Source organism: Sycon ciliatum, chromosome 3 (genome assembly GCF_964019385.1).
Source record: "Sycon ciliatum chromosome 3, ocSycCili1.1, whole genome shotgun sequence".
Lineage (NCBI taxonomy): Eukaryota > Metazoa > Porifera > Calcarea > Leucosolenida > Sycettidae > Sycon > Sycon ciliatum.
The window spans coordinates 44,020,191-44,307,097 of NC_088645.1; the positions used below are offsets into that span (position 1 = coordinate 44,020,191).

A 286,907-nucleotide genomic window follows, 5' to 3' on the forward strand; every position below is an offset into this window, starting at 1 on the left:
TGGTTAGAGCATTGCTCATGACAAGCAGGGTCCCAGGTTCGAGTCCTGGTGGGTCTGGCGTTTTTTTCTCTTTTCAGGCAGTTCACTTCCCCGACTGATCCTTTGAATTATTATTATTCAACGCAATAAATAGAGTAAGCTGCGCACTCAGTACAAACACCATGAGCAAAACTTGTTTTCATGTAAATAACTAAGCTTAGTCTTTACATGAAAACAAGTTTTGCTAATGGTGTTTGTACTGAGTGCGCAGCTTACTCTATTTATTGAGTTGATTACATTTTTATCTCCACGTAAGCTTTTTAATTATTATTATTATTATTTCAGAACTAAATATTGGGACAGAGCTTTCGGCGCGTGGTTGTGATGAGTTGGGAATGCAATGAATTATTATTATTATTATTATTATTGACTGGTTTTGAGGGAAAGAGACAAACGGGAAAAGTCTGAAGAAAAAATTGACTGTCACCACCAGGACTCGAACCAGGGACCCTCTCTTATTATTATTATTATTATTCTCGCGGTGGACAATAAGAGATAAGTTTATGAGAAGGTGAGATGCTGTGAGTGTGGCTGCAGGTTATGCAGTTGGGAGGAACTTTAAGTCACTTCGAATTTTACAATTAAGGGAGAGGGTGAACGCTGCAGGAGCAGATTGACTAATTAGCAGTAAGTAGATTTCTTGTTTCGAAGAAGGTCGGAAGGGAACCCACTAATGATTGGAACCAGGAAATTGGTTCTGGATTATAATATGAGCCACAACCAGGTAACACATGTCTTAGAGTGAAATTTTTCAAATTTTGTGTTCCTTACTTGACCCCTTAAAGGTGGTACAGGGCAGAAAAGTAGTCTATAAGTGCCCCAAACACAGCTCTCAAAATAATTATACTTGGAAATGAAAAATGACAGGTTTCGCACAGTCTTACACAAAGATACAAACTTAGTGGCTTTTGTGGCGGAGAACAATACAACGGAACTAAAGATGTTGACACAGACTTGAGCATGTCAACGACATCATTCTGTTCCAAAGCATAGACCAAGTTTTTCCTGGAAAGCACCACGGTGCTCTGGGTGGCGTTGCACTTGCATACTCTTTCGATTCTGGAAGTGACACGTTTGATCGTTGCCTGCGCTTCCGAGACTGCGTCAGAAGACTCATGAGAGCTGAACGACAAGTAACGTCGTAAGGCAGTTCGCCGCCTAATGCACTCGCCCACAACGTGTGTCTCTTCGCTACTGGAGACGGGCGGGGACGATTCAGCTTTGCTGTCGACATCAACATCACTGAGATGCCAACAAATTGTCAACGTCGCTCTGCAGACCCGACGCCACGGACTCGCTGACACCTTACCTAACCTGAGCCATGTAAAGCGATTGTCTGGCCCTGGAAGCTGCTCTAGTGTCACTAGATACGGACATTGTCAGTCTTTGCTCGCCAGCTACTTGAACTAGACGCCAAAGAAGTATTTGAACAAAATCTGAGAAGATGATCGCCACATCAGTTCTTTTCATTTCATCATTTCTCAACTTTTTTTACGAAACCCCAAAGACATGTTTTAGCTGATCGCGGCCTATATTATTATAAAATACACATACTCGTCGAACAAGTAACATGGTTGCTTGATGTCGGCGTGCGGGCTTCATGTTATGCATAGCTCTCTATATTCTCCTCGCAAATTATTTGTACAAGTACAAATCGAAATTTTATTAGAAATCCAGATTTACTTCTATGGGGAGACATCTGCACTTACTTGTACAAATCATCAGTTACTTATGAAAAGGAAAATCCATACTTACTTCTACAAGCAGGTACTGGAGACACTACTTTCATTGAATTACACACTGCGTTGGGAATGCCAAACATTCTATATCCGGTATGACAAGTGTAGGTCACAGCTTCCTTGTACACTATGTGTTGATTGTTAGCTGTAGCATGTGCAATTACTGGTACAGTGCAGTTCAGAACTGGTGAGTGAACAACAACACAGAGTAACACAAACTGTCAAAGCAAACTCCATTGACTTTGCACTCTATGTAAGTTAAGGTTGCTGGATAGGAAATTTTAAAACGTTTTGGTGGGAAAGATCACATTTTACTTGTTTTTACAAGTATCTTGTGATTGGTAGAGCGGATCATTCACCCTTTACTTACACTGCACACTGCACACAATCAACTTTTTCGTATGTCGGCTCTCCCGGCAGGGCTGAATTGAGAAATTTCTTCAGCTGTCGGCTCGAACAAGTCTAAACTGGATCCAAGCTCGAATTTTGGAGGCACTGCACTCACAAGGTATTTTTTCGTGCAGTTGCAAGTTTTAACTTCCGCAAGTGGGCACTTAGTCAAAAATAAAATAAAAATAAATAAATAAAAGTAACTCGGGTATTGAGCCAATAATAAAAGTAATAAGGCCACACTGAAGAAGGTCTGTGGTTCGACTCACCCGACCGACCGTACATTTTTCAGCCCGACCGTAACTTTTTTTCGGCGGGCTGTCGTGTGACTGACGTAGACCCGGGTGCTCGAATGAGACACAGGGTACCAAAACAGAAATACCCTGAAATTGTACCTAAACTTGTTCCGATTTCGTTTAGTTTTCACAAATACCATCAACATACGGCCCGCTAACGGTATGCCAAATTTCAGCGCTGCCCGGTAAACGCTTTTTTAAATACTCGCGACCCACTTTTTGCTGGGTCCTTGATTCGAGGATACAGTGGTCCCTCTATAATCCGGCACCATTTGTGCCACGGAAATCTGCTGGATTAGGGAGGGTGCTGGATTAACAAATCTGATCCACTGCTGCAATGTGCATGAAGAGGACATTTGGCTACTGAAAATTGTGCTGGTTTATCGAGGGTGCTGGATTATAAAGTGCCGGATTAGAGAGGGACGACTGTATATGCATATGGGTCTCCTGTACGGTGCTGCCAAAGACCTGCTGAATCTGCGGCTCCACTGACCATCTTGCTCTCGAAAATGAAGTAGTAAGTTACTACTCACTGCCGTCAACTGCCACACCAAGCGTAGACGATGGTAGACCCGTGTGCTTGAATCGGAGACGATCTGACGAGTTTGCTGTTTCTGATTCGAGCACCCAATTTTCAAATAAAAAATCCGAAGGAAATACGACCATTTTACTGCGTACTGTAGCTTGTGTTGTAGCGCACCCAGGTTCTGAATTCCTGCTGGGTGGGTCAAGCCAGACTCCCTTCCCTGTTCCATCGCCTCTCCAAAAGTATATTCTGACATTGTTGAGATTTACAGATGAGAAATTTCACACCTGTCAAATCGTTTCTGATTCGAGCACCCGGGTCTACGTGGACTGAACACGTCCACGTCTACGTGCTGTGCAGCGTGAGTCTGCGGACGCAGGCGGCTCCTTTTGGACTTGACTTGTAGTTCTCGTACTGCAGTGCAGTGCAGTGAGTGGTACGACTGCTGCCTTGCCTGTGCTGGTACATATGGTAGTAGCAAGAGTACATAACCCCCCTCTCTTGGTAGTAGAGTCTACTCGATACGACCACCGGCAGACTGGCGAGACTTATTTTGAAGTGACCGTCCGGTTGAGAGTGATTGCCTCGTTCCAGATTAAGGACGGCCTTCTGTTTTGGGATGAAGGACAGACGAGATTGCACTTTCCTCGTGTATTGGGAACGATATTTCACCTGTACCGGTAAGTTGCTGCTCCATGTGTGCAAGCACAGGAAGCGTCGATGGAAAAAGCCCATGTATTCGTGCACGCCGACACCAAACTAGCAATACATGTACCGGTACATTGTACAATTTGTACTTCGAAGTAGTTCCCGAACTTACTTCCAACTCGCATCGTTCTTCATTTGCTTGATGATTTGGACAGTCAGAGTCACCGCTTGAAGTTATTCTCTTCTCGTTCCAGAGCTACACAATGTTTCAAAGTATTAGCCAGTGATCCCTTTATACAACATGTATGGCATAACACTGCGTAATAATGCCGATGTACTGGGTGTCTAAAGGCAGTACAGTGTATTTACATGTACTAAAATTTTTTTTTTTTTAAAGTCCGCCCACCCGCCCGTAAAAAAATGTCCATGTTAGTCGAACCACACACCTTCTTTAGTTTGGCCTAATAATAATAATATAAGTGGTGGAGAGTTCCATATGTCCTTTTCCTTTCTACTTTTAAATAAAAGTAGAAAGGAAAAGGACATATGGAAACGAGTTAAGAGTAACTCTCCACCACTGTAACTACATACTACAGTACAGTCCTTTTCCTTTCTACTTTTATTCTTGGCTCAATACCCGAGTTTCAAATAAAAGCCTTCAATAAGAGGTAAATGCTGCACACCTGTGCTCACGAGTTTGCTCACTTCGTTGGTGCCATTTTCATTTTCATTTTTCTTTCGAGAACTAAATAGCACCTTGTGACGAGTGTTATCTTGATCTTTACCCTATTGATGTTTTACTCTTTGCAAATTCAGCCATTTTCTGTATTATCCAAGATGAGAAGGGAGCGATAATATTCGATAACTTATGAGACGTCCTGTGTTGACTGGATATGTAAAATTATGGGAAAGCTTGTGAACATACCTTCGGTTGGAAATTATTGTCCGCTTCCGACCTCCTTTTACTACGTAACATACTTCTGTGATTTTAGAAATATCCTACTTGTCATAATATGAAAAGTAGAATATTATTATAAGTTTCAAAATGTACATTATGTCCATATGAACATTTTCATTAATATGTCGAACAAGTAACTTGGTTGCGTGATGTCGGCGTGCGGGCTTCATGTTATGCATAGCTCTCTATATTCTCCTCGCAAATTATTTGTACAAGTACAAATCGAAATTTTATTAGAAATCCAGATTTACTTCTATGGGGAGATATCTTCACTTACTTGTACAGATACAAATCATCAGTTACTTATGAAAAGGAAAATCTATACTTACTTCTACAAGCAGGTACTGGAGACACTACTTTCATTGAATTACACACTGCGTTGGGAATGCCAACCATTCTATATCCGGCATGGCAAGTGTATGTCACAGTTTCGTTCAACAGTATGTGTTGATGGTTAGCTGTAGCATGTGCAATTACTGGTACAGTGCAGTTCAGAACTGGTGAGTGAACAACAACACAGAGTAACACAAACTGTCAAGGCAAACTCCATTGACTTTACACTCTATGTAAGTTAAGGTTGCTGGATAGGAAATTTTAAAACGTTTTGGCGGGAAAGATCTCTTTTCTTGTTTTTACCAGTATCTTGCGATTTGTAGAGCGGATCATTCACCCTTTACTTGCAGTGCACACTGCACACAATCAACCCAAGTTGCCCAAGTTGACATAAACTCTACAAGGAGTAACAGCAAAACTGCAAAGAGAACACATTTTAAACAAACGACGAGGGGACAATAATAATTGTGATTGCTCTTGCATTGTCAAAATTCCCACTTGTTGTTCTTCGGGTTATTTCTCTAACTTAGGTTTTCTATGAGAGGTCAATATTTGCATTGTTTGGACGATTCCTGGTGTGTGTTGTATGAAAACTTGTTCAAATCCTAATTTTTCTCTACACTATTTCTTTCTTCTCAATACGTGTGTGGATGGTGCTTGTGCTCACTACTATAGCAGGGTCTACAGGCATCCGAAGCACTGATTGCATCTGTATTATTTTGTACTCAATGTATGCAACACTATTATCTCCACATCACCATCTTTTTTGTTTATGTTTTTTTCACTCCATTGTCGTGAGTTCCCCTTGGGAACGGACACGAGAATTATAATAATTTCTTTCTCCTTTCACCATTTTTTGCACATTTTTGACACCGTTTCACATTGCATAAATAAAGTATACACAAATGTCGACTCAGCTTGTCTTACTGATTGCGTTTAACAACACATTTTCTTTTCTTTCTGTTATTCCTTTCTTTCTCCTTTTATACACAGAGTTCAAACCAACTTAAGTATTATACAAAGCTTCTATAAGAGGTAAATGCTGCACACCTGTGCTCATGAGTTTGCTCACTTCGTTGATGTCATTTTCATTTTTCTTTTGAGAACTAAATAGCACCTTGTGACGGGTGTTATCTTGATCTTTACCCTATTGATGTTTTACTCTTTGCAAATTCAGCCATTTTCTGTATTATCCAAGATGAGAAGGGATCGAAAATATTCGATAACTTATGAGCAGTGCTGTGTTGACTGGGTGTGTAAAATTATGGGAAAGCTTGTGAACATACCTTCGTGTGGAAATTATTGTCCGCCTCCGACCTCCTTTCACAACATAACATACTTCTGTGATTTTAGGAATATCCTACTTGTCATGTCAGTCTCAAAATATTGTGCATTATGTGTCCATGTGAACAATCTTGTTCATCACAAGACGTGAAAAGGCCTCGTTTACGGGCAAAGTGAAGCACAATCATCATCACCATGTATCAGACCAGTGAGTACGCAATCCCATTAATCACAACTCTTTTCTATAATAACGAGCCCTTGGGTCTCTTTTTACTTTGGATGGCCCGTAATTATTATTAATGATCACTGTCATTACTTAGTAACACCCACAGCGTCTAGTTGTAAGGCCATGTATCCAATGTTATTTCTTCTCTAAACATTTCCAGACTTACGAGTGCAATCTTTAACCGTTCTTGTCCCATTGCACACTGGCTGACTATGCAGGTACTCAAACCCGGTCTCACACGTAACCATTCCATCAAAAGAGATATTAAGAATGTGATCTCCAGCAGTACGATTGCATGCTGCAAAATGACACAGTTTGAAGAGCGACATGAGGGTGATATGAGTATAAAAATGGAGAGTATTGTTTTAGGCAGTCATCGAGAAAGGTAGTTGCTGCTTGGACCATAGAAGCGAAAAATTATTTATATTAAATGTTATCGCATGAGTTGATTTTTTGGTAACTGGGGGTGCTCGTGGACATTATAGTGTAACTTATAGTTCCTTGGACATTTTCCTTGCTATAATAATGTACTAGGTAGTTTTTATCTGCTCCTCGTACCCTTTGATTGTCAGGTAAAATCTCACACAAATGTAGGTGCGGGCGAGCTTGTCAAGTGTTCTGGTGGATTTGGCTAGATATTCCGCCAAGACAAAACATTTAGTAGAAAGTTACTGGGCGGACACATCCATTCCCAAAGCACTGCAAAGGACCGAACACATACTTAAAAAGTTCATCGTGTCGGCAATATTGCCACCATAGACGTTGTAGTGGTGGTGGTGGTGGTGGTGGTGGTGGTGGTGGTGGTGGTGGTGGTGGTGGTGGTGGTGGTGGTGGTGGTGGTGGTGGTGGTGGTGGTGGTGGTGGTGGTGGTGGTGGTGGTGGTGGTAGTAGTAGTAGTAGTAGTAGTAGTAGTAGTAGTAGTAGTAGTAGTAGTAGTAGTAGTAGTAGTAGTAGTAGTAGTAGTAGTAGTAGTAGTAGTAGTAGTAGTAGTAGTAGTAGTAGTAGTAGTAGTAGTAGTAGTAGTAGTACTAGTAGTAGTTCTCGCTACCTTCTCTGATTATCGATTTTGAATTGCCTTCATCATTGTTTTGCTTTGAATCTCTTTTTCGTTTTTGTTCCTTTTTCATATTTATAACTTCGGGTTCTATCAAATAAAGATTTTGACTAGTAGTAGTAGTAGTAGTAGTAGTAGTAGTAGTAGTAGTAGTAGTAGTAGTAGTAGTAGTAGTAGTAGTAGTAGTAGTAGTAGTAGTAGTAGTAGTAGTAGTAGTAGTAGTAGTAGTAGTAGTAGTAGTAGTAGTAGTAGTAGTAGTAGTAGTAGTAGTAGTAGTAGTAGTAGTAGTAGTAGTAGTAGTAGTAGTAGTAGTAGTAGTAGTAGTAGTAGTAGTAGTAGTAGTAGTAGTAGTAGTAGTAGTAGTAGTAGTAGTAGTAGTAGTAGTAGTAGTAGTAGTAGTAGTAGTAGTAGTAGTAGTAGTAGTAGTAGTAGTAGTAGTAGTAGTAGTAGTAGTAGTAGTAGTAGTAGTAGTAGTAGTAGTAGTAGTAGTAGTAGTAGTAGTAGTAGTAGTAGTAGTAGTAGTAGTAGTAGTAGTAGTAGTAGTAGTAGTAGTAGTAGTAGTAGTAGTAGTCACATCCTTTATTGCTGAACCCACAAATAATTGTGATACAAATTGTAAACCATCCGAGGAAGAAGAGAAAGCCATTAAAAATAAAAAAAATAAAACAAAAAAGGTTATTGTACCATGCCAAACGGCTATTATTAAGTCATGTACCAATTGTAATACATGACGTAGTATAGTAGTCAAGCACCTACAAAATACTTTGCAGGATAATATTTAAATTGCCTAGCATGCCTACAAATCCGCAGAGCATGCCAATGTTAAATAGGCCAACATATGAATACCGAAGGCGGTTACATGGACAGAAGTAGTAGTAGTAGTAGTAGTAGTAGTAGTAGTAGTAGTAGTAGGTTACATGGACAGAAGTAGTAGTAGTAGTAGTAGTAGTAGTAGTAGTAGTAGTAGTAGTAGTAGTAGTAGTAGTAGTAGTAGTAGTAGTAGTAGTAGTAGTAGTAGTAGTAGTAGTAGTAGTAGTAGTAGTAGTAGTAGTAGTAGTAGTAGTAGTAGTAGTAGTAGTAGTAGTAGTAGTAGTAGTAGTAGTAGTAGTAGTAGTAGTAGTAGTAGTAGTAGTAGTAGTAGTAGTAGTAGTAGTAGTAGTAGTAGTAGTAGTAGTAGTAGTAGTAGTAGTAGTAGTAGTAGTAGTAGTAGTAGTAGTAGTAGTAGTAGTAGTAGTAGTAGTAGTAGTAGTAGTAGTAGTAGTAGTAGTAGTAGTAGTAGTAGTAGTAGTAGTAGTAGTAGTAGTAGTAGTAGTAGTAGTAGTAGTAGTAGTAGTAGTAGTAGTAGTAGTAGTAGTAGTAGTAGTAGTAGTAGTAGTAGTAGTAGTAGTAGTAGTAGTAGTAGTAGTAGTAGTAGTAGTAGTAGTAGTAGTAGTAGTAGTAGTAGTAGTAGTAGTAGTAGTAGTCGTCATCGTAGTAGTAGTAGTAGTAGTAGTAGTAGTAGTAGTAGTAGTAGTAGTAGTAGTAGTAGTAGTAGTAGTAGTAGTAGTAGTAGTAGTAGTAGTAGTAGTAGTAGTAGTAGTAGTAGTAGTAGTAGTAGTAGTAGTAGTAGTAGTAGTAGTAGTAGTAGTAGTAGTAGTAGTAGTAGTAGTAGTAGTAGTAGTAGTAGTAGTAGTAGTAGTAGTAGTAGTAGTAGTAGTAGTAGTAGTAGTAGTAGTAGTAGTAGTAGTAGTAGTAGTAGTAGTAGTAGTAGTAGTAGTAGTAGTAGTAGTAGTAGTAGTAGTAGTAGTAGTAGTAGTAGTAGTAGTAGTAGTAGTAGTAGTAGTAGTAGTAGTAGTAGTAGTAGTAGTAGTAGTAGTAGTAGTAACAAGGCCTCTTTTACGGGCAAATGACGCATATGCGTAAACCAAAAGCAACAAGAACCTCAATAAACAATGTCCAACAAAAGAATCTGCAGACTGCAAAAAAAGGACACAAGGTAAAACTCAAGTCCAATAGATCGCGTATGGTACGTATGTGTGAACAAACCAAAAGCCAATTGAGTGGTGAATGTGGAATGTGTAAGTTGAAAACTCGAGTCTGATAAATAGCCTATTGGGGGTATATGTGTAAAAACATCATAAACCAATAGGGTGGTGGATGTATAATTTGTCTGCGTGTGAATGGTTATTTCGATCTGTCCGATAAACAAAACAAAACAAACTATTATAAAAGTAGAACCAAAAAAAACAAAAAAAAACAAAGACATGCTCAAAAACAGATATGTCCGTTACGTCACAACATCCGTTTAGGATCGGCCACACAGCCCCATGCCACTACCGGAGCAGCCTGCACTCCGCGACAAACGAATTGCCACGGCGTACGCCCCGAGCTCCCCGGCATCCACGCAGACAGGTTACGGCCCAGCGGAGGAGGCAGAAGGCAATCTTGGCACGAAGATGGTGCATGACGACAGAGTACTGTAGGTCAGAGTGCTTCTCCACCACGCGCTGAACAAGCCGCTTCAGGAACATTCCACACTCTGCCCCAGCCATGCCATTCGTAGCAAACACCAACGGAGTGAAGGCACCTCGCTCGACGTCCGTGATCCTCTGGCAGTATTTTCGCTTCTTCTCCAACTCGTTGGTGCGCAGTTGGCCAAGGGCTTCCGAACGCGACAGCAGGGACGCTTTAGGGTGGGTGACCCTGACATCAAAGAAAGCGTCCTGCTGCCTTGTCCAGAAACCCCCGGCCCTGATGTCCAAACGAGCTTCAGCGCTGCGATTGGCGGTCCGGCCGGCGAGCACCTCGCCATCGAGAGGGAGCAGTCTAGGCTCGACCTCCACGTCTGGCACGACATCGTCAAGGACAGCCGCCAGGGTGTCCCGGATTTCGTCATGACGTGCCATCGGGTACCCCCCATGTGGACACGTCATCGAGTGGTGTAGGGTGGTGTCTTTGGCATCGCACCGGAATCCACCATTGTCGGTTGCTTCTGCTTCTGCTGCGTCTTCTGCTGCGTCCGTTCGTGATCCTCCTGGACCTGTGACCCGGCCAGAACCTGGGGTCCACACCACCCAGCCGGTTCGTGTTAACCCGTCGGTCGCAGCCGTTACCGAGTCCCGCAAGCGAGCGGTCTCACGTCGCAAGGACAAGGAGAAGTCGCAGAAGGCACTAGTCGCGGCGTTGTATCCCGATCTGCCACCGCCTCAGAAATGCCTCACAGATATCGCCGGTGAGAAGGGCGTGTCGTCATGGCTGACGTGTGCCCCGCTTCCAGGAGGATCACGAACGGACGCAGCAGAAGACGCAGCAGAAGCAGAAGCAACCGACAATGGTGGATTCCGGTGCGATGCCAAAGACACCTCCTCGCCATCGGGTACGGACGCAGCAGAAGCAGAAGCAACCGACAATGGTGGATTCTGAGGCGATGCCAAAGATACCTCCTCGCCATCGGGGACGGCACTCCCCGAACCATCACCGACCATCAGACGTACAAGCGGCTCCGTCACCGCAACAGAAGTGGAATACTCCCGCTCCGCCTCAGCCGCCAGAATCGGGATGTTTAGGCCTCCAAGGCGGGTGGGCACTGAGAGGAGTCGCCGAAGGCTTGCCTCATCAGGCACCTCCCGACCCAAGAGGAGGGGTAGCAGGTCACGGTTGACCAGGGTATCCAGGCGCTCTAGTAACGCAGGCGGGCAGGATGCCACTCGGAGCACGTAGCGCCACTTGGAGTAGACACCCTGCAGCGTGGCGTAAACTGCATGAGGCTGAGTACGGGCCACAGATACCAGGTTCACCACCTGCCTGCACCAGGCGGATACCGCCTCCTCAAGGTACGCGGCCTTGAAGCTTCCTGTGCCGAGCACTCCTCCCAGATATCGACAACCGGAGGTTACGATTTTGATGCCGGTGCCGGCGAACAGGGTGGACGCCTCCTCCAAACACTCCTCCTTGACCAGCAGCACCGTTTTCCTTGGGTTAGGGGTATATCCGTAGGCCGGGCCCAGCTCCTTCACACTGTTCCAATAGCGCAACAGAGACCGGACACGGCCAGCGGCGGAATCGTCGTCAGCGTACCACTCCTGCACGATATCGGGGCAGAGCTCTCCCAAGCGGCGTATGAGAGGCGTTATGGCCACAGCGTATATTCCCATCACCAAGGGATCGCCCTGACAGGTACCCTCGCGCGACAGCACTTCGCCACCACCAGCAACAAACAATCGGCTTGGCGAACGGTAGGTGTTGTGGAAGATCTGGCCAAGCGGCGGGCAGACCACGGGTACATTATGCATGGCGACGGCACGGTTCAGCGAGTTGAAAGCGTTCCCTGCATCTACCAGTAGGATCGCCTCAGTCGCTGGTTGCTCAAAGAGGTGCCCCATGGCATGTACCGCAGCCTCGCAGCCAGATGGGACACCCGCGCACAGCTGCAGAGGAGCCGTGACCATGAGCATGTCAGGCTCTATCACTCGGGCGACAGCCTTGCAGACGATCCTACGGAACACCTCACCCACTGCGATTGGCCGCACGCCCGGGTTCTTATTGAGCGGAATCAGCCGGGCCGCAGTGAAGGCTGCCAAGGAATCCGGGTCAACATCCTCCCTGCACAGAAGCCTGGCGGTCTCCGCCATGGAAGAAGCCAGCCGGTCCGAACAAGTTCCGTAGCATGTCAGCATTCGCTGCCAAGCCTCTGCGTCAAGGCCAGACGGGCCGGATGAGCCGGACATCTCGCGAGCGACGCGTTTAATCAAGGCGGGTGTCAGCCTCTCAAACAGAATGGGATCACATTCAGGCCTGTCCGCCGCATCCACCAGAACGCTCGGGTCAGGGCTAGCAGGTAATGGGTGCTTTTCGAGAAGTGCATCTCTCACGGTCTTCCCAGTGTCGGCGTCCATGACCTCATCCATCGCCAATACCCCACCGGACGAGGCTGATGAGGCGAGACGAATGGCCGATTGTATTCTGCCGGAGAAGACCAGCTTGCTGAATCTCATATCATCAATTAGTAGTAGTAGTAGTAGTAGTAGTAGTAGTAGTAGTAGTAGCAGTAGCAGTAGCAGTAGCAGTAGCAGTAGCAGTAGCAGTAGCAGTAGCAGTAGCAGTAGCAGTAGCAGTAGCAGTAGCAGTAGCAGTAGCAGTAGCAGTAGCAGTAGCAGTAGGAGTAGGAGTAGTAGTAGTAGTAGTAGTAGTAGTAGTAGTAGTAGTAGTAGTAGTAGTAGTAGTAGTAGTAGTAGTAGTAGTAGTAGTAGTAGTAGTAGTAGTAGTAGTAGTAGTAGTAGTAGTAGTAGTAGTAGTAGTAGTAGTAGTAGTAGTAGTAGTAGTAGTAGTAGTAGTAGTAGTAGTAGTAGTAGTAGTAGTAGTAGTAGTAGTAGTAGTAGTAGTAGTAGTAGTAGTAGTAGTAGTAGTAGTAGTAGTAGTAGTAGTAGTAGTAGTAGTAGTAGTAGTAGTAGTAGTAGTAGTAGTAGTAGTAGTAGTAGTAGTAGTAGTAGTAGTAGTAGTAGTAGTAGTAGTAGTAGTAGTAGTAGTAGTAGTAGTAGTAGTAGTAGTAGTAGTAGTAGTAGTAGTAGTAGTAGTAGTAGTAGTTAATATTTGTTATCTTTCTATTTTGTTACAATTTTGCTGTTCGCCTTTTGAATTCATTGCCCTCCTTGCATTCACATCTTCATTGCTTTGTGCTTTCAATAAAAACACATTTCAGTAGTAGTAGTAGTAGTAGTAGTAGTAGTAGTAGTAGTAGTAGTAGTAGTAGTAGTAGTAGTAGTAGTAGTAGTAGTAGTAGTAGTAGTAGTAGTAGTAGTAGTAGTAGTAGTAGTAGTAGTAGTAGTAGTAGTAGTAGTAGTAGTAGTAGTAGTAGTAGTAGTAGTAGTAGTAGTAGTAGTAGTAGTAGTAGTAGTAGTAGTAGTAGTAGTAGTAGTAGTAGTAGTAGTAGTAGTAGTAGTAGTAGTAGTAGTAGTAGTAGTAGTAGTAGTAGTAGTAGTAGTAGTAGTAGTAGTAGTAGTAGTAGTAGTAGTAGTAGTAGTAGTAGTAGTAGTAGTAGTAGTAGTAGTAGTAGTAGTAGTAGTAGTAGTAGTAGTAGTAGTAGTAGTAGTAGTAGTAGTAGTAGTAGTAGTAGTAGTAGTAGTAGTAGTAGTAGTAGTAGTAGTAACAAGGCCTCTTTTACGGGCAAATGACGCATATGCGTAAACCAAAAGCAACAAGAACCTCAATAAACAATGTCCAACAAAAGAATCTGCAGACTGCAAAAAAGGACACAAGGTAAAACTCAAGTCCAATAGATCGCGTATGGTACGTATGTGTGAACAAACCAAAAGCCGATTGAGTGGTGAATGTGGAATGTGTAAGTTGAAAACTCGAGTCTGATAAATAGCCTATTGTGGGTATATGTGTAAAAACATCATATTAACCAATAGGGTGGTGGATGTATAATTTGTCTGCGTGTGAATGCTAATTTAGATCTGTCCAATAAACAAAACAAAACAAACTATTATAAAAGTAGAACTAAAAAAAAAAAATAAATAAAAAAAAAAAAATAAAGACATGCTCAAAAACAGATATGTCCGTTACGTCACAACATCCGTTTAGGATCGGCCACACAGCCCCATGCCACTACCGGAGCAGCCTGCACTCCGTGACAAACGAATTGCCACGGCGTACGCCCCGAGCTCCCCGGCATCCACGCAGACAGGTTACGGCCCAGCGGAGGAGGCAGAAGGCAATCTTGGCACGAAGATGGTGCATGACGACGGAGTACTGTAGGTCAGAGTGCTTCTCCACCACGCGCTGAACAAGCCGCTTCAGGAACATTCCACACTCTGCCCCAGCCATGCCATTCGTAGCAAACACCAACGGAGTGAAGGCACCTCGCTCGACGTCCGTGATCCTCTGGCAGTATTTTCGCTTCTTCTCCAACTCGTTGGTGCGCAGTTGGCCAAGGGCTTCCGAACGCGACAGCAGGGACGCTTTAGGGTGGGTGACCCTGACATCAAAGAAAGCGTCCTGCTGCCTTGTCCAGAAACCCCCGGCCCTGATGTCCAAACGAGCTTCAGCGCTGCGATTGGCGGTCCGGCCGGCGAGCACCTCGCCATCGAGAGGGAGCAGTCTAGGCTCGACCTCCACGTCTGGCACGACATCGCCAAGGACAGCCGCCAGGGTGTCCCGGATTTCGTCATGACGTGCCATCGGGTACCCCCCATGTGGACACGTCATCGAGTGGTGTAGGGTGGTGTCCGCTCCACAAGCGCATTTGCACGGGACATCCAGTGGCAGGTACCCATAGCGTATGCACACCGCATCTCGAAAGTCGGACTTGTTCAGGATTGTCCGGTGCTCAGTAAGCGGGGCACACGTCAGCCATGACGACACGCCCTTCTCACCGGCGATATCTGTGAGGCATTTCTGAGGCGGTGGCAGATCGGGATACAACGCCGCGACTAGTGCCTTCTGCGACTTCTCCTTGTCCTTGCGACGTGAGACCGCTCGCTTGCGGGACTCGGTAACGGCTGCGACCGACGGGTTATCACAAACCGGCTGGGTGGTGTGGACCCCAGGTTTTGGCCGGGTCACAGGTCCAGGAGGATCACGAACGGACGCAGCAGAAGACGCAGCAGAAGCAGAAGCAACCGACAATGGTGGATTCCGGTGCGATGCCAAAGACACCTCCTCGCCATCGGGCACGGACGCAGCAGAAGCAGAAGCAACCGACAATGGTGGATTCTGAGGCGATGCCAAAGACACCTCCTCGCCATCGGGCACGGCACTCCCCGAACCATCACCGACCATCAGACGTACAAGCGGCTCTGTCACCGCAACAGAAGTGGAATACTCCCGCTCCGCCTCAGCCGCCAGAATCGGGATGTTTAGGCCTCCAAGGCGGGTGGGCACTGAGAGGAGTCGCCGAAGGCTTGCCTCATCAGGCACCTCCCGACCCAAGAGGAGGGGTAGCAGGTCACGGTTGACCAGGGTATCCAGGCGCTCTAGTAACGCAGGCGGGCAGGATGCCACTCGGAGCACGTAACGCCACTTGGAATAGACACCCTGCAGCGTGGCGTAAACTGCATGAGGCTGAGTACGGGCCACAGATACCAGGTTCACCACCTGCCTGCACCAGGCGGATACCGCCTCCTCAAGCACGGTTCAGCGAGTTGAAAGCGTTCCCTGCGTCTACCAGTAGGATCGCCTCAGTCGCTGGTTGCTCAAAGAGGTGCTCCATGGCATGTACCGCAGCCTCGCAGCCAGATGGGACACCCACGCACAGCTGCAGAGGAGCCGTGACCATGAGCATGTCAGGCTCTATCACTCGGGCGACAGCCTTGCAGACGATCCTACGGAACACCTCACCCACTGCGATTGGCCGCACGCCCGGGTTCTTATTGAGCGGAATCAGCCGGGCCGCAGTGAAGGCTGCCAAGGAATCCGGGTCAACATCCTCCCTGCACAGAAGCCTGGCGGTCTCCGCCATGGAAGAAGCCAGCCGGTCCGAACAAGTTCCGTAGCATGTCAGCATTCGCTGCCAAGCCTCTGCGTCAAGGCCAGACGGGCCGGATGAGCCGGACATCTCGCGAGCGACGCGTTTAATCAAGGCGGGTGTCAGCCTCTCAAACAGAATGGGATCACATTCAGGCCTGTCCGCCGCATCCACCAGAACGCTCGGGTCAGGGCTAGCAGGTAATGGGTGCTTTTCGAGAAGTGCATCTCTCACGGTCTTCCCAGTGTCGGCGTCCATGACCTCATCCATCGCCAATACCCCACCGGACGAGGCTGATGAGGCAAGACGAATGGCCGATTGTATTCTGCCGGAGAAGACCAGCTTGCTGAATCTCATATCATCAATTTGCCCATCTGCCTCCCGAGGACCAGAGTCCCGAAGAGGGGGCAAATGTGCCTGGAGGCACCGTCCCTCGCGCAGCAGCTCACCAATCCGCCCAGATTCCCATAGGCCGAGACGCCGATCAAGGTGCGGTGCCGAAGCCCCATACTGGGTAGCACATGGCTTCTGTAGGAGCAACTGGGAAGCCACGACCACAGCCGCCCAGGCATGCCGGCGCGCTGCACCACCAACAGCAAACGAGTGCATGAGGTCAGCCAGTAGAGCCACAAACCGCCGACCCACGGCTCCATATGGCACAATAAATAGATTCCAACGCCACGTGATGACCTCCTCATAGTAGTAGTAGTAGTAGTAGTAGTAGTAGTAGTAGTAGTAGTAGTAGTCAAAGAACTTTATTGAAAATCCATGATAATGTGATCGGAAAGATGATGGAAGAAAAATCCGAACTCGAGTCAAATCCAGGCAATTATTAGCAGTCACTACTATCAAAGCAGATCATTATTCACAATAGCGCAACTTGGAAAGCCGGCCAAAAAGGAAGATATTGAAATTCACCGAAGGCCTCCGCGCACAGCACATGGAGGGCCTTATAATTATATTCCCACTCACAACTGGAGCAAACGGCATTGGTCCAGGAATGAAATTGCTACACGCTTTCGGCAGTATGAAGCTCTGCACCCACGAAAGCAAGTAATCAGCCAGCGGAGCAAAATAAAAGAAATCCTGCAGCGCAAATGCGACATTACCATTGCATAACTAAGCTCCGGCTGCTTCTCGACAATGAGCTGAACAATGTTCTTTAGAGCACGGGAACATTCGGAAGCGCACATACCATTGGTCGCGAAAACCAAAGGTGTGAAGGTGCCTCGCTCAACATCAATCACACGTTGTAGATAGGCCCGTTTCTTCTGTGCTTCGTTACGAGACAACTGGGCAAGTACATCCGATCTCGACAGCAAGGACGCCGAGGGGTGGGTGACCCTCACATCAAAAAATGCATCTTGCTGTCGAGACCAGAAGCCCCTTGCACAAATGTCCAAACGAGCCTCAGGAGAACGATTGGCAGTGGCACAATCCAATGACTCACCAGTCAAAGGCAGCAACGTAGGCTCTATCCTTACATCTGAAATGACAGCCGAAAACACCTCCGCCAACAGGTCCCGAATCTCATTATGGCGTAGACTTGGGTAGCCCCCTGTTGGACATACCGCAGCGTGATCAATCGTCATGGCCGCTCCACATACGCAGGATGATGGTAATTCATCAAGTGGCCAGCCGTAACGAATTGCCACTGCATCACGAAAGGCGGACTTGTTCAAAACGAATCCACAGGAGGCAAGCGGCTCCGCCGTAAGCCAACTTCCCACACCGGCATCTCTGGAGGTTTCCAGCAGAACACGCTGAGGGCCACTTAGGGCAGGGGCCAGCTCTGACAGCTGGGTCCTATGCATAGCAGCACGTTGATTGTTTTGATGTCTCCGGAGAACGCTGGTGTCGGAAACAATCCGAGCCGGCGTCAACTCATTGGACCCCGACCGCAGCATTCGCACGACGGGCCCGGTGACAACTTCACTTATCCGGCGCTGCACCTCTGCGTCCTCCGACACCACAGGAATAGCGAGGCCACCATATCGCACTGGTAATGCCATCAGCTTCCGCTCCGAATCAGAAACCTCAGTCCGGCCAGTTAACGTAGGGATATATTTATTATTTATGACATCATCCAGTGGTCTGTACGAAGAAGCCAACCCTGGATGACTTCGGATGTGATAATTCCACTTGCTCTTCATACCACGGACAAATGCGGAATATGCGGCGTGGGGCTGTGTAAGCGAGATGTCAGCCAAGTAGTAGTAGTAGTAGTAGTAGTAGTAGTAGTAGTAGTAGTAGTAGTAGTAGTAGTAGTAGTAGTAGTAGTAGTAGTAGTAGTAGTAGTAGTAGTAGTAGTAGTAGTAGTAGTAGTAGTAGTAGTAGTAGTAGTAGTAGTAGTAGTAGTAGTAGTAGTAGTAGTAGTAGTAGTAGTAGTAGTAGTAGTAGTAGTAGTAGTAGTAGTAGTAGTAGTAGTAGTAGTAGTAGTAGTAGTAGTAGTAGTAGTAGTAGTAGTAGTAGTAGTAGTAGTAGTAGTAGTAGTAGTAGTAGTAGTAGTAGTAGTAGTAGTAGTAGTAGTAGTAGTAGTAGTAGTAGTAGTAGTAGTAGTAGTAGTAGTAGTAGTAGTAGTAGTAGTAGTAGTAGTAGTAGTAGTAGTAGTAGTAGTAGTAGTAGTAGTAGTAGTAGTAGTAGTAGTAGTAGTAGTAGTAGTAGTAGTAGTAGTAGTAGTAGTAGTAGTAGTAGTAGTAGTAGTAGTAGTAGTAGTAGTAGTAGTAGTAGTAGTAGTAGTAGTAGTAGTAGTAGTAGTTCGCATATTTTCCGACGCGGCGCCCAACCGTGAACGAGCCTGGACATCAATAGCTGTCGCGTGCCACCTCCTGTTGCAGAAACCGCACGGACAGGGCTCCTCCTCCGAACACGGAACTCACCTGACGCGTCGACTTGCTGTTTGGAAGTCAGGAGACATCAACACCCTGCTGCGTGAATGCCGATGCATCCAGGCGCATCTTCCGGCACACCATACCCGGAACGTCGACCAGTCAGGCCAAATTGACGACACCTTGTTTTCAAAACTCGTATGTTCTGGGAAAACGCAGTCAGCCATTCGGATGGTTTGCTCCAGTGGCTCGGGTGGAGTGTTGTCAATGAGCGACACTGTCAGCGGCAGCCCAGGTTCAACAGTACGTGACATTCTGCTTGATAAGCATCCCCAGCCTGCTGTACCTCCGGATGACGCTCTCTTGCAGGGGCATGACGCGGCTACCCCTCAAGATCCGATCCTTTTTGCCAGGCTCACAGGAGCGCTGATCAAGCAGATAAGTCGTCAAATGTCCGGAGCGGCCGGTCCATCGGGCCTGGACTCTGATGCGTGGAAACGCATGTTGACCTGCTTCGCTGCAGCGTCTGACCAGCTCTGTGCGGCAATGGCAGAAGCAGGAAAACGCTTATGCACCCAGGAAGTCCCACCAGAAGAGCTAAGTTCGTTCACTGCGGCCCGCCTCATCCCACTGGACAAGCAACCGGGGGTGCGCCCTATCGCTGTTGGGGAGGTTTTCCGGAGACTAATAGGCAAAGCTGTGATGAAGATAATTCAGTATGACGCCATGCACGCCACAGCCCCTCGTCAACTCTGTGTTGGTGTTCCGTCTGGGTGTGAAGCTGCCGTGCATACGATGACCGACATGCTTGTCTCGCCGGAGGTGGAGGGTGTGCTCTTGGTCGATGCCACCAACGCTTTCAACGCTATGAACCGCACAGCAGCCCTACACAACGTGCCACTCGTCTGCCCTGCCCTGGGGCAGGTGTTCAAGAACACCTACAGCAGTCCATGCCGCCTGTTTGTGTCGGGTGGTGGAGAGATAAGGAGTCAGGAGGGTACCTGCCAAGGTGATCCTCTCGCCATGGCGATATACGCGGTCGCCATGATGCCATTGATAGACAAGCTGTCAGAGTGCTGCCCCGACGTGGTGCAGCTATGGTATGCTGATGACGATGCTGGTGGCGGACAGCTCCTCAATCTAAGGCAGTACTGGGATGGGATTCTGGAGCATGGCCCTGGGTATGGGTACTACCCTAACGCGAACAAGACAACACTAATTGTCAAGGAGCAGCATTCGGCCCTGGCACTCCAGCTTTTCAGGGACACGGGCATTCGTGTTGTGACCGAGGGTGCTCGTTATCTTGGCGGCGCACTCGGTACAACGGTCTTCTGTGAGGAGTATATCACAGATTTGATCGACAAGTGGACGCTGCAGGTTGATCGCCTGGCGGAGGTGGCCACCACTCAGCCACATGCTGCGTACGAGGTGTTTGTAAAGGGCCTCGTGTCCAAGTGGCGGTACCGCTTGCGCGTCCTATCTTGCCCTGCGCATCTTCTGGCCCGTCTCGACGCCGCCATTACGGACAAGCTGCTGCCAGCGCTCAGCGGCCATTCGTGTTCGGACGAGTCGGCACTGAGAAAGTTGCTATCGCTACCAGCGCGGTTTGGTGGCATGGCAATCCCTGTGCCCTCGGTGGAGGCCGAGAAAGAGTTTTCTGCATCCAGACAGATTGTGGCTCCTGTGGCGGCCTGCATAAGGCCACCAGAACATCCAACAAGCACCAACGAAACTACTCAAACAGACCAGCTGAACGAGGCAATAGCCCTCAGCCGGCAGGGGGCCGGGCGTATTCGCAGAGAGAAAGCTGCCCAAGCCACGGGTCTCGTTAGCGAATTGCGCCCGGATTTGACAGCAACACAGGCGCTGTTGGTGGAGAATGCCGCAGAAAAGGGCGTATCATCTTGGGTAACGGCGGAACCATCGTCCCAAATGCAGATGGTGCTGAACAAATCGGATTTCCGAGATGCGTTCTGCATCCGCTACGGCCTGCAGCCTGACGGACTCCCCCTGACTTGTGTATGTGGTGCTGCAAACACAATAGACCATGCGATGATGTGTCCGGCAGGGGGCTACCCCATGGCACGCCACAATGAGATCCGGGACTTGTTGGCTGACGTGATGCGTGAGGCGGTCCGGGATGTGGAGGTGGAACCGCCTCTACTACCATATGATGGTGAGCGGCTCCAAGGGAGGACAGCCAACCGCTCGGCAGGTGCCCGCCTGGACATCCGGGCTTGTGGCTTCTGGACGAGACAGCAAGATGCCTTTTTCGACATCCGGGTTACACACCCAAAGGCAAGCTTGCTGTCGCGTCAGGAAGTCATCAGCCAGCTCCGAACGCATGAACGGATGAAGAAGCGCCAGTACGGAGAGCGGGTGACAGCAGTTGACAGAGGTACGTTTACACCGCTAGTTTTTTCTACCTCGGGCATGATTGGCAGAGAATGTTCAATGGCACTGAAGACACTGGCATGCCTGATTGCTGAGAAGAACGTCGACCTACACGTATCGGTTATCATGGGTCAGCTCCGTTGTAAGCTGTCAGTCTGCCTTATGCGATGGGCAGTCACCTGTTTGCGTGGTTCAAGATCGTCATACCGCCGCAACAGGATGAATTTCACGACGATGTGCAGGTTGCGGGCAGCCTGAGCGTGATAGTACCTGACAGACATTTGCCCAACATTGCCCCATGATAATGAATTCTTGAGTTTTTGGACATTGTATTGCATTGCTGCTCCATCTACATGGCTGTATTTGTGTTTCACATCTCCATTTCAAGTTTCCTAATAAAGATTGTGTCAAGTAGTAGTAGTAGTAGTAGTAGTAGTAGTAGTAGTAGTAGTAGTAGTAGTAGTAGTAGTAGTAGTAGTAGTAGTAGTAGTAGTAGTAGTAGTAGTAGTAGTAGTAGTAGTAGTAGTAGTAGTAGTAGTAGTAGTAGTAGTAGTAGTAGTAGTAGTAGTAGTAGTAGTAGTAGTAGTAGTAGTAGTAGTAGTAGTAGTAGTAGTAGTAGTAGTAGTAGTAGTAGTAGTAGTAGTAGTAGTAGTAGTAGTAGTAGTAGTAGTAGTAGTAGTAGTAGTAGTAGTAGTAGTAGTAGTAGTAGTAGTAGTAGTAGTAGTAGTAGTAGTAGTAGTAGTAGTAGTAGTAGTAGTAGTAGTAGTAGTAGTAGTAGTAGTAGTAGTACAGTTGTGGCAAGTGAAATCCGACACTTGGCATAAGGGACTGCACCGTGCATCCTGCAGCCTCTGCAGCCCTGCATACGTACAGTACATGTGTTGCATACAACTTTATCTGTCTGATGACAGAATTCGTACTCATCATTCAAAAGGTGCTGGCAAATATGAATGGGAATTGGATACCAATACTCCTGATGTGTACCATATTTGTGAACTGTGTGTATCTAAGCTGTGACCTTTCGACCTGTTTGGGATGCATACAGCTCTATAGTACCAATTAGGTGCAGTGCATTACATCATTGATGTCCATTTGAGGCGCTGTCCCCTATGGCAAGTGTCGGATTTCACTTGCCACAACTGTAGTAGTAGTAGTAGTAGTAGTAGTAGTAGTAGTAGTAGTAGTAGTAGTAGTAGTAGTAGTAGTAGTAGTAGTAGTAGTAGTAGTAGTAGTAGTAGTAGTAGTAGTAGTAGTAGTAGTAGTAGTAGTAGTAGTAGTAGTAGTAGTAGTAGTAGTAGTAGTAGTAGTAGTAGTAGTAGTAGTAGTAGTAGTAGTAGTAGTAGTAGTAGTAGTAGTAGTAGTAGTAGTAGTAGTAGTAGTAGTAGTAGTAGTAGTAGTAGTAGTAGTAGTAGTAGTAGTAGTAGTAGTAGTAGTAGTAGTAGTAGTAGTAGTAGTAGTAGTAGTAGTAGTAGTAGTAGTAGTAGTAGTAGTAGTAGTAGTAGTAGTAGTAGTAGTAGTAGTAGTAGTAGTAGTAGTAGTAGTAGTAGTAGTAGTAGTAGTAGTAGTAGTAGTAGTAGTAGTAGTAGTAGTAGTAGTAGTAGTAGTAGTAGTAGTAGTAGTAGTAGTAGTAGTAGTAGTAGTAGTAGTAGTAGTAGTAGTAGTAGTAGTAGTAATATAACAATAGCTCAAAGACCTTAACAATTGATTACTTCTCTTGACATACTAGTGCATTCTCTCTTTCTTTCTCTCTTTCGTTCTTACTCACTCTTTTCCATCACTTGTGTGCTTACCATGGTATTTTTTTGCCCGTAAAAGTGGTTTGGTCAGTAGTAGTAGTAGTAGTAGTAGTAGTAGTAGTAGTAGTAGTAGTAGTAGTAGTAGTAGTAGTAGTAGTAGTAGTAGTAGTAGTAGTAGTAGTAGTAGTAGTAGTAGTAGTAGTAGTAGTAGTAGTAGTAGTAGTAGTAGTAGTAGTAGTAGTAGTAGTAGTAGTAGTAGTAGTAGTAGTCAAAGAACTTTATTGAAAATCCATGATAATGTGATCGGAAAGATGATTGAAGAGAAAATCCAAACTCGAGTCAAATCCAGGCAAATATTAGCAGTCACTACTATCAAAGCAGATCACTATTCACAATAGTGCAACTTGGAAAGCCGGCCAAAAAGGAAGATATTGAAATTAACCGAAGGCCTCCGTGCACAGCACATGGAGGACCTTATAATTATATTCCCACTCACAACTGGAGCAAACGGCATTGGTCCAGGAATGAAGTTGCTACACGCTTTCGGCAGTATGAAGCTCTGTACCCACGAAAGCAAGTAATCAGCCAGCGGAGCAAAGTAAAAAAGTAGTAGTAGTAGTAGTAGTAGTAGTAGTAGTAGTAGTAGTAGTAGTAGTAGTAGTAGTAGTAGTAGTAGTAGTAGTAGTAGTAGTAGTAGTAGTAGTAGTAGTAGTAGTAGTCCTCGGCTGGGCCCTGTTGCTCCTGCAGCAAGAAAACTGGAACGTGCGGAGCATGTTCGTGCAATAGGGATGGACGATGCTGTTTCAATTGCTACCCAGGTCAAGTTGGACGCTGCAAGAATTTTGGAAATTTGGCTTTGCATGATGTTGGTGGATCAGAGGTGCCTCAAGGCCTTTCTGCTGGTGATCCGCCGGCCTGGAGTGGACGAAGAGTGCAGCCTTCTCGATCCGGTGAGTCCGCTGCTGGCCGGACCGGTGGTGTGCCTCGCGAGGTACGGGCGACTTTGGTATCCAGGCCCCCGTCATCGGCCGCCGAACGCTCGGGTGCGGCACCGGCGCCTGAGGTCGCTGGATCTTCCCAATCTTCTGTGTCTGCGACTGCGGTTCCGTGTGGGGAGTCACTACGGGTGGACTTGTCTGTTCCTGCGTGCTCCGGGATGGTTCCTGATTGCGCTGCCGCCCCTTCGCTCGTGGGTGCTTCTGCTGACCCCACTGCAGCTTCCCGGGTACCTGCGTCTGCAGCGCCGACCTCTGTGGGTCCCGGCTCGTCTCGACAGCCTCAGTTTGTTGATCTGCCACCCGAGAAATGTGATTCTCCAGAACCTGATGGCTTTTGGTCGTTGCCAACAGACGATATAATCATTTTAATGGACAAAACCCATGCAGAAATAGTCAAGTGGCAACGGAATCTATTTATCATACCTTTCGGGGATGAGGGTCGTCGGTTCGTCAAAGAACTAGCTCGCCTGATTGGTCTTTTCAGCGGCGGAACTCGCGACGGAGCTTTTGCATGGTCGGCTGTGGTCATTGCTTGCCATCTGATTTTGCAGCGGCCTTTTGTAGTATCCAATGCCTCTGACAACAAGAAATCGTTACGCAAGCGTCTTGACTGGTGGATGTGCGGAGACATGGCGGCATTGCTGCGTGAGGCACGGTGCATTCAAGCCCATCTACCCAGATCAACACCTGGCAAAACAGCAGCTAATGGTCTGGATGACGTCGAGTTCGCAAAAATGGTATACCGCGACCGCATTGGAACAGCTGCTCACTACCTGGAGGATGATGGTGGTGGTGGCGTACTCCCGTTGGACAAGATTGTGGGTGGCAAGTCGGTACTGGAATTGTTGAGAGACAAGCATCCTGTTCCGGCTGATGCAGAACCAGAGATTCTACTCGATGATGAAGCCACAGTCCAGGAGAATGTGCTGTTTGATTCAATAACACCAGCTCAAATCCGCAAGACCTGCATGATTATGAAGGGGGCAGCGGGTCCGTCAGGCCTTGACTCCGCTGCCTGGCGTCGGATGGCCTCAATGTATACATCAGCTTCTGACGACCTGTGCTCGGCTCTGGCTCGTGCTGCCAAGCGTCTTTGCACTGAGGCAATTGAGCCGCGGGATCTCCGCTCATTCCTGGCAGCAAGGCTCATTCCATTGGATAAGCAGCCTGGGGTAAGGCCTATAGCCATCGGGGAGGTGTTTCGCCGCGTGATCGGGAAAGTGGTCATGTCGGTTATCGAGAGGGATGTGGCTGCGGTTACTGCTCCTCATCAGCTGTGCGTCGGCGTCCCGTCGGCTTGCGAGGTCGGGGTGCAGGCTTTGACCGGCCTCTATGACCGCGAGACGACTCAAGGTATTCTGCTGGTGGATGCGTCCAACGCCTTCAATTCTCTGAACAGGGCCGCGGCGCTACACAACATTCCAAGAATCTGTCCTGCCGCTGGGCGAATTTTCATTAACACCTACCAGGCCGACATCCCTCTATACCTCAATGGCGGAGAGGTCATTTATTCCCGGGAGGGTACATGCCAAGGGGATCCTCTTGCCATGGCGTTCTACGCTCTCGCGACTGTGCCCCTGGCATCTCGGCTGTCGCGTCGACTTCCAAGCACCAGCCAGATTTGGTACGCGGATGACGATGCCGCAGCCGGAGAGCTCCTGCCGCTGCGTGGGTATTGGGATTGCATCGTGGAGGAGGGGCCCCGGTATGGCTACCACCCCAATGCCATGAAGACGGTTTTACTCGTCCGTCCACATTTAATGGAAAGGGCCCAGGAGGTATTTGCCGGCACTGATGTCCGTATCCGGAGCGACGGCGTTCGTTACCTTGGCGGGGCCATTGGAGACCAACAGTTCCGAGAGAATTTTGTGAAGAGCCGTGTTGAGGAACTGTCCACATTGGTTAGGCGCCTTGCTGGTCTGGCTGTCACCCAGCCTCAGGCGGCCTTTCGCGTCTTCTCTGCCTCTCTGCAGTCCCGTTGGACCTATCTGCAGCGTGCAGTCTTTGTGGACCCTGTCCTGTATACGCCACTGGATGACGTCATCAACAAACATCTGCTGCCAGCATTGACAGGCCATCCTCTTGCGGCTGATGGTGTACTCCGTCAGCTCTTTGCAATGCCTGTGAGGAATGGAGGGCTGGCTATCCGCATTGGCAGTTTGCGTGCGGAGGCTGAGTACCTCCTTTGCCGGACGTCGATAATGCCCATGGTGGATTGCGTGCTGACTGGTGCTGTCGATGGTCCTGATGCCATCGACGGTCCTGTTGCCGATATCATCGCTGCCTCCAGGGGTTTGGCCACGCAGGCTCGCCGGGAACGCCGTGCGCAGCACAATGCTGCATTGGAGGAGATCAGGCCCGCTCTGACGGATGAGCAGCGCCTACTAGTGGATGTCGCGGGTGACGGCGGTGTGTCAACGTGGCTGGTTACGCCTCCATTGGCTTCATTTCCTTTAACTATATTCAACAAGTCTGATTTTCGAGACGCATTGTGCCTGAGGTATGGCCTGCCGCTTGATGGCATATCATTATCCTGTGTTTGTGGCCAAGACATGTCAGTTCATCACGCCCTCACGTGCCCAAGCGGGGGATACCCTACCCAGAGACATAATGAACTTCGCGACCTCCTAGCGGACGCACTCGCTAGTGTTGTTTGCGATGTCGAGATCGAGCCACCGCTGATGCCGCTGGGTGGTGAAGCCGTCTCTGGGGGCTCAGCTGACGGTGCTCGTGTGGATATACGGGCTCGTGGCTTCTGGACCAGGCAGCAAAACGCCTTTTTTGATGTACGGGTCACGCACCCAAGGCCGTCTTTGCTGTCTGGACCAGAAGTGTCGAGGCAGTTATCCCAACACGAGCGTCAGAAGAAACGTCAGTATTCCGATCGAATCAACCAGGTGGATCGAGGATCGTTCACTCCGCTTGTTTTCGCCACCAGTGGACAGTGTGCTCCCGAATGTGGCATCTTCCTCAAGACCCTCGCAACACAACTGCACCATAAGAACTCGGACATACCGTATCGTCTCATCATCAGCCACTTGCGCTCGAGAATCAGTCTATCTCTGATGCGGTGGCAGATTACTTGCTTCCGGGGGTCACGTGCATCATACCTACGCAGTGGATCCGGCATTGGCCGACATTGCTTTGTAACGGAGTGCCGTACATTGGCTCATATGCCGCGCTGACGGGCATCAATGGACTTGCCATAATATTGTCATTGGTTTCATTCTGTCTCAGAGTGTTCTGTTGTATTTGTTTTCGTTTTAAAAGCGTTTGAGCGGTTGGGTGAATGGAAACGTCACCGTACTGGTAGTAGCGATGCTTGGATGGTGTTTGCGGGTTTGCTCTTTGTTTTTGTATTCCCTAGTTGGCTTGATTCTTTTATTTTATTTTATTTTCTGATTGGATTTTCCTATTTATTTGATTTGATTTTTGCAAATTTCTTGAATGGTTTTGTCACCATTGCTTTTCTTGCTTGCGCTTTTCAGTTTCTTCTTTCTGATACCCGGTTTGTTTTCAAATAAAGGCGAAGTTCAGTAGTAGTAGTAGTAGTAGTAGTAGTAGTAGTAGTAGTAGTAGTAGTAGTAGTAGTAGTAGTAGTAGTAGTAGTAGTAGTAGTAGTAGTAGTAGTAGTAGTAGTAGTAGTAGTAGTAGTAGTAGTAGTAGTAGTAGTAGTAGTAGTAGTAGTAGTAGTAGTAGTAGTAGTAGTAGTAGTAGTAGTAGTAGTAGTAGTAGTAGTAGTAGTAGTAGTAGTAGTAGTAGTAGTAGTAGTAGTAGTAGTAGTAGTAGTAGTAGTAGTAGTAGTAGTAGTAGTAGTAGTAGTAGTAGTAGTAGTAGTAGTAGTAGTAGTAGTAGTAGTAGTAGTAGTAGTAGTAGTAGTAGTAGTAGTAGTAGTAGTAGTAGTAGTAGTAGTAGTAGTAGTAGTAGTAGTAGTAGTAGTAGTAGTATTTTCTATGTCCTAGCCATGTCCCCGCTGGCGCAGAGGCTGTCTCTTGCCTCTCCGGACTGTCAGCAACTGTGGTTCGCCGATGATGATGCTGCCGCCGCCAAGCTCGCATCCCTCAGAGATTACTGGAGATGCATATCCAGCGTCGGTCCACACTACGGGTATTTCCCAAATGCCCAGAAGTCTATCCTCCTAGTCAAGCCCGAGCTTGAGCAAACGGCGAAGGAAGTGTTCCACGCTACAGGAATTGCAATCCGATCGGATGGTGTTCGGTACCTGGGTGGTTACATCGGGTCCAACGAGTTTGTGGCGAGTCGGGTCTCGTCCCAGATCAACACCTGGCTAACGCTGATGAATCGTCTGACGGTGCTCGCCAAAACCCAACCCCAGGCTGCGTACCACGTCGTCTCGACCGCAGTGCAGGCGAAGTGGAGGTTTCTGCTGCGAGTGTGTGAGGTTCCTGCCGACGCCTTTGGTCCTGTGGACAATGTGATCGTCCGTTTCTGCGAGGGCATTTTCGGTTGAGACGAGCTGCCGGAGTCCCTCTGTAAGCTGTTGTCGTTGCCTGTCCGCCTCGGTGATCTAGGCATCCCCGTCCCGCCCGAGGGTGCCATGAGACAGCTAGAGCTGTCTCGTGCTTCTACTGGCCCGATTGTGGAGTTCCTCGTTGCCGCGGGTGCGGATGATGCGGCATCGGAGGTCGCTCGGAGTCTCAGCCCCGGCACTGGGGTTTGTGCGGGTGATGCTTCGGGGCTTGCTCGGCGGCGGCCTCGGATGGTGGATGCAATTGCAGCGTCCAGGGCAGTTGCCGGGCACACACGCGCTAAGTTTCGTGAGTCCCTCGTGGACGCCGTCAGCGAGCTGGGACCGTCTTTAACACCACCTCAGCGACTTCTTCTCGACACCTCAAAGGAGAAGGGCGTTTCGACGTGGGTAACGTCTCCACCCACGTACGAACACGGCACCATATTGTCGAAGTCGGATTTCCGCGACAGCCTAGCTTTGCGGTATGGTCTGGCGCTGCATGATTTGCCGACGTCATGTATCTGCCGTGGGAGTCCCGATTTTACGGTGGATCATGCGATGACCTGCCCTGCCGGGGGGTATCCCACGGCTCGTCACAACGAGATCTGGGATTTGCTCTCGGAGCTTCTATCTGTCGTCGTCCCGGACGTTGAACGGGAACCAGTCCTCCTGTCCCTGGACGGCGAGGACGTCAGTGGATCTCATGCCGACCAAGCGAGAGTGGACATCCGAGCTCTTGGCTTTTGGACACGGCAACAGAGAGCGTTTTTCGATGTAAGGGTGACCCACCCCAAAGCGTCTCTGCGGTCGTGTGCAGAAGTCCAGAGCCAACTAGCCCACAATGAGCTATGCCGTTGCCATCTCAACAATCAGGGCGAAGATCGGCATGTGTCTGCTCAGGTGGCAGATCACGTGTCTCCGGGGATCCCGTACATCCTACCGGCGAAGAACTGCTGCTCTCCTTGCGGAGATGCTGGCTGCTGCCCGCTGGAGTTTGCTGGAGTTGCTGGAGTTTGGGAAGGTCTTGGAATCCTTAGTGTCATTGATACCAGCCATTCTGTGACATGTGCACAATGTATGCTTATTTATGGCACATATACAATTCAGATGGGCACCAAAATTTCCATGATGGAAGTTAGATACATAGACATCACTTTGGCATGAAAAAATAAATTTCCAAAAATTATGCCTCAGCCACCTTTTAGCGTGGCTCGGCTCTTATCATGATTATTCTAGCTATATAACTGGTTATGAAGTTGATTGTTCCAACTAGGAACACACGCTTCTTGCCGAACTTGACACTTGACTGACTCACGACTGCCATCCGGACTGGTTGTTTATTTATTTATTTCTTTTTTATTGATAAACCGCAAACCTTCAGACATGTGAATGTGCACATGATATACAGTGTACATACATATGTATCGAGAAGGCAGCACAGAAACGGCAGTGGTGGTGAGGCCTTGGCCTGTATTTAACCTGACGAGAAGGCTTGAAAGTATACTTGTAACAACGAAAACTTTCAAGATGTTCGTAATGAGCCTGAAGTGTGTTGCATTTATGAGTATGATCGCATTTCTGTCTCAGAGGAAACTGTTTAAATTTAGTACAGGTAGACTCCCTTTAATTCGAACCTCAAATTGCCAGGCCCTAACTTCGAATTATCGGGAACTTCTAATTATCCAAATGCAGCCCCATGCACTGATATGTATGTCAAAATGCTTGAAATCGCATGCTGAATATTTTTTGCACATTTTTATTTGCATCAACGAAACATACATGTAGGTGGTCGTACCGGTACGCGGTCATGTACGACGGATCATCAAAACACTGGATCGACACAAAATCATTTTGACATTATCTTCATCTTCTAGCGAAGAAGTTGTCAGTCACTGCAGCTTTCCTGAAACAATTTCAACGGAAAAGAACTGCGCTGCCTAATCCGCGTCATGAAAGGCCGTTGGACAGCAGCACGTCGTTCTGAAGAACGGAAGCGGAGCAAAGGCATAGACAATATTTACGACAATAGTGTTGTTGTGCGCCAACATCTCCGCGCACGAGCTGGCGCGGTAAGAAAGGCCATCGAGATCTGCGAAGAGAGTCAGCCACCTGGAAGAAGTCGTCTTCAATCAAACCTTTGCAATTTGCCTCGCACGGGCTTGAATCAAATTTCGAAAGAAGGTGGGTTTCTTGAACGCTATAGTTGATCCTGCAGCGGACCATCGATCGATTTTTGAGCTACTCTTGGCTAGAGAAGGAGAAAAGAATGAACTTCGAATTACAAGGACAGCAACTCAATCTCACTTCGAAATAAGCGTTCAAAGGACATAGCCAATGTACTGTAAACAGCTCTTCTGTACGAAGACTGGGTTCGAATTATCCAACCGGCGCACTTTTCGTACTTCGAATTATGCATTCGATTTTGACTTGAATTGACTTGTAGAAGATCGGTACGACGAAAAAGTTCGAATTACACGGAATGTTCGAATTATACCGTATTCGAATTAGAGGGAGTCTACCTGTAATGCTAAGAATAAGGTAATGTTCAAACGGATCAATCGACAATCTAGCTAACAGCGGCACGACGTCATCTTGTAGTTTCGTGCCATAAGCAGCGCGTGCAGAACGGTGTAAAATGGACGAGATTCGCTGTCGGTCCTTGGCGGATAGCTTCATTGCAAAGCAAGAGCAGCAGTATAGTAAGTCAGGCAGGATAACAGAGAGGATATACTGCCGTGTTGCCTTCAAACTTAGCTGCCGAAAACACCGTCGAAGAGCGCCAACCTTTGTGCAAGTCTTCCTAACGACAAAGTCTATGTGACCTGACCAAGAAACACTGCTGTCTACAATGACTCCCATGATTCTCGTGCTAGAAACTATGAGTCAGGGGCTGTTGGTTAAAAACGATTGGAGTTGAGAGGATTTGAAAAGACTTAGAAATCATCAAGGTTAGTCTTTTTTGTACAGCCCAAGCTGGTCTAGATCCACAGAAATTGCAGATAGCGAATCATTGACGGTAGCGGCGCCTTCAGCTGGTGTACGTCTGCTGGCATCGTTAGGTACGAATGAAACAATGATGACACGCAGTCCAAAAAGTAGCAGTTTTATATGAAAGTCTTACCTACAAAACAGCAAAAAACACGTGAAAACAATTGAAAGTTGGGGTGCTGAAGTTCACGCGCTCATCTTGTTGTTGCCCACTTCTTAGAGACAGCAATGCAGGCATAGAGACAGCAATGCAGGCATAGAGATAGCAGTGCAGGCATAGACACAGCAATACAAACAACCCCCCGGCAAACGGCTTACGTATTTCGCAAGCAATATGTAAAAGATGACTCCAACCATTGCCATATCCAACCGTAGAGTAGAAAACATCCTCGCTAAAATGATAATGTCTAGTGTCTGTCCAGGAGTTTCTGATACGTCTTCTAATTCCATCACAAGAAGTCTTGTGAACCGTAGACTTCTGAAGAGGTCGTGCATCATGACTTTGGCAAATGGGTTCCAAGTAATTATGTTGGTACTTTCCATCTGTTGTTTTAATGACTGCATTAACCTTCGCACAGTACGAATAACCGTGCAATTCTCGGTACACTGCAATTAAAACAAAAAGCGAACCACAAACACACACACACACATACACACACACACATACACACACACACACACACACACACACACACACACACACACACAGAACAACCCACACACATACCCTACTATGCATGCACACACACACACACACACACACACACACACATGCAAGCACGCACACACACACACATGCTCGCATTCACAGATACACACACATATTCAAGAATTGACACACACACACGAACACACACACAAACACACACACACACACAAACACACACACACACATGTGCACGAGCACATAAATACTATAAAAAAACATCCACACATATGCACACACACGCGCACACACACACACACAAACACACACACACACACTCGCGCATGTGCACATGCACATAAATATTATATTATCACATCCACACAAACACGCATGTGCCCATGCACATAGATATTATGAAAACACATCAACACACTCACACACGCACACTTCTACAACTACTACTACTACTACTATCAATCACCTACCCCAGTGGGGTCATGCCGCCCTCCACTCAGAGAACTGAGCACAAGGTGAGGGGCAGTGGCGCAAAACAAAACAAGAAGTACAGCAGAATGAATTGAAAAAAAGGAAATCAAAAGAAGCTGCCACATTGATGAAAAAGAACTCACCAGCAGAGGAAAGAAATATCACAAACCAGATGCACAGTCTGCTGCAGGTCCATTATAAAATGCAACGACTGAAAAGGAAAATTAAAAAAATAAATGTGAACATGATGCTATGTTCAACAAACGTCTGTACGCGTGCTGCTTCGGCCTTCGTGTATCAGGAAAACACAATCTTGAGCTGGAGGGTGGGCACCGAACGTCCCATAAGGGCTCCACAAGACATACTTTCATGAGCGACGAGGAGTGTGCACAGCAAGCTTATAACACTACACCATCGCCGCACGACGACTGACCACTCAGGTCTAAACAACACGGCCAACGACAAATTCACGATTCCGGCGATACACCGCGCAGGAAGAAATTTCTGCGAGTCTGACCTGTTTCCTTTCTGACCCAGGAGTCCACTTGCTTTGCCGAACCCCACGACATTGTTTTGGCTCTAGGTTGATCCGAGGGCCCGCCACACCACTGCGGAGGATGCGGCTGCAAGGCATGAGAAGCCTACTGCCAGTCAATACCCAGGGACCACCCTGACCAGAAGGCCAGGGCCGCCCCGTGGAGGAGGCCAACAAAGAGAAAACCAGGAGCTAACAAATCTGCTTCCTCTCGGCAAAAAAACATTTTTACACACGCACACACACCTTGACCTTGATCTTGCCCATTGCATAAGCAATGATAGCGAATGTCGGAAAGTTCAGTTGAGAACACGAGCGCAGAACTTGGCATGTCGTTTCAGGTTTCCTGGTCGACTAAACGGGCGTCCACAGACACATAGAAGAGGATCAGCAGCGGGCCGCGGCGGTGGGGTGCTACTCGCAACTCGTCTCCAGCCGGGACGATCTTGGCAACTCTCAAGCCAGGTGGTCATGCCGAGGTCCGCCAGGTCAGTCGACACCACATCTCGCCACCTCTTCTTCGGGCCGTGATGAGGACGGGGGGCAGGCAGCTCGCCGAACAGCAATTGCTTCGGTGCGTGTGAGTCGACCATCCTGCCGACGTGACCCAGCCAACGAAGCCCGTGGCAACACACACACGCACACACTCACACACACACACACACACACACACACACACACACACACACACACACACACACATCGGTGCATCAGGTCCCTTGGCAGTCCCCTCATCTCCCAAATCGTTACGACCCGAAAAGATGCTACCCACACTAGCTCCCAAACCAGAGGCCAAACATTCAGTAGTCTCTTTCTACCCCCATTCATGCCCCAGCTAGGCATGTACAGTCTCTCATTTCTTGGTGGTGACCACTTCAATACACTACCTACACGGGTGTTTCAGCAGCACCACTTAAAAATATGGCGTCATTTCGCGCGGTTTGGCAGGATTATGTTAGATTCGGCGCGAGTTATCAATTTATCAGAGTGTACCTAAACGATTTTCTTATTCACTTAGGTTTATCAGCGATATTTCGGTTTAGCAAGAGAGACAAACTATTTTTCAAATTCTACGAGTGAACAAGAATTATTATTATTTGGACAGTTATACACTAGTTTGCTCACTTACCGAGGACTTCTTCTGTCAGTTTGGCTGTCAAGCTCGTGCCGACCTACTGTTCCTGCGACTTTCTCTTCCGTGGCGCAGGACGCAGTGCTATCGCCTCGTTCGTCGTCGTCAGGAGGTGCTGTGCTGCAACAGTTTGGAGGCGCAGCAGTTCTCGAGGAATAGACTTGTACTTGAAGTTCAGAGAATTCAGTGAAGAGTGGAGACTCTCTGCACCTTGTTCTGCGAGGAGGCCCAATCCTACGCGGACTCGTTTCATCAGGGGAACTGTGTGTTCTTCTAATAGGTGCAACTTCGGCGTGATGTGGCCGAATTTCCTGGACACTACTTCCTTCCTGCAGAGGGCCAGGAATTTCTCGATGTCTTGTTGGAGTTGACCCAAGTCAGCGTCATCGACTGGTTTGCAGTGGCTGAACTTGGCTCGACACGTTGCGTAGCTGTTCATGAGAGCTACGTATCTATCCGCAATTTTAGTGGCCTCAGGACACAAGTCAGGACACCTTGTTTGGACTGACGAAAGATGTGCGGAGGTGATGGCAGTGACCACGGTGGGTTTCAAGGCTTCGTGGATGTGGTTACCAACGAAAGCACCACCGTGGTATACCTGACGCTCAATGTCATGAAGCTGTAGGACTGGCTCCAGTGCCGCGACGCATGGGCCACAGAATTGCTTACAGCCGCTCAGTTTGTCTACTTGCTGCTGAAGTTGTGCTGACCGCTGCTGGTGATGGTCACGCTGCTGTATTGCTGTTTGGTACACTTCTTGCAAGTTGGCGACAACACCAAGCTCGTCCATGCCGCCTTGCTGCTGTACGTGCAGTGCAACAAATTCAAGCTGTTCCTGAGTCGTAGTTAGCTGCTGGTTGAAATTCTGGACGAGCTGCTGTTCAGCAGTCAGTTCGCTATGTACATCGCACAGCTTCTTGTACGCAGCACCATCCGTATCTAGTGCCTGGCTTCTTGCCACCAGTGCCAAGTCCAGTATTCGGAGCTCGCTCCGCAGAGCTTCGAACAGCCAGGGGTAGATCCCGAGATCCAAGTGTAAGACTGGAATGATGACGTTCGGGATTGACACAGGCAGAACAATTGGTCGAATCACATTGTTGTATTTCTTTGCCTGCGCCAGCTTTGAGCCTGCTGCTACATATTGGCTGTGGTCGCTTGCTAGAGATGCTAGTGTGCGTGGTTCTCTCTCGGCCTCCTCTCTCGCATCACTCTCAAGCTCCATGCTCTTCTTCGTGCATAAACAATGGAGACATGGCCGGAGTCCAGATGAGCCAGACAATCCAAAGTTGACAGTCTGAAACTCATAGTCCCCGAATAAATAAATCTTCATTGTCTTGCCTTTCCAGGAAGTCTGCTGAAGCTGCTGAAGTTGGGGTCGGTATTGTCCCAATGCCGTCTCCAAGTTTGCAGGCGTGTCTTTGCCGTTGAAGATGCAGAACGGTATTATGTTTGTGAGTGAATTCGGATGCTCGGTGTTGACGATCTGAAAGCTTAGCTTGAACGATCCACCTCCGTGATCTCCGCCAATCTTAATCCAAATCTCTGACTCAGGAATAGCTCCACCATGCCATGTTAGTCGGCTACTGTCCTGCAGCTGGTCCAGAAAGAATATGACAATATCCACCAAGTTAGGGAAGAGCACAGTTGCTATCATCGTAACTCCGCCATCCTTGTCTGTCATAGGGAGCTCTTTGGCGGTGTATGAAGGCAGCTTCGAAGCTATAAATGTGCGGACTGTCTTCTCGGATTCCATTTCAACGCCAAATTCGTGTAGCCAGCGACGTAGCTTCCGCAACTGACTCCACGGGAGGCTGAGGTCTGCTTTTATAGCCAGTGCACTGCCGGGTGACGGCTTCTTGGCCTTGATGCCAGCATCTAACAGAAGCTGCTCCTGTTCAGCAGCAGACAATCTCTGCAAGCCAGCCACCTCTTGTGCTCTGGCTCCAGCCACACCACCGCACACTGTCTCAGCATGTCTCGTCAATTCTGAGGATCTGCGGCGCAAAGTTGTGTCAGCAGCTCGGTCAGACGGCACATTACTCACAACAGCCCGTTGATAGACCTGTGGCTTGCCATGTGATGCTGTCCTTACCTCCAACCGCCCGTCATGCACCCTTGCTGCCACCAGGTGACCTGTTAGACGGTCAGCTACGTTGCCGCACAACTTGGACGGTGATGCGGACAGCACGTCCTCGACAGTCGAGCTTTGTCTAACGGTGCGGATTGGAGCTGTCGTCGTGGCTGGATTGAACTGGCATGCTGCAACATGCTTTCGCAGATCTCTCAGCGGAGTAACCACCGGGCAGCCTTGCAGAGATGGCTTGTGGAAGTCACACCGGAGTGTCCAACCATCCATCATCCTGCGTGGAACCTTTCCTGGCGTCTTTAGCTCAGATGCCTTCAAACAGTTGGCACATGCAGGACATAGCTTGTGCGTTGCTAACCATTCACACATGCAGTCTGTACAAAAGTACTCTTCGCAGCATGGTACTTCTATTACGTTGTCCACGATGTTACTGCATATGTTGCACTGCTGTGCTGTGTGTGCGTTAATGAACCGCTCTTTGTTCAGTGGAATCGTTGCAGTATGTTGGCTGCTGCCTGTTGCATATACTGTCTCTCTTGGCACATCCAAACCACATTCCAGTTGTGTTGCTGATGCTTGTGAGGCGGGTTGTTGTGTTGGGGTGGCGGTTGCGGTGCTCACGCGTTCGTCCTGAGTGCGTGTTGTTTGCGGAGCGGCCGCGCGCCAGTGTGTGAGTTGCTTTGCATGCCGTTTTCCCATGGCCTTTGCTGTATGATCAGTACAGAATGAACAGGCTGAGCGTTGATGTGGTGTCCATTTCACAGGAGGGCCACAGCCACCGCCGCAGTGCATGGCTTTTTCGCTGGCTCTCTTCATGGCCCTCTGGCACAATACACATAGGTAAGGGGGGTGTACTTGTGCATCATCTTCATCAATTTTTATCCCATGCACGGCTTCAAGCTGGGATTTATAAGATGCAACGGGATAACGGGTCTTCTGTGTGCATGTGGCGAATTTTCTGCCACCAACGCGACATACCTCGCCAAGATAAGATACGTGTGCGTCCATATCTTGTCGTAGCTGAAGGAAAACAACAGAATTTTGATGTTCACGTCACAACTTCGTTCTCTGCGAGGCAATTTGAATTTCGATCGTGGTGCGCGAGGTATGAAAGTGAAGCTAGGAAGGAGTCAAAGAAAAAGAACACGATTTCACCGTACAGAACCCAGTTTGGGCTGGGTAGTGACCTGCTTTAGAGCAGTATATCGATAAGTATTTCAGTAATCCACCACGGCCAGAGATTCGAATTTTCAAATTTCGGCAAAAAAAGGACGCCATTTTTAGTGGGCGGAAATCGTGCAAAAAAACATCCGTGCCTACTATCATACCACCACAAACCGCCATGACCAGCACATGAGCCTTCTGCGGTAAGAGTGTCATGACCCCCGCAGACAAGTAATTTGGCAGCGAGTCAGGCACTCACTGATCTGGGCACGAAGCTGGCACATGATCAGCGAGTAGGGGAGATCACGGTTCCTCTGACTGATTCGAGCTGCTAACGACTTCAGGAATATCGACGCCGCTGGCGCACACTGCCCATTGGTGGCGAAAACCAACGGTGTGAACGAGCTGCAGTCGACGTTGTTGATCCGTTTCAAGTGCTGGCGCTTTTTCTGCCTCTCGTTGCCAGACAACTGGCTGGCTACTCTCGTCTGAAATCATGATGGCATGAGAAATTCCTCACCCAATGACTATTGCTGGTCTTCTCAATCTACAATACCTTCGCTGGTCGGGAGTAGATAAACAAAAGCGCATATTCAGATCTGACACAAGTTGAAATTTTGATGAAATTGTTTGGCATCTATTACTTACGCAATATGCCTCAGTTCCATCAAATTTGCGAATATTTATGCATTGGTCACTGTACTCTTGTGTAGTTGTCTTCTGTTGTTTGGTGCAATGTTAGCAAGTCAGTGCATGATTTAAAGTACACTAATCTTGTTTTACATGTATAAAACTTCTCGGTGCCAATGTCAATGTTGTGGAAAGTAATGAAAAACCCGTTAATTATTATGGCTGGATTTATCACAAACACTTTGACATAATAATTATCATATTGATTGCAACACCTCAAGACTCAGTGGAAACATTGGCCAATGCTAAGAGAGTGGGCTTACGAAAACACTCGGGCACAGTAGCTAGACCGTCTGAGGTGCATTTTGATGTTGCCACCCCGCGCAACCGAAAGCCAGGTTTACAAGTAAATTTCACGGTTTCGGAATATGAGATTGAAGTCGCATTGGAAGTGCCATTGGCAATAGTTGGTACAGAGCATATTATAGCTGCAATTCAGGAACAAAGATAAAGATGGCAAAAGGAACAACATATCGGTACGTTAGGAATACTTCGTGACTGAAAAATTCAAGAAAAAATTCCAGACCCATCAGGACTCTAACCCGGGACCTCGCTGGCCATGAGCAATGCTCAAACCATCTTAGCTTTGAGACCAGGCCGAACCTTGAAGAAATAAAGATGTGCAAACATTTCAAAAATACTTCTTTGCTCCAAATTGATCTGCAACTACTGATATCCAGTCTCAAGAAAATTTAGATCAATCCAAGCAAGGTAAGTGGGTAACAAATTAGGTAGACTACATCTATGTTGGAAGTGGCATACCGGGGCATACCGGGGCATACCGGGGCATACCGGGGAATGCATTTCTGCGTAAGATACAGGCACAGGGACTAATTTACTTCAAAGAATTTGCGTAGCAATAATTGCTACACACCGCGACGTTTGCATAGCAACGCAATAATTTTGTATAGCAGTGTTTTTCCCGTCGACAACGCCATCAATATGGAACGTGAAATGCTTGGCAATGTTGTCCTTCTTCAGTGCACTTCCACTTATACCGTCAACGGACGGAGTGCTGTAATACCTAAAACCACGAAGCCAGGGCGCCTTCTCCCTACACATCTTGCAAAATATCTTGGTCACAGCTCCACCACTCGACTCTGCGCGAATCCATTCTTTTTTGGGATCAAATTCAGCAATCCACTTGTCCACAGTACCTTGGTTCACAGACATGGCGGCAGTGAAGAGGATTCATTGATAAGGCAAGCAGAATTTTACAAAGTTAAGTCCTGAACGGTCGAGACGCCTAGTACTGCTAGTGAAGGATCGCGGTCTAAATCTCAAAAGCAGGTGAAGTACTTGTTGACACTCGCCGCGTGCTTCCTGGGCTGCAATTCAAGTAAATTAGTTAGTTAGTTTCCAAGCGCACGTGCTGCAGTGTGCGTGCGGAGACAGTGCGCCATATGGACATGGTCCGGCGGCCCGCACGTGCGTACCGTGTAGAATCTACCTGCAGTGCAGGCTGGACAACCACACACACACAGTCTAGTCTAGTCACAGTGCATGCCGCGCCGCCTCGTGGCGCCTAACCGACCACACACAGACTGTAAAGCTACACATGTGCATGCGCTACTCGTCCACTACAAGTCTATGTCCAGGGCCATAATAACATGCATGTTGTGTCGCAGTTTACCGCGACTCACTACGAACTTCGAATCGCAGACACTGTGTTTTGGGTCTCACTACGAACGATGCAATACCGGTTAAATTAGTCCCCGCAGGTATGAGCGCTGGTATGTGTCCAATCCTATCAGGCCATGCCATCAACCAGCTGGCTAACAAGGAGGAATAGTATAATCCTTGGGGTGCAATCCGACACTTGCTTATCCACGTAATTCATTGGCTTCACTGACTATACAGCTGATCCAACTAGATATGGCCTAACTCCAGGGACTATAATTATATGACCTAACTCCAGGGACTATATGTAGGACTCAGTATAGAGTCCATGCACTATATGATGTCCAGCACCCTATATAGAGTCCATTGGTCCAAAATCCACAATACAGAGTCCAGGAGTCCACTCAGTTTTGATCAGCTTCATCCTGCCGCGCAATCCCCTATAAGGAGTACACTTTTTCTACAAGTCCCCTATTCACGGTCCAGGAGTCCAGTTTATCCAATCACGCCGGCCGTCCTGTGTGTTGTGCCCGAAAGAGAAAACACCTTTTCAGTTTTGCTTGCCTCATGGCAGCGCATTCCTTTCTTCACTTCAGCCATGGCTGCCAGTTCTGCTGTGCAGTTGCTGACAGTAATCTGTCTCGAGGTAACCAAGGAGGATAAGGAGACGTTCAAAATCAAATCTGGAATGCGTCTTGTGGTTCTCTGAAGACGTTTCATCCGTGCGCGGGATGAAAGCAGAAATTGCAGAACGAGAAAAGTTCAGCACAGTTCAAATCTGACGAGTCAGAGGTACACTGACACTCTCTTTCGTTCGACGCCACAAGGATCCCCTGTTTGGCTGGCCATTAATTGCATTGCTGCCAGGAAGGCGTTTGAACGGTTTCATCAGAGCGAGGGATGAAAGCAGAAAGCGGAGAACGAGAAAAGTTCAGCACAGTTCCAATCTGACGAGTCAGATACACTGACACTCTCTTTCGTTCGACGCCACAAGGATACCCTGTTTGACTGGACAAGAGCTGCCTGTACCACCGTGTCAAAAGGCTGTCCAACTACATGGCAGGACGATGACTGAGGTAAGGAAGCTTTTACTCCTTTCGACTGGTCTGCTGTTCTGTCGTTATGCTTGAATTTTTTTCCATTTTCAAGGATCGTATCGCGTTTGTTTGATGTTGCTTGAATGAATGCCCTAAAAAGTAATCAACCACTTCGTAATAGTCCTCAAGGACTGCAAGGACTTTGCATCAATCGTATACGATCGTCTAGCTATCATCAATATTATTATTATTTTATTTCATGAGAAAAGTATTTTATCCCTGTGATAATATTGTGAACTCCACGACACTCTTCCTCTTCTAGGCTCTAGTATGATGTCAAATACAATGGGATCCACAAACGCAGTGCCAGTGTACTAGTAGTAGTAGTAGGAGGATTTCTTGTATGCCGATGACAAGAAAAAGCTTCAAGCTAAGACATGTACTCGTATTCCCAGAAGTAACCGTTTTGATGTCACAAACATGACATTGTGTCAGTGAAACTGCCTCGTGACAACAAATCATTGCATTTCCATCTTGGGGAAGACTGACTGACTGCAACGCTGTACAGATTGTTTAAATCATCTCATTTCAATTTAGTTGCAGTGAAGTGAAACACTGTACACTACATGTATGGTGGTGTGTCTGTGCGTCTTGAGTGTGCACAAACGATCTTATTCCTCGTATTACTAATAGATTATTGTCCCCACCGTCACCTGTTTACAGGTCTTTGTGTGGATGGATTTTCATTGAGCATCACATTCGTTGAGCACTTGGTAGTTGTGTGCTCCCATGCATCATTACGGTAATAAGCGTGTATCCTTGTGCTATCTACTTTTTGCAGGTGTGCTGATCTTCAGAAGCTTGCGGAACTGAGTGCTGCTGAACATTTGCATGGCCATGAGCAATGGTAAAGCTTGCTATTGCACTCTCAGCATGTGCTAGTACTATCCTGACTACTACACTATGTTACTCTCTTACACTAATAGGTGCGTGCACCTGTCCATGTATGCATTCGTTTCGTATAATTATTTGTTATCCCTCTTGACTTTACGTGTCAATGGGTGGACGTTTGCATGGCTGTTGGAGTTGCGTGTGTATTGTGTCTCTACTCTTTTCTTGGTGTTTTCTTGGCGTTGTATAAGTTTGTGTGTGTGTGTGTGTGTGTGTGTGTGTGTGTGTGTGTGTGTGTGTGTGTGCGCGCGCGCACAATAATTTGAAAACAAATAATTAATCCTTGGCTCTCCATTATTCTCTTTCGATTCTTGGTTGTTTCTAGGTATTTTCTTGGCGGTGTGTGGGTGTGTGCATGTGTGTGTGTGTGTGTGCGTGCACAATATTTGGCAACACTACATGATTGAGATATTGTAATTTGCAGCGTCTGCGAAGAGACCACTTGATTTGAGGATGGTGTTTGTAGGGTTTTCGTGTAATGAAGTGGCTGCAGTGGCGCCTCAATACTTATTTTTTATCTTGAGAAGTGAATGATGTAAAGGATTAAAGGGAGAGGCGTTTTCTGGTTAATATTCACTGCTTACAGCAGATCCTATGTCTAATTTCGAACTCTGGATAGGGGATGCCTAGTTGGCTGGACTTTATACAGGGAGTGTTGTCCACATAAAGACTCCTTATACATGTAGTTGATTTCAAAGTTTGGACTCCATACAGTTGATTTTGGACAAATGGACTCTATATAGGGGTGAAGCCAATTGGCTGGACTCTATACAGGGAGTGATGTCCATCTAAACTTTGAGCTCACAGTTGATTCCAAGTTTGGACTCTGTACAGTGGATTTTGGACCAATGGACTCTATATAGGGGTTGGACATCATATAAGGGCTGGACGCTCTACTGAGTCCAACATATATATGGCCTAACTCCAGGGATTATATATGGCCTAACTGCAGGGACTATATATGGCCTAACTCCAGGCTATATATGGCCTAACTCCAGGGCTAACTGATATTTCATCCACACCAGGCTATACCAACAGGCCAGGAACGACTACACACAAAATTTAAACCTAGAAAATGGTTATTTATGCCGTGATGTATGTATATGGCCTATTTAGCTCGTAGCTGTACTGATGAGGCCTTTATGGCCGAAAAAGATTGCTGTCTACAGCATTGGGTATATGTATATTTGACAAAGCGGTCTAACTACAATGTCATGCATGAGGAGTACTGTAGGAGTTTGGCTTTCGGCTTGTACAATTCGTTTTCGCAAAGCTTCCCTTTCGTTACTTATCCTTGATATTTATGACCCACCCAAGTTGGGTGGTGTGCTGCTTTGCTGCTTCGAATTGTAGTTAGACCTTTTTTTTTTTACTTCGAATTGCTTTGTCAAATATCGTACTGGTCTCGTCATCGTCCAGTAACAATCGACATTCTTTATTCCGTTGGGACTATAGCTTTTGGTCGTTTTCGTTGCGCTTGCCTTCCCCTCTTTGGTCTTTCCATAACCTTGAACCTTCCAAGTTGGAAGGCTGTCGGTTAGCGCTACGGAGATGTGTTGAAGTTAGGTGTCAGGACGTCGAATGTCTCAGTACTCTGTCAGTTTTGTGCCTAGTTATTGCACTTTCTGACTGTATATAGTATCATGTTACAGTGATGGAGAGTTACTCTTAACTCGTATCCATATGTCCTTTTCTCTTTATCATTATTATTATTATGATTCAATATAAGAGTTATGATAACCCTTTTTCCGAAAATGACGTATGTATCTATTATTGCACGATTAAAGAGGTCAATATATGAAATATAGAACGAGTAAAAGACCGAGGTCCCCCGAGGTTTAAATTTCATATATTGACCGATTATGAGGGCAATAATAGATTTATCACGACATAGCATACCTAAAACTGTTTTTGCTTTGCTATAGGAAGAAAGTTAGGTTGAGTTGGGTAACTCCGCTCTTCTTCCTCGCTCACCGGAGGAATTTCTCTAGTCTCCTCGCGCAACTGGGGAGCACTCCAATGGAGAGAATGGAGAGAGAAAGATTTTTATAGGGCGGCTTGGTGTGAGAGGTGGACTGAGACTTGACGGCGCTAACGGCGAATATCAAGACCTTACGGCCACGGAGCTGCGGGACTCTGCGCTGGTCGTCTATCCGTGTGGAGGCAAAGCAAACGCGGGCAACATTCTGCTGAAGCGAGCGTGGAGCTGAAGCTGGATTGGTGACTGACGCACCTGCTTACTCCACAACACCGGCGCATAATGATGTGCATGTACAAGACTTCGTGAGTATTCAACTCAAATTCGTGTTCCGTCAGCGTCAGTATCAGCAAGTACAGTCATGTAGTACAATTTGTTCCCAAAATAACTTCGGGACAGTCTGTTCATGGTTTTCATTTGTATTGGACTCGTTCTCTACACTTGCGATAATTTAGCGGCAATTCTAACGTTGTAGCGTTGTTCTCTTGTAATTTAGTGGAACCTGTATTGAGTAACTGAGTTTTATGTTTCGTTACATTGTCGTCAGATCTCCTGTGTACCGGTTTTGTGGCACAATGATTATAGCCATTATATTTGGTCGTCTCCATTCTTGTGCAATCATGCGTACATGTATGTAGGTTGGGTCTCTTCATGTTATTGTGACCAATTTCATAGATGTTGGTTGCCTTGTTGCTTTCTCTCCCCTCTCCTCTCACCCAAGCCATTCTGCATAAGCGAAGCTGTGGACGCAGCATACTGCTGCTACACTTCAACGCGGGAATGCGTATAATAAATAATAATAGGAAGAAAGGAATACTATTGTAATAGTATAATAGTATGTACATATGCCGTTTACATTGGACATTACTTCTGTGTAAACCGAAGTTTTCAGTTGTCTCTTGCAGTATGTTCCCCAAGTCCTTTGACTGAGAATCTGACAGTTTGGGTTCGAATCCCAGAATTTGGCTTCAGATTTTTCTTCTTTCAGTTCTGATTTTTTTCTAAGTTGAGGAAAAAGTTCTAAGTCCTCGGGCTAAGTGGTCAATAATAAGTGGTCAATATAAGCGGTCAATATATGCTGATATTTGACCGCTTAGAGATCACAAGTTTCTGTGGGGGTCAATAATAAGAGAGTGATAAATATATGAGCCCTGGCCAGCGAAAACCAGCACTTGTGTACTTGATATCAGTCATCAAAATGTGACGTCAAAGTTTGGGACGCGCAGTGAGCTGGCTTTTGAAGATTCTTTTTCGATCGAGTGGGTGTCTTTGCTGTCAAAGGAGTTTCAAGTGTCTTCAAATGTCTCTGGTCAATTGATTTTAGCACTAGGTGAGAGCTCGTCATACGGAGGTTGAGTTTAGACACAGCGATGGCGACAGGTGTCGCGACAAAGACTTAGGTCCAGAGTTGTCAGAGTGAGACTCGCTGTACGAAGCGGCGCTGAAAGTTAGTTCGCAATCGGAATTATTTCTTTGGTGGCGATCTCGGTGAGTTTGTCCAGCAGTGGCGAGTCTCATATGCATAGTAACGAAGAGCCCTCATAAAACCGACACTGGATACTGGTGGCGACGATGGTCAGTGCTGGAGTAATAGCGACTGCGAGGAGAAGCTGAATGTCGACCCGCTGAGCGATCCGTATTTCTACATCGACAACAATGATGTTGCAGACATTGATGGAGGGCTTCTCACGGCGCAAAACAGAGCGTAGTATTATCCGTACTCTACCTCGCCAGACGACGCCAAGCTGGCTGCTGCCTGTGCTGAGAAAGGGGATCCCTAAAAACTCAAACCGGCTGAACGCTTTGGGGCAACATCATCACGTGCTACAAAACGCGAGTATTCGCTCATATCATTGAAATACAATTATGCTGAAATCATGGTCTGAGTGAAAGTGTGCAAGGGAGTGGATGTCAGTGGTATTGGTCAGTACATCTATCAGTATGGCAAGCTTTGGGACAACGCTCAAACTGCCAGCACAGAGGTCCCTGAACACAATTTGGAAGGCCAGCCACCAATCATCGTTTTGCACTCTGGTGTTGTAAAGAAGGTAGTGATGTATACGGAATATCTTCACACTTCTTAACTACTCATGCCTGCAGCACCAAGAGGGCAAGCCTGACTTGCATTCTATTTACTTACATGTACCTGTTCCACATCACAATCAGAAACTGTAGGATCAACTTGCATGGAGTCACTAGGCATGGATGCTGCGCCAACTGTACCGAATCTTGACCTGTGTGACTTCAAACTCTATTTTCCATGCTTTCGCTTATCAGATTGTCACCAAACTTGATAACTTGAATGATTTTAAATAGTGTAGAAACAATTTCGAGGGAAAAATAATTTTTGAAAATTTTTCGCATGTTCAGGTTTCTGCTGGCTGGGGCTCATAATATACCTCATTTGGAATGACCCCCATCCACTGTATTTTCGCTGCGCTCACCTTCCCCTCTTCGGTCCTACGTAACCATGAACCTTCCAAGTTGGAAGGCTGTTGGTTTGCGCATTGGAGATGTGTTAGAGCTAGGTGTCGGGTCGCTGAATGTCTCAGTAGCCTGTCATTTTTGTGCCCTATTATCGCACTTTCTGACTGTTTATCATCTTGTTACAGTCGTGAATAGCTGCTGCGTAACTCGTTCTCATGTGTTTCTTCTCTTTTGTTGACATATATTTGTTTTGATAAACTGTTCTAATTGTCCGCAAACTTCATCACTCTTGTCCTGATCATGAGTCAGCTGATAGACAGGTTAGCACTGCCACGGAAGCACTTTGAGCAAAGTGCCACAGAAGGAGAGAAAATGACTCAGCCTGAAAAGGTGCTGGGGTAAAATTTGTAAGAAAAAACGCTGACAGTTAAAACAGGAAAAGTCCCTTACCTCTTTGACAAATAAAATGTAATGTGTGCACACATTGCAAATCATCCCATTTGCCAGGATAACGGACATTCCACATTTGTAGACAACCACCATTTCCGCTTGGTTCACGTGGCGCAAAGTTCGACCAAGTTACTTCTCCAGAAGAAGATTGCCATTTGTTATCTACACGAGAGATTCCCAAATAGATTGAATTCGATGGGTAAAACCTTTGCAGGCAATCACTTTCAGCTTGATTCCGGGGCCAGGCGATTTCCGCTCCCTGTGAGGAACTCTGGCATTGCTGAGATGCTTGAGATTTGGTCGTCGGAGATGGAAATACCAAATAATCCAAATCAGTCACATTATCACAGCGCTGCCAACCTGCATAAATGCAAACCAAGTGCAGGAAAATGGTACAAAACAATCAGAACAAGTCTCTTCAAGAACGTGATCAGCAATAAACGGGTTTAGCCCTTTAAGACCGACACATATATTGGATAATCATGCAAATTTGGATACTTATTTAGTCTATGGAATGTAATTCTATTTCCACAGCTAAAACACCAAGAATTACCATGAGCACTGCTCCAAGTGTATATGAAGAAGGAATGTTGCCCTTATATTATTATTATTTTGCTTGTTCTTGGGGGCATCAACCTGCATAAGGCAGGTATATAGCCTTCGCTTAAAAAAGCTGCCATAAAAAAGCTCATCCGAAGCGAGAGGGCTAGAGGAAAAGATAACGATAACGAGATACAGAATACAAAGAAATCCAATGAGTTAAAAATAGTTCAGCACATGAAAAAAAGAAAAGCAGAGCCGAAGTTACTAATCAGAGTTACAAATCCGATTGATCCATCAATCAACAAAGGAGACTAATCCATTATTATTGCAAAGTAGAAAATGATTGTACTTGCAGATCTCCTGGCCAGGGCCAGCATATTGGCGATATCATAATTGTTGATAAAATTATAAGAATTATAACAATTTCCTCTGAGACAAAAATGCGATAATCCTCATAAAAATGACACACTTCAGGCTCATTATGAACATCTGAACGTTTTTGTTTTCCCAAGTATACTTTCAAGCCTTCTCATCAGGTGAAATACAGGCAAGGGAAAAAGAACAGGAACAGTGGATTCAGTGAAGTAAGGAGGTGGTAAAACAGCGCAAAAAAGAAGATAGCTAAAGTAAACAGCGAAAATGCGTGACCTATACACATAGCATTAATGACACAAAGATGCAAGTGCGAGAAAACTAGTGTAATTGTACTCGCTATTACAGTCTGTATCGGCTATAGCGTACCCTTTTGATTTCCGTGATTTTATCACTATAACCGATGCATCACTATATGCGATACGATCGATTTTTTCGATCGACACATGAAAGGCAAGGAAATACTTCCAGCATGGCGTTTTGACAAAATGAGCATGCTGCATAGTTGACAGTGCCCGCATTTCCATGAAAAAATTCTGTTATGTACATGTACATGTGTCACTATCAAAATAAGCAACGTGAAGAAAGTAAAAAAATAGGGCCTTTGATATTATTGCTACATGTATTTTAAAGTTATCACTATAGCCGATAATAATACAGTGTGTTATGCATGTTTTGATTCTTTGTTGCCATCATAATATCCGATATATCATTACATCCGATAATATTGGTTATAGTGATATTTGTACTGGATAAAATACGTTTTGCTTTTGATATTTCGTACCAATATCACTGTAGCCGATATATTCTTATATCCGGTCACTCTATAGCCGATACAGACTGTATTGCAAAGTAGAAACTGATTGTAGTTGCAGATCTCTAGGCCAGGGCCAGCATATTGCCGACTCTGGATAGGTCTCTGCAGCATTTGATATTGTGGTAATTGTTAATAATTGTTGATAAAATTGTTAGAGCATCTTGTGTAATTGTATAACTTTAGGGCTCACAGTACGTATGCTGATAGCCAGTGGACATCAGCGCCATTTTGATTTGGGGCACTCAAGTTCACGTGATCCTTTCGCGTGCGGAGCTGTATGCAGTTCTGTGCTGGCGTGTAGTCTCTGATCTACGTGCAGGCTGCAGCATGATTGAGCTGCTGTTTTCTTGCTCTGTCGGCAAACAAAATTTCCGACAAGTAGCTAGAAGATGGCATATGAAGAAGCTTTGGAGGCCTTGATCTTTTCTGTAGTTCGGGAGATGGACATCGAATATTACAATGGTAGTTCTCCGTGACTTACCCTTGGTACTGAGCTGTGGCTAAGGTGAAGTGAGGGACGAACTACCCAAAAATATCGCAAGCCTACAATCGCTTCGGGTCACTAATGCCCGGGAAGAAATTGATGAAGAGTACTAGTCTGCCACGACGATACTCCACAATAACCAGCTCACACTCGGCTCTACCCACACCTGACCATGGATTTGGAAGGCCCTAAGGAAAGGAGTTCGTTCCACTGCGCAGTGAACGAAACGGCAGGTGAGGGAAGAGTTGTGCACGCCGTCGCGTAATCTTTGTAGTTTAAGCAAAGATCTGCGGCGCTTCTCACGACCCTAGGCAAACAGGCCACAAACAAGCCGTCCATCCACGATCAGAAAGTAGTTGCCAGGTCGTTTCCGGGAACGTTTGCAGAGCTGATTCCATGAAGAACAACATGAGCGCACAAAACAAATCACTCGAACACGGCGCTGATCGCCTTGCGAGGTGACCAACACGTATTTTAGGTAAGTGAGCTTTTCTGGAATGCAAAGCGATGTTTTCCTCACGCAAGGTACAGGAAATCTGTGGTGGTATGCGTGACAAGGTTGCGCATCATCATTTTTTTTTCTTGAGTTGCCGTTTTCTGTCATGTCAGCTTGTGCACGGTCTTGTTCTTGACCTTGCGCGCTTCAAAAAGTAAGAACTGCACAATGGTTGCTCCGATTTTGACGATCTATGGCTCAAAATTTTCTTGAGGGACCTGGCCAGAGGATTACCGAGCCATATTTTTGGTTTTCACCGAGCTTGTGTCATCGATTCCCACAGATGTTTGTCCCATCGAGGGACGAAAATCCACAAAATCCCGTTCGTGGGTCTCAGAGGACGGATTTGAAAAAATCCTTCGGTAATCCTGTAGTCCTTCCGCCAAGGAATCCTCCCTGAAAATTTCACGGCTCTCCGGCAAGTCGATCTTTAGAACGAATCGATAGAAGATTCAAAAATATTCAAAATTCCAAGCCCGGTGATTGGCTGAAACACGGTTTTCACTGATCACGCTAGCACCTCGTGGAACAAAATGGCGCTGATGTTGAATGTACGCAACTGTGAGCCCTAAACTTAAGCCACTACACATAGCACACATTACTTTCTTCCGCATATGGCAATCAAATTTCCCACAGGACAATTCCGCGGTATAAACCAAGGTTACCGGTTAGAAAACTACAGAAAGCAGGCTTATCTTGCACCAGACAATCTATATTCAACCTGGGATATTGACGATATATCGCATCCACATTTTTCAAGCCAGTAAGGAGCAAAAAAAACAAGCATGAATGAATTAGGGGTGTGCACGGGTAGTCGGGTACCCGTGCTACTTGTGAGGACTTCGGGTAGCCGGGTATAGAATTGTACCCGAAAACCAGACGTCGCAGATGACATCATGTACAGTGCACGTGGCCAATGAGGAGGATGAGAATGTGGAGGACGAGAGGGATACTGACTAGGAGGAGTTCGATATCGACAAGAGGAAGTGTGCCATTTTCAAGAAGTTGGTGTCCAGTCCGGATTGTCGTAAGTTGTTTGGCGATTCCTGGTTTAGTGTTACTTGTTGCGCACGTTTCTTTAAGCAGTTGCAGGTGTTGGAGGCTGTTTGTATTCGTACACGTGACCCTGTGCTATGCAAGCAACAAGAAATGTTGTAGCACTCACACTTATCAAATAATACGCACTCACCAGTTTGCCCACACGCACTCACAGCTGCCACATTCATCTACCGCTACCGTTGCATAAGTTAACACTACACATGTTAAGCATAACCGCGTGCTGCTGCATTCTCACACTTCATGATCAATGAACACACAATGATTCCGGTTGACGCGTCCAGTCATCAGTTCCACAACAACAGAATAGGCTAACCCACCTGGAGGCAGCACGGCGATCTTGCTCTTTGCCAGCATAGAGAGATAACCGCCACGTGCAGCCTGTGTGGCTGCATGCAAGGACCCGTACCTTAATTCCCCACTTACGGGTCATGTTTTTGCCGTACTTTTTCAGTTGTGTGCGACCTTACATGGGACGAGTGATTGGTCAATACAGCCATTGCGCAAGAGTGTCCATGCTGTATGGAATTACGTCTTGAGCAGCTCCACGAAATTGCATACTGTTGCCAATCGCCAACAGGCAATGTGAATGGCGTTGTTTGAGACATGAAGAAATCGTAAAATATTGAAGAAGCGTCTACGTGCTATGGTTCAGCTAACGAAATCGTCCCGCATAAAAGTCATGTTTGTTGGACAAATGGTCTCGAGAAGCCGGCAGCCTAGCAATGCCCATTCTGATGATGATGGCAGTGAACGCGTGCATATCTGCGTCATTAACTGGTACATAGTTATTGTGCTCATTTTCGCGCGGCCTACTGATTCGTTTCCTTCACGAGAATCGTCCACGCAAAATTCCACAAGAAGCCAAAGAAGAATAGTGGGGTTAGCATACTTCCTGCTACAATCACAATACTGGTCCGTGCAACTGCACTGGGTATGCTGAGGTGTATCTATGGTGCTCCATACCAAATTGTCCTCAGCTAAGTTCTTCCTCAATGCACTGCCACCACCCAGCCCTCTCCCATGACCTCTCCGCAACGTTGCAGACTGAGCTGTCCCAGCCGTAAACCCAGCTGTGGTCGCATTACCTGTCACATTTCTGCACTGTGTGCCACGTCCGAGCTGCACTCAAGCTCCGCAGCGAGCAGCGCCTCTCACTTGGAAATTCGTTGCTGATGTAGCTCGAAGCTGCCCGAACACCGACTATTACCAAGTCATTGAGGCTCACCAAGGCTGGGAGAGCAGCTGTGCACGGCAAGTCCACCTCGGCGAGAAAACCAACGATGGCAAGTTTCACACAACACAGCACCGGGCTTTTCATAGATCGGCTTCAGTTGTTCCTCCCTGTATTTGTGCCAACAAAGTGCGCTTTGACTGGTGAAGAGTCGCTCACACAATGCACAACATATTGACTTCCAACCAGCTAAAATTGCCAACATTGCAACTGTACGCAAAACTTCCCGTCACGTTTGCATCAACTGTTGCACCAAAAAATGCTGATGGCACAAGGGGAAGTTTGTAGTTGTGTTGGAGTAGAAATTGCTGACTAGAAGTCGCAGAGGGATGAGCTTTCCTGCGCAGGTATGAGTTTGGACATATTCCCGCATGGTCAAGTGGAAAATTTCGCTTCCGAAACCTTTCCGTGGTCTTTGCACAGCCGATCTACACCCCAAAGGAAATCTACCTGAAAAATTTGAGCGAAATTGGAGAGATACTTGCACAATTGTTCTAGTTTTCTCAGATTTGCTCTCTTTCAGGGCCACTACTGATTCCATGTATTCTCGCCAGGGCACACTCTGACGCATGCCTCAGCCCAAGTGCGTAGCTGCAACGTTTTGTAATTTTACTCACCAGTGGCAGAATTTCTACATCTTGCTCTCATCAGCAAGCTACAAATCTCCTCTCTCCCAATCATTCAACTAGATGTTCAGCAGGAGCAATAGAATCGTCTTCATGCCATTTGAGTGCTACCCTATTCCGCCTGAGTGAGAAACAGTGCCCACATCGACAATGTTCTTTGGTGCTGAAGTTTTACTCAACGCAGAACAGCAATTAAAAGTTCTCCAAATTCGGGAAGTTCAACCGAATCCTCCGGGCTCTCCTTTTCATGCGCCGTGCAACGATGACTAATAGGGAAAGTCCCTGTTTGTGAGATACGGATAAATGCAGATAACCCACAGCGAATGCAACTTGTCAAAAAGTTCAAGCGTAGTTTTGTTTTTTTCTCTTCGGCGCTCCTATTATTTGCGATGAACGGAGAAATTACGCCAGAGTTATGATAACTTGAAAACTGGTATGTATGTGTTGTAGTACGTTATTTTGTGTACGTCGGGTGTACGTCATGTTGGTGCATGCGCGTGTTGCTGTGGTATGAAAAGCTGTCTTCGTCTTGAGTTCAGTGTGTCTTCGTCTTGAGTTCGTCATGTCTAGATGTGTTTCCGTCGTCGTCTCGTAATAAACAGTCTTCCTAAATGTAGTTATCGTCGTTCATTTGTATAAGTGTGGAGATGGCACGGGACTGGGAGCAGGCAGAGGAAAGCGAGTTACAACATTGGTGGCAGCGGTAATGGAAATTTGTAAATCTCAACTTCTGGATTCGTCCTGCGTGGCCTTCGCTCCCAGTTTCCGATGTCATCTCCAGTCGTCCTATCGTCACAGTTTTGTCCGTCTTGAAGAAGTTCGTCCGTCGTCCTCGTCCTTCATCATTCGTCTCTCCCGTCTCTTGTCAGTCGTCGTCACTGGTGGTCCCGGACACGACGTAAAACTGTGCCCAGAAGAAAAACTGAAACAGAAAAAAAAAGAAGGATGGAAGGTGAAGGCTGCAGTGTGAGGATGTGGACGCTGAGCAGCGCTTTGAGATGGCGGACGACATGGCAGACGGCGTGAGGAGTTTCGTTGGTGAGAGGGTACGTGTGTTGTTGTGAATGTGATGAGTATGTGAGTTGTGTATTTTCTGTTCTCCCAACATTTTGTTCTTTATTATTTGCTCTCCTCGCGGGTAAAGAGGCGCCCGCACAGCGCGTGTGTTCTGTTCGTTTTTTGATTTGCTCTTCTATGAGGATAACTAGAGGCCCCCACAGAGCCAGTGGATTTTGTTCTTTTTGTTATTCCTATGATTTGTGCTCTCACATTTTAGAATTTTTGCGTGATCGTGAGGTGGTGTGTTGAGTGAAGTAGTTTAGAGTTTTTGAGGTTATCAGTTCCTACACGTGTGACAGCGATCGTGGCTGGTGTTCTGGGTGGGCGGACTGAGTTTTTGTAATCTGCAGTGCAGGCAGAGGTATTTTATTTATGGGGGGACTGGTGTGGTATGATTGAGTGATTTGTGTGATCTTTTCCTCTTTTTTACTCTGTTTTATTATTAGAATCGAGGACGATTCTACTCTTGGGAGGGAGTTATGTTGTAGTACGTTATTTTGTGTACGTCGGGTGTACGTCATGTTGGTGCATGCGCGTGTTGCTGTGGTATGAAAAGCTGTCTTCGTCTTGTGTTCATGATGTCTTCGTCTTGACTTCGTCATGTATAGTTGTGGTTCCGTCGTCTTGTCACAAATATAGTCTTCTAAATGTAGTTATCGTTGACCCTTTGTACAAGTGTAGAGATGGCACGGAACTGGGAGCAGGAAGAGAAAGCGAGTTACAACATATGCACTGTACAAATGTAAGCACTGTCAGGATGATTATATTCGTCCTTTGGAATACAGGGTACATTTTTTGGTGGTGTTGAAACGATCTCACCGGGTACTCGTTAGTTCGCTCGCCAGAAACTCGGCTCGTTTCTCCCATATGTCAGTCTCGTGTTGCCAGTCGTAGGTGACCTGGTTGGTTGGTTGTATCTATTTGAATTCGCAAACCGGACGGAACATGTCCAATGACAATGAGGTCCAAGTAACCCAGGAATGGGAAACTCGGAAGCAGGCACAGATGAAAAGAATATATGGGAACAGAAAGCCATCAGCAAAGAAAGAAGAGAAAAAAAGGAAAGAAAAAAAAAGACAAAAAGGAGAAAAAGCCGAAAAGGAAAAGATAAATCTGAATCTTGGCGGCCTCTCGTTTGTGTCCGGGACACCGTGGGACGGCGCTCTCCTCTTCTTTCTCCGTTGCCCCTCCGGATCCAAGTGACCCTTGTGGCAGTGGCTCAACAGGACAGGACAGGTGTGTGTGTGTATGTGTGTGTGTGTGTGTGTGTGTGTGTGTGTGTGTGTGTGTGTGTGTGTGTGTGTGTGTGTGTGTGAGTGACTGCGCTGTAAAGGACCTCCGCTCCCGAGACCTTGAAGCGGACTGGTACAGAGTGGCCTGTGACTCTCCCTCGTACCGGCACCGGTGACTTGTTTCACACGCGCCCGGCACTTCGCACGTCAAGGCGACCTCGCTAGGCACAAGTGCACGGCTGAACGGCAGCAGCCGGTTTCGGAGCAGAGAGGTGCGTTTCAGTGCCCTCATTGTCATCGTTGGTTCCGGAACCGCCGAGGCTTGGCTGTGCATCTTCGCTCCACTTCTACCTCGTGCCCAGTACCGACCGAACCAGCTGCTTTTATCACCGGTGACACTACCACTTGGAGTTGCTGCAATGCTCACTATGACACCTGCAATTGTTGTTTCCGTTCAACCCAGGGACGCAACCGCCATCGCTGTTCAACGCACTGCCACCGAGCAATGGCCAGAGAACGGGACCATTTCCCGCATATGTGTATCTGCTCGCCGGTTCCGACTAGTCTCGCATCTGGAGCGCCATCGGGTGGCGTGCTCTTTCTCTCTCTCTCTCTCTCTCTCTGCTGCCCCTCCGGAGCACACGTGACCCTAGTGGTAGTGGCTCTACAGGACAGGACAGGTGTGTGTGTCTGTGTGTTGTGCTTGTGCTTGTGAGTGTATGCGCTGCTTCAGCAGGAGAATAAGCAATGATCATGATTGAGTATGTGTTCTCTTTGGCCTTGTGGAGACTTGTGCATCAGTTCATAGTATTTTATTTTGTTGCTGAAGCTTTCCAGGAATGTCTAGATCGAGTAAATTGGAGAATGGATGCCAGAGCTACGAACAATTTGGGTGTCGTGTGTTTTCAGTCAAATGATCCATTTTCGCTGTTCGGTAGTGGACAGGTGGCAGCACTATTCCCGTGTAATGGTAAAAGAGATAATCTCTAGCAAAGGCTTTCATACTTTACATTAGACAATGTATCCTAAGCCATGCTGTAACATAAAATATGTGTGACCAACCTAGACAAATAGGGATTTCAGTTAGCGATCCTTGAGGAGTGCAGTGAGCGGTTGCTGGGCCCACCAGTTCATATCCAGTATTGCATTGATACTGCACACTCTCACCAATGTGGATGGAGGTAACGTTCACGCTGCCAGAAACTGGTGCTAAAACATTGCATTTCACAACAACTGCAAGAAGACAAAGGGAAATTTAGGAAAGTCTCATCAGGATTCAATGGCGGAATACATCTTTCCTTCAGGGAGCATTATTCGTAGATTGACAACACAATAATGTTCAAGCTTCCTGTACACTGCTTCCGCCGCAGCATCGGAATTGTAGCAGTTTTCCTGGCGACTTGTAAATGATTAAAATTAATTGAAACAAAGGAAAAAGTTGGTGCAGAAGTTGAAGTTTCATAATAGCTATGAAAAGTATGAATGCCGCAGACATCACCACGCAACATGATAATTTGTTCAAGGTTTGGTTTTGTGTGTTTCCAAAATCGATTTTCACGCTCCGCTCATCAGTGGAAATACGGAACTAAAGAGATCAAGGGAAAAACAATGTGTCACACTTCTTTGGATTTTTTCTTCGGATTTTTAACCTTTGTTTTTCCCTTGATCTCTTTAGTTCCGTATTTCCACTGATGATCGGAGCGTGAAATCGATTTTGGAAACACACAAAACCAAACCTTGAACAAATTGTCATGTTGCGTGGTGATGTCTGCGGCATTCATGCTTTTCATAGCTATTATTAAACTTTTATCTCCACGTAGATTATTTGTAGAAGTTGAAGTCAAATGCATTAGAGTTCGCCAACTGGCCAGATTGTGAACAGTCAAACAGACACAAGGTAAAGCCAGACTGACAGGGAGTACTGAGACATTCAACGGAAAAGGAAGTGAGCTTGAGCACTAGACGATAGCGCTCCAACTAGGAAGGTTCATGGATGCTAGTGATAATTACACTAGTTTAGCACTAGGTGCAAAACTGTGTAAACGCATCTTTTCGGACATGGCATTTCCTGTTCAGTAAGATGCCTGGATAGTGGTAGTGGCTCTACAGGAAAGGTGTGTGTGTCTGTGTGTTGCGCTTGTGAGTGTATGCGCTGCTTAAGCAGGAGAATAAGCAATGATCATGATTGAGTATGTGTTCTGTCACTCACCCACTGCATAGAAATGCGGCACACAGCTGAGAATCAACAGCAGTCAGGAGGTGGACATGTTGAAACAATCCTAAATCCACTAATTCTTACTTAATTCTCACAGTCAAAGTATGTAGGAGGAAAATAAACCTCTGAACTTTCCCTTCACACAATCGCCAGCGAAATAACTGTTAGAAGAAAGAATCGCCAGGGTTATGACGCTCATCGGCTACACAGCTTCACACGGCCGCGACCTTTTTTCCAATTTTTTCCCCCAATCGGGGCACATGTTTTCTATTTTTCTACACTTCCGCAACTCATTGGCATGGCAACCACAGTTCAAATCGAGCAATGGACTCACGAGAGTGTTCCTCGGAAAATTGAGCTGGATACGAGCAAGGAGAGTGAAGTAGTGGATGACAGCTCAGTATCTTTGACTTGCACAACTGCGCCAGGACTTTGGAATCCATTCGCTTAGCTCTATAGTTGGACTTTGGCCTTGTGGAGACTTGTGCATCAGTTCATAGTATTTTTTTTTTGTCACTGCAGCTTTCTAGGAAGGTCTAGATCGAGTAAATTGGAGAATGGATGCCAGAGCTACGATCATTTTGGGCGTCTTGTGTTTTCAGTAAAATGATCCAGTTTTGCCGGTCGGTGGTGGATAGGTGGCAGCACTATTCCCGTGCAATGGTAAAAGAGGTAATCTCTAGCAAAGGCGTTCATACTTTACAGTAGTCAATGTGTCCTAAGCCATGCTGTAACATAGAATATGTGTGACCAACCTCGACAAATAGGCATTTCAGTTAGCGATCCTTGAGGAGTGCAGTGAGCGGTTGCTGGGCCCACCAGGTCATATCCAGTATTGCATTGATACTGCACACTTTCACCAATGTGGATGGAGGTAACGTTCACGCTGCCAGAAACTGGTGCTGAAGCATTGCATTTCACAACAACTGCAAGGAGACAAAGGGAAATTAAGAAAAGTCTCATCAGGATTCAATAGCGGAAATACATCTTTCCTTCAGGGAGCATTATTATTAGATTGACAGCGCAATAATGTTCAAGCTTCCTGTACACTACTTCCTCCGCGTCGCCGTAATTGTAGCAGTTTGCCTAGTGACTTGTAAATGAAACTCGGGTATTGTAACTAGATACTATCTACAGTCAGTACTCAGTCAGTTTTGTGCCTAGTTGTTGCACTTTCTGACTGTATATAGTATCCAGTTACAGTGGTGGAGAGTTACTCTTAACTCGTTTACATATGTCCTTTTCCTTTCGACTTGTAAATGATTACAATTTATTGAAACCAAGGAAAAAGTTGGTGCAGAAGTTGAAGTCAAATGCACTAGAGTTCACCAACTAGACAGATTGTGAACAGTCAAACGGGCAGAAGGTAAAGCCAGACTGACAGGGAGTACTGAGACATTCCATGGAAAAGGAAGTGAGCTTGAGCACTAGTCGATAGCGCTCCAACTAGGAAGGTTCATGGATACTACGGTGATAATTACTTTTTTGCCAGGGAATGTCTCAATACTCCTTGTCAGTCTGGCGCTGCCTTGTGCGCATTTGACTGGTCAAAATCTGGTTTATTTGGTGAACTCTAACGCATAACTTGTGCCCCACAATTTCCCTTGTTTCCACATTTAATATTTTCCTTGCCTCACCATCTAAGTACTGATGTGTAAATAGTTACAGATAACATTGGAAGCTACAAAAAAAGAGAATTATTGCACAAGATGATTGCCTGAAGTCTAGAATATCCTCCCAGAACTACACTCTGTCGGACTGAACGTTTCAAGAAGGTTGAAACTTGGTCGCGCCTAGTCTCACACACTTTGAATTTCTCCACAGGACAAGAGCTGTTACGTATGGCGCCTGCTCTGGCTTATTTATCCTGAGCAGATTTTTCTACCTACATCCAAAAGGCTACTGAGCAAAATAACTACAATTAAGATAGAAGAAACGACATGAAAACGAGTTCTCAAGTTCTAGGGGTGCAACAGTTACCCTTTCAGATAACAAACGGGTATCTGGCTTAACGGGCGGGTTAGCGAGTACCCTTCATACTTTTTCCAAAAACATTGCATTTGCTTGGGATCGTAAGCGCAACCGTCATCTCCTTTACAGGCATTCTGACCGTTACTACAAAGCCTTCCGAACTTCACGCCGGGAGAATATGCAAAGTCATGCAAGTACACTACACCGGGACAATCACAGCGTGCACAATCACTGCGCTACATGCAAACAGTGAAAATTGTCGTAGCTACAATGGATACTGTGATATGTAGCAGGATTGAACGATGAACTGTGATATGTAGCAGGATGCACCGAACTGTACAACTGTACAAGCAAGCTTATAATGCTGTACCCTACAACCCTGCACGACTATCGGGTACTCATTTGCTAACAAATCAGCAGCTAAACAGACGGGTACCCGGGTTACCCGGATCACCCCTTTCACCCCTAGAATCAACTATCGACGACTCACTGTGACATTCAACGACCCGAGACCTAGCGCTCACACACCATAACCTTGAACCTTCCATGCTGGAAGGCTTTTGGTAACATGTCAGTTTTGTGCGCTGTTATCGCACTTTCCGGCTGCTTATTATCTTGTTACAGTCGTGAATAGTTGCTTCATAACTCGTTTCGATGTGATTTTATTCTAATATAATGATTAAAGTGCTAAAGAAAACTAAAAAACGGAAGCTGCATGTTGTAGACAAAAACGTTGAACACACCAGGAACCCTGGTCACACTTTGACGAGGTGTGGCACCAAACACCTGCAATAATAACACAGTCTCCTTCTGTACAGATAGTTCTGGTTCTAATTGACGAATATACAGAACTGCTTACACGGCAATATCAAAATTTTTCCTTGTTTCTTTTGCTGCAAACTCTATTATAGTTATGTGTTTTTCATAATGTCCAACAGTCCCTGTACTATTCTGAAGAGATGCAAGGAAGTGTCTACTTGGTTGTGTGCATTTGCATCTTTGCATGCCAAGGTATAGATTGGGAAAAGCATAATGTTTACGTAAAAATATTGAAAACCAAAATATTGATATCTAAATTGAAACAAGGAAAATGGTGGGGCACAAGTTATGCGTTACAGTCCACCAACTGCCTCCAAACTACCGCTTGAAAAATTATGGTAAAAAGTACAATTCTGTGAAGAAAGACACTGAGCTCACCTTTGCATTCAGAACTCCACTTGTTTCCACCCATGCATCTCATCGGCAGGGTACCGTCTAGTATGTATTGCCGGTTACAGACCATCGTTCCTCTATTGAAGACGCCACCAACGTACGAGAATTGAATAAAGCTGGCATGTGGTGCAGGTGGATCGCAATATGTATACTCTGCACAAGAAGTTACATAGAACACTCAGAGGTCACAGAGGGCAGGCTATGTTGAATATATTGTTCGGCTACTTTTGCTAAGGTATGGCCAATCAAGCCAATCTTCTTTAGTTTGCAATATTTCTTGCTATATGAATGCCCTATAGATCTAGGAGCAGGCACCCTATTCCCACTGCAGAATCCCAACAAGAAGAGGGGACCGACCCGTAATATGCGCGCAATCACTCTGCTGGAATCCGTCAGGAAGGCTGTATCATTATTGACCCTCAGACGTATCCAACCGGCAGTGAATGATTACCTTAGCCCTACACACAGTGGATTCAGACCCGGAAGGTCAACGGCAGATGCTGTCTGGGCACACTGGTGGATGGCTGCAATTGCCCAGAAGTACCAGAGCGTAATAGAGATTCACGGAATAGATATGTCGAAGGCTTTCGACACCGTTTCAAGGGAGAAGCTGCTGAGTACCATGAGAGCAATCGTCACGGAGGATGACATCCGACTGGTATGGATATTGCTGTCAAACACAACCATATCTGTCCGTCTTGGAAAGGAAGTTTCACCTGATTTCAAGTCCACCATCGGAACCCCTAAGGTGACTCTCTCTCTCTCCTGTAGTATTTGTGATCTACCTGGAATCAGCCTTGAGGGAGATCAGAGCATCAATTCCGCCCAGGCCAATGCGCGACATGGCTCTACCACCAGAAGTGATTTATGCCGATGACACTGATTTCATCAGCCAATCCAGACCCTGGCTGGAGAGCATCGAACCGTATATCATCGCCATCCTTGGAGACTGGCACCCAAAGGTCAACGAAGACAAAACAGAAAAACAACATTGCGCCGGAAAGGAGACAGCCTGGCTGAAGTATGGCGGAAAACAAAAAAACTCGGATCACTCCTCGGCGACGAGGAAGATGTTGCACGGAGGAAACAATTAGCAATGGCAGCCTTCAGAGCACTATTCACAGTATGGTGTAGTCGATCGATCATCAGCGAAAGTCTACGGCTAAGGCTTTACAACGCGTTTATCATCCCTGTGCTAAGATACAATGGAGGCACGTGAGGAATGACGGCTTCAGCATGGGAGCGTCTGGACACATTCCATCGAAGACAACTTCGGAGTCTCCTGGGTATCCGCTGGCCGCAGGTGATTTCAAACAAAGCCCTGTACGGCAGATGCCACGCAGAGCCCATCAGTGCCCTCATGCGGCGATCCAGATGGGGCCTGTTTGGGCATATCCTCAGACTCCCTCAAGACACGCCTGCCGCCCTCGCTATGCGGAGTTACTTCACCTGTGGGGACAAGGTGTGGCGAGGGCGGCCACGGACAACGACCGTGTCCACACTATCTGCGGACCTAGAATCAGCAGGACTGAGGAGTCTGAGGAACTTGGCAGACCTGGAGCACCTGCGGGCCATCGCCGCTGACAGGCCTGCGTGGTGCGAGCTGTACCAGGATGTACGCAGCAACTAACGGATGGGACAGAGGCATTGTACAGATCCCGTGCATTCAGCACTTACCATCGACCATGAGTTACAAACCTATCGTCGTTGTCTGTTTTTTTATTTTTTGATCTTTCGAATAGATCCCGTGCATTGAGCACCTATCATCGAACATGAGTTATGTGCCAATCGCCTGCTGTTTTACATTTATTTTTTACTTTTATTTATTTTTGTTTTCCTCTCTGCCCGCTCTGCCTGTCTTCTGGCACATGCGAATACGTGGACTTACTGTTGACGTAAACGCGGACGTGCATATAATAATAATAATAATAATAATATGAATGCCAAACATGACGGTCTTTCAGAAGTTGTGCAATAGGCAAAAGTCTCTCAGCAGTTGTTCAGACGTGGCGTTGAACAAATAACTAGTGCTGAATGTGGTCTAATGGAACTCATGCTTAATTTAAACCCTGATTGTTTTGTGAAAAAAAGTATGTGGTCTTCTCTTTTTCTTATTCTCTCTGCTCCGATGAATTCTGGTCTCTCCAGAAGTTCCAGAACTTTGATGAGGGGCAGTGGGGTGTGGATCGTTCTGCAGCTCGCAGGTAGCAAGGCTTCTCGCGGGGAGGCAGTGCATTCCTCGCACCGCAACCAGTATTTGCTGGAGGTGTTTTGTTGTGTACTACTTGTCTTTTTTATTTATTTATTATTATTATTATTATATGTAGAAAGGAAAATGACATATGGATACGAGTTAAGAGTAACTCTCCATCACTGTAACTGGATACTATATATAGTCAGAAAGTGCAATAACTAGGCATAAAACTGACAGAGTACTGAGACATTCGACGTCCTGACACCTAGCTTAAACACATCTTCGTAGCGCTAACCGACAGCCTCCCAACTTGGAAAGTTCAAGGTTATGGAAAGACCAAAGAGGGGAAGGCAAGCGCAAAGAAAGCGAGCAAAAGCAACAGTCCCAACGGAACAAAGAATGTGGATTGTTACTGGACGATGACGAGACCAATACGATATTTGAAAAAGCGGTCTAACTACAATTCGAAGCAGCAAAGCAGCAAACCACCCAATTTGGGTGGGTCATAAATATCAAAGATAAGTAAAGAAAGGGGAAGCTTTGCGAAAACGAATTATACAAGCCGAAAGCCAAACTCCTACAGTACTCCTCATGCATGACATTGTGATGGACTAGTTGACTACAAAACAAGTTGTTTCACGTTGCTTCGACTTCATTCGAGTTTCTGCACGGGTAGGTATTTTTCCCATAATTTCTTAGTGCTGGTACCATAGCGAAAAGTATATGGAGATGCTCTGCGTGTGTTTTCCTGCCACGAGGAGGGATTCAGCTAGTGCATAGCCATTGGAGAGTTCGAAACTTGAATATTTCCCCAGTTGATTTCTAGTGAAAAAGAGGTTGGTGCGACTACCGCAATAGTTGGGGAAGTATGTGTTGCTCCCTACATGGGAGCTCGCGTTTTTCCTGCCGACTTGAATTCTCACTTGACTTTGTGAATGGCCAACGGTCCTCAGCGCTTGTTCAGCACCTCCGTGAGCGACACTGACTCACACTGCAACCTGGTGTTCACGAGGTGTTTGTCGCGCTGGAAACGGAGCATCTCTGTAAGTTTGTATCCCTGGTGATGTTTGTGCCTGGAGAGTAGTATTAAAGTGGTGCCCTTCAGACACAATTTCCTCAGCCTACTGAAGCTCAGCTGATGAGGGGTGAATTCAAGTCAGCAGGAAAACCGCTCGCTCTCATGCAGGGAGCAACACACACTTCCCCTGGATTTTTAGTGGATAACGCTATTCAAGACCAGTTATTGGCGCTTGGGGACATGTTGCAGACCATGGTGGTGGGCTATCCCCAAGTTGAGGACCTAACCTCGTTGCTACTGGTCCTTGATGATGGCCTTCGTAATGGCCGCCATTGGACAGGCTGAACTGATCGATTCGTTCGAGAGACTCAGCAGGTCTCCAATCAAAATTTAGATTGCCAAAAATTACTAAGTAACTTAGATTGGTGTGCGAACATAGTTGGTTTGACTGTGCTGTGTTGTTGCGAAGAACAGTGACCCCTCCTTCTTGTACTTTGTTAGCCTTGTTGAAGGTGCTTCAGTTCGTGTTTTTGTCGATCTTTTTATTTCGTTGGAGCAACCAACTTCTTTTTATTTTCGTAAAATGAAAAGAACGCAGGCCGGGTGTCTGGTCCAAACTGTCATAGTGGGTGAATGAGGTCCATCTAGTGATAAAAGGAGCCAACTTTGAGCGAAATCAGATTTTCAAACTCAACCGAGTCAAGGGAGTACAGGCATGATGAGATAAAGAAGCAACATACCAGCACAAACGACCCGATGATGCGTTTTTCCATTAGGAATTCTATGCTGTTTTCCACCCCGGAAGAATACACCGAGATACTCTTGGCCTTGATCAAGATTCCAACTGAAAACCCCTATATCCAATCTGAGCCTGGGCGATATCACATAATCAGGCCAATCTTCAATCAGGTCGTATAAGCAATCACCGGTAATTAATTCCCCATTAAAGCGGCGCATTGTGGGCAAGTCCATTCCCATTGATTGGCACATTGCAAGTGCTTCAGAGGAATTTTCGAGTTCGCCATACTTCGCATAGTGAAGCGTGAGATTTTTGCAACGAACAGGTTCGGAGTAGTCGGCTGTCCGAAGAATACCTGCAGAAAAATAAGTGTTAGAAATCAATGTCATCCTCATGTCGGCTGTTGGAACAGAAACATACCAATCAAGGGCCTATTTCCAGGCCTAATCCAGTTCCCAGGACACCATAGGCTATCATGATCACAAGGTTAGAGCATGGACAAGAGTGACACATGGATTGGTCAGAACAAACACTCCTCTTGCCAGTTTAACCTTTATCATCCCGACCCATGTAGGAATGGTCCTATCATTATGAAACTTTCCACACAAGTGTATTTGCTTGTCAGTATATCCTAATCAAATTTTCAACAGTTTTTTTAAGTTTTCGGGGTGCTGAGTGGAATAGTCTTGGTCCGAGGAACGGTGACCAGGCGACTGATGTGCACACGAGCAAGTGGCCGCATATTCAACCTTGCGCGGTCTTTCGTCAAACCAGTCAATATTTTAGGACTTCGGGCTACCCGCCTGCTAGTTTGTACGTGAAGTGTGTGGGTTACAGTGAGGGCTGCGTCCTACCAGCCTGTGGGGATCTGTAGGAAGTGTGAGTTACGAAGTCTGAAGAGACTGTTGAATGGTCTCTGCTGGGATGACGACTACACCATAACTCAGTGGTTAGAGCATCGCTGGCTGCAAGCAAGGGTCTCTGGTTCGAGTCCTGGAGGTGACAAACAATTTTTTTATTCAGACTTTTCCCGCTTGTGTCTTTACATCAAACCAGTGGAAAAAGAGGTATCACAAGGTATTCTTGCAAGATACCATGTGCGTGAAAGGTAACAATCAAACACTCAAAGGGGAAAAAATTCAAGTATTCTACTGGTTGAACAGATTCAAAATGATAATACTCTCCTATTGAAGACAGGTCAGGCTTATGAATGTGTAGTATCCCTGCCTGGCTAATACGGAAGTAATACGGAACTAATACGGAACTTTGCCTGACGTATTTTAGTGTATCTCCGTATGTAAGCGTATGGCGTCCGTTGCGTAAAAGCTGCTGCGCATTTCTGTTTCATTAGATTTTCTAATAACGAGCTATCCAACCTCCAGGTGTGCACCGGAGAGAAAATTCCATTTATTTGCCACTTCTTCTTTAACTTCTTATATATCCTAGGTGTGTACCTAAGAGAATAATAATAAAAGATAACTCGTGTTAATTGCACCGCGCCTACCACTCGGCTGCCTGTTACAAATGCATTGGAAAACAGCCTCCAACACTTTCACCTGTAACTGATAACCGTGACGTCCACGACACAAAACGGAGAAACCTGAATCAGTGCTACAAAACCACCAGTTCTCAAGTGGGAAAGGCCTTCTCGCTTACGACAGTGTATTCGTTGCAATGTTGTATCTCGACTCCGCCGTGCCGCTGATGTTTGCTGCATGGTATATGCTATATTCGCTGTGTGTGATTTACTGTACACACTGTCATGTTGTGTTATATATGCGTATGCTTTTCTTTCTGATATACGCTGTCATTTGCATGCTATAAATAGCTGGTCATCTAAGTGTTTATAAACTCAAGCAAGTTAACCCTCATTCCGGCTTGTGGGGTCCAAACGGACCGCAGGGGTATGCTTGTTGGTATGCTTGAACCCTTCAGCCCAGGTGCTGAGGTGCTGAAGGGTTCTACCTGCGGTGCATCTGGCTGTGTTAGAAGCTTTGTATATCCGTAAGTTAGATCCTGAACTTTGCGTACAGAAAGAAAATGTGTTGTCGCTACAATTGTTTGGTGTTACTCCTCATCGAGGTGTTAACAATGTAACTCAATTTGCTCAATATGTTGTTGTCACTATTATTATTTTCTTCGAGTTTTGTGTTGTGCTGAACTTGATAATTTTCCACCTTGTCAAGAGTGTTGTTATCTCATTATCTTTACGCTATATAAGTTTTAGTCCTTCCAACTTGAGCCATTCCCTGTATAATCCTTGACGAGAAGGGACCGAAAACGTTCGGATACTTTGACAAGTGCCTTATTTTGAGTAGATGTCTGTTTGCGTGGGTACTTATGACCTAAAACGTACCTTCGTCATTAAAGTATTATCCGCCTCCGACCTCTTGTAAAAAAATATAATAATAATAATTTGAACTAGGACGGAGGCAGAAGATATTACAAAAGATGTTTTGTCTACGCATGCATCTACGCAAGAATCACCACCAGCCAATTAGGACATGTGTCAATAGTACTAGACTGTTGTCAACCCTCTGGTTCTCTAACGTGTCAGGAACGAACGACCCCACGCAGCTAAACGAAAATATTTCGGGTCACAAAACAAATCGGAACTCGCGCCGTGTTTTAACATTTACTACAGTTTCGACTTGTCCTCTATGATTCCATATCGATACGAGCAAGAAGTAAGTTTTTGTTTGTTTGTAAACCAGACATACATGTACCTGCGAACTATTTATTCGTGTTCACAGCGAGTTTTCCAGGCACCATATACGGTAAGACGGCAAACTCCGCGTGCAATTGTCAGGATTGTCAATGTTATTGAAATGGACTGTAGCATACGTTCTGGGTGACACACTGGGCACATGTACGTGGGCAATGCATGACTTCACGTATCTAGGCTACCACCTATATGGAGTGTGCCCCAGCACAATCTGCCATGGTCTACATAATCTTTCTTCTCAGCTACCTTCAGCATCATGCATGGGATGTTGTGGTACTGACCTGTGCGTTCTGCCCACATCAATATCACTGTTATTTACTGTGAATGGCGAGGGGTTCTACACAACTCACTGGAGGTGTGAGACTGGAGTTGCGCTTGTATCACTGCTGTAGCGCAATATCTACTTTCCTCGCCGTTTGTGTCTGTGTTGCCATGCACATGTAGTAATGCACCCGTCACGACGTACTGTGCACTTTTCTACGTGCGCTCTCACTAGGTACCGCGCTTTGTGTCCTTATTTTATACTGCTGTTTCTTCCATGTCCACTTCATCCCTGATAGGGGCATAGCAGAGCCCTTTTCAGTCTGCTTTGGATGGCCATGTGATGCGACATAGTATACAATTACCACTATTTTTATTTTTGCAGCCAAGGATACCGGTTCAGCCAACTCCTTTTATATGGAAGCTTTGCGGTATACTGCACTCCGACGCGAGTCTGATTCAGCAGACTATACATCATTCTCCTTTGATCTGGAACTACATTGTATATGTACTTTCGGCTGCTTCTTACAAACGTTTTGCTGGAAGCTCCGACATTTGGACTGCAAGAAAACATGCTTCTTGAACATGCTTCTTGAATGGCAGGGAGCAACAAGTTGAGACGAAAGCAGCACAGTGTGGTCACTTCACACCAGGGAGCAGTAAAACACCCGTGAACGGTATTTACTACCCTTTGTTCCACACTCAGCTCTTCTCGCTCCCATCACGCTGCTGTTTTACGTTTTGCAATGGACGAGGTACTGACAATGGCTGCATGTACAATCATGTTCAGGAATGGGGTACTGACAATGGCTGCATGTTCAATCATGTTCAGGAATGGCATACTGACTAGAGTACACCATGTACAAAACATTTATGAAGGACCTACCCTCCACGTATGCAGGTCCAGTCCACGCATCGGAACGTGGATGAACGTTGAGCGCGGGCACGTCTCGATACTTTTTATCCTGTTTGGGCGTTTTGTGGACATGGTAAATGGTACGACAAACTCTAGCTGCTTTGTTTGCGAGTTTTGCGATACAGCGCTACGCGCCTGACTGATGATGGTCATGAACACCGAAACGTTGAAACGATACTTCTAATGGATTTGTGTGAAATGCAGTGATCTCTTGAGTGTGGGCAGGCTGCCTATTCAGGTCAAAGTATCGTTGGCGTAAAATTGAGAAAGACATGACTCACTATCACATGTTGGCGGGTTTGTGAAGTTCCATGTAGTTTCATTACATGCCATAATATAGGTGTCTGTTGACAGGTGAAAGCCTTCAGAACACTTGACTCGGTACTGGAGAAACTTTCCATTTAATTCATTCTCCCCCGCGACAGAACCATTGGCAATTACGGGCAGGAAGCAACCGGCTAAAAAACAAACAGAACACACACATACACACACGTGCACACACACACACACACACACACACACACACACACACACACTTGTACTTGTACTTGTTGCTCACTGCCAAAACTGGTCACGTGGGTGTCCCTGGAGAGGGGAGAGAGACTCAAAAGGAAGCTTGGAAAGATGCTTCAAATGGCTATTGAACCCAACGGCCGACACCCCTTGAAATCCCCCAAACTCTGGGTGGGCTTGAAAATGGTCCCACCTATGGGCTCATCACACCTCAATAAGTGGGTGAGGACAAGTTGCAGAAAAAGGATTGCCGGGATCAGGGTATCCGTCCTGGGATCCAACTGTCATCATAGTCGAAGTACATAGCTGTTTCAGAAGAAACGGTCCTATCTTCAGCGTGTTGTCGATGTCGAGAGGGGGTCATTCACTCCGCTCGTATTTTCGACCAACGGCATATGTGGCACGAAGTGCTCTCATGCATTGAAGAACATTGTTCAGCTGGTGGTTAACAAGCATAGTGACCTCCAGTACGCTGTCGTGATGGCACAGCTACGCTGCAAAATTGCATTTGTTTTGCTGAGGTGGTCAATCATGTGCCTCCGTGGTTGCAGAGCGTCTTACTTGCGGAAGAGAATAGGCCCATCTTTTCTCGACCGATGTCGCCTTCTGTCCATGTAACCGCCTTCGGTATTCGTATGTTGGCCTTTTTAACATTGGCATGCTCTGCGGATTTGTAGGCATGCTCGGCAATTTCAATAATTATTATCCTGCAAAGTATTTTGTAGGTGCGTGACTACTACGTCCTGTACTACAATTGTTACATGACTTAATAATAGCCGTCTGGCATGGTAAAATGACCTTTTTTTCTTTTTTTCTTTTTTTAATGGCTTTCTCTTCAACCTCGAATGGTTTACAATCTGTATCACAATTAGTTGTGGGTTCAGCAATAAAGGATGTGGACTGTACTGTACTGTACTGCACTGCACTGTACTGTACTGTACTGACACTGCACTGCACTGCACTGCACTGCACTGTACTTGCTCACTGTCATGACTGGTCACGAGAGTCTCCCGCCGTGAAGGGGAGAGGGATTCAAAAGGAATCTTGGAAAGATGACCCAATTCGCCATTGAAGCGCCCAACGACCGAAACCCCCTGAAATCCTCCACACTCTCGGTGGACTTGGAATGATTCCACTTATGGGCTCACCACACCTCAGTACGTGGGTGAGGACAAGGTGCAGAAAAAAAGAGGGACTGACGGCATCAAGGTATCCATCCCGGCATGCAACTGCATGGTTGCCCCTGCCCCGAGTGGAGCTAATACTAGCTACTACAGTACTAGCTACTACAGTCCATTCAGAAAAAGATGGACTTCTAGCTTTGGGCGATAAATGGGTCAAACTTTTAGTTTTTTTTAGAATTTTTTCTGCAGTCCCCTACGGAATCCTCTTCCAATTAAGTTTATGAAGTCTATTTGTCCAAAAAGCAAGCCCTAACAAGAATAGGATATCGGCCAAGTTTTGTCCCAAAAGCATTAAATTGGGAAAAGCCATCATTACCCAGGCCGATTGACCCCGCCAGGGAGAGTGCATTGTGGAGTTCGAACTCCAGGACTCTTTCTCAAAGTTCAATAAAATCGCGAAAAAAATTTGTACAATGAAATCGCGAGAAATCGCCAAGTACGGGAGCTCTTTTTATGAATGGACTGTAGTGTGGGTGGCTAAATGAGATTAGATCTGATATTAGCTTCACTAGCACCATGAATACACAAGAGTTAATCTAGCCAGTAGTAGTAGATGGTTAAAAGAATTGTATACTTCTAATAGAACGTATATGAATCCTGAAACCAACACAGGTGGCAGTTACAACATTATTCCTTCCAGCAGCCGAGCCCATTGGCAACAGACCCCACACTCTCCCGCCGTGAAGGGGAGAGGGATTCAAAAGGAATCTTGGAAAGATGACCCAATTCGCCATTGAAGCGCCCAACGACCGAAACCCCCTGAAATCCTCCACACTCTCGGTGGACTTGGAATGATTCCACTTATGGGCTCACCACACCTCAGTACGTGGGTGAGGACAAGGTGCAGAAAAAAAGAGGGACTGACGGCATCAAGGTATCCATCCCGGCATGCAACTGCATGGTTGCCCCTGCCCCGAGTGGAGCTAATACTAGCTACTACAGTACTAGCTACTACAGTCCATTCAGAAAAAGATGGACTTCTAGCTTTGGGCGATAAATGGGTCAAACTTTTAGTTTTTTTTAGAATTTTTTCTGCAGTCCCCTACGGAATCCTCTTCCAATTAAGTTTATGAAGTCTATTTGTCCAAAAAGCAAGCCCTAACAAGAATAGGATATCGGCCAAGTTTTGTCCCAAAAGCATTAAATTGGGAAAAGCCATCATTACCCAGGCCGATTGACCCCGCCAGGGAGAGTGCATTGTGGAGTTCGAACTCCAGGACTCTTTCTCAAAGTTCAATAAAATCGCGAAAAAAATTTGTACAATGAAATCGCGAGAAATCGCCAAGTACGGGAGCTCTTTTTATGAATGGACTGTAGTGTGGGTGGCTAAATGAGATTAGATCTGATATTAGCTTCACTAGCACCATGAATACACAAGAGTTAATCTAGCCAGTAGTAGTAGATGGTTAAAAGAATTGTATACTTCTAATAGAACGTATATGAATCCTGAAACCAACACAGGTGGCAGTTACAACATTATTCCTTCCAGCAGCCGAGCCCATTGGCAACAGACCCCACACTCTCTGGCATAAGTGTACCAACCAAATGAACTAGCTGGCGCACACACTTACAAACCCACAGTCCCACAGCCGGTCAACCACCCACACAATGGACTTATCTTGAGGAGGGCACAATGTCTGCGAGTGTAAAAATAGTGGAGCAAGCCAGGCAATTTCTAAGATTTTGCCCCCATTTCCCCAGGCAGGCTTCATTATGCATATACATCATCAGTGCAGGAATCTAGAACAAAACTCTTTGAAGCTACTTCCTCTCCGTCATCGAAATTGTCGCAGTTTGACTAGTGACTTGTCACTTGTTACTGACAACTCCATAAGCTAAACCATTCAAAACTTGTTACACAGTATTATAGTCTGAAGGCTAGAGTAACGGTCCAGGACAGTTGGACTGAGAGTTTTCACGCAGAGTCTCAAATCTTTATTCTCACGATAGCCAGTGGCAATTAAGAGATAATAGAGTTGAAGGCCTCGTCGTCGCTGTTGTCAATGGACGCAAAAATATCGTTCCAAAATATTTCAAGGAAGGTTGTAAGTTGGTCGCGCCTCATCTAAAATGCTTTGACTTTCTCCACAGGACAAGAGCTGCTATGCTTGTCATCTGCTAGCTCTGGTTGATTTCTTCGTCACCACCAACGAAGTAAGAATACACATGATCGTTGCGAGGTCGGTTGCCTACCGTCGGTGGAATCACCTCGATCTTGAATGAACTTTTTTTAGCCGTGGCATGCCCATTTATTTTAGCTGTGTGGTCACAGCTCATGCAGGTAAGTATACTATCACGTCCAGCGCGCCCTCTTTTTCAGCATCACTGGTACGGCACCTGCGCGTGCACCACTTGCACTACGTGTAGACTCTACACGGCTCTTGCAGGTACAATCATGTACTGAGTGTCTCAGCCAGATCATGCAGAGCGACAAATTTTATCGCTGTTACATGCATTTAGTTTGCTGACCGCTCGATGTTTCTCCAAGTGAGTCCAAGCGCTGCCACTTGTTCCACGAAGTCATTCTCACCCCAGCTAAGGTAAAACAGTGATGAGGCGTTGAGTGAATGGCCATAAGCACGAGAAATGTGCAGGCTGCCACGCCTGAATAATCTCAGCGAGTCTAAATTACCATCTCAGCGACATCAGCGAAGAAATCGCGTCTAGTTGAAAGATTTCAGCTTCCAATAACAGAAAATAGAACTTTGCCGTCACCATATACTGATGACTATCGCCTATGTCCGGTTCCTTGCCTGTGGTACAAGTGCTGGTGAGTAAATACCCCGTTTTATATCAAAAGTCAAACTGCGACAATATCGATGACGCGGAGGAAGTACATTTTCGCCTGGAAGTCTTCTCCGGAAACAAGGCATTTAAATTTTTTTCAATTAATATGGATACCTGAACAAGGCTCAGGCAAAGTATGACCCGTGGTAGCATTACATGTTAAATGATAATAGAAATGCGAACGAAAAACAGAACCAATCTCAGCATGGAACTGGAACTGAATTCCTAAGATAAAAGAAATCAGATACAGTCAACCTACCCTTATAACGATAACCTCTATAACGATATTACCCCTATAACGATATTTTTCTGCCAAACCAAATCACTCCATTGACTTGTGTATACAATGCCTTACCTCTATAACGATATTACCCCTATAACGATACAAAATGGGCTGACCAATCGACATTTTCCATTCTATAACAATATCTAGCAGGGAATAATGTAGAACGCACTATCCAGGTAGGGCAAGCTTCACTTGATAAGTCACTGGGACATGATGAAATACAATGGGGGCACCAGCGGGCACCTTGCTGTGTACATAATGTGCACGTACGTCAGTTTTTATGATACATGTACATGTATGAAGGGTGTAAAAAATGAACAAAATCCATGCATTATGACGGATGTGTATAAAATGACCCAGTTACCCCTCTAACAATATTACCCTTATAACAATATGTCTTGGTCTGCCGCAAATATCGTTATAAGGGTAGGTCGACTGTAAGTAGTTGCTACTTCTGCTCTATCGAACTCCAAAACCTCGCCAATGGGTGATGTGCAAGCAGCAGCAATTCCACAATTATGCAAAGTTTGGTTTGTTCACCTCAGCGCTGCTTAAGTCAAACCAAGGGTAGAGGGGGCGCAGATCTGAGGGGGGACATGGCGTAGTGCGTACAGCTGAGCTGAAGTTGTGAAGAAAGAGACCTGCTTGAGTCCTGCTTGTAGGCACATCACTAAAATGATGTAATCTTGGAAGTCCGCTGTGACACCAACCCATTCAAGATGCCATACTAGTTTTCATGTGCTCTTGATCAAAGTCACTTTTACTCAAAATGGGAATCCGGGTGCATAGTAAAAGGTCACACACTATGAAAAGGAGCAAGGTGTGACTTGAAGAAAATACAGGAAAAAGGGCAAGTATTATGATATGTTGATTCCGGACTCACCTTTGCATTCAGCACTCCACTTGTCTCCACCCCTGCACATCATCGGCAGGGTACCAATGCGAAGGAACCCAGGGCTACAGTCCATTGTTCCTTTAGTTGTCGAGCCACTAATGTATGAGAAATTACGAAAGCCCGCATGTGGGGCAGGGGGGGCACACCACGTATATTCTGCAGAAGAGGGGGGGGGCATAGAACACTGGTTACTTACATAGGGAGACCCAAGGTTGAAGATAATTATTGTTATCAGGGCCGGCGGAACCGATCAGGCTGGTCCGGCCATGGGGATCTACGACCGTTCGCCGAAAACGCGTTCACAGAACGACCATTCACAGAACGACGTTTCACGGAAAGACATTTCACAGAATGACAGTTCACCGCCACTGCAGATTCACCGAAATATCTATTCACCGAATTTTCATTCACAGAATTCTGTTTCGTCGAATCCCGGTTCACAAACGCATTTTTTCACCGAATGGACAGTTCACCGAAAATTACTTATAATTGACCCAAAATCTTGGCCGCTTATAAAATGTGTAGTGAAAGGTACTCGAGCCTCTCTTATCGGCTAAAACTAACACAATGAAATAAAATCCAAAACAACACTGTAGAAGAAGACTAAGTCTTGTGGTGCAATTTGATGGAAATAATCACATCACGGCTCCACGAAGAAAGCCAGATTATGGGCAATACCACGCAAAAACTCCAGTGGCGGGCATTGCTCAAATGTGGTCACTGCAGTGCGCAGGCGCTGATCAACCTTCCTGTACCGCTCCTTCCTTGTTGGCCCATCTTGCCCAGCATGCATTCTTTCCAGATTTTTTTCATTGCTTCGTTGCTCGCTCCTTATGTTCTCGATCAGCTTCCACAATGTCGGTTGATGGCAGTTTTCTTCAGCTGAAAATCGGCGATGCCAACCTTCCTGGATGTTGTTCGTTCTGTGTTCTCCGTTAGCCGTTCTTGTGTGCGCGTTCCACCACTCATGCCGGAACAAAGGCGTTTTTCTGGTCCCATTAGCTCTTAGATTGCCTATGTTGTAAGTTTCAAAGTACACGTACGTTAATACTTCCTCCGCCTCGGGAGGAAAGTCGGCTTCCAGTGACTAAAAGTAATGCGCACCGTCTCCCAGCGGAATGAAAGCAAGGGCTTGTTTCACAAGTAAAAGGACTCAAATTCGATGTACATCAGAGTCGCTGGAATTAGTGTCATGTTTTCGGTGAAACTGTTATGTGGTGAAACTGCTATTCTTTAGAGGATTCGAATGCGATATAATTATATCGATGTCATCAGCGACCTTTTTTCGGTGAAGCTGCTATTCGGCAGAACTGCTATTCTGTGAACCGATATTCGGTGAACATGCTCTCGATGAACCTGTTTTCTGTGAACCTGATTTTCGGCGAAATGAACAGTCGCTAAATCTTACACTCTGCGAAATGTCTTTCGGTGAAACGTCGTTCTGTGAATGGTCGTTCTGTGAACGCGTTTTCGGTGAACCGTCGGGATACCATGGCCGGACCACTTTCCCAGCTGGATGGTCCATGTGATTCGTGCAAAACCGGTGTAACATAATCCAGAGGTACATGGCTCGACTGTATTGCCGACGTGTGATGTGCTTCCAAGTAGCTCAGGACTCCATGACCGGCACTGTATGGCTTGATATGGATATAAAAAAAAGTTGTGTTTGTGCTCTTTTACTATAATTTTCTGCATTTCCTGGAGCCTTAAGAGGTGCCCAAATTCGCTCTATTTCACGTAAATTTTAAATATTTCTCCGGGGGAGGTCCCCCGGACCGTCGGACCCCCTCAAAGGTTTGCCGGACCACTCTAAAACTCCTTCCTCCGGCCCTGGTTATGTTACTGTGGTTAGTGTCACAGCCCATAAGGAACTTATAATTTTACATTGCAATATTTGATCTGTTGTCCAGGAACTTAGATCTTCGGGAACTTCCCACGTTTGAGAAATATAAAAAAAGAAATGAAGTAAAAAATGAGGATGACGACGGAAACTGCACTGACTCTGGAGGCGCTAGCAGTGAGTTGAGTGAGGGAGAGAGCGTGGGTATGGGAGAGTGTGAGAGTGAGTATGGGCGTGTGTTTCGCCCTCGTAAGTCTTGTGTGTCTATTCAGGCGAGTAACCAGAGTGGATACTTTGCAGTCAGGTATCCATACGTGCTTGGCCAGAACATGTCGACATGCACTGTACTACTACCAGTTAATGCACAAGTCTAGAGGCACTGGTTTCACGCGTGGAGTCCAATGTTGACTGAAGAAGAGTTAGCAGGGTCCACATGTAGGCTTGTACTGGTAGGACATATATTCTATGTACATTTTGTGAAGCTCAAGGATAGGCTTGTACTTATTTGAACCGCTGTTCGTATTCGCTGTGTGAACCACATTGCAATAGTGCTGCACAGCAAAACCGGAGTCGAATTCGAAGTCGAAAAGTCACAGTCTTTTTGTTTCGAAAGCTTTCAGTTTGTTTCCATTTTCTTTTTATTCTTCGCCACCAATTTCCAAGTTCTGTCTGTTTGTCAGGTACATGTGTGAAGTGATTTTACCAAGCGAAAATTGGAGATTTGTTTTCACCAATTTCTTACAAGCGTCAGGATAGCGGTTGTTCAGGCAACTCTTCAGCGCTGAATCGGTGTCTGATTCTGTCGACTCTGGCAGCGAATTCGCTTCAGGGCAGCCCGCAAGTGTGGACTCTCCGAGAATCTCTGACTCTCAATATTAGTCTGGAGCGTCGGGGGAGATGTCGTCACCCGAGGATGGTCCCGGTTGTCTTGTAGAATGTGATTCTTTGGAACTTGCAGCTCGACATGAAGCCGGTACTCTTCTTCAGCAACTGTTTGACGATGCCGGAGTTTTGTGAACGTTTCATGATCCGGAAAAGGGGAGAAGGGCTTGGAAAGTGGCTGGGGCGCAGGGCTCGTGGCTGAAATTGCCAGTTTCCGCTTAGATCAAGGGAGATGTTTGAGCTAATGCAGCACCATTTCCTACCACCTAGGAGGTTTATCAGTCCATGTGTACGGTATGTCTTCTTGGCGATGAAAGTACGTGGCCAGTACATAACTTATAAGACTCCGTTGCTACTGGCCGGAAACCTACGCCTGGCTGACCGGTTCCAAGTGTGTGAGTGATGGGTTTTGTTTCACATGTACATAGTTTGGAGGGAAGAGCAACAAGTTTGGTCATCAACTAGGTCTGTAGTTTTCTACTTGGTCTGTTTCATCGCAAGTGTCGCTTATCTCCCACTCACCTTTTGACAGGTAAAACCCAGCCCGATATCGATATCTAAATCACATTCGTTTCGGAGGTTGTGATGGCAAGATCAAAGGAGACCAGAAAGAAAAAAACCATCGTGACTAGCGCCAGTGGCATCGCGATTCGTACGATTGTGATGGGAAAGTGGGGAACTTTTCCCTGCAGTGAATGCACTGCAGTGAATGCACACATTCACTGCAGCGAAAAGCCAAGCGCAGCTCGAACACCGGAACTGTAGCAGAGGAAATTGACATCCTGAACTGGAGAACGTGACAGTCATGGCCAGGCCAGCCAGTTCAGTCGCCACGTTTGAACTGAAAGTGCAACGATCTGGCATTCTTTGCAAGCCTGCAAACTGATGGCGAGATGGTGGCAAAGAAGGCATTGTCCGACCAGGCAGCAGCAGTACAATAGTCATGGTCAGCATATCCAGCAGAGCGTATGGCAGCTGTCTGGAGAGGGATGTGTGCCTGAATCAAAAACATTGTTGAAACACACAGTCGTGACACATGGGTCACGCTGCCCACGTTCCTCCAACTGCCAAAGTGACAGCCACGACTGTTCCTTTCCCATCCCTGCTATACGCTAAGCGGAGAAAGCAAGAGATACTCTACGCCAGCAGCTATACATGTACACACCAGCGAATGTCAGCTCAAGTGCCATCAGCTCTAGTGATACAGAGCCAGAGTCTGCTAAACTAAAGCGTGAATGCAAGAATGTGCTATGTCGCTGTTTTCTTTTGGACATTTTTTTAACCTTGCTTCCTTTCTTCAACTTGTTTCATCAGATTCCATCGCTGAATTATTTTTCTTGTGGCGGACTGGAATCCTGTATCATGCTTCTTCACTATGCGTATTGGAAATTTGACAGAGCGGTAAAATAACTCCTGTTCTAAGTTGCGATAGATGAGTGACAATTGCGATGAAACGGACCAAGTAGTCGTGAGCAACTAAACCACGGAGCATTCTCCCAATTATTGTGTGAACACCACGGCTCACACTAGTCCGAACCAATATCATGTATTTGTTGCAAATGCTGCACACATAACCTGTAATCTACTCAATCTGCGGGCGAAACTGTTTCGGCCATTGTGGACTCGCAAGCGTAGCACAGAGGCTGTATTTATAATGTAATGATTCAATTGAAAAAGTGCACTAACGTTTGCTCACAATTACACGCTTCTGTATTGTATATTGCAACTGCCAGATATTTTGCCTAGCCTCTAGTGAAATAACATGTGTTATCTGTATCATGGATCTTAAAATACATCTAGACTTGGTTAGCCAAAGATATCCTGTATCCGTGCAAATATTGCCTGAGCTAAGCCACTCGTCAGGCGAAATTACTGGTCAGTCGGCGTCACGCATTTTTCACAAAAATTTGCGTTTCACCTGCTGAGAGAGTATGCGTGTACTCGAGTCTCATCCTGAGCACGTTTTTTTCTTCTTTTTTTCAGCTCCAGTATAGCTGTATTTTTCATTGCAAAGCCGTCCTCGATTGTTGTGTTCGTTGTTCAAACGAAGTGGACATTCAATCATGAAGGCAGAGGACATAGGAGCCTGATTGGAGTTTCTCGTGGCATAGGACGGCCACACAGAGACACTTTGGGATTTTCTGAATATAAAATACCGTACGCACGATGCTGAGATCAATTTGTGCGATATCAAATTGTTTGTGATCTACCACATCGAGCAGAACGGGATCCAAACACAAGCTTACCGATGGTTAGGCTGCCGACCTGACTGGACAAATGATCCCTGGCTTCACCAGACGCCAGACGTCAGACACCATGTCCTTTGCCGCGACGTCCATCTCCAAAAAGAACTTCATCTTCGTCGTGAAAAGGCTTGAAATACTCAATATTCAACCGAGATTCGCGGACTCACCCTTTCTCAGATCGAATCATTTTTTGTTGTAGCAGTTGCAGGGCAGATCCCCGCCACTACTTCAACAGAAGATGGCTCCAAAGCATACCTGGAACAAGCCATATCGAGGTTGCAAGCCACCCCTCTCAGCACTTTTTTTGAAGAAATTCGAAATTTCAATGGTGGAAGATATACTATGAAGAGAATTTCAAAAAGTATATTTCGCGGAGCGATCGCTCAACCTACGTCATTCAAACTTTGCAGGATGGTTCAGACGTACATGCTAGGCATGGAACCACAGAAGATGATATCATAGCTGACACACAGAGGCACACACACAGCAGATTCGTGTGCACAGATACTAAATTAGTGGACGTCGTCATCTTCTTCCCGCTGATCTCAAATGTACGATGACGTGCTATTTCGCCTGACGAATAATCATTTGGTATCATGTGCTCAATGTTGCCAACAGTATTCTGATTCAAGGTTCTTCGTTTTGTGTCGTGGACGTCATGGTTATCAGTTACAGGTGAAAGTGTTGGAGGCTGTTTCCAAATCATTCATAAGCCTGACTTTTGTATTCAAAAGGAGAGTATTATCTATTTGAAATTGTTCAACCAGTAGAATGTTGTGTTAGTCTTGCCTTTTCGTGCCTGATTTTTGTCACTAGTGTCAACTCATACTTGAGTTTTGCCCCTTTGAGTGTGCATCGGCATCTTTCACTTACGTGGCATCTTGCTGGAAAACCTTGTGATATTCTTTTGGCAGATGGCTTCCTTGTGCTTGGCCCAGCACGCCAAAAATCTCACTTCGGAGGAGTACAAAATTACAACTCTCCGATGTCCTCGATTGCTGGCCATGTATCATATTATTCCAGGGTGCAACAGAGCACTGGGCAATTGAAGAACATGTTGAATCACATCCACCAGTACATAGCGCTCTTTAGCCGACTAGACCCTCCTGCTCACAACCATCACCACTGTGAGGACACTTCCATAGATGATATTGACAGCTGGCCTCGCTGTGGTGATGGTTGTGTGCAGGAGGGTCTAGTCGGCTAAAGAGCGCAGGGTGATGGTGGAGGTGACTCAATATTAAGATGGATAACTTTATTCAAGATCACTTGAAGGCACTAGCGAACATGTAGCAGGCTATGGTGGTGGTCTATGCCCACTATCAGGGCATAACCTAGTTGCTACTGGCCCTTGAAGATGGCCTTCGTAATGGCCGCCATTGGACAGGCTGAGTTGATCGATTCGTTCGAAGAACTAAGCAAGTTGCCAGTCGAAAGTTGGATCGCCAAACATTACTAGGTAACTTGGGTTGGTGTGCGAATTTAGTTGGTTTGCCTGCACTGTGTTGTTCTGAAAAGCTGTGATCCCTCGTCCTTATACCTTCTTTGAAGGCGTTTCAGTTCGTGATATTATCGATCTTTCTATTTTGGTAAAATCGAAAGAACGTAGGGTTTCTGGTCCAAACTGTCATAGCGGGTGACTGAGGTCCATCTAGTGATAAAAGGAGCCAACTTTGAACGAAATCAGATTCTCAAACTCAACCGAGTAAGGGAGTACAGGCATGATAAGATAAAGAAGCAACATACCAGCACAAACGACCCGATGATGCGTTATTCCATCACGCAATCTACTTTGTTCTCCACCCCGGAAGAATACACCGAGATACTCTTGGTCGCGATCAAGATTCCAACTGAAAACCCCTATATCCAATTTGGGCCTGGGCGATATCACATCATGACGCCAATTTTCAATCAGTTGGTATAAGCAATGACCGGTAATTAATTCCCCATTAAAGTGGCGCATTGTGGGCAAGTCCATTCCTGATGACTGACAGATCTCGCGGGCTTCCGTGCCATTCACGCGTCCTCCATATCCTTGTTGATAGCGAAGGGTTAGATTTTTGCAGTAAGTAGGATTAGAATAGCTTGTAGAATCTGCAGCAAAAAGACATGAGCCCCAGCCAGCAGAAACCTGAACATGTGTAATTTTTTCAAAAAAAATTTTTTCGCTCGAAATTGATTCTACACTAATAATCATTCAAGTTATCAAGTTTGGTGACAATCTGATAAGCCAAAGCTTGGAAAATAGAGTTTGAAGTCACACAGGTCAAAATTCGGTACAGTTGGCGCAGCATCCATGCCCAGTGACTCCATGCAAGTTGATCCTACAGTTTCTGATTGTGATGTGGAACAGGTACATGTAAGTAAATAGAATGCAAGTCAGGCTTGCCCTCTTGGTGCTGCAGGCATGAGTAGTTCAGAAGTGTGACGATATTCCGTATACACCGCTACCTTCTTTACAACACCAGAGTGCAAAACGATGATTGGTGGCTGGTCTTCCAAATTGTGTTCAGGGACCTCTGTGCTGGCAGTTTGAGCGTTGTCCCAAAGCTTGCCATACTGATAGATGTACTGACCAATACCACTGACATCCACTCCCTTGCACACTTTCAGTAAGACCATGATTTCAGCATAATTGTATTTCGATGATATGAGCGAATACTCGCGTTTTGTAGCACGTGAAGATGTTGCCCCAAAGCATTCAGCCGGTTTGACTTTTTAGGAATCCCCTTTCTCAGCACAGGCAGCAGCCAGCTTGGCGTCGTCTGGCAAGGTAGAGTACTGTACTAATAATACTACGCTCTGTTTTGCGCCGTGAGAAGCCCTCCATCAGTGTCTGCAACATCATTGTTGTCGATGTAGAAATACGGATCGCTCAGCGGGTCGACATTCAGCTTCTCGCAGTCGCTATTACTCCAGCACTGACTATCGTCGCCACCAGTATCCAGTGTCGATTTTATGAGGGCTCTTCGTTGCTATGAATATGAGACTCGCCACTGCTGGACAAACTCAGCGAGATCGCCACCAAAGAAATAATTCCGATCGCGAACTAACTTTCAGCGCCGCTTCGTACAGGGAGTCTCACGCTGACAACTCTGGACCTAAGTCCTTGTCGCGACACCTGTCGCCATCGCTGTGTCTAAACTCAATCTCCGTTTGACGAGCTCTCACCTAGCACTAAAATCTATTGACCAGACTCATTTGAAGAAACTTGAAACTCCTTTGACAACCAAGACACCCACTCGATCGAAAAAGAATCTTCAAAAGCAAGCTCACTGCGCGTCCCAAACTTTGACGTCACATTTTGATGATTGATATCAAGTACACAAGTGCTGGTTTTCGCTGGCCGGGGCTCACATGATAATGAGCCACATCATCACCATGTGTCATCGGATTTAACCGAAGCAATGACAGACCCCCTATTAGGGCATATTTCCATGCCTGCCCCATATTCAAGGGCACTATAACTTGATCACTAAAGCAGATCAGAGGGCAATACCCTCATTTCAAAAAAGTTGAACAATCCTGGCAATCTCCGGGGAGTTTGCCGTCTTATCGTATGTCATGTCTGGATTAACTCGTTGTAAACTCGAAGAAATATTCCGCGCGAAAGCATGGCATATGACAACTCTCACATGCAGGTACAAAGAAAAACTTATTTCTAGCTCCCATCGATATGGAGTCTTAGAGGACAAGTCGAAATCATGGTGACTGTTGAGGCGTGGTAGAAGAGTCTCTCTTTGTACTTGTTACTATATTCGAGTGGCATATTTGAACCACAATTCTAAGAGTGCCAGGTTGAAAATACGTTATAAATCAAGCAATTGTTACGTTGTTCAGCAGGTACAAACAATTCATATCCACATACTCACCAGTTTCATTTCTGAGTCCCGTGCTGTGACTCAGCTATTTTTTAAAATTTCGTTTGCCTTGTCTGAGTAGGGGCGCTGTCACCGCGCCAGGTGTGACCACCCTTAGACGGAAGCACTTCCATTGAAAGACAAATGTTCATTTCGGTTCTTTTTCTGCTGCTTCTGTTGCACAATGCGACTTCAGTTTGAATGTGTGCTTCCCGTACTCTGCTCATGATTGTACAATGCGGGGCGATCGCAATAATTATCTTCCGTTGCCGTGACTGGCATGGGTGTCCAAGTTGGATGGTCGTTGTTTCGCGTTCTCGAAGTGAGCCCAAGCCATCCTGTGCCATGGTCCTTCGTCCTTTGTCATCATCTTGTCTTAACAAATATTCTTAGTTCGCAGTGATGTTTAGTTTATTTTTTGTCTAGAGTGCGCTCACCATCCTCTTTCTTACGTTACTTCATAACTTAGAACCTTCCAAGTTGGAAGGTTGTTGGTTTGCGCATTCAAGACATGATGCAGCTAAGCATCAGGTCGTTGAATGTAAGTATCACATAAGTCAATTTTGTTCTAATTTTTGCACATTTTGACTCAACAGTATCCTGCTTATAATTGTTAGTGTTAGACAAAAACGAATAACTTGTAAACTAATGGTTTTCTGTTTTTTATTTTATTTTAATCCTTGCCTCTCCATCCGAGTTTATTCCTAGATGTCGTTAGATTTTCAGATTTTTTAACAAAACTAGATATCACCTTACTGTTTTACTTACTCGTGCAACTTTTGATTGTTGACGTTCCATTACACACCGGTTGAGGATGAAGGTAAGCATATCCAATTTCACAAGTTACAAACCCATCTTGTGTTATGCTTGCGATGTGATCCCCGGCAGTAGGATTACAAGCTGAAAAAGAAGAGGATGAGAATGTATTATCCCCCAACTCATGGACCATAGAGTTCGTGTACGGGGCAGCGCCTTTTTTGGCTCCCGAAAAGCGGCCTTTTTTGTAATTTCCTGGGCTTTAGGCCACCGGAAAAGTCCTTTATTTAGTAATAAAATGGCTAATAAGCCCGCTGCTGAAGTGGACATTGCAGTCCTGATCGACGGGGAGCTGAGGGACCTCATCAGGCAGCGTGGACTGGAAATCCCACGAAAAGCCACCAGACCCGATCTTGTTGCTGGATGAGGACGAAGAAGTAAGTGAACCTACTAGCACGAGCCCCCTGGCTGCTAATGAGGGTGTTGTTGCCAGCCTGTGCTCAGCTCTGTCTGAACTCACTAATGTCGTCCGAAAGTTGAAGACTGAGTTACACGCCATGAGAGAAATAGAAGCTAAATTCAACGATTCTGCCAGAGAGGTTTTGTGCCTGGAGACGGAAGTACGGGAACTTAGGAACGACCTGCATGCCAAAGTTGAGAGGTACGATACGGTGATTCAAACTTTGAACAATGACCCCAGTGAACCAAGCTTTGCCAAAACCGTATCCTCGACCCCACAACATCGACCCACGTATGCAGAAACTTTGCACCAACAACCAGCATTGCAGCCCAAAAATACTGCCCCTGCAGCTGCCCCAGCTGCCCAAAGGCCACAACGCCAGCCTCCCAAGCCGTACAGGCGACAGGAATCGTCTCGCTGGCTGGCACTCAAGCTTCCAAAGAGCACTGTAGACATCTATTCAGTCACTCACAAGCCATTGTGCTAAACAGATCTTCTTTAGTTCTCCATCAGAAGTGCGCCATGTCATCTCTCTCGTGCTATACATAAAGCGGTACAAGCACAGCATGCCTGCACGTGCGTACATAGTACTACATACAACTGCATGTACGATATCTACATTACCCCCCTTCTCTCAAAAAGAAAAAAAAAGAAGAAAGAGAAAAAAAGGAAAACAAAAACAAAACAAAAACACTTGCATCCGTATCCTGCAGCTTGCAGAGGAATGTACGTACATGTGTTGGAGTAAAAGAGAGACGGGAAGTGTTGCAACTATTAGAAGTAATCTGACTCAAAACTTGAAGCAAAAACACCATGAGTTTGAGTTACAATGCAAACTCGACCAATAAGGGGAAAAAATAAAGAAAAATCTAAATATTCACAAGGTAGTTAGAAGATTCTAAACAACGCCAATCTGGTAGCGATTGAAGCCACTCATTTGGTAATGCATGACTCGACGACTCAGATGTCAGCTTCACATGCTTTCTCTGCAAGCTTGATCTGACGGCCAGCTCTGGTCTGTACGCCCTCGCGGAATACACTTGGACGAGATGTTGGCGGTGACAGTGACATACAGGCCGATGTTGCAGGTGATGCTGTCGTCTCCGGTGAAGCTGCAGGAGACAACGGCAATGTGAGCGCAGTTACCGGAGCTTCGGGCCTGGATGTTGCGCTGCTCGCTGACGGAAGGCTTGTTGGGTCGGACACTGGCAGTGCTGGAGCACACACTGGCTCTGGCACATGCTCCCTCTCTGACTGTGCCGGAGGTTCACTCATGGGTGCTTTCTCCGCTGCTGCTGGTGCTGGTGCTACAAACTCGGTAACATGCTGACGGTTCCGGAGCAGTATGCGTGACCCATCAGTGACCCCAACCTGACGACCATACTGCTCTACTACCTTCCATTCTTTTCGAGGGTCGCTGTACCCATCATGGAGCACTACCCGCGTACCTGATGGCAAATGGGGTAACTTGCGGACACCTCGGCGCGAGTCATGACCTTCAACCATTGCTGCTTTCGCCTTGATCTGCTCAGATGGGTTGACGATCTGTGGGGTGATGGATGCTGGAAACCGTGTCCGAATGACTCTGCTGAACAACGCTTCGCTCGGCGATGTACCTAGCATCCGGTGCCGCGAATTGCGAATGTCGAACAAGACTTGAGTGATGCGGCGGTGTAGCGGTAGATGAGGTCTCAGGCTGGCAACTCGTTCTTTCCCCAGACAATGTAGTCGCTCCACCATACCGTTAGAGCGGGCATACCGGGGGCTAGACTTGCAATGCTCAACACCCAACTGAGCGAGAAACTCGGACATCTCAGTGGATGCAAACTGTGGGCCCCAATCCGAGACGAGTGTTGAAGGCAGACCAAACCGTGCGAACAACTCCATCAGCTTGTCGATCACACCCGTTGTCGTAGTATTGGACAGTGGTAGAAGCTCTGGCCAGCGGGAACCATAATCAATAGCAGACAGAAACGTGGCTCCCTCAATGGTAACAAGGTCAATGGCCAGTTTCTGCCAGACACCTTCTATCTCTGTAGGGAGGAGCTGTTGCGCTGGATTGGAGCGTTTACGCCAGCATTCAGAGCATTTCTCTGCAAACAGATTGGCATCCTTTATGAGACCTGGCCACCAAACCCGTTCGCGAAGGGTATCCCGGAATGCATCGATGCCTGGATGACCCTCATGTGCTAGTCGCAGCACCGCTGGGCGGAGCTCTTCTGGAATGACGTAGCGATTGTCTAGCATGACAATCCCTTCGATGACTGTCAGCTGATGGCGTAGCAGGAAGTAAGGCTCTTCCGTTTGGATGCACCCTGACCAAACTGATGTGCCCACTCTTTGTCGGACGCTGCTCAGTGTCGGATCAGAGTCCGTGGCCTGGCGAATATCCTTGGAACGAACCGGACAAGCCTCGAGAATGAGACTAACGAATTCCGCCATTGAACGTGCCTCTGCAGGTGAAGCTGTGCGATCAGGTACAGGAGCTCGAGAGAGGGTGTCAGCACAAACCATCTGCTGGCCAGGGACGAACACCAAGCTGTAGCGATAGGGCATCAATGCGACCAGCCATCTCTGAAGCCTCGGTGGCACTTCGTCGAACGGCTTCTGGACGATAGAAATAAGCGGCTTGTGATCCGTAAACACTTGCACTTCTCGGCCTAGTACATACTGCCGAAAGCGAGTCAGGCCGAATACCACTCCCAGCATCTCTCGTTCCAGCTGAGAATAGCGTGACTCAACATCTGATAGAGAGCGACTGGCACATGTCACTGGTACCCAACAGCCACTGGTATTCTTCTGCCACAGGACTGCTCCCAAACCGTCTGGCGATGCATCACAGCTGATAGCAGTAGGGACGTCCAATGCTGGTTGAAAGAATGCCAACGCTTGCAAAGCTGACGCTATACCAGCCTTTGCTGAGGTGAATGCCTGCAGGACTTCATCATCCACACTGAAGGGATCACGCTTTGCTAGCCTGCGCAGAGAAGCCGTGGTCTGGGCCAAGTTCGGAATGAACTTTCCAAGGTACGTAGCCATCCCCAGGAACCGTCGCACATCAGAGATAGATTTCGGAGGGGCCAGCTCCTGGATGGCTTGTAACTTGTCATCATCTGGGGACAAGCCGGTCGCACTTAGCCAATGTCCCAGATACTTCACACGGTCCTGGTTCAGTCGGCACTTGGTCCAGTTGAGTTGGAGGTTAGCTGCTCGCAGTCGCTGCTTGACTGCTTCTAGCCGTGCATCGTGTTCTGCTTGATTGAAGTCAAACACTAGGATGTCGTCGATGTAGACGATGACTCCTGGCAGGCCTTTCAGAATGTCGGACACCACTCGCTGGAAAATCTCAGGCGCACATGCAATACCGAAAGGTAAACGCTTGAAACGGAACAGGCCACAGTGCGATGAGAAAGTCGTTAGAGGCCTTGCTTCTTCTGACAAGAGTAGCTGATGGAATCCAGATTCCGCATCCAGAACTGAGAAGACCCCTGCGCCATCAAGCTGAGCTGTGATCTCGTCAACGGTTGGAAGAACGTTGCGCTCACGTGTAACTCTCTTATTCAGCTCTCTGTAGTCTACGCATAGTCGCAATGCTCCATTCGGTTTGCGGACTGGAACAAGTGGTGACACCCACGGCGTGGCTTCCTTGACGGGTTCAATGATATCCAACTTGGTCAGCCGTTTCAGCTCGGTCTCGATGTCAGCCCGGATACTGAAAGCTGGGCGTCGTGGTGGCTGGGCTAGAGGCTTTGAACCGTCTTCCAGAGAGATTTCGATGGGTGACACGTTCACCACGTTTGCTTGTGACAGGAGGTTCAGCTCCTTGATGACATCCTGTCCGAAGAGAACGGAGTGCTGACTGGCTGCTACCACGAAACAACTGCACTTCACGTTCTTGCCACCATGTGAAATGTGGACGTCAGCCATGCCCAAAGTCTCTACGACACCGCCATTGTACGCTTTCAGCAAGCGGTCACTCTTGCGCGTGGGCTTGATCACATCATCAGTGAGGATCGTCCGAGTTTCACCTGTGTCTAACAGTTCAGTGCACAGCTCACCATTGACTTTGAGTGTAGTCTGGAATGTCTTGTCGCCTGCGAGTGCCGAGCTACTGACGGCGAAAGCGGAGTCGTACATGCGACTTGCATGCTCGTACTCATCAGGCTCATCCTCTACTGGCCGGGCTCTTTCTTCGTGTCTTTCCACTTTGTTTGACATGCAGACCGCTGCAAAATGCCCTCGCTTGCCACACTTGTTGCAGGTGACGTTGGCCGCAGGACAGTTACGCATGCCTGGTTTGTGACTACGTTCGCAGTATTTGCACTTCTTTCCCTCTGATCCAGAACCAGCTGCAGAGACAGCTTGCACACGCTGGATGGGCACGGGGAACACAGGCGGTGCGTCACTAGCTCTGGTACTATCGTACAGTTTACTGTCAGTAATCGACGCTTCCAACGCCACTGACTTGGTGACGGCGTCGTTCAGGGTCAGCTTCGACTGTTTCAGCAGTTCCTTTCGAAGCTCAACAGAACGCAGGCCCACGATCAGCTGGCAACGAATTTGGCAGTTGACAATGGTATCCACAGAAGTAGAGCTGAATTCGCAAACATCTGCCTTTTCTCTCAGCCGCCCAACGAACGAAGTCACCGACTCGCCCTCCATTTGGCGGAGTTGGCGGAATTTGTGACGTTCAGACGTGACATTTGTTGACGGTCGAAAGTGTGCCAACAATGCGTCCGTCAAGGCTTGGTACTCATCTCCAGGTGAGCCATCTTGTGTCTGCTCCACCGTGACAACCAGACCTTTCACAATGCGCCTCACTGCTAATCCAGCCAGATTCAAGAACAAGCGTTTCTTGTCAGCTGCTGCCGTCACTTCACTGATTGAAAGGAAATCATTTATGTCCTCGAGCCAGAGTTCAAAATCAGCACCGACGTTGCTCGCAGCATAGTCAGGAATAAATTCCTTGGGCGTCCTGCCCTTTGTCATTTTTGTTCACTGTGCCAATGTAGACATCTATTCAGTCACTCACAAGACAGCCATTGTGCTAAACAGATCTTCTTTAGTTCTCTATCAGAAGTGCGCCATGTCATCTCTCTTGTGCTATACATAAAGCGGTACAAGCACGGCATGCCTGCACGTGCGTATATAGTACTACATACAACTGCATGTATGATATCTACAAGCACCACCCGATGTGCACTAACGGGTAAGCCAAGAGTCAAAGTGTTCTACGTTGGCAACGTGGACCCCGAATGTGATGCCAAATCAATTGCAGAGCATTGTCAGGCACAGGATGTACACATCGTCCAGAGTGTTGTGTACACCTCGGAGCGCTTCCGAACAGGGTTTGCCAGGGTCACAGTGTTGGCGTCGGACGCCACCACCGTACAGGACAAAGCATTTTGGCCGGACTCGCTCGGTTTTGCAGTTCGTGAATGGCGCTTTGGTGCTGACGGCACAGCTCCAGCACTCACATAATGCCACACACCACCTACCGGTATTCACAGCCCCTGAACCCGCATGCTCCTGTGTTCACCCCTTCGTCTCCAAATCCCTCAACCCCAGCATTCTACTCTACAATTCATCCATCCAACCGACTAAATGTTGGCCACATAAACATTTGCAGCCTACGACATAAAACCCATGTTATAACTAAGCTAATAGATGAGCACTGCCTAGATCTGCTGGCGGTTACAGAAACGTGGCTCGAATCAAGCATCTCGGACACTGAGGTTTCTGTACCAGGCACAATTCTCTTACGTCGAGACAGGCCTTGCGCTGATGAATGCACTTGCCTATCCTCCTGCACTCCATGTCGTAAAGGAGGCGGGATCTGCATCTTCGTAAAGGAACATGTTAAGGCTAAGCACATCTTGGACCACTCACACTCCAGTCCAGAGTTGATGTGACTTAGAGCTGGCACAGGCAAAGATAGTACCTTGTTTGGTTGCATATACCATCCCCCATCCGAGCCGGTAGAGTTTTGGAATCGGCTCGCTACATCCACCGAGCAGCTGGACGGTGAGAATATTGTGTTGGTAGGTGACATAAATGTGGACTTTCTGCGCCAGACGTCCAGTGCGTTCCACCATCTCAAAGACAAGTTGCTACTTCCGTGCAGACTGGCCAATAAAGTAACTGAAGCAACAAGAATAACAGGCTCTACCCGTACATCCATTGACTGTATTCTCACGAACAATGATGGAGTTCCGTCAGCCTCTGTCTGGACTGTGAGTTTTCAGACCATCGCCTCGTCATTACTTCCGTCCCAGTGCCCATCATGGATGCGCGGAGCAATACTACTACCCATCAACCACGCAGAGACTACCGGAACTTCAATGCTCAGCGTTTCTGCGATATACTGCTGTCCTCCGATCTTCATATCTTTACATCCCGTACCCCAGACCTGATGTTGGACGAGTGGACAGGGAAAGTCAATGCTGTGCTTGATATCATCGCACCGTACGTAACCAGGAAACACAGGAAGAATTGCCCGTTCATGACCTCGCCCCCCCCCTTGCCTTGATTAGAAAGCGCAAATCGGTCGTCAAGAAACTAAAGGCTACGAATTTTCGAGACGAGAGCCTATCTGTACAATTCAAGCGGCTGCGCAACCAGTGCAATAACTTGTATCGACACCTACAGAATCTATACTTTTCAGACCAGTGCCAGCGGTATGAACGGGTGCCTCGGCAGTTCTGGAAAGCCTTGAATATGATCACAAAGCGTTCCTCTCCGAAGCAAACGGTTACCATCCTACCTGAGCGATTGAACGACTATTTTCACTCGATTGTCACAGATAAGGAAGCGAATTACAAGCTCCCAATGGGACCTGCTAAATCCGACGACCTTACTACGTTTTCAGCCGTTACAGTAGCAGAGGTGAAGCTTCGGATCGGTGACCTCCAAAGTAATAAAGCCCCTGGACAGGACGGCATTCTTCCGTGTCTACTTAAAATATCAAAAGACGTAATTGCTCTATCACTCGCTATCTTATTCAACACTTCCCTCTCGTTTGGTCAATTCCCATCCTTGTTCAAAATTGCAAACATTACACCAATTCTGAAGTCAACTCAAGGCCCCCCGCGACTGCCCTTCTAACTACCGCCCAGTGTATTTAACATCTATCCTAGCCAAGCTCCTGGAGGGGCTTGTGTTTTCCCGTATACATCTTCTTTTTAATGATCGTTGCCCATTTCATGTGGACCAGTTTGGCTTTCGGAAGCACCGTTCTACTGGACAGCTTCTCACCAAGGTTACGAACGACTGGCTTGTCTCGCGCGACGCTGGACTGCATACGGCAGTTGTCTGTATTGATTTGAAAAAAGCGTTCGATATGGTGAAGCATCAGCAGCTTCTTCTTGCTCTCGCAGCTGTCGGTATTTCGGGAGCGGCCCTGGCCTGGTTCCGATCATACCTTTGTGCCAGACAACAGCGGGTGGTTACCCGCACTGGAACATCTCCGTTGGTGGCAATCACTAGTGGCGTGCCACAGGGCACCATACTGGGTCCAGTTCTATTTAACATCTATGTACGGAAGCTCCCATTGACAGCAGAGGCCTTTTCTTGCAAGCTCCCGATGTTCGCTTACGACATGACGTTGTATGCCAGCAGACATACACAAGCTAAGGCCGTCGCTACCGTTACTGATTCGTTATCTGCAATTTCTGTGGATCTAGACGAGCTTGGGCTGCGCATTAATACAACAAAGACTGTAACTTTGATGATTTCTAAGTCTTCTCACCCCTCTCAACTCCAATCGTTTTTAACCAACAGCCTCTGACTCAAGTGTCTAGCACGAGAATCCTGGGAGTCATTGTGGACAGTGATGTTTCTTGGTCTGGTCACATAGACTTTATCGTTAGGAAGACTTGCACAAAAGTTGGCGCTCTTCGACGGTGTTTTCGGCAACGAAGATTGAAGGCAACACGGCAGTTTATCCTCTCTGTTATCCTGCCTGACTTATTATACTGCTGCTCTTGCTTTGCAATGAAGCTATCCGCCAAGGACCGACAGCGACTCTCGTCCGTTTATCGTCGTTCTGTACACGCTGCTTGTGGCTCGAGACTACAAGATGACGTCATGCCGCTGTTAGCTAGATTGTCTATTGATCCGTTTGAACATTACCTTGTTCGTGGCATTGCTAAATTTATCCATGTTAATCATGTCGTTTTCCCTCTCCCAAATCTGACGGACCTTTTCCCTCAAGTTTCAACCGGGCCTAGGACAACAAGAAGCTCTTTTAATGCTGCTATTGCAATATCTAAATTCCGGACGACTGACGGTGTCAATTCCTTTTCAAATCGTGCTGCACTGTTCTTTAATTCTTTGCCTGTGGAGTGGCGCACCCAGCACCGCACTACATTTGCTATTCACCTCCAGACTATGCTAAAGGACGCAGCATCTTTTCAGAAGTATTTTGATCTTCTTTTCAGCAAACTCCCTCATTGATCTGCACCGCCTGTATTGTATAACTGTGTTTACTGCGTTCCTAGTTTAAATTCGTTTTTAAAAACATCTCTTTAATTCTTGCCTTATCCCATTATGACCATGCTTAAAGACGCAGCGTCTTTTCAGAAGTATTTTCATCTTCTTTTCAGCAAATGGCCTCATTGATCTGCATCGCTTGTATTGTATACCTGTGTTTACTGCTTACTGCTTAGTGCTGCTTTATTGTTCCAAGTATCAGTTTAGTTTAGTTTAAATGTCTCTTATTATTTTTTTCTCACCCCACACCCCTCTACTATGTTATCGGCCCTCTTAAGAGTTGTGTTCATCACTGTTGAGGCTTCCAATGGAAAATAAAAGAATACTACTACTACTAATTCAAACATTCACATGGTCGCACTCGGTGCTGAACTGTATATTCAGCATTTTTTTCATTCCTTGACCATCAGCAGTGTGAAGCTGAAATGAAAGGCAAACCAACAGCTGGTGTATATGCAATGAGGTGCTGTAGAAAAGTGACTCGACCGAGAAAGCAGGCAAAGTCACACCTTAATGGATCCAAAATAGAAATCTGATGTCAAATTTCTACTCCCTGGTCATTTTTGATGTCATCACTTTCAAGCCCTATCACATCCTATTTGGCGGAGATCTGAGGCGGGACATGTCGTAGTGCGTACTACTGAGCTGCAGTTGTGAAGAAAGAGACCTGCATAAATCCTACTTGTATGCACTACATCATTAAAATGATGTTATCTTGGAAATCCGCTGTGACACCAACCCATTCGACATGCACACTCTAGTTTTCATGTGCTCTTGATCAAACTCACTTTCACTCAAAATGGGAATCCGGGTGCATAGTAAAAGGTCACACAGTCTGAAAAGGAGCAAGGGGTGACTTGAACAAATGCAGGAATAAGGGCAAATATTATATTATGTTGATTCTGGACTCACCTTTGCATTCAGAACTCCACTTGTTTCCACCCCTGCACATCATCGGCAGGGTACCAACGAGAGTGAATCCAGGGTTGCAGTCCATTGTTCCTTTAGTTGTCGAGCCACTAATGTATGAGAAATCACGAAAGCCCGCATGTGGGGCAGGGGGGGCACACCAAGTATAATCTGCAGAAGAGGGGGGGGCATAGAACACTGGTAACTTGCATAGGGAGACCCAAGGTTGAAGATAATTATTGTTATGGTACAATTGTAAGTGTTAAAGTCCATGAGGGATCTTATAATTTTACTTTGCAATATTTGATCTGTTGTCCAGGAAATTCGACCTTTGGGGACTTTATTTATTACAGCATCTCATAGCACAGTGAGAACACCGGCCAATACAAAGAGAGAGGGTGTTAGCCAACCATGGCAAGGAAGGGAGAAGGGGAGGAGAAGAAAAAAGGAACCGGCATGGATAAGTAGTGATTGCAACAAAATGAGAAACACAAAATCAAAGTCAAGGTGCGACAAGGCTCTTAAAAAGGCGGAGGGAAGAAAGGTCCTTAGCTTCTTGGGGAAGTGCCAGCCACGCAGATTACGCAGTGAAAAGGGAAGAGTGAAGTAGAAAGGAGGACTTGGGTTTCGGAAGGGAAAGGGAGTTTCTCGTGCTACGGGAAGAAAACCAGTGGAACCAGAGCACTCTTGCGTGGGGTAGTGCCTTTGCTGTTTGCGTTATGCAGAGCTCACTGACTTGTCAGTTTGAGCACTCTGGCAAGGTACGTTCGGGCCTGATTGGAAATTTTTATTTCCATTGCTATCAGGTTCGGCCTCATTTCCTCTGTGCTGCGCTGACGAGTCCACAAAGGACGAAACAGTTCTGTCCGCAGATTGAGTATTCTCAACAGTATATTTCACTTCCATCGACTAACTAAACAATGAATGAATGAAATGAATGAAACAATGAAAAACACTAAAACCACCAGGTAGTTATAGCGTGAAAATGACAGTGTATATGAGAAAAGCATACACATACAACATACAGCTACAGCGCACACAGCAAACCGCACATAGCGCATGTAGCGTATACTACGTCGTAATCATCAGCGGTACGACAGAGTCGGGATACAAATGCATTGAAACGAACACAATGTCACAAGCGAGAAGGCCTTTCACTCTCGAGAACTTGTGGTTTCACAACAGCCCTCTTAAATCTTCTGTGTATAATCTTTTGGTATTGAGTGTTGAATGTTGCCAACAGTATTCTGATTCATGGTTCTTCGTTTTGTGTAATGGACGTCATGGATATCAGTTACTGGTGAAAGTGTTGGAGGCTGTTTCCAAATCATTCATAAGCCTGACGTTTGTATTCAAATGGAGAGTATTATCTATTTGTTTAACCAGTAGAATGTTGTGTTAGTCTTGGCTTGTCGTGCCAGGTTGTTGTCACTAGTTTTGTTTCCTACTTGAATTTTGTCCCTGTGTGTACATCGATATCTTTCACTCACGTGGTATCTTGCCCGAATATTTTGTGCTACATTTTTGGCATTGTTTACGTATTATTTATCATTATCCAGTATTTATTATTCCCGTAGCTATGCAGAAGACGTTATTTCAGTAACGTCTGGCGCTGGCCAGGGTCCACGCAGCTTTAATTTGGTGTTTGTTTGTGGCAGACAGACCTAAGTCTGGCGCTATCCCGTACCTATCCCGTACCATCAAGAGTACTGTACCATCAAGAGGACCGTACCATTAAGATAATGAGGATGTATGCGAAGTGTATCGGTTGCATGCATGCAGGCCGATAGTGCAGTGCGATCAAGAGTTGCGTAGTGCAGACACGTTACTGGTCAAGCGAGCTAAGACAGAGATCCTTGGAATGCATGCAGGGCGATAGTCCAGTAAACACTTATATGTATGCGAAGTGTCTCGGGGGAATGCATGCAGGGCGCTAGTGCAGTAATGTCTGGCGCTAGTCAGGGTCCACACAAACTGATATGTATGCGAAATGTATAGGGGGAATGCATGCAGGGCATGCAGGGCGATGGTGCAGTAACGTCTGGCGCTAGCCAGGGTCCACACAAACTGATATGTATGCGAAGTGTATAGGGGGAATGCATGCAGGGCGCTAGTGCAGTAATGTCTGACGCTAGCCAGGGTCCACACAAACTGATATGTATGCGAAGTGTATAGGGGGAATGCATGCAGGGCATGAAGGGCGATGGTGCAGTAACGTCTGGCGCTAGCCAGGGTCCACACAAACTGATATGTATGCGAAGTGTATAGGGGGAATGCATGCAGGGCGCTAGTGCAGTAATGTCTGGCGCTAGCCAGGGTCCACACAAACTGATATGTATGCGAAGTGTATTGTTTGTTTTCTTTATTTGAATTCGCTAAAACCAAACGGACAGAACTGTCCAGTGACAAGGGAGTGAATGATGAGCGTCATAATCACTATGCATCAAACCATCTCAGGACAAAATGAGACAGACTATATTAAGGGAGGGTCTGCACAACACTTGTACATAAAGGGGAGTACGAGAACAAAGGCGCGGCAGAAGTCGAAGCAAGAAAGCAATCAACGCCAGAGATATTTTTGTCCACCAAAAACAGAGAGAAGAGAGAGAGAGAGAGAGAGAGAGAGAGAGAGAGAGAGATCCGAGAGCGAGAGAGAGACAGAGAGAGAGAGAGACTAACAAATGAGGGCTGAGACCTCTACAGCAGGGCTTTACGTCTGAAAACAACCGCACGAATTAACAAGCAAGTTGTCAGAGAACAGGGAGAGAGACGGGCAGGCAGGCCAACAGGCAGGCATATAATAAAAATATGGCGATAGTGATCCGTCTGACCTCAAGGGTTCATGCTGTGTGGAACAGCAGCAGTGCGAAATTGGGCCGGGTGCGGTATGGCCCGCACCTCGCTGGGCAACGCATTCCAGAGCCTAGCTCCTTGGAACGCGAGACAACCCTTACCCAGCTCAGTGCGGGTTGGCGGTGGCCTTAGACCCATAGATAATTGCAGCCGAGTAGGAGCGCCACTGGTTGGTAGCAACAGCACTTGCAGTGTGGGACTAGCACGGGAGTAGCGGCAGCGCCAAACCAGGAAGATGAGCTTCGGGATGAAAATCTCCCGGACACGGTAGGCGCCGAGTTGGACTAGCAGGTTTCTGGCAGAGGTGCGCGGCGAGCATCCGTACACAGCTCGAGCCGCACGATTCTGCAGAACTTGGAGACGGTCCAGGTGCTTACCCGCCAGCGATGCTGAGAAGGCATTGGAGCCATATGAGAAATCAGGCATGATCACCGACTTGAAGTACTGGATGCGGCTTTGCATGCTGAGGCAGCGGCGCATCCGCCACAGCACACCGACTTTCTTGGTGAGGCGGGCAACGCACCTATCCATCTGGGCGTTCCAAGACATGGCGCTGTCAATGTGAACTCCGAGGTAGCGAGCAGAAGAGACAGATGGCAGCTTAGTCGCATGACACCATACGTCCAGTTCAGGTTGCGCTTCTAGCTTCCCAGCCGGCACTACCAATGCCTGACTTTTTGATGCATTAAGGATCAAACCTCGCTGCTTCAGCCAGTCAGCAATGCATGTCACTGCTCTGAAGAGAGTGGCGGTCAGTTCCTGTTGTGTTGGGCGACTGCAGGTCAGTGCGATGTCATCTGCGAACTGGATGGACTCAGCTTGCTGGGCAACAGATGGTATGTCCCGGGTGTAAAGGCTGAACAGCAGTGGACCTAATACCGACGCCTGTGGTACTCCAAAGGAGCAGGCTGCGACTGTGCTAAGCTGGGATCCCAGCTGGACAATCTGGCAGCGATCAGACAAGTATGACATGAGCCACTGGAGCGCTGTTACAGTGACGCCCACACAGAAGAGATCTTCGACTAGTTGCTGGTGGCGAACCTTGTCGAACGCCTTCGACATATCCAGGAGGACCACACCCGTGAACATGCGGCGGTCTCTTGAGGCGAGGATCCTGTTTACCATCAGTACAAGGGCATCCTCCGTGGAATGTCCTGACCGGAATGCAAACTGTGTGCTGGGCAGAGAACCAGCCATATCCAGAAAGGTGACAAGTGCCTTCTGCACCACCTTCTCTAGCAGCTTCGAGAGAATTGGGAGCAGGAACACAGGACGGAAATTGTTGGCGACAGATGGATCGCCAGCCTTGTGCAATGGGGTCACATACGCACGCTTAAAGCCAGCGGGTACAGTGCCGGAGGTCAGGGACGCATTGAAAAGTGCTGCAAATGATGGTGCTAGCAGGTCGGCACAGTACTTTAGAAGTAAGCCTGGGATGTTGTCGCTCCCGGTTTCTTTGCGCGGGTCGATGCGCTTCAAAAGCTGTTCAGCATCGCAGGCACGCACATGTTGGAATGAGGTCAGAGCAGACCGAGGCTGTGGTCCCTGAGGCATAGAGAGAACTGAAGGTCGAGCATCATCAGAGACTACCTTGCCAAACGTGGACGCAACATGTTCGATGTCGCATGTCGGCTGGATTGATTGTCTCTTGCGTCCAGTCACAGTATTTAGGACTGACCATAACTTGCGTGGGTTCTGGCAATTATCTTGGCACTGACTTTGGAAGTACTGGTTGCGTTTGCACCTGTTTGTATTCGCAGCAACCGAGCGGGCACGTCTATAGGCTGCGTGAGCTTCAGAGTTGGCTTTGTCAGCAAGCCACTTTCGATGCAGGCGACGCTTCAGCTGGTTTATCTTGTATAGCTCTCTGTCAGACCATGGAGGATGGAGCTTGCCTGTCTTAATCTTGCATTGCTGCAATGGCGCATGCCTGTCGAGGACAGAAAGGAATCGTTGATGCCAGTGGTCCCACATGGCTTGCACATCAGAGTCTGGTGGGTACACATGAAGTTCAGCAGCAGCTAGGTCAAGTCGGAAGGCAACCAAGTCAATGTTATCCGTCAGGCGAAATTACTGGTCAGTCGGCGACACGAATTTTTCACAAAAATTTGCGTTTCACCGGCTGGGAGAGTGTGCGTGTACTCGAGTCTCATCCTGAGCACGTTTTTTCTTCTTTTTTTCAGCTCCCGTTTAGCTGTATTTTCATTGCAAAGCCGTCCTCGATTGTTGTGTTCGTTGTTCAAACGAAGTGGACATTCAATCATGAAGGCAGAGGACATAGGAGCCTGATTGGAGTTTCTCGTGGCATAGGACGGCCACACAGAGACACTTTAGGATTTTCTGAATATAAAATACCGTACGCACTGTAGATGGGCAACACTACAACAATGCAAGTCTGGAGGTAGCCATTGCAGGCTTCGTCTTCAAGCTCTGCGAGTTCTCTACTGCAAGCATGCACGCATGCGCACACTATACATATGTACATGATTACATCACTACATCTCCCCCTTCAAATAAAAAACAAAAAGAAGAAGAAGAAATCAAAATAAAGGAACAAAGTGAAGAAGGAAAAGCCAATTAATTAAAGAGAAAAAACAAAAAGAAGAAAAGGAAAAAACCGAAGCGAATGCGCATGCCATGCGCCAGTCATTAAAAACTGCAAATCACTGAGAAAAACAAAAACAAAACACCACCACGCTACATACTACCGACAAGCGGCTGTGAACGAGGAAGAAAACAAAACAAAAAAAGTTCAGCACAAAAAAAAACGGTAAAATGGTCTCTACGTGTCCATGGACACACTGTCCCGCAGCAGCAGCAGCAGTCATCCATAAGCCGCTCTGGCCTTCTCTGTAAGGGTTACCTGACGGCCAGAACGGGTTTTCATGCCATCATGAAATCGCTTGGGAGACTCACTGGCTGGTGAGCTGGTCTGATCCCTGCAGACATCGCTAGGAGAAACTGGACGAGGCGAAGAACACGCGGGTGAGGCGTCAGCAAGTGCAGAACGGGTGAGAGGGGCCTCAGCTTCCGTTGACGCTGGCACCAATGGCTCACTACCTGTCGCCGATTGTGGTGCGGCCGGGCTAGTCGGAACCGGAACACTAACAGGAGGCGTGGACATCGGTGACTTGGGTACGGAGGCAACAAACTCAGGCCAATCAGACGATGCAGCAGCAGGTGAGACCAATTCTCTGACATGTTGGCGGTTACGAAGCAGAATCCGGACACCGTCGGTTACTCCCACTTGCCTCCCGTACTGCTCCACCACGGTCCACTGCTTGGCTGGATCATTGTATCCGTCATGGAGGATCACCCGCTTGCCCGCCTGCAGATGTGGCAAGGCCTTCACTCCACGACGAGCGTCATGATCACGTGCCATTGTGGCCTTGGCTCTCAGCTGGATGCTGGGGTTGACAATGCGAGGAGGGATCATGGTAGGAACTCTGCTACGCAATGGGCGAGAGAACAGAGCCTCGTTTGGAGAGGTTCCCAACATGCGGTGTCGGGAATGTCGGACGTCGAACAGAACCTGGTTCAGTCGTCGACGGAAAGGTAAATGAGGCTTCAGTGCCACCATTCTTTCCTTGACGAGATGATGGAGTCGTTCCACCATGCCATTGGAACGTGGATAACGTGGGCTGGAGCGGATGTGACGAATGCCCAGCCGCTGCAAGAAGGTGGTCATCTGCTCCGACACAAACTGTGGCCCGTTATCCGAAACCAGTACAGACGGTAGACCGAATAGGGCAAACACTTCATCTAGCTCGTCCACGATAGCTGTAGTGGTTGTAGAGGACAGAACCTTGAGGATAGGGTACCGGGAGCCATAATCAATGAGGGAGAGAACAGAGTGGCCCTCAATAGATACCAGGTCGATTGCCAGTTTCTCCCACACGCCTTCAATCTCAGTGGGGAGAAGATCTTGCGGACTGTTTGTGCGACGTCGCCAACACTCGGAGCAACGTTCCACATACAGACTAGCGTCCTTGGTGAGCCCTGGCCACCAAACCCTCTGCCGGAGGGAATCTTGAAAGGCTTCCTGGCCCGGGTGTCCCTCATGCGCTAATGCCATGACGGAATGGCGTAGCCCTTCTGGTATCACAACACGTGCCGACAATAGCAACACACCGTCAGCTGCAGTGAGTTGATCTCTGACGAGATAGTACGGCTGCTCAGCGGGCGAGGCATCGCGCCAGGATGAGGTGAGCACACGCTGCAGGACACTGTGGAGCGTTGCGTCGTCTTGAGTGGCACGGCGGATCTCCTCAAGGTTGACTGGTGCTGCCTCAAGAACCATGTTGACGTACTCATTCAATGACCGGGACTCAGCTGGAGACGAGACAGTGGTCTTCAGCGGAGCACGAGACAAGGCGTCAACGCACAACAGTTGCTTTCCTGGGATGTGCTTGAGTGAGTACGAATACGGCATCAGAGAGACTAGCCAACGCTGGAGACGTGGTGGGACGTCATCGAACGGCTTCTGAACTATATGGAGCAGTGGTCTGTGATCCGTGAAGACGTCCACATCCCGGCCCAGAACGTACTGGCGGAAACGAGTTAGAGCGAATACCACACCCAACATTTCACGCTCCATCTGCGAATAGCGTGTCTCCACATCAGTCAATGATCGGCTGGCACAAGTGACTGGCACCCACTGGCCCTTGTCGTCGTGCTGCCAGAGGATAGCGCCCAAACCTTGAGGCGAAGCATCGCAGCTGACAGCCGTACGGACATCTGGAGATGGGCGGAAGTACGCCAATGTCTGCAGAGATGAAGCGACTGCCTGCTTTACTGCGTTGAATGCCGCAATCAGGCTCTCAGTAGCTACAAATGGCTCTGGCTGCTTGACGATCGAACGAAGTGGCTCAGTTACTTGAGACAGCTGAGGAACAAACTTGCCCAGATAGGTGACCATCCCGAGAAAACGCTGAACGTCGGCGAGGCACGTGGGCTCCGACAGTTCACTGATAGCTTGAAGCTTGCATGTGTCGGGTTGAACACCTTGCTTCGTCAGGACATGGCCGAGATACTTGACACATGTCAGTCGAGTGCGGCACTTGCCCCAGTTGAGGCAGAGATTAGCAGCTTTGAGTCGTTCCAAAACGCTAGCGAGCCGTGCATCGTGTTCCGCCCGGTTGCGACCATACACCAAGACGTCATCTATATAGACAACAACACCAGGCAAACCCGAAAGGAGATCAGTTACAACACGCTGAAATATCTCGGGAGCACAGGATATGCCAAATGGCAGTCGTTTGAAACGATAGAGACCACAGTGTGTGGTAAACGTGGTAAGCGGTCGGGATTGGTCGTCAAGCAAGAGCTGGTGAAAACCAGACTCTGCGTCCAAAACCGAGAAAACCTCCGCTCCCGCAAGCTCCGCAGTAATCTCATCAATGGTTGGCAATGAACGTCGCTCTCTAACAATAGACTTGTTCAACTGCCGATAGTCAACACATAAACGCAAGGTGCCGTTTGACTTACGGACTGGGACGATCGGCGATACCCATCCAGACGCTTCCTTAACTGGCTCGATGATATCTGCCTTGACAAGACGATGCAGTTCATGTTCAATGTCGGCCTTGGCGCTGAATGGGGGACGTCGTGCTGGTTGAGCCACCGGCCTAGCTTCAGCATCCACGGAGATGGAAATTGGTGCGGTGTCAACCAAATTGCCAGTGTCCACCAGGTGCGCTGGAACCAACAGCTCAAGTTCAGAGATCACATCCTGGCCGAACAGAATACGATGTTTCCCATGGGGTACAACAAAACAACTACAAGACATGGTACGCGTAGGAGATGCAATGGTTACATCAGCCATGCCTAAAGTTGCAATCTCCCCGCCTGTGTACGCCTTGAGGACACGATTACTGCTGCGGGTAGGCTGGACAATGTCATCGGTGAGAATAGTACGGCTTGCACCGGTATCCAGCAAACCTTCACACTCCTTGCCATCCACCAATAGCGATGCGAGGAACTGGCGGTGTGACCCGGTCTGCTCAGCCATGTACACGGTGTCATAAACCAAATGAGCCTGGTCAGCTAGGTCGGCGGGCTCCTCGTCGACGGCGTTAGCATCTAATCCAGAGCGTTGCGACTGACATACGGCCGCAAAATGTCCGACCTTGCTACAACTGCGACAGCGGATGTTGGCTGCAGGGCAAAACGACTTTCCCTTAGCATGTGTACGGCCACAGTACTTGCAAGAACCAGATACTGTACGTGGCTGTCTGCGTTGCTGTCTGGTCGCACTAACGGCAGCCACTGAGCTGAACTGATTGGCAGGCTCTGCCGGCGGATCATACAGCTTACTCTCCGCATAGGAGGTCTCCAGTGCCACTGCTTTGGTGATGGCATCTGCGAGGGTGAGTTTGGACTCCTTGAGCAACTCGCGACGAACTTCGGGGGATTTCAAACCTGCAACCAACTGGTCTCGCACCTGGGAGTTAACCACGCTGTCCACATCCGTCGCCCCGAACTTACATAAGTCCACTCTCTCTCGTAAACGGCCAACGAAGGTGGAGACGGATTCCTCCGGCCCTTGTTTGAGCTGCCGGAATTTGTGACGTTCCGACGTCGTATTGATGGTGGGACGGAAGTGCGCCAGAACGGCGTCCGTCAGTGCTACGTACTCGTCTCCAGGAGAACCATCATCATTTGCTGGCGGAGAAGGAATAACCAGACCCTTCACAACTTTGCGAACTGAGAGTCCGGCCAAATTCAAAAATAAACGCTTTTTGTCAGCAGCAGTAGAAACATTACAAATTGCTAAGTAGTCATTGACATCCTCGAGCCAAAGCTCAAAATCGGCCCCGATGTCGCCGGCGTAATCGGGTACAAAATCCTTGGGCACTCTGCCCTTCGTTGTCATCTTGACCTGTTCACTGCGCCAATGTAGATCCTGTTCACTGCGCCAATGTAGATGGGCAACACTACAACAATGCAAGTCTGGAGGTAGCCATTGCAGGCTTCGTCTTCAAGCTCTGCGAGTTCTCTACTGCAAGCATGCACGCATGCGCACACTATACATATGTACATGATTACATCACTACACGCACGATGCTGAGATCAATTTGCGCGATATCAAATTGTTTGTGATCTACCACATTGAGCAGAACGGGATCCAGACACAAGCTTACCGACGGTTAGGCTGCCGACCTGACTGGGCAAATGATCCCTGGCTTCACCAGACGCCAGAAGTCGGACACCATGTCCTTTGCCGCGACGTCCATCTCCAAAAAGAACTCCATCTTCGTCGTGAAAAGGCTTGAAATACTCAATATTCAACCGAGATTCGCGGTCTCACCCTTTCTCAGATCGAATAATTTTTTGTTGTAGCAGTTGCAGGGCAGATCCCTGCCACTACTTCAACAGAAGATGGCTCCAAAGCATGCCTGGAACAAGCCATATCGAGGTTGCAAGGCACCCCTCTCAGCACTTTTTTTGAAGAAATTCGAAATTTCAATGGTGGAAGATATACTATGAAGAGAATTTCAAAAAGTATGTTTCGCGGAGCGATCGCTCAACCTACGTCATTCAAACTTTGCAGGATGGTTCAGACGTACATGCTAGGCATGGAACCACAGAAGATGATATCATAGCTGACACACAGAGTCACACATACAGCAGATTCGTGTGCACAGATACTAAATTAGTGGACGTCGTCATCTTCTTCCCGCTGATCTCAAATGTACTATGACGTGCTATTTCGCCTGACGTAAACGGCGACGCACACGCTGCTTGGGGATGTCTGGCCGGGCATGTCTTGCATTGAAGGTTGCTTCAACTCCAAAGTGGTCACTGAGTGTAAGCGGCAGGACTCGGCAATCATGCAAATCCTTATCCTCTGTAGTCAGTATCAGGTCAATAGTAGTGCCAGCTGGACACCGAGGTGAGACTCGCGTAACGGAGTGGACCAGTGTATAGGGGGAATGCATGCAGGGCATGCAGGGCGATGGTGCAGTAACGTCTGGCGCTAGCCAGGGTCCACACAAACTGAAATGTATGCGAAGTGTATAGGGGGAATAGTCCAGCGTCCCAAACTTCAAAAAAAATTCCGTTTCAGTCTCAAGCAGACAACCTGGGTTCTTCACTACGGCCTAAAGTATGTATACCTGACCTGGATTCCGCTTGTTGTCATCTTCAGAGTTAGGGCAGAAGCTCAGGAGAAGCCAATTCCTCCGCTCTCGTCGGCGATACTGCGCACCATCTGGGGGTGCACAGTTCACGGAAAGGAGCGCCTTTTTCAAATTTTTGAGGATGACGACGACACCGACAGGATACTCTTTGAAATGTAGAATTGCATTTTCGTTTGGTAGTTGCATAGTAGTTGCGTTTCGCGCTGTTTGAGTGCCTCCTGCCCACCGCCCACAGTATGGTAGACACCTTTTGACATGATGGAGGAAGAGGCCGTGGAGCTTCTTAGGCCTCGTCCTGGGAATGGCGTTGTATCGCGGGAATTTTGCTTGTGCCATTGCGTTCAATGCATCGCAGGAAAAGCAAACCCGATTTACTTTGCAGAGTTGGGAAACTTTGTTTGAAGCTGCTAAATGCAGGCAGGACGAGCTATACCTTCTTGTGCGATAGCCACTGCACTGAGGAGAGCGTCCGCGGATGGTACCACCGCAAGTGCTACAGTACATACACTAACAAAACGTTGCTGTGTCGGCTGCCACTTGGACGTGGCCATGACTTTTCAAGCCATTCAGAATTGGAGGAGATACATGTATGTGATGATGGAACACCATGTACCAGCAAAGCATAGAACAAGGAGAGATGTACAATGATTGAATCCACATCTGCAGACTTGTGCCTCATGACATGTGCATCTAGCAGAGTTGGAGAACAACGCAAGAATGTTGGCTTTCGCTCCAGAATGGCCCAGATTGCGTTGCAGCGGAAATCCACTGTCAACGCCGGAGCAGGCTACAGTGCCTTCACCCACCCGGCCACTATGCACCGGCAACGAAGTGGCAAAGGGAGTGACCAGCTGTCGGCCTACGAAACATTTGACAGCCTGGTGCTGTATATACAGTCCGAGTTGAAGTCTGCAAAGGCCTTGCCCATGAAGCTTCTCACGGATAAGTACAATACCTGCAAACGGCACCAGCTTGGCCGACCATCACACTCCGCCTTAGTATCCAACTTTCATGCTGAAAAAGAAGATAATGAGCTACTTGGGGACCAGGTGAGTTCTTGGCATTGTTGAATGTGTAGAAATAATTTGATCATGTTTTATTGTTTGGTCATGACCAAGGAAATCCAAATAACACATACGCTCAACTACAAGATCACATGATCGCATGTACACACCAGATCATGAGTCCTGACTCAACTCATGCACAGCAACTAAAAGCCGCTAAGTTCATTTCACACGCGCGCTCGGGAAACGGCACATACCGCATGCATAACATAACACGATGCGCTACTATCATAAATGTCTGGGTGGCCAAGGAATGCCACAATGTGTATGTAGACGTGAACACTACAGTGCCTGACATCTACAACATAGGAATGCATTAAATGGAATGCAAGTGTTCATGCTCATGTAATGTGGTAGTCTTTGGTTGAATTACGTTCGTGGCTGTTACACGTATTATTACGACCAGCTTGGCTCTCGCGCTACTTCACACGGTACACATGTAGGTCAGAATAAATCAGGGCTTGTGGTCCGAGTCAGAGTGATGTCCAAAGCTGACGCCAGTATTCTAGGCTGACTTCATGCAAGAAGAGACAGAATTTTAAACTGGTTGTTTTCTAAACACAATTGTATAGCCCGTGATAACGCGGACATGCGAACTTGACTTGTTTAAGGATCGAATTTCATTGGCGTGTTTCATTTGCGTTTTGTGTTTGAACTGTGTGTGTTCCTTCAGCAATTGACATGATGTATTGTAAGTGGCATGGGTATACAGGTGCACTCTTCACGGAGCAACCACTTGTCTCTGTCGTCTGCAAACGGTCCGATGGCCGGTAATATACCCAGTCATTGCCGAACAGTCATACTAGTAACGCACCTGGCCCGACTCCAACCATCCCAGTCCAGCCGGTCGCCGCAGATTTCCTGCCCGCATCCAAGTCCACTCCGCACCCCGGTGTCCGGCAAGAGAACGGGCCCAATGCCAGGAGTTACGACGGGCCCACTGCCAGGAATTACGATAGGCTCACTGCCAGGAGTTACAATAGTCCCGCTGCGATATCCGCTGGGCTTGTCCCCGCCAATGTCGTGTTGCCCACTCATTTCGGCTTCAAAGGATCCGCTACTCCGCCGCGTCAGGTGAACACCAGTGGATCAGTTTCATCTCTGGGTACTACATCAGCCTCCAGTACAGATGTGTCGGCTAGTACGGCTTTGACTACAACCTCGGGTGCTAGGCAACCAGTGGTGGCTGCGGTGTCTTCTACAGCGCCATCTCAACCACGGTCGCAGCAGATTCTTGCTGATCTCTAGCCTGCTATGTGGTGTGTGCGCGCGCGGACGCGCACACACAATGCCATGTGTTGTGCGGTGTGTGTGTGCGTGCGTGTGGGGTCTGTGTATGTGTGTGTGCGAGCGCGCGCGCACAATGCCATGTGTTGTGCGGTGTGTGTACGTGTGTGTGTGTGCGCAACTGCATGCACACAATGCCATGATGAGGGTGAAGGCAGTTTTGACAGTGGATTGGACTGTAAGTCCCACTGTGAATCGGACAGTGAGTCTGAAAGCTAAGGCTGGTGGACCGCACTATTGAAGTTTTTAAATTGATTTGAATTTGAATTGTACTTTTCAACTCTGCAGCAAATGACAAAATTTAATACACTACTGCGCTATTATTTACATCTTCCATATCGCTCGTTTGCTAAAATCAGCTTATGATCGCTATCGCTCTGCCGTTTTTCGGTGTTCTTTGCTTCGCTCGTGCTAGCTCTCTTCCGCTGGTGTTGTCGAGATAGTGTCCCAATAAATGAAATCCTCTCATACGAAAGATCCATGTTTGGGGGAGATTTTGGTCAAATTTTACAACAAATCAATCTGTGCCATCTCTAATCACCATCAATAGGAAATGAACGCTCGGCAAAGGGCAACCATGATCTACAAATCATCCAAACACAAGAACAAATTCACATCGACTGCACTAATTTTCAATAAAGTATCGTATCACATGCTGCCAATTTCAATCAAGGAGTCGTAAAATAACGTAAAATAACGACTTCCGTAACGAAACCTAAAATTGGTTCACCCTAGCTTATGCCCTAGTTCTGGACATGACAACAAGCCGTTTCGACATCCCTAGGACATGGTCTTTCCACCCATGCAAAGCTCAGGTTGTCTGCTTGAGACTGAAACGGGACTTGCAAAACAACGTCTTTTAGATTTGGGCCGCAGGACCAGAATGCATGCAGGGCGCTAGTGCAGTAATGTCTGGCGCTAGCCAGGGTCCACACAAACTGATATGTATGCGAAGTGTATAGGGGGAAAGCATGCAGGGCATGCAGGGCGATGGTGCAGTAACATCTGGTGCTAGCCAGGGTTCACAAACACAGTGTACCAGAGAGAGTTGTTATATCGAGAGCAGACCACTTTATGACTAGTGATTTACATACACAACCTCGGGGAGCCAATGTCTCCATAAGCTGCCACATACCAACTAAATACAAATCCATGCACTTCAAACGAGCTGACTTGCACGCCTGGCCCTTTTCACGAACCCAGACAAAAGTGCACCGGGGAGCCCAAGCCGGGATCCCGGGTGCCTTGGGGCGAGATCCCGCCTCGCAGGGCCAGCCCGTTTGACATTTAAATGCACAACAGGTTTTGAGTGGATTTGTGTGCAAGGCCGAAGTCCCACTAGCAGGCTGGCTGGCCTGCCTGTCGACCAACCCGGGAAGCGCATGTAGGCCGATAGCATAATATAACGTATATGTATATATTATAACAAGGGACCGAGTGTATTATTATCGAGTAATATAGACCAGTATAAAAACCGAGGCGAAGCCGAGGTTTTTAGAACTGAGGGTTTTATAACTGATCGATATTTCTCGTTATCACTCTTCTATATCGACCTCCACTAATTCTCGTGATCCTTGACTGGTCCTATATTACCCATATCGCCGCAATATCCACCGCTTATATCGACCACTTGTATCGATCACTTAGGCATTGTAATCTTTCGATTTTGGAGGGACTTAGAATTTTTCTCTCCACTTCAAAAAGAAAAATTGAAAGAAAGAAGACTAGGAGCTATTTTAACATTTTAGTATAGCTGTAAGACTGTAAGAACAACAGAGTTCAGCATCTGCAGCGCAGTGGTTCAAATTTTGGGGTTTTTGTCGATCTTTTTATTTTGGTAAAATCAAAAGAACGCAGGCCGGGTGTCTGGTCCAAACTGTCATAGTGGGTGAATGAGGTCCATCTAGTGATAAAAGGAGCCAACTTTGAGCGAAATCAGATTCTCAAACTCAACCGAGTAAGGGAGTACAGGCATGATAAGATAAAGAAGGAACATACCAGCACAAACGACCCGATGATGCGTTATTCCATTACGAAATCTATGCTGTTCTCCACCCCGGTAGAATACACCGAGATACTCTTGGCCTTGATCAAGATTCCAACTGAAAACCCCTATATCCAAATTGGGCCTGGGCGAAATAACATCATGATGCCAATTTTCAATCAGTTCGTACAAGCAATGACCAGTAATTAATTCCCCATTAAAGTGGCGCATTGTGGGCAAGTCCATTCCTGATGACTGACAGATCTCGCGGGCTTCCGTGCTATTCACACGTTCTCCATATCCTTCTTGATAGCGAAGGGTTAGATTTTTGCAGTAAGTGTGATTAGAAAAGCTTGTAGCATCTGCAGCAAAAAGGATAATGAGCCCCATTATCACCATGTGTCAGCGGATTGAACCGAAACAATGACAGACCCCCTATTAGGGTACATTTCCATGCCTGACCCATATTCAAGGGTACTATAAGTTGATCACTCAATCAGATCAGGGAGCAATACCCTACAGTCATTTACAGTAGGGTATTACAGTCAATACCCTACAGTTGAACAATCCTGGCGATCCCCGGGGAGTTTGCCGTCGTATGTCACGTCTGGAATATCTCGTTGTGAACTCAGAGAAATATTCCCAGAAAGCATTGGAAAATGACAACTCTCATAATTATGCAGCTACATGTAGGTGTCTGGTTTACGAAGAAAAACTTACTTCTTGCTCCTATCGATATGGAGTTATAGAGGACAAGTCAAAATCAAGGTAATTGTTGCGTCAGGCGAAATAGCACGTCATAGTACATTTGAGATCAGCGGGAAGAAGATAACGACGTCCACTAATTTTGTATCTGCTGTGTGTGTGACTCTGTGTGTCAGCTATGATATCATCTTCTGTGGTTCCATGCCTAGCATGTACGTCTGAACCATCCTGCAAAGTTTGAATGACGTAGGTTGAGCGATCGCTCCGCGAAACATACTTTTTGAAATTCTCTTCATAGTGTATCTTCCACCATTGAAATTTCGAATTTCTTCAAAAAAAGTGCTGAGAGGGGTGGCTTGCAACCTCGATATGGCTTGTTCCAGGCATGCTTTGGAGCCATCTTCTGTTGAAGTAGTGGCAGGGATCTACCCTGCAACTGCTACAACAAAAAATGATTAGATGTGAGAAAGGGTGAGACCGCGAATCTTGGTTGAATTTTGAGTATTTCAAGTCTTTTCACGACGAAGATGGAGTTCTTTTTGGAGATGGACATCGCGGCAAAGGACATGGTGTCCGACTTCTGGCGTCTGGTGAAGCCAGGGATCATTTGTCCAGTCAGGTCGGCAGCCTAACCGTCGGTAAGCTTGTGTTTGGATCCCGTTCTGCTCGATGTGGTAGATCACAAACAATTTGATATCGCACAAATTGATCTCAGCATCGTGCATACGTTATTTTATATTCAGAAAATCCCAAAGTGTCTCTTTGTGGCCGTCCTATGCCACGAGAAACTCCAATCAGGCTCCTATGTCCTCTGCCTTCATGATTGAATGTCCACTTCGTTTCAACAACGAACACAACAATCGAGGACGGCTTTGCAATGAAAAATACAGCTACAATGGAGCTGAAAAAATGAAGAAAAAAAACGTACTCAGGATGAGACTCGAGTACATGCATACTCTCCCAGAAGGTGAAACGCAATTTTTTTGTGAAAAATGCGTGTCGCCGAGTGACCAGTAATTTCGCCTGACGAAGCGCGGTGTTTAGAAGAGTCTCTCTTTGCACTTGTTACTATAATAGAGTGGCATATTGAACTACAATTCTAAGAGTGCCAGTTTGAAAATACGTTATAAATTAAGAAATTGTTACGTTGTACAGCAGGTACAAACAATTAGTATTCGCATACTCACCAGTTTCATTTCTGAGTTCCGCGCTGTGGCTCAGCTAATTTTTTACATTTCTTTGCCTTGTATTGCCTTGTATTGTCTGAGTAGGGGCGCTGTCAAGGCGCCAGGTGTGACCACCCTTAGACGGAAGCACTTCCATTGAAAGACAAATGTTCATTTCGTTTCCTCTGCTGCTTCTGTTGCACAATGCGACTACAGTTCGAATGTGTGTTTCCCGTACTCTGCTCATGATTGCACCATGCGGGGCGATCGCCATAATTATCTTCCGTTGCCATGACTGGCATGATTTTGTTGCTGCTTGACATGCTTGCAGCATATTTCATTTGTATGCAACCCATTGCCTCTGTGCACGGTACGGGATTTTCAATTGCCACCTCATCGTTGTTGTGCCGTTGTGGTGCTTTATAATTTTTTTCTTTTTTTGAGTTTTAAAGTGTGTAAAGGAATCACAGGCATTCCGCTCCCCGGGATGCGTGACACAAAGGACAGCCATTCCGCTCCCCGGGTTGCGTGACACAAAGGACACAGCCATTCCGCTCCCCGGGATGCGTGACACAAAGGACACAGCCATTCCGCTCCCCGGGATGCGTGACACAAAGGACACAGCCATTCCGCTCCCCGGGATGCGTGACACAAAGGACACAGCCATTCCGCTCCCCGGGATGCGTGACACAAAGGACACAGCCATTCCGCTCCCCGGGATGCGTGACACAAAGGACACAGCCATTCCGCTCCCCGGGATGCGTGACACAAAGGACACAGCCATTCCGCTCCCCGGGATGCGTGACACAAAGGACACAGCCATTCCGCTCCCCGGGATGCGTGACACAAAGGACACAGCCATTCCGCTCCCCGGGATGCGTGACACAAAGGACACAGCCATTCCGCTCCCCGGGATGCGTGACACAAAGGACACAGCCATTCCGCTCCCCGGGATGCGTGACACAAAGGACACAGCCATTCCGCTCCCCGGGATGCGTGACACAAAGGACACAGCCATTCCGCTCCCCGGGATGCGTGACACAAAGGACACAGCCATTCCGCTCCCCGGGATGCGTGACACAAAGGACACAGCCATTCCGCTCCCCGGGATGCGTGACACAAAGGACACAGCCATTCCGCTCCCCGGGATGCGTGACACAAAGGACACAGCCATTCCGCTCCCCGGGATGCGTGACACAAAGGACACAGCCATTCCGCTCCCCGGGATGCGTGACACAAAGGACACAGCCATTCCGCTCCCCGGGATGCGTGACACAAAGGACACAGCCATTCCGCTCCCCGGGATGCGTGACACAAAGGACACAGCCATTCCGCTCCCCGGGATGCGTGACACAAAGGACACAGCCATTCCGCTCCCCGGGATGCGTGACACAAAGGACACAGCCATTCCGCTCCCCGGGATGCGTGACACAAAGGACACAGCCATTCCGCTCCCCGGGATGCGTGACACAAAGGACACAGCCATTCCGCTCCCCGGGATGCGTGACACAAAGGACACAGCCATTCCGCTCCCCGGGATGCGTGACACAAAGGACACAGCCATTCCGCTCCCCGGGATGCGTGACACAAAGGACACAGCCATTCCGCTCCCCGGGATGCGTGACACAAAGGACACAGCCATTCCGCTCCCCGGGATGCGTGACACAAAGGACACAGCCATTCCGCTCCCCGGGATGCGTGACACAAAGGACACAGCCATTCCGCTCCCCGGGATGCGTGACACAAAGGACACAGCCATTCCGCTCCCCGGGATGCGTGACACAAAGGACACAGCCATTCCGCTCCCCGGGATGCGTGACACAAAGGACACAGCCATTCCGCTCCCCGGGATGCGTGACACAAAGGACACAGCCATTCCGCTCCCCGGGATGCGTGACACAAAGGACACAGCCATTCCGCTCCCCGGGATGCGTGACACAAAGGACACAGGCATTCCGCTCCCCGGGATGCGTGACACAAAGGACACAGCCATTCCGCTCCCCGGGATGCGTGACACAAAGGACACAGGCATTCCGCTCCCCGGGATGCGTGACACAAAGGACACAGCCATTCCGCTCCCCGGGATGCGTGACACAAAGGACACAGCCATTCTGTCGTGAGTGGTATTCCGATGATGTATTCTCTGTTTTGTCGCGTGGTAGGTCTTTGTTACATCTTGCCGTGTTGGAAGCTTTGTACATACGTAAGTTAGACCCTGAGCTTTGTGTTCAGAAGGAGAATGTGTTGTCTTTGCAGTTGTTTGGCACTGTTCGTCGTGAAGGTGCGAAATAGATCTCTTGATATTTCTCTCTTTTTCTTGTCACTACGTTTTTGTCACTTATTGAATTTGCATGCTGTTTTTTTTATTCTTCACATCTATTTTTTCGTGTCACTTCTACACATAATTGGAGTGATATGTTTCTGAACTTCTTTTCCTTATAGTTGTAGTCTTTTAGCTTATTTCCATCATTCCCTGTAGTATTTTGACAAGAAGGGAACGAAAACGTTCAATACTTTGACACATGTCCTAATTGGCTGGTGGTGACTCTTGCGTAGATGCATGCGTAGATAATACATTTTTTGTAATAATAATAATAATAATAATAATAATAGTTTGTATTCGTAGGTTGACACTTCGTTCAGTGCTTTCTCGCCTTTGGTTATGTAATCTTGTTACCTTTTTTGCGTTTCCTCTAGAGTTTTATTGCACTTGTATCTTGATGTTGTTTCCAACACCTTTCTATTTACAATAATAGTTCAAACGGTAGTTGGGAGGCGGTGGAAAAACAGTTTCGTAATCAATATCCACATGCCACGACGCAAAACCACACAATTCACTAGACACTTCCTTTCTATCAAACGGTTTATTTCCCTTCTCTTCAGGATAGTACAGGGAATAATGGAAATTAGGAAAAACACATAACTATAATAAGAGAAATAGTGGAAAAAGTCAACACTTCAACATAGGCGATAAAATGGCTAAAGTGTTAAACACTCTAAAACAAAAGCTGCAAGTTGTAGACAAACACATCGAGCACATCAAGGAACACTTGTCACACTTTCACGAGGTGTGCCACCAAACAACTGCAACGATAACACAATCTCCTTCTGTACACATAGTTCTGGATCTAGTTTACGAATTTACAGAGCTTCTAACACAGCAAGATGTAACTTAGACCTTCCACGAGTTAAAACTGAAAAGGCATCATCACTATAAAACTCAAGACAATTAGCTCTTTTCGGTGTGATGGTACATGCGCCGTCCTCCCTTCCTCTCTCTCTCCCTTACTTTTTTCCATATAATATTCCGTGCTGCTTACCTTTGGCTATGATAAGCCCGGTGAGTTAGTGTAATACCTCCAATATTTATTTTTATTTTCAATTTGGAGTGGAATAAAGAATCATAATAATAATAATGTAAAAGAGAAAAGGACATATGGATACGAGTTAAGAGTAACTCTCCATCACTGTAACATGATACCATATACAGTCAGAAAGTGCAATAACTAGGCACAAAACTGACAGAGTACTGAGACATTCGACGTCCTGACACCTAACTTCAACACATCTCCGTAGCGCTAACCGACAGCCTTCCAACTTAGAAGGTTCAAGGTTATGGAAAGGTCTGTCAGTTTTGTGCCTAGTTATTGCACTTTCTGACTGTATATAGTATCATGTTACAGTGACGGAGAGTTACTCTTAACTCGTATCCATATGTCCTTTTCTCTTTTACATTTATTTATGGCTCAACATCCGAGTTTCAAATAATAATAATAATAATAATAATAATTTGAAACTCGGATGTTGAGCCTTAAATAAATGTGGAAGAAAAAAGGACATATGGATACGAGTTAAGAGTAACTCTCCATCACTGTAACATGATACTATATACAGTCAGAAAGTGCAATAATAATAATAATAATAATAATAATAATTTATTTATTTATTTATTTATTGCGTTTATTTATTGCGTTGAATAATAATAATATTAATAATAATATTTTATGACTTGGGGCTCCCCGCGTGCTAGTTTGTACGTGAAGTGTGTGGGTTACAGTGAGGGCTGCGTCCCACCCGCCTGTGTGGATTCACAGGAAGTGTGAGTTACGAAGTCTGAAGAAAACGTTGAACGGTCTCTGCTGGGATGACGACTACACCATAGCTCAGTGGTTAGAGCATCGCTGGCTACAAGCGAGGGTCCCTGGTTCGAGTCCTGGTGGTGACAGTCGATTTTTTCTTCAGACTTTTCCCGTTTGTCTCTTTCCCCCAAACCAGTTAATAATAATAATAATAATAATAATAATAATAATACGAAGTAGTGGTTGCGACTTCGGCGATGACTTGTAAGAAAGTGTTTGCTCCCCACACCGTCAAGTAAAGTCGGCGGAATAGCGCGAGCTCCGGTGTGGGGAGCAAACACTTTCTTAATAATAATAGAATTACAGATGGAGCGGACTCGCCCCCTTCTATTTACACTGCAACGTTCGAACACATTTTCGTAGTTAAAACAACGTTTCGGCATATAGCCCTCATCAGGTTTGCAATGATGTGCACTCTACAAAGGAGCAGCAAATATACTGTGCTGTGCTGTGTTTGCGCCAAATGTGTCAGCTACAAAGGTGGCGAAAGGGATTGGTGATATATTAATATCCAGATACGATATATTCACAGTAGTGCCCAGCCAGCATTAGTGTTTACTTGCGGCCGCAAGTTGCGGATTTCAACAGCTTCTCGCAGTTTTCTGCTTGCTCTGTCGCCTGCCCTTGCCAGGACTGACACAGCCGAGAACACACTATCCGCAGCAGCTATACTCTCGCCAGAATGTTTGACGCGCACGTGGTCACCCCATGGCTTATCGAGAGTGCGACGGCGTGCCTCGCCATTGTGCTCCCGAATTCTTGTTTCCAAGGAGCGTTCCGTCTCCCCTACATACGTTTCCCGGCACCATTTGCTTTGCAATTCGTAGACTACATTCTTTGTCATACATACTCGTTCGCCTCCAGACTGACAGGTAATGCAAGGCCCTAGTGGACGTCCTCTCCGTCTTTTTTCAGTAATGTTGGGCTCGTTTACGCACTTGGGTGGTAACAGCGCCGAACGGCACAGTTGACGCCTGAGGCTGCCCGAGTGCTCGTATACGACACGTACCGGCAACTTGTATTTCCGTATTGCTTTGTTCACATGGTGGTGTACTTCATCGGACTTGAACGGTAGTTTAAGGAAGGCAGAGCGGGGATTACCGCGTCGTCTACGCCGAGGTTTCCTGGCAGCTTCCCTTGCTTCCGATATGATACTGTCTGGGTAGTTATTTATGCGCAGGTGTTTGTGTATTTTTTGTTCGCTCTCGGCTTGCATCATGGGGTTAGATGATAGTCGCTGTGCCCTTAGGAATTGAGATTGAGCAACGGCTAACTTGATGTGGTGAGGAACTGCCGATGAATAATCCACCAGTAGGCCACTACTGCACGCCTTCTGGAACAATTTGAATGACAGCTCTCCGGTTTGCCCAACCGCGATCGTTACGTCCATGTAGTCTATGCAGCCACTGTCACAACTTAATTCATGCGTGAATTTGATACGTTCGTGGCTGGCGTTGAATCTTTCTATGAGCTCCAGAAGGCGCTGCCTACCATGTGTCCATAGGATGATGATATCGTCGATGTATCGTCTGAACAGAATATGTTGGAAGGGTGAGTCTTGAAGAAGTCGTGTCTCAATGGTGTGCATAAACAGGATGGCAAATGGAGGTGCCAGGTTGTTCCCCATAGCAACCCCATCTAGCTGGTGGTAGATCTGTCTGCCAAATCTGAAGTAGTTATGACTCAGAACAAACTTCAGTAGTGTCCTGACTTGGGTCACGCTCAGCCCGAGCATATCAACTCTGTTATAGTGTTGCTCTAGCACGTCACTAACGGCATTCACGCCCTCTTCGATCGGTATGCTGGGATACAAACCCACCACATCCATCGTAGCCAGAATCGTTCCAGCAGGTGCTTTAAGGCCAGGGTATATGGTGCGGATATTGTCTAGCGCGTCTTTGGTGTTGATGAGGTGCGATGGGACAAATGCAAGCAGTTGATGCAATATGCGTTCGAGAACCACCGAAATTCCTGTGACTGGACTGTCACAAGCAGAGACAACAGGTCGGAGGGGCAAATTTTGCTTGTGGTCCTTTGGAAGACCGTATAGTTCCGGGAATCGTGTGTCATGAGGGAGTATTGCAGTCAGAAGATCAGGATCCATATTCGTGCATTGCTCTTCCAGTATGGATTTAACCTCTTTCTCATACGCAGTGATAGTTAGATCCACTTTTCTGTACATAGTGCTGTCAGACAGAAGTGCCTCTGCCTTCTCCAGGTAGAGTTCCTGTTTCATAGCTACTAGCTTCTTGCTCTTGTTAAAAATTAATAATAATAATAATAATGAAAGATGTGAAGAAATTGTGTAGAGAAAGAAAGGGATTCAAACAAGTTTTCGTACAACACTCATCAGGAATCATCGTTGTACTAAAGGACACTGAAACAAAAATTGAACTATTATAGAAAATCTAAGTTAGAGATATAACACTAAGAGCAACAACAGTGAAATTTACAAGTGTGAATTTTAACAATCAAAGCGAGAAATGAACAAAGGAGAAAGGAAGGAAAGACAACGTGATAACACATAACAGCAGTACATTACACCTAGAACATTAACGGCCAAGCTTGGCCGCACTAAACACGACACGTTACTTGAACAATTTCAACCCAATTATACTATCTTTCTGTACACACAAATTAGGCTTGTACAGACGCTGATAGATAGCTTCCAACACTTTTAACTGTAGTCCATAACCATGACGACCACGGCACAATACAGTGAACGAAGAGTCAGAATACGCACCGCAACAATCAGGACTAGCCAGCAGATGATTGTACACTGAAGACTTGCTACCACGAAACCTACGCACAACACTAACATTCTCACCGGCACTCTCACCATCACTCCCATCACTGCTCTCCGACTCACTGCTCCCTCCGCCGTCCGTTCCATCCTCCGCTTCCTCTGCACTCTCTCTGGCTCGTCCATCCCGCCTGACCGGGTCCATTGAACCCAACTCGGCCGTCCCCCTGCTACCACGTCCCTCCTTTCGCCCTCGTCCGCTGAGTGCGTAGCTTCTGTTGTAGTTGGCTGTTGATCGTCTTGGTCTTTCAATTATGGGCTTGGATGGTGGGTTAGTTGTGGTTGCTGTAGATTGCGTTGTTGGTGTTGGTGTGGGAGTTACTGATATGCCAGGTGGGTCTTTTTGAGTCGGCATTTGTAGTGTTAATGCAGCTGTCAGTGTTGCTCGCGGTCTGCCACTGGCAGACCAAGACGATCAACAGCCAACTACAACAGAAGCTACGCACTCAGCGGACGAGGGCGAAAGGAGGGACGTGGTAGCAGGGGGACGGCCGAGTTGGGTTCAATGGACCCGGTCAGGCGGGATGGACGAGCCAGAGAGAGTGCAGAGGAAGCGGAGGATGGAACGGACGGCGGAGGGAGCAGTGAGTCGGAGAGCAGTGATGGGAGTGATGGTGAGAGTGCCGGTGAGAATGTTAGTGTTGTGCGTAGGTTTCGTGGTAGCAAGTCTTCAGTGTACAATCATCTGCTGGCTAGTCCTGATTGTTGCGGTGCGTATTCTGACTCTTCGTTCACTGTATTGTGCCGTGGTCGTCATGGTTATGGACTACAGTTAAAAGTGTTGGAAGCTATCTATCAGCGTCTGTACAAGCCTAATTTGTGTGTACAGAAAGATAGTATAATTGGGTTGAAATTGTTCAAGTAACGTGTCGTGTTTAGTGCGGCCAAGCTTGGCCGTTAATGTTCTAGGTGTAATGTACTGCTGTTATGTGTTATCACGTTGTCTTTCCTTCCTTTCTCCTTTGTTCATTTCTCGCTTTGATTGTTAAAATTCACACTTGTAAATTTCACTGTTGTTGCTCTTAGTGTTATATCTCTAACTTAGATTTTCTATAATAGTTCAATTTTTGTTTCAGTGTCCTTTAGTACAACGATGATTCCTGATGAGTGTTGTACGAAAACTTGTTTGAATCCCTTTCTTTCTCTACACAATTTCTTCACATTTTTCATCGTTTTATTGCACATTGTCTCCACAGTTTTACAATAAATAATAATAATAATAAGAATAAGAATAACGGCATCTTCATCTCTCTTTCTTAGGCGTCGCTAGATTTTTTAAAGAAACCTAGATATCACCTTACTGCTTCACTTACTCGTGCAACTTTTGATTGTCGACGACCCATTACACACTGGTTGAGGGTGAAGGTAGGCATATCCAATTTCACAAGTTACAAACCCATCTTGTGTTATGCTTGCGATGTGATCCCCGGCAGTAGGATTACAAGCTGAAAAAGAAGAGGATGAGAAATTATTATCCCCGAAATCAAACATTCACATGGTCGTACTCGGTGCTGAACTGTATATTCAGCATTTTTTCACTCCTTGACCATCAGCAGTGTGAAGCAGAAATATGAAAGGCAGCTGGTGTATATGCAATGAGGTGCTGTAGGAAAGTGACTCCAAAGAGAAAGCATGCTTAACCTTTTTTCCGTCAACGTTCCCACCCGGGAACATATTTTCAATTGTGTATATATTACCCTGTAGCCCTTTGTGTGCTATGTGCGAGTTAACTAGCTTTTGAAGTATGCTCATCCACTAGATTCGAGTTAACGCAATACATAGCTGTGCATAGACCAGTGTTCACCCTTGGAAAGATCTTGACCTCATCTTTCCGGCAAAATAAAGTTCCTTGCGATATGATACAGATACACTAAGCGGCGACAAGATGAACGCGGAAATCACGGCCCAGAGCAAACGCGAATATTTTTGTAAATGACTGCAGTTTTTTAGAGCGTGCCTGGGGATTTCCCTTTCGCACAGCGCATCCGTGAGGGACATAAAAGAAAGTGTTTGGTTCTCAACTTTGCAGCACAGTTTGAATTGTGAAAAACTGTTGAATTTGGGGAAGAAGTCGAACAAGAATGCGAAAGTGAGCTGTTGTGCTGTTTCGAGTTCCATGCTTAACATGTAGGTCAGAACCATCCTGCAAAGTTTGAATGACGTTGGTAGAACCATCGCACCGCGAAGCATACCTTTCGAATTTCTGCTCATAGTACACCTTCCACCATTGAAATTAGACTTTCTTGCCAAGAGGGATAGCTTGCAACCTCGATATGGCTAGTGCCAGGCATGCTGTGAAGCGAAACCCTGTTGAAGTTGTGGCGGGGATCTGCCCTGCAACTACTACAACAGAAATGATTCGATCTGGGAAAGCGTGAGACCGCGAATCTCCTTTGAATATTTAGTAATTTAAATCTTTTCATGACGAAGATGGAGTTTTGTTTGGAGATGGACGTCGCGGCAAAGGACATGGTTTCCGACTACTGGCATCTGGAGAAGCCAGGGATTATTGGTCCAGTCAGGTCGGCAGCCTAACCGTCAGCAAACTTGTGTTTGGATCGCGTTCTGCTCGATGTGGTGGCTCTCAAACAATTTTGTCCATGACACAGGTGCAAGACTAAACATGTTTGAGACGGAACATGTTTGAGACTAAACATGTGTGAGACTAAACATGTGTGAGATTAAATATGTGTTACACTTAACATGTGTGAGACTAAAGATGTGTGGGACTTAACATGTAAGATTAAGCATGTGCGAGGAAAAAACATGTGTGAGACTAAACATGTTTAGGCTCACACATGTTTAGCCATGTGTGAGACTTAACATGTGTGAGACTTCACATATGCGAGACTAAACATATGCGAGACTAAACATGTGTGAGACTTCACATATGCGAGACTAAACATGTGTGAGACTTCACATATGCGAGACTAAACATGTGTGACACTAAACATGTGTGACACTAAACATGTGTGACACTAAACATGTGCGAGACTTAACATGTGTGAGAGTATTGTTGTATATGTGGCTGCGCTTGCGTCTCTTTGTCGTACATGCTGCTGCTTTAGTTTCTCTTCGTTGTACATGCTGCTGAGCCGTGGTACATGCTACTGAGCTGTTTTTGACTCCTGCGTACATGCGGCTGCACCGTCTTCTGTCCCCGGTGTGTACACACTTGCTCGTCTTGTCCCCGTTGCACGCCTTCACTATTATATTTTGTTGTCTCGTCTTGTCTCAGTGTCAGTCGTCAGTCGTTCTTTGTCAGTGTTAGTTGTTAGTTATGAGTTCTCCAGTCGCCTCGTGAGGTAAAATCCAAGAAAAGCTCTCTCTCAATTTGACTAGTCCGTTTGATGTGCGGCGTGGCAAGGGTATCGTAGAGGCAGCTCGTTCCCAAACCGAGACGACATTTGGTGCCCAACGTGGGGCTCGAACCCACGACCCTGAGATAAAGAGTCTCATGCTCTACCCACCGAGCTAGCCGGGCTCTCTCTAAACATGATCCGGCATGGGAATGCTGGGGGAATGAGTGCGAACATATACAAAAAATATTAGATCTACATCATATTGCTAATACCAGTAGGAATCGGGGCACCCATTTAGAGAAGAAGGAAGATGGTGGGATTTTTGATCACCACAGAACAATATAATGTGGTGCCATGGACAATACGATGCATGTGTCATTGATAATAGTGAGGTCAAATAATGCAATGTACATGTGCAAGGTAACGGTACGGATATCTTGTGCTTCATGAATGACATAATCCGGGTTTCTGATACTTCTCATACTTCTGATACTACTTCTGAAACTTCCTTTTTTTGTTTGTTTGTTTATTTAGAGTCGAAGAACAAACAGGCAAATTTGCCTAATTACATGATATCGACTAAAAAGGAGAATAAATTATAAAAGGCCAATGAAGGTAATGACACTGAGTAGAGTTGGTAGTAAAGTATTACTTTGTTAAAGCCAGTTAGGCCAGTAAAGGAAATAATAGTACAGCGGGCAGTGGCATTACTGAAAAGCAGCATGTGCTGGGAGGGATCGCATGAATCGGTGGTACTGTGGGATTTTCCTGATGTCGGGCTGGAGCCTGTTCCACAGTGACACACCTTAGTTGCGTGTTGCGTGCTTTTGAGCCTCCAAAAAGCATAGAGTCCTTTCGATGAAAATCGGCAAAGCAGAACCGACTATGGAAAGGATTTCACCAGAACAAAACCCCAGGCGCATGACACAGGAGTGCGAATATGATAAACAGTTTGAAAGACCACATGGCTGGACGAAGTGCTCAGAAGCCCGCCAGCCACTTTTGTACCGGCACGATGGTGCACTTTCGAAAACAAATAAAATCAATGCACGTGTGTTTGCAGCGAAGGGGAAAGGTAAATAGTTTGACTTTTAGGTTGTCATTCAGCTGGCGCAAAGTCCCGACTTGTCATTCTTCCACAGCATAGCCTGGTATCAATACGCTTTGCACGGTATTTTCGTGACGGACATAAAAGAAAGTGCTTGGTTCTTGGTTCTCAGGCTATGCCTGTATGGCTCCTTCCATGGCATTCAGAAGATTGTAGCGGAGACAACAACTACTAGCGCCACCGTGGAGGCCATCAAGCTCTCTGTTCGAGTGAAGAACTTGGCGTACTCCACGATCAAATGGCCCAATATCCCAGAAAATCGACCTTAGTGGCTGTGTTTGGTGAAATTGATTTTTTAAATGATCGGAATTAAGTATCCCACTATCATCTCAAAATTTAAAAAAATCATGGTTCGCGTGAGACTCGGCTGGAGGCCGGGCTTTCCGCATCCGTAGGAACGCCACCACCCTTCAAGGATCAGGGCGCAGATGCAGCTCCTAAAGCTGTGGGAGGTGAGTAGATCACCTCACCAGCAAGTGGTCAAAGACCGAAAATCCCGTTCACTGAATCCATGTTTTCCTCGTGCCAGGCCACGAGTTCCCAATTAGCTGTGGGTCGCAGCATGGCTGGAACAAACACTGATCTATATGCCAGGTGTCAGGCACTGCGGGGCTACTCCACATCTCAGAGGCAGCTTCAGTCTGAAGTCGTGAAGCTGATGCACTTGATTCTGGTACTGCTACTTGTCCTTATTCACAATTATTTTCGTTTGGAGATCAAGTCCACAGGCAAAGGGAAGGTGTTGCCTTGGACAACCAACTCGCTCCTCCATTTGCTATTGCCTTCGTGCACTGCATCGGGATCCATATGTTTGAGACTGCCACCCTCCAGCCATCTCCCTATGGAAGGTATATCGACCATAAAATTTTAATTTGGATCTATGCCTCAGCTGCTCTGTAGGTATTCGTTTCCCACTGCAATAGCCCGCACCCTCATATCAAGCTCACATACAAAAGCAGTGAAAGTGGACCTGTTCCCTTTCTTGACGTTCGTTTTGAGGTTACCCCTGAGGGCACCATTACACACCACATGCACAGAAGCCTAAGCACAGCGGCGTCAACGTGGACTTTCATTCCCTCGCTCCGTCAAGTATGCGGTCGGTAAGCAGCACTTAGTCAGAGGTCAAAAGAATTCGTCCTCACCGGCACAAGCCTGTGAAAGTCTTGGTATGACGAAGAAATTGCTGCGAAGCAATGACTATCCCGAAGTAATCATCGAACAGATTTCTTGGACAAGTTGCCACACTGCCCAACGACATGAGCCATATATGAAAAAGATGCCGCGATACTTTTTGTTGTACTTGGTCCGCGTCAGCAATATTGTCGGTAATCTTTCGGCTTTGTTTTTATGTCGCCAATGCTCACTTGGCAGCCCGTGCCATCCCAATTTTGGTTAGCAAGTTAGTTTACTAGTACCTGAAATGTCTAGCTAGACTTCAGGTGGATCTTGAAAGCGGCAGGTGGGTGATTCCGAGTGATACAGTGCCGCATCAAAATATAATATCTTGTCACGATGTGCAGGCAAGACCAGAGCGATGTACAAGAGAGTAATCGGCTACTCTGAATCAGTTCCATTTTGCAAAATGGCCGAGATCGCTCACCTCAGGAATCGCTCGCTAAACTGAGATCGCAGTTCCCTCAAATCCAGCTCAATGCTCAGAGTATCCAGCGCATCGTAGAGATTTGCAAGTACTGTAGCCGTCATCGTCGTTCAAAATAAATCTTGCAAACGGCGACTGATTTGAACCACACAGGCAGTTATGCTTCCCACACAAAAGCCTATAGAGAAGGCGGTTGTCACGGTCGATTTCCCTTTAGAAAATAGCCAGGCAGCGGAGAGGAAGAACTCCGAACCATCCATGCACCGTATCCAAAAAATAATTCACTCTTTGTTTGTTTCAGTTTCACAGCCAGTTTCTTGCATGAGAGACGACCCCATTCGCACACTAGCGCTATTTTTCAAGTGCTATTTTTGTCAATACTCTGACCGCCAAAAGTGCCGGTTATAAGGACTTGCTACTACCTTGTTAATCACCATTGCATTCGACCTGAAGAGTAATGGAATGAATGGCCTAGTCGAACAAAATAATTATGGCTTGTGTGCTTCGTGTGCTGAAATGTCTTTGTCCGAGAGCGTGTCTAGCAGCGTTTCCCAATCATTTCCCAGTTTCCCCAAGTACTTCAGTATGCATAGCATGAGATGTAATAAAATGTCATGATTATAAGCAGTTATAAGAAAGGAAAGCATGTAGCAGAATATTTTATATGGCATACTAATGGTCCGACAGGTCAGCCCGAAGGTTTCAGCCTGCAACAACACAGCTAGTGATGGCACCTTGCATGATGTGAGATACATAATTGCAAGATAACATAAGCTGTGTTTCTCTTACGTATTTCACATATGACGGCCATTTCGGAGGTCGGAGGTGTAGTGGAAAGACCGTCTATTGTGGAGACGTATACAATGCTATCCCTTGAATTAGGCTCGAACTGGTTGATCCAGGCAGCACGACCGGTTGCTTGTTGCAATGTTGATGCGCATCTCGCCTTGTACGCGCTCGCACTTAGTAATCTGCCATTGTATAGCCTGCACATGTCATGACCATCTGTAAAGTTGATATATTTGGAACCCTGGGCCCGTTTCAGGACTGCATTAACCTGACGACAGTAGCTGTACCCAGTCAATAGCCCTTGATTTGGATAGAAGCAAAAATACAGTTGTAAGAGTCAAAAGACTGTCCTCCTATTGTTTGAACCAGCTCTACCACTCGGTATTGAACACTCTCTTGGACAGCCTGGAATCTCTCTGTTTTAATATCTATTATGGATATCTTTTATTTCTCTTTCTGCATTTATTCCTTTCCCAGCGTCAGTGTCCCCCTTCACCGAGACAAGTTCTCCGATCTGAGTTCTTGGTTTTGTAGATTTGACAATCCTGAGGGCGTCTTACATTTCATCTGTTTACTTTGTTCGCGTACTATTTTCTGTTTTGCTGGTCGAAAAAATAACTCGTCTTGCTCTTCGTTACATCGTGAGAGGTCATCATCATGACATCATCATGACATCATCATGACATGTTCGATTTGTTCCCTACTGTAGATCGCCTTTCAGTCCTTTTTCCGAACCACAGCAGCACTAGCTGCATGTGAAGGAGTATGACATCATTGCAGAAGGTCATCCCGGAGCTGTGAAAGATACTGGCTGCGCTACTTTTTGTCTATGACTTCGCAGTTTTTTGGAACGTACTAGACCTCGGACAACTTTGGTAACGGTCTTGCAGACGGAACTGTTATCATGGCATGGACTTACCCTCCACCAGCCGGTAGATGTTGACGCAGTCCGCACAATGGCAGCGGACCGACAGGCATGGCGTGGAGCCCGCCCCACCTAACAGGACTGACCAGACATGTTGTATGCATATTCTATTTTATTTTATACTTTGGATGAAGGTTTCCATTAGTCATATTTGTGTTGTTGCTAACGGCTTTTGTTGACGTCACTTCTGTCATTTCATTGTATCGTATTACTCTTCAGACATCAATCCTGAATGGCATAAGCGAAAGTGGCACCCCGCCACCTACGCGGACATGCTTTTAATAATAATAATAATACTAGGGGATTTCCCTTTGGTACGACGCATGCACGATAGACATCAAATGAAGCGCTTCGATCTCAACTTTCCAGCGCCATTTGAATCGTGAAAATCAGGTGAATTTGAGCATGATGCTGAACAATAACTTGAAATTGAGTTATTGGTGTTATTCCGAGCCAAGGTGGAGTAGCTTGGAGAGGAGGTGGAAGTGGCCCTGGCGTGTTGATGTTTTGCTGAGATCTACCGTGATGGATTCGCTTGGTGCTGATCTTTCCAACGGGCCCAGGATCATGACAATCCATCAAGATCGATCTCAGCGACATAAACACCCCAGGGCCACTTCCACCTCCTATCTATACTACTCCACCTTTGCTCGGAATGGCACAACAACTCAATTTCAAGCTCTTGTTCGGCATCATGCCCAAATTCACCCGATTTTCACGATGCAATTTGCGCTGGAAAGTTAAGATCGAAGCGCTTCATTTGAAACTGTCAAAGCTAACATCCTTAATTTGCTGTGATGTTTAGTTATTTTCGTCTAGAGTGCGCTCACCATCCTCTTTCTTACGTTACTACATAACTTAGAACCTTCCAAGTTGGAAGGCTGTTGGTTTACGCATTCAATACATGATGCAGCTAAGCCTCCGGTCGTTGAATGTAAGTGTCACATAAGTCAATTTTGTTCTAATTTTTGCACATTTTGACTCAACAGTATCCTGCTTATAATTGTTAGTATTAGACAAAACGAATAACTTGTAAACTTTATTAATGCGATTAATAGTATAAGTGAAGCGGACATTACAAAATGATGAATGAGAATACATGTATCTAAAATGGTTGTTCCTAATCGATTTTCTTGAGACTATCATCAGGGAAAATCGTCTCACAATAGAGGCTATACGGAGAAACAAACTACTTATAGGTTATCGGATAGTGGGAAGTATACAAGGTGAGGTGTGAAAAGAAAACTAAAGTGGGAAGGAAGACGAAAGAAATTAGAAGAAAAGATGTGAAAGTGTTCTGACGGTGTGAGCTACTACAAAAGGCGAGTGAAATGAAGGCGTGGAAGCAGGTGAATGTGATAGAGTGAGGAACTGTGAGGTGTAGGTGTATGCGAATGAATACGTGTGTGAATGCTAGGTGAAGAGTCTCAGTTTTGTGACATTTTCTTTCTGAATGCATAGATCTTCGCATAGATCTTCCAATTTCTTTCGTCTTCTCTCCCACTTCAGTTTTCTTTTCACACCTCACCTTGTATACTTCCAACTATCCGATAACCTATAAGTAGTTTGTTTCTCCGTATAGCCTCTATTGTGTGACGATTTTCCCTGATGATAGTCTCAAGAAAATCGATTAGGAACAACCATTTTAGATACATGTATTCTCATTCATCATTAATTTTTGTAATGTCCGCTTCACTTATACTATTAATCGCATTAATAAAGTTATTGTCTCCTCGTCGCCTTAACTTGTAAACTAATGGTTTTCTGTTTATTTTTTATTTTAATCCTTGGCTCTCCATCCGAGTTTATTCCTAGATGTCGTTAGATTTTAACCCTTTATGTACTGAAAAATTGTACACAGACAGAATTTGATCTCGACTCGCGTCAAATTCTATAATTATCCGGCTCGTAACTTTAGTCTCCTTTTGACGATTTTTTCAATCTTGGGCTTCCTGGAAAGCTCGTCGCAAGAGGAACACATTGAGTCCACGCTTGCCACCACGAAGGTCAAAACGCCAGCGCTACAGCCCAGCGTCTTAGCTGCAACGCCAATATTCCGACAGAAGTCGTCTTGCATCAGCCATTTCGCTCTCCTTGCTCGTAACAACTAACTGTTACTTCAAACAAATTTCACAAACTGCCATGAGTCCGTTTACCATTTTGAACGTGTTTCTACGTCACTGCATGCCCATAATGATGGGGATATCCCTCATTCAAATTTGCGCGAGCGGCTATTGAGCGACATTTGCCGCGATTCGACTTTAGAGCTACGTAACTCTGGAACCACACATCGGAGCGCTTCAGCGATTGTTTCAATGGACAGCTGGGAGTTTTCTCTTTGACCTACATATTTTAGTTTTAACCCAGGAATGACTGAGTTACGATCGATTGAAATTTTGAAAAGTTTCGATCCCAGGAGATCGAAAGTTGTACAGTCCGTACACAAAGGGTTAAGATTTTTTAACAAAACTAGATATCACCTTACTGTTTTACTTACTCGTGCAACTTTTGATTGTCGACGTTCCATTACACACCGGTTGAGGATGAAGGTACACATATCCAATTTCACAAGTTACAAACCCATCTTGTGTTATGCTTGCGATGTGATCCCTGGCAGTACGATTACAAGCTGAAAGAGAAGAGGATGAGAATGTATTATCCCCAACTAAAACATTCACATTGTCGTACTCGGTGCTGAACTGTATATTCAGCATTTGTTTCACTCCTTGACCATCAGCAGTGTGAAGCAGAAATGAAAGGCAGCTGGTGTATATGCAATGAGGTGCTGTAGGAAAGTGACTCGAAAGAGAAAGCAGGCATAACCTTTCTTCCGTCGACGTTCCCACCCGGGAACATATTTTCAATTGTGTATATTACCCTGTAGCCCTTTGTTTGCTATGTACGAGTTAACTAGCTTTTGAAGTATGCTGATGCACTACATTTGAGTTAATTCGCAACAAAATTGGTGCGATACATAGCAGTGCATAGACCAGTGTTCACCTTTGGAAAGATCTTGACCTCATCCTTCCGGCAATATAAAGTTCCTTGCAATATGATACAGATTCACTAAGCGTCTACAAGATGAACGCGGAATATCATGGCCCAGAGCGAACGCGAATATTTTTGTTCATAACTTCGCAGTTTTTTGGAGCGTGCCAGGGGATTAAAAGGAAGTGCTTGGTTCTCAACTTTGCAGCGCAGTTTGAATCGTGAAAAACTGTTGAATTTGGGGAAGAAGTCGAACAAGAATACGAAAGTGAGCTGTTGTGCCGTTCCGAGGTACAGTGGAGTAGCTTGGAGAGGAGGTGGAAGTGGCCCTGATGTGTTTATGGAGCCGAGAGCTGCCAGCATGGATTCCCTTGGTCATGATCTTTCCAGCGAACTCAGGATGATGAAAATCCATCAAGGTGGAGTGAAATTAGAATAAGTTTCGTTCAGAGGTGTGAGCACAAATCCACTAAGAGAGTGAGTGGGCTGTAAAGCAAGTAGATAGGATAAAAGGTGCACAGGGAAGGGTATTGACAGTGGTTTTGTTGTGTGTGAATCCACTTACATTTTACAAAGCTAAACAACCAAAGGCAACAACTTTGTTCAACATTGAGTGGCCGGGATAACACTATTCCAGGTAGTTCCCGTATATCGCTATTCAACATCCTACTCCTAGCAGGTTTTGGACTGATGGGTTATGTCAGAGAGTACCTTTGGACTGGTTTGCCAGATGAAATTACACAGATGAAATTTATGAAGAGGTATGAGAGAACTAGTAGCATAGAAGGGCAGTACGTGTTTCATGTCCATGCAGTAATTCTCAAGGAATCGAGAGTGAATCGAGGGAGTAGTGAGCTCCCCCCAAGTCGAGGATGAATGCCATCAAAACAGCTATATGTATATATTATATAGTTTTTTGTTGCCTGATGATTGATTGTTCAAGAAACTCTGAGTAGCAACAGAAAGAACGTGTACTTGGTGAGGACTATACTGGATTGTGAATCAGCTCCAGTGCTTTTGCAGCACTGTTGAGCACTCTTCGCGTTGACAGGGATCTCCTCCTCTCCTATATATATATATATATGTGCTGCGCTGACGAGTCCACAAAGGACGAAACAGTTCTGTCCGCAGATTGAGTATTTCGCTCCTGCTCTTGTAGCAGTTGAGCACTCTTGCGTGGGGTAGTGCCTTTGCTGTTTGCGTTATGCAGAGCTCACTGACTTGTCAGTTTGAGCACTCTGGCAAGGTACGTTCGGGCCTGATTGGAAATTTTTATTTCCATTGCTATCAGGTTCGGCCTCATTTCCTCTGTGCTGCGCTGACGAGTCCACAAAGGACGAAACAGTTCTGTCCGCAGATTGAGTATATATATATATATATATATGTTATGCAGAGCTCACTGACTTGTCAGTTTGAGCACTCTGGCAAGGTACGTTCGGGCCTGATTGGAAATTTTTATTTCCATTGCTATCAATCAGGTTCGGCCTCATTTTCTCTGTCCTGCGCTGATGAGTTCAAAAAGAGCGAAACAGCATGCTGTCCGCAGATTGAGTATATATATATATATATATACACACAACAACAAGGTTGTCAGTTTCATAATACCAAAAGCTTTTCACCCATTTTCATCAGTGGTTACATGGGAATGAGCAAGAACGAAAACGAAGCCAGAATTTATACTGGGGGTAGAGAATCAGCAAGAATATTCTTACGCGCCTCAAGTTCACACTACACTACCATAAGAATGTATGGAGCAGTGGAAAAATGCGGGAAACAACACATGATGATGAAATATCAGCCCCGCAAATACCCCAAGATCTTTTCAAGAAGCTGCTTTTCAAAGCCACATCAGACGTGCAGTTCAGTTTCAACGGCAATATGTACGCACAGAGGGACGGAGTAGCCATGGGTTCACCCTTGGGCCCCGTGCTAGCCAATATCTTTGTTGGATATTTTGAGAACACAATTCCAGACAGTCATTGGCCCCAATTCTATAGGCGTTATGTGGATGACACATTCGCAGCATTTCACAACCGGAAACTGGCATTGGAATTCTCTGAGCGTTTAAATAATCTTCACCCAGCTCTCCAGTTTACAATGGAGGAGGAGAATAATGGAGAATTGCCGTTTCTTGATGTATTGATTAAGCATTCTTCCACAGAATTGCTCACCACAGTATATAGAAAGCCGACGTTCACAGGTCTTTACACCCGCTGGGACTCGTTTTGTGACACTAGAAACAAAATCAATTTGATCAGATCATTAACTTTTAGAGCTAAAACCATCTGCTCACCATCACTATTATCAGCTGAAATTGCTAAGCTAGAGGATATTCTGTGTTCTAACGGTTACCCACTCAAAGTACTCAAGCGAGTCATGACAAGCGTTCTTGAACCTAGCCCAGATACAGCTTCTGCACAACTTGAACCTGCAACGCGTATTATCACAAAATTGCCGTGGAAAGGGCAAAATTGCATTGCCTTCCGCAAAAAGATTAAAGCTGCAATTTTGAACTGCTATCCTACAGTATCCCCCATTGTAATTTATACAACCAGACCCGCATTCAGGTCTATCGCGAAGGATGTTTCACCAACTCTTGAAAATAGTAATTTTATTTATAAGTATGCGTGTCGCTGTGAGCGGACGTACGTTGGTGAGACATGTCAGCGATTCTCGGAAAGGATCAAGCAGCATATCCCAGACAAGCTGTACAAGAAGCCGCCTGACAAACGTGTGGCAACAAGTGATAGCGCCATCACAAAGCATTTGCAGGCGCAGCCTGAATGCATCCCACAGGAACGCAACAGCAGCTTCAGTGTGATCACACCAGCCCGAAACAGCGCGCACCGATTCACACTGGAGGCGCTGTACATTCGCAGTTTGAGGCCAGAACTGTGTCGACAAAAGAAGCACATCAAGGTGCTACGGCTGTTCAAGCTGCAACCGGACTGACAACTTTATCACGTGTTTGTTCTGGTACTGCATTCCCCTCATGTGTTGTTTCCCGCATTTTTCCACTGCTCCATACATTCTTATGGTAGTGTAGTGTGAACTTGAGGCGCGTAAGAATATTCTTGCTGATTCTCTACCCCCAGTATAAATTCTGGCTTCGTTTTCGTTCTTGCTCATTCCCATGTAACCACTGATGAAAATGGGTGAAAAGCTTTTGGTATTATGAAACTGACAACCTTGTTGTTGTGTGTATATAAATTTTGTTCGCCTACCTCTCTATTTAAATATATATATATATTTATATAGAGAGGTAGGCGAACAAAATTTATATACACACAACAACAAGGTTGTAAGTTTCATAACACATGAACACATGAACGCAACAGCAGCTTCAGTGTGATCACACCAGCCCGGAACAGCGCGCACAGATTCACACTGGAGGCGCTGTACATTCGCAGTTTGAGGCCAGAGCTGTGTCGACAAAAGAAGCACATCAAGGTGCTGCGGCTGTTCAAGCTGCAACCGGACTGACACCTTTATCACGTGTTTGTTCTGGTACTGCATTCCCTTCATGTGTTGTTTCCCGCATTTTTCCACTGCTCCATACATTCTTATGGTAGTGTAGTGTGAACTTGAGGCGCGTAAGAATATTCCCGCTGATTCTCTACCCCCAGTATAAATTCTGGCTTCGTTTTCGTTCTTGCTCATTCCCATGTACCTACTGATGAAAATAGGTGAAAAGCTTTTAGTGTTATGAAACTTACAACCTTGTTGTTGTGTGTATATATACCGCACTTACCTGGATGAACGCGCCTTGCAGGCATACCTATTGCGATACAAAAAGGCTGGAAAAATACTCAATATAGATTACGACCGGATCCGACCCGTTGGCTCGTGCCGACCTGTGCTCTATGGCGTACCGAAAATACATAAGAAAGACGTGCCACTTAGACCAATCCTGTCCATGATCAATGCTCCCCAACACGAAATGGCCAAGTGGTTAGCTGAATTACTAAAACCAGTCCTGAACAAATATTCCGCCCACGCAACTAAGGATACATTCGAGTTCGTGGATGATGTACGGGAATTTGGCCAGCAGCAGGCAGAGAACTCTGGATCGCTGTTCCTGTGCTCTTTCGATGTAGTCAGCCTCTTTACAAACGTGCCTCTCAAGGAAACAATAGATATCTGCATACAGTCGCTATACCATGATGATGAAATATCAGCCCCGCAAATACCCCAAGATCTTTTCAAGAAGCTGCTTTTCAAAGCCACATCAGACGTGCAGTTCAGTTTCAACGGCAATATGTACGCACAGAGGGACGGAGTAGCCATGGGTTCACCCTTGGGCCCCGTGCTAGCCAATATCTTTGTTGGATATTTTGAGAACACAATTCCAGACAGTCATTGGCCCCAATTCTATAGGCGTTATGTGGATGACACATTCGCAGCATTTCACAACCGGAAACTGGCATTGGAATTCTCTGAGCGTTTAAATAATCTTCACCCAGCTCTCCAGTTTACAATGGAGGAGGAGAATAATGGAGAATTGCCGTTTCTTGATGTATTGATTAAGCATTCTTCCACAGAATTGCTCACCACAGTATATAGAAAGCCGACGTTCACAGGTCTTTACACCCGCTGGGACTCGTTTTGTGACACTAGAAACAAAATCAATTTGATCAGATCATTAACTTTCAGAGCTAAAACCATCTGCTCACCATCACTATTATCAGCTGAAATTGCCAAGCTAGAGGATATTCTGTGTTCTAACGGTTACCCACTCAAAGTACTCAAGCGAGTCATGACAAGCGTTCTTGAACCTAGCCCAGATACAGCTTCTGCACAACTTGAACCTGCAACGCGTATTATCACAAAATTGCCGTGGAAAGGGCAAAATTGCATTGCCTTCCGCAAAAAGATTAAAGCTGCAATTTTGAACTGCTATCCTACAGTATCCCCCATTGTAATTTATACAACCAGGCCCGCATTCAGGTCTATCGCGAAGGATGTTTCACCAACTCTTGAAAATAGTAATTTTATTTATAAGTATGCGTGTCGCTGTGAGCGAACGTACGTTGGTGAGACATGTCAGCGATTCTCGGAAAGGATCAAGCAGCATATCCCAGACAAGCTGTACAAGAAGCCGCCTGACAAACGTGTGGCAACAAGTGATAGCGCCATCACAAAGCATTTGCAGGCGCAACCTGAATGCATCCCGCAAGAACGCAACAGCAGCTTCAGTGTCATCACACCAGCCCGGAACAGCGCGCACAGATTCACACTGGAGGCGCTGTACATTCGCAGTTTGAGGCCAGAGCTGTGTCGACAAAAGAAGCACATCAAGGTGCTGCGGCTGTTCAAGCTGCAACCGGACTGACAACTTTATCACGTGTTTGTTCTGGTACTGCATTCCCCTCATGTGTTGTTTCCCGCATTTTTCCACAGCTCCATACATTCTTATGGTAGTGTAGTGTGAACTTGAGGCGCGTAAGAATATTCTTGCTGATTCTCTACCCCCAGTATAAATTCTGGCTTCGTTTTCGTTCTTGCTCATTCCCATGTATCTACTGATGAAAATGGGTGAAAAGCTTTTAGTGTTATGAAACTGACAACCTTGTTGTTGTGTGTATACAAATTTTGTTCGCCTACGTCTCTATTTAAATATATATATATATATACACACAACAACAAGGTTGTCAGTTTCATAACACTAAAAGCTTTTCTCTACCCCCAGTATAAATTCTGGCTTCGTTTTCGTTCTTGCTCATTCCCATGTATCTACTGATGAAAAGGGGTGAAAAGCTTTTAGTGTTATGAAACTGACAACCTTGTTGTTGTGTGTATACAAATTTTGTTCGCCTACGTCTCTATTTAAATATATATATATATATATATATATACACACAACAAGGTTGTCAGTTTCATAACACTAAAAGCTTTTCACCCATTTTCATCAGTAGATACATGGGAATGAGTAAGAACGAAAACGAAGCCAGAATTTATACTGGGGGTAGAGAATCAGCAAGAATATTCTTACGCGCCTCAAGTTCACACTACACTACCATAAGAATGTATGGAGCAGTGGAAAAATGCGGGAAACAACACATGAGGGGAATGCAGTACCAGAACAAACACGTGATAAAGTTGTCAGTCCGGTTGCAGCTTGAACAGCCGCAGCACCTTGATGTGCTTCTTTTGTCGACACAGCTCTGGCCTCAAACTGCGAATGTACAGCGCCTCCAGTGTGAATCTGTGCGCGCTGTTCCGGGCTGGTGTGATGACACTGAAGCTGCCGGACTGACAACTTTATCACGTGTTTGTTCTGGTACTGCATTCCCCTCATGTGTTGTTTCCCGCATTTTTCCACTGCTCCATACATTCTTATGGTAGTGTAGTGTGAACTTGAGGCGCGTAAGAATATTCTTGCTGATTCTCTACCCCCAGTATAAATTCTGGCTTCGTTTTCGTTCTTACTCATTCCCATGTATCTACTGATGAAAATGGGTGAAAAGCTTTTAGTGTTATGAAACTGACAACCTTGTTGTTGTGTGTATACAAATTTTGTTCGCCTACGTCTCTATTTAAATATATATATATATATATATATATATATATATTAACTAGTTTGAGGGAAAGAGACAAAGGGGGAAAGTCTGAAGAAAAAATTGACTGTCACCACCAGAAATCGAACCAGGGACCCTCGCTTGTAGCCAGCGATGCTCTAACCACTGAGCTATGGTGTAGTCGTCATCCCAGCAGAGACCGTTCAACGTCTTCTTCAGACTTCGTAACTCACACTTCCTGTGAATCCACACAGGCGGGTGGGACGCAGCCCTCACTGTAACCCACACACTTCACGTACAAACTAGCACGCGGGGAGCTCCAAGTCATTAAATATTAACTGGTTTGAGGGAAAGAGACAAACGGGAAAAGTCTGAAGAAAAAATTAGATGTGGAAGAGAAAAAGACATATGGATACGAGTTAACCCTTTACCGGTCTACCATAAGTGTACCGATACTATAGTATCGGTACGTTTGGCCCTCATATTTTGGGGCTCTTGTTGCTAGGAGACAGCTAAAATGGCGCTCTACGCGTAGCTGAGGTCCAAGGCTTTCTGACGATGTGCAAAACAACCATGCTTACCATACAAATTTTTGCCGTATGGATCGACTGAAATTTGTTGAAATTGGAAAAGACGACCATCCACCATGCGCGCATTTCAAGAATGCGAGTGCATCTCTTGGGGCCGTGTTTGACAAGCGTTCTGAGAGCAGTAACATAACCAGTCGAGGCTGGATCTCCCGGGAGGTTTTGCAGTGTAGTGTGTTGAGAAAAAGAGCTCCGATGAGTCCTGCTAGTTCAAAAATATATCGTCCACGAATGAAGGAACAAAATTCTCCAAACAGAGAGGAAGCCTTCTTGCTGCCAACACGGCGACAGCGACTGTCACAAGGACTCGTCAGGTGCGATCAGCTGTTTCGCCTGGCCGTGAGAATCACGGCATGCGTAAGCTCGCGCCTGAGTACTCATCTGAGCGAGAGTGATGTAAGCAGCGCAGAGATGAACAAACCGAAACTGCGATATCGTGGAATGGGAATTGCTGCTGCTGGCGTATCGCCGATGGGGAGGTGTTGGTGTTCAATGGCGGTATTGTAGAGAGCCTACATTTCTTGTAAAGACGTAGCCCTTACCTGATTGTTTATCATACAACTTCAGCTCCATCACGAACTTGGTATGCCCTTCGTGCTGTGATATTCGTGTATTTCATTCGCAATTGTATTTTCTCTCAGCTTGAAGAGCTACCATGGGCCCTATCCTTGCCTGCACCTAGTCATATTTGAATTTTCTGGAAGCGTTCAGGCATACAGATTTTGAAAATATATGGTTTACCCATACCTACATCACATGGTTCTTGAGTTATTGCTGGTTGTGTGTACATGTATTTGCGTGACCACCCCTCACATACATTGAGTTAGACCGGCAAAGGGTTAAGAGTAACTCTCCATCACTGTAACATGATACTATATACTGTCAGTTACTCTTAACTCGTATTATGTCTTTTTCTCTTCCACATTTATTTATGGCTCAACATCCGAGTTTCAAAAAATTAGATATGCAACATTGTGTGATGAACAGTACGTAACAGCGGAAAGAATGCGGAAGTATTATTCAAAGAGTGGTGCAGTCAGCCAAACTAGAATGTACATGGTCATTTTCACGACGAGTCTGACCCTGGCCATGCAACATGTGCGAGACAAAACATGCGTTAGACAAAACATGAGCGAGAAAAAACATGTTTGAGACTGAAAGCTGGGCGTCTCAGCAGTGCGCTAGTGTACATACCAGCGCTGTGGGATGCACACTCACCCCGCAATGAACGAGAAATGACGTCACATTAAGATTCACTCGTTCACGTGACAGGTACATGACAGCCTGTCACTCTGACGCACTTTACTCGATTTGCTGTGTGATGCCATAAGCACCATTTTCGCATCAGACGGCTCAAATATGTTTGAGACTAACCCAGGCATGAGTGAAACTAAACATGCGTGAGACTGAACATGTGCGAGACTCTAAACATGATCCTGCATGGGAATGTTGGGGGCATGAGTGCGAATTTATACCAAAAATATTAGATCTACATGAAATTGCTACTTGGTCCGCGTCAGCGATATTGTCGCTTATCTGTCAGCTTGGTTTATATGTCGCCAATGCTTACTTGGCAGCCCATTTCATCCCAATTTTGGTTAGCAAGTTAGTTTGCTAGTACCTGAAAGGGCTAGCTAGAGTTCGAGTGGATTTCAAGAGCGACAGGTGGGCGATTCTGATTGATACAGCGCCGCGTCAAAATAGATTATCTTTTTACGCTGTGCAGGCAAGAGCAGCGCAAGCGACAAGAAAGTAATCGTCTACTCGGAATCAGCTCCATTTTGCTGAACGGCCAAGATCGCTCACCTCAGGGATCGCTCATCAAGCTAAGATCGCAGCTCCCTTACCTCCATCTCAACGTTCGGAGTATCCAGCGCATCGTGGAGATTTGCAAGTACTGTACGCGTCGTCGTCGTTCAAAATAAAATCTTGCAAAGAACGGCGTCTGATTTGAACCATACAGGCTGTCGTGCTGCCCACGCGAAGTCCTATAGAGAAGGCGACCGGCACGATCGATTTCTCTTTAGAAAATAGCCAGGCAGCGGAGAGGAAGAGAGATGAGCTTGCAAAAGCAAGAGAGTCGATCCCGAGCAAAAATATTTGTCGCCAGCGACGAGAGCAGCGACGAGGAGGACCGAAGAAAGTAGGAACCCTTCCTTGGACAATAAATTCCTCGCAGCTAGTTGTCATTCTATACCTTACCGTCCATCGTACCAAGTTTTATCACTTCAAGTGCACGCGTTCATGTCCAAAGTCTAAGTTCAAATTGTCGAAAGATAAGCGACAATATTGCTGACGCGGACCAAGTAATACCAGTAGGAATCGGGGCACTCTTTCAGAGAAGAAGGAAGATGGTGGAATTTGTGATCACAGAACAATAGATGTGTTGCCATGGACAATACGATGCATGTGACATTGATAATAGTGAGGTCAAAGCGAAACCTTGCACATGCACCTTGGAACAGTATGGGTAGGTTGTGCTTCATGCTTGACATAATCCTGGTTTCTGATACTTCCACCGCTAAGGAAAACTTAGTTGCGTGTTTCGTGTTCTTGTTATAATGTTTCTGTCGACATTAGGAAAACATGTCAGTGATCTATTACCTACATATTTTGGCCGTGGATCGTCCATTGTTCTGACAGGCTTTTGAGCCTCCAAAAAGCGTGGAATCCTTTCGATTAAAATCGCCGAAGCAGAACCGTTTCTTGACAGGATGTCACTAGAACACAACCTCAGGCGCATGACACAGGAGTGCGAATATGAGAAACAGTTTGAAAGACCATGTGGCTGGAAGAAGTGCTCAGAAGCCCGCCAGCCACTGCTGTACCAGCACGATGGTGCACGTTCGCAAACAAACAAAATTAATGCACGTGTGTTTGCAGCGCAGGAGAAAGGAAAAGAGTTTGGCTTTCAGGTTGTCGTTCAGCTGGTGCAAAGTCCCGACTTGTCATTCTTCCACAGCCTGCAGACAAAAGTGTCACTTGTGGTGAAGGAAACCAGAAAGAGCCTTTGCAATCTGTGAAAGCGTACCGATACCAGTACCCCATTACGAGGAGCATCTGGCTGTGTCTGTATGGCTCCTTCCATGGCATTCAGAAAATTGTAGCGGAGACAACTACCAGCTCCACCGTGGAGGCCATCAAGTTCGAGTGAAGAACTTGGCGTACTCCACGATCAAATTGTGTTTCAGCAACTTGTGAAGGCTGCAGAACAAAACTGGCAGTGCTGGAGGCGAAAAACAGCGAGGTCGCAGATTCGAAGTGATGAGTGAGAGGGTTGTCATCCGATTCAAACAAAGAGCAAAGCTCGATTGATTTGGAACGATCTGTGTGACATCTGTAAATAACTATCTCTCATATGCTGTGTGACATCTGTAAATAACTATCTCTCATATGTTGTGTGACATCTGTAAATACCTATCTCTCATATGCTGTGTGACATCTGTAAATAACTATCTCTCATATTCTACTTTGTTCTCCACTTTGCAAAACGTGTTTGTAGCCATAGAATGCTTTGAAATGAACGGTGACAATGCAACAAAGTCTTGCTTAACAGAGGAAGTACTAAGGAGGTACATGACTGTATGCACGAGGTATGACCAATCGCATTGCACCAAGGAGGGCCTGGATTGGGTAATAAAGGTATGATAGAACTCCATACTTGGGGAGCCAGCTTTGACTATCCTATCGAAGCCCGCCAAGCACGCCTTGGATTTTACGATCGAAACCCCGTTAAACAAGGGCTTTGATCTACCGAGCAAGTTCGCTTTTTTACTTGTACTCGAGAAGGTTGAGTTGTGTTTTCAAGCACGACAGGAAGATCGAAGGGCGTGTTCATGTCAGAAATCCAATCAAAACATTCCTGTTCACGTTCAATCAGCCAATCACAGCCCTTTGCAAGATAGTTTATAGCGTGAGTGCATGTCAGAAATGTAATTAAAATGCACTCGCTTTCAATCAGCATACATCACAGCCCTTCGCGCTTCATCTCGCCAGGCTTTGAATAGGAGATCTCACACTTTGCTTGATTGTGTACTTCAACCAGGCTCAATGTTGAGGTGTGTCGGATAGCAAAGAACCACTCTGGTTAAAAAGACCTGCCATCTACTTTACCTGCATCATTCCAATTCGTCGTAACAGAAACAATGGCACAGGACTTACCAGTTTCACACACCGTTCTCAACACAGTGTTAGCATGATATTGGCTCCATTCATGCCCCGTATATGTCGTGTACACTTCCACTGGAGGTTGTCGCTTATTGTCCATATATGCAAAATCATTAACCCAATGGTTGGGAATTCCTCCAGTACAATTTGCCAATGCAGAATCGAGGCTAAAAAGTGCTGCATGATTGGCGCGACAAACTCGTTTAGCATTCGTCACATTGAGGACACCCATTGCCAGGTGCAGGCCGGTTCCCGTAGCAGGACAGTATCGAATCCAAGTAAGGGGAAAATCCACTGCAATCGTATCCACTAGAACACACCAGCAACACAAAAACTTACGGTGTGCACAAATACGCACACATTCACGCACAGAGTGTATGATTGACCTCATCCCAATCTAGGACTGGTGTGGTGGGGACAGGAAACGAGACAAAAGCTATTGCTAGCGCTGCTTATTGACCTGTAGTCTGCAGGGAGCCAGGAAACGTTGAACCGTAAGAGAATGCAATATTCTTCCTGGCAACAAATCTGTTATAACATGTGGTAGTAGCAGTATCGCCACGCAAAGTGGTCACTGGCTACCCCAGCCATGTATTGCTGGGAATAAAATAAATAAATAAATAAATGTAACGAGTTAACCCTTTACCGTTTTAGGTATTTGTACAGCAAAAACCGACCGTCATTGTTCATGCCGTAACTTTTTTATTTTTCACTTTTATTATGTACAAAATGGGGTGATTCTGAAAGTAAAAACCCTCAGGAATGCGATGCAACAACTTTCAAGTCCAGAAAACGAACACAGATTTCACTATTTAGCACTAATAATTATTTGGATTTATTGCCGATCGGGCAAACTGTTGCAATATGCAATAAATCAGATCCTTGCACTGGAGTGGCTCCCTCAGGTAAGTGGATACCAGGTTCGTTCTCTGGGTGGAATGCAGGAATGTTACCAGTCACATCGGTGTCAGCATTGTCCCAAGTATTGCAAATATCGACTAGTGCAGGTTGCACCGCTGGCTATACATAGCACCTGTGCACCACGACCTCTACCGTGACGACGGCCTATTCCAAGGCCGAATCCTCTCTCTCTGCCACGTCCCCTTCCACCATTAGTGGCACTCATCTCAGCGACACTGTCGTCTTCTGTGACATCCATGTCACTCTCACTGGCGCTGCTTTCACTCGCCATGTCATCGTCGCGGTCGTTGTCAGAATAAATATTTTCAACAGGATTATCTGGCTCCACAAACTCATCTTCGCTGGATGAGGCAGCGACAGAGTCGTCAGGAAGGGTCTCCAGAAGCGAAAGAGCTTGCTCCGCGTCCATGGCTTGCACAGCAGGGCAGACAGTCGTGAGGCCAGCTCAAGCAAAGTCGAAATAATCTGCAGGCAATACCAAAAGTCGCAGGGTACGCACTTTTCCCAAAGCGCATTTTTCAAGTCGCGATTTTCGCGATTTTTTATATTGCATCACACAAAAAAATTGTCAGCACCCTCTGCGCGTACATCTTGGCTACCAGTAGGGAAAATCCCAGCTATCTGCGGTGAACCAGTCCAGCGCTGTGCGCATAGAAGTCATCGACCGCGAGCGGTCGAAATTTGTACGTACAAACGGTAAAGGGTTAAGACAAACTGTCCGCCAACGTAACCAGATCTCATACAGCCAGCAAGTGCGACAAAATGGCACAAAACTGACAAGGAGTACTGAGATATTCGGCGACCTGACACCTAGCTCCAACACTTCTCCAAGGCGCAAACCAACAACCTTCCAACTTGGAAGGCTCAGGTTCGGATAAACTTGGAAGGTCGTAGCGCTTTCCTTCCCCTCTTGGACCTTTCCGAACCTGAGCCTTCCAAGTTGGAAGGTTGTTGGTTTGCGCCTCGGAGAAGTGTTGGAGCTAGGTGTCAGGTCGCCGGATGTCTCAGTACTCCTTGTCAGTTTTGTGCCATTTTGTCGCATTTGCAGGCTGTATAAGATCTGGTTACGTTGGTGGAGAAGGTTTTCATAACTCGTAACATTTTGTCCTTTTCCTTTCTTCATCATAACTATATTGGCTCACCATCCGAGTTCAAATTTGCACACCTGATGATCCGTCATGATCTCTACGGCGAAATGTACGTAGTGTGGAACTAATTGTTATTGTACATAACTTGTCCATCATACATGATAGTGGAGTTCAGTAGGATGTTGGCGTTTCGGTTTGTCACAATTCGTCTTCGCTTAGCTTCCCCTTCTATGTTTATTACATAAACTTGAGCCTTCCAAGTTGGGTGGTCTGTTGCTTTGCTTCTTCGAGTTGTAGTAGGGCTGGTCTGTCCGATAGTCTTACTAGTTTCGTCATCCAGTATCCAGTAACTCTCGGCATTCTTTGTTGCCGCGATGCGTAGCTCATGCTCTTCTCCGTTGCGCTTTCCTTCCCGTCTTGGGCATTTCCGAACCTGAGCCTTCCAAGTTGGAAGGTTGTTGGTTTGCGCCTTGGAGAAGTGTTGGAGCTAGGTGTCAGGTCGCCGAATGTTTCAGTACTCCTTGTCAGTTTTGTGCCATTTTGTCACACTTGCTGGCTGGATAAGATCTGGTTACGTTGGTGGACAGTTTGTCATAACTCGTAACATTTTGTCCTTTTCCTTTCTTCATCATAACCATATTGGCTCACCATCCGAGTTCAAATAAACAAATAAATAAGTAAGCCAAATAAATTGAGCATTTTGTTCTCCTTTTTCAATTAAATTGTGTTTGAAAAGGAGAAGGACAAAATGTTATGAGTTATGACTAACTGTCCACCAACACCTGATTAGCCGTCATGACATATACGGCGAAACGTATGTCGCGTGGAACTACTTGTTATTGTACACAACTAGTATTATATTTACATTATAGGGAGTTCAGTAGGTTGTTGAAGTTTCAGTTTGTCACAATTCGTCTCCGCTTAGCTTCCCCTTTCTATGTTATTGCATAAACTTGAGCCTCCCAAGTTGAGTGGACTGTTGCTTTGCGTTGTCGAGTTGTACTAAGGCTGGTATGTCTAATAGTCTTACTATCGTAAAAGTCCATAAATAAGTACTTCAAGTATGTAAATAAGTACTTCAAATACGTAAATAAGTACGTATTTACTTTCGAAATTAGTGACCACACCCGTACTAACTTTCGGGCGGGTACTGACTTTCGGGCCTGACTTGTGTGTAGAGGAGAGGTCATTTTTATGTAGATGCACAAGCTACATGCTGCATGTGCGCACCGTACCGGTACTTACTTCGGGCAGTATGTTTATCGGGCTTGACTTGACTTCAACAGACAGAGCCAAAAGAATGAAGGGGGTATTCCTTTCGGGCAGGTACTTATTTACGGACTTTTACGGTAGTTTTATCATCCAGTAACTTACGGCATTCTTTGTTGCCGCGGGGCGTAGCTCGTGCTCTTCTTCGTTGAGCTTTCCTTCCCCTCTTGGACATTTCCGAACCTGAGCCTTCCAAGTTGGAAGGTTGTTGGTTTGCACCTTGGAGAAGTGTTGGAGCTAGGTGTCAATTCGCCGAATGTCTCAGCACTCCTTGTCAGTTTTGTGCCATTTTTTTCGCGCTCGCCAGAATTTCATATTTGAAAGTTATAAAATGTGCTAACTCCACAAAGGGTAAGGGTGATTGCATTATCGCATAATATGGTAAAGGTGTGAAAGGAAAGGTTAGTAATGTCAATTCTCTGATTGGATGTACCCAGTGTGATGACAGTGCTCAACACCGCGGAGGTAGAGTGTAATACAGAAGAGAACAACAAGGACAATCAAGGCTTGTTTGCTGCTGCTTCAAATTTCATGGTCTCGCAATCGTCTAATTCAATAATTTTTATTCAAGAGTCGACGTGAAGACACAGGTTTCAAAATCGCAATTACAGTAAAACCTGTTTGAAGTGACCACACCACCACACCACGGTGCAAGCTTAAGTAGTCGTTAAACCCAGGTGGTCTTTAAAACCGGGTCCCATAGTGTGTGTGTGTGTGTAGAACTGTCGGTGCATGGAAAAATGGTTGTTAGGAGCAGCTGGTCGCTAAAAACAGAAGTCGCTTATACCAGGTTTTACTGTAGTAAGAAATAAAGCTCTGCGATCCTATCTATTTGTTTGTTGTTTTGTTTAGCTTTATTTTACTTCACCAGAAGCACAGGCAAAATATGCCTTCGCGCTGGGTGTATTGCCACAGTTCTTGCGAAATGATGAAGGTGGTGATATAAGAAAAGGAGGAAGAGGAAAATACAAAATGAACAAAGCACAAAGAGAAGACGGAAACAAATCAATGAGGGAGTACTACAAGTAACAAATTTGAATTTGATGAATTTTTCATGAAAATAATGCAACGGATCCAAAGGTTCCAGGGTTGAGTTAATGTTGACAGTTATGCGTCTTTGTATTAATGTGTCTACACACAACATCAAGGAACTCAGATCCCAAACACCCCGAACATTGTCCAACAGTAAAAGTCCCTTGTATTTACACACAACATCAAGGAACTTGGATCCCAAACACTATTCCTTGATGTTGTGAATTATTATTATGCTCTATCCGCGTTAGCATCAGTGAGCTTATAAAGCTCACATATAAGCTTCGCTTAAGCCGCAAGAAGGAGCAAGTGAGCGCGAGGAAGCACAATGCACACAGAGCGTCAAAACAAAACCAAAAAACAAAACAGAAAAAGAAAAAGAGGAAGAAGGAGCAAGTGAATGTGAGGAAGCACAGTGCACATCAAGCGTCACAATCGCAAAAAAAGACAAGATGGAAACGCAAAGCTATGTCCATTGTTGCATTAGCGGCTACATACAACCTTCACCGGGTCCTGCCACTGAGGGCGATCCTGGGCGAGCTGCTGCAGCCTGTTGCAAGTCATCTCCATTATCTATATATAAAGGTTTTAATAATTATGTCCATTGTTTCATTAGCAGCTACATACAGCCTTCACCAGTTCCCGCCACTGTCGACGGTCTTGGGCAAGCTGCTGCAGCATGTTCAAGTCATCGCCAGTCTCTAGGGCGGTATTATTTTTCAGCTTTTTGAGATCATTATTGAGCGTTCGCGGGAGCGTTGTTCTTGGGCGTCCCCGAAAGCTGGGGCCGTTACCCCCTAAGAAGTAAGCTCCCATGGCACGTCTGGCTGGGGCTGCCTCTTCCAAACGCAGCACATGACCAAACAGCCTCCATCTAGCATCTCTGATGATTTGGCTCACGGGGCGAGATTCTGTGCGTTCATACAGGGAAGTGTTCTTTATTATGAGCGGGTATTTAATGCCTATCACTGTTCGCAGCTGCTGCCTGTGGAACGAGTCCAATTTCCGCTCCTGTGTCCCCGTGAGACTCCATGTGCCACAGTTATAAAGCAGGATTGGTAGAATGAAGCTATTATAGAGGCGCACTCGTAGAGACTCTCTGATGTTTTGCCCTCTCAGCCATATCACCCACATCCGGTGAAGTGCGCTTGTAGCCAACCGCTTTCGTCTGCCTATGTCCTCATCCACTACAAGCATCGAGCCCAGCTTTATTGTGTGTCGCCACTGTTCCTCTATTCGATCCTTTTGTCTGCTTACCATGGTGTGTTCCGTCTTCCCCTCATTCATCTTCAAGTTCCACCCTGCTAACGAAGAGGATATTGTAGGAAGGCAATTTTTTAGATACTTTTGGTCGGTACTGATGAAGTCCACATCATCTGCATATTCCGACTCACCGGACAGAAGCAGCGGGACGTCTCGGTCTGGTCGCGGCGGTAGACGGTTTCGTACCTCTCTTAACGCAGCTTCCAGGTATATCGTAAACAATACCGGCGACAGAGAATCTCCCTGTGGAGTCCCATTGTATGTTTCAAGTGGCTGGCTCAGGATGTTGTTTAGCCCTACTTTAATGGTGGTATCCGTAAGTAAGCACTGAATAAGATGTAATTCGTCCCGGTTCACAATAGTCTCCAGCACGTTCATGAGCTTTGGTCTTGAAATAGTGTCAAAGGCTTTCGACATATCAATTCCCAAAATGGCGATATCTTCCTTTACTCTTTGGCATCTTGCTGCCAACCATCTGTAGGAGTACACAGCATCCGCTGTACTTCTCCCGCTGCGAAATCCGCTCTGACAGGGCGAGAGGTATTGACAAATGCCGGCTTAATACGCGTCAATACGATTAGAGACAGTAGCTTGCGTAGTGTATTTAGAAGGGTAACTGGCCGCAAATTTGCAGGAGGACCTCTCTTCTTGCCCGGTTTCGGCAACGGGACCAATATACCATCACCAAGTTGGATGTGTTGATCTTTAGCGTAATTATTGAATAATGTGGCTATGTTACCATGCAGTGATTGCGTCCCATACTTCAGGAGCTCAGCCGGGATTCCATCGGGGCCGGATGCTCTGCCATTATTTAGACGTGTTGCAGCCTTGGACACCGACTCAGTCGTTATGGATCGGATCAGTGGCAGTTCACTCCTCTCCAGCACAGTTTTTGCTAGTGCCTGGTCGCAGAATATAGTTCTGAAGTGTTCCTTGACTGCTTCCACCGATTCCGCAGGTTGAGATATAATTTTGCCTTCAGCACCCTCAACGATAACCGGTGATTGTTTCTGACGACGGAGTAGCTGGGTTGCTTTGAACATCTTTGCGTCATTCTTTATTCTTCCTATTTCTCCCATTCGTTCATCAAGCCTGCTCGATGCCATCTTGAGGCATTCCCGCCGAATCTGGTGTGAAATGCGATTGCGTTCTTGCTTCATCTCAGAAATCTTGATGTTGTGTATAGATGCAAAACCCATTGTTCGGTGAAGTGCTTAGTCCCAGTGACATTTTCCTACTTTCTTAGCAATCCAAACCGAGTCGGTTTGTATTCCCGAAAATTTCAATGCAATGCTGCAGGAGATTATGAAGATATGGTAGAAAATGTGCAACCACCCAGCAATGTCCATAAATACTAGGGGTGGAAAGGTGGACGAAGCTGAAAAAACGGATGCGGGGACCACCCTTTTTTATTCAGAATTTGAAATCTAAGGTACCTAAGACTCCAAAAAATCTGTTCACATCAAAATAATACGATTATGAAATTTGGCCTAAACTATACCCAACCTCTAGTAGCTAAGTGCGCCCATTGGTTGGCAACATTTCCCTTCTTTTCGGGTCGTCATGTAAATGCACTGAATCTAACACCATGCGGAGGCAGGCATAGTGGGATGGTTCCACTTCAAGCCATGCTTGGAAGCGAAAGGATTATTCCACAGTTAATTGTGAACTAGTGGCCTGGCATGAGGGAAGCATGGATGCAGCGAATGGGATTTTCGGTCTTCAGTCACGTTGTAGTAGATCTGATCTACTCACCTTACACCGCTTCAGGAGCTGCATCTGCTCCCTGAACCACAGTGGCTTCGGCCTCCAGCCACCTCAAGCTATCATTTTTTATATCCTTCTACTCCTCATTATGAACACATAGTAAAAAGTAAATTGCTTAAACAGCTTTATTTGCCACTCTGGCCGGTCTACCATAAGCGAATCGATACTATAGGATCGGTACGTTTTGCCCTCATTTTTTGGGGTTGCTAGGAGACAGCTAAAATGGCGCTCTACGCGTAGCTGAGGTCCAAGGCTTTCTGACGATGTACAAAACAACCATGCTTATTGTTGAGGTTCGACCTCAACTAACTGAACTGCTACTGATCTGCATGATATCAGTCGCCATGTATCTGACTTTGCATTGTCGCCACTACCTACGTGTAGTGCACTGTTAGCTGTGTTTTAGTGTCGCGCAGTATCTGCGTGTCACGTGTTTATTGCTTTGCGCGGGCTTTTCCATACTTCGAGTGAGTGGTGAGTTTGTGTGGAGAGAGTTCTAGAGAGAGAGAGTTGGAATGGCGGACATGGTTTTTCGAGTGGTTTTCCCTTTTGCTTTTGTCTTGTAGTATTGTCTGAGATCATGATAGTCTAAGTAAGAGATATCTCAGAGCCCATCCAGTTGTTGTCTAACAGTCTGCGAACGAGCGAGCCCGACTCAACACTTATCATACCCTTTTTGCCCTATCGATCGACTGAAGTTTTTTGAAATTGGAAAAGACGACCATCCGCCATGCGCGCATTTCGAGAATGCGAGTGCATCTCTTGGGGCCGTGTTTGACAAGCATTCTGAGAGCAGTAACATCACCAGTCCAGGCTTGATCTCCCGGGAGGTTTGCAGTGTAGTGTGTTGGGAAAAAGAGCTCCGTTGAGTCCTGCTAGTTCAAACTGAATATATCGTCCATGAATGAAGAAACAAAATTCTCCAAACAGAGAGGAAGCCTTCTTGCTGCCGACACGTCAACAGCGACTGTCACAAGGACTCATCAGGTGCGATCAGCTGATTCGCCTGGCCGTGAAAATCACGGCATGCGTAAGCTCGCGCCTGAGTACTCATCTGAGCGAGAGTGAATCTGACGCGAGCAGCGCTGAGATGAACAAACCGAAACCGCGATATATTGGAATGGGAATTGATGCTGCTGGCGTATCGCCGATGGCGAGGTGTTGGTGTTCAATGGTGGTATTGTATAGAGCCTACATTTCTTGTAAAGATGTAGCCCTTACCTGATTGTTTATCGTACGACTTCAGCTCCATCACGAACTTAGTATGCCCTTCGTGCTGTGATATTCGTGTATTTCATTCGCAATTGTATTTTCTCTCAACTTGAAGGGCTACCATGGGCCCTATCCTTGCCTGGACCTAGTCATATTTGAATTGTCTGGACGCGTTCAGGCATACAGGTTTTGAAAATATATGGTTTACTCATACCTACATCACATGGTTCTTGAGTTATTGCTGGTTGTGTGTACATGTATTTGCGTGACCACCCCGCACATACATTGAGTTAGACCGGCAAAGCACTTATAGTTGTTTTGATCAACTATTCCAATTGTCCGCAAACTTCAACACTCTTGTCATGATCATGAAGCTGATAGACAGGTTAGCACTGTCACTAAAGTACTTTGAGCAACGTGTCACAGAAGGAGAGAAAACGACTCAGTCTGAAACTGTGCTGGGGTAAATGCGTGAGAAAAAACTTGCTTATACAAAATTATACAATCCAGACTTACCCTGGCAAGTAGGTGTGTCATTTAGGGTGCCATTAGAAGTGCAGGTAGCAGTTGTTGGGCCTACCAACATAAAACCAAGATTGCAGCGGAACTGCAAGCTGTCGTTGTACCCGACAGATAATACCGATAACCCAGTTGCAACTTCCACAACGCTGCCATCTTGAAAGGGTGTAACATCACATTGTACATCTGCAAGTACAAGGAATGAAACTTGATGAAAGCAACTTGAGGATTAGCCACAAATCATGTCTGTCGGAATGCAGAGATTATCTGTACTTGTTACTTAGTCTGTAAGAAATCCCTCAGTTTTTTAATTTCATATTGGCTACAGGAATTCGGATGGACACACATATTCCCATAGCGCTGCACATCCGAACCATTTCCGTTATTTTGCAACGTTTCGGCACTTGGCCATCGTCACATAATACGAACAAGGAATGCAGTGGAAGCCACACAGGAACAGAAAATTTATGCAGAGTCTATCGCCAAAAACCTGACGATGGCCAAGTGCCGAAACGTTGTAAAATAGCGGAACTGGTTCGGATGTGCAGTGCTATGGGAATGGGTGTGTCCACCCGGATTCCTTGCACAGATGAAGCTGCAGGAAGCCTCAGCCCTTTTTCAGATATATTATTTGTTATTTCTCATTGAGTGATGATCTTCCACTGATAAGTGACTTACAAAATCGTTTGGGATCCTAGTAAAACATTTATTATTATTGTTTGCATTGGCTCAAACTTTGCAGCCAGGTCGCAGAGATCGTCACCTTGATGTAGGTGTCAAAGTATGTGGGTAACGCGTACACAAAATGCCATGATGAGCGCTCGAAGTTTGACTATGCATTTTGCAAACGCAGACCTCATTCGGTCCACCCTCTTGTTCTTGCCTTTTGGGATCAACATCATTTCCTGTAGATGTTTCCCTCAACTTGCGTTCTCTGCAGATAACACCTCGTTGCCAAACACTGTGTACATATTTCAAAGAACTGCCACGTAATCTTGCCAAATGAGTCTGATGGGCATATAAGTGGTTTGGTTGTTCTGATGGACGCTTTGCCAATTTTGCATCATTCTACAGGTTGCGGCCATGTTGTTTTAATTCTGATGAATAAAACCTTTCAGGAAATGAATGGGTCTGTATTTACAGTCACTTATAGTTGTTTGGATAAACTGTTCTAATTGTACACAAACTTCAATGCTCTTGACATGATCATGAGCCAGCTGATGGACAGGTTAGCACGATCACTGAAGCACTTTGAGCAAAGTGTCACAGAAGGAGAGAAAACGACTCAGTCTGAAAATGTGCTGGGGGAAATGCGTGAGAAAAAACGCAGACAGTTAAAATAAGCGAAATAAATGTTAGAAGAAAGAATCGTCAGGGTTATGACGCTCATCGGCTGTACAGCTTCACACGGCCACAACTTTTTCCCAGCAAGTGGGGGCACTTGGTTTTCATTTTTTCTACACTTCTGCCACTCAGTAGCAACTGCTCTTCAAATCGAGGAATGGATTCGCGTGAGTGTTCCCCGGCAATTGAGCTGGATACGAGCAAGGAGAGTGAAGTGGTGGATGAAAGCTCAGTATCTTTGACTTGCACAACTGCGCCAGGACTTTAGGACCGATTTGCTTAGCTGTATATTTGGACTTTGGCCTTGAGGAGACTTGTGCATCAGTTCATAGTATGGTTTCGTCACTGCATGTGCTGGGGGAAATGCGTGAGAAAAAAACGCAGACAGTTAACCCTTTACCGGTCTACCATAAGCGTACCGATACTATAGTATCGGTACGTTTGGCCCTCATTTTTTTGGGGTCTTGTTGCTAGGAGACAGCTAAAATGGCGCTCTACGCGTAGCTGAGGTCCAAGGCTTTCTGACGATGTGCAAAACAACCATGCTTACCATACAAATTTTTGCCGTATCGATCGACTGAAGTTTGGTGAAATTGGAAAAGACGACCATCCGCCATGCGCGCATTTCAAGAATGCAAGTGCATCTCTTGGGGCCGTGTTTGACAAGCGCTCTGAGAGCAGTAACATCACCAATCCAGGCTGGATGTCCTAGGAGGTTTTGCAGTGTAGTGTGTTGAGAAAAAGAGCTCTGTTGAGTCCTGCTAGTTCAAAAATATATCGTCCACGAATGAAGAAACAAAATTCTCCAAACAGAGAGGAAGCCTTCTTGCTGCCGATACGGCGACAGCGACTGTCGCAAGGACTCGTCAGGTGCGATCAGCTGATTCGCCTGGCCGTGGCGTGAGAATCACGGCTTGCGTAAGCTCGCGCCTGAGTACTCATCTGAGCGAGAGTGAATCTGACGCGAGCAGCGCTGAGATCAACAAACCGAAACTGCGATATCGTGCAATGGGAATTGCTGCTGCTGGCGTATCGCCGATAGCGAGGTGTTGGTGTTCAATGGCGGTATTGTAGAGAGCCTACATTTCTTGTAAAGACGTAGCCCTTACCTGATTGTTTATCGTACGACTTCAGCTCCATCACAAACTTGGTATGCCCTTCGTGCTGTGATATTTGTATATTTCATTCGCAATTGTATTTTCTCTCAACTTGAAGGGCTACCATGGGCCCTATCCTTGCCTGGACCTAGTCATATTCGAATTTTCTGGACGCTTTCAGGCACACTGTAACAGGTTTAATCAAACTTGAAAAGTAAGAGGCCTGGTTGAGCGTGCCTCGACCAGTTATATGCAAAATGTGATAGTATACATGTGGCAATGGCGCCAATGAAGGTGCTAATAGACAGGCGTAAGACGCATGAGGTGCGAGGGAGTGTAAAGTTATAGAGAACGGGGGAAAACTGTTACATCATCCCCCTCCTATGGAGAGGAAGGAGCTTATAACCCAAATGCTCAAGTGGAATAGAGTACAATAAGCGCAAACACGTGCGAGACGAAAAAAGGCTTCGCACTGAAGTAACACAATAAGACGACTGAAACTCCATGCAAATAAAAGTGTAATAAGCTCAACAAATGTGTAAGGTGAAACTAGAAGTTCAACTGCAAAACTCAGCGGGCAGAAGCCAAGGTTTTGTACTTCTGAAGTGGAACAATGTCATTACCAGATTCATCCAACAAATAATGTTCAGGCTCCCAAGTGGCATCAGAGTAGCCTTGCCACTTGACTAGGTACTGAAGCTGATTCTGCCGGCGGCGGTGACTGAGAATGTTCTCCACCACATAGCGGGCATGACCATCAAGGTCCGTGATAGGCGGAGGCGTAGGCTGTCTCCTATTAGGAATAGCTTTCTTCTCGTAGGCACGGAGTGCCGACACATTAAATACCGGGTGACAGCGGCTGGTATGAGGCAACTTGAGCTTGTAGGCATTCGGGCCGACCACATGGGTTATAGGAAAGGGGCCAAACCACTTGGGGCGTAATTTATGGGATGGTCGGTCCCGAGCTTCAGGAGTCAGGAGGAAATCCCGGTAGACCATTACCAAATCTCCCACCTTCAGCTTTCCCTCGACCCTTGTCCGATCTGCATAGAAGGCCTGACGAGCTTGAGCTGCCACTAGCGCATCTTGTGAGATCTTGACCGCGTCTTGTCTTGCTTGCAACCAATCAGCTGAATCTCTGCCTCCCTGAATAGGGTTGAGGAAGTCGGGTGGCGCTCTGGGATTTAGACCGTAATTTAAGAAGAACGGTGTGTTTCCTGTAGATGATTGAGTAGCGCTGTTGATAGAAAACTCACAGAGAGGTAGGAGCATATCCCAGTTATCTTGTTTATGATTTACAAAAGCCCTCAGCACATCCTCTACTATTCTGTTTACTCGTTCAGTTAGGCCATCTGTCTGAGGGTGATTGGCAGTACTAAATGCTAGTTTCGTTCCTAAGCGATCAAACAATTCCTGAAAAAATGCTGCCGTAAATCTTGGATCACGATCACATACAATACTAGAACTCAAACCATGAAGTCGAAATACATGTTGAATATACAGATCAGCACTTCCTTTAGCGTCAATAGTAGAGGAAGTAGGTGCTAAATGTACACACTTTGTCAAGCGGTCTACAAATACATATATTGCATCATGACCTGTATCGGTCCTAGGCAAACCCATGATAAAATCCATCGAGATATCCGCCCACGGTTGACTGGGCACTGGTAAATTCTGCAAGAGACCAGTTTTTAGCTGGCCGCCTTTAACTCGTTGGCAGACGTCACATGACTTGACAAACGCCTTTACATCCAGTCCCATTCTGGGCCAATAGAAATATCTAGCGAGTCTGAAATAGGTGCGATCTCGACCGGGATGCCCCGCAGTCACACAGTCATGGTATTCTTGAAGCAGGGCGAGTCGGAGTTTGCTACTCTTTGGAATGCATAACCTGTTCTGTGGTGAAGATCTGAGATAAAGATAACCGGGTGTTCCATTTAGAAGGTAATGGTCGTGCAGATTGTCATGGCTTGAATTTTTCAGTCTCCTGATAATGGGAGCAAGATCCTTGTCGCACTTGTAACCGCTGACAATTAACTGCGCTAAGTCTGGATTAATCTCTAGGGTATGCTCAATGGCATTCAACTGAATGTTAGGAGGATAGGATGACCCGCCTATTTCAGAATCACTGAACAGATCTGGACGGCGTGAAAGCGGGTCGGCAATGTTTTTCTTTCCTGGTTTGTGAAAGACCGTGAAGTCATAGTCAGCTAAAAACTCTACCCATTTTGCCTCACGCTTGGTGAGAGTCGGTTTGGTTCGTAAATAGACAACACCCATATTATCAGTCATCAGGTCAAAGTGGCGAAATAGATAGATTCTCCAGCACTTTAATGCAAATACCACAGCCAACGTTTCCCTCTCGGCCGCAGTATAGTTGCGTTCTGCAGCTGACAGTTTCCGACTACAATAGGCTACGGGATGCAAATCCATATCTTCTCCCTGCTGCAGGAGCACACCTGCCACGGCAAAGTCACTTGCGTCAGTTTCTACCGTGAAGCTTTTCTCAACATCGGCCAGTTGCAACACTGGCGCCTCGAGTAATGCTGATTTTAGAGACTCGAATGCCTTCTGTCTAGCAGCGCTCCATTCAAAGCGTGAATGTTTTCCGGTGATTTCTTCTAATGGACGAGAGATGGTCGAGTGTCGATCTATGAACCTTCGGAAATAGTTTGCAAAGCCAAGAAACTTCCTCACATCAGTTACTGACGACGGAGTTGGCCATGTTTCCACAGCACTTATCTTCTTGGGATCAGGGGAAATTGATGTGCCGTTGATTTTATGCCCCAAGAAGAGAACTTCTCTCACGCCGAATTCGCATTTAGACTGTTTGCAATACAGCTCGCTATTTCTAATAGTTTCTAGAACTGTTTGAAGATGATGCAGATGATCTTCCCAGGTCTTGCTAAAAACTAGAATGTCATCCAAGAATACTACAACGAATTTTCGGAGATGGGGTTGCAGAATAGAGTTCATGAGTGACTGAAAGGTTGCCGGGGCATTAGTCAGCCCGAATCCCATGACTCTAAATTGGAAGTGGCCGAACGGCGTATTAATGGCCGTCTTAGAAACATCCGAGTCTTGAATTCTGATTTGATTGTACCCCGACCGCAAGTCCAACTTGGAGAAATATGCACTGCCCTGGATCGTGTCGAATATGTCATCAATATTAGGAAGACAAGCTTGGTTTTTGATCGTAATTCTATTCAATTCTCGCCAATCGCACACCATTCTCAGAGTACCATCCGACTTCTTCACAAAAAACACGGGTGCACCGTATGGCGACTTACTTGGCTCAATGAATCCCTTCTCAAGTAATTCTGACAGCTGTGACTGGAGCTCGTCCATCTCTGGTTTCGGCAAGCGGTAGGCGGGTCGAGACGGTGGTCTGGTTCCATCTTCTATCTGGATTTCATGGTCGATTGGTCTCTTCGGTGGAAGCTCATTCGGCAGCTCGTCTGGAAATAAATCCTGGTACCTCTTGAGCAGGTTCTGGATGTCCTGTTGCTCTGATTCCTGGAGTTGTGCCCCGGAACGATTCTCCTCGTTTGCAGCAGTGACCCATGCAAGAAACCCCTCGGCTCCACTCCTCAGGGCATGACGAGCTTGTCGGCCACTGATAAACATGCTTTCCACAGATGGCCGGTCGGCTGTCGGCGGGTTAGCTGAAGGCAATTTGGCAACAAAGGGCTCAACGTCCAACTGAACTTCGTTCGTACGGAAGTTGATACTGGGGTTGTTCCTTGTAAGCCACGGCTTGCCAAGAATAGCGTCGTAGCGAGTCAGGGGATACACAGTAAAGTGCTGTTCCTCACTGAAGCCCCTGACTGTCACCTTTAGCGTGCGTGTGGAAATCTGCGGGACCTCGCTGGTCGAGCCGTCCGCCAATGTTACGCTCAGCATTTCTGAGCTTGCATCCGTGTCAAGATGATGCTTTAGAACAAAACCGCCTGCAATGAAGTCATGCGTCGAACCGGAATCTATCAGCATCACTGCATGGCGACCGCCGATCTTTCCCTGTATGCGCAGTAGGTCGTGTTCAGGTTCATTGCCGACGCTGACGTTGCTGACATGACACCTTTCTGCAACGGGACAATTTCCTACAGCTATGGGTGTCTCTGGCTCCGTAGGTTCCTGGAGAGCAACGTCTTCAACCTCCAGAGCTCCGAACCGGTTAGCGACTGGTACCGGCGTGGGTGCTTGGGTCGTCGCCAGTAAGCGCACCTCCTTTCTTACTGGCGACCAGCGTTTGGGTAGCGCTGTCCACCCTCAGTACAGTCTTTAGCGAGGTGGCCTGGCTTCCTGCAAGCAAAGCAGTGTCCCATTGCTCGCAGTTGGACACGCTCTTGGTCCGTCAGCTTGCGGAGGCCCTGACCACGGAAGCTGGGCACGGAACGCGACTCTCTACTGGCTGGTGGCCCCGACGCCGGTGGCCCTGGCGACTGCTCCACGGTGTTTGCTGCCATGACAGCTTGCTCCAGAGTACGTGGATGCTCACGCATGACCTGTCGCTGGATGTGCGGCGTAAGACCCCTGACGAACAGCAGCGCTCTGGTGTGGTGGTCGATTTCCGGCACTTGCAGGCTGAGGCGAGTGAAAGCAGCAATGTATGCGTCCAGCGACCCGCGCTGCGCTGCGGAAATTAGTCCCATACGCGATGTTTCCTCGTTGTGCCGTGGTCCGTACACATCGCCAAGTGCCGCTTTCAGAGCAGGCCAGTCGGAAAACACTTGGTTAGCTTCCAATGCCGCTATCAACCAAAGACGAGCGTTTCCAGTCAAAAATCCTGCCGTGTAGTCGACCCTCTGTGCCGCATTTGGGAGTGCCAACGACCGTAGGGCCATGTCCATTGTAAACGTCCATTCTTTGAATGTAGCGGAATCTCCTCCAAACACAGGTGGCTCTTTCGTAAGGCGGGGTGTTGGCTGCCACGGTTCCGAGTTCGGATGTATCGTTCGGTTTCCTTGGCTAACGCGCTGAGCGGTCTTGATATCGTTTATCAGCCGAACGACGAGTACGAGGAGCGTAAGCAGAGCGACCAGAACACCTGCCCTAAGCAGAGTAGTAACCATCCTCTGCTACCAGTGTAACAGGTTTAATCAAACTTGAAAAGTAAGAGGCCTGGTTGAGCGTGCCTCGACCAGTTATATGCAAAATGTGATAGTATACATGTGGCAATGGCGCCAATGAAGGTGCTAATAGACAGGCGTAAGACGCATGAGGTGCGAGGGAGTGTAAAGTTATAGAGAACAGGGGAAAACTGTTACACACACAGATTTTGAAAATATATGGTTTACCCATATCTACATCACATGGTTCTTGAGTTATTGCGGGTTGTGTGTACATGTATTTGCGTGACCACCCCTCACATACATTGAGTTAGACCGGCAAAGGGTTAAAACAGGAAAAAAATCCTTACGTCTTTGACAAACAAAAGGTAATTTGCGCCAACACTCCGTGTCATCCCATTTGCCAGGATAATGGGCATTAAACATTTGTAGACAGTCACCATTTCCGTTAGGTTCATTTGTCGCAAAGTTCTTCCAAGTTACTTCTCCAGAAGAAGATTGCCATTTGTTATTGTTATCTTGAAAGATTCCCAACCAGATTGAAGTCGACGGGTAAAACCTATGCAGGCAATCATTTTCAGCTGGATTCCGGGGCCAGGCGATTTCCACACCCTGTGAGGATTTCTGGCAACGCTGAGTTGCTTGATAATGGACCTTCTGAGATGAAACTACCAAATATTCCAAATCGGGCACATTATCACAACGCTGCCAACCTGCACAAATGCAAACCAAGTTCAGAAAAATGGTACAAAACAATCAGAACAAGTCTCTTTAATAACGTGATGAGTGGTAAACTTGTTTAACCTTTAAATACCCACAAATATTTTGGATGTTCATGTTAGTTTGGATACTTGTTTAGTCTTTGGAATGTGATACTATTTCCGCAGCTAAAACACCAAGGAATACAATAAGCACCGCTCCAAGTGTATAGGAAGAAGGAATGTTGGCCATAAATGGCAATGCAATTCCCCAAGCTACAATATAAGGTGTAAGTACCGTAAAGTATCGCCGGAGCGCCCCGTCTCGCAAAAGCGCCTCACCTTGATTTTACAGGCAAGGGAAGAACATCGTACGGCAGAATGCAATTTAGTTTGTCTGATGTGAGAACCTTCGTGTACTAAGGTCACACTTGCTATGCTTTTATGTGGAGCTAGTAGGTAAAATGAGTACGGATTGACTGCAGCCTAGAAGTTGCTATCGAAGAGCATAATAAAGGCTATGGAAGCACTTAGTAAGAGATTAGGATACTAACAATTGAGATTAAATGGGGGGGGGGGACACGATGTATCTGTAATACTACATGACAATTACTCAACTGTACGGAGAGGGAGAGCAAAGCAATCAGCAGAAACTCGAACTACTCCCTATAGGCGTATGCTACACATGCATGCTTAAACTCAGGTAGGCGGGTAATTGTGAGGACCTCATCAGGGAGAGCGTCCCACAGCAGAGCTTCAGTAACAGAACATCTCTGCTGACCACAGCGGCTACAGTTTGCCTGGCTTAGTTTGCCATTTGACTGCTGATGGCGGGCAGGGGTGCCTACAGTACATTCATTGGAAACTGGTTCCCTAACTTTTTGGTGCCTCCCGCACATAGTTGTAGATATCATGAAAACAACATTACATTCTGCATTGTGTCACCCGTGCAATTACGCCTTGCCACATTTGAGGCCACAAAAGTCCAAGTACAGGGAAATATAAATTGAGCCAGGTCTTGCAAAATTAGGACAGTTATGCCTTGGCAAAATGTATGGATAAGCAGATCCAATTCTCTCTCACACCTCACATTTGCAACAGCAAAACCACAGTGCAGGGTCGGCTGCGGACAGGGTCGGCTGCGGACAGGGTCGGCTGGGAACAGCCACATTGCCTTGTTTCAAGGGGAAAACATAGTTGCCAGAATTTGATGCAAAATGATACAGCAACAGTTAGTGCAGAATGACCACCCAGATAAAAGAAAAATAATAAGCAACTAGAACTTATAAAATCAGCAGTGCAGAAAGATACAGCAAGGAAACCACCGCTTTCACAATCAGAGCAATTATATATATATGCTCTGTGCTGCGCTGATGAGTTCAAAAAGAACGAAACAGCATGCTGTCCACAGATTGAGTATATATATATATATATATATATATATATTTAAATAGAGAGGTAGGCGAACAAAATTTATATACAAACAACAAGGTTGTCAGTTTCATAATACCAAAAGCTTTTCACCCATTTTCATCAGTGGTTACATGGGAATGAGCAAGAACGAAAACGAAGCCAGAATTTATACTGGGGGTAGAGAATCAGCAAGAATATTCTTACGCGCCTCAAGTTCACACTACACTACCATAAGAATGTATGGAGCAGTGGAAAAATGCGGGAAACAACACATGAGGGGAATGCAGTACCACAACAAACACGTGATAAAGTTGTCAGTCCGGTTGCAGCTTGAACAGCCGTAGCACCTTGATGTGCTTCTTTCGTCGACACAGTTCTGGCCTCAAACTGCGAATGTACAGCGCCTCCAGTGTGAATCGGTGCGCGCTGTTTCGGGCTCGTGTGATCACACTGAAGCTGCTGTTGCGTTCCTGTGGGATGCATTCAGGCTGCGCCTGCAAATGCTTTGTGATGGCGCTATCACTTGTTGCCACACGTTTGTCAGGCGGCTTCTTGTACAGCTTGTCTGGGATATGCTGCTTGATCCTTTCCGAGAATCGCTGACATGTCTCACCAACGTTGGTGAGACATGTTGGTGAGACATTTTTCCACTGCTCCATACATTCTTATGGTAGTGTAGTGTGAACTTGAGGCGCGTAAGAATATTCTTGCTGATTCTCTACCCCCAGTATAAATTCTGGCTTCGTTTTCGTTCTTGCTCATTCCCATGTAACCACTGATGAAAATGGGTGAAAAGCTTTTGGTATTATGAAACTGACAACCTTACAACAAGGTTGTAAGTTTCATAACACTAAAATCTTTTCACCCATTTTCATCAGTAGGTACATGGGAATGAGCAAGAACGAAAACGAAGCCAGAATTTATACTGGGGGTAGAGAATCAGCAAGAATATTCTTACGCGCCTCAAGTTCACACTACACTACCATAAGAATGTATGGAGCAGTGGAAAAATGCGGGAAACAACACATGAAGGGAATGCAGTACCAGAACAAACACGTGATAAAGTTCTTGCTGATTCTCTACCCCCAGTATAAATTCTGGCTTCGTTTTCGTTCTTGCTCATTCCCATGTACCTACTGATGAAAATGGGTGAAAAGCTTTTAGTGTTATGAAACTTACAACCTTGTTGTTGTGTGTATATAAATTTTGTTCGCCTACCTCTCTATTTATATATGAGCCAGGGACTATAGAAACCGCCCTACGACGTTTGATATCAAAATCAAGTTATGACGTTTCAAAGTCACGCGACTCAAAGTAACATTAGTTACGCGAAGCGCAGAACTCGTCACTTTTGTTTTGACAAGACTCCAGAGCTGTCCTCTTGTTAGATGTTCGGGGAAGGATTCCGAGCTCGAGCGATTGTCGAGTAACTCATGAGGCTCTACTTACTGTGATTGATTATGGCTACAACATCTAGTAGACGACGCAGCTCGATTCTGTGTGGAGTCGACTATTCTCTGATGCGAAGGCGCTTGAATCGGACGACGAGAATTTTTACGGATTCAGCGCTGGAACCCGCGAGTCGTCCGCGAGCGATTCCGACACTGATGCTGACAGCGACGGCGATGATATGCCACCTAAGAAGAAGACGCATGCGGCATGGAGTCACAGCAAGCTCGAGACGAGTGCTGCTAGTGTTGTGTCGAAAACGCCAAGCCCCGACAGCTCGGAAATTTCAAACGCGGAGAGTGACACCGACTACTCGTACTCGGAATTGGATGACGAACCAGATGCCCCCGCACCTGAGCCACCGACGACGGAGCAGGTGAAGCGTGGTCTCCTGTCTTCAGATATACGCGAAGAGAGGCTGCGGATGCAAGTCGAAGAATCATTGGAAAGTCATCCCAGAGCAGCAGCTCGAGGACTACATATTTGAAGTCTCTAAACTGCGAGAATCGAAAAAGCGCTTCAAGTAGTTCGTTCTGGGCGCACTGACTGGAAGCATGCGAAAGTCGATGACTGGTGGTGGTGATCGACCTTTCTATTTCCGCTACCATGTACATGTACGTGGTTACGAGCTGTGCAAAGACGTGTTCATGGCAGTTCATGCTGTTGGAAGTCATGTAATGAAGCGCCTTCAAAAAGGCAAACAAAGGAGTCATTCAACTGGCACACCATGGCTTGACTGGGAGAACACCAGAGCACTTGGCCATTTCAGCAGACATAGAGCAGGATGTAGTGCAGTTTATTTAGTCATATGCTAACATGTACGGTCTACCTCAACCCGGAGCGAGGTCGTGCTGAGAACCCTCCAGTATACTTACCAGCATCCGAGAACAAGAAGTCTGCATACAACATCTAAACCAAGCCGTCACACAGTATTCGCCTGTTCATTACAGGTCATTTTGCCACATTTGGAGGAGACAGGCAGCACACATCAAAGTGATGAAGCCAAGGACGTATGCGCACTGTGTGATAATCTGCGAGACAAAATTCGTGTCGCCCGTACAGAGGAAGAGACGGAATGTAGTGTGAATGTAGGGTCCAGGCCCTGCGTTCGCACATATCACTACCACAAGAGGAGCGGCAGTACTACCGAGATTTAGTGGACGGCGCGCAGGCGTCACTGGATGAAGCTGAGGGCATAGTTCACTATACATTTGAACTGCCTAACTAGCAAGAATGAAGATATACAAAGAACATTACAAAACTGTGTGCATAAATTTGCTCTATATCGCTTAATTGATATGCCATTATTAAATAGGTGATTAGGCACATTTTACGACCGCAGATCAACTCGAAATTTTGTTTGAGCACATTACCATACCATACCAACATTTTGAGAGAGAAAAAATATTTTCGCCAAAAAGTGCCATAGGGTGGTTTCTGTAGTCCCTGGCTCATATATATATATATATATACACTGCACGATCAGGTCCTCACCAGAGATACATCATCGTTCTTTGCAACTCTGAGTTTCATGAAATGAATCAATCATCAGGCAATAGAAACAAACTGATACAGGGCAACTAGATCACTACAGGTTATATACCCAGTCACACAGCAAGCGCGAAAGAAGGCACTAAGTTAGGGGTGAGAATATTCCGTGCTAAAAAAGCAGGCTTTAGGTGGCAATGTTTAGGGCTCTGTACTTGTACTGTGTGCATGTGTTGGATATGGTGTTGGGTATGGTGTATGAATTGGCAGAGTGTGCAGGCTGTTCACGCGATGCTCATACGTAGGCAGGGCGTTGCATTTGGCGTATTGGTCATTCTAGGTGACTCCTTGGAAGTTCACGAGTCGGAACTTGTTTGCGTGCCTGCACTTTGCGACGACTTCGCTCCTCTTGTTCAGTGCCAGGGTCTTATCAGCAATTAGGATTCTGGCCTTTTCAGTTGTGCAGAGTTTGCATCTTTTTGTTGCAGGGTTGTAGGAGCTGGTCCAGAGGCTTTCATCACTCTTAAAGATCACAAAGACCGATTCAAGAACGACCTGCCCTGCCGACTCATTAACCCGGCAAAATCGGAACTGGGTGTCATTAGCAAAGCGATTCTCGACCGCATGGTGAGCGCTGTACGTGTGGCAACGGAAATCAACCTCTGGAGAAGCACCGGATCTGTCATCGACTGGTTCAAAGGAATAGACGACAAGAGCAGACACACATTTGTTTGTTTCGATGTTGTCCAGTATTATCCGTCAATCGGCGAAACGCTCCTCAAAAAAGCCCTCGACTTTGCAGAAACGTACACTGTCATCACAGATGAAGAAAGAAACATTGTCATGCATGCAAGAAAGTCCGTGATATTCAAGGACGGCCAAGCATGGATCAAGAAGGGCAACGGATCCATGTTTGATGTCACGATGGGATCGTTTGATGGTGCAGAGGTGTGCGAACTGGTCGGAGCCTACCTGCTGAACCAGCTCGCAGAGCACATCCCCAAAGGACAAATCGGCCTCTACCGTGATGACGGCTTAGCCATCATAAAGAACGCATCCGGTGGTACTGCAGAGCGACTTCGGAAGAAACTGACGGCAGTCTTCACGGCAAACGGACTCCGTGTCACCATCGACTCCAACCTCAAGGTGGTAGATTTCCTTGACGTCACGTTCAACTTAGCCACGGGAGCTTACCTACCACACCGGAAGCCAGGCGACACACCAAGATACATCCATACCCACTCAAACCACCCACCGAATATACTAAAACAGCTTCCGGCGGCTATCAGCAGACGTGTCTCTACCAACTCCTCAGACATCGACGCATTTAACCAAGCAGCCCCCATGTACAATGCAGCACTCTCAGCCAGTGGATATACAGAAAAAATCCAGTACACTGAACCAACGGAGCAAAACAAAGAAGAAAGGAAAAAGCGAAACAGAAAACGAAAGATCATATGGTTCAACCCTCCCTTCAGCCGAAACGTGAAAACGAACGTCGCCGCCGGATTCCTGAGGCTCATTGACCGGCACTTCAGAAACAGCGAGCTAAAAAAGATATTCAATCACAACAACGTCAAAGTTAGCTACTCCTGCCTCCCCAACGTCGCAGCCAAAATCAGCAGCCACAACAAACAACACCTCACGGAAAAAAGCCCAGAAAAACCATGTAACTGCAGGAAAAAAACGGAATGTCCGCTGGATGGCCACTGCCAAGCCACACAAATCGTCTATGAAGCCACCGTAGCCTGCCAGGAGGAACAAAAGATGTACATCGGCTCGGCAGACACAACATTCAAGCTCCGGTACAACAATCACACTATGTCTTTCCGACACGAGAAACACCGAAAAAAGACCGCACTGTCGGAACACCTGTGGCAGAAGAAGGAAAACAAGGAAGAGTACCACCTTACCTGGCAGATAAAAGACAGGACCAGCTCCTACAACCCTGCAACAAAAAGATGCAAACTCTGCACAACTGAAAAGGCCAGAATCCTAATTGCTGATAAGACCCTGGCACTGAACAAGAGGAGCGAAGTCGTCGCAAAGTGCAGGCACGCAAACAAGTTCCGACTCGTGAACTTCCAAGGAGTCACCTAGAATGACCAATACGCCAAATGCAACGCCCTGCCTACGTATGAGCATCGCGTGAACAGCCTGCACACTCTGCCAATTCATACACCATACCCAACACCATATCCAACACATGCACACAGTACAAGTACAGAGCCCTAAACATTGCCACCTAAAGCCTGCTTTTTTAGCACGGAATATTCTCACCCCTAACTTAGTGCCTTCTTTCGCGCTTGCTGTGTGACTGGGTATATAACCTGTAGTGATCTAGTTGCCCTGTATCAGTTTGTTTCTATTGCCTGATGATTGATTCATTTCATGAAACTCAGAGTTGCAAAGAACGATGATGTATCTCTGGTGAGGACCTGATCGTGCAGTGTGTATTGGCTCTAGTACCCCGTACTATTGAGCACTATTCGCAACGGACGGGATCACCCCAACTCATATATATATATATATATATATATATATATATAAATAGAGATGTAGGCGAACAAAATTTATATACACACAACAACAAGGTTGTCAATTTCATAATACTAAAAGCTTTTCACCCATTTTCATCAGTAGTTACATGGGAATGAGCAAGAACGAAAACGAAGCCAGAATTTATACTGGGGGTAGAGAATCAGCAAGAATATTCTTACGCGCCTCAAGTTCACACTACACTACCATAAGAATGTATGGAGCAGTGGAAAAATGCGGGAAACAACACATGAGGGGAATGCAGTACCAGAACAAACACGTGATAAAGTTGTCAGTCCGGTTGCAGCTTGAACAGCCGTAGCACCTTGATGTGCTTCTTTTGTCGACACAGCTCTGGCCTCAAACTGCGAATGTACAGCGCCTCCAGTGTGAATCTGTGCGCGCTGTTCCGGGCTGGTGTGATCACACTGAAGCTGCTGTTGCGTTCCTGCGGGATACATTCAGGTTGCGCCTGCAAATGCTTTGTGATGGCGCTATCACTTGTTGCCACACGTTTGTCAGGCGGCTTCTTGTACAGCTTGTCTGGGATATGCTGCTTGATCCTTTCCGAGAATCGCTGACATGTCTCACCAACGTACGTCCGCTCACAGCGACACGCATACTTATAAATAAAATTACTGTTTTCAAGAGTTGGTGAAACATCCTTCGCGATAGACCTGAATGCGGGTCTGGTTGTATAAATTACAATGGGGGATACTGTAGGATAGCAGTTCAAAATTGCAGCTTTAATCTTTTTGCGGAAGGCAATGCAATTTTGCCCTTTCCACGGCAATTTTGTGATAATACGCGTTGCAGATTCAAGTTGAGCAGAAGCTGTATCAGGGCTAGGTTCAAGAACGCTTGTCATGACTCGCTTGAGTACTTTGAGTGGGTAACCGTTAGAACACAGAATATCCTCTAGCTTAGCAATTTCAGCTGATAATAGTGATGGTGAGCAGATGTTTTTAGCTCTGAAAGTTAATGATCTGATCAAATTGATTTTGTTTCTAGTGTCACAAAACGAGTCCCAGCGGGTGTAAAGACCTGTGAACGTCGGCTTTCTATATACTGTGGTGAGCAATTCTGTGGAAGAATGCTTAATCAATACATCAAGAAACGGCAATTCTCCATTATGAGCCTCAGCGTGCTGGACCGCTTCAGGTTCGCGAAGCTCATCAACCAGACCTCCTCAAGATTACAATGCCGGATCAAAAGTAAGTTGGAAGATGCACTCAGGAGGGAGGTGCGCTATGAGAAGGGCTCAAGCGAATTGAAACACTCCCACCTACTCAACTTGGCCGGAGTTATGCTAACTAATATTGAAAAAGACGTACTGTGCAGGGGCTTGAAGTTTGGAGTCCCCCCTAGTTCCAGAATGGACAAGGAGATTGTGCAGGCAGAATTCGAACTAACAAATGATCAACTGGAGCGCTGCGTACCAGTGAGTGATGCCAAGAGGGATACGTGCCAAGCAGCGTTGGCGAATCTTGCAGAGGAGTTTAGTAACAGTAAAGCAGATAAAACCGATTATCCCCTCAACGACAAGCATATGGCAGCCATCAGGAAAATAAAGAACGACAAAGATATAATAATCAGCAGGCCGGACAAAGGGAATGGAGTGGTGATAATGCAGCGAAGTGATTACAATGACAAGATGAATGCTATTCTGGCTGATGCATCGAAGTTTCAACTCTTGGGACCGACGGAAACGCATGACCGCACTTACCTGGATGAACGCGCCTTGCAGGCATACCTATTGCGATACAAAAAGGCTGGAAAAATACTCAATATAGACTACGACCGGATCCGACCCGTTGGCTCGTGCCGACCTGTGCTCTATGGCGTACCGAAAATACATAAGAAAGACGTGCCACTTAGACCAATCCTGTCCATGATCAATGCTCCCCAACACGAAATGGCCAAGTGGCTAGCTGAATTACTAAAGCCAGTCCTGATTAAATATTCCGCCCACGCAACTAAGGATACTTTCGAGTTCGTGGATGACGTAAAGGAATTTGGCCAGCAGCAGGCAGAGAACTCTGGATCGCTGTTCCTGTGCTCTTTCGATGTCGTCAGCCTCTTTACAAACGTGCCTCTCAAGGAAACAATAGATATCTGCATACAGTCGCTATACCATGATGATGAAATATCAGCCCCGCAAATACCCCAAGATCTTTTCAAGAAGCTGCTTTTCAAAGCCACATCAGACGTGCAGTTCAGTTTCAATGGCAATATGTACGCACAGAGGGACGGAGTAGCCATGGGTTCACCCTTGGGCCCCGTGCTAGCCAATATCTTTGTTGGATATTTTGAGAACACAATTCCAGACAGTCATTGGCCCCAATTCTATAGGCGTTATGTGGATGACACATTCGCAGCATTTCACAACCGGAAACTGGCATTGGAATTCTCTGAGCGTTTAAATAATCTTCACCCAGCTCTCCAGTTTACAATGGAGGAGGAGAATAATGGAGAATTGCCGTTTCTTGATGTATTGATTAAGCATTCTTCCACAGAATTGCTCACCACAGTATATAGAAAGCCGACGTTCACAGGTCTTTACACCCGCTGGGACTCGTTTTGTGACACTAGAAACAAAATCAATTTGATCAGATCATTAACTTTCAGAGCTAAAAACATCTGCTCACCATCACTATTATCAGCTGAAATTGCTAAGCTAGAGGATATTCTGTGTTCTAACGGTTACCCACTCAAAGTACTCAAGCGAGTCATGACAAGCGTTCTTGAACCTAGCCCTGATACAGCTTCTGCTCAACTTGAATCTGCAACGCGTATTATCACAAAATTGCCGTGGAAAGGGCAAAATTGCATTGCCTTCCGCAAAAAGATTAAAGCTGCAATTTTGAACTGCTATCCTACAGTATCCCCCATTGTAATTTATACAACCAGACCCGCATTCAGGTCTATCGCGAAGGATGTTTCACCAACTCTTGAAAACAGTAATTTTATTTATAAGTATGCGTGTCGCTGTGAGCGGACGTACGTTGGTGAGACATGTCAGCGATTCTCGGAAAGGATCAAGCAGCATATCCCAGACAAGCTGTACAAGAAGCCGCCTGACAAACGTGTGGCAACAAGTGATAGCGCCATCACAAAGCATTTGCAGGCGCAACCTGAATGTATCCCGCAGGAACGCAACAGCAGCTTCAGTGTGATCACACCAGCCCGGAACAGCGCGCACAGATTCACACTGGAGGCGCTGTACATTCGCAGTTTGAGGCCAGAGCTGTGTCGACAAAAGAAGCACATCAAGGTGCTACGGCTGTTCAAGCTGCAACCGGACTGACAACTTTATCACGTGTTTGTTCTGGTACTGCATTCCCCTCATGTGTTGTTTCCCGCATTTTTCCACTGCTCCATACATTCTTATGGTAGTGTAGTGTGAACTTGAGGCGCGTAAGAATATTCTTGCTGATTCTCTACCCCCAGTATAAATTCTGGCTTCGTTTTCGTTCTTGCTCATTCCCATGTAACTACTGATGAAAATGGGTGAAAAGCTTTTAGTATTATGAAATTGACAACCTTGTTGTTGTGTGTATATATATATATATATACACACAACAACAAGGTTGTAAGTTTCATAACACTAAAAGCTTTTCACCCATTTTCATCAGTAGGTACATGGGAATGAGCAAGAACGAAAACGAAGCCAGAATTTATACTGGGGGTAGAGAATCAGCAAGAATATTCTTACGCGCCTCAAGTTCACACTACACTACCATAAGAATGTATGGAGCAGTGGAAAAATGCGGGAAACAACACATGAAGGGAATGCAGTACCAGAACAAACACGTGATAAAGTTGTCAGTCCGGTTGCAGCTTGAACAGACTGGAGGCGCTGTACATTCGCAGTTTGAGGCCAGAGCTGTGTCGACAAAAGAAGCACATCAAGGTGCTGCGGCTGTTCAAGCTGCAACTGGACTGACAACTTTATCACGTGTTTGTTCTGGTACTGCATTCCCTTCATGTGTTGTTTCCCGCATTTTTCCACTGCTCCATACATTCTTATGGTAGTGTAGTGTGAACTTGAGGCGCGTAAGAATATTCTTGCTGATTCTCTACCCCCAGTATAAATTCTGGCTTCGTTTTCGTTCTTGCTCATTCCCATGTACCTACTGATGAAAATGGGTGAAAAGCTTTTAGTGTTATGAAACTTACAACCTTGTTGTTGTGTGTATATAAATTTTGTTCGCCTACCTCTCTATTTAAATATATATATATATATATATACACACAACAACAAGGTTGTCAGTTTCATAATACCAAAAGCTTTTCACCCATTTTCATCAGTGGTTACATGGGAATGAGCAAGAACGAAAACGAAGCCAGAATTTATACTGGGGGTAGAGAATCAGCAAGAATATTCTTACGCGCCTCAAGTTCACACTTCACTACCATAAGAATGTATGGAGCAGTGGAAAAATGCGGGAAACAACACATGAGGGGAATGCAGTACCAGAACAAACACTGGAGGCGCTGTACATTCGCAGTTTGAGGCCAGAACTGTGTCGACAAAAGAAGCACATCAAGGTGCTACGGCTGTTCAAGCTGCAACCGGACTGACAACTTTATCACGTGTTTGTTCTGGTACTGCATTCCCCTCATGTGTTGTTTCCCGCATTTTTCCACTGCTCCATACATTCTTATGGTAGTGTAGTGTGAACTTGAGGCGCGTAAGAATATTCTTGCTGATTCTCTACCCCCAGTATAAATTCTGGCTTCGTTTTCGTTCTTGCTCATTCCCATGTAACCACTGATGAAAATGGGTGAAAAGCTTTTGGTATTATGAAACTGACAACCTTGTTGTTGTGTGTATATAAATTTTGTTCGCCTACCTCTCTATTTAAATATATATATATATATATATACACACAACAACAAGGTTGTCAGTTTCATAACACTAAAAGCTTTTCACCCATTTTCATCAGTAGATACATGGGAATGAGCAAGAACGAAAACGAAGCCAGCTTTTCGTTCTTGCTCATTCCCATGTATCTACTGATGAAAATGGGTGAAAAGCTTTTAGTGTTATGAAACTGACAACCTTGTTGTTGTGTGTATACAAATTTTGTTCGCCTACGTCTCTCTATATATATATATATATATATATACTCAATCTGTATATATATATACACTCAGACACAAAGGATCTCCAAGTTTCTCAGTGTTGCTACTCTGAGTTTCGTGCAAAAGCACTCTTCAGGCAACTTACTCTTCTCTCACATCAGTATCCCTTTACATACCAGAAAAGACGAAAATGCCTCCGGAATGCCCCACACAGAAACAGCACAGAATTGTCAAATCATGCATGGGCATTGAAGGAGGCAGGGGAAGACGTCAACATCTCGTGGAGAATCAGGCAGAGATCCAGCACCTACAAAAGAACCTCGAAGCGGTGCAACCTATGCCTATCGGAGAAGATCGCCATAATGAAGAGTGACAAGGCATCGCTCCTCAACACCAGATGCAGCCTGGTCACAAAATGTCGCCACAGCACCAAGTACCTCCTATCGGAGGTGACCTGAACTGTAGACTGCGCTTGCTATCTGTTACACATAATATTATACAGAACTCCTGCTATCTAATGTGCATGCATCCTACTTCACTTTATGCACACCACCCGGCCTGCGCGATTGCTCACACTACCACACTTGCCACATTTATCTTCACCTGTGATTCCCACCTAGACTGGCTAGCGTGCTTCTTTTCTCCACCTGTGATTCCCACCTAGGGTGCTTCTTTTCGTCTTTTCTGGTATGTAAAGGGATACTGATGTGAGAGAAGAGTAAGTTGCCTGAAGAGGGCTTTTGCACGAAACTCAGAGTAGCAACACTGAGAACAGCCGTAGCACCTTGATGTGCTTCTTTTGTCGACACAGTTCTGGCCTCAAACTGCGAATGTACAGCGCCTCCAGTGTGAATCGGTGCGCGCTGTTTCGGGCTGGTGTGATCACACTGAAGCTGCTGTTGCGTTCCTGTGGGATGCATACAGGCTGCGCCTGCAAATGCTTTGTGATGGCGCTATCACTTGTTGCCACACGTTTGTCAGGCGGCTTCTTGTACAGCTTGTCTGGGATATGCTGCTTGATCCTTTCCGAGAATGGCTGTTCAAGCTGCAACCGGACTGACAACTTTATCACGTGTTTGTTCTGGTACTGCATTCCCCTCATGTGTTGTTTCCCGCATTTTTCCACTGCTCCATACATTCTTATGGTAGTGTAGTGTGAACTTGAGGCGCGTAAGAATATTCTTGCTGATTCTCTACCCCCAGTATAAATTCTGGCTTCTTTTTCGTTCTTGCTCATTCCCATGTAACTACTGATGAAAATGGGTGAAAAGCTTTTAGTATTATGAAATTGACAACCTTGTTGTTGTGTGTATATAAATTTTGTTCGCCTACGTCTCTATTTATATATAAATATATATATACAATGGAAGCGGTCCTCACCAAGAAAACACAATCCGTTGCTACTCCGAGTTTCTTGAGTTTTTCAATCGTCAGGCAACTTTTCTAACTCTTGAATTTTTCAATCGTCAGGCAACTTTTCTAACTCTGTTAGAAAAGTTGCCTGACGATTGAAAAACTCAAGAAACTCGGAGTAGCAACGGATTGTGTTTTCTTGGTGAGGACCGCTTCCATTGTGTACTAGCTCCAGTGCACCCCAGCGCTGTTGAGCCCTCTTTGCGGTGGACGGGACCACTTCCCCCTGTGTAAATATATATATATACTCAGTAAGACTATGCCTGCAGCTGCAGAAAAAGTGCTCAACATCCAATTTATTGGGGGAGCAATGACACATGTCAACAAACAATGGATCACTTGTAATATTTTGCTACTCCGAGTTTCATGCACCGTGTGCAATCATCAGGCAAACAATATTCAATCATTGAATATTGTTTGCCTGATGATTGCACACGGTGCATGAAACTCGGAGTAGCAAAATATTACAAGTGATCCATTGTTTGTTGACATGTATATATATATACTTCCTCCGCGTCATCGAAATTGTCGCAGTTTGAGTTTTGATATAAAACGGGGTATTTACTCACCAGCACTCGTACCAGAGGCAAGGAATTGGACATAGGCGATAGTCATCAGTATAGGGTGACGGTAAAGTTCTATTTTCTGTTATTGGAAGCTGGAATTTTTGAACTAGACGAAATTTCTTCGCTGATGTCGCTGCGATGGTAATTTCGACTCGCGGAGATCAGTCAGGCGTTGCATCCTGCACATTTCTCGTGCTTATGGCCATTCACTCAAGCCTCATCACTGTTTTACCTTAGCTGGGGTGAGAATGACTTCGTGGAACAAGTGGCAGCGCTTGGAGAAACATCGAGGGGTCAGAAAACTAAATGCCTGCAACAGCGATAAAATTTGTCGCTCTGGCTGAGGCACTCAGAACACGATTGTACCTGCAAGAGCCGTGTAGACTCTACACGTAGTGCTAGTGATGCACGCGCAGGTGCCGTACCATGGTATACCAGTGATGCTGAAAGCAGGGCGCGCTGGACGCGATAGTACTCTTACCTGAGCTGCATGAGCTGTGACCAAACAGCAAAAATAAATGGGCATGCCACGGCTAAAAAAAGTTCATTTCAAGATCGAGGTGATTCCGCCGACGGTAATCAACCGACCTCGCAACGATCGTGTATTCTTACTAGGCTTCGTTTGTGGTGAAGTAGAAATCATCCAGAGCTAGCAAACGACAAGCATAGCAGCTCTTGTCCTGTGGAGAAAGTCAAAGCGTTTGAGATGAGGCGCGACCAACTTTCAACCTTCCTTGAAGTATTTCGGAACGATATTTTTGCGTCCATTGACATCAGCGACGACGAGGACTTCATCTCTGCCTGAAAAATTTCAGTCCAACTGTCCTGGAACGTTACTCTAGTCTTCAGACTATCATCCTGTGTAATAAGTTTTGAATGGCTTAGCTTATGGAGTTGTCAGTAACAAGTGACAAGTCACTAGTCAAACTGCGACAATTTCGATGACGCGGAGGAAGTATATTTAAATAGAGAGGTAGGCGAACAAAATGTATATACACACAACAACAAGGTTGTCAGTTTCATAACACTAAAAGCTTTTCACCCATTTTCATTAGTAGTTACATGGGAATGAGCAAGAACGAAAACGAAGCCATACATTCTTATGGTTGTGTCGTGTGAACTTGAGGCGCGTAAGAATATTCTTGCTGATTCTCTACCCCCAGTAAAAAATTCTGGCTTCGTTTTCGTTCTTGCTCATTCCCATGTACCTGCTGATGAAAATGGGTGAAAAGCTTTTAGTGTTATGAAACTTACAACCTTGTTGTTGTGTGTATATATATATATATATATATATATATATATACAGAGGGCGGGTCGGCGGGTAAAAGAGTTAATCTCTAGCAAAGGCTTTCACACTTTACTGTAGACAATGCATCCTAAGCCATGCTGTATCATAGAATATGTGTGACCAACCTCGACAAATAGGCATTTCAGTTAACGATCCTTGAGCAGTGCACTGAGCGACTGCTGGGCCCACCAGTTCATACCCAGTATTGCATTGATACTGTGCACTTTCACCAATGTAGATGAAGGTAACGTTCACGCTGCCAGACACTGGTGCTGAAACATTGCATTTCACAGCAACTGCAAGGAGACAAAGGGAAATTTAGGAAAGTCTCATCAGGATTCAATGGCGGAATACATCTTTCCTTCAGAGAGCATTATTCGTAGATTGACAACACAATAATGTTCAAGGTTCCTGTACACTACTTCCGCCGCAGCATCGAAATTGTAGCAGTTTTCCTAGTGACTTGTATATTATTAAAATTAATTGTAATAAAGAAAAAAAGTTGGTGCACAAGTTGAAGTCAAATGCGTTAGAGTTCACCAACTCGCCAGATTGTGAACAGTCAAACGGGAACAAGATAAAGCCGGATTGACAGGGAGTACTGAGACATTCCACGGCAAAGGAAGTGAGCTTGGGCACTAGTCAATAGCGCTAACCAACGAAAGTTCATGTAATCAGTGATAATTACTTTTTTACTGTGGAATGTCTCAGTCCTCCTTGTCAGTCTGACGCTGCCATGTGCACTGTTCAAAATCTGGTTTAGTTGGCATACCTTGTGCCCCACAGTTTTACTTGTTCTCACTTTTAATATTCTTTGGCTGACCATTTTGACTACTGATTTGTAAATACATGTAGTTACAGATAACATTGGAAGCTACAGATAATGAGAATTTTTGCACAAGATGATTGCCGGTCCGGCTTTGGCCAAACCACTTTTTCGCCCAGTCAAGCCCATGCCAAGGCAGACTGTCCCGGATGTTGGTGAGGCGCTAAGTCAAGCCCATGCCAAGGAGAGAGCCCTTAGTCGACGAATGTTTGTGAGAATCCTAGAGAACATGATGTTTTTGGGACGCAAAGGTCTTCCGGTGCATGGTCACGACGATGCAGAATCAAACTTTATGCAACTGCTGCAACTACAGAAGCTACATACTGAAAGGTGTGAGCTTGGCTGGACCGCCGAGTGGATTAATACTGCTCCCCAAAATCCCGACCGAGAACCTTCAGCTAATGTCGCATAGCATACTCCAGAATGTGGCCAAATCCATCCAAACTGCTGAGGTGTTTAGCGTAATGGCCGACGAGTGCGCAGACGTATCCAACAAGGAACAGCTGGCGTTGTGCTTCCGGTGGGTTGAACAGGAGTTGGAAGCTCATAAATAGTCCGTCGCTTCCTGGACATCAAGAGGTACTTGATCTGATCTAGATCAACGGGTGATCCGACCACGTATAGTAGGTGCAGGTACGCTTGATCTCGTGACTTGGAACAACTGCTGAACCGTGATCTACGAGACCTGGCATTCTTGTGTCACGAGGCAGTGAGGCACGTGATTTCTTCATTCCTCTTGCAGTAAAATCCAAAAACTAAACCCAAAAATTCAGTCACTTTTGCATCAACTGCTGCACTGAAAAATGTTGGTGGCACAAGGAGAAGCTTGTCGTTTGAAGTGACAAGTGATCTCCGCTGCTTTTCCTTGTCAGAGTCAACAATACACTTTGTTCTGCAGCATTGGGAGTGCTGTTGCAGTAGAAATTGCTGAATAAACGTCACGGAGGGACAAGCTTTCCTGCGCAGGTATGAGTTTGGACGCATTTCAGAATAGTCGAGTGGAAAAATTCAAAATTGTTTATTTCAACAAAACCCAAAAAGGATGATGGGGCACATGTCCTCAGTGCTAGAAAAGGTGTTCTACTATCTGCCAGTGTATAGTGTTTGGTAATTGAGGACGTAGCTCGCTGTTTTATCAGCGCTTGTAATTTTTTTCTCTTAACTTGGCGCTCTCGTCACTCTCGCCTGCTCTAACGGACCTTGGTCTAACGGTTAATGTAGACAAGTCTGTTGTCTTGTTCCTCTCCCCGTCTCCAGCCCCAATCTCGCCTCCCCTAATCTCCATATATCATGTCCCTCTGTACTTGTTACTTTATCTGTAAGAAATCCCTCATTGGTTACAGGAATTCGGGCGGACACACCTATTCCCATAGCGCTGCACATCCGAACCATTTCCGTTATTTTGCAACTTTTCGGCACTTGGCCATCGTCAGGTAATAAGAACAATGAATACATTGGAAGCCACACAGGAACAGAAAATGCAAAGTCTAGCACCAAAACCTGACGATGGTCAAGTGCCGAAAACGTTGTAAAATAGCGGAACTGGTTCGGATGTGCAGCGGTATGGGAATGGGTGTGTCCAACCGGATTCCTTTCACAGATGAAGCGGCAGGAAGCCTCAGCCCTTTTTCAGATATAATATTTGTTATTTCTCATTGAGTGATGATCTTCCACTGATAAGTGACTTACAAAATCGCTTTGGATCCTAGTAAAACATTTTTTTATTATTGTTTGCATTGCCTCAAACTTTGCAGCCAGGTCGCAGAGATCGTCACCTTGATGTAGGGGTCAAAGTATGTGGGTAACACATACAAAAAAAGCCATGCGGAGCGCTCGGAGTTTGACTATGCATTTTGCGATTGCAGACCTCATTCGTTCCACCCTCTCGTTCTTGCCTTTTGGGATCAACATCATTTCGTGTAGATGCTTCAGTCAAATTGCGTTCATTGCAGATAACAACTCGGTGCCAAACACTGTGTACATGTTTCAAAGAACTGCCACGTAATCTTGCCAAAGGAGTCTGATGGGCGTATAAGTGGTTTGGTTGTTCTGATGGACACTTTGCCAATTTTCGCTCATTCTACACTTTGCGGCCAAGTTTTTTTGAATTCTGATGAATAAAACCTTTCAGAAAATGAATGGGTCTGTATTTACAATCACTTATAGTTGTTTTGATAAACTGTTCTAATTCTCCGCAAACTTCAACACTTTTGTCATGATCATGAGCCAGCTGATAGACAGGTTAGCACCGTCACTGAAGTACTTTGAGCAAAGTGTCACAGAAGGAGAGAAAACGACTCAGTCTGAAAATGTGCTGGGGGTAAATGCGTGAGAAAAAAATCGCTGACGCTGGAAAAGTCCCTTACCTTTTTGACAAACAAAATGAAATTTATGCCCACAGTCCAAGTCATCCCATTGGCCAGGATGGTCGTTATTCCACATGTGTAGACAAATACCATCACTGTTAGGTTCATGTGGCGCAAAGTTCAACCAAGTTACTTCTCCAGAAGAAGATTGCCATTTGTTAGCTATACGAGAGATTCCCAACCAGATTGAAGTTGACGGGTAAAACCTACGCAGGCATTCATTTTCAGCTGGATTCCGGGGCCAGGCGATTTCACCTCCCTGTGAGGATCTATGGCAATGGTGAGATGCTTGATATTTGGACTTCGGAGACAAAACTACCAAATATTCCAAATCTGGCACATTATCACAGCGCTGCCAACCTGCACAAATGCAAACCAAGTTCAGAAAAATGGTACAAAACAATCAGAACAAGTCTCTTTAACAACGTGATGTGTGGTAAACTGGTTTAACCCTTTAATACCCACAAATATTTTGGATGTTTATGTAAATTCGGATGCTTGTTTAGTCTTTGGAATGTAATACTATTTCCGCAGCTAAAACACCAAGGAATACAATTGGCACCGCTCCTAATAGGAAGAAAGAATATTGCCCATATGTGGCAATGAAATTCCCACCGCTACAATTCCGCGGCATAAGTATCTATTATTGCATGATTAAAGAGGACAGTATATATTTCATAATATTATATTGACCGATTATGAAGGCAGTAATAGATATATACCGACATAGGATACCTTAGCTGTTTTCACTTTGTTATGGGAAGAAAGGAATAATTCTTTGTTGCCATCTTCTATAGGTCCGTCAAATAGTAGTAATAGGTTTTTCATTTGACCCGACGAGACCACACGATGCTTGTAGATCACAGCTGATACACGAAGAAAATGCTACCTGACTCAGCACTAGAACAAATGCAGTGTGATGTATAATATTTCGGAAAATTGGAGAAAAATATATCTATGTGAAATCTAGTAGCAGTCCTGAATGATCTTGATCAAGCCAGGCTGGAAAAAGTTCCCACGGTTGAAAATGCAATATTTCTGCATAAAAAAACATTGATGAAGGGTACTGTACAAGCAGCAGTATACGAGCATTCGATTGACATCATCAATGATAACTGAAAAGATATGAAACTATGTTATCAAGCATGGGAGAAAATAACTCTTAAATAACAGACTTAGAAGTAGAGATGTAAGATTATTTTAAAATGACAGCCATGGTGTTCCAAGTCTGGTCACGCTCACGATAGCAGAGCAGTACATGAGGCTCACAATCAAAGCACCAGTAAGCTGAGCCACGAGGGTGCCTCATGTGCTGGGTTTTGTAAGTGCGCACACACAGAGCACACTTGTGCGAAACAGGCTTTTTCAAGGAATGTTTTCCTGTCAGTATCTCCATGATCAGTGTTCTTCCTGACCACCGATGCATGGTTTGACAGTGTAGTATGTGAAAATTTGATTCCCAAGATATACACCAACCATGCTTTTGCTACAGTCAACAATTTGTCAGCGGGACTGGTACATGCAGTGCGGCATGCAGACCGTTGACTTTCACATTAGGGCAACAGTATTAGGACGTACAGTTTGGTGACAGGATGATAACATACAGTAAAACCGGGTTTAAGCAACCACCCCACGACCACCCCACGACCACCCCACGACCACCCCACGACCACCCCACGACCACCCCACGACCACACCACGACCACCCCACGACCACCCCACGACCACCCCACGACCACCCCACGACCACCCCACGACCACCCCACGACCACCCCACGACCACCCCACGACCACCCCACGACCACCCCACGACCACCCCACGACCACCCCACGACCACCCCACGAACACCTCACGACCACCCCACGACCACCCCACGACCACCCCACGACCACCCCACGACCACCCCACGAACACCTCACGACCACCCCACGACCACCCCACGACCACACCACGACCACCCCACGACCACCCCACGACGCACCCCACGACCACCCCACGACCACCCCACGGCCACCCCACGACCACCCCACGACCACCCCACGACCACCCCACGACCACCCCACGAACACCTCACGACCAACCCACGACCACCCCACGACCACCCCACGACCACCCACGACCACCCCACGGTGCAAACAAAAAGCGCCCAGGTGGTCTTTACAACCAGGTCCCATACATTCGTGGCATATCGGATTGTGCACGTAGATGTGCAGAATTGTACTTCCATGTACTGATATTGACAGGTGTGGTGGATTGGTTTTTATTTTACTTCGCAAATTCCAACCGCATGATGACCCAATAAAATGATGGCGAAAGCTTATCCTAGAAGTCGCTATGGAAGAGCATAATAATGGCTATGGAAGAGCATGATAAAGGCTATGGAAACGCTTGGTAAGAGATTAGGATACTATCAATTGAGAATAGGGGGGGGGGGGGGTGGAGAACACGATGTATCTGTTATACTACATGACGCTTACTCAACTGTACGGAGTGGGAGAGCAGTGCAATCAGCAGAGACTCGAACTACTCCCTATAGGCGTATGGTACACATGCATGCTTAAACTCAGGTAGCCGGGTAATTGTGCGGACCTCACCAGGGAGAGCTTTCCACAGAAGAGCTTCAGTAACAGAAAATCTCTGCTGACCACAGTGGCTACGGTTTGCCTGGCTTAGTATGCCATTTGACTGCTGATGCCTACAGTCCATTCATTGGAAACTGGCACCCTAACTTTTTGGTGTCTCCCACATATATTTGTAGATATCATGAAAACAACAGTACATCCTGCGTTGTGTGACCCGTGCAATTACTCCTTGCCACATTTGAGGCCACAAAAGTCCAAGTACAGGGAAATAGAAATTCAGCCAGGGTTTGCAAAATTAGAACAGGTATGCCTTGGCAAAATGTATGGAGAAGCAGATCCAAAGCCCAGATTTTTGAGATTTAAAGTGGGTGGCCGATGAATGGACTGTAGTGCCTGAATAGCTCACCAACACGGTACATGGAGTGAGCAGTGAGCAGCGGCTGCATGGCTGCCCATGGTGGGGAGCATAGTATATTTTCATGGAAGCAAAGTACACCTCACTGCGTGTTGTGAACCCTCTGGTTCTCTAAAGTGTCAGGAACGAACGACCCCACACGGAAAGAGGACAACTATTTATTCGCAACAGTATATTTCCCTTCCATCGACTAACTAAACAATGTCAAAGAGTTGGTGGACAAGCCGTTGATTATTCACTCTCATTGTAATATCAAAAAGTATTCTTTCTGGACCAAAGAGTGGTATATTTGATAACATTTAATAACGATAGAAATTTTTACGATACTTCTCCAGACGCTTCGTTGTTCTGAACAACATCGTCAGTGGATAAAGAAAGTTTCTTTATCGACTGACGATGTTGTTCAGAACAACGAAGCGTCTGGAGAAGTATCGTAAATATTTCTATCGTTATTAAATGTTATCAAATATATCACTCTTTGGTCTAGAAAGAATACTTTTTGATAACTAAACAATGAATGAATGAATAACTAACACTAAACCACCAGGTAGTTAGGCCACACTTTGTTTTTTCTATGATTTTCGTCGGCAAAGTTTAACAAAAGGTATGCGGGGGGACGGAAAAACACAAAAGCCAAGGAAAAAACAAGAACAATTTCTACTGAAAACTGTATACATTTTACATGTATATGCGTGATTCATACAAGACACTGCCATGTATACCATGTATAGAGTGCTTTACAGTACTACATTGTCATGTAGATGTCTGTAGTCTCATACATGATTGCACTACATTATCACATCAGCCCGCGAATATCAGGCAAACTGCAACAATGAGAGAATAAAGTTTGATGAATACGATATGGCGAAGAGAACATACATTTATCTGCTATCGCATCAACAAACGCTTTCCCACTCGTCATTTTTGGTTTTGTTACTTCAACGTTCTTGTGTCAAACTCTTGTCTCCCCGCTGCTCATCTTTTCCTCGCCATGCGTCTATTGCGGCTTGGATTTTCTGCCCACGACATCGTTCCGCAGACGCCAGTTGCCACGGAACTCGTCCGACTTACGGTATTCCTGGGACCCACGAGGCTCAGGCAGTGAACGACTGAAAGCTTCGTCATGGCAGCCTTCTTTGCAGAGAACGGACGGGGAGCACTCCCTAGTTTTGCTGCTGTGGGGCAAGCGTTTACGATTTTGATTGACGCATCTAGCTGCTGCAGCATGTGCAGCGCACATACTTGTACGTAGTTTGAACTTCTTTTTTCTTCCGAAATTTCTGAAAACCTACGCGGGCGATGACGAGAAACATAGAAAAAACAAAGTGTGGCCTTATAGCGTGAAAATGACAGCGTATAATAATTATTATTATGAGAAAAGCATACACATACAACATACAACTACAGCGCAAACAGCAAAGCGCACATAGCGCATGTAGCGTATACTACGTCGTAATCATCAGCGGTACGGCGGAGTCGGGAGACAACTGCATTGAAACGAACACAATGTCACAAGCGAGAAGGCCTTTCACTCTCGAGAACTTGTGGTTTCACAACATTCTCCCCACCAAACGGCTTCTCACCGCCGTACCACAACTCACAAGACAAACGATTTGGGGCTTACTACGCGTCTTCTGCTGCTGCGGTGGTGGCCATGGTAGAATATCACTAATGCCCACCACTTCGGCCAATTCGATTTCGCGAAGCTTGCCGCTGTGGGCTGTCGCACACGACACTGTCACCGATCCACTTCAACATGGGGCGGACGCTAGACCAAACAACACACAACCGATAAGCTTGCAGATCTTGGCTGTCACACATGACACGGTCACAGGGCCACTGCCTCGTGGGGCGGACGCTGGACCTGATAACATACATCCGATCTCCGTGTACTGTTCCACACAGTCTCGCCGCTCACTTCTTCCGTGCTAACAAGTATCGCCCTTCTCATTTCCTTAGCTTCTACGCCTTGCGTTTCTACGTCTTGCGCTTCTACGTCTTGCGCCTGTACGCCTTGCGCCTGCACGTCTTGCGCGTCCACGTCTTGCTCCTCTACGTCTTCCGCCTCTACGTCTTGCGTCTCTATGTCTTGCGCCTCTACGTCTTGCGCCTCTACGTCTTGCGCCTCTACGTCTTGCGCCTCTACGTCTTGCGCCTCTACGTCTTGCGCCTCTACGTCTTGCGCCTCTACGTCTTGCGCCTCTACGTCTTGCGCCTCTACGTCTTGCGCCTCTACGTCTTGCGCCTCTACGTCTTGCGCCTCTACGTCTTGCGCCTCTACGTCTTGCGCCTCTACGTCTTGCGCCTCTACATCTTGCGCCTCTACGTCTTGCGCCTCTACGTCTTGCGCCTCTACGTCTTGCGCCTCTACGTCTTGCGCCTCTACGTCTTGCGCCTCTACGTCTTGCGCCTCTACGTCTTGCGCCTCTACGTCTTGCGCCTCTACGTCTTGCGCCTCTACGTCTTGCGCCTCTACGTCTTGCGCATCTACGTCTTGCGCCTCTACGTCTTACGCCTCTACGTCTTGCGCCTCTACGTCTTGCGCCTCTACGTCTTGCGCCTCTACGTCTTGCGCATCTACGTCTTGCGCCTCTACGTCCTTCGGCCGAGACTCCAGCTGCTTCTGAGCGTCTCCGACCGATGTCGCCATGCACTGCATCGGCGCAGTGGGCCTTGGATCTTATCCACCCACTGGCTTCACATACTCCTCTGACCGCTGCTTGTCTGTAAGCAAAGTCTTCCACGCCTTGTCCGGCGTCCTTTCGCGTGAGGCAAGCAAATCTCGCTTTGCTCTCTCATATTTACTGCTGGCGATGCGCTCGTTCATCTTCTTGAGCTTTTCGTCAAACTCTGTGCCGTCTAGCACTGTGCTCTTCAAACTCCTCGCTCTGTCGGAGCCTCTTCTCCACGTATTCTCTCAACCTATTGCCTTCAAATCCATACCGAATTCCGCTAGCGATAAAGCTGGCTTCAATGATCCATAGTTCCTGTGCCATGCTCGCTTCGTATCCTGGCGTGGTCGCCAAATGTTGTGAACCCTCTGGTTCTCTAAAGTGTCAGGAACGAACGACCCCACACGGCACGAGGACAGCTATTTATTCTCAACAGTATATTTCACTTCCATCGACTAACTAAGCAAGGAATGAATGAATAACTAACACTAAAACCACCAGCAAGTGCTGCAACAATAGTGCAAAATAACCCAGATGGGGGACGGAACATTCTCTTGTGCTTTCACATGGGCGCCACGATCCCATCCAAAATATTCAACAACTCACTCAGGTTCCTAAGAGCCCCCGTACTTCCGCTGCAGGCACGGTGACATGCATTTTTATGTGCCGGAGGGCCGCGGCTGTTCCCTAGAGAGAACATATTTCCGATTCTTGATTTTCCAACTGCAATCCAAACCTGAAATCCACGAGTGCCCAACTGCTACGTTGTGATTTTCTACTTGTACGACATGGCATTGATACACACATGTTGTACGACGCGGCATTGATACACACATGTTGTACGACATGGCATTGATACACACATGTTGTACAACGCGGCATTGATACACACATGTTGTACGACGCGGCATTGATACACACATGTTGTACTACGCGGCATTGATACACACATGTTGTACGGCGCGGCATTGATACACACATGTTGTACGACGCGGCATTGATACACACATGTTGTACGACGCGGCATTGATACACACATGTTGTACGGCGCGGCATTGATACACACATGTTGTACGATGCGGCATTGATACACACATGTTGTACGACGCGGCATTGATACATACATGTTGTACGCGGCGCATTGATACACACATGTTGTACGACACGGCATTGATACGCACATGTCGTACTACGCGGCATTGATACACACATGTTGTACGACGCGGCATTGAGACACACATGTTGTACGCGGTGGCATCGATACACACATGAAGCGCATATGTACAAGCACTAGCTGCTAGGCCCCGGCGGATAATGCTAGCATTATATCTAGCATATTTAGCATTTTCTGGAAACTAGCATTGCACTAGCATAATCAGCAGATTTTTGCAGAAAACTAGCATATTCTTGCGAAAACTAGCATAATTATTGTTGCAAAACTAATTATAGAACTGTGTCAGTCGCATCCGACAACACTGGTTCACTTCAAATCTTCAATGTCTGGCCCTCTAGGCTCTACTACTTGTAGAAGATCTATGACTCTTGCTGGGAGTCTGGGCACAAGCGTTGGGGAAAATAACTTGTGATGGGTGTACATGAGAAGGCGGTGAGAATGGGAGCGTTTTGTTTCCACCAACTTTTGCTTATTATTCTTTGTTAGCTGATGAAGAACACACGTAATGGCTATGTCCGAGCAAGCAGCCAGAGATATTGTTGATCTAGTAAGCAGTAGCGATGATCACTTTGATTCCGAGTTTGACGATGAAGACGCTTCAGAATCAGAGTCCGAAGAGGACGAGGTCAGGACAGCGTGTGAACGTCTTCCAGAACCAGCCAGATCAGCGATTTCCCGAAAACGATCTTTCCAGAGAAGTGGGAAGGAGTCCGTCGCTAAGCGTGGGCGAATTGCCGGTGGAAGTTCCACATTGACACCTCGTGTCAGCGTCCACCATCGCGTGCAGGGGAAATTTTTTGACCGTGTCCAGTGGGAAGATTTACTGCAGTGCTTGCAGCCAGACAGTTCGACAGAAGAACAGCATTGTGAAATCACACATTTCGAGCCAAACGCACAAGACGGCCAAAGAGCGAAAGTCACGAGGCCAGCTACACCAGCAAGCGCTAACAGCTTCGTGGGAGAAGTACATTACAGATCAGGGACTACTCCCTGCTACAGACCATAAGAAGGAGCTGGCAGGAACAGGGCTATCTGGTGCTGTAGCCAATGATGTCCTCATTCGAAGAGCCAATGTTGTAGAGTCTTTCCTCAAAGCAGGTGTGAAGTAAGCAGCTAGTACTAATAACTGAATACATGTACATGCGGTACTCTGTGTGTTGCTATGTGTATCTACTTCGAAGTAGTTTCAACACTTGAGTGCAGGTTGGAAAACCAAAACATTTTAATCAGCCTGCCGTATTATTCCATCATGGCTGGCACAATGTTTCTGAATTCGTGTTCCATAGTACTCCGCCAAACTCAACCACTAAATAGCACAGTTGAAGTTAGTTTGAATATTCAAATTATGACACCAAAGACAGAAGTGTGCCTCAATTGTACATGCTGCAGCTTGCACCCTGTCAAGATGTCCACTGTACATGTATCAAAATACCCATAACTGAGACGTGTTAATGCACTCCCAGCGGGCATACATGTTATTGTATCAAAAGTGGCTTGCTATGTTGTTGTTATGTGGTGATCATGAAGTATAATGTATTCTACCTGCACTATGCTAGCCTATAACGTTAGTGTTGCATGGTGAACAATGTGTACCAGGTAAACAGCGCACCAAGTTTTTAAATTAATATTACATCCCGTAAGTTTTTTTGTGGAGTTGCGTGAAGTCCATCAGTGACACTTTTTTGACCCCATATAAAGTGGCATTAAATTGAGCATAACGAGCATTAAAACTAGCATAATGTGCCACTTTTACTAGCAGTGCTAGTAGCATATTTGCTGAAAATAACTAGCATTATCCGCCGGGGCCTACTAGCTGCCCAGTACAAGAGATAATTTTGGAAAATCTTGCCCTACTGTTACAGTCCTTGTTAATTTGTTCTTTTGTAGCTGGTTTTAATTCTCGTCTTGTTGGGCTGCTCTTGAGCAAGTGAAGCTTTGTGGCAGCTTCATTTGAGCTTCTGCGAGGGCAGGGATTATTCCCATGCGGTCTCAGTGCTGGTAGTGCAGCGAAAAGGTATATTATGGGGGCACTCCGGGTGTGCTTTCCTGCGACAAGGTTCATTCGGCTGGTGCATGCGCATTGGAGAGTTCCGACATTTGAATATTTATCCCCAAGTGCACTTGCATCGTAGTGTGAACATAGTTGGTTTGGCTGAGCTGTGCTGTTGTGAGCAGCAGTGACCCATGCTTCTTGTACCTTGTTTGAAGCTGTGTTAGTTCGTGTTTTTATCGATTTTATATGATGACGGAAAAATATATACTTTCTTTTATTCCCATTTTGAAATTGTTGTCTCCCATCGTCGTTCACATACTTTATTTTACCTCGCGAGGTGAAACAGGATCATTACTCATTGATCTGATGGGTTTAAGTATCATTAGCATAACATAGAGAGCTTACGTGGATATAGACATGTAATTAACGCGGTAAAGAGAGTAAATTGCGTACTCAGCACACCATTATCAAAACTTGCTTTCAGGAGAGATGGAAACGAAAACGCTCAAGGAACAAGCTTTTATACGTGAAAACAAGTTTTGCTCATGGTGTTTGTACTGAGTGCGCAGCTTACTGTATTAATTGTGTTAAAAACATCGAGAAAAAGTTCTACAGAGATAACTCACTATCACAGGTCACCGGGTTTACGAAGGTCCCTGCACTTTCATTACATGGAAGGGGGAAATCTGTTGATGGGCTAAAGCCTTCAGAACACTTGACTCGGTACTTGTAAAACTTTCCATTTAATTCATTCTCCCCCGTGACTGTAGAACTATGGGCAATCACAGGCAGGGAGCACACGGCTAAAGAAAAAAGAACACACACACATGCATACAAACACACAGATCCACATCCGGTCAACCAACCATACAAAACACTTATCCTGAAGTGGGCACCATGTCTGAGATTGTCAAAATAGTGGAGCAAGCCGGGCAATTTCTAAGATTTTGCCCCCAGTTCCCAGGCAGGCTTCAGTATGCATACACATCATCAGTGCAGGAATCTAGAACAAAACTCTTTGAAGCTGGATTTTCGTCTGGAAGTCTTCTCCGGAACCTCCACAAACTGTCCTAGGAGTGTGCAATGGCAGCATTGAAATATCACCGTACAGCAGGGTGAGTTATGCCTCTTTCACACTTACCTCCTGCAAACCCGAAGATAGTCCTTCTGTAAAGTCTCTTATTTTCATGTCTGCTACTAGCTCGGTCCCTTTGTGTTGACTGGTACGCTAACAGCCCTGAATGCGTGCGGCTGTCGCGTGAACTGCATGACAGATTTCCTACAGTCCATTTCAAAACTATAGACGCGTACCTAGGCAAAAACCGTTATGCCAGCATCTATACCACATAAAATCTGTGATCACTTTGTGCATAACATTTTCCAAATTGGGCGTCTGTTATCCAATCCTTTAGAAACTATATGAGAGTAATTGTGGAGCGGTCCTGAGCAATATTCCGAAAACTATTCTCAAAAAGTTCCAGTCAAATTTGAAATATTTCAAAAACCCTACGTGTCTATAGTTTTGAAATGCACTGTACGTTGTGTTAGGTACCTCCTCCCGTACCTTTTCTAGCTGGCCTGCATGCACTTGCGTACTCACCTTTTGTCTCCCTTTGTTCCGTTGGCCTGGGTAGCTACTTGCGCGCCCATATTTGCCATAGCTACCCAGGTCCTTTATCTTGCCGTTCAGACTTGATCTTTCTCTCTCTCTTTTCTCACTCTTCAATGTAGTCGTTTCGTTCGTCTTGGTCTCTTGTCTCGTCGTCTATAATAAATGTCGTTCCCCCAACCTACCTCTTCCCGTTGTAATGTCTGGATAATGTGTCGTCAGTCGTCTTGTTTCGAATTCAACATTGGCGCCCGATTATTGATCGACCCACGACCCTGAGATCATCCCATGCCCAGCCGTCCTCAACCGCCATTCGTCTCGTCTATGTCAACCTCGTCTCATCCATGTCAGTCTCGTCTCTCCTACCCCAAACTCTTCTCGTCTCTATCAACCTCGTCTCTCCTACGCCAACCTCGTCTAGTCTCGTTCAAGCCATGCAGGTCAGCTACCTTTCTCTCTTTCTTTTTTTTTGTATGCGTTCCTTCTTCGTCAAATATTTTTTTCGTGAATTTTATGTAGTGTGTGTGCGCGCGTGTGTTCGTAAAACATTACCAAGTTAGGGGTCCGATCATGGTGAGCCACGCTCTAATTTTTGGATGATTAGCAAAAGTGTAACTAGGCTGTATTAGCCGTGCAAAATACTAGTAATTCATGTTCCTCGTCAAACTCCAATAGTTATTACACACTATAAGTAGTACAGGAATAATCTGTAGTGCATTTAGTACACACTTTCGTGAGATCCGTGCGCGCGTGCAGTGTGTGTGTGTTTTCTCCTCCAGTTCATTTTTTTAAATCTTTTTCTCTCTTTTTTTCTCTCCGCGAGGACGCGGGATTTTTTTTCATGGAGGGGTGGTATGTTAGGTACCTCCTCCCGTACCTTTTCTAGCTGGCCTGCATGCACTTGCGTACTCACCTTTTGTCTCCTTTTGTTCCGTTGGCCTGGGTAGCTACTTGCGCGCCCATATTTGCCATAGCTACCCAGGTCCTTTATCTTGCCGTTCAGACTTGATCTCTCTCTCTCTCTTTTCTCACTCTTCAATGTAGTCGTTTCGTTCGTCTTGGTCTCTTGTCTCGTCGTCTATAATAAATGTCGTTCCCCCAACCTACCTCTTCCCGTTGTAATGTCTGGATAATGTGTCGTCAGTCGTCTTGTTTCGAATTCAACATTGGCGCCCGATTATTGATCGACCCACGACCCTGAGATCATCCCATGCCCAGCCGTCCTCAACCGCCATTCGTCTCGTCTATGTCAACCTCGTCTCATCCATGTCAGTCTCGTCTCTCCTACCCCAAACTCTTCTCGTCTCTATCAACCTCGTCTCTCCTACGCCAACCTCGTCTAGTCTCGTTCAAGCCATGCAGGTCAGCTACCTTTCTCTCTTTCTTTTTTTTTTGTATGCGTTCCTTCTTCGTCAAATATTTTTTTCGTGAATTTTTTTGTAGTGTGTGTGCGCGCGTGTGTTCGTAAAACATTACCAAGTTAGGGGTCCGATCATGGTGAGCCACGCTCTAATTTTTGGATGTTTAGCAAAAGTGTAACTAGGCTGTATTAGCCGTGCAAAATACTAGTAATTCATGTTCCTCGTCAAACTCCAATAGTTATTACACACTATAAGTAGTACAGGAATAATCTGTAGTGCATTTAGTACACACTTTCGTGAGATCCGTGCGCGCGTGCAGTGTGTGTGTGTTTTCTCCTCCAGTTCATTTTGTAAATCTTTTTCTCTCTTTTTTTCTCTCCGCGAGGACGCGGGATTTTTTTTCTTGGAGGGGTGGTATGTTAGGTACCTCCTCCCGTACCTTTTCTAGCTGGCCTGCATGCACTTGCGTACTCACCTTTTGTCTCCTTTTGTTCCGTTGGCCTGGGTAGCTACTTGCGCGCCCATATTTGCCATAGCTACCCAGGTCCTTTATCTTGCCGTTCAGACTTGATCTCTCTCTCTCTCTTTTCTCACTCTTCAATGTAGTCGTTTCGTTCGTCTTGGTCTCTTGTCTCGTCGTCTATAATAAATGTCGTTCCCCCAACCTACCTGTTCCCGTTGTAATGTCTGGATAATGTGTCGTCAGTCGTCTTGTTTCGAATTCAACAGTTGTAAAGAACGTGATTTCATCATCATTTCGCTGGTCTTTGAGCTACATGGTCAGGGGAAGTCCCGGTTCGTAGGCCTACAACACGGTCAGTGTGTTCTTGAGTGCAGTAACAACATGAGTTGTTGATGTACGTTTTTGAATTCTTTATTCTCACGATGGCACCATCGCCAATAGGAGATAAATTTATGAGAAGGTGAGATTGTGTTTGAATTCTTTATTCTCACGATGGCACCATCGCCAATAAGAGATAAATTGATGAGAAGGTGAGATTGTGGGTTAAACAGTTGGAAAGTGATTTACATCACTTTGAAATTTACAAGTATGGGAGAGGGTGAGCGCTGCAGGAGCAGATTGAGTTAATCAGCAGTGAGCAGATTTCTTGTTTGAAAGCAGGTCGGGAGGAGATGTCACGAATGCTAGCAGGGAGGGCATTGTAGTATTTGTTGTTGTTTGAATTCTTTATTCTCACGATGGCACGATGGCACCATCGCCAATAAGAGATAAATTGATGAGAAGGTGAGATTGTGGGTTAAACAGTTGGAAAGTGATTTACATCACTTTGAACTTTACAAGTATGGGGGAGGGTGAGCGCTGCAGGAGCAGATTGAGTTAATCAGCAGTGAGCAGATTTCTTGTTTGAAAGCAGGTCGGGAGGAGATGTCACGAATGCTAGCAGGGAGGGCATTGTAGTATTCTAGGGACTTGTACAGTGGGGAGTCTTTACAGCGATCGGTTCTGGAGGGTGGGAGGTGCCAAGTGCGTGCGTGTCGAAGGCTGTACTGGGCCGTAACTTGAGCGGGGGTGTTGAGCAAGCGTATGTGTTGTGGGGCATATTGGTATTTTATGGAGTGAGCAAGAAGGGTGAGCTTCACTTTGCGGCGAGAGAACATTGTCGGCCATTTGAGCCGATGGAGCAGTGTTGAATGATCCAGAGGAGTGTAAAGGGGGAGACGGAGGCAGATTCTGGCCGCCTTGCGCTGGATTCGCTCAAGACGGTCAAGAGCTGCGATTGAGAGCGGGGTGACAGCAATGCATGCATATTCAATTATAGGCAGGATATACGTTTTGTAAATGAGAGAGAGTGATTTAGTGTGTAGAGTTGATTTGAGCCTAAAGAGAATATTAAAAGATTTTACGGCTTTCTTCAGCACAAAGTCAAGGTGGGCTGACCATCTTAGGTCGTGCTGAAAGATGATGCCGAGGTGACGATGTTGTGTTACTGTTTCTAATAGGGTTTGGCCAAGTTTTATTTCGGGTAGTCGTGGTGGGGGTCGGTTAGCATGGTAGAACGGGAGGATGACGGTTTTCGTTTTATTGACTAGCAGGTGCCAGCTCTCTAGCCATTCTGCTGCGGCATCGACGCTTCTTTGTAGCGCAGCCTCACACTCAATGTAGCTGCCTGCAATGGCAATCAGTGCGGTGTCGTCCGCGAACTGGCTACACGAGGTTGTAGCATTTTCACAGGCAGTGGGCAGGTCAATGGTGTACGCCAGGAACAGAAGTGGTCCCAGGACCGAGCCCTGGGGCACTCCTGCTGGTATTGGTATGAAGGCGGATGTTGTGCCTTCAACCTGCACCCGCTGTCTGCGTCCTGTCAAGTAGGCTTCAAGCCAATTGTGAGCCTTGCCGTCGACACCATAGTGGCTCAGCTTTTTCAGCAAGCCTTGATGCCATACACGATCAAAGGCTTTACTGAGATCGAAGAAACACGTTACAACATGCTTCCCCGCATCCCTAGCTGTGGATATCTGGTGGACGATCCGTGCGAGTTGCAGTTCGGTCCCGTCTTGTTTCCTGAAGCCGGATTGGTTGGAGGGTTGTTGTTGTTGTTGTTGTGGTTGTCATTGTCGTTGTCGTTGTCGTGGTCATGGTCGTGGTCGTGGTCGTGGTCGTGGTCGTCGCCATCGTCATCGTCTTCGCGTGGGCAGCACGACTACCCACACAAGTACCACACTACCTGTGTGGTACTTGTACATCTCCCACGGCTGTTCAAGTGCAGCCACTCAACAATATGGCGTCGTTCGGTGCGATTTATGTAACATTGTACGAATAGTGCAAATACGCGATGAGTTTGCGTTTTTGGAAAAACTCATGTCACGCCTCGCGTGGTTCCGCGATTTGGGAAGCGAAACCAAGAGAAAAGTTTTGAAAGCACTCGAGCGAGATACTCGAGTTTTAGGCAATATGAGAGAGAAAGAAGGTGGAAAGGCATCCTGGCCTGCCCAGTAAGCTGTCTTTCCTCTTCAAACTTGCTCAAACTACTCCTGACAGTCTGGAGATTGACCTCGCCAGTGATTGGCAGCCTCTGCTTGGCGTGCGCGAGGGTACAAAATCCAAGTTAGACAACTTTTTCAACGCACAAAAGGATAGATAATAACAATTTCCAGTTCACTTGGCCAGCTGCTGTCTTCTTCTACAATACACCACATGCCAAGTAAGCAATTTCCAGCAGGAAACAGCCTTCTAGACTCAACAGAAAATAAAGGGCCACGCCATTTGTCTTCCAAATCAAGAGAAAACGGGCTCCAGACTCATCCCGAGTTTCTAGAAGTTCATGCACGGTTCGTAATGACACTTGAGGAAGACAACCAGAGGAATGTCCTCTACCTGGGAAAAAAATTGATCCAGCCTTGGAAAAAATCGGTAAGGGCTTCGCGGAGCCGAGTTTGTCAGCGACGACTTAAAGAGTTCTCCAGAACGAAGCCAAAGTTGCACAACGCAGAACAAATGTTTCTTGAAGGAAATACAGGCATGTGAGGTACGAGGGGAAAGCTTGAAACAAGATGGTTATGATCCGCTTGTTCTCCGGACTATCCGGGCTAACTAGTCTCCCAAATACAGGGGATACCATGGCCTACTCGTGTTCTGACGATTTGAAAATTCAAATATTCTAGCCCTTGAAGCCCAATCGAGACTTTCAGCGGCCATATTGTTAAGTGGGCGGAAATCGTCCAAAAAAACAGTCGTGCCCACGATGCGCTGGATACTCCGAGTGTTGAGCTGGAGGTGAGGGCACTGCAATCTCAGCTAGGCGAACAATGTCCGAAGTGAGCGATCTCAGGAGTTTTGCCAATTGGAACTGATTCCGACTAGCCGATTACTTTCTTGTGTGTTGCACTGCTTTTTCCTGTCTTGTTTGACAAGATAATCTGTTTTGATGCGGAGAGATATCAATCAGATTCACCCTCCCGTTACTCTCGAAATCTAGCTAGACCTTTTAGGCACTCGTGATATTGATGATGGTGGACCAAGTAAGCGTTATGTCTTGGGCGGGAATGGTTGCTACTTCTTATGTTTTGAACTCTAATACGTCGCACTCGGCAATGCGCAAGCAGCAGCATTTCACACTTTTGTAAAGTCTGGTTTGCTGACCTGAGTGCCGCTCATGTCAAACTCACTTTCACTCAAAATGAGAGTTCAGGTGCATAGCAAAGGGTCACACACTACGAAATAGAGCAAGATGTGAAAAAGAGGAAAAATGGCAAATATTATTGTAAATTTTGTTTCCGCACTCACGTTTGCATTGAGAACTCCACTTGTTTCCACCCCTGCACATCATCGGCAGGGTACCAATGCGAAGGTATCCAGAGCTACAGTGCATTATTCCTTTAGTTGTCGTGCCATCAATGTATGAGAAATTACGAAAGCTGGCATGTGGCGCAGGGGGGGCACACCAAGTATAGTCTGCAGAAGAGGGGATATAGAACACTGGTCACTTACATAGGGACACCCAACGTTGAGGATAATAATAATTGTTACGGTACAGTTGCTAGTGTTACAGCCATCATTGTACAGCCATCATTTTCAGCCAGCATTGTGCAAAAACGTTTCCATCAGTTTGGGCGAGAGAGCTTGGAAGCTCTGGGCCCCACACTACGCTTTTTTATACCTAGCTTGCTCATCACACACCTTATTAGAACTGATGGAAAAGTTGTTGCCATTGATGTATATGCATACTACGCTCATGCTCCTGTCTTTGTGCTGCATGATGGCGCACACATGCACACATGCACACATGCACACATGCACACATGCACACATGCACACGACAGTTTTTTCACTTGTTTGACAGAATTGCTTAGCGCCTGTGACTTTGTGGAACTACGTGTTTGTCACACGTGCTCTGGGCGTTTGTGTACTGACTGCTCCAAGATCCTAGTCACAGCTAACGAAAAGCTCCTTCGTGACCGGATCGTTGTCGGTGCCCTGGACGATGACACTCGGCACAAGCTGCTTTCCGAGCAGAACTTGACACTTTCCAGCGCGGCCAAGATTTGTCGTGCGGAGGAAGTCGCCAAGCAGACCAATGATGGAATGCCGACTACCGGCTCCTTTAAGGCTGCTGTCGCGAAACGTCTTCTTACCATAAGAAGAAGTCTCAGTGCAGTGACAGCTTCCCTGTTGGAAGCTTTGTACATACGTAAGTTAGACCCTGAGCTTTGTGTTCAGAAGGAGAATGTGTTGTCTTTGCAGTTGTTTGGCACTGTTCATCGTGGAGGTGCGAAATAGATCCCTTGATCTCTTGATATTTCTCTCTTTTTCTTGTCACTACGTTTTTGTCACTTATTGGATTTGCATGCTGTTTTCTTGATTCTTCACATCTATCTTTTTCGTGTCACTTCTACACATAATTGGAGTGATGTATTTCTGAACTTCTTTTCCTTATAGTTATAGTCTTTTAGCTTTTTTCCATTCCCTGTAGTATTTTGACAAGAAGGGAACGAAAACATTCAATACTTTGAAACATGTCCTAATTGGCTGGTGCTGACTCTTGCGTAGATGCATGCGTAGATAACACATTTTTTTGCCATAATAATGATAAGAATTCGGGTGGACACACCCATTCCCATAGCGCTGCACATCTCATCTGAACCAGTTCCGTTATTTTTACAACGTTTCGGCACTTGGCCATCGTCAGGTAATAACAATGAATACCGTGGAAGCCACACAAGAGCAGTATATACGCAGAGTGTAGCGCCAAAAAAGATGCTCGTTCTTCCTCTATGTGTCAAGGCTGCAAATCCGCTACAACCGAAAAAGAGAGGTCGCCCAAAGGGGCCGTGTATCTCGTGTATATCCGGGGGACAGGATGTATGTATGCAGAAGAATGTTGTATATCAGCTGAAGTGCAAAGAATGTCCGGAAAAATATGTTGGTGAGACTGGCCGCTTTCTGGAAACTCGCCTGGAAGAACATAATGGTGAGGCAAGACGCCAGGAACTCGACAAGCCATGGGGCCAACATTTTCGTACCACTCACCCTGGATGTAAGCTTAACTATGGGCAAAGTGCACTCTCTGCAGTTGAAGTAATAGGAAGAGAGCCTGATCGAGCCCGTCGCAAACTGCGCGAGGCGATTGAGATTCGTGATGCCAAGCCCCATGTGAACATAAGCACCGGATGGGATTTGTTGTGAATTTTCTCAGCTTCCCCTGCTGCTGCTTCAATATCTCTGAATAATTATAATATGAGGCGGGTCACTCAAATCCATTCTGTTCCTGATGCCTCGTCGCGTCTCTGGTGGTAACAGTTTGGCATGGAAGTTTAACCTCATAGTGCATTGACTCATGGGGCTCCGTGCTCCCCTCCTGTGCTAGAATTAACACCATAATTATTTGGCATGTACCCTCATTTCGTAGAGCACAACGGCGCGCTCTTCTTCTCCGTGATGTGCACAGTTGCACCTTCTCTCTCCCCCCTCTGTATAGAGGTGACATAGCTCGCATCATTTTTTTTGGCGCTACACTCTGCGTAACGCCATGCACAGAGCACAATGCGCGCTACCTTCTGCTGCTTCTCCTCCGTGATGTGCTAGTTGCGCCTTTTCTCTCTCTCTGCCCCCCCCCCTTCTGCATACTAGGTGACATAATTCGCATCTTTTTTGGCTCTACACTCTGCGTATATACTGCTCTTGTGTGGCTTCCACGGTATTCATGTTTATTACCTGACGATGGCCAAGTGCCGAAACGTTGTAAAAATAACGGAACTGGTTCGGACGTGATGTGCAGCGCTATGGGAATGGGTGTGTCCACCCGAATTCCTTTCACAGATTAAGCTGCAGGAAGCCTCAGCCCTTCTTCAAATAATAATGATAATAATGATAATACATCGTGCGTAATAAGACATAACAATAAAAATTGTATGCCTGTTCGGCTTCTGTCTCACATTGAGTACCGCGTTAAATAGGGTTTGTCTGGCCAAGCGTGCAAGTCAGCTCGTGTGAAGTGCATCGGTTTGTATTTTTGTTGGTATGTGGCAGCTTATGGGACAGAGAGACTTTTGCTCCCAAGCTCGTGTATGTAAATAGTGGTTTACGTCGACCATGACGGCTCAATTTGAATAGCAGAACGGCTGATCCGATACGAACTCTAAAACCAGGAAAATAATAATGGCTACAATTCCCAACCATACCACAACGAACTGGGCGGCTACATCATTGTATTGCAACAAGTTTCCATCTGTTCGAATAACGTTCAGTCAAAAATGCATAGCGTAGGGCCATGAGAGAAAGTAATAAACGTTCTCTTTGCATTCGAGGGTAATACGACACCGTCTACCACCTTGATGATGTAGGCAAAAAGCATAGGATGTTATATATTTTTCATTTCTCCTATTTTTTTAACATAACCTAGGATTCGAACCCGCATTATCGAGCTGCATGCATTCCCCCGACACATGTAGTACTCCTTTAGTGATTTGTTTCCGTCTTCTCTTTGAGCCTTGTTCATGGTTGTATTTTCCTTTTCTTCCTTTTCTTATATTACCACCTTCATCATTTTGCAAGAACTGTGGCAATACGCCCAGTGAGAAGGCAGATTTTGCCTGTGCTTCTGGTGAAGAAAAATGAAGCTAAACAAACAAACAAACTTCGCATACATACTCATTATTCCAACATGCTTCACATTATGATCTTGCACTTGAAAGCCCTATTTGAATATTGTGGCCAGCTGTCTTTGATTGTACGGGTCGGGACAGGTACGGGATAGCGCCAGCATGCCGAAGGCACAAACGAACAAACACGCCCATTGATGGTACGGTGCGGGACAGATACGGGAAAGCGCCAGGCATGGCGACGACACAAACACAAACAAACACACACCTTAATGGTACGGTACGGGACAGGTACGGGATAGCACCAGGCATGCCGATGGCACAAACAAACAAACAAACACGGAATTAAAGCTGTGCTGACCGTGGCTAGAGCCAGACAATACTGAAGTAACGTCTTTTGCATAGCTACGGGAGAAATGTGCATGATGAGCCAGGCAAAAGCATAGCGAGTGATCAGAGCTTTCAAGTTATTTCTTATTATGCTATGATATTAGTCTATTTCATTTTTATATCCCTTTTTTCAACGCATAACCCGGCTTCAAACCAGCACTATCGTCCTGCGCTGAATATATTCCCTTGTGTTGTGAACCCTCTAAGATTCTCCAAATTGTCAGGATCGTACGACCACACGGCACGAGGACAACTCTTTTCCTTTACACAGTATATTTCACTTCATCTGATAATTAACAATGAACACTAATAACACCAGCTATTTATAGCATGCAAAAACAGCGTACATGCAAAACATAAGCAGATAAAACTGGACATAACAGCGTATACAGCAAAACGCACACAACGCATATAGCGTATGCCATGCAGCAACATCAGCGGTACGGCGGAGTCGAAATACAACATTTCAACGAATACAATGCCATAAGCGCGAAGGCCTTTCCCAATTGAGAACTGGTGGTTTACAACATTCTCCCCACCAAAGGGCTTCTCACCGCCGTACAACAATGCACATAAGTCAAAAACGATCCGGGGCTCTGACTACGCGCCCAGAACGCGTTATCTCCTGCTGCCGTGGTGGTGGTAACGGTGCTGACGGCTCATACGCTGGCTGCTGAGGGACGATAGCAGGTTGAGCGGTATCTGCAAGCCCAGGAGCCACGTCCTGTGACGATACTTCTAACGGCACTAACCTTTGGATCGGCCTCAACAGGGTACTGGTACTCAACTTAACCTTGGCAACACGACGCTTACCATCTCGACCAGGGAATAACTCGATGATCCGTCCCAAACGCCAGAACTGTTTGCGCTTGGTATCATCGAGAACAAAGACAACATCACCCACAGCTAAAGGGCGCGACATGGTCTGTTGGTGTTTGTTCAGCTGACTTAGGTACTCCACCTCCCAACGATTCTTGACATGCTCCAGTGTCCGACTAAGGTAACGCAATCTCGATGACATCTGCGCAGCGTCCAGGGTACCTGCTGGCTTCTCTGACGACATCCAGATGTCACCCATCATCATTGCAGGGGTTACTGGTGGCTCATCCAGGCTATCAGACACATAAGTTAGCGGACGACTATTCACCACTGCTTCAACCTCATACAAGAGGGTCTCAAGCTCCTGGACCTTCAGAAACGCTGTTCCCATTACCTTTTTCAAGGCACTCTTCACTGTACCAACCATTCGCTCATAGAAGCCTCCATGCCATGGTGCAGCTGGAGGATTGAACATCCATGGCACACTCAGTTTGTCAGATGCCGCCTTGAACGTTGTAGCGTTGTCAGACCTGATCCGAGACGGCAAACTACGTCTCGCGACAAACTTCCGAAATGCTATCAAGAATGACTCAGTACTTAAACTATCGACCACCTCCAAGTGAACTGCTCTGGTGGTGGCACACACAAACAATGCTATCCATACCTTCGGAGATGACTCACCACGGCGCACGTACAACGGACCAGCATAGTCGATGCCGGTAGTTGCGAACGGCCTCTCGTGAACAACTCGGTCTTCCGGCAGCGGCGGGCAGACTTCTGAGGCAGCCTTAGCCTTGTAGCGGCGGCATGTAACACATCGCTGAGTAATGTTGCGTAGCGCCCGTCGACCACCGATAATCCAGAATTTCTGACGGATGAACGACAAGACTCCTTCTACACCTTGGTGCATCCTTTCAACATGCATTTTCTCCAACAGCAACTCGGTCAGATGATGTTTGCCTAACAGGACTGGGTGCTTGGCTCCATACGCCAACTCGCTGTGCTGAAGTCGACCCCCGGCTCTGAGCACTCCATGCTCATCCAGAAACGGTGCAAGCTGATACACCTTCGACCCGGGCTTCACTGGTTGACCTTGCTTGATCAGCTCAAGATCCTCAGCGAAACATGCGGCTTGAACGATGCGGTACAATACGTTGTCTGCTGCAAAATAGAGTTCAGCACGAGGCTCAGTGTGCTTCCACTGCAACATCCGAGTCACCATGCCCTGTGCCCTCGACCATTTACTGAATCGGAGCCACCATTCCTTATCAGATTCTCGACTACAGGTGGTGGCTGACACTCGTACTTCTACACTGGACTCATCTGTAGCTGTGGTTGAGGATGCGGTGGGCCAGTCATTGGGCTCCGTGATCCAGGTTGGTCCGCCCCTCCAGAACGGACTACGGATCTGCTGTGCACTACTCCCACGCGACGGTAAATCTGCTGGGTTGTGAAGGCCCGGGCAATGGTTCCACACAATGCCGACCTTCTTCGATATCTCTTGGACTTGACTGACGCGGTTAGCCACAAATGTTTTCCATTTGTACGATGGATTACTGATCCAATGAACGGTAGTGAGACTGTCAGTCCAGCCATAGACTTGCGTGACGGTAACACGCAGCTCCTTCACCACAAACTCAGCGTAGCGAGCCGCTAAACATACTGCTTGTAACTCAAGGCGGGCTAACGTGGGCGGAGACACAGGTACCACTTTGGCCTTGGCAAATACCAAGTGCGACTGTCCATTGACGACTGCATACAAACAACATCCAAACGCTTTCTCACTGGCATCGGCGAAGGCATGAAGCGCAATCGGCGTGTCAAGATTGCAGCAAATCCAACGTGGTATGTCAATGCTCACCACTTCGGCCAACTCTCCCCACCATTGCGCGCATGCGGCTGCGATGCCATCAGGCAACTTATCATCCCAGTCGCCTCCGACTTTCCAGGCTTGCTGTAGCAGTATCTTTCCGGGCACAACTGCCGGTGCTGCTAGACCTAGCGGATCAAACACTGACGCAACACACTTGAGGAGGGATCGCCGGGTCCAAACAGACGGCCTATCGGACTCGCCTAGCGCTGCTATGCTGAGCAAGTCATCATTGGTTTTCCATTTCAGACCGAGAACTTTATCTCCGGCCTCTGGATCGCACGGGATTTCGTTGCCTCGCCACTTGCGTAACTCCATGCCAGCATCCGTAAGCACACGCACGCTGAACTCTTGCATCTCCTTAGCTTCCGAGGCATTTGAGACACTAGAGACCAAATCGTCAACGTAGAAACTCGTGAGCAAGAGATCAATACGATCTCGCTCTTTGGGTGCAGACAACGCCCGTAGCTCCTTCAAGTGATGCTGAATCACCGCAGTAAGCATGTATGGCGAGCAGTTTACGCCAAATGGCAGTTTCGTTAGCCTCCAGGTTAACAGTTCATCGCTGTCGCTTCGACCGGGCCACAAGAAACGCAGGTACGGACGGTCTTCGGGATTAACCGCGACCATGAAGAAAGCCTTGCGGATGTCCGCTTGCAGCGCGCTCTTATATTCACGGAACCGTAATAGCATACCTGCGAGACTCGGCAATAGCGACGGTCCAGGGTCAACCATGTCGTTCAACGACTTGCCATCTGGCGCCGTCGCCGAGGCATTGAACACCACTCTTAACTTCGTGGTTGCAGCGTGCTCGCGGAACACACCATGATGCGGTACATAGTACCCGGCATCGCTCTCACATGGCTCCAGCTCAATTGCTCCAAGCTCGCGGTACTCCCTGATCAGCACCTCATCATAGAGCGCACGCTTCCCATTCCTCTTCAGCTTTTCAAGAAGCCGCGTTGCGATGACTCTAGCTTGAGCAAAGTTATCCGTTGGGCGACGCTCATTTCGCCACAAGAGACCCACTTGGTACCCGCTGCCCTGGCGACATAGCGGGAAAGATGGCAGGTGCTGATGTTGTTCTGGAGGTTCATCCAACTGCCATAGTTTGTCGATGTGGGCTGTGACACATGACACGGTCACCGGCTGACTGTTTCGACTTGGTGCAGACGCTGGACCAGATAATACATTCCCTATCTCTGTGTTCCACACCGTCTCACCATTAACTTCCTTCTTGCTGTGCAGTACCGCGTTGATATAGTCTGCACCAATCAGCATATGTATTTCGTCTGATGTCCCTTGTTGAGGCTTGTCACTCAGCTCTACTCCCCAACTGTGCCACTGCGCAATGGTCTGCGGACTTGCGCACTTCAGTTCCAGCTCAAGCGTTGGTTTCACGAACGCGCGTACCCGAATGCTAGCGGAGCTACCCTGGATCGTGATGGCGTACTTATCCATGCGCTGTTGGGTTGGTTCCGCGCCGAACGGCTTCACCTCCACATTTTCAACCCCAACGTGTTCTGCATCGATTGCTGACACCAACGCTGCAGTCACGAATGACGCCTCAGCACCCGAGTCCAGGAACACGCGAACCTTCGCGTTTCGAGTTCTTCCCTCAACTCGTGCCACTCCGGTCATCAGCCGCACACTTGGCGAGTGTAGACAGCACGATCCAACATTCTTCTCCGTAACTATCTCAGTCGGTTTCTCCCGGCTGTAACCTGCTCTATCCAACACATCATGTATTAGCAGGTGGTGTTTCCTCTGGCATTTCGTGCATCTCGAGCCTGACCGACATTCTCTGGCCATATGGCCATACTTAAGGCAGTTCCAGCAGAGTCTCTCTCGCTGCAGAAAACCCTTTCTCCCTTCCTGTGGCAGCGACTTTAGCTGCTTCTCTGCATCTGCGACCGATATCGCCATGCACTGTGCCGACGCCGTGGGCCTTGGCACGGATCGTTCTACTGGCTTCCTGGCAGTATCACCCTGTCGTCCGTGCGCGACCTGGTAAGACGCGCCGTGCTCCTGTACCTGGCGCAGTGACATCCCGTAGCACTGCCGTTCGACCAGGTACGTCTTCATCTCAGGTCCGCATTGCTCCAAGATTACCTGCTTTGCCATTGCTTGCAGCACCGGGGACATTTTTCCTATATCGGCGCTATACTTGGTGTCCACCTCGCCATCTTCTGTCATAGCGAGTGTGGCCCACACCTCTACCTCTCGGCAAACACGGACAACGTATTGATGAAACGACTCATCTGACCGCTGCTTGCCTGTCAGCAATGTCTTCCACGCTTTATCCGGAGTCTTTCCGAGCGAGGCAAGCAACTCTCGTTTTGCTTCCTCGTAATTATTGCATCCAATACATATCCTCTCCGCTTTGCTACCCGCTAGCGCGATGCGCAGTCGCAGCAGCCATTCGCTTTCTTCGAACTCGTTCTTGGAACAGATGTCCTCGAACAGGTCAAGATAACGCTCCAATGGCTGCGTTCCATCATATGAGGGGATTTTCATCACCGGTTGACGCCCACCGCTGTGACTGGGAGATTCCTCTGTACCTCCCATCGTGGCTTTACCCTCACCCTCCTGCGCATTGGCGATGCGCTCGTTAATCTCCTTCAGTGTTTGGGCAAACTCGGTGCGGAGCGCCTCCTCTCGCCGTCTGGCACTGCGCTCCTCACGCTCCGCGTACTGTTGGAGCCTCTGCTCCACATGTATCTTCAACAACTCGCCTTCTAATCCTAACCGCTCTCCATTGTCGATAAAGCTGGCTTCCAAATTGTTCCATAGTTCCTCTGCCATGCTCGCTCCTATCCTGGCGTGGTCGCCAAATGTTGTGAACCCTCTAAGATTCTCCAAATTGTCAGGATCGTACGACCACACGGCACGAGGACAACTCTTTTCCTTTACACAGTATATTTCACTTCATCTGATAATTAACAATGAACACTAATAACACCAGCTATTTATAGCATGCAAAAACAGCGTACATGCAAAACATAAGCAGATAAAACTGGACATAACAGCGTATACAGCAAAACGCACACAACGCATATAGCGTATGCCATGCAGCAACATCAGCGGTACGGCGGAGTCGAAATACAACATTTCAACGAATACAATGCCATAAGCGCGAAGGCCTTTCCCAATTGAGAACTGGTGGTTTACAACACCTTGATACACTTCGAATTCTACCAAGTTGTTTCACTTTGTAATCCTGCAGTGGAAAGATCTGTTTCAACATGTGGCCAGCATTCTTTGCGGGCACCAGTACGGGACCATTACAGGATAGGGCCAGCCATGGTGTGTCACGTGATGACGGCCCTACGCCTATGGATCAAAATCACCGGACACCGAGCAAGTTCGGGCATTATCACGTTTTTCTCCGGACGACATGATGCCTGTTCAATGGTCTCTTGCTGTTGACGCATCTTGTCACGAAGTCAGCGAATATCCAAACGACGGGATATTTGTTCCATCGTTCCTTGCTGTCCGCTCAACATTTCACGACTCTCATGGCGGCTGGACCTGTCTTCTCTCATCTTCTGCACTCTGTGTAGGCACTCCTGCCCATGCTGTGTGCTCAGATCTTCAACACTGTCATCTCTGTCATTTTGCTCTTCCTCATAGTCCTCTCCCGAACTCAGCTTTGTATCTATCCAACTGCGCCTATTGAAACCCTGCAATCTATCTGATCTTTACATTCCTGGCCCATTAGCAGCACACCATCTAAACATTAGAACGGCAGTGGGACATCTTCTAAGGTCTTTATAATGAGACCGGGACCATTACAGAACTGCAATGTAAACCATAGCGTTAATTATTTGACACACAATGCGATAAATGCCACCTTTGAGTACCAAAGCCAAGTTAGCCCGCGCGGGCACATCCGCAGTGATAGTCTCATGATGTATGTCATTAATTATTATTGTGCGCCGAGTATGGTGTGTAATATGCTTTTTTGCACTGCTGCTAGTGTTACCTTTATGCGTGCTGCATTAGCTAATCAAATGTAGTTTGAAGTCTTTTCCTAGAGGGTAGTGGCGTTCCTGCGGATGCCTTCAGCCGAGTTTTTTGAATCCCTTGAAAGAGAATAATGTTTTCATAGCCAATCTACAATATCTACTGTTAAGAACCTGCTGAGATTCTCTTAAATGTCAGGATCGAACAACCACACGGTGCGAGGACAACTATTTACATAGCGTATACCACGTCATAAATATCGGTGGTTTGGCAGAGTCGAGACACAGCGAACACAATATCACAAGCGAGAAGGCCTTTCACTCTTGGGAACGTGTGGTTTCATAACATTCTCCCCACCAAAGGGCTTCTCACCACCGTACAACAATTCACAAGTCAATCCGAGTTCTGAGTACATGCCCGGAACGAGTCATCCGCTGCTGTGGGGGTGGCCAAGGTGGAATATTACTACTGCTCACCACATCCGCCAACTCGATTTCTCCTAGCTTTCCGGTGTGAACTGTGACACATGACATGGTCACAGGCTTATTTCATCAACTTGGGGCAGACGCTGAACCAGATAACACACACCTCATCTCTGTATTCCACATAGTCTCGCCGTTGACCTCATCCTTGCTGCTGTGCAATATCGCCTTACTCCTTTCCTTAGCTTCTCTTTCTTCTCTTCCTTGCGTTTCTACTTCTTGCGTTTCTACCTCTTGCGCCTCTAGTTCTTGCGTCCTTCCGAGCGAGGCACGCAAATCTCGCTTTGCTTCCTCATAGGAACTGCAGCCTATACAGTTCCATTTCACCGTGCAATCGAAGCAGCCATTCGCTTTCGTCAAACTCGTTCTTGACACAGATGTCATCGAACAGGTCGAGATATTGCTCCAGTGCCTGCCTTCCGTCATATGTTGGGACTCTCGTTAAAATGGCCTACGCTGTACCTCCAAACGACCTCACACGCGCGGCGTCACCATCACCCTCATACACCCTGGCAATGCGCTCATTCATCTTCTGGAGCTTTTTGTTAATCTCTGTACGATGCGCGCCCTCTTGCCGTCAAGCAATGCACTCTTCACGCTCCTCGCATTGTCGGATCCTCTTCTCCACGTATTCCATCAACCTATTGCCTTCAAATCCATACCGAATTCCGTTGGCGATAAAATAGGCTTCCCAATTACCTAGTTCCTGTGCAATGCTCGCTTCGTATCATGGCGTGGTCGCCAGAATGTTGTGAACCCTTCTGATTCTCTAAAAGTCAGGAACGAACGACCACACGGCACGAGGACAACTATTAACTCTTGACAGTATATTTCACTTCGATCGACTAATTAAAACAATAACTAACACTAAGACCACCATGTAGTTGTAGCGTGATAATGACAGCGTCTATCAGAAAAGCATACACATACAACATACAACTACAGCAAGCACAGCAAATCGGACATAGCGCATGTAGCGTATACCACGTCGTTAACATCAGTGGTACAGCGGAGCCGAGACAAAACTGCATTGAAACGAATACAATGTCACAAGTGATAATGCCTTTCACTCTTGAGAACTTATGGTTTCATACCATCTGCCTTAGGTGACGATAGTTTCCTACTTAAAACAGCTTTACGAAAGAATTCAGTACAGATATGACGCTCTGCTGGTGGTATGCTGTGGCAAGGCGTCAATGTTGGCTGATGAGCACAGTTTTGTTGGGCTGGTTCATGACAAACGGTAACCCTCTTATAGATGAATACTTTTGCCCTGTCATCCGCTGCAAAGAAAAGACGGTATGCCTTAAACCGATTCAAAACAGTACAGATATGATGAGTACAAGGAACAACGTACCAGCACAAACGACACGGTGATGTGCTGTTTCCCCAACAAAATTTTCCGCACGTCCATTACGAGAGAATATACCGAGAGCTTCTTGGTGATCATGAAGTGCCCAAACAAAAACACCTTTGAAGTCAATATCAAAATAAAAATTGTTCGTCACAATACCCAGAGGCCAGGTTTGAATCAGGTCGAATAGGCAATTGGCGGTAATATGTTGCCCATTATATAGCCGCATTGTGGGCAGGTCCATTCCCGATGACAGGCACATCTCACGGGCTTCAGCAGAATTCACGAGTGCTCCATGTCCTTGTCGATAGTAAAGGGTCACATTCTTGCAGCGTCCTGGATTAGAATAGCTTTCAGCGCCTGCAGATATATGGACATGATAATGAGTGTCAATATCACGATGTGTCAGCGGATTTAACCGAAAAGCATGTTAATGAAGAACCTATTAAGGGGCCATCCGTAAATATCGATCGTTTTCAAGAATCGAAAAAGTTTAGTTATGACCCACCACCACCTCCCACTCCCCCCCCTTTGAAACGGAAAATGTTAACCCTTTGCATGCTGGCCTGTTTTCCCCAATACTCTGGCACTCCAGCGCACAGACTCTCCTTGTAGAGTTTGGGCGCACTGCTCCTAGCAAAATTTATTATCATTTCAGTTTACCTGAATGGAATTTCATCATCCTGGGCTTTTTGGAAAGATCAGGACCAAGTTAATCCATCCCGGAAGCTCTCAGCTTCATAGCCCCACAAGAGCTACATCCGCAACCTCTCAAAACTGGCCCACAATGCCTCGAAACGAAACAACAACTTAGTCACACACTCTTTTTCGGCTCCTCACAATTCAAACTGCTCTGCGAAGCTGAGATCCAAGCGATTCATTTGATGGCCATAAAGCATATGCTGTGCAAAAAGGAAATCCCCTGGCATGCTCTAAACAACTGCGAAGTCACGAACAAATAAAGAAATCATGATCAATCCTGGCCGTGATTTCCGTGTTTTTGTTGTCGCCACTCACTGAATCTTTATCGCGAAGAACTTTTATATCTTTAAAGGCTGAGGTCAAGACCTTTCCAACATTGCGTCGTTTGTGGAGTTTCAATGTTCTTTCAAGAACGACTCTGCCTATCATGCTATCCCGTGACCTGCAGAGAGTGGGACGGAGGGGACTCAAGACGTTCTCTGATCTCCTCACACTCCGGGAGATTGCACAGGGCAGAGGGGAGTAGAAGGACCTTTGCAAGGACGTCTGCAAGTCCAATAGTGGCGTCTACGACCAAAACCAAATGGTATTGCTCCAAAATATCACAACGTCAGGCGAAATAGCACGTCATAGTACATTTGAGATCAGCGGGAAGATGATGACGACGTCCACTAATTTAGTATCTGTGCACACGAATCTGCTGTCTGTGTCACTCTGTGTGTCAGCTATGATATCATCTTCTGTGGTTCCATGCCTAGCATGTACGTCTGAACAATCCTGAAAAGTTTGAATGACGTAGGTTGAGCGATCGCTCCGCGAAACATACTTTTTGAAATTCTCTTCATAGTATATCTTCTACCATTGAAATTTCGAATTTCTTAAAAAAAAGTGCTGAGAGGGGTGGCTTGTAAGCTCGATATGGTTTGTTCCAGGCATGCTTTGGAGCCATCTTCTGTTGAAGTAATGGCGGGGATCTGCCATGCAACTGCTACAACAAAAAAAGATTCGATCTGAGAAAGGGTGAGACCGCGAATCTCGGTTCAATATTGCGTATTTCAAGCCTTTTTCACGACGAAGATGGAGATCTTTTTGGAGATGGACGTCGCGGCAAAGGACACGGTGTCCGACTTCTGGCGTCTGGTGAAGCCAGGGATCATTTGTCCAGTCAGGTCGGCAGCCTAACCGTCGGTAAGCTTGCGTTTGGATCCCGTTCTGCTCGATGTGGTCGATCACAAACAATTTGATATCGCACAAATTGATCTCAGCATCGTGCGTACGGTATTTTATATTCAGAAAATCCCAAAGTGTCTCTGTGTGGCCGTCCTATGCCACGAGAAACTCCAATCAGGCTCCTATGTCCTCTGCCTTCATGATTGAATGTCCACTTCGTTTGAACAACAAACACAACAATCAAGGATGGCTTTGCAATGCTATACAGGAGCTGAAAAAAAGAAGAAGAAAAAAGGACTCAGGATGAGACTCGAGTACACGCGTACTCTCCCAGCAGTGAAACGCAAATTTTTGTGAAAAATGCGTGTCGCCGAATGAACAGTAATTTCGCCTGACGTATTGCTTTTCATAACTGCTGTGGTAATAATAATTAACATCTTTAATACCAACAAAATTCCTCTCTTTAAAACGTAGTGTGTGGATTTGCATCCATCTGCAACCATTTTACTGCATTATTCTCAAAACGTAGTCGACAATGCCCTATATTCTGTGTCTGCATCCTCTGTTCAATCTGACCAATGCTGTCATGTGCCACTTAGCAGGTATGTATTGTTATTGTATTTCTATTTCAGTTGTCGTTGCTTTTTTATTTCCATGCCGCACCGAATGCTCGGTGCTCATTTCCCAAGTCCATTTAGCACGTGCGAATTTGTGGGCGGTTTACCACCGCTGACATTAAGTGCATAATAATAATAATAGTATAATAATAGTAATAATAATATTAATTAACTGGTTTGTTGGAAAGAGACAAACGGGAAAAGTCTGAAGAAAAAATTGACTGTCACCACCAGGACTCGAACCAGGGACCCTCGCTTTTAGCCAGCGATGCTCTTACCACTGAGCTATGGTATAATAATAATAATAATAATAATAATAATGTTTTTTCACAGAGTATCGAAAGTTGGTACACTGATCTATTCGCCACGATACCTGATGCAAATCGAAGTGCGTGTATACACGTCTTCAGAGAACCGGCATGGGATTCAGGCGCGTGTTTACACGTCATCCCCACGCAAAGGGCTAAGGTCCACATTTATTTTGGATAACCATGTGAATTTGGATACTTGCTATCGTTAATTTGCAACCTGAGGTGGATTTGCTGTGCATAGCTGCCCTTCCAGCCTTGGTGACGCTCCAGTTCCAGAGATAGTTGCACCTCGTTCACCTGATTGCAGCCAATGTCAGGACCACTGCCACACCTGTGACCGCTGTTTCCGGAGCAAAACAAGGCAGCGCTGGCACAACTGCAACCACAGAACATGCAGCGCTGGCTCCGAGCGCAGCACCATCCCATGCCCAACCTGTTCTCGGAAACTCAAATGTCTCCTGTGCCTGGCTTAACCCTTTACCGGTCTACCATAAGCGTACCGATACTATAGTATCGGTACGTTCGCGGGCTGATTTTGAATGGTTTTGTTGCTAGGGGAGATCTAAAATGGTGTCCTCCGCGTAGGTGGCACTCGCGGCTTTCCATCGATGTACAGAAAGCCTATGGTTCACATACAAAAATTTTTGGAACGAGCGCCTAGAAGTTTGAGAAGTTTGAGAAGAACGTCCTCCGCCATGGCTCGTAGGTTCAGTGCAAGCGAGGCGCTTGATGCTGTTTTCAGAGCCGATTCTGATGAGAGTGGAGGTACCAGCAGTGACCCTGACTCTCCTGGCGATCTAGGCATGTCTTCTGACGAGGAGAGTGACCTAGATCGGGCCCTGCGTGGCGAGACGGATGCGGAAGAAGAAGAAGTCGGCAAAGAAGTCGAAAGCGAGCAGAGCTCCGACGGCAACTCAAGTGCTGCCTCGCACGCGCGATCAGCTGATTCACCACCTGATCAGGCGCGTCGTGTCACTCGTTCGACAGCAGCTGCTGTTGCTCCTGTCGTTGACTACGATCTAGATTCTGACGATGACTCCGACGATGACTTCGACTCGGGTTCGAGTGCGCACAGTGATCGTGGAGCGAGAGGCGCAGGCCGCATTGTTTCTTACGATGACTCCGACGATGACTCCGACTCAGGCTCGAGTGTGCAGAGTGATTGTGGAGCGAGAGGCGCAGGCCGCGGACAACTTGGTCGCGGTGGAGGTCGTGGTGGAGGTCGTGGTGGTCGAGGTGCAGGTCGTGGTGGTGCAGGTCGTGGTGATGGAGGTCGTGGTGGTGCAGGTCGTGGCGGTGGAGGTCGTGGCCGTGGCAGAGGTAATCCTGTAGATTACGACGCTCCTTGGAGCACGGTGGACCCGCAGCCAGAAGCTCCTGAGTTTACTCCTACTCGGCAGCCTGGATTGCATCTACCTCACGATTTTATTCCGGTCAGTGAAAAATGTTTTTTTCAACTTTTTTTTACTGCTGCTCTTCTTGCGGACATTGCTGATTTTACCAACGTATAAGCTGATAATTGTATTGCATCTGGGTCACACCAGTCATACGCTACTCAGGATGGGTCCTGGGACCCTACAACCAGTGGTGAAATTTTGCGTCTTGTTGGGTGCCTGATTTACATGGGCCTCAAGTCCCTCCCCCAACTTGAACATTATTGGAGCCGCAAAACTCTGCTCAATGGTACCTGGGCTCGTACATTCATCCCAAGTTTTCGCCGCTTCAAATCTCTCCTAGCATTTCTCAAAGTAGTGGACTGTAGGAGAGAAGATCCGACTGACAAATTGCGTAAAGTTAGGCATTTGCATGACCATATTCTGGACAGATGCCTGACATTGTGGCAGCCACATAATCATTTAGCGCTTGATGAACGCATGGTGAAGTCCAAGGCTAGGTTCGCTTTCAAACAGTATATCAAAAACAAGCCTGTCAAATTTGGATTCAAAGTGTTTGCGCTTTGCGATTCGATCAGTAAAATGCTGGTAAATTTCCGTGTATATACAGGACGTAGAATTGACAATCAGCCGGAACATGGTCTTGCTCACAACATTGTTATTGAACTTATGGAGCCCTATAGCAACCAAGGTTATAAGCTCTACACAGATAATTTCTATTCTTCACCACAGTTGTACCAAGACCTTCGAGATAACCATAAATGTGTTGCTGTTGGGACATGCCAGACCAACCGCCGAGGATTTCCAGCTAGGCTACGCGACATCAAGCAATTCCAAAGCAGGGCACCACGAGGGTCGATGCGCTATGAGAGAACAGACAGCAATATTCTATGTCAACAATGGAAGGACAAGCGCACTGTAACAGTCGTGTCAACAATGCATAGTGCTATCGACTTTACAATGGAAGAAAGAAGGGTGAAAGAGAACAATCAAGTAGTAACACTGAATGTGAAGCGTCCCAAGTCCATCGGAGATTATAACGATTACATGGGTGGAGTAGATGTGTTTGACCAATATGCATCATCGTACCGAGTATTGCGAAAAACAAAGAGATACTGGAAAACATTATTCCTTGATTTCATAGATGTAGCCACTATCAATGCATTCCTCCTGTTCCAAGAGTACCGGAAGCAGAACCCAGACAAGGAGGAGTTCAAGCGATCAGCTGGGTACTCCCATTGTGACTTTCGGCTCAACCTGTGTCGTCAGCTGGGTGAAATTGAGGAGGGTGATCCTGTGCCTGTGGCACGCCGCAGTGGCCCAGCTCCACAGGCAAAGCCACAGCAACGTCTGCATCTACCTGTGCGATTAGGCAAGAAGCATAACTGCCAAGTGTGCTTTTACCAACGCGATGACAAGGAGCAGAAGACAGACGTGCACTGCAATACCTGCACAAACAGACTTGGCAACCCTCTGCCTCTCTGTTTCACAACAGAGAGGAACTGCTTTGGAGAGCATCATGCCGTCCCACAGTAGTAATCAGCCTCTTTTACGGGCAAAATAAACACAATGAATAGTTTTTCCCAACACAGTAAACTCTATACCGTTTTGCTATGTGGCAAGTGTACATTCGCTTTTTTGCGTATATTTCAATGATCTACTCTGATTTGTATTTTGCTATTGCCAGCTCATGTGTGGGCTTATCAGAAGCGTATGTCATTGTAGTTTCCAAAAATATATGGTTTACCCATGCTCATCTCCTATAATTTTCAAGTTGTGACTGGTTGTGTGGCTGTCTATACGTTTTATTATGTGACAATTGCGCATTCGCACTTTTCACATATTTCAGTGATCAACCCTGCTTTGTATTTTGCTATGACAAGCTCATGTGTGGGCTTATTTGAAGCGTATGGCCTTGTAGTTTCCAAAAATATATGGTTTACCCATACCTATCTCCTATAATTTTCGAGTTTTGACTGGTTGTGTGGGTGCGTATTTACCGGACCACCCCTTACATACATTGAGTTAGACCGGCAAAGGGTTAACACAAATGCAAGAAGTAACTCTGCCTTCCTTGACTCTTTGAGGCACTGCATCACCTTTAGGTGGCGGTTTAGGTGGCGGTTTCAAGGTGTGTGTGTGTGTGTGTGTGTGTGTGTGTGTTTGCGTGTCTGTGTGTTGGTGCTTGTGAGTGTATGCGCTGCTTTAGCAGTATAATAAACAATGATCATGATTGAGTATGTGTTCTGTCACTCACCCACTGCATAGAAATGCGGCACACAGCCGAGAATCAACAGCACTCAGGAGGTGGACATGTTCAAACAATACTAACTCCGCTAATCATGGCCAGCAATCGAGGACATCTGAGAGTTGTAATTTTTATACTCCTCCGAGGTGTGATTTTTGGCGTGCTGGGCCAAGCACAAGGAAGCCATCCACAAAAAAACTGTAGAAAATGGTTGTTTTTTGATCCTTTGGTGTAATCTTTGTTTCTAGTCGAAGCTAGTTGCTGTTTGGAGCAGAAACGCTGAAATTGACTATTTTCTGCATATACTAATACATGTACTCATGTACTCAGGCATGCAGTCTCACTCGTATTTTAGCTCTTTTTCTGGAATGGATGCTGCTCTGCGCCCCTTGGTGAACATTTCCTGCACTTGTGGAGCAGCTGAGAAGGACCACTGGTATGTCTGGTTCCTGGTTTGAAAGTGGAGAGTCGACTTTTGTGCCTTGAAAAAGGAGTAGAGAGCGATAAATGTACGTCTGTGGCTTATTTTTGAGTGCTCCTCGTACATTTTTGATGGTGATAGAAATTCTCAGACCAAAGTCAGCGCGATGATGGCCTTACAGTTTTCTTGTGGATTGTTCTATGTCGGTATCGTGAAGGTGAAGTGGAGAGGGTGATTTTCTTCCTCTAGGCTCCATTCTGCTGACTTTGCTTCGTCCTCGTTGAAAAGTGATCCTGAAAAAAAGGTCGATTCGCAAAATTATGTTTATTTTCAATATACGTGATGACATGCGATTGCTGGCTATGTCTTACTCAAATCTCACAGTCAAAGTATGAACGAAAAAAATCCTCTGAACTTTCCCTTCAAACAATCACCAGTGCAATAGAAGAGAGCATTGCCAGAGTTCTGACGCTCATCGGCTACACAGCTTCACATAGCCCCAACTTTTTCCCGCAAGCGGGGGCACTTCGTTTTCATTTTTCTACACTTCTTCGGTTCAGTGGCATGGCAACCGCAATTCAAAGCAAGCGATGGACTCGCGGGAATGTTCTCTGGAAAATTGACCCGAATACGATCAAGGAGAGTGAAATAGTGGATGAAAGCTCAGTATCTTTCACTTGCACAACTGCGCCAGGATTTTGGGACCGATTTGCTTAGCTATATAGTGGGAGACTTGTGCATTAGTTCATAGTATTGTTTTGTCCCGGCAGCTTTCCAGGAAGGTCTAGATCGAGTAAATTGGAGAATGGATGCCAGAGCTCAGAACATTTTGGGTGTCGTGTGTTTTCAGTAAAATGATCCATTTTCGCTGGTCGTTAGTGGATAGGTGGCAGCACTTTCCTCGTGCAATGGTAAAAGAGTTAATCTCTAGCAAAGGCTTTCACACTTTACAGTAGTCAATGTGTCCTAAGCCATGCTGTAACATAGAATATGTGTGACCAACCTCGACAAATTGGCATTTCAGTTAGCGATCCTTCAGCAGTGCACTGAGCGGTTGCTGGGCCCACCAGTTCATATCCGGTATTGCATTCATACTGCACACTTTCACCAATTTGGATGGAGGTAATGTTCACGCTGCCAGAAACTGGTGCTGAAACATTGCATTTCACAATAACTGCAAGGAGACAAAGGGAAATTTAGGAACGTTTCATCAGGATTCAATGGCGGAATACATCTTTCCTTCAGAGAGCATTATTCGTAGATTGACAACACAATAATGTTCAAGCTTCCTGTACACTACTTCCGCCGCAGCTTTGAAATTGTAGCAGTTTTCTTAGTGACTTGTATATTATTAAAATTAATTGAAAAAAAGGAAAAAGTTGGTGCACAAGTTGAAGTCAAATGCATTAGAGTTCACCAACTGGCCAGATTGTGAACAGTCAAACGGGCACAAGAAAAAGCCAGACTGACAGGGAGTACTGAGACATTTCACGGAAAAGAAAGTGAGCTTGAGCACTAGTAGATAGCTCTAACCAACGAAAGTTCATGGATATTAGTGATAATTACTTTTTTTACTGTGGAATGTCTCAGTACTCCTTGTCAGTCTGGCGTTGCCTTGTGCGCATTTGACTGTTTAAAATCTGGTTTAGTTGGTGGACTCTAACCCATAACTTATGCCCCACTGTTTTGCTTGTTTTCACTTTTAATATTTTATAGGTGGAATACCACTGCACTGGCTTGCGTCGTATCTGTCGGAAAGAACACAGCGGGTTGTAACCCAACGTGGATGTTCCAGTACCTTGGTCGTCTCAAGTGGAGTTCCTCAGGGCACTGTCCTGTTCACTCTGTATGTCCGTGAGCTCCCCAAGACCGCAGAAGCGTATGGTTGTAAGCTCCCCATGTTTGCCGATGACATCTGTAGACATCCCACAAATCCCTTCACCTTGCTGCACAAACACTTAACCCTTTACCGGCAGCCCCATACTTGAATGCACTTGCCGGTAAAGGGTTAAGAGAGCATGTCTGAGAAAACCAGAACATATGTGCAAGTCAATCTCGCAGATTTCGCTCAAATTTTGCAGGTAGGTTTGCTTTGGGGTGTAGATCGACATTCCAAAGTCCGTGCAAAATCTTTTGAAGGGAACCATAAAATTGGCATACCGCTCAATATTGGCCAAATATTGACACGATTTTTGGGTCTACAATCGAGCCACGGCACAGCGTACAAGAACAAGCTACGGACAAAACTCGAACAAACCAACATTACCTCAAACGTTCTTGGGGCAGCACCACTTGGCCACGCCAGCATCCCAGAAGACGAGGGCAATCATCCCTTGACGCCACAAATGATCGTCTTGAAAATAGCCAAATTACAAGCTCTGATAAAACAGCGAGCTACGTCCTCGGAATTTTAGACCATCGACTTTCTACGTACCTGGGTGACAGCAGCGCAGCGCGACTTGCGCACGACCTTACGGAGCCATCGGACAGTGATTCTGGGGCAATGCTGCTCTCAATTGCGAGCGAGGCACGGCCACTGAAGTCTGTGATGGCTATGGCGTTCGTTTCTGCTCCGAAGTCGACTCGTTTTGGCAGTACCATGTCAATGTCGGAATCTGACGATTTGCACTATGTACAAGTTCCGTGTTTAGATGTATAGGTGCCAATTTAGCAGCGTATGTGTGTGGTATGTGAAAATAATTTTGTCCATGGTCAAGAAGTAGTACCAGACTTCCAAGAACACATAACTTGTCCTTAAAAAATGTGCCCTCGTTGTGAGTTATTGGCATCCTTCTCAATGTTATGGATTTCATATACAAAATGCACTTGCCGGTAAAGGGTTAACCCTTTGTGGGTCTTACTCAATGTATGTGAGGGGTGGTCAAGCAAACACGCGTACAAACAACCAGCCATAACTCAAGTTCTGTGAGTTGTAGGTATGGGTAAACTATATATTTTCAAAATCTGTATGCCTGGACGAGTCCAGAAAACACAAATATGACTATGTCCAGGCAAAGGTATGACCCGTGGTAGCCCTTCAAGTTGAGGGAAAATACAATTGCGAACAAAAAACACAAAAATCACAGCGCGAAGTGCATACCAAGTTCGTGATGGAGCTGAAGTCCTATGATAAACAATCAGGTAAGCGCTACGTCTTGGTGAAGAATATATGCTCCTAATTCGTCCTTGAACTCCAATACCTCGCCATCGGCGATGCACCAGCAGCCACAGTTCCACAATATCACAATTTTGGTTCGTTCACCTCAGCGCCGCTCGCGTCAGATTCACTCTCGCTCAAATGAGTACTCAGGCGCGATGTCACGCATGCCGTGATTCTCACGGCCAGGCGGATCAGCTGATCACACCTGACAAGTCCTTGTAAAAGTTGCTGTTGCTGTGCTTCCTCGCTGGTTGGTAAATTTGATTTCTTCATTCGGGGACGATTTATTTGAGCTAGGAGGACTCAACGGAGCTCTCTTTCTCACGACATTACACTGGAAATCCTCCAGGGACACCCAGCCTAGACTGGTGCCGTCAGTGTCCTCAGAAAGCTTTTCTGACACGGCCTCAAGAGATGCACTCCCATTCGCGAAATGCGCGCATGGCGGATGGTCGTCTTTTCCAATTTCACCAGACTTCAGTCGATCGATACTGCAAAAATTTGTATGGTAAGTATGGTTGTTTTTTACACCGTTGGAAAGCCTTGGGCCTCAGCTATACGTGGAGCACCATTTTAGTTGGCTCCTAGCAACAAAACTCACAGAAAATGCGATTTTACTGTAAGGGTCACATACGACCCTTTCGCTTATGTGAGACCCATAAAGGGTTAAGAGAGCATGTCTGAGAAAACCAGAACATATGTGCAAGTCAATCTCGCAGATTTCGCTCAAATTTTGCAGGTAGGTTTGCTTTGGGGTGTAGATCGACATTCCAAAGTCCGTGCAAAATCTTTTGAAGGGAACCATAAAATTGGCATACCGCTCAATATTGGCCAAATATTGACACGATTTTTGGGTCTACAATCGAGCCACGGCACAGCGTACAAGAACAAGCTACGGACAAAACTCGAACAAACCAACATTACCTCAAACGTTCTTGGGGCAGCACCACTTGGCCACGCCAGCATCCCAGAAGACGAGGGCAATCATCCCTTGACGCCACAAATGATCGTCTTGAAAATAGCCAAATTACAAGCTCTGATAAAACAGCGAGCTACGTCCTCAATTAGCAAACACTAACAACGACTGATAGGAGAACACCTTTTCTAGCACTGAGGACATGTCCCCTATCATCCTTTTTGGGTTTCCTTGAAATAAACAATTTTGAATTAATCCACTCGACCATTCTGAATTTCCCAATCTCATACCTGTGCAGGAAAGCTCGCACCTCCGTGACGTCTAGTCAGCAATTTCTACTCCAACAGCACTCCGAACACTGCAGAACAAAGTGTATTGTTGACTCTGACAAGGAAAAGCAGCGGTGATCACTTGTCACTCCAAACGACAAGCTTCTCCTTGCGCCACCAACTTTTTCCGGTGCAACAGTTGATGCAAAAATGACTGAATTTTTGCTTGTACTTTTTGGAATTTACTGCAAGAGGAATGATGAAATCTCGTGCCTCGTGACACAAGAATGCCAGGTCAAGTAGTTCACGGTTCAGCAGTTGTTCCGAGTCACCTTGATAAAGCGCACCTGCACTTACATGGTTCACCCGTTGATCTAGATCGGATCAAGTGCATCTTGATGTCCAGCTCAAGAGCACGCATGTCGTGTTGTAGGCCTTCCAGCCGGGACTTCCCCTAAACATGCAGCACAGAGACTAGAGCGAGTAGGGTCAAATCCCGTTGTTCATGACGTAAGAAATCTGCCATGTGGGCGCGCCACATACCCCATGCAATCAGCGTAGGCCGCGCACTGGGCAACTCCAAGCAATCTTGATGGCATGGACCACGCTCATTCCTTGCTGTTGCAGATCTACGTCGATCATCAGCATGTAAACTAGCCGTAGTTCCTGTTGAACCATTGTCGGTATGAGCGAGGTAAGTGTGAAAAAATTCATCCCTGTTCTTACTGCAAGATTAAATATCTCAAAGAATTCTTGCCAATGCAATACTGCTAGCGCTATAACGATAGTTTCTGCATGTTCTGAGCAGAGCATGCAAGAAATATAATGCATCTTACCTCCTCCCTCATGGTCCATTTCGAATAGTGCTTCAGGAACGATCGTGATCGTGTGCATTGTGTAGTGCACCAGAAAGCATTATTCTACGTCACAATGCACGTGATTTCTTCATTCCTCTTCCAGTAAAATCCAAGAACTACACGCAAATATTCAGTCACTTTTGCATCAACTACTGCACCGAAAAATGTTGGTGGCGCAAGGAAAAGCTTGTCGTTTGGAGTGACAAGTGATCACCGCTGCTTTTCCTTATCTGAGTCAACAATACACTTTGTTCTGCAGCGTTGGGAGTGCTGTTGGAGTAGAAATTGCTGACTAGACGTCGTGGAGGGGCGAGCTTTCCTGCGCAGGTATGAGTTTGGACGTATATCAGAATGAGAGAAAACTACTCAGTCTGAAAATGTGCTGGGGGAAATGCGTGAGAAAAAAACGCAGACAGTTAAAACAGGAAAAATTCCTTACGTCTTTGACAAACAAAAGGTAATGTGTGCCAACACTCCGAATCATCCCATTTGCTAGGATACTTGGCATTAAACATTTGTAGACAATCACCATTTCCGTTAGGTTCATTTGTCGCAAAGTTCTTCCAAGTTACTTCTCCAGAAGAAGATTGCCATTTGTTATTGTTATCTTGAAAGATTCCCAACCAGATTGAAGTCGACGGGTAGAACCTATGCAGGCAATCATTTTCAGCTGGATTCCGGGGCCAGGCGATTTCCACACCCTGTGAGGATTTCTGGCAATGCTGAGTTGCTTGATAATGGACCTCCTGAGATGAAACTACCAAATATTCCAAATCGGGCACATTATCACAACGCTGCCAACCTGCACAAATGCAAACCAAGTGCAGAAAAATGGTACAAAACAATCAGAACAAGTCTCTTTAACAACGTGATGTGTGGTAAACTGGCTTAACCCTTTAATACCCACACAATTTTGGATGTTGATGTAAATTTGGATACTTGTTTAGTCTTTGGAATGTAATACTATTTCCGCAGCTAAAACACCAAGGAATACAATTATTAGCACCGCTCCTAATAGGAAGAAAGAATATTGCCAATAGGTGGCAATGAAATTCCCACCGCTACAATTCCGCGGCATAAGTATCTATTATTGCATGATTAAAGAGGACAGTATATATTTCATATATTGACCGATTATGAAGGAAATAAGAGATATATACCGACATAGGATACCTAAACTGTTTTATCTTTGTTATGGGAAGAAAGGAAGAATTCTTTGTTGCCATCTTCTATAGGTCCGTCAAATAGTGGTAAAAGGTTTTTCACTTGACCCGACAAGACCACACGACGCTTGTAGATCACAGAACGAACAGTTCACCAGCCACACTCCACGATGAGTTTCCCCGTCATTATCTTTATGGAACGAAACAAGACTTGTCAGGAGTTCTACTACTTGCTTTCGTGGAGTGTGGCTGGTGAACTGTTCGTGCTGGGGTGTACAAGCGCCGTGTGGTCTCGTCGGGTCAAATGAAAAACCTATTACTGAAGAAAGGAATACTGTTGTAATAGTACGTTTTTTGTACATATGTCGTTTGCATTGGACATTACTTCTACGTAAACAGAAGTTTTCAGTTGTCACTTGTAGTATGTTCCCCCAGTTCTTTGACTGTGAATCTGACAGTTTGCGTTCAATTCCCAGCATTTGGCTTCTGATTTTTCTTCTTTCAGTTCTGAATTTTTCTCTAAGTTGAGGAAAAAGTCTTCGGGCTAAGTGGTCAATGTAAGTGGTCAATATAAGCGGTCAATATGTATCCAATATTGACTGAGTACGAGGTCAATATAGGAAATAAAAGCCGAGTAAAAGACCGAGGCGAAGCCGAGGTCTTTTAGGTTTTTATTTATTTTTTTATTTTATTTCCTATACTGACCAAGTACGAAGTCAATATTAGATTTATCACGACAAACAGTCCGTATTTCAATCTCCAGAACGATAACCTCATGAATCCCGGTTTTATGATTGTACAACCGTTGCACCACCACCTACTCATGCAGTGACAATGCTGCACTAGGCACCGTTCAACTGCGCAACCCCTAAGCAGTCAAATATAAGCAGTCAATATAGCCCTAAGGAGTGAAATATGCAGGAAAACTTGACTGCTTAGGTATGGCAAAAATCTATGTGAGTCAATACTAAGGGAGTGATAAAATATTAATATGCTGATATTTGACCGCTTAGAGATCACAAATTTCTGTGGCGGTCAATAATATGAGAGTGATAAACAAAGATTACCAGTTTGAAAACTACATATGATGACGAAAAAATTTATACTTTCTTTTATTCCAATTCTGAAATTGTTGTCTCTCTCATTAGCATAACATAGAAAGCTTACGTGGATAAAGAGATGTAATTAACGCGGTAAATAGAGTAAATTGCGCACTCAGTACAGACACCATTAGCAAAACTTGCTTTCCGGAGAGATGGAAACGAAAACGCTCAAGGAACACGCTTTTATACGTGAAAACAAGTTTTGCTCATGGTGTTTGTACTGAGTGTGCAACTTACCCTATTTATTGCATTAATAACATCGAGAAAGAGTTCCTATTCTACAGGGATGACTCACTGTCGCAGGTTACCGGGTTTACAAAGGTCCCTCCACTTTCATTACATGGCAGGGGAAAAGGTGTTGATGGGCTAAAGCCTTCAGAACACTTGACTTGGTACTTGTAAAACTTTCCATTTAATTCATTCTCCCCTGTGACTGTAGAACTATGGGCAATTACAGGCAGGGAGCACACGGCTAAAGAAAAAAGAACAACACATATACATACAAACACACAGATCCACATCCGGTCAACCAACCATACAAAACACTTATCCTGAAGTGGGCGCCATGTCTGAGATTGTCAAAATAGTGGAGCAAGCCAGGCAATTTCTAAGATTTTGCCCCCATTTCCCTGGCAAGTTGCCGTATGCATACACATCATGAGTGCAGGAATCTAGAACAAAACTATTTGATAACCGCAATCAATAAAACTAGCTGAACCGACATTTGTGTACTTTATTCATGCAATGTAAAAACGGTGGAGACGATGTGCAATAAAACGATCTTATCCACCGTTTTTACATTGCATGAATAAAGTACACAAATGTCGGTTTAGCTAGTTTTATTGATTGCGGTTATCAAATTATTGTCTCCTCGCCGTGTGTTTAAAACTATTTGAAGCTGGATTTTTGTCTGGAAGTCTTCTCCAGAACCTCCACAAACTGTCCTAGGAGTGTGCAATGGCAGCAAGCCGTTGAAATATCCCCCGTACAGCAGGCGAGTTATGCATCTTCCACACTTACTTCTGCTACCCCGAACATAGTCCAACTGTAAAAGTCCCTTCTTTTCATGTCGATCCTCAACAAGAGCTACTAGCTCGGTCCCTTTGTGTTGACTGGTATGCTAACAGCACTGGCTGCACTCTTTTGTCGCGTGAACTGCATGACAGATTTCCTACGTAGTAAAAAACGTGATATCAGATATCCCTAGCTAAAAAAACGCTTACGTAAACGCAAACCTTTCCGTACTTCGAATCGTTCAAGCTGACTTTTCCCTTGGCACAAAGTACGTTATAGTTGAGACAAAGTAGCCGTGACAACCATGGTGGTATGAATTTTCGTAGAAACAGGTGCGGGAAACTCAAAACTTTGAACCAGGGATTAGTTTGCTGTCGTTCCGAAAGAATACCTTGGCGAGGTCTTTTACTCTGGAATAGCAAAAGCACGGTGAAAATGAGTTTTCGCTGTTCCCAGGTCCTTGGAAAACCTTTCCTAAACGCAGCACCGAAGACTGTAAGGGTTCTCCAGCTCCAGCATGTCTGGGAGAGGCCGATGAATTTCTTCCTCAGGAGTGCCGTGGAACTGGTCCTTTGTTTCCCAGATGGGATAGAGGGAGAAAGGCACGAAGCAGAGGACGCAGACATTGTCAACTGAAAGGCAAAACTCGGCAAAAAAGCTAAAAGTCACAAGAGGAAGCAATCTCGATCTGCACGTGCTTTTTATCTCCCGAGTTTTTGCATTTTTTGCAGATTTCCATAACGAACGTCGGCCCGTTATTTTGAGCTCTGTAACGTTTTTCCATTATCGGATAACGTCTTTTGTCACGGCTGGGAGTGATTACCGTAAAAGTTAGCGTTATCGTAGTTTTGCTAGGGATGTCTATTATCAGCATTTCACTGGCCTTTGAGCTGCATGGTCAGGGAAAGTCTCGGTTCGTAGACCTACAACATGGTCACCGTGTTCTCGAGTGCAGTAACAACATGTTGTTGTTTGAATTCTTTATTCTCACGATGGCGCCCATTCTGCACAAGAGTTGGGAATGTGACATGTTGGTGTAGAGAGTAAGTTTGGAACAGCACTGCTAGATCCTCGCCAACAGCATCTGTCGTGTCAGAGTGGCACCAAGCGGCGTTCTTAGCATTGAAATCACCGAGGATAATCTTTTACGTTATTGTTGGTATGGCTCGGATCAGTTCCTCAAGGTGCTGGCAGAATTAACGATGGTCGCAACGGGGTGGTCGGTAGACGCATGTTGCAGTTGTTGTTGTTGTGGTTGTCGTTGTCGTTGTCATGGTCGTGGTCGTGGTCGTGGTTGTCGTCGTCGTCTTCGCGTGGGCAGCACGACTACCTGTGTGGCTCAAATCATTCTCCATTCTTTACAAGTTGAGAGAGAAAGAGGGTGGAAAGGCGTCCCGGCCTGCCCAGTAAGCTGTCTTTCCTCTTCAAACTTGCTCAAACTACTCCTGGAGATTGACCTTGACAGTAATTGGCAGCCTCTGCTTGGGGTGCGCGCGGGTACAACATTCAAGTTAGACATTTCCTACTCGTTCAATGCACAAAAGGATAGATATAACAATTCCCAGCTCACTTGGCCAGCTGCTGTCTTTTTCTACAATACACCACATGCCAACTAAGCAATTTCCAGCAAGAAACAGCCTTCTAGACTCAAAAGCAAATAAAGGGCCACACCATTTGTCTTCCAAATCAAGAGATAAATGGGCTCCAGACTCGTCCCGAGTTTCTAGAAGGTCATGCACGGTTCGTAATGACTCTTGAGGAAGACAACCAGAGGATAGTCCTCTACCAGGGAAAAAATCGATCTAGACTGGGAAAAATCGGAAAGGGCTTCTCAGAGCCGAGTTTGTCACCGACGACATAAAAAAATTACTCGAGAACGAAGCCAAAGTTGCACGACGCAGAACAAATGTTTCTTGAAGGAAATGCAGGCATGTGAGGTACGAGCGGAAAGCTTGAAACAAGACGGTTATGATCCGCGTGTTCCCCGGGCTATCTGGGGTAACTAGTCTCCAAACTCCAGGGGAAACCATGGCCTACTCGTGTTCTGACGGTTTGAAAGTTCAAATTTTCTAGCCATTGAAGCTACTAGTCTTCTTTCTTCTGTTTAGGTCACCTTACAGGTGATGATTGTAAACTTTAGTGTTAGTGTTAGTGTTAGTTTTCTTGCCAAATTGTGTCTGTGTGTATGTGTGAGTTTTCTCATCTTTCGTTTTGTTTAGGTCACCTTACAAGTGATGAGTGTTTAGTTTGCTGGCCTTGCCAATTGTGTCACCACGACCGGTCTTTAAATTTCGCAATTTGGCCTCCCCTTCCTCAATGCCCTGATGATGCCCAATGGGAGAAATATTGGCAAAGTTATTTTATTTGGTGCAGCTGAGAGCCTGTTGCCGGAATGGCGGTGTTTTCAAATTGAAGCCCAATCGAGACTTTCGGCGGCCATATTGATAAGCGGGCTGAAATCGCACAAAAAAACAGCCGTGCTCCACGGACAGTCCGAGTGTTGAGCTGGAGGTGAAGGCACTGCAATCTCAGCTAGGCGAAAAATGTCCGAAGTGAGCGATCTCAGCCATTTTGCAAATTAGAACTGATCCCGATTAGCCGGTTACTTTCTTGTGTGTTGTGCTGCTTTTTCCTGTCTTGTGTGACAAGACGATCTGTTTTGATTCGGAGTCATATCAATCAGATTCAGCCACCCGTTGCTCTCGAAATCTAGCTAGACCTTTTAGGTGCTCGTAATATTGATGACGGTGGACCAAGTAAGCGTTGCTACTTCTTATGTTTTGAACCCCAATACGTCGCCATCCGCGATGCGCAAGCAGCAGCAATTTCACAATTTTGTAAAGTCTGGTTTGTTGACCTGAGTGCCGCTCACGTCAAACTCACTTTCACTCGAAATGGGAGTTCAGGTGCATAGCAAAGGGTCACACACTACGAAATGGAGCAAGATAGCAAGTATTATGGTAAATATTGTTTCCGGACTCACGTTTGCATTCAGAACTCCACTTGTTTCCACCCCTGCACATCATCGGCAGGGTACCAATGAGAATGAATTCAGGGTTACAGTCCATTGTTCCTTTAGTTGTCGAGCCACTAATGTATGAGAAATTACTAAAGCTGGCATGTGGGGCAGGGGGGGCACACCACGTATAGTCTGCAGAAGAGGGCACATAGAACACTGGTAACTTACATAGGGAGACCCAAGGTTGAGTATAAATATTGATATGTTACTGTTTTTTAGTATTACCGACCAATTTTCCTGTTGTCTGTTATGGAGTCGATAATCAACCGTGGTCTGTCCAACTTCCCGGAGAAGAATTCTATACTGTCGTCGCGGCAATTCGGCTTCCGCGCTGGGCTTGACACATCAGATCTTCTGATCGCATTCCAGCATGCGTGGTACCAGATAGCTGCCCAGGGAGGCCTTGTCAGGGTGCTCGCAGTGGACATCGCTGGGGCGTTTGACAAGGTCTCACACCCAGGAGTCCTTCACAAGGCAGACCAATACGGTGTCAAAGGGTCCCTGCTCTGTTGGCTGCAGAGCTATCTCACTAGCCCCAAGATCAAGGTTGTCGTAGGTGGCCAGGCCTCTACTCCCCGTGACATCACGGGTGCCACAGGGCAGCATCCTCGCCCCAACGCTCTTCCTGATCTACATCTACGACGCTGAGGACTACCTACCTGAAGAGGCTAAACTCGCAGTATATGCCGACGACACCACGGTATATACGTGTATCACAACCCGAGCCAATATCCCAGATGGAGTTGCAACGCTCAAGCAGGCTGTTGACGCACTTGCCGACTGGGGCACCCTCTGGCGAATCAGGTTTTAGCCGACAAAATCACAAGCCCTCACGATCACCCACCGACGATCCCACCACCCAGTTCCCTCTATCACATTCCAGGGGACAGACGTATCTGAGGTGGACCAGCTCCGCCTGTTAGGAGTAACATTTGACAGCCAGTTATGCTTCAAGCAGCACATACGGTCCCTCGCAATATGCAGTGCGCAACAACTCGGCTTCTTCCGCAAGGCTGCCAGGGCTCTCAACCCACGATGCCGTGCCGGAGTATACCGTGGGTTTGTTCGGCTTTTGATTTCCCCTGCGCTGCAAACACAAGTGCATTGAATTTGGCTGTGTGCGGATGCGCACCATCGACTCGTGCTCGTACAGCAGTGGCTGAGCGCTGGCCGGCTCGTGGACACTTCTTCGAGCCATGCAGTCTTTCAGTTTCTCGTTTTCGCACTTTGGTATCTTGCGAGCGCGCCTGGGGTTGTGTTTTGGTGACATCCTGTCGAGAAACGGTTCTGCTTCGCCTTTTTTTCAAAGGACTCCACGCTTTTCAGAGGTTCAAAAGCCCATGGTTGATAAATATGGTGGTAAAGACACACCTGGCAATATGGCGGTAAACACACGCAGAACAATGGACGACAACTCAGCTACTCTATATAGGGGATAGATCACTGACATGTATGTCTAATGCCGACAGAAATATCATGACAAGAAGACCAGGAACGCAACAAAGTTTTGCTTAGCGGAGGAAGTACTCAAAACAGCTTTACGAAAGAATTCAGTACCAACTTATATTGGCCTCCACCAGCGAAAACTGCCCTTAGGGTCAAAGTTTTCAAAATTCCTTTTGGTTAGAAATTTGTTGAAACACATCTACTGAAGGTCCTCAGCCAAGAAAAAAATCAATATTCCTATTCAAAACGGGTGTATACACTATTATACCTCACTCCAATAACACCCACACTCATATGCCAGATCTCCCATGAAGTTAAAAAATTTCCATATCCACTGTTCAATATACACCACTAAGTACTATTATTAGGATATAGACCTACACCAGGTCTATATGCCTCGTAAAAGACTTTGGCGGACCTCGGCCTTTTACTCGGCCTATATTTCCCATATAGACCGAAGTCGAGGTCAATATCCTATTTATCTCGATTCCTTTGCCATAACCCCAAAAATTGAACCTTTAAGAGCTATTTAAACCTTTTTAGTAGTTTAAACCTTTTTAGTATAGCATTTGTACTATATTGTACATAAGATGGTGCCTGTGTTTGGGTACAAGACTGTAAGAACAACAGGGTTCATCTGCAGCACAGCGGCTGGGTGGTATAAGGGGTTGCTTGAGATTCGTACTGTTGTGGCTTTGAATCCTGCTTGTTCTCTTCCTTTGTCTGCTTTCTTTCAAATTTTCTTTTTGAAGTGGAGAGAAAGTTTCTAAGTCCCTCCAAAGTCGAAAGATTACGATGCCTAAGTAGTCCATACAAGCGGTCGATACAAGCAGTCGATATTCCGGCGATATGGGTAATATAGGGCCAGTCAAGGATCACGAGAATTAGTGGAGGTCGATAAAGAAGAGTGATACTGAGGTATATATTGACCTTTGATAAATACTCACACTCATTAGTGACCACACCATCAACGGTATCAAATTCGAATAAATTTGCTTGACTCAACGAGAGAGCTTGGAAGCTCAGGGCCCTACGCTATGCTTTTTTGCCTTGATGACCTAGACAAAAAAAGCATAGGGATGTTATAAATTCTTTAAAAAATCCTTTTTTTTTAAGACATAACCTGGGATTCGAACCCGCACTATCGCGCGCCCTGCATGCATCCTCCGATACACTTCGCAAACATACTAATTCTTCAAAGTTGTTTCACATTGTGATCTTGCATTTGAAAGCCCTATTTGAATATGCATTGTGGCCAGCCGTCTTTGATGGCACGGTACGGTAGTGGATAGGTACGGGACAGGTACGATCGAGGGTAATACGACACCGTATCCCGTACCGTACCGTACCATCAAACACAGCTGGTCAGATACAGCTGCTCGCAATATTTAAATAGGGCTTTCAAACGCAAGATAATAACGTGAAGCAACTTGGACGAATGGGTATGAATGCGAAGTGTATGGGGGAATGCATGTAGGGCGATAGTGCAGGTTCCAATCCCAGGATTTGCCTGAAAAAAAAGGAAAAATTGAAAACTTTATAACATCCTATGCTTTTTTGCCGTCAGATACGGATAGCGCCAGGCGTGACACAAAAAAAACAAACAAACACACACACAAATACCAAATTAAAGCTGTGTGGACCCTGGCTAGCGCCAGACGTTACTGAAGTAACGTCTTCTGCATAGCTACGGGAATAAATACCACTGTACTTTTCCATGCAGCACTGCACTTTTCCCTAAAAAGGAGTATTTATAAACAGTATTTATCACTCTTCTATATCGACCTCCGCTAATTCTCGTGATCCTTGACTGGTCCTATATTACCCATATCGCCGCAATATCGACCGCTTATATCGACCGCTTGTATCGACCACTTGTATATATTTCCCATATAGACCTCGCCTTGGTCAATATCCTATACTTATCGCATGGTTGCAAGGGCCTTATGGCATATTATTGCCCCGAGAGGTTAGCCCGAGGGGCGTAGGCCCGAGGGCTAACCTCGAGGGGCAATAATATGCCATAAGGCCCGCAGCAAACATGCGATAACAAATTTATCACATGGCCCACAGAGCAGACCATTGGGCTGCTGTTGAAATTAGCCCAAATGCCAACACATTATGACCACAATGTATATTGATGTGCTATCATTATCAAAAACAGGAAAAATGAAGATATTTCTCCTACACCCTAACAAAAAGTCTGCTACAGGCCATCAGAGAGTATACAGTACTGAAAGACGGAGACAGAGAAAAAGTACCAGCACCTCATGGTCATAGCAATAGTCATGGCAATGACAATAAAATACAGCAGAATCATAATTTCAGTTGAAAAATTAAGAGTGCTACCACAAAGAGTTTCTTCCCTGTTTACATGTGTATCAGGCAGTGGTCAAATACAGTACTGCAACAAGTGCAAGTATTTGACGACTCTCAGGCCTGGTGTGTAATTCTGAGGACAATTTTTCTTCTTTTTTTCAGCTCCAGATAGCTGTATTTTTCATTGCAAAACATTCCTGAATTGTTTTGTTTGTTGTTCAAGCAAAGGTGAAGGCAGAGGACATATGAGCCTGGTAAGAGTTTTGCGTGGCACATGAAGACCACACACAGGCAGTGACTTTGCGAGGATCTGAAAAAGCACGACGCTAGTTGAATGTGTGTTATCACAGTTCCACTTTGAGCAGAACTGAATCTTATCCACAAGCTTACCGACGGTCAGGCTGCCAATATGACTGAACAGATGATCCCTGGAAGTACCACACGGCAGACGTCCGAGGCCATGTCCATTGCCGGGATGTCCATTTTCAAAAAGAATTCCATCTTCTCAATGCTACACTGCGCCTGGTCGTAGAGTCGTACAGTCTACAGTCTTCGTAGTCGAGTCACACGATCACTGAAATAAACTATTTTTTTGCGGGCAAATAAACTATTTTTGCAGGCAATATCGCATATTATTGCCCGCGACGCGAAAGGTGCTGATTCGCTGGAGTACGGGCAACAATCACGTGCCATGTGATAATACATTTATCGCCTTCTTAGTATTTATGAAGTTGGTTGCTCCAACGAGGAGCACACGCTTCTTGCCGAACTTGACACTTGGATGGCACTTGGATGGCAGTCGTGAGTCAGTCAAGTGTCAAGTTCGGCAAGAAGCGTGTGCTCCTCATTGGAGCAACCAACTTCATGACATTACCGCCGAAGTCGCAACTTCTAAGTTCTTAGTATTTGATCCCACTAATTTCCCTGATACCAAAGCGGTCAAATATATCGCGTATTTGACTGACTGCTTAGTCAAATACACGATATATTTGACTACATATATTTGACTCATTAGAATTTCTTGGATTTTTTCTCCAACTTAGAAAAAGAAATTTTGAAGAAAGCAGAAATACACAAGACGGGATTCGAACCCACAACCATAGGAATCTCAGTCACTCTTCCTTACCACCCAGCCACTGTGCTACCAATGCTGAACCTAATTTAAACATTGACCTTCATCCTGCACTGCCGTACAATGCGGTATAGGCTATAGTATAATACTAGAATTTAACATACAAGGATATGTCGTATATGAAGAGAAACTATTGCGTGGAGAACACGATAAATAGATTATAGACCTCATAGTTGGTCTATACAGGATAGACCTCCTAACCGGTCTATAATCTATACGTACAAGATCGATCGGTTAATTAAAACCGTGAAAATCAGAGTTACAGAAGAAACGCTTTTCGTCCCTCTCAAGTGTGTGTACTAGGCTCTGCACCTTGGGGTATTGAGCACTCTAACGAGCAACCACAACTCCCTCCGAGTTTGAATATACAAGATGTACTCCAAATTGGTGCAATGTATGTATACGTTGTATGTGTACAATGAATATTCAGCATTCGAAGGTGGGTGGGCAGCTTGAATACTTTTTAAATAGTACAGTAAGCAGCAGCTATGATGACAAAGAATAGCTGATGAGCGCGGAGAAATGATCGACATATTCACAGCTGCATCCTGTGTGGAGTCGTTCCGCAATCTCGTCTTTCTTCCTCCGCACCTGAAGACACGACATTGCTGCCATCACTAGCCCCAGACTCAGAATTTGTCTCAGGTGACGGCTCCTCATCTTCCGACTCTGACGAGTCATTGGCCACCTTGAGCCGCATGGCAACAGGAGATGACGGCTGCGATTCCGCCTTGCTGTCCACATCGATGTTGGAACCAAAGAACGTCTCATCCTCACTCTGAACTTCAGCGGCTACTTCAGCATCCACTCCCCACCAGACTCGAGCTAGCTCTGTAGCTGTACACAATGAGTGCCATGTGTGCTCTGCGAACAGCATTGGTGTCCGCAGCCATCGCAACAAGATCGAGGAACACTGTAGTCGCCACTCGACACCACTTCAACTTCAAAATAAATCAAGCTAGGAGTTCAAGAAGTCATCGTGCTGTTCACAGCGCGATTAAAATTGTCGAACGTCACAAATCGACCTTTTTTCTCGAAAATATTACGAAACCGCTAAGGGTCGTTTTCGCTGATTGCGGCTCATATGTCGCTTTGCTGGTGGTATGCTGTGGCAAAGCATCAAGGTTGGCTGGTGAGCACAGTTTTGTTGTACTGGTTCGTGACAAACCGTTAACTCTCTGATAAATGAATACTTTTGAAAGAGGTCTTTTGCCCCGGGATCCGCTGCAAAGAAAGGATGGTATGCCTTTAACCGATTCAAAACAGTACAGACATGATGAGTACAAGTGTTAGGCCCACAAGTTCATGCATTATTCATTTGGCCTGGGTTGCTCTTCAATAATCACAGTGTAGTCGCTTCGTTCGTCTTGGTCGCTTGTCTCGTCGTCTATAATAAATGTCGTTCCCAATAACTTGTTCCCGTTGTCCGTTGTAATGTCTGGAGAAGCTCTGGTCAGTCGTCCTTCTTCGGACTCAACACAAGGAACAACGTACCAGCACAAACGACTCGGTGATGTGCTGTTTCCCCAACAAAATTTTGTTGATGTCCATTCCGAAAGAATAAACCGACAGCTTCTCGGCCATTAGAAAGTGCCCAAATAAAAACACCTTTGACCTCCAATTTACGACGTAGATCCGTTACAATAGTTGTAGGCCAGGGTTGAAGTATGTTGTACAAGCAATGGCCGGTAAGAAGATTCCCATTATATTCCCGCATTGTGGGCAAGTCCATTCCCGATGACTGGCACATCTCACGGGCTTCAGAGGAATTCACGAGTGCTCCATATCCTCGTCGATAGTAAAGGGTCACATTTTCGCAGCGTGCTCGATTGGAATAGCTTTCAGCTCCTGCAGAAAGAAGGACACGATAATGAGTGTCAATAATGACGTGTCAGCGGATTTATCGGAAAAGCTATGAAGGGGGCAGCCTGGTCGTAAAATCCCAGAAAAATCGAATTTGGAAATTCATATCCTGTGCTACATAAGTTGAAAGAGCATGAACAGCTTCAAAATCTCTGAAAATTTTGTCTCGATCTGACCAGCCGCTCAAGAGTTATGGCCGAAAATGTGCCCTTGCGAGGAAAGAATATTTTGGCGCACGCTGTCATTTGTTGGCAGCACAGTATTTGAATGTGAGCAGACCGTGTGCAACTTGTCGTATCATGGAAACACGCGAAAGTGAGCACAAATTTTCCCCAAATCCAAAAATCACGCTTTTAGCCTTGTATTGGGCTGCACGGCAGCGGTTAAAGCCCGCCGCCGTGCAGCAGGACTTTGGCCAGCACCCTCGTGACGTTGCAGATATGGGGCTTGATTATTGTAGTTGACGTTGATTTCGTGACTTTGGCAAGTTTGAGTCATGTCAAAAAGTCAGGTAGGATTCAGTACTAGGCAGTTGTGGAACATGAGGGGTAGTCTTTGCCGATTTTTGAGGGTATCGTGAATTCGGTGTGCAGGGCTGTGGAAATGGCATCCTGTGGAGGTCCCAGCACTGGATGTTGTATCAAAGGTACGACCTTGTAGCACGTGCTTAACCTAAAAAAAATCCAAAATTGTCTTTGGTCTGTGGAAATCTGTGAGGGACGCCCACTCGTTCCGTTGTGACAGATTCCAGGGCCACGTTGAGGGACCCTATCCCACCGCCCATGGCTGCTTCTGGACATTTTTAGTTTGGATTCCGTGCACGGACAGAATGGGCAAGACAATGTGAAAAATTGTAAATGTGTTTTTTTGGCTCCTGAGTGGCTCGCACACCTTGACACTATGCCAGAATTTTGAGTTTTTCCGGCATGGAAAGCCTGTCAGTTAGGCGCAAGACCTTCCAAATCAAGTCCAGAGGGCCAGCATAGTGGCAGGAGTGTGTGGTAAAAATGTCACTCAAATCCATTGAGAAACACCAAAGTTACGGTCAATTGAATGCCATATGAAATTTACGACCAGGCTGCTATCTTAAGGGGCCATTCGGAAATATCGCTCATTTTTACGAAACGAAAAAGTTTAGTTATGACCCATTCACCCAACCCCTGAAACTTAAAAAACACCTTTGCCTTCTGGCCAGTTTTCCCAAATACTCTGGCACTCCAGCCCACGGAGTCTCCTGGTGGAGTTTTGGTGCACTGGTCCAAACAAAATATATTATCATTTCAGGTTACCTGGATGGATATTCATCATCCCGGGCTTGTTGGAAAGATCAGCACCAAGTGAATCCATCCTGAAAGCTCTCAGCTCCATAGCCCAGCCAGAGCGACATCAACGACCTGTGCTAGGGACCGGCGGATTCTGCTCGAAAAGGTGGCAGATTCTGCTCCAAAAGCAGTAAAATTGGCAGAACCATACAAACCTTATGGCGGGCAATGGCGGGATATTCCTCGAATTCTGCTCCATTTCTTTATCCACATACCAAACATGCATGAAACTTACCAAAACAGAACCGAATTCTGCCAATTTTTCAGTTGCCAGCATCCGCTGGACCCTAACGGCCACTCAAAACTGGCCCATCATGCCTCGGAACGAAACAACAACTCAGTCACACACTCTTTTTTGGCTCCTTGCTAAAATTCAACCATTTATCACAATTCAAACTGCTCTGCAAAACTGAGATCCACGCGATTCATTTGATGGCCATAACGCATGCGCTGTGCAAAAAGGAAATCGCCTGGCATGCTCCAAACAACTGCGAAGTCACGAACAAAACAAATCGCGATCAATCCAGGCCTTTATTTCCGTGTTCATGTTGTCGCCATTTACTCAATCTTTATCCTATCGCATAGAACTTTATAATCCTGGGAAGCTGAGACCTTTATAACATTGTGTCGTTTGTGGAGATTGGGCTTTCGTTCACAGAGTATCGAAAGTTTGCACACTGATCTATTCACCGCGATACGTGTGTATACACATCATCAGAGAACCGGCATGGGGTTCAGGCGCTTGTATACACGTCATCCGCACTCAAAGCGTTAAGGCCCACATTTATTTTGGATGTTCATGTAAATTTGGATACTTGTTTAGTCTTTGAAATGTACTAATATCTCCGCAGCTAAAACATCAAGGAATACAATGAGCACTGCCCCAAGTGTATAGGAAGAAGAAATGTTGCCCATATATGGCAATGAAACTTCCCACACTACAATTTCGCGGTATAAACAAAAGTTTCCAAATGGAAAACTACAGAAATCAGGCATATACTGCACCAAGACAATCCCTATTCAACCTGGGATATTGACCATATAATTATGGCATCCAATTTTCCCAAGCCAAAATGGGCAAAAATCAAGCATGAATGAATGCAGCGTGATATTTCGGAAATTTGGAGAAAAATAATCTATGTGAACGACGAAACAGTTCTGTCCGCAGATTGAGTATGTGAAGTCTACTGTATAGTAGCAGTCCTGAATGATCTTGATCAAGTAAGGCTGAAAAAGGTTCCCACGTTTGAAAATGCAATATTTCCGCACAAACAAATTGATCAAGGCTACTGTATATGCAGCGGTATCCAATTAACATCATCAATGATAGCTAAGAAGACATGAAATTATGTAATCAAGCATGGGAGAAAATAACCCTAAAAAACAGACTTAGAAGTAGAGATGAAGAAAGGAAGAAGGACAAATGTTACGAGTTATGGCTGTATAAGATCTGGTTACGTTGGTGGACAGTTTGTCATAACTCGTACCGTAACTTGTAACATTTTGTCCTTTTCCTTTCTTCATCATAACTAGGGAGGGAGTTCACATGATTTGTTCATGTTTACAGCTGGCCATTTGTTGTTGTTGTTGTTGTTGTTCTTGTTGACTTATATTTTACTACACCAATCGCACAGGCATGATTGCCTTCTTACCGGCCTATAGGTCCGGTTCTCAAAGAAAAATGACGGGAATAATAATTATGATGAAGAAAGGATAAGGACAAAATGTTACGAGTTATGATAAACTGTCCACCAACGTGACCAGATCTTATACAGTCAGCAAGTGCGACAAAATGGCACAAAACTGACAAGGAGTACTGAGACATTTGGCGACCTGACACCTAGCTCCAACACTAATCCAAGGCGCAAACCAACAACCTTCCAACTTGGAAGACTCAGGTTCGGAAAGGTCCAAGAGGGGAAGGAAAGCGCAACGAAGAAGAGCATGAGCTACGCATCACGGCAACAAAGAATGCCGATGATGATGAGATGTAGTAAGGCCGTTCTGTCAAATAGTCTTACTTGTTTCGTCATCATCCAGTAACTTTCGGCATTCAATGTTGCCGTGATGCGTAGCAACAAAGAATGCCGAAAGTTACTGGATGATGATGAGATGTAGTAAGGCCAGTCTGTCCAATAGACTTACTTGTTTCGTCATCACGTACAGGTCCTGAACAGCTGGAGCCGACTGGCGAGCTGAGGCAAGGATAGCAGCTCGGTCCTCTTCACGTTTTGCTGACAGCCAAACTGCTGTTTTGTTGTTCATGAACATAATCACGCCCTCCAGGGCGACAGTGCAAACTCATTGCTCATACGGTCAAGCTGAGCAAAATCCCTCTCAGACACAGCATTCGTACTTGCCACTGATTGACCCTGCTGCCTGATGTCATTGAATGAATCATGGAATTTCCTGCCTGGCAAGTGATCTGCGAGAATCCGTGCAGAGTATGCCGCATATGCCGCACACAGTACCTGCAGGATTTCCTGGGTGACGGCATCGCTCTCATCTGGCTCAAGCAATCGGGTCCTGACAACATCAAGCATGTTGGGAGTGGCACCAGCAAATGGGCGAGCTGTACCATCAAGCAGCGGCGAGGCATCTTCCAACCACCCGACAAATTTTCTGTACAGCTCTGTGTACCGTGTCGACATGTCGAAAATGGATAATGTTGCATCGTCGAGAGCTTTCCATAAGGGGGTGATCACAAGCTTCGACAGTAAACCAAGTGCTCTGGCGCCTGCACAGAGCTCGTCAATGGACAGATCAGCTTTGGCAGCTTTCAACAACAGATTCGTTTCGCCATGGATATCGCGGAGGAAGTGGAGAAGGGTCTCTCGCAAATAGTAGACACCGGCGCCGTTGTAAAAGCAAACATAGCTTCAGTTACCACGTAGCTCCGCAAGTGGGACAGGAATACCAGTCTCCTCCATGTAGACATTGAAGTGAGCCATGCAGCCAGCCTGTTCGTTGCCATGCTTTTCAAAGGCATTGGCAGTGGTGCGAAGCATGCGGATCACTCTGGACTCGGTCGTGTCAAACATCCGTGGCAGCTCTGTGGCCCCAAATGCCTTGCCTTCGAAATGGACCTCTTCCCACTTTTTCAGGCACTCTTGCGATTGGTCCGCTAATCCAACTATATAGTGGAGTCCGCAGAAATAGTTGTTCATTGTTGTTAATTTGCTCTGCTGCTCCGATGTCAAATCCTCCCATCCACCAACAACACTTGGCAATACCTCAGCACAGTATTCCTGCGTATTCCTGCAGCAGTTGGTTGAATTTCTTCTGCACTATGCAGCGGTCACTCATGGTATTGGTGATGCCTTTCAAGATCTTCTCCGCGATTTGTTCTTAGCCGTTGCCACTGCAAGTGCTCGTGACATCTCCCAGTACTTGCTTCAGCTTGTCCAACACGTGGTCTGCACTACCACACTTCATGTCCACAATTCCCAGACAAAGCACTTCTGTGGCAGTTCGTGCCACTTGGTAGCTGCCGAACTTGAAGCCACCCTTACTTGTGCCATCGCTGTGGAGGGTGGTGCTAGCTGTTTCCATCAGGGACTCGCCAACTTGCATTGAACTGATTTGCTTGAGATATACAAGCAATTTGAGAGCAGCCTGGCACTTGGAAGGGGATTAGCTGATTTATCGACCATTTTCAGTACGGTTCGGATAACTGGACCCACATGCCTTACTCCCACATTCATCGCCAGGAAGCCAAGACAGCACTCCCTCACTGCATCTCGATATTTCCCACCATCCATCATCAGCACATCTGTGTCACAGTCTTCTGTTTCTTCATGCATATCCATCAGGCCAGCCTCAAGAGACGAAATCTTGCTCTGAGCGCAGAGAGCAATCGGCGAACTTCCGCCAGGCTACATTCAAGCTCCCTCGTATTCTCTGCCTTGACTGACAGCTGCTTTTGGTAGTAATAAACACGGTGCTGCTCATTTGTAAGCTGGCGCTTCAGATCCGAAACCTCTGTGTTCTCCTCATTATCCTGGGCCTCCGCAAGGCCACTGTCTTATTGCTTCATCTTCTTTGTCGCATTCCTGATCTTATCCCGCTGCCTCTTCACAGTCTCCTCCAGAACATCTTTCCTTTTGTTCACAGTAGCAAGTTCTCCTTCCATGGACACAAGTTCAGCAGCCATCATCTCTACAGTGGCCTGGTCACAACTGGACACGGCAGATTTGCTCTCAGCTTCACTGCTTGATCCAGCTCTGGTCCCAGAGCCTGCTGCCTCTCCAGCTGGAAGCTCGAATACCTGCTCAGAAAGCAAATGCCACTGCTCTTTCTTTGCTTTGAGGAGGTAAGTACGTCTGTCTTTCAGTCTTTTCACTTTGCCAGACACTACTTTCGAATTTAAAGTTGAACGATCTCTCCCAGATATTTCTTCCAGCCATGTTTTGAAAGCCTTGAACGTCAGTTTCTCCGTTTCTTTTAATCGGAAAAGCTCCAACACAAGACCATTGGACAAGCTCTCAGCACTACGCTTCAGCGATGGAAATGCTTCTTCATGCCATGTTTTGAAAGCCTTGAACGTCAGTTTCTCCGTTTCTTTTAATTGGAAAAGCTCCAACACAAGACCATTGGACAAGCTCTCAGCACTACGCTTCAGCGATGGAAATCCATCGTTGTTTTCCACTGAAATTAGCAGCGACGTCCGAGTCAAACCCAGCACTTATCACATATCTCGAACGATGTCCTTGTTGCTGTCACCTGTCTCCTTTTCTGTGGGATGTGCCATCGGTCAGGTAATTTGGCAGACTTTTGCTACTTCCTAAAGTTACAGGACAACTCGATCTTACTAAATGCGAGGGTGCTCTACACGAATATGAGCGTTTCCTCGGCGAGCAACCAGAAGAAAGTACTGAAAAACACGATCAAAAAGATCCTCCATAAATTTGGACATCTGAAAACGGTTCAACGATGGCGAGCGACACACCAAACAAAAGCTACTGTCTTCACGAACCAGGAAATGGCTGTCTTCGTGCTGATAAATTTGAGCTTGCAGCAAAACATGTTAAAAAATGCGTCGCTGCCCACCTGGCCACGTCATGCGTACATCCGGGTGTAGAGACCCAATGTATGTGCCCGGTCACGTGATTGAACTCCCTAATATAGGCACGGCTGTTTTTTTCCGCGAAATTTGGACATTTAACCCTTTACCGTTTGTACGTACAAATTTCGACCGCTCGCGGTCGATGACTTCTATGCGCACAGCGCTGGACTGGTTCACCGCAGGGAGCTGGGATTTTCCCTACTGGTAGCCAAGATGTACGCGCAGAGGGTGCCGACAATTTTTTTGTGTGATGCAATATAAAAAATCGCGAAAATCGCGACTTGAAAAATGCGCTTTGGGAAAAGTGCGTACCCTGCGACTTTTGGTATTGCCTGCAGATTATTTCGACTTTTGCTTGAGCTGGCCTCACGACTGTCTGCCCTGCTGTGCAAGCCATGGACGCGGAGCAAGCTCTTTCGCTTCTGGAGACCCTTCCTGACGACTCTGTCGCTGCCTCATCCAGCGAAGATGAGTTTGTGGAGCCAGACAATCCTGTTGAAAATATTTATTCTGACGACGACCGCGACGATGACATGGCGAGTGAAAGCAGCGCCAGTGAGAGTGACATGGATGTCACAGACGACGACAGTGCCACTAATGGTGGAAGGGGACGTGGCAGAGAGAGAGGATTCGGCCGTGGAATAGGCCGTCGTCACGGTAGAGGTCGTGGTGCACAGGTACTGTGTACAGCCAGCGGTGCAACCTGCACTAGTCGATATTTGCAATACTTGGGACAATGCTGACACCGCTGTGACTGGTAACACTCCTGCATTCCACCCAGAGAACGAACCTGGTATCCACTTACCTGAGGGAGCCACTCCAGTGCAAGGATCTGATTTATTGCATATTGCAACAGTTTGCCCGGTCGGCAATAAATTCAAATAATTATTAGTGCTAAATAGTGATATCTCTGTTCAGTTTTTGGACTTGAAAGTTTTTGCATCGCATTCCTGAGGGTTTTTACTTTCAGAATCACCCCATTTTGTACATAATAAAAGTGAAAAATAAAAAAGTTACGGCATGAACAATGACGGTCGGTTTTTGCTGTACAAATACCTAAAACGGTAAAGGGTTAACAAGATGGCAGCCAAAAGTCTCGATTGGGCTCGATCGGCAAGGAAATTTAAATTTTCAAATTCTCAGCAGCCGATTTCGCTGTGGTTTTCGCTCGATTTAGAAAGCTACCAGGTCAGGTTTACCCGGAAAACAGGTATTCCGTGTTCCTCTTGAAACTAGCTTTCCGCTGGTACCTCACATGGCCAACTTCGTCTCAGGAACAGTTTGTTCCGCGTTGCACAAGTCAAGCCTTCTTTCTCGCTCGTTCCTTGATTCATCGTTGACATGCCTGCGTCAAGAAGCCCTTTCAGGAGTTTTCCCAGTCTAGCTTTCAGTTTTCCCAGGTAGAGGACTATCTTCTGGCTATCTTCACCAAGTTTTATCACGTCCCGTGCACAAACTTCAGGTCCCGTGCGTTCGATGCTGAGCTACCTTTTCATGCGATTTAGGGGACAGATGGCTTGGCGCTGGAGTTGCTGTTGAGTCCAGGAGGCCGAGGCCTGGTGGAAACTGCCCAGTAGACATGTGGGGTATTGCTGAAAAAGGCAGCAAGCACACAGATAACCCCGAAATTGTGATGTAGATCCAATTGTGCGTTTGTTCGAGTGCATATCGGCAAATTTGAAAGTTGCACCCGTGATCCCGGCGAGGAGAAGCTGAAAGTCAGTGCGTGCGTCAATATCCAGACTACCAGGGACAGCTTGGAGAGGTTCGAAAAGGTCAGGATGCTGGTTGACCACGGGAGGAGTTCCTTTTACCTTCCTTCTCTCTCAAATTGTCTGGATATTGAGTATCTCGCCCGAGCGCTTTCAAATAATAAATCCTGGTTTGACTTGCGAAATCGTGGAACCACACGGAGAGTGACATGAGTTTCATCCCAAAACGCAAACTCCCATCGTATTCATGAGGTTTGTACCGCGTTACGTAAATCGCACCGAACGACTCCATATTGTTAGATGTCCGTGCGCGAACAGCCATGATAGGCATGGGCGGGTAATGCTTGCATTATGGCTGGCATTATAGTCCCTTTTTTCCAGGTGGCATAATGCAAGCATAATTGCCGGTCGACAACGGTGTCATGCATGAAGCTGGCTAGGTCCAGTTCCGAAAATCGTGCATCTGAACCCGTCCGGCTTCGTCCGGAGAGGTGACGTTGCAAATCAACCTTCTCAGTGGGGGGGGGGGGGGGTTCAGACAACCTTCTCTCAGTGGATTGTTTTAGACAACATGCTCACTGCTGTAGAAATTTTTTTTCTACGCTTTGGCCTTTCTGAAATCGACTTTTCCTACTTTCAAGCTTACATTATGGAGTATTGTGAGCATTATAAGTGGCATTATATCCTCATAATATGAGCAGTGCCGTTAGCATTATCGCAGCAAATAATTAGCATCACCCGTCCATGCCTATAACTATATTGGCTCACTATCCGAATTCAAATTTATAATTAGAGACGTCAGATTATTTTAGAATGACAGACTTGGTGTGCCAAGTCTGTCATTCGCTCAGGAAAGTAGAGCGGTACATGAGGCTCACGATCAAAGCACTAGTAAGCTAAATCATGAGGGTGCCTCATGTTGTGCGTTTTGTAAGTGCGCACACACACACAGCACACTTGTGCGAAATGTGATTTTACAAGCCTACGAGGGCAGTTGCTAACCAGCACCGGCGCTCCACTCGTCACCAGCAAGAGAACCAGCACCAGCACCAACTAGCAACGACAATGCCCGCCGAAACCCGTAGTAGTGCTCTCCGATCATTCCCCCATGCCACGATTCAAGACTGGAATCGTGTCTCATCTGCCCTGCTACGCAACCTTCCCACGCAGAAGGGAATGCAGGCATTCAAGGAAGGCGCACTGAAGTGTCGCTGAAGCCGAGACCTCAAGTCGGCGGAGATGCTCCAGTATTACCACCACAATTGCTTCTGCAACCACCTCTATCATTCAGTATTCTGTTCTCGAGGTTCGTGGTTTCTCGTACAAAAACAAAACATAGTGTGAATGCGTCGAATTCGACTCTGTAAACCATGGTCGTTTGCTGCACCGCGGTCGGAATAATCGCAAACTACTGCTAAAAACCTACGGAATCATTTTTACCATCGAGAAAACCGTGTGCTGTGCATTTTTGTTCGAGAAAATCACGGTTGAATGCACCGGTTGAAGTTGAAATTTCAAGTGTGATGCATGTCATGCTAACCGAGCATAGAGCACTGTACAAACAGCAATAACTTTGGTCTGACTACTTCAAATTCAACATATAACAGCTCATTCGAAAGCTGTTGAACGCAGCTTTCCAACGATGTTTCATTCGATATAGCGCAAAGTAAAATACTCAAGCGCCAAAGCTCGAAGTCAAGCAAATGGGTGGAGTTGAAATTTCAAGCATGTGGCTGTGATGCACTTTATGCTGAAGTATGTGTTTGCCCCAGTGCACAGCCCATGCGTGACATGCACCAAAAATGAGCGCTAGAACAGCCTGGTTCTGCTGGTGTTTTAACCCTTTGCGTGCTGAGTACGAGTTAACTCGCACTTTGTGCATGACCTGATCCACTACGTACGAGTTAACTCGCAAAAAAATCGCGCGCTGTATCGCAGTGCATAGACCAGTGTACAAACTTTCGTAACTTCGTCAAACATAAACGCATCGCGAAAATCAATACACTGTTGGAAAGATCTTCACCTCATCTTTCCGGGGGTATAAAGTTCTTCGCGATAGGATAAGAATTCATTGAGCGGCGACAAGATGAACACGGAAATCACGGCCCAGAGTGAACGCGCGCTGTATCGCAGTGCATAGACCAGTGTACAAACTTTCGTAACTTCATCAAACATAAACGCATCGCAACAATCAATACACCGTTGGAAAGATCTTCACCTCATCTTTCCGGGGATATAAAGTTCTTCGCGATAGGATAAGAATTCATTGAGCGGCGACAAGATGAACACGGAAATCACGGCCCAAAGTGAACGCAAATTTTTTTGTTCATAACTTCTTTTTGTTGCAGAGCGTGCCAGGGGATTTCCCTTTTGGCACGGCGCATGCGTGATGGACATCAAATGAAGCGCTTGGATCTGAGCTTTGCAGCGCAGTTTGAATTGTGAAAATCTGTTGAATTTGGGCAAGAAGCCGAACAAGAATGTGAAATTGAGTTGTTGTGCCGTTCCGAGGCACGGTGGAGTAATTCGGAGAGGACCTGGATGTGGCCCTGATGTGTCTATGGAGCTGAGAGCTGCCAGGATGGATTCGCTTGGTCCTGATCTTTCCAACGAGCCCAGGACGATGAAAATCCATCAAGGTTGAGTAAAATCAGAATAAATTTCGTTCGGAGCTGTGAGTGCATACTCCACCAAGAGAGTCAGTGCGCTGGACGGCCAGTGGATTGGAGAAAAGGGGCTCAGCATGCAAAGGGTTAAGGGGAAGTTAAGGCAAAAATCAAAATTTCAACAGTTGTAGTCTTCGGGGTGCTGAGTCGAATGGTCTTGGTCCGAGAAAGATCACTAATTCTTGATGGCTGTGGCCGCGTTCGGAACTACAATTTCAGCAGCTTCACGTCGAGCGCAATCCTCCATTACGACGACTAAATATCGGCGATGAAATTGAAGAACCTCGGCATTTATTATATTTTTGTGATAGCTGGGCTGCACGCATGGCTGTCGTGCATCAGTCGACAGCTTCCGCAGCGGAACGGATGCGCATCAAGTTTGGATACACTGCATCGCAAAAAGGCTTCTGTGAATCATGATGATCATGATTGAGTATGTGTTCTGTCACTCAAACACTGCATAGAAATGCGGCACACACGTCAGGCGAAATAGCACGTCATAGTACATTTGAGTTCATCGAGAAGAAGATGACGACGTCCACTAATTTAGTATCTGTGCACAACAATCTGCTGTGTGTGTGACTCTGTGTGTCAGCTATGATATCATCTTCTGTCTAGAATGCCTAGCATGTACGTCTGAACCATCCTGCAAAGTTTGAATGACGTAGGTTGAGTGATCGCTCCGCGAAACATACTTTTTGAAATTCTCTTCATAGTATATCTTCCACCATTGAAATTTCTTGCTGAGAGGGGTGGCTTGCAACCTCGATATAGCTTGTTCCAGGCATGCTTTGGAGCCATCTTCTGTTGAAGTAGTGGTGGGGATCTGCCCTGCAACTGCTACAACAAAAAATGATTCCATCTGAGAAATGGTGTCCGACTTCTGACGTCTGGTGAAGCCAGGGATCATTTGTCCAGTCAGGTCGGCAGCCTAACCGTCGGTAAACTTGTGTTTGGATCCCGTTCTGCTCATTGTGGTAGATCACAAACAATTTGATATCGCACAAATTGATCTCAGCATTGTGCGTACGGTATTTTATATTCAGAAAATCCCAAAGTGTCTCTGTGTGGCCGTCCTATGCCACGAGAAACTCCAATCAGGCTCCTATGTCCTCTGCCTTCATGTTTGAGCAACGAACATAACAATAGAGGACGGCTTTGCAATGAAAAATACAGCTATACTGGAGCTGAAAAAAAGAAGAAAAACCCTGCTCAGGATGAGACTCGAGTACACGCATTCTCTCCCAGCAGGTCAACGCAATTTTTGTGAAAAATGCCTGTCGCCGACTGACCAGTAATTTCGCCTGATAGAAATGCGGCACACAGCTGAGAATCACCGGTACTCAGAAGGTGGACATGTTCAACCAATTGTAACTCCGCTAATTCTTACTTAATTCTTGCAGTCAAAGTACGTAGGAGGAAAAGAAACCTCTGAACTTTCCCTTCAAACAATCGCCAGGCAATAGAAGAGAGCATTGCGAGAGTTATGACGCTCATCGGCTACACAGCTTCACACGGCCACAACGTTTTCCTGCAAGCGGAGGCGCTTGGTTTTCATTTTTTCCACACTTCTGCCACTCAGTGGCATAGCAACCGCAGATTAAATCAAGCGATGGACTTGCGGGACTGTTCCCCGACAATTGAGCTGGATACGTCGGTAGTGGATAGGTGGCAGCACTATTCCCGTGCAATGGTAAAAGAGTTAATCTCTAGCAAAGGCTTTCACACTTTACAGTAGTCAATGTGTCCTAAGCCATGCTGTAATATAGAATATGTGTGACCAACCTCGACAAATAGGCATTTCAGTCAGCGATCCTTGAGAAGTGCACTGAGCGATTGCTGGGCCCACCAGTTCATACCCAGTATTGCATTCATACTGCACACTTTCACCAATGTGGATGGAGGTAACGTTCACGCTGCCAGAAACTGGTGCTGAAACATTGCATTTCACAGCAACTGCAAGGAGACAAAGGGAAATTTAGGAAAGTCTCATCAGGATTCAATGGCGGAATACATCTTTCCTCCAGGAGCATTATTCGTAGATTGACAACACAATAATGTTCAAGCTTCCTGTACACTACTTCCGCCGCAGCATCGAAATCGTAGCAGTTTTCTTAGTGACTTGTATATTATAAAAATTTATTGTAACAAAGGAAAAGTTGGTGCAAGTTGAAGTCAAATGCGTTAGAGTTCACCAACTGGCCAGATTGTGAACAGTCAAACGGGCACAAGGTAAAGCCAGACTGACAGGGAGTAGTGAGACATTCCACGGCAAAGGAAGTGAGCTTGAGCACTAGTCGATAGCGCTAAAAACGAAAGTTAATGTATGAGTGATAATTCCTTTTTTTGCCGTGGAATGTCTCAGTACTCCTTGTGAGTCTGGCGCTGCCTTGTGCACATTTGACTGTTTAAAATCTGGTTTAGTTGGTGGACTCTAACCCATAACTTATGCCCCACTGTTTTCCTTGTTTCCACTTTTATTATTTTCCTTGCCTCACCATCTGAGTACTGATTTGTAAATAGTTAGAGATAACATTGGAAGCTACAGCAAACGAGAATTATTGCACAAGATGATTGCCGGTCCGGCTTTGTCCAGACCACTTTTTCGCCCGACCACGTTTTTTGAAGGCCCTGCAAGGATGCTTGGCATGCATCAGTGGGTTATACGATTACCTAGCCTGCACCAGGAAGTCCTGCAAGTGTACATACATGCAGGGTTACCTAGTGTAGCTGTATGACCTACACCAGGGAGTCCTACACATACTGGATATGTGTATGGCCTAGACCAGGGCCTAGGGAGTCCTACACATACTGGATATGTGTATGGCCTAGACCAGGGAGTCCTACACATACTGGATATGTGTATGGCCTACACCAGGGAGTCCTACACATACTGGATATGCGGGTATGTGTAGGGCTCCCTGGTGTAGTCCATACATGTGTGCGGCACACAGTGAATGGGGGCCGTTCACATACCGGATATGTGTAGGGGCCCCTGACCTGTGGGGTGCGCATCCACAAAAGCTTTTCGCTTGCATGCCTAGCGATTTTGTTGATTCACTGCTTTTATGCAAATAATCGACGTGGAGACAACAATTTTATAATACCAATAAAAAGAACAAACTCTGCAGTCATCGCCACACTACAACGAAGTCATGAAAGTAAAATTCTTCATGAGTTTTTTGTGGAACATTTCGAATTGCGTAAGAACTATTTCCTTTCTGTTGTTAGAAGGAGGAATACCAAACTCCGTTCCCCGGCAAAGTAATTCCTTTTGCACAGGGGATAGTTCGATGTTGGCCAGATTAATAATCGTGTCCATGTTGGGCTTATCACTCATTAGCAATAGAAAGAGTATTCCTCAAAGACGACATTGCGCGCTCTAGTGACACATTATGTTCTGTTAAGTCTCAATTTAAACGTCTGTATAGTTCGGCTCGTTCGTTCCTTTCCTATCACGACTACCTCAGATTCAGTACACTACTGGCCGAGAATGACAGCAAACAGCAAGTCAAACTCCTCGCCAAGTACGAGAAAAACATCAAATGGCTGCATGCAAAGCGGTATGGCTCCTTTAAGCCCAACATGGACACGATTATTAATCTGGACAACATCGAACTATCCCCTGTGCAAAAGGAATTACTTTGCCGGGGAACGGAGTTTGGTATTCCTCCTTCTAACAACAGAAAGGAAATAGTTCTTACGCAATTCGAAATGTTCCACTGCTTTTATGTTCTGCATTTCCCAAATACTTCTCGTAGTTGTGAGTCTTTTTCCTCTCTGATTGCTGTTTGTGCAGACACCATGGAGGCTCATCAGCCTCGGAATTTTGCGTTTCCAAAGCAAAGTTTCGGGTGGACATCGATTGTCGAGCGTCCGTTTCAACCAGCTTGGTTCGATAAATTCAAATGGTTGCACTACGACGAGTTGACAGATTCTGTGACCAGCCATTTGTCGAGCGTCCGTTTCAACCAGCTTGGTTCGATAAATTCAAATGGTTGCACTACGACGAGTTGACAGATTCTGTGACCAGCCATTTGTGTTCCGTTGCTGATCAGCAAGGGAAACTGAGAGCGCCATCGAAGGACTCGGCCTTCATTTCCAAGGGCTTCAAGAATTGTAAAGATACCTCGGAGGGGTTCCGTCGGTATGATAAGTCGCTGTGTCACATCGACGCTGTCCAGGTGCTGCTTGTGATGGTTGTGTTAGCGCAGACCATCCCGGATGTTGGTGAGGTAGTGTTTGCGACTTCGGCGAATCATGATCACCGAAGTCGCAACCACTACTTCGTACTGTTGTGTCCAGCGCGGGCTAGCGCGGGCTAGCGACTAGTTGGTTTGGAGGTGACAGCGTTGTGAATGACCGAGGGTCCTTGACGTCTGTTCTCAACGTCCAGGAGCGATACTGACTCACCCTGCTATCTGGTGTTCACGAGGTGTTTTTCGCGCTGGAAACGGAGCGTCTCTGTAAGTTTGTATCCCTGCTGATGTTTGTGCCTGGAGAGCACTATATAAGTGGTGCTCTTCAGGCACAATCTTCCTCAGCCTACTCAAGCTCAACTGATGAGGGGCGAATTCCCGCGAAACACTGTGTATTGAGCAGGGAGTGGTGCTTTCTTGCAGGTTTGCCTAGTCAAAGGTTCGATGGACTTCTCGTGTGCTCTGGATGGCAGTGGTGAGTCAGTCAAGTGTCAAGTAAAGTCGGCGGAATAGCGCGAGCTTCAGTGTGGGGAGCAAACCCTTTCTTACAAATCATTGCCGAAGTCGCAACCACTACTTCGTATCATAGTAACTTGTTTTGATAAACTGTTCTAATTGTCCGCAAACTTTGACGCTCTTGTCCTGATCATGAGCCAGCTGATTGACAGGTTAGCACTGAGCAAAGTGTCACAGAAGGAGAGAAAACGACTGAGTCTGAAAAGGTGCTGGGGTAAAATTTGTAAAAAAAAACGCTGACAGTTAAAACAGGAAAAGTCCCTTACCTCTTTGACAAATAAAATGTAATGTGCTTGCACAAGGCAAGTCATCCCATTTACCAGGATAACGGCCATTCCACATTTGGAGACAAGGATCACCTCCGTTAGGTTCACCGGGCGCAAAGTTCGTCCAAGTTACTTCTCCAGAAGAAGATTGCCATTTGTTAGCTACAAGAGAGATTCCCAACCAGATTCCAGTCAAGGGGTAAAACTTATGCAGGCAATCATTTTCAGCTTGATTCCGGGGCCCAGCAATTTCCGCTCCCTGTGAGGAACGCTGGCATTGCTGAGATGCTTGGGATTTGGTCTTCGGAGATGGAAGTACCAAATAATCCAAATCAGTCACATTATCACAATGCTGCCAACCTGCATTAATGCAAACCAAGTGCAGGAAAATGGTACAAAACAATCAGAACAAGTCTCTTCACCAACGTGATCAGCGGTAAACGGGTTCAACTTTAAAGACCCACAAATATTTTGGATATTCATGTAAATTTGGATACTTGCTCAGTCGTTGGAATGTACTACTATCTCTGAATATCAAATACCAAGGAATACAATAAGCTCCGCCCCAAGAGGATATGAAGAAAGAATGTTGCCCATATATTATTATTATTTTGCTTGTTCGCGCTGGCATCAACCTGCATAAGGCAGGTATATAGCCTTCACTTAAAAAAGATGCCATAAAAAAGCTCATCCGAAGCGAGAGGGCTAGAGGAAAAGATAACGATAACGAGATACAGAATACAAAGAAATCCAATGAGTTAAACATATTTCAACACATGAAAAAAGAAAGAAAGAAAAGTGAAGCAGAGGCGAAGTAACTAATCGGAGTTACGAATGCGTTGGTACCGACAAAGAATACTAATCCATTATTATTGCAAAGTAGAAACTGATTGTAGTTGCAGATCTCCTGGCGACGGCAAGCATATTGCCGATATCATAAATGTTGATAAAATAATTTAAACAATTTCCTCTGAGACAAAAATGCGATAATACACATACAAAGGAAACACTTGAGGCTCATTACGAACATCTTGAAAATGTTAGTTTTCACAAGTATACTTTCAAGCCTTCTCGTCAGGTGAAATACAACCAAAGGAACAGGAACAGGAATAGTGGATTCAGTGAAGTAAGGAGGTGGTAAAACAGCGCAAAGAAGAAGATAAGTAAACAGCGAAAATGCGTGACCTATACACATAGCAATAATGACACAAAGATGCAAGTGCGAGAAACATGGCCAGCAATCGAGGACATCTGAGAGTTGTAATTTTTGTACTCCTCCAAGGTGTGATTTTTGGCGTGCTGGGCCAAGCATAAGGAAGCCATCTGCAAAAAAACTGCAGAAAATGGTTGTTTTTTGATCCTTTGGTGTTATCTTTTTTTCTAGTCGAAGCTAGTTGCTGTTTGGAGCAGAAACGCTGAAATTGGCTATTTTCTGCATGTACTCATACATGTACTCATGTACTCAGCCATGCAGTCTCACTCGTATTTTCGCTATTTTTCTGGAATGGATGCTGCTCTGCGCCCCTTGGTGAACATTTCCTGCGCTCGTGGAGCAGCTGAAAAGGACCACTGGTATGTCTAGTTCCTGGTCTGAAAGTGGAGAGTCGACTTTTGTGCCTTGAAAAAGGAGTAGAAGGCGATAAAGGTACGTCTGTGGCTTATTTTTGAGTGCTCCTCGTACATTTTTGATCGTGATAGAAATTCTCAGACCAAAGTCAGACCAAAGTCAGACCAAAGTCAGTGCGATGATGGCCGTACAGTTTTCTTGTGGATTTTTTAGTTGTTTCATCTCGTTTCTATGTCAGTATTGTGATGGTGAAGTGGAGAGGGTGATTTTCTTCCTCTAGGCTTCGTTCGGCCGACTTTGCCCCGTCATCGTTGAAAAGTGATCCTGAAAAAAGGTCCATTCGCGAAATTATGTTGAGTTTCAATGTACGTGATGACATGCGATTGCTGGCTATGACTCAATAAGCGTGACATGTAGTGCGACAACAAGAGACAACCACTGGACATAATTACCACCGTATTTCCGCGCATATAAGACAATGGCGTTATATCCGAATATAAGGCCACCCTCATTAATAAAGCCATGGCGTTATAAGTGAACAAAATTCAATGTGGAGGAAGTTGAATCTGGCGTTAAAGGTGAGTTCAATTCTTTCAGTGAACCTACAGTTGCGGCGATACTCTCTGCATGTACCCATCCCCACTGTCACATGCCTTGCCGCCACCGCACCTTCACACAAGTTTGTATGCCACCTTGTACACCACCCAATAGGTTCACAATTTGAAATTTTCAGGGAAAATTGAAAGTACATGGATGCTCGAGATGACTGTGCAACGGCACCATGCGAGTACTCCAAGTTCATACTCTGCCGATTTTTTTGCATGTACGCGTCTCTCAATTTTAGCGCCATGGCGTTAAAACCGAGGCTATTTTCACCAAAAATATGGTCCAAAACAGCGATGTTTCACCTATAACGCCATGGCTTTATATGCGCGGAAATACGGTATCAAATGCTGCAGAGGCCTATCCAGAATCGTCAATATGCTGGCCCTGGCCTGGAGATCTGCAACAACAATAAGTTTCTACTTTGCAATAGTAACGGATACAATTACACTAGATACTCTAACACACTAGATACTCTAGATACTCTAACAATTTTATCAACACAAAGCATACAATCTACAAAAAGAAACCCAAACTTTGCAAGCAGAAGTAAATTAAATTCACACCTAGGCTGTTAGGCAGGTCGTCAAAACCCTCGTTAGTTGATATGTGGTAATTATCATAATTGTTGATAAAACTGTTAGAGCATCTATTGTATTTGTATAACTTCAGCCACTACACATAGCACACATTACTTCCTTCCATATATGGAAATCAAATTTCCAACGCGACAATTTCGCGGTATAAACCAAGGTTACCACTTAGAAAACTACAGAAAGCAGGCTTGTATCGCACCAAGACAATCTATATTCAACCTGGGATATTGACCATATAACGCATCCACATTTTTCAAGCCAATAAGGAGCAAACATCAAGCACGAATGAATTACGGGTGTGCACGGGTAGTCGGGTACCCGTGCTACTTGTGAGGACTTTGGGTAGACAGGTATAAAATAGCACCCGAAAACCAGAAGTCGCAGATGACATCATGTACAGTGCACGTGGCCAATGAGGAGGATGAGAATGTGGAGGACGAGAGGTTGGTTGGTTGGTTGGTTGGTTGGATTTATTTAAATAAATCCAACCAACCAACCAACACGAGAGGGATACTGACTAGGAGGAGTCGACAAGAAGAAGTCTGCCATTTTCAAGCATTTGGTGTCCTGTCCGGATTGTCGTAAGTTGTTTGACGATTCCTGGTTTAATGTTACTTGTTGCGCACGTTTCAGGTGTTGGAAGCTGTTTATATTCGTACACGTGATCCTGTGCTATGCAAGCAAAAAGAATTGTTGTAGCACTCACACTTTTCAAATAATATGCACTCACCAGTTTTGCCCACAAGCACTCACAGCTGCCACATTCATCTACCGCTACCGTTGCATAAGTTAACACTACACGTGTTAGGCATAACCCCGTGCTGCTGCATTCTCACGCTCCTTTTCATTTTATTCTGGTTACTCAAGAGAGAGAGAGTGAAAGCTTTGTTACAACTCTGAGTTTCACATATTAATACGATCATCCGGTTATATTCTAGCTACTGTAAAACCAGAAAGTCTAACGAGTCACAAAGTCTAACGTCTTAACGACCAATTTTCATTCGCTATTTGAAGAAGTGTGATTTCATCATCATTTCACGGGCCTTTGAGCTACTTTTTTTCCTTTCTCTTTTCTTTAAAATGTTTTACTGCCAGAAGTCGTCTTCATATAAAGAGGCAGATATGCCTGTTTGTTGTACGACTTTAATTAAACGACATCGACATCAACGATCGCACCAAAAATTGTCGGTGGCGCAAGGAGAAGCTTGTCGTTTGGAGTGACAAGTGGTCACCGCTGCTTTTCCAGAACCTACCAGCATTGTGGTATTACATTGGAAGCAATACCTAATCGGGTACATGTTACCATGGAAACAATACCTAATTGGGTACCTGGCCTACCGGTGGAAAACTACCCGAACCTGATACACGAAGAAAATGCTACCTGACTCAGCACTAGAACGAATGCAGTGTGATGTACCATGGGCTTATCTGTTTCACAAGGACATTTCGGTGGGCTTATACGAGAACATGGGCTTATACGCGGGCATGGGCTTATACGATGACACCAACATTGTGCTATTGAAAAGTGCCAAGGAAGTGAGAAGTACATTGCTGAAAGCCACTGTGCAAACAAAAACAACCGATGATTATGTTTAAATGTATAAAAAAAAAACCCTAAACATGTACTACGTACATGTACAATCATCATACATGTACATGTACATGGTAGGACCAAGAGTCCATAATTTATGGACTCATGGTACAATTTAGGCCCATGGGCTTGTACGACGAAGCCTTGTGATGTTCGAACCTTCCCTGGGCTTATGCGCGGGCATGGGCTTATACGCGGGTGGGCTTATCCGCGGGATTCTACGGTATAATAGTTGGCACTTGAGGCGTTTTTTTCAAAACCAGAACTTATCCGCGGGATTCTACGGTATAATGGTTGGCACTTGAGGCGTTTTTTTCAAAACCAGAACTACTCGTGTTTCTTTCTTGTATCCGACTCATATAGGTTCAATAAGACTCCACAGAAAATTTGAAGCAAAAAGAATAACTTGGCACGGAGAATGGCCACCCAAAGTCGGAGAATTGAATAACGGCAATTTCAGTATTTCGACGGCACCAGCAGCATATCAGAAACTGGCAGGACTTGCTTCAGTTTCTGTAGTGGCAAAATACCAGGCTCGCTGGAAGCAGGTCAAAATAACCAGATGAATACAGAAACAGCATGGTTTGGAAAATTTTTTTGTTTTGGAAAAACGCATTTTTCACCCGTCCGGCAGCTCAGACGAAGATATTGGGTGTGGTCACCATGGCAACTCCATTGCAACAGCATAGCAACTCCATCGCAACAGCATGAAAACAGTGCAGAGAAGCCTTTGGAAAAGCATAAAATGAGACTTTGAGGTAAGATAAAGTAACTACAATAATTCAGTGCCAGAACACATTGTTGTTACCTGTACAGTACTTTTTTTTCTTTTTTTTTAATGTTTATTTGAATTCGGATAGCTCAACAGTACAGAAATACAACTACAAAGAGTACCGAATAGAAGGCCCCGAGAACGGGAAACCAAAAAACAAAACAAAGACAGTAACATCAATTTACTGATTATGAACATTGCTTGAAAGCAAATCACAACAATGATTAAGAGTTAAGCTGTCTTTTAGCCAAAAGCCAATTTGACGCGGAAATCTGCGATAGTAGTGCAGGACTTCAGGTCGTCTGGTACTGACGTGGTGACGAGTACGGAAGAACAATGAGCCGAAGACTGAGCAAACTCGAATTTACCGGGTATTTGACGGAAAGAAATGACAAACTATTACATGCAGAACATCGTCGGCAAATTTTTGGGACTACTGAAACTTCAGGAACTCCAGCATGAGAGATTTTGTGCATAGAGTGTGTGCTGGATTCTTGGTATATAATCTCACCGTCAATGCTTTTCTTGGTCGCTGGAAGCCACCTGCTGATCAGCTGACGATTTGTTGTTCCAAGCAGGCCGTTTTGATGTCAGCTCTCTTGGTCCAGTCGCCGAAGTATATACTGTCCTACTCATCGCCTGCAGAAGAGGACGACTGCTCCGATGCCACTCCAATAACACTTGGCAATATTTCTTCTTGTGCAGCCATGCGCATGTGCTCCGACGAACAAGGACTACTGCCAGGAGGACGCCTGCCGCGGCTCGCTTTCAATAACACTTCGCATTATTTCTTCTTGCGCAGCAATGCGCAAAGTGTCAGACGAACGAGGACAACTGGTTCCGAAAGGAAATAAGAGGCTGAAGACGATGACCTACGTGGCAAATGCATGCAACCAAGTGAAATGCCCGAAAAATCCTTGCCGATTTTACTCGAACTGTACGTGAGTTCCAAAAAATTGCCGCATCATGGCGTATGTGGGCTCAAACGAAAGCTGAGGGCCTCAACTACACGCTGCGCGAAGGCCCTGTGCAGCTTCCGTGCAGCTACAGATCGATCTATGCATGCGGCTTTCATTGGTGCCACGCATGTACGCGATTCGGCGTTAGCACTTTTTGTTAGGCCATGTCACATGACTGAAGTGCCTAATAATAGTTCGGAAATTTGGAGAAAAATATATCTATGTGAAGTATACAGTCCTGAATGATCTTGGACTGTTTAAACCAACTATACGTGATTGCTAGGGGTGAAACAATTATACCGAATATTCGAATACTCGTTTGGATTTTTCAAATATAATCGTACTCGGAATAAATCAGAGTTCTCGCTCACACATGGTACATGCATTTGCCACCGAAGTCTGCATTTCAGAGCAGCGGTCAGCAGATATTGATGTGCAGACTGTGTGGTGAGCACTTGTACACGAGTAGAGAGAACCCAAATGACCCACCAGCCAATACACCCGAGAAAAGGACTGCCAATCGGTTCAATCAGGGTTGTATCATGTGATTTTTAAGGCCATTGGTGTGCGATTTTTAGGATATCAAGAATACTCGAATACTCGAATATTCGATGGGAGAAAATCAGAGTACTCGAACTCGGGTTCTCAGCGCCAACTTTCACCCCTAATACAGAACCATTCATTTTCTCTGTGTATGTGTGTGTGTGTGTGTGTGTGTGTGTGTGTGTGTGTGTGTGTGTGTGTGTGTGTGTGTGTGTGTGTGTGTGTGTGTGTGTGTGTGTGTGTGTGTGTGTGTGTGTGTGTGTGTGTGTGTGTGTGTGTGTGTGTGTGTGTGTGTGTGTGTGTGTGTGTGTGTGTGTGTGTGTGTGTGTGTGTGTGTGTGTGTGTGTGTGTGTGTGTGTGACTCTGAATCGTGTGTGCATGTGTTTCAGCCTTGGAAACTGTTGAATGGTGTAATCCCAGCACAAGTTGCTATGTCTAACATAGCTGTTCGCGATCATCGCTTCCGCGATGGGCAGGTCTGAGGTCTGAGGTGTGTGCATGTGTGTGTATTGGAGGGGAGGGGGGGGGGGGCGTGTGCATGTGTGCGTGTGTGTGCGTGTGTGTGCGTGCGTGCGCGTGCGTGTGTGTATGTGTGTGTGTGTGCGCATGTGTGTAAGTATGTGCTTGTCAGCGTGTGCGCTGCTTCTGCAGGAGAATAAACAATGATCGTGATAGAGTCTGTGTCCTGTCACTCACCCACTGCATAACAATGCGGCACACAGCTGAGAATCAACAGTGCTAAGAGCAAGGCAAATCCTGCAAGGATAAGCATACACAATAGAAAATGCACGGAAATGTTATTTATAGCGAAGAAATTTACCAAGAAACTACGAGAAAGCGACCAAGGAACTACAAGTAACGCTTTAATGTCCATTAACACCACTAGTTACTGTAAACTGCCTAATGTTGGCAAAGTATTAATGTCTTCTAATTTTGCGAGAAGAGAGTAACACATATTTTAACCACCGTGAAATCAAACTTCAACAGTGGGTGTATATGTGTGGCCGCGGTGCTCCGTGAACATATGCCAATGAAATTAATCATTGGCTCTCCATACGAGTCCATCCCTGCGCCACCCGATGGAAATGTTATTATTCGAACAATACAGACTTTAATCATCGAGGTTTGAGTACTCGAGGAGGCCATTCGATCGAGTGCCTTGCCACGGTTCACCGTGGTGAATGCATTGCCTTATAGTTTACTAGTATCAGTGCTGCCGGATAGTTCCAGTTACCAACTACAGTCTCTCTCCAACTGATTGCGATGACACAGGTGAGAGCAGCCAGCATCTCCCCTTCATAATTATCTGCCCCTAGCCCTTCTCACAGTAAGCAGATGACACCACTATACATTACACTCGTAACAATGCCGTGGTGGCCGTCTAGCAACAAGACCCCAAAAAAATGAGGGCAAAACGTACCGATACTAGTATCGTTTCGCTTATGGTAGACCTGCAAAGGGTTAAGGTGGCCGGGCGGTGGTACTTTTTCGGGAAATTTTGAGTTTACCCGCAAGGTGGAGATGAAAATTGAAAATGTTTTTCGGTGAATCTCTGGAGAATAGACTTCTCTAGCTTCCTATGGTTTTCTTTTTTCTTTCGGACTTAATTTGAAAAAGGTTTATGAAAGGTCTGTGGAAAAATAACACGGACCTTTCATAAACCTTTTTTCAAATTTTGTCCGAAAGAAAAAAGAAAACTATAGGAAGCTAGGGAAGGCTATTCTCCAGAGATTCACCGAAAAAACATTTTCAATTTTCAAAAAAATTTCCAAATTTCTTCTCAATTTTCAAATTTCATCTCCTTTTGCCAGTAAACTCAAAAATGCAGTCCAAATGTAGCCAAAATTACCTTAAAAACCACCCCAGCCACCATAATGTGATCATCAGGGTATAAGCCGCACCCCCCTTTTGGGGTTGAATTTTGAGGGTTCAAAGTGTGGCCTATACTCCTTGGAAAATATGGTAAGAAAGGGTTTGCTCCCCACACCGGAGTTCGCGCTATTCAGCCGACTTGATGGTACTCGATGGTTTTGCGGAAACCAGACGTATCCCTCATAATTACTATTCGATGTATCCCTCGTAAACAAAAATATTTCATGTATCACTCATAAACAATTATTCTGCACACAAATTGAAGCCGTTTCAGAGCAGGAATTCTCGAGTGCTGCTGCCTACTTCCTAGGTCGGAGAAAGAAGTTTCTACAAATCTCTTTAAAAAGCACTGATGCTGACATAATAGTAATTGCCATGATGAATTAGTGATGAACTACAATGTAATGTAAGACTACGGTGAAAAGCTAAGAGAGGGCCAACATGATACATGTTTTCCGTACTTCCTCCGGAAACAAAAACTTCGTGACTTTTTGACAAGACTTTGCAAGTAGTTACTGTGCTCAATGAATGGGTTATTTTGGAAGAGAAACACTTCAACACATTCAATCGACATATCTACAATATGTATAGGATCGATTAGTGGGACTAGAGTCTTAATCTGGGTCGCAATCGCTCGACTCATATCCGCTGAAACCGTTCCAAATAACCGCCTCCGCTCTTGCTCGAGGATGCCCCGGAACAACAAACACAGGCAACACCAAACATTTCAAATTTCCTCAGAGAGATATCATGGCCGCACCAGCACTTCCCGACTACAGCGATCGGATCTCGCCTTCTCTTTTGTGAACAAGGACACATCATGGAGGCTGCTGGAAAGGCGAGATCATCCACGCTCAGGTCTGGGCTCTGCAGTGGCAGGTAAAACAGTGATGAGTTTTTGAGTGAATGACTATAAGCGCAAGAAGTGTGAAGGCTGCAACGCCTGACTGATCTCAGCGAGTTGAAAGTACCATCGCAGCGACATCACCGAAGAAATTGCATCTAGTTCAAAAATTTCAGCTTCCAACAACAGAAAATAGAACTTGGCCGCCACCCTATACTGATGACTATCGCCCATGTCCGATTCCTTGCCTGTGGTACGACTGCTGGCGACAATTTCGATGACGCGGAGGAAGTAACTGGTAGTTTTGGACAAAAACTATGGATAACATTCAACATTTTGATACTTCCTTTCTAAATAATAATTATTGTAAAGAGATAACAGATGTGAGTAGGAGTTCAGAAACATTAGTTATCCATAATAAGTTATTTGAACTCGGATACTGAGCCAATAATACATGTAGAAAAGAGAAGAAAACACATGAGAACTAGACCTAAGTCTCGGGTCGCTGAATGTCTCAGTAGCCTGTCAGTGTTGTGCCCAATTATCACATGTTCTGACTCTTTATCATCTTGTAAAGTCGTGGATATCTGCTGCATAACTCGTTCTCACGTGTTTTCTTCTCTCTTTTATGTAACAAGTTAGTTCATCATGGTATTATGACAGGCCCGTCGCACCGACTTTGGAGGTGGGGCGGCCATGGAAGGGGGTCCGGGGCCCTCCTCGTGAAAAATTTCAAAAAATGAAGCCAATTGCAAGCATTTCCGGGCATTTGGTGCCATGTACATGTCAGTGTACGGTAACTACAATGAAAAAAACGTTTTGATTCTGCAACAAACCAAGATTAAAAAAGACCTTATAATCGGGGACAAACACTACCCTTCCCGGGAAAAAATTCAAAAATTGAAGCCAATTGCAAGCATTTCCAGGCATTTGGTGCCATTTCAGTGTAACTGCAATGAAAGACTTTTTGATTCTGCAACAAACCACGATCGGGGACAAGGATTTGCCATGTTTGTGCTTAGCTAGCTGCGATCATCGCGCTTTGTTGCAGTGTGCTCCAAAAAAAAAGGCCAAAAAAGTGGGTCGGCCCCAGCCGCCCCAGCCCGGGCTGTGACGGCCTTGTTATGTCAGCATCAATTGTTTTCCACAGTTTTGTGAAAAAATATCTTGTCTTCACTGAAAAAGCACTGCAGGTCAGACATCATAAAGTAATTATTCAATATTTCGGTCTGCATGACAATTAACGGAATAGTATCAATCTGACAATGTTCATGCAAACCAAACCGCCGAGCTAATTACTTGACGATGTGTGAACTGCAATGCTTATTTGAGCTTCGACAAGTGGCCTATGAGCGAATCAAGTCAGGTGAACTGGTGTAAGCCGTCCCTGGGAATTAAAAAAAATGTTTCACTCGAATGCTGAGCCGCTAGTAAATGGAGAATAGAAGATAAACACATGGGTAGGAGTTATGAAGTAACTGGACTAGAGATGTGTTAGAGCTAGGTTTCAGGTCGTTGAATGTCTCAGTACTCTGTTGTCGCACTTTCTCACTGTCCATTAACCTCTCTCTCTTCCCTCTTCGCTACCTTGTCATTGGGAAGAAATTCCCGTAGGATTTTGCGAAGTAAAACAAAGTTTAAAAAAATAAGAAATAAAAAACCCTCTTACAGTCATGGATAGTTGCTTCATAACACGCTCCCATGTGTTTTTGTTGTGTTTTTCTTTTGTTTTTGTTGTTAGTGTTGTGAACATTACCATGCAACAATCTTTTTTAATCTTTTATTCTCACGATGGCCTGTAGCCAATAAGACAACAAGAAATACAGACAGGGTGATTGGATAAAGTGAAGTCATAACTTGGCTTAAATAACCGACGAGGAGACAAAAGGCGTAAAGTAGCAATGAATAAAATTGATTGAGCACTCATTCCCATGTATTAAAAAAATTATTATATAAAAAAGAATCTATCATCAGTGGAATATTGTCACATGGTAAAAATCACTAAAACACCCTATTATATAGCCAGGATAATGTCAAAAACGAAAATACAACACAACAAAATTTATCTGTGTGCTAAAATTATAAAATAGTAACGATGCTAATGAATTACAATTTCTAAATTTGGACTTCACGGAGAATTTCAAAGCATTAGGGAATTGGAGGCCACATGCCTCGTACTGCTCTTTTCTCTCCGAAACTCAACACTTGCAAGCCAGATATGAAAGAAAGAAAAAAAATCAGTCACCTAACCGGACTCGAACCAGGGACCTTGCTATTAGCGAGCAATGCTCTAACCAACTGAGCTACAGCAACACTCTTATCCTGTGTATATCTGGCTTGCAAGTGTTGAGTTTCGGAGAGGAAAGAGCAGTACGTGGCATGTGGCCCGTGATGCTAATGAATATTTGTTTTATCTCCAGACTCTGGGAAAAAATAAAATAAACTATAATTATATTTGCTCGGAACATGGGATCTCCCTGGGGGCTCGACAACCAAAGTACGTAACCCTCTCCAAATATTACCCATGACAAGAATATTATAGAAATGGCTGCAATATAATTAATATTTCGCTGAAGTAGATTATTCCAAAATTAGCGCCGGTGAAAATTTACCCATTTCAGCGACAGAGTTAAAAGTTTTGCCCCGCAAATCTTCTTCTTTTTACACAGAAACTTGGATCCTGAGAAAAAGCCAAAGTTTTTACCTGCTAAAATTATCCGTTCTACAGTAATACAAAATATATACAGAAGCCTTGCTTGGTAGTTAACATGTTTTTCGATTTTGACAGCATGTTACAAGGCGAGGACGCGTAGTGCTCCTGACTACAACCATAAACCGGTTGGCAGAGTCCCGGTCTTGCGACCATTTGAACCGTATTGGGAAAACCCAGGTTCGGACCCTCGTTACTCTACGGGTTGGTAGGATTTTTATAATTTTCGTTTTTTTTGTGTTGTAGAAGTCGTCGTGTTGCCGCCGTAGTATTGTTCACGTTGCTGCCGCTGCAGGGATCACGTCTGGAAGGATTTGTGATGTTATTTTCTTGTCTTCCTCTGTAATTAAATTATTTGTGATTTATTTCTTTTTTCTTTTTTTGTTCTTTTGTTCTTTTTCTTTTTTCTTGTCTTTTTTCAACTTCTGCCCATGGCGTCCTTCTCTCAGCTCGTCAGCTGTAACAGTCATAGTCATCACCATGACGACTGTTGTGAGAAGGTGCTCGCTGCCGACGAGGTTGGTGATGTCCCGACGAGGCCATGGGTAGGCCTTCACCACGTCGGAACACCCCGTCTGCACGTTGGTGTTGTGGTCTGGGTGTTGATGGACGTTGATGTTGTTGTAATAGTTGTTGTCGTTGTAATTGTCGTTGATTGTTGTTGTTGTTGTTGTTGTTGTTGTTGTTGTTCTCCTTAGTGTCACACTAAGGAGAACAACAACAACAACAACAACAACAACAACAATCAACGACAATTACAACGACAACAACTATTACAACAACATCAACGTCCATCAACACCCAGACCACAACACCAACGTGCAGACGGGGTGTTCCGACGTGGTGAAGGCCTACCCATGGCCTCGTCGGGACATCACCAACCTCGTCGGCAGCGAGCACCTTCTCACAACAGTCGTCATGGTGATGACTATGACTGTTACAGCTGACGAGCTGAGAGAAGGACGCCATGGGCAGAAGTTGAAAAAAGACAAGAAAAAAGAAAAAGAACAAAAGAACAAAAAAAGGAAAAAGAAATAAATCACAAATAATTTAATTACAGAGGAAGACAAGAAAATAACATCACAAATCCTTCCAGACGTGATCCCTGCAGCGGCAGCAACGTGAACAATACTACGGCGGCAACACGACGACTTCTACAACACAAAAAAACGAAAATTATAAAAATCCTACCAACCCGTAGAGTAACGAGGGTCCGAACCTGGGTTTTCCCAATACGGTTCAAATGGTCGCAAGACCGGGACTCTGCCAACCGGTTTATGGTTGTAGTCAGGAGCACTACGCGTCCTCGCCTTGTAACATGCTGTCAAAATCGAAAAACAGTAATACAAATGCAGTTTCACCAACCTGAAAATATGCCGAAAGGGGCCATGGTTCTAGGGCCTGTGTCCGTCTGAGAGCGAAATCCTGGCCGCTTGGAGAGGACACGGTTTACAGCCATATCAAGTAAACTATAAAACACACACACACAATCACATACATCCACACACACACACAAACACACACACACAAACAAACACATCCACACACACACACACACACACACACACACACACACACACACACAGGCAATCAAAAGCGAACACACAAAGCGAACACACGTCAATGCACAAACAAATACACAGACCAACGCATAAAACAAAGAGACACAAAGAAGCACCCGCACACATACACACACATACAAACGCGTGCAAGCACGCACACATACACACACACACACACACACATATACATACACACACTTACGAAGATAGTATCGTATTCCGTCACCAGCCGCGAGTGAATGCAACTTCGCTTGGTTGTGAAAGAAACATCATCTGGAAGTGATTAGAGAGGTTCTGCATAACGAATTTCGTTGCATTTTTTTCGTCACCATGAGCGCGCGGCGAAAAAGTGGACAAATATTCGTCGAAGTGGGCGTGAAACTCGGGTGTTGAGCGAACAAATTTTTCGTTGCTCTTTTGCTTCACTGCGGACACCTTTTCTACGTACTACGTACAGTCTTGCTTTGATCTGAGTCGATTTTAGTTTCTATCTCCGTGGCACATCGTTCAGTGTGGTACTTCAGCTTACGATGGAAGCACTTGGACGGCGTATGGTGAGGGAAGATGATGGTGTGGATCCGCCGACTCCCGTTGTGCAAGCGCCAATTCTGGTGACCAGAAACAACAATTCATCCTGCTCGAGGTCTCCGTCATCGTATTCCAGTAGTAGGAAACAACACAACAACTCCCCGTCATCATCTCCTATATCCACCGACATCTCCCACACCCACGCCACGGACAACACTTCACGACTGAACCAGGTGATTTTGCTCCGGAAACACAAGTCAGAAAAAAATCCGTAGGAAAGCAGCATTGAAAAAGCAGCAAAAATAGCGCAGCAAAGTTTCGTACTGCAGACCCTACCGGCGTTTGGATTTTCGCGCCTCAAACTTCGTCACATTTTTCCTCATCAGCAGAGACGAAATTCGTTATGCAGAGCCTCTCTATTATTTCATCATAATGGGAGTGATTACTTCATCATATGGGAGTGATTACTTCATTATATGGGAGTGATTACTTCATTATATGGGAGTGATTATTTCATCACATGGGAGTGATTACTTCATTATATGGGAGTGATTACTTCATTATATGGGAGTGATTACTTCATTATATGGGAGTGATTACTTCATTATATGGGAGTGATTACTTCATCATAGTGGTGTGATTATTTCATCATCTGGGAGTGATTGCATCATATCTGCTAGTGAGTTCCGTAGTTTCCAGGGTATGAGCCTGACATTTAACACTGGATATTCACCCAAAAAAGTCAATGTTCAAATTGAATGTGATGAACAGGGTGGATATCTGTCAAGATACTAGTGTGCGGCTTATACTCCCCACAGTACATGCATTATGGAGAGTGGTATTGCCAGAGTGCCTCGCTTTGCTAGTACTCGTGCTGTATTGCCATGCAATACGTATTGCCCATAAATATACAGACTGTTAGGGCATGGCAGGTGTCTACAAGATGTTCGCTTGTTCAAACTTGCTCTGTGACGCCCGGCAGCCTTAGGGCTATGGGCTTGTGATGATGATGTGATGAATACTAAGAGAGTGATAAGAAATCACATTAACCCTGCTCTGGTCCATCAGTTGAAGAACAGATATTTAGAGTTTTGCACCTTTTGGTCTCTTCAATCACATTTTATTTTCTACTGTTCAGCGTTTTGTCACCTTTCCATCATGATACAAGTGACCTTGGCACGTGGACCAGAATGTTGTGCCTTTCACCTATTGAGTCAACCCGTATGATGTCAGTGCTGTCAGTGCATTTGTAGGCAATACATTTGTTGAAAACCACACAGCTTGAATCATCATTGCAATACACATTATAATAGTGCTTGTCACAGCATGGGCTCCAGTCTCACAGAAGGCATGGATTCGAATCCAATCACTGCCACCACAATTGTGATGGGACTGCTAGCTACGCATGGGTCCATGTGCGGGAGAAGAAAAGGACTGAATTGTTCGCATCGAGCATGCGCAAATAATTATAAGTCAGATGAGAGAGAGAGAGGGGACAATACAGAGAGAACCAATGCTGTGACAGACACTATATACTTCAGTTATCATAACCATTCCGGTCTTCCGCTGCATTTCCAATAGTTATCCTCCCCTAATCTGTCGTCTTTTGAGCCTCGTCGTCCGGTGTCTGACAGCTCGTCTGTAGAAGATTGTTTAAGAGCAGCAGCTGAGCAAAGGTGCAAACCTCTAAGTACTGGCAATCATGTTTTATTTCCTATTTCTAAGTTACATCGCCTTGTGAAAGAGTGCAGTTTGTTTTCTAGTTCCACGCACGTCTCTACAAGTCGACACACTTATTTCGCTTCCTTGCTGCAATAGACAGTTTTCCAAACTCACTGAAGCCATCACTTGGAGACTAGTGACAGACCTATATATTTCCGGCAAAACTTCTACATGTGCTGTTGAAAACAAGTTGCGCCAGTCGAAATCAAGCACAGAGTGACACAGCCAGGAACCGCTTACTGGTAATGCAGCATAGAAAGAACAAGCGTAATCGAAACTCACCGGTGTCTCTCGGCTGGCTAGTCCCGCGGGTCACAATAATACCGCCACACAATGCCGTTTGATCTGGTGGTATTGAAATGGAAGACAACTAACTTCTCTAGACAGTACAGGGCGGCTTCAAAGTGTGAAGTGATTGCTGTGTGCCTGTGTGGCCGCTTGCAAAAGACGTGGAATACAGCCAACGACGTCTTTTTCGATGCTCCTCCTACGCCAAAACGTTTTGTGCGTAGATGAGGTGAGGTCTCGGGTCATCTGTGGGGTTCCGGGACCTCTTTTGTCAGCCAGGGGTCATTTCCCCCGTAATCTTTGAGTATTGTGGGGCACCCCACAGGCTCTCCTCAAGTGTCCTCGTCCTTTTTATTGGCTCGTAATGCGTGCGCAGCGGCCAGATAAGGCCGTTGTTGCGCCGTTCAGAGCCCACAGCATGAACCATGCATGGGGGGGGGGGAGGGGGGCTTTATGGTGATACGAAGCGTTGCCCCAGTTTCAACTGTTGAATGTTTCGTCCAGCTGCCCAGAAAGATTATTTATTATTATTATTATTCTTGAATTGTTTGCAGGCAACCTGCCTACACTCAAGAGAGCACTGCATTTCACACACATCCATTGCTATCGTTTATGTAACGATACCAATGGATTTGTGTGAAATGCAGTGCTCTCTTGAGTGTAGGCAGGTTGCCTGCAAACAATTCAAGTATAATGAAGCTGCGTGAAGCGTCCTTCAAAATTTTGAAATTATTATTATTATTTTATTTATTTTACTAGGGTGTTTCCCACAGACCTATGGTCTTCTTTAATACGGGAGCATTAATTGGCAAAATATTTTAATATTAGCACCTGCATAATGCTTTCTCTCTTCAGTTCAGGCCATGAGTGTAGGCCGTAGTGTAGCCCTTTCTTCTTCAGGACAGAGTAGAGCAGTGATTCGCATTGAGTTACAATTTTTTGGAGCAAGGAGATATTGTTGTTGGCGTTCATTTGTTTTACATCGCGTGTCAAACGGGCAGTTGAAGGTACTTGTCGCTGACTACGAGATGTGTGTATTGACATGGTACCCTATCTGTTGACTTCGGAATATCCACTCTTCACAAAGCGTATGGGCTGATCAGATCTCTGGACTAGTTTAGCGAGGGTCTTCGCAGACCCTTTCTTGCACTTTCTAAAACCTTGGTAGAACCGTCATTACTCCGTTAGTTAAATATTAAACTAAAGCTAAAATTAAAAATGCAAAGCTCAGACGTGTGTGCGTGGGTGGCAAAAGACGTCTTTTTCGATACGCCTCCAACGCCAACCCGTTTTGTGCGAAGATGAGGTGAGGTTGCGGGTCATCTGTGGGGTTCTGGGATCACTTTTGTCAGCCAGGGGTCATTTCCCCAATAATCTTTGAGTAATGTGGGGCACCCCAAAGGCTCTCCTCCAGTATACTCGTCCTTTTCATTGGCTCGTAATGCGTGCGCAGCGGCCAGATAAGGCCGTTGTTGCGCCGTTTAGAGCCCCCCAGCACGAACCGTTCATGGGGGCGCTTCATAGGTATCATTACCCATATAAAAACCGCTCTGTGAGCGGTTCTGAAAAACCTCTACTGGTGCAGCCCCGTCGTAAAAGTAAGAAATTAGGACTGCAGTACTGGTGCATTGTCCTCCCAAATGTGAACTGATCCACCTAAATCGCGATTGACGGGACCCGAACGCACCAGTAGCACGAGGTTCCTACCTGTGGAGGCAGCTGGGGACGCTGGTCCAAAATAGCCAAAGCCAAAGGTGGGCTTCGGGGTACTGTAAGTGTATTATGGTAACCTGATCGGCGCCGGTCCATTGCTGTAATCCTGTGCCCTCCCGACCTCGTGCTACTGGTGTGTTCGGGTCCCGTCAATCGCGATTTAGGTGGATCAGTTCACATTTGGGAGGACAATGCACCAGTCCTAATTTCTTACTTTTACGACGGGGCTGCACCAGTAGAGGTTTTTCAGAACCTCGCACAGAGCGGTTTTTATATGGGTAATTTCAGTTCTTTTTCTGTTCCCTCCCCCACCCCGGCCCAGCTCCGAAGATAAACATGGTGAGCATGCGCGCGATGCACTGTATGTAGCCCTGCGATTGCAGTAGCACACGGATACATTCCAGCCCTTCCCACCTCGCTACCCCGCACACAGACACATTGTGACAAACAAGCACATGCACATGGCACACACACATGGGCACGCACACACATACACACACAGTGACACATACACACACACACACACACACACACACACACACACGGCCCAAACAGGAAAATTCTTGATGAACATTGTATAATGCCATGCCAAGCAGTGGCCAGCATACTTCAGGAAGTCAGTTGTGAAACAAAATAAAGGTAAGCTGGCAGCCAAAGCACAACATTGCAAACCGTGATGATATTTGCCTAAGGATTGCAGTTTGCAGACCACACCATGGAAGCAGTGAGTGCAGAATGATTGTAATGTCATACAAAGACAAGCAAAGAAGTGGCCACCATACACCAGAAACTTGCAGAAAGTCACATATCCAACAGATAGAGAAGTGAACAGCATCTGGTACAGCCCACACAAAACCAAGCTGACCTGATACTCGTCCGAAGATTGTAAGTGACAGATCCTTTTCAACGATAGCATGCAGGTGTACGTTACACGCATGGACAAAATCTGACCGTGTCACCGGCATACATTGTCATCACATGCATACCCCACAAGTTACACACATGCACAGTAGCAGCGCAATAAAAGCAATGGAAAAAATGAAGGGGTTGCTGAAGCATCTTCACACTTCAAATTCAGACTTCGATGTAGTCGTCATGGGATGATATACCTGCAAGATACAAGTGATGCAGAAAGAAAGCAAAAGGTTGTGAGGTAGGCTATGAGACACCACAAACGGGTCACCTACATGTATGTTCAGGGCTGGTGTACACACACACACACACACACACACACACACACACACACACACACACACACACACACACGCAGAATTATCATAATCGAGAATTTCCTAAACTGAAAAGAGCAATGAAATCCACTTGCATGCACAGGAGCAATTTTGCAGTATGATGCGCAGCTCGCGAATACACCTGTTGGCAATGGATTACATTCCCATTGGAATTCCCATTCACGTGGGAGTCACAGAAGCAATTTGGCAGTGTGCTGCACAATGCGGCATGACCTGTGATTCTGCGTGCGATGCAAACTCGCACAAAATACCATTCACAGAATCACGACAAGACGTAAGCGATGCAACAGCGCCTTGCTGACGTGCCTCAAGTCAAAGCTCAATGAGAATGCGTTTGTCGGCTACAACTGGTAAAAATGTATAAGCAATTTCTGAAAATGCTCCTGTGAATCCTGCTTTAAATGTCCCTCCTCCACTCTCCTCCCCCCCCCCCCTCCACACCCTCAGGGAACTTGGCAAGGAAGGGTGGTCTTCGCGGTTCCCAACATCTATTTGCAGTTTCTCGTCTCCACTATGTCTTTTCAATGGGGATTTGTACGTACCATAAAAGCAAGCCTAAAATGAACAGCACATTTGCCGTTCCTCCACTGGGGAGGATGCGTTCCACAGCTATCCTGACAAGATATTCCGAGAAGCGGTGCTGAGTGCAATCAAGAGTACATAACCCCCGGGGTTATGTACTCTTGGTGCAATGCATTGTGAAACTGAACAAGTTGACAACAACGGCGCACGCACATAAGCAACGGCCACCTTACCTGCACTGTAGCAGTACTTCCGAGTTCCCGTATGGGAGTTCCCTCACTGTGTGTGCAATAGCAGCCTCATCGGACCAGTTCAATGCGACGCGGACAGTCCGACACTGAGGAGGACATTGAAGAAGTCAGAGACAGGAAGAATGGTTGATTTACAAATCAACTAGCAAGGCTGCACGCCCACGAAGTTCCACTCACCATTGTGCCGTCCTTCTTGGAATGCAGAAATAACGCTTCTTCTCGAGAACGCAGCCTGTGACAGAGAAAAAGGAAGGAGCATCGCCATCGGCATTGGTCCTCTGCTATCATCGATTGCCGATTTGCACAGTTCACTCTAACAAGACTGAGGACGTTCAAGAACTCCCCATCCATACCATCATTGGAGTAAGAGGAAAGGTCAGATTGCCCAGTTCCACCCAGCATTCCTGCATGCCAGGATAGATGTGCTGCCCTCCGCCCCTCCCTTCTACTGCCTGAAAAGGGCAACATATGTGACAGCGTTCACCAGTACAGTCGGAAGAGAACATGGGAGAAGGCAAAAAAGGGCAACACACATGAATCCCTTATAAACAAGCAGTGGCGATTCTAGCACCAGCAATGTTTATTGTTGGACTTACATCCCAGCCATTGCCGCCGGATTCAGCGGTTTCTTCTTCTTCGTCTCCCATCTTGGAAGCACTCCTTCCCGTAAGTTCAGTCCTGGGAGTACAGTCGGAGGAGGACGTCGGAAAAGGCAAAAAAGGGCAACACACATGATTCCCTTATAAGCAAGCAGTGGCAACTCTAGCACCAGCAATGTTGGACTTACATCCCAGCCATTGCTGCCGGATTACCACGCTTCTTCTTCGTCGTCTTCCAGTTCCCAGGTTCCATCTTGCAAATACTCCTTCCCGTAAGTAAGTGCAGTCCTGGCCTGGGTGGATGCGCAGTACATTGACGATGGCGGAGATGGAGCAGGTCAGGGAGCCCTACAGGGTCCCGAGAGCAGATTGCGGCCAAATTCGGGACGATGCCGGACGCCAGTCAGTATGAAGTAGCGAATTGCGGATCGCCACGTAGATTGGGGTCGCGGGGTCATATTCCACGGGCACTACTCGTACGTTGCTCCAAAAAAGGGCACTGCACTGTTCCACAGTTGCTGTTAGCGGTCCCCAAAGGCCCTTGGTAGGCCGGTTATTGGGTCACGTGTCAACAAAGTGTCAACAACGTGTCAACAACGTGTCGACCACGTGTCTTTAGCGGTACACTAATTTTGGTGTCCCCAAACTGAAAACATCGAGCACCAGTATGGAAAGGCTTTAGACAGAAAGCCTTTCCAACTATGAAGCGCCCCGAGGTTCGTGGCCCCAGTTTCAACTGTTGAGTGTTGACTGTTTTGTCCAGCTGCCCAGAAAGATTAATTGACAAATTAATATTAACTGGTTTGAGGGAAAGACAAATTAATAATATAATGGGGCTGTTAAGTGTGACGTCACGGCCCCTTCGATACGCATAGCAACGGAGAGCACTGGGGACAAACAAAAGTCGCGTCCTCTGGATGGAACCAGTTGTGAAGGGCAACAGCATCTAAATGACTGGAGAGAGAGCAGTTTTTCTTTGCTTTTTCGTCAAGCGATTGTTGTCGCTCTTTACTCCTTGTTCTTTCCTCTACAAATCTCCTGTAGTCGTCGAGGGCCTTCATAATGGCTGTGAAATTGGCTGCCCACTGTAAAACTCCGTGTTTGAGAGTGCTTTGAAGATTCTTCGCCTCCTGATGGATCAAAGTACGAGCGCTCCCTGTGGATTCGATTATATGTAGGTGAGTTGTTCAAGAAATCAGTGTCTTCTTTCTGTCTCTGCCCTCACGCTGGCACAATATCAGCCTCTATATCCATGACAGCCCGCACCTCTCGTAGACTGCATGACTTAGCTGTATTCTCGCCCTCCGTGGTGATTGAAGACCCATGGAAGAAGTTGTTCAGAATTATGTCCTGAGAATATAAAAATAAAGTAATTCCAGGGAATTGTTACAGGGTATTTTGGAAGGATGGAGAGAGAGAGAGCACTGTTTGAAGTGTTAGTCTCACTGTAATTACTCCAGATTATTGAATGGTGTATGATCTACTCGATATTTTCCGCAATGGTTTTTCCTGATTTGCGGGATCTCTTCTTTTGCTGTTTGCGTGTTTACAGGAAGTGACTGTCTGGTGTATCTGCACCAGATCCTGGGGAAATGAAGTCAGATGCAGAGGCAGGGTCGTCCAGTGATGCAACACTGCCGTTCTATGTGCAACGGCACCGCTAATTCCCCCGGCGAAAACACAAACACGTGAAGAGACTACAGTATTGACCATTCTGGTAATGAATCGTGACTGCTCGGACAGTCGATAATCGAAACACAGAGCACCAGCATGATGTTTTCATATTGGGAACCACACACCAGCTCAATTCTCAAGCCCAACCCTAACCCTAACCCTAAACCTAACCCTAACCCTAACCCTAACCCTAACCCTAACCCTAACCCTAACCCTAACCCTAACCCTAACCCTAACCCTAACCCTAACCCTAACCCTAACCCTAACCCTAACCCTAACCCTAACCCTAACCCTAACCCTAACCCTAACCCTAACCCTAACCCTAACCCTAACCCTAACCCTAACCCTAACCCTAACCCTAACCCTAACCCTAACTCTAACCCTAACCCTAACCCTAACCCTAACCCTAACCCTAACCCTAACCCTAACCCTAACCCTAACCCTAACCCTAACCCTAACCCTAACCCTAACCCTAACCCTAACCCTAACCCTAACCCTAACCCTAACCCTAACCCTAACCCTAACCCTAACCCTAACCCTAACCCTAACCCTAACCCTAACCCTAACCGTAACCGTAACCGTAACCGTAACCCTAACCCTAACCCTAACCCTAACCCTAACCCTAACCCTAACCCTAACCCTAACCCTAATACAAAACACAGAGCGACGCAACAAGAGATCATCCGGCAACCAAACCAACCTGGGTCTGATGCACTGAATAGTCCTGAAATACGCAGGCCACACAAAGCAGTGCAAGCACAGACTGTTACAAGGTACATGCATTGCAGAACAAAGTGTAACCAAAGATACACAGGGTTATAGCTGCACACTCGTGCATGTGCTCACTCAGCCCAAGAACACGCAGGATGATAGAAATAATCCGGGGGAAACACGCTAATGTCATGACCGGGGAGTGGGCCAGACATACTCTCAGGATTCTACAATTCCAGGTTCTTTACGGAAATATACCAGAAGTCCAGATACCCATTCCTCACCCTCACCACACAAGAAGACCAAAGCTTCACTCTAGGACTAAGCTCAAACAACAGAGAAGCAACAAGAACAACAACAACCAGCGATCGATGCAAAGCATCGAGCTATATACTACAAGACCTAGTAGCGTGCACGGCGCGGAGCGAGCGAGTAGCCAGCAAAGCATAAATAGTGATAGGTTTCACAACACTATTGATCGACAAGACACATCGCCGCCAAGGCAAACACTTCATAAAGACACATGTATAAGCAGACGGAATACAATACAGATAATGACATTGTAGCAACACACGGACACGACACTAGCATCGAAGTAAGCATCAAGACGTAAATAGTGCAGCTCTGAAAAAGTAAAAACTACATTGACATGTACATTGGTGTGCCGAGTAGTATCATCCTTGATCACCCATCCAACCAAGACGTTATCAGGTCCCAGACGCCGAGATCCCACGCCGAATGTGAAGTGCATCTAGCCTTGAACCTGTTGCACAAGGCACACACATTATGACAAAAAATGACATCCACTCCGATTATTTCCAGAGGCCAATCATAACAGAACACAGAAATGAAACCACGGGCTCAACAAAGTAAACGCAAAGGAAATTAGTTAAAATAATCCATGAAGTGTTTAATTCCAGCGCTGACTGCAGTGTGGCGTCATGGCCCGATACCCGCTGAGCATAGACACAAACTCCATTTGACAGGGGCACGACATACTATTTTGGAATAAAGTCACAGGGGCGTAGCACCCGCTACGACTGGAACGACCATGGCCGCACCACTTTTCGAAAAGTGTGGTCCGTCTGGAACGTGCCAAACCGTAATAAAAAATCAGGATCCATCGATATTTGCATATGCGCATCAGACCTTTTTCTAGACTCGTACTTGTAGATCTGTTATGCATCTGCAGTCGTACTGAGTACTGTACTCGACTCGACTGCACACTGCGCCAGAAGTGTGCCAGAAGTTCCCAGAACGCAGGATTTTGTGTCTTTTACAAAATTTTCCCGGGGGGGGGGGCGGACCCCCTCCAACATGGCCTTCCGCCGCACCGACCTTCGGTCGTACCACTTCCAAAACCCCTTCTACGCCCGAGTCATAAAGTACAGCACTCCAATGACATGACGGACACCTCGTGCAAATGCGTGGTCTGTTCATCCGGCCAACTCGGCCACGCATGAGAGTGTGTGCATGTACGCGCGCACGCAAGCGCGCACGTGCACACACACCATGTATTCGGTGCGTATGGCGTACCTGTTGCGGAGATAAATGAAGATGGAATCATTATCATGATGTTACATGTACATGTACAGTGTATGTTTGAGTGTAAAGTAAATTTTATTTTATTACACATTTCTTCGACACAACTTACTCCACATCTTCGCATTTCTCATAATCCATCCATCTACACTCCGTCTCAGTTGAGGAAAATTCTCCCAGGTATACACTAGTCACCACAGCCATGTGATGACATTGGGATGGGCCCCAAGCACGACTGCACTCTCCAGTTACAATATAATTTATTTGTCCAGATTATCTGTGAAGACAAAATGCAATGCATAGCGGCAATCGATGGATGAAGAGAGAGTTTGTAAATACACATATCTTTCCACTTGTTCAGGAGCTTACCTTTTGGAGTTCACATCGTTTGCACGATCTCTTATGCTGTCTTGCACCTTGGCTTTGTTGACCATGGATACGCCATCCCAGAAGACATTCTACAGGAGCTACTAATGCAGAGCGTTTTTCACGCTCGATCTCGGCGATCTACTTCGTCACGCCAATAAAATCCTCCGTGACACTGGCTACAGTCACAAGAGACGTCTCAGTAAGGTAATGAGCACGACAACGCCGTCGAGATCAAGGACAAAGAGAAAACAAAACACTCACTGAAAACAGCAAAGAAGAAACGAAGAAATGTACACGATTCCTATATGTTGCCACTGACAACTGGTTCGGTGGAGACGACGCTACGTTTGTTTGTCCCCAGTGGGATCGTTGCTATGCGTATCGAAGGAACTGTGACGTCATCACTTAACAGCCCCATATTCACGTATGTCACGTGATTGTCGCCTTGGAGTTATATTTATTCTTCTTTTACTAGGGAATTCCCAACAGGCGTCAGCGCCTTTTTACAGGGAACCCTAGGTATTTGATTATTATTATTATTATTATTTTGCTTTTTCGCGTTGGCATCAACCTGCATAAAGCACGTATATAGCCTTCGCTTAAGCTGCCATAAAAAAGAAAGCTCATCCTAAGCGAGAGGGCTAGAGGGAAATATAACGATAACGAGATACAGAATACAAAGAAATCCAATGAGTTCAACGTACAATTCAAAACAAGAAAGAAAGGAAAGAAAAACAGAGCCGAATCCACCGATTGATCCATTTGATGGATGAGCGAAATTCAGCTGGTGAACTAAACATGCGACAAGCCGGTGGAAGTGTATTATCCATATAAAAATCGCTCTGTGAGCGGTTCTGAAAAACCTTTACTGGTACTGCCCCGTCGTAAAAGTAAGAAATTAGAACTGGCCCAGTGTCCCCCCAAATGCGAACTGATCCACCTAAATCGCGAATGACGGGACCCGAACGCACCAGTAGCACGAGGTCGGGAGGGCACAGGATCACGGCAATTATCATAGGTAACACCAGTAGTAGTAGTAGAATTTATTATTTTGATAGGGAAGCCTACCGCTAGTACAGTACATGGCCTATGGTCCGGACCAACGTCCCCATCTGCATCCACAGGTAGGAACCTCGTGCTACTGGTGCGTTCGGGTCCCGTCATTCGCGATTTAGGTGGATCAGTTCGCATTTGGGGGGACAATGGTCCAGTTCTAATTTCTTACTTTTACGACGGGGCAGTACCAGTAAAGGTTTTTCAGAACCGCTCACAGAGCGATTTTTATATGGATAATTTCAGCTCTTTTTCCGTTCCCTCCCCACCCCAACACCGAAGGTAAACATGATGACCACGCGCGCGATGTACTGTATGTAGCCATGCGACTGCAATAACACACTGATACATACCAGCCCTCCCCGCCTCGCTACCCCGCACACAGACACACAAACATGTGTATGCACACGGCACACACACGTGGCCACGCACACATACGCACATGCACACGACACAAACAGGAAATTCTTCATGTTTAATGCCATGCAAAGCAGTGGCCACCGTACTTGAGGAAGTCAGTTGTGAAACAAAAATAATTCAACTACAGCGTGTAGACAAGCTTACGGCCAAAGCACAACATAGCAAACATGACATTTGCCCAAGGATTGCAGTTTGCAGACCATGCCATGGAAGCAGCGGATACAGAATGCAATATCATACAAAGTGACAAGCAAGGACGTGGCCATCATACACCAGAAACTTGCAGAAAGTCACATATCCAACAGATAGAGAAGTGAACAGCAATCTGATACAGCCCACACAGGACAAAGCGGACCTGATACTCGTCCCAGGATCGCAGGTGGCAAACCCTTTTCAATGCATAACATGCAGGTGTACGTTAGACGCATGAACATCTGACCGTGTCGCCAGCATACAATGTCATCACATGTTTACCCCACAAGTTACACACATGCACAGTAGAAGCACAATGAAAGCATTGGAAAAGTACGATGTGGTTGCTGAAGCATCTTCACACTTCAAATTCAGACTTCAATGTGGTGGTCACGGGATTATATACCTGCAAGATACAAGTGATGAGGAAAGAAAGCAGAAGGTCGTGAGGTAGGCTATGAGACACCACAAACGGTTCACCTACATGTCTGTTCAGGGCTAGTGCACTCACACGGAGAATTGTCATAATCGAGCATTTCCCAAACTGAGAAGTGCAATGAAATCCACTTGCATGCACAGCAGCAATTTTGCAATATTATGATGCGCAATTTGACACGATCTGCGATGCTGCGTGCGATGTGCCCTGCTGTCATGATAGTAACAGTCACCGCGGTATGTTTTGTCAACGTCGCCCGTGCACTCTTCTGTCAAGTCCAAAGTGCTCACATACTTGGCAATGTTTTTGCAGTGATTAACTTTTATCCTAGTTATGTCACGGGTAACTTTAATGAAGTACCCGCAGGCCGTGTCGATCTGCACATCGTCCACTCTCTCATGTACTTGGCCTGCTTTGTCTGTGTATCCATTTCATGTGCGATCCACAGAATCGACTAGACAGTGGGTGCAATACGCTCTCTACCTGAAGACGTTCTTCTGGCGACATCTCGCCATGTACTTGGCCTGGCTTTGTCTGTGTATCCATTTCATGTTCGATCAACTAAATCTCAATGCACTACAGAGACTAGACAGTGGGTGCAATACGCTCTCTATCTGAAGACGTGAACCATTACATTTTTTTGGAAAAGTTATACGTACACCTGAAACGTAATGAAGTACAGGAATAGAGAGAGTGACTACAATACGCTCTCGACCTGATATAGTGATAACGTGAGTACAAGACACTCTCCACCTGATAACGTGTTAGAAGGTAACATGTCTACAGTCCCACCGTACCCTTCCGACACGACTGTGGACCATTAAGTTTTTTGAGAAGTTATACGTACACCTTAAACGTAATGAAGTACAGGAATAGCACTATGGTTGATACCTATTATGTAATGCTGTATCACTTCCTTTTTTTGTTCACACTTTTAAATATGCTGTTATAAAATGTTCTATTTTTTGTACACAGTACCCTCAGTTCCGATACTATTCACTGATGAGTGGAACACGAAAATCGATTTTGAATAACATAAAAATCTTTAAAAATTTCCATAAACTCGTTGTTGTCTGGCCATGTCTGCATCGATTATACTCTTATTTTTATTATTTTATTTTTCTAATACAGAGCTTTGCTGATGTGGTGTAGTGGAACTCATGTGAAATCTACCCCGTGATTGTTTTCGTCAAATATTATCTTCTCTTTTCTCTCTCTGCCGCGGTGCCTTTTGTTACTCCATTGTCGTGAGTTCCCTTTGGAACGTAGACGAGAATTATAATTATTATTATTATAATTATTGCCCACCCTCTTGACCAGGGATCGCACAAACCCTGAGTTTTGACGGGTCTGTACTACTCCTGGCTCTTGACCGTTGGTCGGTGTACGCGATGCACGAACAGTTTTGGTAGGGGGAGTACGTTTTCAAGTAGGACTGAATGCGGAAAGTAGGACTCGTCCATCTGCCCCTCCCCACCTGGAGCATCGAGGAGGTAGGGGCGCTCTGGCGGGGTTTTACCGTACCGGCACGTGCACACGTACTGTTTTCCATGTAGTAGTACATTATTATTGCAATTGAGAGCGTATACAGGAAGGCCATAAGAGATGATAATTTAGGACAAAATGAAGAAAAGACAGAAAATGATAACACCCAAAAGCGCTCAAAACATACTACAGTACGAGCGTACTTAGGAGCGAATGCAAGCCTCAGCAACAGCCAAAACAGGTGGCGAGTCCATCTGCGTTCTGAGGTTACGGCATCCGCACAGGCACTTAACACTGGAGCAGAGCAGTGCGAAGGAGAGCTTACACCTCAGCCAGGACATCAAGCAGCTGTACGGATTACAGGTCTTGGATGACAGCAACAGTGCGATACACTTGTACAGAGCCTCCGCGTGCTTGCCCATGCCGCCAGTAGTGAAGGATTTGTGACGTAGGAACTGGTTGCAGGTTTTTGAGCTCTGGTCAAAGTCCCCCCTTGTTCCCCCCCAGCATGCCAGCCAGTCAGCCAAGCAGGCTGCCAGTAGCAGTTCCAGGTGTGAAGTCGTCTTCTCTTCGCCAAACTCCTGAGAGGTTGAGCAGAAAGTCTCCCGCGGCGGATCGCTCGCCTCCTGACGGCCTGCGACAGCAAATTGACAACACCTGTTATGACGGGAGCCAGGCGGAACAGGACGACACTGCGTCAATGCGCAGCACGTTAAACGAGATATTGCGGGAGCAGAAGGATATGAGTATGAGAGTAAACAGCATCTTTCAAGAAATCTCCCTGAAGCTAGAAAGTGTAATGGCGGAAAATCGCTCTTTGAGAGAGAAGCTGACGAAGTTTGAAGTGAGAGTGGAGGAGATGGAGAGGACTTTCCGTACTCGAGATGATGACCCTGCGTACCGTACCAGGAGTGCGGTGCAAAGCAATGCACCACGTGGAAACGCGTGGCAGACAGCTGGGAGCCACAGTGCAACGCAGCTTGCCGAGGTCATAGTTGTTGTTGTTGTTGTTTCTTTATTTGAATTCGCTAAAACCAAACGGACAGAACTGTCCAGTGACAAGGGAGCGAATGATGAGCGTCATAATCACTATGCATCAAAACATCTCAGGACAAAATGAGACAGACTATATTAAGGGAGGGTCTGCACAACACTTGTACATAAAGGGGAGTACGAGAACAAAGGCGCGGCAGAAGTCGAACCAAGAAAGCAATCAACGCCAGAGATATTTTTGTCCACCAAAAACAGAGAGAGAGAGAGAGAGAGAGAGAGAGAGAGAGAGAGAGAGATCCGAGAGCGAGAGAGAGACAGAGAGAGAGAGACTAACAAATGAGGGCTGAGACCTCTACAGCAGGGCTTTACGTCTGAAAACAACCGCACGAATTAACAAGCAAGTTGTCAGAGAACAGGGAGAGAGACGGGCAGGCAGGCCAACAGGCAGGCATTATAATGAAAATATGGCGATAGTGATCCGTCTGACCTCAAGGGTTCATGCTGTGTGGAACAGCAGCAGTGCGAAATTGGGCCGGGTGCGGTATGGCCCGCACCTCGCTGGGCAACGCATTCCAGAGCCTAGCTCCTTGGAACGCGAGACAACCCTTACCCAGCTCAGTGCGGGTTGGCGGTGGTCTTAGACCCATAGATAATTGCAGCCGAGTAGGAGCGCCACTGGTTGGTAGCAACAGCACTTGCAGTGTGGGGCTAGCACGGGAGTAGCGGCAGCGCCAAACCAGGAAGATGAGCTTCTGGATGAAGATCTCCCGGACACGGTAGGCGCCGAGTTGGACTAGCAGGTTTCTGGCAGAGGTGCGCGGCGAGCATCCGTACACAGCTCGAGCCGCACGATTCTGCAGAACTTGGAGACGGTCCAGGTGCTTACCCGCCAGCGATGCTGAGAAGGCATTGGAGCCATATGAGAAATCAGGCATGATCACCGACTTGAAGTACTGGATGCGGCTTTGCATGCTGAGGCAGCGGCGCATCCGCCACAGCACACCGACTTTCTTGGTGAGGCGGGCAACGCACCTATCCATCTGGGTGTTCCAAGACATGGCGCTGTCAATGTGAACTCCGAGGTAGCGAGCAGAAGAGATAGCAGAGGAGGTAGAGAGGGTGAAGAGGTCGGAAAACCTTATTCTCAGGGGCATCCCCGAAGCGGACAATGAGGACAGCGTAGCACTGTCATCCAGATGTGAGCAGCTCCTCCAGATTAGTGCTGACCAAATACTCTCTGCAGAGCGCATTGGTTCCGCCAGCAAAGCCGTACAGGGCAAGGCCAGGCCAGTGAGGCGACGCATGAAAAGCCACGAGGCCAAGTTGTCAGTGTACCGTAAACGTCTGGATTTGAAACTGAATGATCAAGATGTGTACGTGAACAACGACCTGACCAAGCAACAGCAGATTGCTAGACGACAGGCCCTGCCTAGGTATAAGGAACTCCGCCAAAAGGAGATCCGTTGCTCGCTACCGTATGGTGAGATTTTGAACCCAGATGGCACCCCATACAGTGCAACTGAAATCGATGAGCTGGCAACACAATAGGTTTCATCAGGGTGTCCAAGTAATCACCAGCAACACTCCCTCTCAGCTACTTCACCTCATCTCCGAGCAACAGATGTCGTCGCTGACCCAGCACCTGACATTTTAAGAAATCCTTGTAACTATCCATCCAGTCAAACAGTGCCTGATTGTCCGTCTTCACCCATCAAGAGCTTAACCATCGCCCACATCAACATCTGTAGCCTAAGAAATAAAACTCATGAAATCCATTGCATAATGTACAAGTACAGAATCGATGTGCTAGCAATCAGTGAAACATGCTTGGACTCTACTGTGATGAATTGCGATCTTGCTATACCAGCCTACACTCTCTATCGCCGGGACCGAGCTGATCGCAGAAAGGGTGGCGGCGTTGCCATGTATGTGCAGGAATAACTGAAATCCAGGCAACTTCAAGTCAACGACAGGCTAGAGACCATATTCGTTGGGTTGCACACCCATAGCCGAACGAATCCATTTCTATCCATCGGCTGCGTATACCGCGCTCCCGACAGCCATGTGGATTTCTGGGAGCAGCTCGACAATAGCGTGCAGATGGCCTCCGCGACATGTCCGGACATCCTCCTCCTCGGTGATTACAATGTCAACATGCTCTCTGTCCCACCTCACCCAAACGCCCGCTATGTACAAGGCCTCTGCGCTGACCACAGCTTACAAAACGTCATACTACAGCCCACCAGAGTTCCTAGTCAGTCATGCCTAGACCTTGCACTCATACCGACAACAATGACAACGGCTGCTCCGTCTTCCTCTCCCATGTCTCTTCATAGTACATTTGTTCACAGCGTCGATGGCCTGTCCGACCACTATCTTATTGGCCTCTCTGTCCGTGTTAGTAGAGCCAACTTTGAACAGCCACACGAGCAATTCTCTCGAAGACGCCAACCTAGCCTGGCTCACCTTGACCGTAGTGTAACGTCTGCAGCTCTCAAACACATCCTTGACCCCTCAGATGTATCCGGCGGTTATACTCTAAATGCAGCGGCAAGCCACTGGCAACAAAGTGTCATGACAGTACTAGATGATCTTGCACCATTCGTTACCCAGAAGCGCGCAGCTTACTCCAAACCCCGCCCCCAGCCCTGGGTCACCCCAGAGCTGAAACAGATGTTTCATCGACGAAGCTCAGCCCACCGCGCCTTAATAAAGCACCCCATGGATGACCGCCTCCGACAGCAGCATCGTGCAATACGTCGTCAAGGAACTTTACTAAACCGCAAACTGAAAAAGTGTGTACTACAAAGATAAGTTCAGTGCCGCTACAGGAAATCCTAGACTCCAATGGGCAGTGCTGAATCAACTAACTGGAAGGAGAAAATCCCACCCCACACCGAAAGCCTCCCTCTCATCTTTGTCAGATACCCTAGGCAATATCGTCCATGATGAACACCGCGCTGCTCTTACGACCCCAGACACTCCGGCGGACGACTGTTTAGACAACTGCCTTCTCGAATTCCAACCCGTTACAACAGCAGCAGTAACGAAGATTCTCGAACGATTGAATACCACGAAAGCATCTGGATCAGACGGCATACCAGCTTACATCTTGAAACACCATGCCGCCGAGCTGGCCAATTCCTTAACTTCCATCTTCAACCAGTCATTGTCTAGCGGAAAGGTACCGTCAGCCTACAAACTAGCGTCTGTGTGTCCAGTGTTTAAGAAAGGCGACCCCTACGACAGTTCCAACTATCGCCCAGTCTCGCTACTGCCCATTATCTCCAAAGTCTTGGAATCACTAGTGCTCCAGCAGCTTCACGACCATCTGGACATCACACCCGGAGCAATTCCAAATGAACAGTTTGCATACAGGCGGAACCACAGTACTGAGGACCTTTTAACACTTGCCATCAACAACTGGCAGAGAAGCATGGATACCGGAGACTATACGGCCGTACTGCTGCTCGATATGAGCAAAGCCTTTGACCGCGTCCACCATCAAACGCTAATAGATGACCTTCACAATCTGAAGATCCGTGGAAATGCTCTTGAGTGGTTCAAGTCGTATCTGTCTCACCGACAGCAACGCGTAGAAGTGAACGGAACCTCAAGTGACTGTAGAACCTGCACTAGGGGCGTTCCCCAGGGTTCCGTCCTAGGCCCTACCCTCTTCAGCATCTACACTCGACTTGTCCCCACTCTGCCATTGCGTTCCCAATGCCTTCTTTATGCAGACGACACCACCCTGTATGCCTCTGGAAAGTGTCCACGAATTCTCATGTCTTGCTTAGAAGACGATTTTTCAGGGGTTAAGCAGCACCTCACAGATCGCGGCCTGCTCCTGAACTCCAACAAGAGCCAAGTACTACTGATCCACAGCAGACGCTCACATCCCCCACCTAACCTGAGCATTGTCTGTGGTTCGACTGTTATTGCCCCGTCTGACGAAGTTAAGTATTTAGGACTGACTCTCGATTCAACTTTAAGTTTCAGTGCCCACGTTAACTCCCTCAGGGAAGACATCGGAAAGAAACTAGGTGCTTTTCGACGTGGAAGGAGGAACCTTGCTGTCCAGGCCAGAAGGCAGTTCTACTTGTCAGTAGTCCAGAGCAAGCTCGAGTACGCCAGCATTGCCTATGTCCACTGCCTCGCTGACAATGTGAGAGATCAGCTGCTACGCATAAGTAAGAGAGCACTTAGATGCATATTTGAGCATGACACATTCACGCGGACATCATACTTGCTTGAGCGATACCACATAATTAGCTTAGACAAAAGATATCATACTAAGTCCATATTCTTCGTGTTCCGTTGCATCCACAATATCTGCAGTTCACTCCTCTCTGACATGTTCTCCCTTCGCCGTGACTGCGCTCACACAGACAGAGTAACCCGCGGCCAAGTAAATAATTCCCTTTCCTTACCCATTGTGCAAGCCCAAGCTGGATACAGATCTATTTCATTCCTTGGTGCTGACCGCTTTAATGCGCTTCCCGAATCCCTTCGCACAAATCATATCCCCAATTCATTTCGCCAGGAACTTAACAATTTCATTCATCTTGGGCACCCTGTAAGAAGACCTTAGGGTATGTTGGGAATGCCCAAGTAAAATAATAAAATACAATACAATACAATACAGTGGTCGAAAAAATAGCGGGGACAAACGATGATTGCTCAATCTCACGAGTGCGCTGCTCATAGCTCATTCTCTTCTCCTTCTTATGCTTTGTGTAGCAGGAAGGACTTGAGGTGGCACGGTTTGATGGCGCAAGTGGGTTAAAAACTCGCACATCGATGTAGGTGCGCTCAAACCGGCCACTCCATAGGCCACTTGCAGTCACATCCAGACGTGCTTGATCGGTGCGGATGCAACCATGTGCTTTATGACGGATGCGTCATAAAGCACGGTCCGTGACGGAAGACCTTTGGACCAAATTTCTTGTTTTTCGGGACTTCTTTTCCATTATTTCTCCTGAAATGAAGCGGAGTCAAGTTTACAAAACCATTTTTTAATGAAGACCAAAAAAAGTAGCTTCGGAAGGTGTGCTATTCAAATAATAGCTCCAGGAAATGATCAGTTCGTCTGTCACAGTCCTGAACTATCCCTAAATACCTTATGTGACATCAGACCTTATCTTGCTAAACTTCACCTCAAGTCGTGTTAGCCATTCTGCGAGTTATCATGGTGTTAGGTACCTCCGCCCGTACAGTATACCCTTTTCCCCTAGCTGGCCAACATGCACCCGTACTACGTCATTCTCACCTTTCCTTCCATTGGCCTGGGTAGCTACTTGTTTGCCATAGATACCCAGGCCCTATATTGCGTTGGCTCTCTTCAAGTCTCTCTCTCAATTCTCTTCAAATAATCGCTCTCTTTAGTCGAGCTTTCTCTAGTCATAATGTAGTTGTTGCGTTGCGTTGCGTCGCCTCTTGAGTCGAGCTCTCTCTAGTCATAATGTAATTGTTGCCTTGCGTTGTGTCAGAATGTCCAACAATGGCGTTCAACAATGGGAAGCGCAGAGTTCAAAATCTTAAAAATTTCCAAGTACGAATCGGGAGTAGTCGACGCGCAACACCGTCTCCTGTTAAAACTCAAAGTGGAGCTGTTTTGTGCGCTTGCGTCCCCGTCTGCGCCCGTCTACGGTAGGAAAGGTTGGATCGATCCTCTTATCGTCGCTTTTCCATCCGTACGACAGTACGGTTGCGTTCCCGTTCCTGGTGTTCCCATTGGAGGCCGTCAGAGTGTCCCGTCGCTTCCCGTCGATTCTTACGTCGTGTGTCGTCGCCCCCTTCGAATGTGAACTAGGCTTTAGACTAGGGGTGAAAGGGGTGATCCGGGTATCCGTCTGTTTAGCTGCTGATCCGTTAGCAAACGAGTACACGATAGTCGTGTAGGATTGTAGGGTACAGTATTAGAAGCTAGTTTGTACAGTTGTACAGTTCAGTGCACAGTTCTGAGTGTGTTTTTCCTCGTTCAATCCTGCTACATATCAAGGTATCCATTGTAGCTATGACAATTTCGACTGTTAGCATGTAGCGCAGTGATTGTGCACACTGTGCTTGTCGCGGTATAGTGTACTTGCATGACTTCGCATATCCTCCTGGCGTGAAATCCGGAAGGCTACTGTAGCAATTGTTGCCCGCAAATCTCTCTTCTATCAGAATGCCTGCAAAAGACATGTTGCGCTTACGATCTCAAGCAAATGCAATGTTTTTGGAAAAAAGTATAGCGGATAAAGGGTACCCGATAACCCGCCCGTTAAGCCAGATACCCGTTTGTTACCTGAAAGGGTAACCGTTGTACCCCTACTTTAGACACATACAAAGCAAGAAGTAAGACAAAAACATCTGCGTAAAAATGATCATTGGATATTCATGGTGAAATGATAAGGCATGTACAATGGCAAGGGATACGTTTAGTGGCAGGAAATGCAATGAAATCATCATTATTTTTATTGGGACTGCAATGAAATCATCATTAATTGGCACTGCAATGAAATCATCATTTATTGGCACTGCACGTGCACATCGTGTTGATTGTTCCATTTTTCTTTAGGGCGAAGTCAGAAACGGAAATACTATCTGGACAGATTTCAGAACAGAAGACAAATGAAGAAATCTCCTAGCAAATGTCGAACCCAATCGACTCTCATTAGCAAGAACCAGAACGGAGAGAGGAAGAAGTTATGGGAAAGGCAGGCGAGAGAGGGCAGTGTTAGAACTTGATGTATAAACGGTAACAAGAGATATGAGGATTTGAGAAAGATCAGCACAGAGAAAAGAAGAAAAGAAGGATTGTTGGTGGAATATACTTATTTTGATGCCATGGGTTGTGATTTCGAACGGCGGAACGGAAACCTACCATGACGAGACATTATATGCTGGAAGTAAGCAATTGTCTGATGGGAATAAAGCAAGAAACCTGCTGAACGTTGAAACCTGGGTAGGTGAGGAGGAGTGTAATGACAGATGGCTACTGATAACAAGGTTAGCAGAACAGCCTAACAAGGAGACAGCCGGGCAAATAATTATGAGGATGAAAAGGAAGGTAAAAATGGGGGGGGGTGAGTACTATCTGGTGGTGACACCAGACCCTTGAAGGATAAGAGACAAAGATTCTTTTTGTGCAATGACTGACACTGGCAGTGGGGTACAACAGAGATGGTGGTATCAGGTAGAGGGGTACAACAGAGATGGTGGTATCAGGTTGAGTGAAACGTTACCCTGTCTGTAGACTGTGATGTTCGTAGTCTGATTTGCGAATAAGGCGGGGTAAAATTGATTTGAAGACGGTCTGTCGACTGATTCTCATTCATACAAAGAATGATTCCATCCTTGCTTAGTCAATACTACCATAGATATCCTGTCGTCCATTTTTCTCTTCATCAGATCTGATGCTGGGAGGAATTATATCTTCCTGGGGTGGATTTCCGTCAGGAAGCTCTGTATAAAGATCCTCCTCATCCTCTGAATTCGTCGTGGGCAAGGCTCGGCATGGCAGTAGTGCGGGTGTATCGATTCTACGTGCTGGTTCCTGCGTTCCATCTCGGCTTACATCTCTGGTAGAGTTCCGAGGAGAATACCCGTTGCCATATACTTCTATACTGTCCTCACGAGAGACTGCGCGTGATTCACCATTCGCGTATGTTTCCTCAAGGTCAGTCCCATTCTCTAGACCAGTTGATAAGAGTTTCGGAAGTTTGACCTCTGCCTTAGTAAGACGCATCCCAGTTTTGGTGGCAGCAGACGATGCCAGCAGCACTGGATCGGCTTCATAGATTCCTGAAGCCGCATCCGCCTCAAAAATGTCCTCTTCGATGAGATCTGCACCTGGAGCTCCGATGGTATTTGTTCTCATTTTGCTGAGGTTGTCGTAAGAGCTACCATTGACGCTCGGGAGATTTGGTGGAAGTTTCATTATTTCTTCAGCATTCGTATGGATCCCAGAAGCTGAGCTAATAATGCCGCATGATGTCTTTGGCAACAAACCATTACCATACATATCCTCGCTGCTCTGTTGAGATGGACAAGACAACTTGTCTTTATCCGGCCCTGCTTCGTCAGAAGATTTCACGGTGGTTGATGCCTTGCCAGGACTGCCTCTCATCATTCCTGCTGTCTGTTTGCTTGGATCATCATATGAACCACCGTCAGGGCTCGGAAGATGCGGCGAAACCTTTAGATTTGACAACATGCCACCCGGTCTCAGATTATCACCGATGACTGCACTGAAATCTCCACAAGATGGTCTTGGGGACGAACAATTACCGTACAAATCGACACTGTTCCGTTTTGAGGCACTGCATGATTCTCCGTTACCATAAATGGATTGGAGATCTTCATGCGAAGTGAAGCCGGTCTCTATTAATTGTGCGGGTGTGTCGCCTTGTGATGGTTTTGTTGCTACCTCTTTCTCTTGCTGTTTGTTTTGCGCCTGACCCGCACTAAGTTCATCATAGATATCACCATCAGTTGCAAGCAACCCAGTGCTGCTATCAAATGTACTCTGCTCTGGTTGGTTGAGGTTTCCGTACAGCCCAGTTTTCTGGCCGGCCAGCAATTGTTTCTCCTTAGACTCAGCCAAGTTAAGATACGTTTCCATTCCAGCGCTGTTGCTGTTTCTTGGTTGTAATGGTACGAACGGAGGGTTATTACTGACATCACCTGTGCCAGGGCTGGCTCCTGGTTGCTCGCCCTTCTTCTCTCTCATACTTCTTTTTGAAATATATTGCAAGGCTCCTGCTGGAACACATGATAATACAAACAGGAAGGCAATCAGCAACATGCTGTAAGTAGATGTTTGAGTTTTAGACGACTAACAAGCATACTGTACATACTTTGGAGAACTAACCATCATTCTGTATATGGAGACTCTGGCTCACAGAACTAACCATCATTCTGTATATGGAGACTCTGGCTCACAGAACTAACCATCGTACTGTATATGGAGACTCTGGCTCACAGGACTAACCATCATTCTGTATATGGAGACTCTGGCTCACAGGACTAACCATCGTACTGTATATGGAGACTCTGGCTCACAGGACTAACCATCATTCTGTATATGGAGACTCTGGCTCACAGGACTAACCATCATTCTGTATATGGAGACTCTGGCTCACAGAACTAACCATCATTCTGTATAATTATAGAGACTCTGGCTCACAGAACTAACCATCATTCTGTATAATTATAGAGACTCTGGCTCGCACGACAAGGTATTGTACGGAGACTATGGTTAGCTGAACTAAGCAACATACTGTATGTGGAGACTATGGTTAGCAGGACTAAACATTATGGTTGCAAGGAATATTCGAATATTCGATTGATATTCGTTTTGGAACCCGATGAAAGTAATATTTTCCCCTTTGGAATATTCGTTCGTTGTCACAAGTGTGTACACTCTGCTCTAGTGTCTATCGTAGTAATTCTAGAACGGATGGAGTGATAATACATGCGTTATGTGTCGAGAAAGAGGCTATGACTCACAAGAGTAGTGGACATGACTTCACAAGACACCTACTTGGTCTAGAACAACCGGGGACTAGCCAAATTCGATTTTGGTCCGATTTCAATGTTTGTTTCACCACTAGAAACTAGAGAGCTTGGAAGCTCAGGGCCCTACGCTATGCTTTTTGCCTTGATGACCTAGGCAAAAATAGTTTTTTCATTTCTCCTATTTTTTTTAGACATAACCTGGGATTCGAACCCGCACTATTGCACTGCATGCATCCCCCGATACACTTCGCATACATACTTATTCTGAAGGAACAGCATTACAATGAAGCATTTGTGAACGCTACGGGGAACCCAAGGCGGACTGGGCGTGTATTGAATCAGCTGAGCGGACGGCGGCCAGTCCACACTTTTCCCAAATGCTCCCAGATCACATTGGTAATGTGTTTGCAGGCATATTCAATGATCCTCAACGTCCCCAGCTTTGACTCTACCTCAAGGCCCCAGTCTCCGAATAGCCTTTCAATCTTTAAGCCTGTTACCACTGCCCGTTTGCGTAAGCTCCTATCGTCAATAGCCACAACAAAAGCTACTGGCAGTGATGGCTTGCCAGGAACGATTCTTAAATCCTGCGCTGACCTTCTTGCACCCTCACTGATGCTCATCTTCAACAAATCATTGTCCGAAGGCCAGCTGCCACTGAGCATGAAAATCGCCAACATCACTCCCGTCTACAAAGGTGGTGACCCCAGTCAACCCACCAACTATAGACCTGTCTCTTTGCTCCCTCTAGTCTCCAAGCTGCTTGAGCGTATCGTCCATGAGCAACTCAGTCAATTTGGCTTCACACGCCAGCACTCTACAGAGGATGCTCTCACAATGGTTACAGACAAATTCCTAAGAGCCCGAGATGACGGGCTGTCAACTGGCGCTGCTTTACTGGACATGTCAAAGGCCTTTGACAAGGTCCAGCATCAGACACTTGTCGAAGACCTATTAGAGCTTGGAATCTCCGGCACAGCCCTGAACTGGTTAAGCGACTACCTCTCAAATCGACAACAACAAGTCGTCATCAGCGGCGATAGCAGCTCATCTTTCACATGCTCAAGTTGGTTCCCCCAAGGGTCTGTACTGGGACCACTATTGTTTGTCATATATGTCAGGGATGTCGCCAGTGAAGTGGATCAGTTTGCCGACCAGGTAACCCAATTCGCGGACGACATCATGCTACACGATAGCAGGAAGGACAAGGTAGTGCTGTCACACAACCTTTCTTCAGCCATCACCCATCTCAGCAACTGGCTTGGTGAGCGCAACCTAATCCTGAATAGTCGAAAAACACAAATATTGTTTATTCCTGCCAATCGTCATGACGACAAGACATTGAATGTGCACTGTGCAGCTACAGTCCTCCAGCAAGTGACAAGCGCCAAGTACCTGGGCTTGCACATCAATGACGACCTGAAATGGAACACAATGGTTGACCATAAAGCCAAGACAGTGTCCTCAAAGATAGCCATTCTCTTCCGCCACAGGCAGTGCCTCCCGATGCCATGTCACCCAACTTTTTTTTCTCTTTTTTTAAAGAGAACACAAACCTACAAATCATGTTGAAAGACAAAAAGTACATTGGACTGGGTAGGCGCTATCCACAATGCCAGTTAATAGCTGTGTTGATGAAATACATGGACTCTGCCGACCATGGGTCTCGGCGTCACAGTGCCATGTATGCATCAAAATTAATCATAAGTTTATTATGAGCCAACATAAGAAAGTGACTAAAGACAACAAAATGAAATAAAAAAATAAGACAAAACAAACAAGAAGGGAATAATAATTGTGGAAAAAAGGGGGAGATTGAGAGATGTGTGGGTAGCTCTCGAGTGATACGGCAGGGTGAATCTAGACCAGAGTGGCTGGCAACTTCGTCGCAGGTGTGTGTGTGTAGCGGTGGCTTTCAGAGGTGGTCTGTAGCCCACAGCCAGTCAGTGTGTAGCAAGTGCTTCCATGCAGCTGCCTTGAAGCGGTGCAGCAATTGCAGGGACATTGGTGGCTGGAACAGGGAGGGTGGCAGTTGATTTCACAAACTGATGTGGGCAAACGGGAAGGACCGCCTGATGTTCTCTGGTGCAGCTGGTGGTAGGGTATTGAGGAGCTGGTGAGGATGGGTCACCGCGTGCGTGTGTCGGGTTCGTGGACGAACCACAGTGGGTACAGCTGGTGGGACAATGTTGGTCAGCTGTTGTGGGCTTCCGATGCACTGAAGCTTGTACATGTAGCACAGCCCAGAGAGAGTGTGTCGTGCAGCCAGACTCTGGAGGAGCACATCTGGTCCTACTTGAGATGTATAATTTTACCCACATTCCAATACGAATGCAACAGCTTTTCCTCTTCCCTTTCCTCTACACAACGTGATCGTCTTGAGAAACTTCTCAAGCGAGCGGTGTGTGTTGTCTGCTCTGCTCATTTCCTGTCTGCAACTGCCCCTCTTTTTGAACGCCACAGCATTCAACCCCTGCAATCACTGTATTGCCGCAAACTCCTCCTGCTAACCTTTCGTGTAATTCATAATAACTGTAGTGTGCTTCTTCATGACATTGTTACACCTCTGTCACACACCCGTCGAACGAGCAGCACAAATGTTCCCCTGCTTCTTTTAGCGAGGATCATATCTGCCGCCGCCACACACAGCCCTTCATCTCAATGTTCCGCTCTCTAGAATAAGTTGCCTGCATCTATACGATCACTGAAGAAACCAGGTCAATTCCGGACCGCTCTCTTACCCCACCTGAAAAATGCACTGACTTACGTTGCTCACTGATCAAATAATTATGCAATCTTTCCTCTGCTGTCTTAAATCCTACTCCATTTTTTCTTTTTTTCTTTTAATCTTTTCCTTACATGTGTGTGCCTATAACTTTAGTCGATCTCATGTTATAAGGCAACACTGCCTGTTTGTTATTCGACGTTAAATAAACCAATCCAAAAATCCAATCCAGGACTCAGGATCATACTGTATTTGGAGACTTAGCTAGCATGGAGCATGAACAGCACCATGGGAATGTTGTCTTAGTCATTTGCTAAATGGTATGCCTATTCACATATTCTACCAGAAGAGGACATATTGTAAGAAGTCTACCACAGGTCCGGAAATAACTACAATATAAACCTCTAAGAAGTTGTCATGTTGCGTAGTGATGTCTGCGGCATTCATTGAAATTTAGGACATAATCGGACTGCTAGAGGGGAAGTTGAGCCTAAAATCAAATATTCACCAGTTGTAGTCTTCGGGGTGGAGAGTCGAATGGTCTTGGTCCGAGGAAGCTGAGACACTCGAGCACTTCCACCGAAACTGGGAGACTGTGCCCTACTAGATTGGGATTTGTATGCAAAATCTCACTAAAAGCGCGATGTCGTTCTTATAAAAGCACGGATGATCGCGATTGCATATGTTGTAGTCTTTTGGACGCTGAATCGATTGGGTTTGGTCTGAAAAGGCTGCGATGCAGCATTCGGCCCTTACTCCCAATAGAACATGGCTGGACTAACGGTCATGTGCTCGTGCGTACACCAGTCACCTGGTCACTGTGCCTGCAGAGCCGTGCAGGCTACAACTAACAGCACGTTTGAGTGAGTTTCTGTCACTCGAGTTGAACCTTTTGCACCTTTGAGTTGAACCTTGGTGTGAAATTTGTCGCCTGCTGGCGCGGTGACCAGGTGACTGGTGCACGCAGGAGCACGGTACCGCTTGTTCAACCATGTTCGATTGGGAGTAAGGGCCGAACGCTACATCGATGCCTTTTCGGACCAAAACCAGTCGGCTCAGCCTCCAAAAGACTACAACATATGGGCCAATCGCGGTCATCCGTGCTTTTATAAGAACGAAATGGCACTTTTAGTGACATTTTGCATACAGATCCGTATCTAGTAGGGCGCAGTCTCCCAGTTTCGGAGGAAGTGCTTGAGTTCGATTGGGAACAAAGGAGAAAGGGAGCGTCTCAGCTTCCTTCGACCAAGACCATTCGACTTAGCACCCCAAAGACTACAACTGGTGAACATTTGATTTTAAGCTTAACTTAACTTAACATGATATAGAAGAAAAACATGATAAAATCGGACTATTCCATGGTGATGTGAGTGAGGTTAGAACATAACGTTAGCTGATATATACTGGTACTAACCGGGTATGGCGGGTTTGCCGGATATCTGCCGTTTGTGGATGATCATAGCGGCAGCCACTGCTATGCCTCCGATGCCCAATAAACTGAGAGAAAGAGATATAGCTA

The 286,907-nt window shown here is 46.1% G+C and overlaps 3 protein-coding genes and 5 long non-coding RNA genes across 8 annotated transcripts; 2 read left to right on the plus strand and 6 right to left on the minus strand.

Annotated features, from left to right (window-relative positions):
- Positions 1–46,714: 46,714 nt before the first annotated feature.
- Positions 46,715–156,235, minus strand: LOC135813121 (E-selectin-like). The gene is made up of 5 exons (XM_065326338.1): positions 155,892–156,235; positions 57,446–57,616; positions 55,538–55,708; positions 46,763–46,916; positions 46,715–46,718 (listed from the first exon to the last, which is right to left on the minus strand). The coding sequence occupies exons 1-5, from the start codon at positions 155,965–155,967 to the stop codon at positions 46,715–46,717; spliced, it is 576 nt and encodes a 191-aa protein (XP_065182410.1). The 5' UTR covers positions 155,968–156,235.
- LOC135812789 (uncharacterized) lies at positions 64,040–73,526 on the minus strand. The gene is made up of 3 exons (XR_010552974.1): positions 73,380–73,526; positions 68,008–68,184; positions 64,040–64,179 (listed from the first exon to the last, which is right to left on the minus strand). It is a non-coding gene; the product is annotated as an uncharacterized LOC135812789 (long non-coding RNA).
- LOC135812315 (uncharacterized) lies at positions 80,124–92,984 on the minus strand. The gene is made up of 3 exons (XR_010552785.1): positions 92,838–92,984; positions 82,988–83,119; positions 80,124–80,453 (listed from the first exon to the last, which is right to left on the minus strand). It is a non-coding gene; the product is annotated as an uncharacterized LOC135812315 (long non-coding RNA).
- A 65,300-nt stretch (positions 156,236–221,535) lies between the features above and the next one.
- Positions 221,536–221,934, plus strand: LOC135813122 (uncharacterized). The gene has a single exon (XM_065326339.1). The coding sequence runs from the start codon at positions 221,536–221,538 to the stop codon at positions 221,932–221,934; it is 399 nt and encodes a 132-aa protein (XP_065182411.1).
- An 11,458-nt stretch (positions 221,935–233,392) lies between these two features.
- LOC135813123 (uncharacterized) lies at positions 233,393–260,059 on the minus strand. Its single transcript, XM_065326340.1, has 6 exons — positions 259,944–260,059; positions 257,215–257,318; positions 251,120–251,179; positions 243,793–244,152; positions 240,597–240,767; positions 233,393–234,015 (listed from the first exon to the last, which is right to left on the minus strand). The coding sequence occupies exons 2-6, from the start codon at positions 257,306–257,308 to the stop codon at positions 233,393–233,395; spliced, it is 1,308 nt and encodes a 435-aa protein (XP_065182412.1). The 5' UTR covers positions 257,309–257,318; positions 259,944–260,059.
- A 3,605-nt stretch (positions 260,060–263,664) lies between these two features.
- LOC135812790 (uncharacterized) lies at positions 263,665–264,446 on the minus strand. The gene is made up of 3 exons (XR_010552975.1): positions 264,282–264,446; positions 263,863–263,917; positions 263,665–263,771 (listed from the first exon to the last, which is right to left on the minus strand). It is a non-coding gene; the product is annotated as an uncharacterized LOC135812790 (long non-coding RNA).
- Positions 264,447–265,146: 700 nt separating this feature from the next.
- LOC135812791 (uncharacterized) lies at positions 265,147–265,981 on the plus strand. The gene is made up of 2 exons (XR_010552976.1): positions 265,147–265,462; positions 265,837–265,981. It is a non-coding gene; the product is annotated as an uncharacterized LOC135812791 (long non-coding RNA).
- A 635-nt stretch (positions 265,982–266,616) lies between these two features.
- On the minus strand, positions 266,617–268,914 carry LOC135812792 (uncharacterized). Its single transcript, XR_010552977.1, has 3 exons — positions 268,581–268,914; positions 268,324–268,488; positions 266,617–267,432 (listed from the first exon to the last, which is right to left on the minus strand). It is a non-coding gene; the product is annotated as an uncharacterized LOC135812792 (long non-coding RNA).
- Positions 268,915–286,907: the final 17,993 nt, after the last annotated feature.

Coding starts and splice junctions, on each gene's coding strand:
- LOC135813121 (XM_065326338.1), bottom strand. CDS start 155,967: ATGTTTAATGCCCATTATCCTGGCAAATGGGATGACACGGAGTGTTGG. Junction 57,617..155,891: donor ACCTTTTGTTTGTCAAAGAC/GTAAGGATTTTT, acceptor GTCTCCTTGCAG/TTGTTGTGAAATGCAATGCT. Junction 55,709..57,445: donor TGAAATGCCTATTTGTCGAG/GTTGGTCACACA, acceptor GTCTTCTTGCAG/TTGTTGTGAAATGCAATGTT.
- LOC135813122 (XM_065326339.1), top strand. CDS start 221,536: ATGGAGTCGATAATCAACCGTGGTCTGTCCAACTTCCCGGAGAAGAAT.
- LOC135813123 (XM_065326340.1), bottom strand. CDS start 257,308: ATGGCTGTAAACCGTGTCCTCTCCAAGCGGCCAGGATTTCGCTCTCAG. Junction 244,153..251,119: donor GCCGCATTGTTATGCAGTGG/GTGAGTGACAGG, acceptor GCATTAATGCAG/GTTGGCAGCATTGTGATAAT. Junction 240,768..243,792: donor ACATTTTATTTGTCAAAGAG/GTAAGGGACTTT, acceptor GTCTCCTTGCAG/TTGCTGTGAAATGCAATGTT.